The following is a 278,244-nucleotide window of genomic DNA, read 5'->3' on the forward strand; positions in this document are numbered from 1 at the left end:
CTAAATTCACTCATCTATTAGAAAAGGACAATACCACTTGTCTCATACATAGAATTGGCTTGAGTATGGAATGAGACAATAAACAAAAGCACACACTAGTCCATAGTAAATTCCCAGTAAGTGCAGTTCTTACTGTTAAATTATCATTTTTAGCCAGGCATGGTGGCACACACCTGTATTCCCAGTGACTTGGGTAGCTTTGACCAGGAGGATTACAAATTTAAGGCCATCTTGTGTGTGTGTGTGTGTGTGTGTGTGTGTGTGTGATTTTTAGTGTACAGACTTCTCAGTCCCAAATCCAAAACCACAAACAGGGAAGGAGCAAAAGCATAATCTGGGCACAGTGGCGCATGCCTATAATCCCAGCAGCTTGGGAGGCTGAAGCAGGAGAATCACAAGTTCAAAGCCAGCCACAGCAGTTTAGCAAGGCCCCAAACAACTCAGTGAGACCCTGTCTGTAAATAAAATATTAAACAAGGCTGGGGATGTGGCTCAGTGCTTAATCACCCCTGGGTCCAATCCCTGGTACCAAAGGAAAAAAAAATCATAAAGGATAATTCCTGGCAGGCATTAGTGCATACTAGTGGCTGCAGAGTGGAATTCAAGTTAATTTATTCAGGAGAGTTAACTCTGAATCCCAAAATCACATGCATATTAGGACCTCAGAAACTGGGAATCTTAGATTCAGATCCTGGTCTCTTCCCCTCCCTGAGCATCTTGCTCCTCTGCCAACCAGCCTGCTTCTCTGCTCTTGTGTACACAATGGGAAATGAGGCCCTCAAGTCAAGAGCTGTGCATCTGACACATTTGACTGCCAGAGTACAGACTTCTCAGTCCCAAATCCATATATTCTCTATCCCTGCCAGGGACAAATGGCATCCTTAGAACAATCAACCTTGTGCCAGACGCGGTGGTGCACAATGTACTCCCAATGGCTCAGGAGGCCAAGGCAGGAGGAACACAAGTTCAAAGCTAGCTACTCAGCAACTTAGCTGAGAGGCCCTAAGCAATTTAGTGAGACCCTGTCTCTAAATAAAATATTTTAAAAGGCTGGGGATGTGGCTCAGTGGTTAAGTGCTCCTGGATTCAATCCCTGATACAAAAAGAATTAAAGAACATTCTGCATTGGTCAGGGGCACTGTGTCAGGAGGCTGAATCCTGAAGAAGGGAGGAGTTGGAGACAATGCTGGAAGAGCGGGTGCTAGACCCTTTGGGAAAGTCATTCATACAGAACCAGAGATCATCAAGATTATTTCCTTTCTTGAATTCTTATTAGTTTTTTTTTCTGGAGTTTCTAAACATTTTTAGTAAAAACAACCAGTTTTCACAACAACACACAACATGAAAGAATCTTAGAGATATAATATTTTCTAAAGAATGTCACTCCTGGAAAATTACACTATAATAAGTGGAATACTTTTTCTATAGAGCTCATATACAAGTACAACTAAACAAAACATAGTTTAAGCATACATACATTTACAATTGCATGATATTTTTTTAAAAAGCAATGGGCAGATTGGTGTACAACTGTGATCCCAGAAACTCAGGAAGCTGAGTTGATCTCCAGCTCAAGGCCAGCCTCAGCAATTTAGTGATACCCTATCTTAAAAAACAAAAATAAAAACAGCTGGGGATGTAACTCAGTGGGAGAGCACCCCCGGGCTCCATCCTTCATAGAAAACAAATAATAACATAGCAATGGAGTAGTAAATATGAAATATCATATGATGGTGACTTCTCATGGGAAGCAAAAAGTAGAACAAGGAATGTTACTCTAGCAAATGCATATTACTGATAATAGTCCAGTTCCTGGGTTCGGTGATAGGTACACAAGGATTCATTATAATTTTTAGGTAATATTGATGTCATGTAAGGAAATATTAGGTAATATTTTAGGAAATATTTTAGGTAATATTGATTTCATTTCTGGAAGGAGCATTGAAAGTTCTTTATCCCTTTTCTAAAAGTTCGCTAAGTAGCCTTGGCAACTTAGCGAGACACTGACTCAAAATAAAAAATAAAATGGACTGGTGGTGTAGTTCAGTGGTAGAGCACCACTGGATTCAATCCCTAGTACCACCACCCAAAAAATAATAATAATTAAAAATAGTTCAAGATAGGAAATATAATCTTAGCGATTAGTAACTTGGCAATGGAAGTTATTTATATTGTCACAATATGTAATGTAAACACTCTTCACTTAGTTTAGACTCTTCAAGTCAACAGATGGACAAAGCACGGAAAACTTAATTATAGCTTCAAAAGTAAACACAGCAGCTTTGACATTGCCTAACTGAAAGCCTAGAAGAGGTAAACTGGAAGGTGGAAGGAGGAGAGTTGAGAAGTAGGGGCACAGCCCTCAACAGATGGTAGTGAGAGAGTTGGTGAATAAATTCCCAAACTTCCTTGCCCCTAGATGCCCCTAGACTAGGATAACTGATGCACATCCTATAGCAGGAACAGGCAAACATTTTCTGCAAAGGTCCAGATAATACATATTAGGCTTTGTAAGTCATATAGTCTCTATTATAAATACTTATCTTGGCTAATATATTGTGAAAGCTGTCACAGACCATATGTGCCTAGGTAGGAATGGTTGTTCCAATATATAACACTTTGCTTTATGGCCCTAGCCATAATTTACCCAATCCTTCTGTCTCCCAGAGTTCCCAGTGGGATTAAGCTCCAATTGCCCTGGTAATAATTGATTTGATATCCTCTATTGCCTTTCTTCCTTTCCTTGTTCCACTTCCTTATCCTTTTTCTAAATGTGTTATGGGGTTAATTCCCAGTAACTTCTTGCAATCAAATCTTTATCTTGGGGTTGGCTTCTGGGGGAACCCAAATGAAGACAAGTAAGAACTAACATGACCACTGTTTTTTTGGAAGAGAAAACAAAGAAGTTGAGCAATTTGCTCAAGGTCACAGAGCTAGTAAGTTTGGGGGCCAGCACTGGAATCTGGACAGTCTCACTCAAGAGCCGTGCATATATTCCAAGCATCCTAGAATATTAGCAGAGTGGGAAAGGGACTAAACATTTTTAGAAAAAACAAAAATGTTTTTACTAAAAGGAATTCAGAGAAATGAGGATACTCACCCAAGAATGAAAGGAATTCCCAGAGTAGTGGGGAGGACCAAGAGACACAAGGACTTGCTCCTGGCAGCATTGTTATGGAGGCTGTAAGTACCCAGGAAAGAATGATTATGGTGTATCTGGGAAGATTTGGGAACTTGGGAAGTTTCCCAGAATACCCCCATGGTCTGAATATAACAAGGAAGCAGCACAGGGCCACCAGACCCAAAGTTAACCATAGACAGAATCAATAGTAGCATAATCTGAGAGAACAGTTGATCAGGACCCTGGGAGACATACTGAGAGGTGCCCAAGCTCTAATAAGTGGGGGTGGGGAGGAGTATGTTTTGTCTTCCACTGTTATCATGGTGGAATGAGGGTTCTAACTCAAAACTCAAGTTTGGTATAAGATATGAGAATTGTGTCATGTTTTGCACATCTAAATTTGTGGTTTGAAATTAAATCTTCTGCAAATTACACAGAAATTTCTCATAGAGAGCATGAAGGGAGATGTAGCCAACCCCAAACAAGGAATTCCTTTCCATTTTTCTTTCTTTCTTCCATTTTTTCCTGATCTTGCTATGTTGCCAGACCTGGGCTCAAGTGATCTTCCTGCTTCAGAGTCCTGAATAGCTGAAATGACAGGTTCATGCCACTAGGCTTAGCTTCCTTTCTTACATACAACGTCTTTGTGTCTGTTTAATTTTTCCGTTACTCCTAAATTTTCACATTTGTTCTGTTCCAAGAGCCCAAACTACAACCAAGTATTTCTTAGTTCCAATCCCAAATTCTCAGGGAAGGACACTGATTGGCTCTGCTTGGAGCAGTTATACATTCCTTGACCAATCAGCCATGGGCAGGGGTTGTTAACCTGCAGTACCAATATTCACCAGTAAAAGGAGCTAGGCTATACCCCCTCCCTGCTCCAGAGATATTTGGAATAAATTGGATAGGAAAATAGGTTTTATTCAAAGCCAGATTTGAAGGAAGACAGAAGAAACTTATTGTTTCAAAAGTGCCACCTTCAAAATCACTGAAAGGGAGCAAAGTTCTAAAGGACAAGAGGCAGCAGACACAAAAGACAGGAAATATACATAATATGGATATAATTATCCACCTTCTGAATTAAGCCTTCCATATTGCCAAACATTGAATTTGCTTGTTCCTACAATTGTACCCACAATTCCCAAGCACACTCTGACCTCTATTGATCCACATGGTTGTGCTCTATTTTATGCCCTATATCATAGATATTTATGTGTTTTATGACTAACTCTCCTTCCTCCTTTTACAAGCAATTCTGCCCTTTGTAGTGGAACTCTGATTTTCAATTTGGCTGCTCCTTAACCATCTGAACATCCTGTGCTGCTGAGAGATTTCCCACTTGAAGGATCCTAGTCAGGCGATAGGACTTCCAACAGTTCACTCTCCCAATCTAGGCAGTGCTGCGTAACAAAAAACACCCTCCAGATCTCAGTAGCTTAGAACAGCAAATCTTTCTTTGTTTCTCAAGCTCCATATCACTGTTTGTTGTCTTGGGGCTCTTCTGCATGTTGTCCTCATTCAAGAACATAGGATACTGGAAAAGGTACCATCAGGAATATTACCAGTTGCTATGTCAAAGGGAAAAAGAGCGTGTGGCAAATCAAGCTTTGATCCTTAAACCTCCAACCTGGAATGGAAACACATCCCTTCTAATCACATATAACTGGTTAACTGTTTAACAGGTCACATGCCTGTACCTGTCACCAAGAGAGAATCTGCCATATTTCCAGAATAAAAATTAGGACCATTCCATTAGTGGCACCAATAAATTACAAAGTGGGCTTGGAAAGAGCAATAAGTTGTGAGCCAGCCTCATCTGGGTTCTGTTTTGGCCATCTGCTCGCCTGCAGAGGGTCTGTGTTCCTACCTGTCCTCTGCCGCATAGTAAAAATTCCTGCGTGACAAGGCAAGTCAGAGATGAGTTATTAAAAGCTCACTTGGGGGCTGGGGTTGTGGCTCAGCAGTAGAGCGCTTACCTAGCATGTGTGAGGTGCTGGGTTGGATTCTCAGCATATAAATAAATAAATAAAATAAAAGTCTGTTGACACTTAAAAAAAAAAAAAAAAAAAAAAACCTCATTTGAGCCAGGTGTAGTGGTGCATGTGAGATCAGGAAAGGAAGCAACCAAGAGGAGGCAGATTTAAAAAGACCAATGAAGGAGGCTTTATTTGAGACTCACTCCTAGGTGGAACTCTATCAGACCAACAGAGTGGACAGGAGAAGGGTCTCATGAGAAACCGCAAGGAGGCTCGACTGGACTGGAATTTTATGGGGCTTATAGCAGGAAGGGAAGGGTTTGGGACAGGAAAAGGTGTTTTTATAGAGTGCCTTGTCCCGCTGGAGTTGGTTGGGGGAGCTAGCCGAACTCCAGGATTGGCCAGTGGGTCCTGCTGATTGACAGGCGTTTCCGTTGGCGCCTGATTAACGTTTCTTTCCCGCAAGGGCTGCTTTGTCCTAAGTCACCGCCACTGACCTGACAGTGCACACGTGTAATCCCAGCAACTGGGGAAGCTGAGGCAGGAGGATGGCGAGTTCAAAGCCAGCCTCAGCAACTTAGTGAGGCTGTAAGCAACTCGGTGAAACCCTGTCTCTAAATAAAATACAAAAAAAGGTCTGGGGCTGTGGTTTAGTGGTTAAACACCGATGGGTTCAATCCCTGGTACAAAACAAAACAAATCTAAAAACCTCATTTGACCAGAAAAACTAAGCCATGTTTGATGAATATCCTCATCTATAAACAGGATTCATTTATCTCTATATGCTTATCTCCTATGTTTTGACCCCTGAAAACTCATCATTGTGGTTCCAGTGGGGACTGTAAAAGGGTGAGCATGTGACCCAAGCTCAAAATGACTGATCCAAGCCCTGGTCCGTTTTTTACAAAATCCAAGTACACAGTAAGGCTATGAGCCTGTGGCTATGAGGCTGAGAGGATGAAATCAATGTACAACCAATGTATTTGTACCCTGGTACTCTAAATATCCAATTTTAAATTAAAAAGGCAAACCATGATCGTGACCAAAGTCCTCATCCTTTTTTTTTTTTTTTTTTTGGCAAAGCTACATATTCAAACAAGCAAGCAGACTTTGAGGTAGATTTGCCCACTTCATATTTGCTTCCTACAATTTGGAAATTCATTGAATGATCTAGAGAATCCAAACTAGGAGGTACATAGGAGAGGAAGAGGGGACTATCAGATAAATGGTGTCTATGGAATATCTAAGGGGAATAAAAGTTTATTGTGGATTAGCCAAATCAATGAGAACTCTGTGTAGACGTATCATCATTGAAGAAAAGGGGGATAGTAAAACACCATGTCCACGAATGCCCCTTTGTGTTCCCAAAAACCTAGCCAAGTTAACAGAACTATGAGAACCTGGGCCAGAACATCCAGATACATACTATCTTGAAGGATACTGGCTTTCTCTTATTACCCTAGGAATGAGGGCAAGTTAGTGTTATCTGTAGAAAGCTACTTTCTTGTATGTATACCAGGACATTTGCTCCTTGGGATATAAGCTGATCATATAAGCAAGCTAATGCTGATGATTTTACTGTTTCTACAGTCTAACATATGAAACCCCTCTCTCAGGGTGACTAATATGGAACTGAGAACACTACAAAAAGGATACATGTGACTTGTCCAGCCTGCCTCCATTGGACAAAACACCATGAGGGAGAGGGGACACAGCCTGGCAAAGCACAGTGAGGGATAGAGGTGCTATCTGTTCAGCTTATTGCCACTGAAACTTTCCCATAAGCATTTCCAAAAAAAAAAAAACTATGTATCATACATCACCTCCAGGCATTTTCTTTGATCTCCTGGAAACTTATCCCACTGCCCCGCTACAACTGGATTGTGGATAAGACCATAACTAATACCCGACAAGGTTATTCAAACTGGATTATTTAAGCAACCCATTGGAAAATGTTTAAATTTCTTGATGATTGAACACAAAACTCATGTCATTAGAATGAGAATGTCTATGGAAAGATTGGTTCATGAGCACTGTCAGTTCTGAGAGCATTTAAAATTAGTAGCTGCACATAAAACTTGAAATGCCCTGACATTGTAAGAGAGCATGTGTAAAACCTGATAGATTCTTTCCAAAATCTGATAACATTCCTAAAAATGTATATGCCATGATTCATAAAGAGTAGGGAAGCCAGGCAGGTAGCATACTCCTATAATCCTGCCAACTTGGGAAGCTAAGGCAGAAGGATAGCAATTTGGAAGCGAGCCTCAGCTATTTGATAATTCCCTGTATCGAAATAAAAAATAGAAAAAGGGCTGGGGAGTAGCTATGTAATAGAGCACCCCTAATATTAAAAAAGAAGGAAAGAAAAGAAGTAGTGAAATTGAAATAAACCTATCTAAAGATCTACAGTAAATACACTTCAATCAAGCATGCCAGAGGAAATACTAAATTATCGTCTCTGTATAAAATTATAAAATCACTGTCATATAAAGTGGCAATGACAATATGCAGCCAAGCAGGGATCACAGGAGAAAAATATTGGAGATATGTTAAGAAAATTCATTAAGTTAATTTATTTTTCTAGGTTTTTTATGTTGTTCTTTGTATTGGTCGGTTATTTTAAAAGAATACGGTTTAATATTTCTTTTATCACTCTCAATAAAACATTTGTGACCAAACAAAACCCATATTTTATACCCTTTTTCTGGAAATAGGCCCCACAAAATCTGGACTAGGCCCTCGTTCCTTCCCTAAGAGAGCAACTTCAGATTTCTAATGGGGGACGAAGTGGAATAGGGCTTCGGAAGGGAAGAGTGGGGAGGGTGATTCCAGAGAGCTGGGGGATGTGGAGGGGTGCAGGTTTCAGGAAAGAAAAAAAGTGGGGCAAGGAGAGTGAGCTGGAACTCCAGAATGGGCATGATGTGGAGCAGGTGGAACTTAAAACACCAAAGCATGGCTCAATGTCCAATGACGAAGTTACAGAAACCGATGTAAAATGCCCTACATCTGACGCGCGAGAACTGAGCACAAAGGTGACCAGGTCAGCTTGGAAGCTGATCCTAGCGGCATCAACCAGCTAAAATGTCGGTCCCTGGACCTCAAAATGGCCTGGGCGACCGCTGACATTCCGCCGGTGGTGAGTAGCTCTGTGATGGGTTTTGGGCGCGCTGCAGTCTGGAGAGGAAGTGCCAATCCCTCAACTCCTTATAAAGATTCTTATAAAGATTCTTATAAAGAGGGAATCACCGCCGCTCTCGACCCTGCGTCGTTAAGGAAACGAGCACTGAGAACCAGGCGACAGAGTCCGGCCGAAAGATGTGCTAGGAGCCTGGGGCCGTGGTGCCTTCAAGACCCGCGCTCTTAGCGCAGTGGGTCAGGCAACCCTCTGAGAGTTGGAAGGCTGCCCATGGGGAGGCGGGGTCTGGTGCGAGGGGCGGAGTTAGATAAGCCTGGCCACGCCCCGGAGAGTAGACTGTTCCTGGTGCTGAAAGGCATTTAGCTCAACTTAGTCTGCCCCGAGGCTCTCTTGGGACCAGGTGGCTACAAAGACCGGTTTGGAGAGGGCCATAGTGGGGAGTTAGCTCTGTCATGCCTGCAGGCACCCGTCAGATTCATGGTGAAGCTGTCGGGAAAGAAGTATTCCTGCTCTGGAATGGATGCTCCTGCCTAGTATCCTGGCCAACCTGCAGAACTGGAACTGTTATACCAGATTTGTGGGACCCCAGTAGACCTCCAGGAGCCGAATCAGATGCAATCACACAAGAGTCTTTATTGCAAGCTCAAGCCTGGACTCACAACCGTTCGCCACTCAGCGGTCCCAGGGAGTGAGTCCTGGTCCTTTGTCCAGTTAGATTTTATAGATTTTGGGGGGATACTCTATGCGTCACAACATCACACAGCAAATCATTCCATACCGCGGGAAAGTCAAACAACTCTTAACATTGATTAGCACATTCAATGGCAGGAACAAGTTGGGTAGGGGTGATTGGTTAGTACAAGGGGGGGGGGTTCCTTTGAACTGATTGGTTTAGGCCATGAGGAGTGTACGTGCTAAACTACATGGTTTCCCAACATGTTATCAACCACCATAAACTACCAGGAGATCATGTGGCATCCCAGGTATTTTTCCTGTCTCATGCTGATTGGTGGTTGCTAGGGGGGTTGCTATGGGTCCTCACCTAGCCTGAGTCAGAGACACCTGGCACTGCAGATCTCTCCTGTTATTTGTAGACAAACAACTCAGCAGGGTGGGTATGTGCCTGGGAGTGCTCTGTGGGTTTTTCCAAGGACCAGGGTCTACACCCCCTTCCTTAGGACAGGCCTTGAGGTAGAAGCTGCTGTTATTTATTTTTAAAAATGGAGTCACATCAGTTTCTCAGAACCGCAATTACCTCTTCATGAGCCTTGGGAGGAAGAAGGGAGGAGATGGGAAGAAGATTTCAGGGATGGCCTGAGAACCAGCCACCATGAAGGGTTCTGGAAAGGAGAGGATTATTATCACCCAGGAGGCTGTACATGACCAAGATCAAGAAGCCAATGCCCCCAGAGGCTAGGGTGGCTGAGGCAGTGATGAACTCAGACTAATTCCATTTTAAGATTGGGGGCCATCTCTTCACAGAGTTATGAGAAGGTCATTTGTTTTACCGTAAAATACTAAGATTTCTGTTTGGCCTAGCCATATTTTGATGTTTAAACTTGTTTGCAATTCCTGTCCGTGCTTTGAACTCACCCACACCTGGCTCTCCCTGACCAGATAACAGCCCTCCCTGAAACCCCAGTGGCACCTCATAAATTCTAACGTTAGAATCTGAATTTACTCCTTATCTTGAAATATTTTCATTAATCTGCTGTCTGCCCTTGTAGTATGTTTGCCAGAACCCTATTAGCTGGAAGTTCTGAAGATACTCAGCTTTGCAAATTTTTGTTATAAAAAGTCCCCTGGGGCTGGGGCTGAAGCTCAGTGGTAGAGCACCTGCCTTGCATGTGTGAGGCACTGGGTTCGATCCTCAGCACCACATAAAAATAAAATAAAGATATGTGTCCAACTACAACTAAAAAAAAAAAAAAAGTCCCCTGCCCTTAGACCAGCGCTGTCCCCTTGCCCTACATTTGGGTGAGGCAGTCACTGATCAGCTGTCTTTTTTTTAAATTATTTTTTTATTTGTTTTACAGCTGTCTTGTGTACACAATATAAGCTGGCTTTAATTTGGTTTAAAATGGGAGTCGTTGGTCTTTGCTTTGCGGGTTCAACAGCAGGAAGATCGCAAATTCAAAGCCAACCTCAGCAAAAGCAAGGTGCTAAGCAACTAGGTGAGACCCTGTCTCTAAAGAAAATACAATTTAGGGCTGGGGATGTGTCTCAATGGTCAAGTGCCCCTGAGTTCAATCCCTGGTACACCCCACCACACACGGAGGAGGAGGAGGAGGAGGAGGGGGAGGAGGGGGGGGAGGAGCCGCCAATGCCTGGGCCAGGCATGGTGGCATATGCCTGTAATCCCAGCAGCTCAGTAGGCTGAGGCAGGAGGTTCTCAGCTTCAAAGCCAGCCTCAGCAACTTTTTTTTTTTTTTTTTTTAGTTATCAGCGGACACAACATCTTTGTATGTGGTGCTGAGGATCGAACCCGGGCCGCACGCATGCCAGGCGAGCGCGCTACCGCTTGAGCCACATCCCCAGCCCGCCCCCTTTTTTTTTTTTTAAATAAACAAAAACAGAACAACTTTATTTGACAAAAGACAAAAAAAAAAGTTATTTACAGTAGTTTTTTGCTCAAATAATTCAATGGGACAACTGTGCTTTATCCTCCAGGTTTACTTACAACCAAACCCAAGCAGAGGCTGCCTTATCCCCAGAGGCCCCATTTTATACAAGAAGGGAATGCCAGACAGAATTCAGCAGCATGGCCCCCTCTCCCCTCACAGTTCAATGCACTGCAGGAAAGGAAAACCCCACTCCAACCCAATACACTGAGTCACCTACTGTAGGAGTCCTCCAACAGTTACATTAGATCTGGGCTCACAGACACCACTGGGGTAGGAGAGATGGAAGCACAGTAGCTTCAGAGCTTCAGCTAACTTGGAAGCTGCCATGTTGACCTTCTCCAACTGGGTCTGATGAGGGTGAAGATACCCAGTTCCCTGCAGCACAGAGGCTGGAGGGAGGCAGAACAGAGAGCCTAGGAAACCTGCCCATCTACAGAGGGCAAAACTCCCTTTCTGTAAGTAACCTATTCCCATGCCCACTGTAAGGGATGGGCCAAGTCATTCAGGAGAGGTAGGGGAACCTCCCTGAGGGTATCAGGGATCTTCCGAAAAAGGACAAAGTATATGCCCTTGCTTTGGCCAAGTCAGTCAACACCCAGGAACCCCTTCTGGCCCAGTAACAATGTTATTCAGAACAAAAATATTTTGGCTAATAAAAGTCTAGGATTAGTGTTTCTTAAGATATATAAAGATGGGGTATACTGCTGTTGAACACTATCAGCAATGAAACAGCAAAACAAAGGGCGGTGGGATGAAGACCAATTGTGATGTTTCACTGGGAAACTCAGGCAGGGCCTTTGCAAAGACACAAAAACTACGTTTCTGGCCCATTTCCAGCCCCACTGCAGGAAATTCCCTGCTTCTTCCAGGAATAGCTTCTACCTCCTTTGTGGGAAAAGCTGCCTGTTCTAGTAGCTAGAAGGACTTCCTGACCAGCAGATGGCTCACTGCTCCCCAAGTGGAGATGCTGGGAGCTTCTAACATTCCAGTCCCAAGTTTCCAAAGAAATTTTAAAACTCAGGCTGCAGGGCAAAGCCTTCAAGAGGAAAAAAAAAAAGGGGGGGGGAGTATTAACAAGGGGAAGAAGGGGGAAAAAAAAAGCCCATTGCTTCAGTCTAGCTTACTCCCCCCCAAAAAAACAGAGTAAAAACAAATCTCTGGTTTTATCACCTTTCTCTGCTCTATGTCTAGGTTGAGTCAGGTTCTGCTGTACTCTCTCTTGGCTGTGGCTACGCCCTTCTGTGCCTGATGCAAAAGAGCCAATGCCAAATTTCTTTTTCTGCCCCAAACACCTTTTTGGTAAACCAAAGGAACAATACAACAACCATTTGGAATTTCTCATTTTGCAGAGATTTAGCTGGTCCCCCAAATAAAAATACTCCTCCCTTGTACAACAACCCCCAGTAGCAGTGGTGGATCATTCACAGTGGAGGATTGGACTCCATCTGCCATCTTGCACTCTCATTCCCCACTCCTGGGCTAACTACTGCAACTAATGCAAACCACAGCAAAAGAGGAAAAATAAACAGTTTAGCAAAAATATAAACATTCAACTGGAGTCGGCGCTGTTAAATGTGCTGGATCCCTCTTCTTTTGCCCACACTTATGAACATGGAATGTCCACACCTGGTTTGACAGAGGCACAGCTCAGGAGCAGCATGGACCCAGCATAGGTCTGAACTTGGCAGGTTTCCTGAGCCCAGCCAAGGAAAGCAGGCTGGAACAAAGGGTCCCAGGAATTCTCTGGAGGAGCAGCAGCAGCACCATGCCTATCTCCAATCTCTTGGTCTCATCACTGAGGACGACTGGAGACAAGGCAGTCAGCAGAGAGGTCCCTGTCACAACGCAGTGACACCAGCTGGCATCTTCCTGCTGAAGACTTCTGGACAGAGGAGATGATACCAATGCTTGGCAGTGATCCATAGAAAACCCTCTGTATGGAAGGGAAGCGAACCAGGAACCCAGAACACCTGGCTTGAGCCTTGAGCACCCCTGTAGCAGATGCCTACTTGGGGTTCTCAGAAACTAAAGGGATTGGAGTATGCAGCAATGGGGGTGCTGGGTCCTGCTGCTTCTGAAGCTCCATCTCGGCAGCCCTCTGCAGCCACCTCCACCAGCAGCTGGAAGCTGCTGAAGTCCTCCTTGTCCTGCTCTGGGGGTGTGGGCAGTGGTGTGTTGAAAAGTCCACCTGTGGGGCTCCCAGCCTCAGCCCTGGTCAGCAGGGGCAAGTGTACTACCAGGGGTCACTAGGGACTTGGGGGACTCCAGCTCCCCCGGTGGGAAGGAGGCTGCTGCCCCCCGCCCCGCCCCCCGTGTGGAGCGGCATGGAGCACACAGACAAAGAGAGCACATTGGCGGGGGGCAGGTACCGACACTGCCAGCACCGAGGGGCTGTTACCACGGGGCAGGGCCACTTCTGCGGCCTTACGGTGAACTGATTAGGGTCTTTGCCATCCTTCCAAAGCATGTCTGGGAGAAGCCGCTGCAGGGCGTTGATGAACCAGTTACATATCTGCAGCACTGAGAGGTTGGTCTGTCCAGAAAGGCTCAGCTTCTCCTGCTCTGAGGGCTAGGCGTTGTAGCGGTGCAAATACAGCCAGTCCCGGAGGATCTTCACGGACTCCTTGGGTAGGTTCCCCCTGCGCTTCCTCTTGCCCGCCAGGGAGAGGAGGCCTTCATCTTCACCTAGATCACTGTCCGACATGGTGCCTAGGAGCTAGGCTGGATCTTAGGTGAGCGTTTCCCTGCGACTTTCCGGCCCACGCGGCCTAGGGCAGGGTTTGGGGCGTCCCGGCCGGGGCGTGGGGGCTCCCGGGGCGCGCGCCGCGTACCTGCGGGGCTAGCCTCAGCAACTTAATGAGATTGTAAACAACCTGGTGAGACCCTATCTCAAAATTTAAAAATAAAACAAAAAAGATTGGGTATGTGGCTCAGTGTATGAGTATCCTTAGGTTCAATCCATGAAGCCAATGCCTGGCAGAGAATGGGAGAACAATGTGAAGAGGGAGAGAGAGAATCAAGGATGAGCCAAGTAACCAGCTGCCAGGACCTGTAACACCTGTATTTCCCCACCCCCCCATCATTCTTCCTCTTCTGTCTCCTTTACCTCATTTTGCTAAGGTTCTCATTCTTGCACATCTGCTCCTTTCCCATATAGCTGTGCTTCATGCCCTTCAGGCTCCTGGAACAGATCTGCAGAATCCAGACCCCTGCCGGACTGCACATTCAGGTCATCCCAAAATGAAAAGGGTGCTCTAAGATACCAGAAACCAACTCCAGGAAGACAGGAAACACGTCAATTTCCTTTCTCCCCTGTCTACTCAGTCTCTTTTGGAACAAATGGTTATATTTTATGTGCCTTTCTGTCTCCAAGATAAGTCTTAGCTGGTGCCCGTCTCCCCCTTATCTCACCATTAGAACTTCAGAATTGGAGCATGGATACTTCCTTAGTGTAGGACTTTAGTAAGAGATGAAAAGCTGGGAGGGAAAATATGTAGGGCATATGTGTAGCTTTGTGTCTGCTCCTGGATGTCTGTCTGTCTGTCTCTGAGTATCTGTTTGTCTCTAATGCCAAAGAGCAAGAGGGATGGGGAGAGACTCCCCCCAACAGGGAACTTGAAGGAGCACATGCATCAGTTCCATTCCCCACTCCCTCTCCCTTCTGCTCCTGGCCTATAATCCCCTTGTTGCTACTTTCCCCAGATCTTCCTTCTTGTCAACTGGGTCTTAGCTCAAATATCATCAATCCAGGGTCTTCCAAAAGCCACCCCATCCTGCTATATTGTTTATTAATTTGTTGACTTTGTAATTGCTCCCCCGCCCCAGTGTAGGACCTTGGAGAAAAGAATTTTGTCTTTATCATCTCTATCTCTTCAGATCCTGAAACAGTGCATGGAACATAGAAGGGACACAACAAAGAGGTGCAGAACTGAATCAAACACAGAAATGCTTGGCTTCTCAGTAAGAGGCCTTTATTGCCGACTTGCTTCTCCTTTTGGCCTTCTCACTGCATCTTCATTCTCTTCCAGAGCCCCAGTCATGCCTGGTGTTGCCCAGACTTCTACCCCAGCTTGCAGCAGCCCCTCAAATCAATGCAGTTGCTCCCACCACCACTGCCACCTTAGATGTCTCAGGAGCTGTGAGTGAGCCAACACTCTCAGGCTTTGCACCTGGTCTCTGAGCCCCAATTCCCAGAGGAACAGATGCCTGCTCTTAACACCTTTCCAACTAGGTCCGCTACCCCTTACAAAACCATATTTGTAGGCCATTGCTCCTTTGAGCACACAGTGCCCTAGTGAAGCTTCCATGCAACTCCACCAACATTTATTGAAGGTTTCTCATACAACAGGCACCATGCTAGGTGAATCTCCAAAGTAATGGACTTGCTAAGTGCCAGGGCTCTTCTCCCTCCAAGTTTCGAGTGTCCCTGTACCTCTTGCTGTTGACATGGCATTTTCTGTCCCGGGCAAGTTGCCATGCTTGAGCTGAAGGGACAGTGCAATAGTCTAGTGCAGAGAAGACTGTGTCCCGGGCCTGGGCCTCCACTAACCAGTCACTGCCTGTTTTGCTGTCTCCAGCCTTCATCTCCTTTGGCATCATGGAGGCAATTTCTTGGCTGGAAGCAGGTGCTCTGCTTGAGGTTAGGCAGCACCACTAGATCTCCAGGCTCTCTGCACTGTTCATTCCTGTTTCTGTGAGAGGATCAGGATCTAAGTGAGAAGATCAGACTTGCAGCAGGCCTATGAGCCTCAACTCCCATTTCTTCACCCAAACCTGGGACCCAGAGCACACTCAGTCTGAGGCTGAGGATGGCTGACATGATAGTTCAAGTTGGGAGAAAATGCAGGCAGGAAATATGGAAGCCAGTATTGGGGGCAAGGAGAAGGACTTCAAAGGACCTTGAGTCCAAGCTACTGACCATCTTCTGTCCCTTGGGCTCCCTAGCTCTGGCCTCTGATTGCCAAGCTACACCCAGCTCCTCTGGAGCTCAGACCTAATGTCTTCTTGGAGAGAATAAAAGGGAAAATGCAAGGTAAGGAAAGAAATGGAGCATTTAGTCATGGAAGGGTGGCTACCATACACACATACCATGTTCAGCAGAATCACCTTTCCTGTACATAAACACACAGATGTACACACGCACATACACACACACATTCTCTGAAATGCATATTCTGGATTCTTTTAGAAGAGAGGAACTGGATTGAGAGGGCACAGGAGGTACCCCAGGAATAGAATCTAGTATTTCACAGACTCAAAGGGCAGCACCAGTGGTTGCTGTAGAACCAAGCAGGGTGACTACTGGGTGCTTCAGCTCAGATCCCTGTCTTCTTTGGCTGGAAGAGTCCCTGCTTATCCCCATTGGCTATGGCATTTGATGTCCAATGCAGTCCTTTTTTAACTGCGTTGACCAGCATGGTCTTCCTTGGCTGTGAGCATAGCAAAGATACTTGTTGGCAAAGGGCTCGGCCAGCTCAGTACCCATTGAGCACTCTGTACTAAGCTTGTGTCTCCATTGGCAACACATTCAAGCCATCCTTATTCTTTCTTATTGCTCTGGGCTCAGACAGCTTTGTTTCATTGGCTGCCCAGTCCTGATGCTCAGTTCCCATTGGTTGCCACTAGAGGTAGTGTTTCCACTGACTGTGAGTCCAATGGATGGTTGGACTAGCTTTGTCCTCTCCATGTACACTGCCAGAGCCCCAGCTTGTGCTCCATTCCCAGTTTATATCAGGGTGCAGAGGTGCTAGGGGTGCCTGAAGAGGGTCCGACAGCCTCAAGAAGCCTCTGGTGCTGACGAAGATGCTTCCTTCTTTCGTGTTCTCCTGTGACTTCACACACCAGCTGGGCAGGGAAGGCCCCAGGAAGCCCCTTCAGCCAGCCTGAGGAAAGAGACAGGGCTCAATTGGGGTGGGTTCAGAGGGCAGGTGAAGAGGGAAAGGAGGCCCTATAGGATCTCAGGCCTTTGGGGGTCAAAGTGGGGATGGGAATTAGTAGAGAAGCCTGGAGCATCGGTAGAAAGACATGAGCATCAGATGCTGCTCTGGGAGTGACAGCAGTATCAGAGAGGATCTGGGTCACTCCTCTGTTGAGTCCTGCAGGGGCCCCCTCATGCCACTTAGAGTAAGCCACGGAGATCTTACAGGGAACTTCAAGGTCCTATAAGATATGGTCTCTGTTACCTCTCTAATTTCATTTGTTCCTTTCCCATTTTCTGGCTCCCTCTTGTCCTCCTTACCCTCCCTCCATCACAACAGCAGGCCATAGGGCCTTGTCACTGCCTGTTTCCTCCAACTGGGACACTTTTCCTCCTGACACCATAAGCCTAAATTACTCATGTGCACCAAGCTCACATGTTGCCTCCTCACTGAGATCCACCTCAGCCTCCCTATTTGAAACTGTAATTCTGTTAACTCTGGAATTCCTGGCTTCCTTATTTTTTTCTACTTTGGTTTAACCATTGCACTAACTGCCTTCCAAGAGACCACATATTATTTACTTATTTGTCAGGTTTGTTTGCTTATTTGTGTGTGTGTGTGTGTGTGTGTGTGTGTGTGTGTGATGCTGGGGATTGAACTCAGGGCCATGTGCATGTGAGGTAAGCACTCTACTAACTGAGCTATATCCCCAGCCTCATGGTTTTTTGGTTTTTGTTTCTTGGTTTTTTAATTGTCTCATGTTTATTTTATTTTATACATGCTCCCAGGCTGGGAATGTAGCTCAGTGGTAGAGTACTTGCCTAACATATGGAAGGCCTTGGGCTCAATCCCCAGCACAGCAGAAAGAAGAAAGAAACAAAGAAACAAAGAAAGAAAGAAAGAAAGAAAGGAAGAAAGGAAGGAAGGAAGGAAGGAAGATGAATGCATGCTTCAGCAGGGCAGGAGTGAGCCTTTATATGTGTTTAATGCATGTTGATTGAATCAGTAAATGAAAGATTCTCTCACCTTCAGGACTCTTGTGCAGTTGTTTGGATGGAGCTCTGGATTCCAGAATCCGTGCCTCAGTCTTGGCAGGTGTAGATGGCTCTGAACACAGTTCCTGGGAACACTCTGGTAGAGGGCATTCAGTGGGATCCAGATTCTTTTTAGCTTCTCCCCAATATTCCCCTTAAGACTCATTTTTTTTCCTTCCCTTCTCCCCTGTATGGGACACTCACCACAGTCCTCATAGATGGTGTCTGGGGAACAGGGAAGAGGGCCTGGGGTAGGGAAGGCTCCCAGCCAGCGCTGCATGTCTGATCTGGTGGGGATAGAGGGAGGGGTCACAGTTGGCCCAGGAGAGCCTCCTGGTGCTGAGATAGAAGCCATAGAGGTTAAAGAATGGTGAATGAGTTGGTGGGGTCTGAGGTCAGAGGAGGGGATCCCACGGATGTTTTTTGTTTGTTTGTTTTTGATGCTGAAGGTTAAACCCAGGACCCTGTGCATGCTGGGCAAGTGCTCTACCACGAAGCTCCACCCCTCAGCCCCCAAGGATGTTTTCTGGAGACAACTCACAGGGAGGAAGCTTGGAGTAGCCGATGGGTGGGGCGTCCCTGGTGGTTGCTGAGAAGGGAAAGGCGGAAGGTAGGGGGTCCAGATGGGTCTGGAACCTGCTGGGCCTGCACCAGGGAGCGATGGGCATAGTCCAGAACCTGTAGCCGCTGCCCACTGCCCAGGAAAGAGGGCGTTCAGAAGGAGAGCAGGAATCCTACTGGAGGCCTCCTCTACACTCCAGTCTGGGCCCCCTCTCCTTCGGACCCACCTCTTGGGCTGAGTGATGAGCAGCAGGTCACTGAAGAGCAGCAGGCAGAGGGGGGTGAATCGAGGCCTGGAGGTGAAGAGCATACCCCCTCTCCTGCACCCTAACTCCGTCAGCTCCCCCTGCAACTCCAGGCGCCGTGACCAGGAGACCAGGGGCAGAGCCTGAGAGGAAGCAAAGGAGGGTTTAGCTTCGAAGTAGCACCGTGGGGAAGGGCAAGTCCGGGTAGGCACTAACCTTGACTTTGTGGAAGCGCAGCCTTTGGGTGAGTCGGATCAGCTCTTCAGTCTGCTTCATGCGCCCCACCTCAGCGCTGCAACGCTCGATGATCTGAGTGAGCAGAGCCCAGTCACCCACCCCAGCAGCCGGGCCCCTGCTCCCTCCCACCTTTCCCTTCTACTTGGTCACCTCTCCCACTCTTTCTCCTGCCCACCTTGCTGACAGCACCCAAGGCCTTCTGAGCATTCTCCTGGCGACTGGATCCCTCCTCTGTCTGGCGCAGGATATTCTGGAGATAAGGAAGAAGATAACTGGGCCCACTGCTCAGCCCTGGGATTCAGAGGGGCCACAACTTCTCCCCAATATTCCCCTTAAGACTCGTTTTTTCCTTCCCTTCTCCCCTGTGTGGGACACTCACCACAGTCCTCATAAATGGTGTCTGGGGAGCAGGGAAGAGGACCTGGGGTAGGGAAGGCTGCCTGACTTGGAGAAATGCTAAGTTTGGGGTTCATAAGGCAGTGGGAACAAGCCTCAGTCGGGTCCACTCACCAGCCACAAAACTCTGAGTGAACAAGACATGTTACCTTTCTGAGCCTCAGTTTCCCCCAATTGTAAAATGCAGTTTATATCTACATGACATATCAATGCCATTGTTGTGAGGATTTAAGGAGGTAATATTAGACAATCTTGGCATACAATAAAAGCTGAAAAAGAGCCAGGCGTGGTGGCGCACACTTGTAATCCCAGTGGCTCGGGAGGCTGAGGCAGGAAGATCACAAGTTCAAAGCCAGCCTCAGCAATTTAGCAAGGCCCTAAGCAATTCAGAGAGACCCTGTCTCCAAATAAAATATAAAAAAATGGGGATGTGGCTCAGTGGTTAAACACCTCTGGGTTCAATTACCAGTATGAAAAATATACATATATGTGTAAATAAAAAGCTGAAAAAGAGGGTGGCTATATTTAAATAATTATTAACCATACTATGAGTGCAACAATATAGCAGGGTAGTTAAGAGTACCTGGGTTTCACTTTAGGCTCCGTTGCTTATTTTTGCATGAGCTAGGAAAGTTATTTTACCCATGCCTAAGTTTCCTCTTCTATATAGGATAAATAATAGTTACTACTCTCACAAGTTGTCAGTGATGTTAAACAGGTATATAGCACTAAAAACTATACCTAGAACCGCACACTCAATAGCTGTTAAGATATTATGATTGGTATCATTTTTATTATTGTGTTATCTATACTAAGGATGGATAAAGCTGAATAAGACAAAGAATGTAGGCTGAAGGAATAGTTCAGTGGTATAACACTTTCCTAGCATGCACAAGGCCCTGGGTTTGATCCCTCAGCACTGCAAAAAATAAAGTCACAAAAAAATCTGATTATCTAGTTGGAGACTATTCACATGAATATCTCTACATTGAGTGACCTGGTTAGAAAAGAATCTCAACTTTGCAATAGAAGAATGTTTGTTTGTGTGTTTGTTTTAATCTTTTGTTGTTGTTTATTTTTTTTAATGTGGTGACAGGGGTTGAACCCAGGGCCTCATGGATGCTAGGCAAATGCTTTGCCACTGAGCTCCCTAGTCCTAGAAGAGTATTTCTAAACCTTCTTCCCCCCACCCACCCGCCTCAGTATTACCTTGCTAAGGAAGGATTTTAAGACATTTTTCCTCTAAGTATCCTACCCATCACAACTTCTACTTTTTATTTATTTATTTTCAGTGTTAGGGATTGAACCCAGGGCCTTGAGCATGCTAGACAATCACTCTCACTGAGCTACCTCCCCAGTCTCCCCTCCCCAAATGAAAATGTAATTCTACATTCTGTAAATCTGCTTATATTCCCCTTTTGAAATACCACAACCATTGGAGTATTTAAGATTTTAATTTTCATCCCCCAGAGAACCATTTTTGCCCCTTTGGAGGTGATATCAACTAGTTAGTGGCTGAGCAGAGAAAGTTAAGTCTAGAACTCATGTCTCCCGCCAGAGGCCCTTTTCTTGTACCTAGTCTGTTCTCTGGTGCATTCCGGTATCTCCAGGTAGGGTGTCCAGGGTCCTGAACTGAGAGGCCCAGATTAGGAGTAATTTGTGGGTAGGAAATAGTGCTGACCAGAACAGAAACCCTTGGGAAAAGACCTTCAGTGGGACTGGAAGGATAGAAAAGGTACCTGTAGCAACATGCGGAGCCGGGTGATGCGCTGGAAAGGCAGCAGCAAGAAGGATGGTAGCGGAAGCCGCTCACACTTGGGAAGGCTCTGCAGCCTACGCAACTCCGAAGAGAAGCGCATGTTTGTGTCCCTGCAAAAAAACAGGCCCAGCTGGCTAGTGGCTGCTACCTGGAGCAAGGCACTGATCCCTCAGTTGCTCTGACCTCAGAGACGCTCACTCCAGCTTCCTCCCACACCTCTGGGATACAATAATCCTCCCTTATTCGTGGTTTTTTGCTTTCTACAATTTCAATTAGCCAAAGTCAACTTCAGTCATAAAATGTTAAATAGGAAATTGCAGAAGCAAACAATTCATAAGTTTTAAATTATGTGCTTTTCTAAGTAATGTGATAAAACTCAAGCCATTCCCTTCCATTCCACCTGGAACTTGACTCATCCCTTTGTCCAGCATATCCACATCCTATATCCTACCCTCCCATTAGTCACTTAGTAACTGTACCAGTTATCAGATTGACTGTGGAGATATTGCACTGCTTCCAAATAACACTTATTTTAATAATGGCAACTGCCATTATTAAGTGTACTAAAGTGCAAGAGAAGTGATGTTAGCAATTTTACTACAGTATATTGTTATAACTTTTCCATTTTATTTTATTTTTTTTTTAGAGAGGGGAGAGAGAGAGAGAGAGAGAGAGAGAGAGAGAGAGAGAATTTTTAATATTTATTTTTTAGTTCTCGGTGGACACAACGTCTTTGTTGGTATGTGGTGCTGAGGATCGAACCCGGGCCGCACGCATGCCAGGCGAGCGCGCTACCGCTTGAGCCACATCCCCAGCCCCACTTTTCCATTTTATTAATTAATGTTATTAATCTCTTACTCTGCCTAATTTATAAATTAAACTTTACTATTGGTATGTAGGTATAGGAAAAACATAGAATATATAGGGCTTAGTACTAGTCACAGTTTCAGGCATCTACTGGGGGGGTCTGAGAACATATTCCCCCATAGAGTCTGAGGGAATACCCTACTCACATTAGGCGACTGTAGGTCTCCTCCTGATACTGTTGATTCCGCACATAATCCACATACACCGAGAAGGGACCCACTGCATGAGCGTGCACCACATCACACAGGTCACTGATGTGTGGCGAAGAACGCACACGGGACAGTAATGTTCCTAGAAACCTGAAGGAGTTGGGGGAGCAAGCAATGGAGGGGTGCAGACAGCTGGGTCTTCAAGTGCTTCCTGGGTCCATGGAAGGAAGAACCTGGTAGGGAGAAAGCTAACGGGGTGCTCAGCAGCCCCAGGTCAGGATTCCTGGGAAGGCAGGATTCCACTGACCGCTCACTGACGCTCTGAACTCGCTGCACATTGGAGAAGAGTGTGTGGTGATCCCGAGGGGTGAGTGTGTCCCGAAGTGCCTGGCTCAGCACAAAGGTGTCAGTCAGCAGCTGCAGGGAGCGCAGGTAGGAGGCCTCAGATGTCACCACCTCGAATAGGCTCTGGGAAGGGCAGGGCCATAGTGCAAAGTGCCACTCATAACCAGCCTAGGACCCAGGACACCCTCCTCCCCTATGTCAGCCTCCCCAGCCCCACCTCAAGTGTGCCCACCTCCTGCATGCGCCTCTCTTGGGGACTGAGGGTCTCCAGGAGGCCACTGGCTCGCACAGCTGGAAGCTCCTGCCACAGGGTGTTTCGAGGTCCAGGGGGCCGTGTGAAAGTGGAAGGTTCCCCAGGATTTGCTGGAGAGGGACCCCCATCCTCACCAACCCCCCACAGCTCCTCTGATAGCACGGCTGCTCGGTAGGTCTGGTACAGAGGTTCTGGAACGCAGACACAGCACATCAGGAAAGTCGAGAGACCTGGACCCTTTCTCTACAGAATTGACCCCCAGATCCAGAGACGCTCACCATCCTGCAGGGGCAGCTCCCAGTTCTGTTCCTTTAGTCCCTCCAGCCCCTCTTCATCCCTGTGGAAAGAGAAAGCTAAGGGAGTCCCCAAGGCCACAGCTCCATGGGTGCTGTTCACATGACACTGGAAGTGATGCATAAACCACATGCATGTTGTATGAAGGGACCCATGTGGCTCCCCAGATGTTTTATGTGCCTGCTGTAAGGGAAGCCTTGAACTAAAGGGGGCCCCATCCATTCCTGTTATTTCAACTACTGTGTACCAGAGACTTCCAAATCTGTTTCCAGCTCTTTTATGTAGCAATTATTGCCTGACCAGTATTTATTTTTTAATTTTATTTTTGCAGTGTGAGAGAGAAAACCCAAGGTCTTGAGCATGTCAGGCAGGCACTCTACCACTGGACCACATCCCTAGCCCTGCAACCATTATCTGGAAGGTCCTATTTGTGCCTTAATGAAACTCCACATGGCCAAACTCTTACACCTGCCTACCACTCCCACAGTTCAGTCTCCCCTGTTCTGGTCACTGGTACCAGGACCATTCACTCGCACTAAAAGCCATACTAGTAAATGATTGATGAATAAATAAATGGACCTGAATTGCCTCTGATCACAACGATAAATCTAAGATGATTAACAAGCCCAGATGACATGGAAGACATGGTCATGGTTGCCAAATGGATTTGTGGATAATAATCGCAATAAAGGTTCAAAGTGAGAAAACAGAATTAAAATGGAGAACTTGCTATGGATCAGCTCTTTAGCAATATACCCCAATGATCCCATGGACTAGCTGGGGTATTCTTATGCCCATTTCCTAAGTAAGAATGCTGAGACCCCAGAAAGGCTGAGAATTTGTATAAAGTCACATAACTAAGAGGGGACAGAGCTGGGATAAGAAATTGCGACTGCCTGTCTCTATAGCCCTAGCCCTTCTTCCTTTCACCTTTGTGGAGGTGGGATTCACCTGGACCTGAAGGATAGCCTGCCCTCAGGTAGAAGACAGTAGGGAGAAGAGTAGAGAATCCTGTACCTTCCCTCCATGGCTGTAGGATGAGCATTCCCAGGAGCTTCATCAGGACTCTCCACTGGAGAGAGAACCCAGAGTGAAAAGATCAAACCTCCAAGACTCCTAGCCCAGGACTCCTAACCCCAGCCCTAGCAGAGACTGATGCAATTAAAAACTACAACTCCCATCAGCCCAGAGCAGCAGCTGGTTGAAGAAGAAAACTCCCAGGGCTTGTAGCTTGTAGCTGGTTGGGTTTTAGGCCAATCCACCTATGCCCCGCCCCTTCAAAGCACAAAAATTCTACAGACACACATATGCATAGGCACACACACACACACACACACACATACACACACAGCCCCTGTACCTGTTTGGATCCTATCTTCAGAAGGTAGATCAAGATCTGGCTGTGGAGCTTCCCCAGAGATGGTGGTATCCTGTCTGACCCGAGTTGGTTTAGGGGGTTTGAGAGGTGGCAGGAGCTTGCGTTCAGCAGTGGACCGATAAGAAGTGAGGACCACTGCGGGGTGACTGATGCTTGGAGGGTGAGGGCAGGAGCGGGAGGTCCTTAACGGGGAGGCACGACAGAGAGCCCTGGGGCCATCTTCAGGGCTCCCCACTGGCACCCATCGAAGCTCCAGGCCAGGCCGGGCTACGTGGCAGACACAGGGGCAGCATGGAGGGCAGGCAAGAGCAGCATCTGTGGCAGATGGGAGACCCTAAGGAGAAAGACCTTGGGGCCTGGGTGGCCCACCCCCAGGGATTCCTCTCAATATCAAGGTCCAGCCCTGGCATCTGTACATCTCCTCCACCCTGTGTTCAAACCTCCAGAAATGTAGAAACCCGATTTTCCAAACACAAAATCCATTTTTGGAGAAAAAAAAAAACTAGTCCATGAAATTTCCCAGTCTTCATTATTGAGAACAAAGATGAGCTCTAATGAGGCCACCCCAGCCCCCTCCAGATGCTTACCCAGAGCGCCATTCTCCTGGGACCCATTCCCGGCCAGTATGACGTGAGGAGCCTCTCTCTCCCCATTCACATCGGTTCCCCCTTGAGAACCCCGCTCCAGGGAGCCCGAAGTGTGTTTCTTGCTTTCAGCTCCCCATTCAAACCTGCCTGCCAGTCTCCGCACTGTGCCAGGGGCAGAGCCAGGGCCGTCCTGGTTGGGGACCTCAGTCCCTGGGAGCAGGGGCAGAGCTGGGCGGGGTGACCCAGAGGGCTTAGGTGGGGGAACCGGGGACCAGGGAGTGGGTTCGGGAGAGATGGATCGCCGGGACGCTGGACTGGGGGACCTGGAAGAGGAATCTGGGGGAGTCTGGGAGTCGAGACTGACTCTAGAAGCTGAGGGAGGCAGAAGGGCAGGGGGCTTGAGGGAGGCAGCTGGGGGCTCCCAGAAAATAGGGGAGCACATTGGGGTTGGTGCCTCACTGGAAGCTCGGGGAAGTGCTGGTGGAGAGGAGCCATTGAGGGGAGGCCCCGGGGAGTGGGGAGCCCGGGGACGAGAAGGGGGCCGGGGGCGGATGATCCTCGGGGGCTTCTGAGTAGGGGGTGTTGCTGCAGGAAGGGACTGGGCCGACATCTTTCTCTGAGCTCTTCAAAAGAGTGGGGTGATCTGCTGGAGTCATCCCCTGAGGAGGATGGAGGAAGAGAGAGACCCTTTAGTGGGTAGACTGAGGCCATGTGAAGCCATGACTTGGGGTCAGGAGAAAAGGCTGGTGTATTTCCTCTCCTTCGTTCCCAATTGCACTGCCTTCCCTCGCCTCCATCTCCCATCCCTCCTTCTCATTCTGCCCCTGGACTCTCCTGCACAGCCTTTCTTGGTCCAGTTTCTCTTTATTTAAATTTTTTTGGGGGCTACTGGGGATTGAACTCAGGGGCACTGACCACTGAGCCACAACCCCAGCCCTATTTTGTATTTTATTTAGAGACAGGGTCTCACTGAGTTCCTTAGTGCCTCACCATTACTGAGGCTAGATTTGAACTCACAATCCTCCTGCCTCCTGCTTAGGAAGCCTCTGAAATTACAGGTGTGTGTCATCAGGCCTGGCTTAAATTTTTGAATTTTTAAAAACATTTATGGTAGTGGTGATTGAATCCTGGAGCACTTAACCACTGAGCCACATCCTCAGCCCTTTTATATATATATATATATATATATATATATATATATATATATATATATATATATATATATATATATTATTTTAAGATAGGGTATTGCTAAGTTGCCAAGGGACTCACTAAATTGCTGAGGCTGGCCTCAAACTTGTGAGTCTCCTGCCTCAGCCTCCAGATTTACTGGGATTACAGGTATGTATCACCATACCTGGCTTTTATTTTTATTTATTTATCTATTTATAGTCTCACAAAATTGCCAAGGCTGGCCTCCAACTTGGCAATCCTTCTGCCTCGGCCTCCTGAGTAGCTGGGATTACAGGCCTGCACCACTGTACTAGGCTTCAAATTTTTGACTTCTGCTGCCACAGTCAGGCCAAGGGAAACAGTGGGACTAGGGGGCAGTGATTAGATAGAGACCCAAGATAAAGGATGCATGATGCAGGGAACCAGAGAACTAGTAAGATGCAGGATAGGGAATTTGGCTTGCCATGACAGCTACCGGGTGTCTGCCTAATAAACTGTGTGCCAATGTGAGTCATGGAGGTTTGTGTGTATTTTAAGGGTGTTCCCTATCTGCTACCGTACAGGTGGGGGCTGCATGGTGTGTGGTGAGTGTAGGTTGTATGTTCAGTAGGTAGGTAGGTGTGCAGTGGGAGGTAGACCGTGTGGTCTGTTAAGGAGTGTGTGATGTAAGTGTATAAAATTTGGGTGTGAAGGTGTACGTGTGTTCCATGCTGTCTGGATGGAGTGTGGATTTGTGTGTGCGCAGGCGCATGTGTGCACGCCCCTGCCTGGGCTAGGAGAGATGCATCACTGTTTCCCTGCTCCAGCAGGCCCTCCACCCCCCATTTCCCAGTTCCTCTCTCCGGACTCTCCCTTTCCGGATTATTTTTAGTCTCCTTTTCCTGCCATGAAGATTCCTGGAGTCTCTGACCCCAGGAGACCAGGAGGCTCCTGCATGGTCTCGTCTGTCCCCTATCTTCTCATCCCTGCCCACCCACTCCCTGGGGCTGGTCACAGAGAGAGGCTCCACTGAAGGGCCGGGTCCTGCCAGGATGCCTGGGGAGGTGGCCGGAGACCAGAGAAAATGATAGGACCAGCAGAGCCAAGACTTTGGGGCCTGAACTTCTCTTTCTCTCTCAGGGAAAGAGGCTGCAGTCCCAAGAAGATTGCAGAATCAGAAAGGGGGTACAGGGGAGCCCAGACTCCCTTCAGGAGTCAGAAGTCACATCCCTCCTGGCCCCACATCAGGTTCTTTAGAACTGGTGATGTAGGATGGGGGCTGGGGGTTGTAGCCTGTGAGCTTTGTGCTCAGGGACCTCTGCATTCTGGCAGGAAGCCACTTAGCAAGGTGACCCTCACAGTAGCCTCAAGAGCTGGCTAGCTCCTCCCATCCCATCCCTCAGGGATCCCACTCCCCACTCCCTTTAGGCACCAGCATTTACTTTCTTCCCCACACCCCACTCAGGCCTCTTGAAGGGACCAGGTACTCGGGGCCCCAAGCACTCACCCTTGAGTCCCCTCCACTCTCAGTCACCTCCCAGGGCTGAGTGAGTAGGGGCAGGAAACAGGAATTGGATCCTCCTCCCAACCGGACACCCCCCTCCCAATCACATTACACTCCACATGCGCACACTAGGGCTCTGGGAGACAGGAGGATCCCAGTATCCAGGGTGTCACAGGTTAACAGGTCTGGAGAAGGGCTGAGACCCAGGCTAGAGATCAGAGTGCTCCACATGTACACATCCCGTCAGCTTTGCTGGGTGCACAGGGGCTCCCGGGACTGGGGTGGACAGGGTAGGGTGAGGATGGGGTGGCGATGGACCAGGGGCTGGGCTGACAGTACAGCATGGTTGTTATGTGTCTCTGTCTCAGCTAAGGGATGGCGTGTGTGTGTGTCCTTACACAGCATGTCTAACCATCTCTCCCACGACTTGCTCAACCGCCTGTCTCTTTAGCTTCCAACTTGTCCCCTGCATGTAAACCAGCCCACTATTTCACAGCGAGGGACCCCTAACTCTCCAGGGGTTCCCCATGATTTACCTTTATCTTTAGGAGTGTTTTCTGTTTTTCAGCCTGTCCTACCTGCCCATTGGAACAAGGCATGCAGGCTGAGTTCTCCAAGGGCTGAGGTCTCCAAGTGTCTGATCCTGTTTCTGGGGCAGGAGCTAAGGGCCCAGATTGCAATCTCCACAAAGGAAGCCAGTTCCTCCGCCCCACCCAGCTATTGTGTCAGGAGTGTGTGTGTGTGTGTGTGTGTGTGTGTGTGTGTGTGTGTGTGTGTGTGACAGAGAGAGAGAGAGAGAGAGATATGTAGGAGGGAGAGGGGGGCCAAGAGCCAGGAGGTGAGGAGGATCGAACATTTATATCTCCTCCAAGTAGGTGTGACATTTGTTGGGACCCCTGCTGCTCACCATTCTCCAGTCCCTGACTCCCTGTCCCTCTGGGAAACTTTAATGATGATGACCAGGAGTCCTGCTCTAATGAGGAAGATGGGATGGGAGGGGGTCCCTCTCACCTTTTATTTTCTCTGTGGTTGAGAAACAGTTCCCAGGGCTGGGGTGTGTCATTAAAAAAAAAAAAAAAAAACAAGGGAGTGAAATGAACCACGCCTCAGCCTGAAAAGTAAGGTGGTGAGAAGAAGATGCAACGGCTAGTTATGAGATCTGGAGGCCGGTGGCTACACCCCAATGTCCGCCCTTGTCAGACCTGCACATACACACTCCAAATAAGACACTTAAGAAGAAAATCCAGAAAGCTGGCAGGAAAATATGCTTTCTTCCCTTTTCTCCAAGTAAAAGCCCAAAGTCTTTCTAGTGCCCAAGAAGAGCAAAACCTACCCTCTTCAACATTTTCTCTCAGATGCACTCCTACCCCAGGACCTTTTCACCAGCTGTGCCCTCTGCCTGGAAATCTTCTTTCGAATACATCCCCATGGACAATTCCTTCATCTTCAATTGGTTGAAGGACACACTTCGAATGAGGCCAGTCCCATCCATTTTTTTTGTTGTTGTTGTTGTTGTTCTTTTTAGTTATACATGATACTAGACACTCTTAAAAACTACAATGGGAATGGGTATGAAATAGAATACTGCAAGAGGACCTCAGTTTCATCCCCAATGATCTCTCCCTCCCTCCCACCCACCACACACGAAATACAAGCTGCAATCTCATACCACATTTTTTTTTTGTGTGTGTGTGTGTGTGTGGTGCTGGGGATCTAACCCAGGGACACTTTACAACTGAGCTACATCTCAAACCTTTTTTATTTTTTATTTTGAGACAAGGTCTCACTAAGTGGCCAAGCACTCGCTTTGAACTTGGATCCTCCTGCCCCAACTTCCTGACCTTCCTACCCCCTCCATAGTAATTATACTTTATAACATCCCACATAGTATACTTATATGTTATGTTTATAGTGAACAGTGAATTATTACTGTGGTTATTATTATTATTTTATTTTATTTTTGCTGTACTGGGATTGAACCCAATGTTTGTGCATGCTAGGCAAGCACTCTACCTCTGAACTACATCGCCAACCCTTTTTATTTTATTTTGAGACAGGGTCTCTGTCTCAAATGGCCAAGGCTGACCTCAAAGTTGTGATCCTTCTGCCTCAGCCTCCCAAGTAGTTAAATCATCTTCTCACATTAGAAAGTAAACTTTCTGAGCTGGATATGGTGGTGCAAGCCTGTAATTCCAGCAACTTGGAAGGAGGATCTCAGTGTCAAGGCAGCCTGAACAACTGAGCAAGGCCCTAAGCAACATAGGGAGAACCTGTCTCATGAACTGCCTCAGGTCTGAATGGGAATGTTTGGTCTTAAGAGGGGGAGTGAAGGAACCCAGTGTGGTGGCACACGCCTGTAATCCCAATTTCTTGGGAGGCTGAGGTAGGAAGATTACAAGTCAAAGCCAGCCTCAGCAACTTAGCAAGACCCTGTCTCAAAATAAAATACAAGGGCTGGGGATGTGACTCAGTGGTTAAGTGCCCTGGGTTCAATCCCTGGTACCAAAAAGAAAAAGAATGGAGACTGGCAGAGTGGCACATACCTGCAATCTTAGCTACTCAGGAGGCTAAGGCAGATGCAAGTTTTGAAAACTTAGTCTTTTTTCTAAAATAAAAAATGAAAGGGCTGATGATGTGGCTCTGATAGAGAGCCCTTGGGTTCAACCCCCAGTGCTGCATTTAAAAAAGAAAGAAAGGAAAAAAGGGGGCTGAGGATATAGCTCAGTTGGTAGAGTGATTTCCTTGCATGCACAAGGCCATGGTTTGATCCCCAGCACCACAAAAAAGAAAGAAAGGGAAAAAAAAAGTGGAACAGAAAAGAGAAATTGGATGGTGCAGGACCTGTTCTCCCTGTCTAGTCTGAGCTTATCTCCTTGTTCCCCTCCCTTTAATCCTACTCCAGACAGACATACTCCCACCCAGGATTTTCACCCACATTCAGGAGAAACTCCCAAAGTTCACACTGTGAATATTCGAACATTCCTGACAAAGTGGGTCCACTGCTCAAAGCAACTAACTGCAAAGATAAAAACATTGACTTCAAATCTATAAAAGTCACCAGGTTTATGCCCCACTCCATTCCAACAAGGTATATATAATCTGAAAAAAAATCACTGAATGCAATATGTACCAGTTTTTTTCACAAATATTTTCTTTCTTTCTTTTTTTTTTTTTTTTTTGAATGGTGGTGAGGATCAACCCCAGGGCCTCATGCATGCTAGTCAAGTGCTCCACCACCAAGCTACATCCCCAGCCCAGTATTTTATTTCTTGTATGTTTTTGCAAAGATACTGAAAGTTACTTATGTGATGATCCGTTCTTCCTGCCACCCCCACAAAGCAAATTCTTTCTGTTTTTGCATATTCTGAAAGTACCATCATAGTTTCAAGTCTGTATATTCTGCCTTCTCTGTATTGTTTGTTTTTTGTTTTGTTTTGTTTTTATTTTTTTTCCAGTTATAATTGGACACAGTACCTTTATTTATTTATCTATTTTTATGTGGTGCTGAGGCTTGAACCCAGAGCCTCGCATGTGCTAGGCAAGCACTCTACCGCTGAGCCACAATCCCAGCTCTCTGCATTGTTTATAATCATTTCCATGTTGCCATATGGTCTTTGAAATTACCCCTTTTGCTAGAATTTAATATTACAATGACTAGATTTTGCCATCCTGGCAAGAAGGAATCCAGGTCTTCCAAGAAACTCTCCATCCCCCACCAATTCCATGGGGTTCCAGTGGGACCACCAATCATAACCGACTCTTGTCGGGAGCTGCCACACGAGTGTCTTTTTGTTAGCTCTGCCTATGATCCCCACCCAGCACATGAGATGGGCATGGCCTTCCTAGATGTCAGTCAACATGCTGATAGCCAGACATCATGAAGCTAGACTCAACCCCCTGAAACCTGACCCCTTGCCTCGTTTGAATGGCTTCTCCCCAATAAAAGGGTTCAACATGTTATCCGGCTCTCTTTCTTGCCTGCCTTGCCCTCAGTAAGGAGTGGTCACTGATACTTTCTGTGTCTGTGTCTTTATTTAGTCCCCAAATTCACTTGGAGTGACCCTGACCGGTTTAGTCATGTGACGCGACAGACTCTCTCTGGCCATCTGACAAGATTGGTCAACCCCAGTACCCTATTCCTCAGGAAGGAGCAAGTCAGGACAGCTGCCTGGGGAAGAGAAGTTTCTGGTCCTTTGAGGAAGAGAAACTCTCTTGTAGGCTCACAAGGCAAGAACAATGTTAAGTCAGAGCCTTCTGTGCCCTTGCCTCTCTTCCCCCACAAATGGAGAACAGTCAATGGTGACAGAAAATGAGCCAGGAATGGACAGAGGCCCAACAACATCATTTGTTGAATTTCCCTGATCCTGAGCCACAACATTGCCTTTTGTGCTTGAACTTGAGCTGGGTTTCCATTATCTACTACTGAAAGAATCTTCACCATTATGATTCATTCCCTAATAACAGACATCAGGATGTTACAGTTTTCCCCATTATTAATAATATTGCAAGGCTGAGGATATGGCTCAGAGGTACAGCCCTTGTCTATCATGCACAAGGCCCTGAGTTTGATCCTCAGCGCTGTAAATAAATAATAATACTGCTGTGGCCACTCATAATGGTGCACACTTATAATTCCAGTGACTTGGGAAACTGAGGCAGGAGGATTACATGTTCAAGGCCAGTCTGAGCAATTTAATGAGATTCTGTCTCAAAATGAAAAAAAAATACAAAGGATTTGGGATGTAGCTCAGTGGTAAAGCACCCTGGGTTTAATCCAATAATAATAATAATAATAATAATAGGGCTGGGGTTGTGACACAGTGGTAGAGCGCTTGCCTAGCATGTGTGAAGCAATGGATTCGATTCTTAACACCAGAGGTAAATAAATTAAAAAAAAAATCAACAACTAATAAAAATCTTTAAATAATATTACTGCTAATATCTTTGTGCAAAACAAAACAAAAAGTCTTCAATTTCAATTTTAAATACTAACAAAATAACCCCAGGAACTTCAATGTGGTTGATTTTGACTCCTCCCTGAAGGGATGGAAGAGTCTTCATGGGTCATCTCTGCATTCACATCAGGCAGCTTCAACCCTCCTTCTGTCTCATCTGGTGATTGGGAAAGGTTTCAGGGAGGAAGGGACTTAGTTCTTTGAAGATCAGGTAGGGGCCAGGCCAAGAGGAAACCAGGGAAGCATAGGTACAGTGATGGAGAGGGTAAACATGTCTAGAGAGCTGTGAAAGGGAAGCTTAATTGAAATGAATAAGTAGAGGCCACTTGTTCTATGGAGGAACAAGTAGAGACCATATCATGGTCAACCAGACAGGGTTGTTAGGGACTGAAGTTTTCTCCACAGGGGTTAGGAAGAGGACAGAAATAGTTTATCAAGTTCCATACCCATTCTCTCTTCTGATACTAGTGCCCCAGTTTAGGCAATTACCCCTCCATTATTCTAAGTCCATGTGGCCCATTTTTTTTGGGGGGATAAATGACCCCACAGCAGTCAATTGACATATTCTCTCCTGTAGCTGCAGAGAATGGTTCAGGGCTGAGCATCATTCTGCATAGGATTTCTGCTGAAGTTATTGAAAAAGAAACTAATAGGTAAGTTTCTAATATGACCAAGGACATTTCTCCTATCTCAAATGCAGTAATGCATCCCCCCCCCCCATTTCTGGTTTTACCCATGCTTGGCAAACGCTCTACCAATGAACTGTAGCTTCTGCCCCCAAATGAAGCAACTGAAACAAAAAATTATCTTTCCACTGGGGTGCTTGCTAAGCTGGTGCAAGCTAGACTTGGAGCTGCTAGTAGCCATCATTGAAGTGGCCTGAGAATAAAATCAATGCAGGGAGTGTAGGGCATGATGTAACGTGGGGCATGTTGCATCAGAAAAGAGGAAACTTAACTTGCTGGTTGCTACCCGCTTCCCAGTCCTGGGGCCACATGTGGCTAAGAGAGCACCTAGCGATTAGCCAGAAGGCATTGCCATGGATTGTGATGAAGAATCGGACCACCTCTAGAATAGGCTCAGAACCCTTCTGCCCTCCCTCTCCATGGTACTATCACCTCTCTTGGAGACCTGGGACCCTTTATGTTCCCCCTCCAACTCCTCTCAAATCTGTTAGAACACTCACACCCAGGAAAAAATGGCAGCAGACTACAATAATCAAGAGAGATTACTGGATATGTGGTGCATGCCTGTAACCGCAGCTCTGGAGGCTGAGGCAGGAAGATTGCAAATTCAAGATAAGCCTGGGTAATTTAGTGAGACCCTGTCTCAAAATAAAAAGTAAAAAGGGCTGAGGTAGTAGCTCAGTGGTAGTGCACCCCTAGGTTCAATCCCCTGTAGGCAGCGGGAGTAAGCGACTTCATTCATTTCTGGTGGGAGTTCAAACAAACATACAGAAACAATTATTGTTAACGCTGGGGATCAAATCCAGAGCCTTGAGCATGTTAAACATGTGCTTCACCACTGAGCTAAATAACCCTGCTCCTAGACATTAGTTTTCAAATTGGTTGGGCAAACACTGTTTTGCAAAATAAAATTGCTGGATTGTATTATAAGGCCATATTTTTTTTTAATTCCAGAAATTTCTGTTAAGGTACCCTGATGGTTGTGGGCTACCAACCTAAATCTTGTGGTCTTAGCAAAAACCTATGTCATCAGGGCTTGCCTTAGTCTCCAGACAGGGAATCCTTTAGGGCATCCCTGCTTCATCCTCCCTACTGGGAAATCCCCAACATCAGCCACAAAAATAAATTAAAAATCTAATGCCTAGGGCTAGGGCTGTAGCTCAGTGATAGAGAGCTTGCCTAGCATGAGTGAGGCACTGGGTTTGATCCTCAATACCACATAAAAATAAAGGTATTGTGTCCAACTACTTCTAAAAAATAAATATAAAAAATAAAAAAAGGAATTCTGTCCATCTATAACTACAAAAAAGAAAATTTTTTTAAATCTAATGCCTAGACTAAAATCTATATACATATCTATATACAAATGTTCATAGCAGCTTTATTCACAATCACCTAAAACTAGAAGTAATCAAGCTATCTTTCAATATACAGATAAACAAACTATGGCACTTTCGTATGATGGAATATTATTTAATGATAAAAAAGAAATGAGCTTTATGGCTCAGGTTGTGGCTCAGTGGTAGAGAGCTTGCCTAGTATGTGTGTGGCACTGGGTTCCATTCTCAGCACCACATATAAAAAAAAATAATAAAGGTCCATTGGCAAAAAAAAATATTTTAAAAAATGAGTTTTCAAACCACAAAAAGACATAGGAGAATATTAAATCCATATTTCTAAGTCCTAGAAGTCAATCTGGAAAAAGATCAGTGGTTCAACTGAAACCTCCCACCCCCCAGGGAGAGTTCAGTTGGTGAAAAAGAGGGGATGTTTTAGAGTAGTTACACTATTTTGTATAATATTGTAATTATATAGTATCCTATATAATATTGCAATGCATAATATATACATATACATTATACATTTTTCAAAACCCATAGAACTTAACAAAGAGTAAATTTTAATGTAATTTTTTTTTATTTTTTGGTACCAGTGATTGACCTCAGGGGCACTGAACCACTGAGCCACATCCCTAGCCCTATTTTGTATTTTATTTAGAGACAGGGTCTCACTGAGTTGCTTAGTGCCTCAACTTTGCTGAGGCTGGCTTTGAACCTGCAATCCTCCTGTCTCAGCCTCCCAAGCCACTGGGATTACAAGTATGTGCCACCACACCTGGCCGTGAGTGGTATCTTTAAGACTAAAGACAAAGGAACTACACATAAACACTGTACAGTAGTTGATAAGGTTGTTTTCCACAAGGTTATAAATTAACAATTCTGACACTCCTATACATGTATATTAGAATTAAACAATTAAGTACATAGATTGGGGATGATGAAAGCCAAGTTCTCACTGTTGAAATGGGAATTTTCAGAAAGGGGTGGGGGGCAGAATGATCCACGTGGCAAGGGATTAGAGTTGGAGACAGTATGAATTCATATTTAGCTTAGTATAAATGTTTGCATATAGAAATATTTTTGTGTACATATATGAGTTAGCATGCATACATCTATTTTCTCACTCTCCCAGAAGTGTCTAAAAGCAATGACACCCTAATAGTAATAAATAAGCCTACTGCCCAGACTTCCCAGATCTTGGCTTCTAAAACCACTCCTCAATAAATGAAACAGGACTGGGGTGTAGTTTAATGGTAGAGCACTTGCCTAAGTGTGCACAGGGCCTGAGATCAATATGGAGTACTGTTAAAAAAAAAAATAGGAAATAAAGTTCCTTGGAGAAATGGCTGAATATAGGACTGGGGTAGGAAATATACAAATGAGCTTGTAACATTGTGTAGTGTCAAAATAAATGGTTTTTTAAAAAAATATTTTAGTTGTCAATAGACCTTTATTTATGATATGTGGTGCTGAGAATTGAACCCAGTGTCTCACACATGCTAGGCAAGTGCTCTGCCACTGAGCCACAACCCCAGCCCAAAATAAATTTTTAATTTAAAAAATAGGGCTGGGGTTGTGGCTCAATGGTAAAACACTAGCCTAGCACATGTGAGACACTGGGCTCAATCTTCAGCACCATATAAAAATAAATAAATAAATGATGAATGTATGTAAAAGAGACACAGGAATGAATTGAAAGACCTCCCAAAGGTCAAATTTATAACAATATTTTTTTAAATTTTCTCTCTCTCTTCATTTTTTTTCTAAAGAGAGAGAGGTATATATATAGAGAATTTTTTTTAATATTTATTTATTTTTAGTTATCGGCGGACACAACATCTTTGTTGGTATGTGGTGCGGAGGATCGAACCCGGGCCGCACACATGCCAGGCGAGCGCGCTACTGCTTGAGCCACATCCCCAGCCCAAATTTATAACAATTTGAACAAAAGAATAAAGAATATTGAATTCTAACCCAAAAAATGAACATCCATAAGTCCATACTGGTAAAAGTAAATGCTTGAATAAATAAATGAGGAAGTTGGAGTGGGATTATAATATAAAGAATAATTCCAAGGGCTGGGATGGTGGCTCAGCGGTACAGCGCTCACCTAGCATGGGCGGGACCTGGGTTCGATTCTCAACACCACATAAAAATAAAGGCATTGTGTTGTGTCCATATACACCTAAAAAATAAATATTTTAAAAAAGAGTTAAGAAAAAGAATAATTCCAAATAATTTCTCTAGATCCTTCCAGGAGGGGAAGCATAAATCCGTAGTCTCTTAGTTTGGGCTGTACATAGTGACTTCCTTTCAAGGAAAATAGTATGGAAATGGGGGGAAAGGGAATATTAATACACTGGGGAAAACACCACCTCTGCCAGGTGATCAAGGTCAATATCAACAGTGATATGTCCTGCTGATAGTATATATCAAGTACCATCCTTAATACATGATGAAAATGGCAGTTTACCTCCATAGTCTTTCTGCCCCAAACCCATAACTCAGACCATGATGAGAAAAATAGAAAGACAGTCGCCAGGCGTGGTGGCTCAAGGCCAGTAATTCCAGCAGCTCAGGAGGCTGAGGCAGGAGGATCGTGAGTTCAAAGTCAACCGCAGCAAAAGTGAGGTGCTAAGTAACTCAGTGAGACCCTATCTTTAAATAAAATACAAAACAGGGCTGGGGATGTGGCTCAGTGGTTGAATGCTCCTGATTTCAATCCCCAATACCCGTACCCCACAAAAAAAATTAGAAGGACAGATTATTAAATACCTGATGAGTACTCCTCAAAACTGTCAAGGTCATCAAAAACAAGGAAAGTCTGAGAAATTATCAAACCAAAAGGTCCCTAAGGAAATATGATAATCAAATGTAATCTGAAAATGGGCTTAGTAACACACTCCTATAAATCCCTGATATTCAGAAGGCTGAGGCAAGATCACAAGTTCAAGGCCAATTTGGCTAATTTATCGAGATCTTGTCTCAAAATTTAAAAAGGCTGGAGATGTAGCTCCATGGTAGAGTATTTGCCTAGCACGCACAGATACCTGGGTTCACTCCCTGTACCACAAAAGTAAATAATAAATAAATATACTGGAAGGGATCTTGGAACAGGAAAAAAAGACCTTTCTCAAAAAACAGGAGAAACCTGAATAAATTATGAACTTTAGTTAACAAAAATGTGTCATGATTGTATTGGCTTATTACTGTATCAGTATTGGTTCATTAATCATAATGATGAGACATGTTAATGTAAGATATTAATAACAGTGCAAACAATGTGGAGACTATGAGAACATTCATCGTATCCATTAGTTTTTCTGTTCAGAAAACTGCTCTAAAGATTAAGCTTAAAACTACACCTTAAAAGCTGACTATTTTTAGGGCATCTGGTGTTAAAAGAGAAAAAACTTGGGCTGGGGATGTGGCTCAAACGGTAGCGCGCTCGCCTGGTATGTGTGAGGTCCGGGTTGGATCCTCAGCACCACAACAAAGATGTTGTGTCTGCCGAAAACTAAAAAATAAATATTAAAAAATTATCTCTCTTAAAAAAAACTTAAATCAGTGGTTTTAAAACTCCTGAGTACATCAGAGAACTGAAACACAAACTCCAACTCAATAGGTTTGGGAAAGGGCTAGAAAATTCCCAGTTTTCTTAAGTTCCCTGGTACTGCTATGATTGCTGCTGCTCCAAGGACCACAACTTCAAGAAACACAGGGGTTAAACTCAAGATTTAAAACAATGATGGCATCTCATCCCCCAGAAAATTGGGGCATTGGTGTAGCATGCCTTGGAGATTTTCTGGAGAACCTTTCAAGGTGGTTCTTGCAGAGGTGAAGAGTCCATCATATATATTCTACTGTACCCTTCACCCACAGAACATACCCCTCCACTTCATCCTATGGCTTCATGACTTACTAGTACACAGGTGATATAGAGATGACTCAGACCTATCCCCTAGGTCTCCCAGAAATGTGTGTCTAGAAGCACTGACACCCTATATCAACAAGCACACCAGGAAGAAGTAGGAAAACAATTGCTAACCAAAGTGCGAAAAGTGAGTAAATGTTTAAGGAACAAAATAGAATGGGAGCGACTAAATTAGAAATGCGGCATGAGCCAAGAAATGAGCTTTCTAAGGTGAGTAATGATTTGGAGACCATCACAAAGGGGGCAGGTGAAAGGACACATTCTAGAAGTGGGGACAAGATGTACAAGGCATGGAAATCTACCAGCTCCAGACTTTCCTACAAAGTTGAGCTCCTAGTACAACTTTCAACTTCCTCTGGGGTATATATAATCTTGTGTTTGATTGAACCCAGGGAATTGCGCATTCGAGGCAACGTACTCTACCAACTGGTATATCCCAAACCCTGTCATTCTCCTTTTGCCAAAGGGTTCTGAGATGTTTAATAACTTGTCCAAAGAAATCTAGATGGTAAGCAGGAAGATCCAAATTGAAATTCAGAAGGTGCTCCAAGTCCAGCAGCTCACAATTGAGACCTCAGGCTCCTCTACCCGCCTCAGGTGACATCTGGTCTTCCAGCCTTCTTTCTCTAAGCCTTCTCTTTCACCTCTTTCCCAATTAGCTTCTCCAGTCTCTTCTTTCATGATTAACCAGACTCACAAGCCATGGACAGAAGCCCAGTAAATCAAGATCTCCAACTTGCTGCAACTTAAGCCTAGCTGTAAAGGACATAAAATTTCCTGACGTGACTTGTCCTGCTTTCTCTGGGTCGCTGTGAGGATCAAAAGAACTTAAGGATTTGACCAAGCTCCCTCGCTATCCTCAGGCCTCCTCAGGCGCCCCACAGCCAGCCACATCCTAGCACTACAACCTATACTTTATTCAGCCTCAGGAGACAGGCCCAGGTCCGGCAGGTGTGTCCCATCTCCCTCGCGGGCTGGTTGGCAGTTTCCTCTCTCCGCTGGCACCCGAACTGAGCTGGGCGTGGACACAGTTAGACAGCCCCACCCGGACATGACCCCGGATAGAGGACGAAAGATGGGAGCCCTTTGCCTACAAGAGGAGCTGCCCCAAACATCTCGGCGCTCAGCCTCTGCATCCTCCCAGGTCAAACCTCTCCTCCCCACCAGTGATAAAGTCTCGGTTCCCAGGACACCCTTCCCAAAGCCTGAGTCCGCCTCTCCGGCCCTGGCGCCGGATCTGGGAGAGTTAATTCCAACCGCCTCCGCCGATTCCGGGGGCCAGGTCGCTGACAGCGCCTCCCATTGGCCGAGGAGCCGGCTCGATGCTGATTGGCTGAGGCTTTCTGCAGCGGCTCCCCGAGGCTCCGGATTGGCGCAGCGCTCCGGTCACTGGTGTGTGGCGGCGGGCCTCCGCAGGCTACCCGGGGTGAAGGTGCTCCGAGCTCCGGTAGCTACCTTGGGACGTTCATCCCGGTCCCGAGTCCCGACTTCCTTACTGATCTAGCTCTCGTTGCTGTCCCGGGAAGACCACCGGATTCTTTTCCTCCTGCTGGTTTTCTTTTTCCTTCCTCCCATCTCCCAATTCCTTCCATTTTCCTCCTCTACACGCTGGCCCCCGCCCCGCGTAGCGTAGCCTGCCTTTCTGAACATCCCACCTGCCTGCCACCTCCTGACTTCTGCCCCTCCCTGACCTCGAATCCCTTAGCCAGAGGGCTCTGTCATAACCTAGCCAGACTCTCTTACACGCCTCTTTTTTTTTCCCCTCTTTGTCAGTTCCTGACTCCCAAATCCAGCTAACCTTTGACTTTCTGACATTTGACCCTGACACTTGACTCTGGACCTCCAAGCGGAGGTCTTCCCTTCTGAGGCTACTGTACCCCACACCATGGACTTCTTGATGAGTGGTCTGGCAGCCTGCGGGGCCTGTGTGTTCACCAATCCCCTGGAGGTTGTGAAGACCAGGATGCAGTTGCAGGGAGAACTGCAGGCCCCTGGCACCTACCAGCGTCACTACCGAAACGTCTTCCACGCCTTCTTCACCATCGGCAAGGTGGATGGCCTGGCTGCCCTGCAGAAGGGTCTGGCCCCTGCCCTTTTGTACCAGTTCCTGATGAATGGTATTCGACTGGGCACCTACGGGCTGGCTGAGTCTAGGGGCTACCTGCATACCACCGAGGGCACCCTCAGTCCTGCCCGCAGCGCAGCAGCTGGGGCCCTGGCTGGGGTCATGGGAGCCTATTTGGGGAGCCCCATCTACATGGTAAGGAGGGGGAGGGTCCTTCTTGAGGCCCTCAGGGAAGATCCTTGGTGTAGGGTGGGAGTCTGGTTCTTCACAAGAGCATAGGTGACAGGGTGCTGTCCCCTTGCCAACAGGAAAGGGCATCAGGAAAGTGCTGGCATGTTTTAGGGCATTCTGATCTGCCCTATACACACCCATTCAATAGACTCAATTGAATGTGTTGATGAATATGATGGGCTTTGGAATCAGCCATTCTGGAACTCAAATCCTAACTGAAAATTACTAAATGTTGAGCTTCAGTTGCCATATCTGCAAAATGGGGATAATGATGATGATGATGATGATGATAGTGATGATTTTGGTACCAGGGATTGAACTCAGGGGCACTCAATCACTGAGCCACATCCCCAGGGCTATTTTGTATTTTATTTAGAGACAGGTCTCACTGAGTTGCTTAGCGTCTTACAGTTGCTGAGGCTGACTTTGAACTCACAATCCTCCTGCTTCAGCCTCCCTAGCCACTGGGATTACAGGAGTGCACCACCTTGCCCGGCAAAAAATGGGGATTATTGTAATGAATTTTTTGTGTGATTATTGAAAGGACTGAGGAAGACATATATCTGAGACAACACACATAAAACACTAGTACAAATCCTGGCACATAGTAAGCATTTGATAATACTGCTTTTATTATTTTATGATCATTACCTGATATTGAGGTTGGATTTGTGTAGGGGAATAGGAGGAACCTGAGAACTCATCAGTGAGTGTAGGAATCAGGAAGGTCCTGAGCATCACAGAATTAAAATCTCACAATCTGTTCCTTTGCTTTGTTAGATGTAGGTGAAGGGTTAGGAACCTGAAGCCCAGAGAGGGGAAGTGACTGTTTCAAGGTCACACAGCTGGGGCTAGGTCCTGCTTAGTGTAGCTAAGAAAGTGGGAGGCTGTATGTCTTCCAGAAAGAGAGGCAACCTGGGCTCACTCCCAGGGTGAGATTCAAGGACAATAGCCTCTTTGAAATCAGTTGAACACATACCCCTATGAGTCCTGGGAGCCTGAGAGCACATTTTAGCCAGAGTCTGATAGGGAGCCTGGTCAATGTGGTAGCTGGAGAACTGAACTGGGAATGGGAGCTTGTGTGACAGTCTGGACACCCAGATCTTGCCTAATTTGAAGTCTTAGGAAATACTGCCAGCCTTTAAACTCTCCACCCCTAATCCCAAACCCCAAGGGGAGGAGGACGTTGAGGGGGTGGGTATCTTGCAGTGCTTGAAGATCCCTCCCCAGGGCCTAGAGCCAAGAGACACATAGTCTGTTGACCAATTTGTTAAGTGGGAATAACAATAATTATCAGATTAAAAGGGTATTCATTGCTTAACACCCTAGAGGGGGGGTCAGGCATTTGAGTTTCTAATGCAGGAGCATGGCCACTAGGGCATAAGCTGTGATACTCTCTTGTCTCCAGGTGAAGACACACCTACAGGCACAGGCAGCCTCGGAAATTGCTGTAGGGCACCAGTATAAACATCAGGTGAGGGTTCCCCAAACCCGCTGGAGTGCCCAACTGTCCTCTCAGCTTTCTGCCTGCCCCAGGCAGCTCTAACCCTGACCACTGCTGTGCCCCCTCTACCCCTGAAGCCCACCCAGATCCTCTGTATTCCTGCTCCTCAAATCTTTTAAGCCTGATTCTCCTGCCCCATTCTCCCCATTTGCTAATATTCTCACTTATACACAACCAGCCCCTGCTGTGGGATGGCAATGGGTAGCAGAAAACTGAAGGCCCATATTCTGGCTCTAAGCCCACAAATGAACTGGTCATTTAGACAACAGGTACATGTTAAGGACCAGTCCTTGACAGTATTAGGAGGTGGGAGCCCCTGATGCTGGGGTGACTGAACCCCATCCCCATGGTCTTCCCCCCACCAGGGCATGTTTCAGGCGCTAACCGAGATTGGCCAGAAACATGGTCTGGTGGGGTTGTGGCGTGGGGCTTTGGGCGGCCTGCCCCGAGTTATCATCGGTTCCTCTACCCAGCTGTGCACCTTCTCATCCACCAAGGACTTCTTGAGCCAGTGGGAGGTACTGCCCGGGAAGGGAGTGGGGCCATCAGGGAATGGGGTAGAGGGTGGGCAAAGGGAGGTGGGCCCCAGAATGGATGGTGACAACCTTCAGATGTGAGGGAGAAGCAGGAGGGTTTGAGGGTTACCAACTCTTTGACTCTTCTCCAAGTTCTCCTGTCACTTTATCTCAGAGGGGATACCCAAGCCCTCAGGGTATACTGTGCTACAACTGGTAGAGTAGAAGCTCCCTGAGTTACCAGATCTCTGTGTCCCCCAGGCAGGGCCTGTCCTGTCCAGTGGTTGAATAATTGGCTGATTGACAAAGCTCTTCGTCTCTTCCCCCTATAGATCTTTCCTCCCCAGAGCTGGAAGGTGGCTCTGGCAGCTGCCATGGTGAGTGGCATCGCAGTTGTCCTGGCCATGACACCCTTTGATGTGGCCAGCACAAGGCTCTATAACCAGCCCACAGACAGTCAGGGCAAGGTAAGGGAGTGCTCCGGGATGCAGGCAGGCAGGGAAAGCTGGGGGAGGCAGGGGAAGCAGATTGTGGGTACAGGTGGAAGAGCCTCAAATTCAACCTGCAGAGGTGAAGCCCCTGGTGGGCTCTGACAAGCTCCTTCCCTGTGCTCTCCCTCCCTTTTCAACATGCTCCAGGGCCTCATGTACCGAGGAATCTTGGATGCTCTTCTGCAGACAGCCCGGACAGAGGGCATTTTTGGCATGTACAAGGGTATAGGTGCCTCCTACTTCCGCCTTGGCCCCCACACCATCCTCTCCCTCTTCTTCTGGGACCAGCTGCGCTTCCTCTATCACAAGTACACTAAATAACAGCTACTTTCCCACACTCCACCAAATTGATATTTCTTGGACACTTCTGCCTCCACTACTATGTCCTGTTGATTACTGACCATGTGACTTTTTATCCATCCAAGAGGGATAGCCAACGCCACTCCCTGTTCTGTTCTCTCAGGGTTGAACCACAAGTAGTAAGTCTCCTTCCCCTCCTTGGGTGTTGCTCTAAACCAACCTATCTATCCCCCTGTACTCTACACACCCCCTTCTCAGGGCTAAACTAATCACTCCAAAATATATTGCCTCCCTCTTTCCACTGCCAGCCTTGGGTCCCTCCTGTTCCCATGCACAGCTTTAAACTTTCCCATCCAAGACCAAAGGGAATTTGGGAGACCCAGGTGTCCTGTAAAATTCAAAGACACAGAAATTATATTGGTTATAAAGCAAGTTTATTTCTGCAGAGAAGGTGTGTCTTGTGTTTATGCACAGGAAAGAAAGAAGAGAAAACCAGGTGGTATTCAAACTCTTTTTCTCCCCTCCCAGACCCAGGTCTCTAAGTCTTCAGTAGTATCATACAGTGCTTTAGCATTTTTACTGGGGACCAAAGATGTTGGGATCATGAAGTGTCAGATTGGTCACCAGCTGTTCAAAATCACCCAGGTTCCACGGTGGAGGTGCCACATTTCCAGGTCCAAGAGATGGCCTGTTGTCAGGGCTTGGGGGTGGGGAACAAAGGGAGAAAGAACATGGTTCAGGACTAACTGAGGTTGACAGTTCCCACTTCCTGTTCCCAGAGGACTCAGGTATCTGTGTCCCCAAATCTCTGGCCCAATCTGCTTCTTTTAAGGACCCCACCAGCCAATATCCCGCTGTACCCCACCCAGCTTAATTCTCCTGGAGACACGGGCCCTTTCTTTCCTCCTTACGGGGGCTGACTGAAGGTGAGCAAGAGATCAGTCTGGTACTGGGGCAGCCTCAGCAAGGCCAGGTTCAGTGTCACTTCCTTTGCTACCTAGAAGGATCAGAGTCAAGATGTTTACCTGGATCCCTAAGGCCACTCCATCCCCCTTCCAGCACGCTCCTCGGCCCTCACCTGCTGGTTTTCCTTAGCTACCTGCTGCTTGCCAGAGAGGACCCAGGCTTCTTGACAGTAGCCCCTCAGGGCCAGGTTCTCTACATTGAGAGGCTGCACAGACTCCACTTGCACAGCCCTAGCCCCCTGTACCCCACCAACGTCCTCAAAATGGTACCTGAGGTGGGAGAGCAAGATGGGGGGCATTTCTCAATGCCCCTCATCCTCACCCCCACCCCCCCACCCCCGAACATCTTTAAGCCCTAGGCTTTGATCACTTCCGGCAGTATCGCTTTGCCCCAGGGAGTTCGCGTCCGGAATAACCGTCCAGTCGTAGGCCCCGCCCATTTCCTCAGTTTCGGCCCTCCCATTGGCCAGCCGCGGGCCCCTTCCTCACCGCGCCGCCGCTTCACCCAGCACGTGAGCCTGGAACTCCAGAAGTTCCACGATCAGGCTCTGGTCAGTCACTGGATGGCAGAAAACTTCTTGGTTGTCTGGGACTGGTCGGAGGTCACTGGAGAGGGGCGAGGCAGACCCTGGTTGACCCTGATTTCCCGCAACCCACCCGGTCGGCCTCCACAGGGCGCCGAATCTTTCTCACCTTACATCAATGGCCCCAGGGGGGAGGATGGAGGAGAAGGCGCCCCCGAACAGTGGATAGTTTCTTGAGGGCTCCATGGGCCTAGGACGAGGGTATGGGCCCTAGAGAGATTTAAAAGAAATCCATATGGGGACACGTGGCATCACCTCCCCGGCTTTCGCAGCCGCCACAGCCTCTTCTCTACTAGCTTAGTTTCTGGACCCTTTAAGGTTTGGCCCCGCCCTGCGCCCGCGCTAGCCAATCGGTGCCGGCGCTCTGGGGGCGGAGCCCAGTGGTGCCCCTCTCAGAAGCTCTTCCGAGGACTCGGGGTGGGACCGCTGGGGTCTTGGTCTTGGTTTAGAATTTGTGTTACCGTCGGGGGCCTGGATCCGCCAGCCTCTTCCTTTTAAAGGGGTCGCTTAAGATCCTCCCTAAGGGCAGTTGCACACCTAAGCGGGGTCTAGCGTCTAGGCGGGGTCTCCTGAGTCTAAGTAGAATGATTTCATGGTGTCCCCAGGACCTCTTGACAGCGAGTGGGCTGCCAACCTGACCACTAATTCCCGGATCCCATGCAGGGAATTAGAGAAACAATAGATCCAGGTGTGGGTCTCGTTTAAGATACAGGCACGCCTTCCTGAACGCTACACTCAACCTGAGGATTATACATATAATCCCCCTCAAATCATCGCCTTGAGAAAACACGGAGGCCCGGTGGGGGCAAGCCCTCCCTCCTCAGCACACCTGAACGGAAGCAAGGATTAAATCCTTTGTTTTTCTTTTACAGATTTCCAGTGTTCTTTAAGTATTTGTTCAACTTTATCCTCTTTGTTAATTTCTCCATTCATCTTTGATCCCCGCACCTGGCATAATATATTGTTGAGTGACTGAATAAAAACCCTTTAGTATCAATAGCTGGAGACCACCCATGCCCCCAGGGGTTCCAGATGCACGTCCCAGTCCAGAACTAGGCTTGGGAATTCTTATCCCGAGGATATCTAGACTCTAAAGGAGTGGAGCTAGGGGGTATGTATTTATTGGCCTCTTACCTTGCCTTCTGTGAAGGGGCTGGTGATCCAAAGGCAATTAGGACACACCCTCTGCCTCACTTAGGCTGTACAAGGAACAGTGGAGCACACTTTGAGTCTTTTGTTTGTTTCCGCAGTACTGGGAATCAAACACAGGGCCTCTGGCGTGGGAAGCAAGAACTCTGCCAGAGCTACCCAACACCCTTATAAATATTTTTTTTATTTTGAGACAGGACCTCACTAAGTAACTAAGGCTGGCCTCCAATTTGAGATCCTCCTGCCTCAGTGTCCCAAGCAGCTAGGATTACAGGTGTGCGTCACTGTGCCCTGCATAGTTTTGAGTCTTAAATGTTGACTCAGAGGAGTCACCAGGGAATTCTAGTAGTGTTCTCGCCAGGGAAACATAGGAGCAAAGACCTGGAGGTAAGAAGGCATATTCTGGAGAACACAAGTGTATCTAGGGGAGGGGAGTTAACAAGCTGTGAACATGGACAGATATTCAGGGTTTTTGTAGAGCCTAGTAAGGAGCTTGATTTTCTCATTTCTAGTTGTAGGTATTGCCTTCTTTCTGAGCCTCTTTTCCTTATCTCTAAAATGCTCTTAGGTATAAATGAGATATGGATGTAGTTGAGTCTGAATCTGTTTCCAAGCACAGATTGTGGACTAGTTTTGTTCCATGAGAAGCTGTAGAGGGGAGGGGAGTACTGCAGGCTGCAGAGGGAGAGAAGTATCCTGGCCATAGGGAACTGAGAGAACCAGGTCGGAAGAGTCTCCCTCATGCTCTTTGTCCCTCCCTCCCATTTCTACCATCCTGCCATCTATCCCTTCTCCCTGCCAGGGGCAACACCAACACTGGGTGCTTCATGACAGTCAAGCAGATCAGAAGTCCTTGGAAAGGGACCTCCAAGGACATAATAGTTAAGAGTGTCCTGGCACTGGACACAAGGGGGAAGGCCTATCTGTAGGCCAGGAGGAGGAGGTCAGACTAGGAAGATGGAGAGAAAGACACACACATACATATACACACACATACAACTTTCTCATTTTGAGTTTCTGGCAGGTCTCAGGTTCTGCTGTGGGCGGGGTATCCATCCATAGTTCTATGAGCTCTTGAGCCAGGGTTAGATGGGATCTTCCAGCTAGTAGAAAGCAGAAATGGCAGGAGCACAGGGCCAGATCTCCTCTAGGAGAATTGGAGTGGAAGGCCACCCTAACTTGGCAAATGTCTTTTCTTGGCTTCCATTTCCCCCCTCCCTTGATATCTGTCACCTCTGCTGGCCATCTCAACAACTTCTCCCCAGGGTGTTCAAATTCAAACTCCCCAAGAGACAGGATATAGTTGGGTCAATTAACTGCCCAGTTAGATCAATCTGAAAGTATTTATTTGGCAAGCTCTTCCCACATCACCTGCCAGACATCAGTGAAATCCTTGATATAGCTGGCTGTGGCTAGGATGATGGGTATCATGGGACAAATCTCAGTAGACCAAGATGGCCACTGCCATGTTTCTCAGGAGATCTGTGTATTCAGCTTTCAGCCCACTGGTTGTAGTAGACCTGAAATTGGTTGATACTGTACCCCTTGGATATTCCCTTATTTAATGTTTTGCATGCAATTGATGCTGTTTGATTTGGGACCAAATATCCCAGAGTCCCTCCCTTTGAAGGCACCGAGAGATGGATTTGAGTGGGGCACAGTAGTGCATGCTTGTCATTGAAGTGATGTGGGAAGCTTAGGCAGGAGGATTGCAAGCCTGAGCAACTTAGTGAGACCCTGTTTCAAAATATAAAGTATGCAGCACAGTGGCATGCATGAGGCTCTGGATTCAATCCCCAGCACTGCAAAACAAGCAAGCAAACAAACAAAAACGTGAAACACAGTGATTCTTTCATCCTAAAGTTATCCCAGCCTGAGTGAGAGAACTAGGGTAGACTACAGTTCACATCCTGTAATGAGGTAAACATTACCGTCCCTGCTTAGTCCCAGCTGAAGAATCTTTCTTGGAGAAATGTCCAGGGTCATGTGACAATCAGTGGTAGCCCCAATAGGTTTCTAACCAAAGGCCTGATATCATAAGGCATTATTTGAGGGAGACCAGTGTGTCATTGTCCTTGGAGTAATTGTATAGCTATGCACAGCCATCTCAAGAATTTTCTACCCCCATATCTCATAATTCTCCTTTCCTACTAGATGCTATAGGCACTTAAAAAAAAAAAAACATAAGATACAGTCTCCTATGTTGTCCAGGCTTCCTGATGAGTTGCACCAGGCCTGGCCCCTAAGCATGTTGCCTATGAGGCAGGAGGGTTATTTTCCATGGCTTGCAGCAGAATATGAGACAGAACTCCTGTATTCAAGATCCCAGATAGTTTTTTTTTTTACTTTGAGACAGCCTTGCTAAGTTGCTGAGGACCTGCCTCAAACTTGTGATCCTCCTGCCTCAGCCTCCTGAGGTAGCTGGGATTCCAGGCTTGTACCATCATGCAGGGCTTGTGATAGCCACTTTGAATCTTCCTCAGTGCCTTTTTCTTACCACTGGGCGTTTTCGTATGCTGTGCCCTGGCTAGCATGTCCTCAAATGTCAAAAAAGTTGTTATTATTATTTTTTTTTATGTTTTGGCAATGCTGTGGAATAGAACCTAGGGCTTCACACATGCTGGGCAAATACTGTACCACTGAACTACAGCCCCACCCTTCCAGAAAACACTTCTGGGTTAATTGTTCCCCACTGTGGGCTCCTATGGCTCCTGTTCTGTTACAGGTACTTCCCTGTATTATTATATTAAGCACCAGGAGGGCAGGAACCACATCTGTCTTTCACCTTTATCTTCTCATGAGTTGCACAGGGCTCGCCTGTATTTATCAAATGAATGTTGCCTAAGAGACAGGAGGTTATTTACCAAGACCAGTTAAGAGAAGGTGTCTCATAAAAAAAAATTGACTGGTTTTGTCCCCCAATCCTGGGATTTTCCCAAGGTACAGGAGTTCTTTGTATTCATGGTGGGCCTTGATAGTTTTTACTATGAGATGGTTCACAGTGGGCCCCTACATAGCTTATGCTAAAGAAATGAATCAGGATGGGCGTGCCAATAAGACCATAGTATAAGACCAATATGACCACTGGTGTAAAACTAATGGTGTCTTACACCAATAAGACCAACCATGTGACCAGAGAGTGGAAGCTTTGACCTACTTGATAACAGCCCAATAAAACTCCAATAGAAATTTTGGCCACTGAAGTTCAGTGGAACTTCCCAGATGATGAACACATTGATGTACCAGAGGATGATGCACCCTGATTCCCTGGGAAGAGAACATGGAAGTTCAGATCCTGGGACCTGCCTCAACCTTGCCTATGAATATCCTTTATAATAGAACTGAAATCATAAATATAGCATTTCCAAGAGCTCTGTGAGTCATTCTAGTGAACTATGGAACCTTTAGAGTTTGAAAAGAGGCCTGAACCCATAGTCGTTCAAAGAGTGGGGGCCTCTGAGATTTGTGGCTGGTATGTCAAATGAGGGAGTCAAATGGGAGACAAAGACCTTAACTTGTGGGATCTGACAAGTTAAGATCCACAACTTGTGGGATCTTGCCTTCTGGGCCACTGAAAAACCCAGTGGCCCAGAAGGCAAGAGGATCACGAGTTCAAAGCCAGCCTCGGCAATGGCAAGGTGTTAAGCAACTCAGTGAGACCCTGTCTCTAAATAAAATACAAAATAGGTCTGGGGATGTGGCTCAATGGTTGAGTACCCTTGAGTGTAATCCCCAGGACTAATAATAATAATAATAATAATAATAATAATACTGCACAAGGTGTGGAGAAAAGATGAAGAGCAGTTTCAAAGATGGTAGCCTGACCAAAAGAAATGGAGATGGAGCTAGGGTTAGAGCTCAGTGGAAGAGCACTTACCTGGCATGTGTGAGGTACTAGGTTCAATTCTCAGCATCGCATGGAAATAAAGTTCCATCAACAACTAAAAGAAATTAAAAAGAAAAAGAAAAGAAATAGAGATGCCATTGATGGAAATAGGGAACAGGAGTTTGGTGGTGAGAAGAGCAAAGAGTAAAGGTGGCCTCTATTCTTGCTACTAAGTCACAAGATTGAGCACTTGACCCTATGACCCCCACTTCCCAACAATAGAGTCCAGTGCCTCCAACACTTCCATCCATCTCTTGTCAGAGTAGATCATTTTCCGTTACCATAACAGAATAACTGAGTATGGATGATATGTAAAGAAGTTTATTCCATTCATAGATCTGAAGGCCAGGAAGTACAAGATTGGGTAGCTATTATCTGCTTGGCTTCTGGAGGGGGCCTTGTACCGATTCAACTCATGGCAGAAAACAGAAGAGCAAGTGGGCTCATATGGAAGAGATAGAACACTAGGGATAAACTTGTTCTATAATAATCCATTCTCTCTCCCTCCCCCCACCTCTCTGGGGGGCACTAAAGATTGAACCAGGGGTGCTTAACCACTGAGCAACATCCCCAGCCCTTTTTATTTTCTTATTTTGAGACAGGGTCTCACTAAGTTGCTTAGGGCTTTGCTAATTTGCTGAGGCTGGCTTTCAATTTGTAATCCTCATGTTTCAGCCTCCCGAGCTATTGGGAAAACAGGTTTGAACCACCATACCTACCTAGTTATATGACAACCTATTCCTTGTTTTTTTGTTTGTTTATTTTTGACTGGGAATTGAAAACAGAGGTGCTTAACCACTGAACCACAACCCCAGCCCTTTTTTATATTTTTTTTAGAGACAGGGTCTCACTGAGTTGCTTAGGGCCTCACTCAGTTGCTGGCTTTGAACTCGTGATCCTCCTATTTCAGCCTCTCAAGCTGCTGGATTACAGGCAAGTGCCACTGTGCCCAGTGACAGCCCATCTAATTCAGTCCCACCAGAGTGAGAATGGATGGACAAAAGGCATTCATCCATTCAAAAGGGCTCTTCCCATGATCCAACCACCAGACACAAGGCCCTGCCTCCCAACATGTAATACTGAAGACCAAATTTTATCATGAGTTTTGGTGAGGACAATCTATATTCAGGGCTGGGGATGTAACTCAGTGGTAGAGCCCTTGCCTAGCACATGTGAGGCACTATCCTCAGCACCAAACAAAAATAAATAAATAAAATAAAACTATACTCAAACTAGCACCAGTATATGGGAGCCTGTAACTTTCATCATAAGGACCCTGAGCCTGCAACTAGCTAACAGCATATATCCCCACCACCCCCTGAATGAATTACATATTCTCCTAACTTAGTTCTGGCAACTCTTAGTTGTGATTTCTCAACAAACACATACCCTCCTGTATTTCACACCCATCTCTCAGTACATATTTAAGAAGTGGAAGGAGGCAATGTGGACATTCAAATAGAAGAAGTGGTGTGTTGGTGGCAAATATAACCCTGGTGACCTGGCCTCAGTCTGAGGAGGGCCAGGGTGGAAAGTCCCATCACAGCTCTTCCGAATCCTGTGAACACCCTCAGGGAGGGGGAGCCCCATCATAGGCTGTCAGGAGCTGCCACATAGGAACCGAGCGCCTCTTAGCCCTGAGTCAGGAGAATGTGGAGATGAAGCAAGCCCGCCATGGGCTGTGTGTGTATACTATGGAGCACTGAGCATACAAAGAGGACTGAACTGACGACCTTGCCCCTCTGTTTGGGCGGGCCTCGCTCTGGTCTTTTTGCTGCTCTGCCATGATCCCCACTCAGCACATGAAATGGGCATGACCTCCCCAGATGTCAGATAGTCTGCTGACAGCAAACATCACGAAGCTAGACTCAACCCCCTAAAACCTGACCCCTTGCCTCATTTGAATGGCTTCTTCCCAATAAAAAGCTTCATCATGTGCGCCTCTCTCTCTTTCCATGGACCCCCAAAGTCAGAGGAGCCCAGTTCACCTGGAGTGATCCTGAGTGTTCAGTCGTGGAACACGACAATAGGCAGGGTGAAGAGGAGTTTCCTCCATAAATGGCCCACAGTAGGATCTCTGTTCTTGAGCACAGTAGAGCTACTCCTTGTTCTTTCCCTTGGGATCTCTGGGAAGGTGCCACCTCTCTTGGAAACCCACGCATCCCAGCCTCCAAAGCACCACACACTTGACCTCTTTTCATCTGCTTTTTTTTTTTTTTTTTTTTTTTTGGCCAAGGCCATTTCCTTGTAAGTTCCCATAGGTGAGATGTTTGTAAGTTTGTACTATGTTGAAAAAGGATCTAGAGGAGAGAGGAGTTTGCCTCTGTGGAACAGCTGAGATAATTCTCCAGTGGAGAAGGAGAACATGCTATGTCCTTAGTCCTTTCTATTTTCCTGGATATCTTCCCAGGGACATCTCACAGTTCTCCAGAACCTCAGGCAGTGGAAAGTCACACAACTGGTTAGACTAAATTAATGGCGATATTTCCTGATCAGGCTTCTCTTTTTTTCCTTTATACCTTTATTCAATTCATTTATTTATTTATTTTATGTGGTGCTGAGAATCAAACCCAGTGCCTCATACTTGCTAAGGATGTGCTGTGAGATTGAACCCAGGGGCACTGAGCTACAGTCTCAGCCCTTAGGCTTCTCTTTTTCTGTCACTCCCTTCAATGTTGGGCTGCCAGGCCCTGAACATTCCCCCTAGATAACCTTCACCATTCATATTCCTGTGCCTCTCAAATCTTCAGCATCATCTTCATCTCAGATCCCTTCTGCCCATGTCCTGGATACCTCCATATACATGTCCCATGAATACCTTAAACTCAACAGGTCCTGAGCAAAGCATATCATCTTCTTCCCAGAGTTGTCCCTGTCAGAGTCAATGAAATGATCATGTGTCCAGTGTTCCAAGGAGGAAGCCTGGTCATCATCGTGGGTTCCTTTCTCTCTCTTTCTCTCCTCCCCACATCTGCTTCCTGGTGATTCTACTTCCTACAGTCTCTCCAATCCTTCCATTTCTCTCCATTTCCAGTGCTACCACCCTGGATAGGCCACCATTATTTCTGACTGGACACCAAATAGCTTTCTCATTGGACTTCCCACACCCTCTGTCCTCTTCTCTGTCTTCAACTCATGGTAAAAAACAGCCACAGTGATTTCTCAAAACCTCACATTTGGCCATGTCTATTCCCTATATAAACCCCCTAGAATGATGTACCTTAGAACAACAGCTGGTTCCTTAACATGACCTGTTAGGCCTCTCCTTTGCTTGTCCTCTTTCTCATTTGTACTTACTGTTCTGGACAGCCTCACCTTGGTTCAGTTCCTTGACTCACCATGTCTCTCGCCTCTGAGGCTTTGTAAACTTGTGGTTTCCCTGGAATGCTACCCCTGCCTCTTTATGAAACAAACTGCTACTCATCCTTCAGGTCTCGACCCACCCAGAGGGTCCTTTGCTAATTCCAAAAGTCTGGGCCACATCCCTTACTACAAACACCCAAGGTACCAGGGCTCCCCTAAAAGGGACTTGTTTGAGATCACTAATTCTAAGTCTTCCTCCCTCACGTGTGCCTCCAGGGCCAATCCCTTGACAATTATTACCTGGGTGGCTCTTGGTTTCACAGCACTTTGTCCTGTTCTGTAGGCTCCCCAGACCGACAAGACAAATGGAACTACATGAGTCTATGACTGCTTGGGCTAAGAGGACCCCATGCCACCTGCTCTGGGCATTCTGAGGGAGCTGCTTCCTTGGAGAGATTTCCTAAAGCCTCAGACTAAACACCAAGTCCTTCCTTCCCACCTGCCCTGCCCCTGCTGCAGTCCTTGGGCCGCCACCATCTGGCTGTTTACTGCCCCCATGTGGCCAATGACATAATGAAGCTTTCTTAGGTTTCTGCCAAACAGGGTCTTGAATACAGTGGGTGCCAGGGAGATACTATTAAACTGACCCTGGGTCTCTGGTGGCCCAGCTTCTGGTGGAGACATCCTCTGCTCCACTGTTTATTGCTTTTTTCCTGGTACTGGAAATTGAGCCCACAGGCAGTCTACCACTGAGCTACACACACCTATTTTGAGACAGGAACTCGCTAAATTGTCCAGGCTGGCCTTGAACTTGTAATCCTTCTACTTCAGTCTCCCAAATTGCTGGTATTACAGACCTGTGCCACCATGCTCAACAAAACATTCCCTTTTGACAGGTTTACAACTGTCTGACACCTACCTCCTTCCTTTCTAATCTCTGCCACTTGTCCATGCCCTGGTTTGGGTATGATTTCCCAGACACAACATGAAGGGAAGTACAGTGAGGGACTGGCATAATCGAGATCAAAAGGTTCCCTGACTGGTGACCTCCCTAGAGAAGGCAGCCCCCACCAGGTGGGCCCATCTGGACCTCTTGTTCACATGCTTCCAGCAGCTGCCTGCTGCCGGGCATAGTAGCGCACAACTGTATTCCCAGCAGCTTGGAAATCTGAGGAAAAAGGATCCCAAATTCAAGGCCAGCTCAGCAACTTAAAAAAAGACTGGGTGTGTGGCTCCGTGGTTAGGCACTCGGAGTTCAATCTCCAGCACTTGCCCGCTGCCTCCCTGCCACCCCTGCCAGTGGTACTCCTTCCAGCAATGAGGCACACAAGGAAAACAAAATAATAATGTGTATTCAGTACTGTGTTGCTTTTTTTTTCTGAAAATTGAAGGGCCCTGTTGGCTGCCAGGCAGGTGTTAAATTAAGAGGCAGGCAGAGCAGCATATGCCTATAATCCCAGCTCCTCCCAGTTCCTTAGGAGGCTGAGGCAGGATTGTAAATTCAAGGCCAACCCTAGCAATTTAGTGAGACTCTCAGCAACTCAGCGTGAACCTATCTCAAAAAAACAAAAAGGACCAAGGATATAGCTCAGTGGAAAAGTGCTCCTGGGTTCAATCTCCAGTACCAAAAGAAAAAAAAAAAAAAAGGAGAGAAGGAAAGAAGATTCTCCTTGTTTCTTCACCACCACCCAATATCTTTCATTTGACCTGATAACAAGAAATTGAAACTTTGAATGGCTGGACAAAGGAAGAGGAAAGGGAAAAGCTTGAGGGAAAGTACAAACCAACACATAAACTCAATCTCTAAATTCACTCTTTTGTGGGGGGTAGGGGGAGGAAAAGGGGTTTAAATGCAAGAGCACTTTACCACTGAGGTACATTCTGTCTTTTTTACTTTTTTTAGACAGGGTCTAAGTTGCTGTAGCTGGCTCAAACTTGGGATCTTTCTTCCTTAGTCTCCTGAGTTGCTGGGATTATAGCTGTGTACCACTGCACAGTTCACTCTTTTATTAATGAAAATAATTTTGTTGACTTTCAGACATTTCAACACTCATATTTACTTATTTGTTCAGTGGTCTCCTAGTCGGTGCCAGGCACTGTGTTAGGACACAGTGGAGAGTAAAAACAGAATTAACCCTGTATTGTGGAGACAGATCAATGTAAGATTGAAATGGTGAAGACATAGTGCTAATTGGGCTGAGAAGAGAGGCACATTGTGTTACTGTGACAATCCCATCTAACCAGCGATTATTACTAGAGCTGTTGGCTCAGCTGATACCTTAAGGAAGGAAAGGCCTTGCTTATGCAATTTGGATGTTTTTGTCAAGTTTTTGGTTTTAGATGTCAAGTGTGGAAAGCGGAGGTCACCAGATCCCTCCACTCACAGCACACAACTGTTAAAGTTCACTTGGTATCTTTTATCTCTATTTCTCATTCTGTTTTCACCAAAGGCAGATAATAATGTACTTATCAGAAAATCTGCTATTTTCTGGCTTTCAGACAGCTGATAGGTTATCTTGCCAAATGGGTATGATGACAAGATACTGGATCAAGTTAAAGGGCATTGAAAGCTGGATGAAAGTTGGACAAGGGAAAAAAGGATGAGCTGGAGATCTAGTTCAGTTGGTACAGTGCTTTTCTTGTATGCACAAGGCTGTGTTCAATCCCCAGCACCACCAAAAAAAAAAAAAAAAAAAAAGGAAGGAGAGATGGATTGGGGGGAGTAGTTATTGGATTTGAGATCCTGATGACTTCTAAGCAGCAAAGAGGAAGGAACAGGGATTATGGTGGAAAAGATCTTGGTGATTACAAAATCCAAGATGAGGTTGGTAAAGCAGAATAGTGGTCACTATAGAGATGATCAGGGCGTTGGTCATTGCCATAATCTAGAATACTTGAAGTCCATTAAGTCCTCAAATCTCTATAAGGGTAGAGAATAGGAGTCAAGGGCTAATACACATGAAGAATAAGGGAGTTAGATTGGGGATGTAGCTCTGTAGTAGACCACTGTCTAGCACATTTAAGGCTATGGGTTCCATCTTTAGCAGCCCCCACCCAAAAAAAGGTGGTGGTGGTGGTGGTGGTAGGAATATCTAAGGACTATTTTGCTGTAAGAGATAGAAAACATCTTATTGGGTCATAGTGGTGCATGCCTGTAATCTCAGCAGCTTGAGAGGCTGAGGCAGGATGATCATGATTTCAAAGACATTCTCAGCAAAAGCGAGGTGCTAAACAATTCAGTGAGATCCTGTCTCTAAATAAAATAGGGCTGGGGATGTGGCCCAGTGGTCAAGTGCCCCAGAGTTCAATCCCTGACACCCTGCCCACCCCCCCCAAAAAAGAGGAGCTAGAAAACATCAAAATTAATAGGACTTAAGGCAAAAGTTTATCTCCTACACTTACTACAAACAGTAATAGTCTGCCCAAGGCCTGAATGGCCCTCCTCAGTGTCAAGAGATAAGTCTCCTTCTCCCTATTACTCTGCTTTGCATAGCAACAATTCTCCAAGCTACCTCATGGTCCAATATGGCTGCTGGACTTCTATTCCAGAGAGCAGGAAGCAAGAGAACGTACCTCATTTTAAAGAACACTTGGAAACTGTATATATGTCATTTCTTCCATCAATTTTGTCACAGCAGCCACAATCTCAGCTAAAATTCTGTAGGTTCTATTTCTAGAAGGGGGAAACCAGATATTGGGGACCAACTGGCAGCCTCTTCCACAGGGAATGATGGGGCAGTAGAACAAAGAACAGGGTGATGGTGATATAGCAGAATGGCAGGAGCCTCAAGTGGAAGGGGGGCGAAGTCTAGAAGTGGGATACAAAGGAACCTAACCTTCAGCTCCCAGTAAAAGCACCCCTGGGAGGGGCTGCAAAAGTGGTTTCCCATGAAGGCAGAAGCACAAAACAGCTACCCATAGTGGTTTGCTAGAGGACCTTTGGGTTGGGGAAGGGACACAGGAACTGGGTCAGGACCAGCAAGGGTAAGTTTGTAAGACTAATACTGGATGAAAACAGGAATGAGAGGCTGGGGTTGTAGCTCAATTGTAGAGCACTTGCCTTGGATATGTGAGGTACTGGGTTCAATCTTCAGCACATTAAAAAAAAAGATATTAAAAAACAAACAGGATTGAGAAGCTAAATGGTCTTGGTATCTGAGACAGGTAGGTCTTGCTTGGCCAAGGTGATCCAAACTAGAAATGGTTCCACCTCTAAATCCACAATTTTAGGGACTGGATTGTGGCTCAGCAGTAGAGTGCTCGCCTAGTGTGTATGAGGCCCTGGGTTCAATCCTCAGCACCACATAAAAATAAATAAAAGTATTATGTCCAACTACAACTAAAAATAAATATTTTAAAAATATATAAATAAATAAAACCACAATTTTAACCATTAGAGCTAATCAGCAGGCTACCTCACAGGTTGTCCAACTCTTATATCACCTGACCTCTAAGCCTCAGCACCAGCCCCAAACTGCACATTCGATGTTACAAGGTTAACAAAATATTTATTCCTTCCCAGAAGCAGGAGGAAATGTTCAAATGCCAAAAATGATCCATAGGAGGGCAATACAGCTTAGGGCAGGTCACTATGCAAAACAATGAGGAAAAGATGTTACTTCTCCACACACACACATTTTTTTTTTTCAGTGTGAGGAAGTGAGTGCGGGGGAACTCGTGTCAGGCCAGTGCTCTTCCATTGAGTTACATCCCCACACTCACAATTTACACCATCAATCTCTTCTTTAGGTACTATCCCCTATCAGAAGCACGTGCCCAGCCTTCTTCTCCCCGCCCACCCTGGTACCCTCAGAAATCTAAGACTCCAGTCTTCACTTTCAGGGGAACTCCTTTAATTAAGATGCCCAACATTTTAGGGGGGCAAATGACCTATAGCAGAAATGTCAGTGAGCTCTATACATGTGTCAGCAAAGGGAACAAGGAACAATGGAAAACAGCTGCCAGCAAAAGACTGCAGGATGGTAGGAAGCAGATGGAGCAGAGTGAGCATGCCCCTGGCCACCCTCCCCCCAAGTTATGTGCCAACTCCTTGCAATTTAGTTATACTTTGCCAATTTTTTTTTTGAGAATTAATGCAGATACACAGAAAATACCCAGCACCTGTTCAGCTTGGTGATGCTATATCCAGGTATTATCATTTTTGGCAATACTGGGGAATGTAGGGGTGCTCTGTCACCGCAACAACATCCCTAACCCTTTATTATTTTTTTAAAAATATTAATTTTTTCAGTTTTAGGTGGACACTGTATCTGTATTTTCATGTGGTGCTACCCAGTGCCTCATGCATGGTAGGCAAGCACTCTACCGCTGAGCCAAAACCCCAGCCCCAGACCATTATTATTTTTTAATGTTCTGAGACAGGGTCTTCCTAAGGTGTCCAGGCTGGCCTCAAATTTGTGATTTTCCTGCATCAGCATCCTGAGTCACTGAAATTACCAGTGTGCACCACTACACTTAGCTTATTTCAAGTTGTTAGATCATAAAATGCTGCTTGGCACAAAAGATAATCAACAAACATTAATGAAATGAACAAAGAGGTAGTATTAGAATAAACTAAGGGCTCTGATCTAAGGATGATAGTCACAACTGCTATCAGAGAGCTAAATTAGGAGAAACATCAAGAGTACTGGGTTTAAGGGAAGGCAGGTGGAACACACTTGTAATCGCAGGGGCTCAGGAGGCTGAGGCAGAAGTATTGTGAGTTCAAAGCCAGCCTTAGCAAAAAGCAAGGCACTAAGCAATTCAGTGTGACCCTGTCTCTAAATAAAATACAAAACAGGGCTGGGGATGTGGCTCAGCGGTTGAGTACCCTGGAGTTCAATCCTTGGTACCAAAAGAGAAAAAAAAAAAAAAAACAAGTACTGAGTTTAGAGGGTGGCACCAGGCCAGCCCTGAGACACAGCCAGAAATCCTGTCAAAGAAAATTCTGTACGCAACAATTCTCACAGTTAGCACAGCTCACTTGAAAAGGAATCCAGGAAGCTTCTGCTACTAGCAATGAGAATAGACAGGGCCCATTGCATGCTGTTCCCAGATCCTACACCAAAATGAAAAAAGGGGGACATAAACTTCCCTCAGAGCCCAGGAGGGAAATGAGGCAGAATGCGGTGATTGCTGAGGAAGTGAACAGGTGGGAAGGCAAGAGAACCCCAGCGCTTGCACCCTAACTTTCGCTTATCAGCTCTTTGCCCCAAGCCACAGGCTGCTTCCTAAACACAAGGAAGGGCAAAAGATGTTAGAAGATAGAACTAAGGACAGCTCTACAGACAAGTTTCCAGCAGGCAGATGAGTAAATCAGCTGAGCTTTTCTTTGCATTTTGTTCCTTGTCTGAGATACTTTTGGAAGTCATGAAGGGTAATCCTGAAGGTGACAGAGCAGCAAACACAGAGGGATAAGTTGTAAGGGCAGGTGAGCCTGTCCAGTTGGCTCAGCAGCCTGCTTCCTGGGTCCAGTTTCGGGCATTGATGAAGAGCTGAAGCCACGGGGAGGTGGTAAGAGTGTCAAATGGAGGGGGTCGCCATGCCCACTGCCATGGCCTCACAGCCCTCTCAGGATGAGGCATAAGAGCCAGGTGGCGGCCATCATGGGAGCAGACACCAGCCACACCCCTTGGAGAACCATTGGGATTCAGTGGGTATTGCTCTGTGGGGTTCCCCTCATCATCTGCCCAGTGCAGGGGAGCCAGGCCTTTGGCCTCAATCTGGGCTTGGAGTTCTGGAGAAGAAAATGCCATGTAACCTGGGAGGGAAGAAAGAAAATGAAAGTCAAGTTCCTTCAGGCCCTTTATCCATTCCCAGCCCTCAGTCCTCCCCCTGCCTTCCCAGGCCTGACCTTCTCCATGGGCACTCCATACTGGCAGCACAGCACCTTCCATCCCTTGAAGCATCAGGGCTGGCCCAGGCCCCACACGCACAGTGGCCCAGCGAGACTCAAAACGCCCAGACAGGTTGTGACGCAGCATGAGGCCGGGCTGGGTTGGCCAAGAGTCATGATCCATACCCCCAACTTCTTCATCAGGGTTGCCACCCACCCAGCCCAGTAGAGCCAGCAATTGACAGCCATTACACACGCCCAGGCTAAAGGTGTCTGGCCGCTTCCGGAAACGCCTCAGCTCAGCTCCGGCCTGTGAATGAAAAGTCACAGCAGCTGCCCATCCTAGAAGGGAACATGGAAGTCAGGTGAGATGTGGGAGGACTCAGAAAAAGAGAAGCCAAGAATGAAGGGAAACGGCTGCTCTTTGACTCCAGCAGGTACCCCTCTCTGCAGAGCCTGGGGCACGAGAGGGAAGAAATGGGCTTGTCTGCGTAAATCTGATGTTACCAACTCCTGGGACACAGATGGCCAGTGATTTTCTTTTTGCTTGGCCAACAGAACATTAAAAGTTTTTACTTGGGTTGGGGTTGTGGCTCAGTGGTAGAGTGCCTGCCTAGCATTTGTGAAGCCCTAGGTTCAATCCTCACTAGGTTCAATCCTCAGCACCATGGATAAAAAGACAAATAAAATAAAGGTACTGTGTCCATCCAGAATTAAAAAAAAAAAAAATACATCATATATGTTTTTATTGAGTTGCTCAACACTTAAAAATAAGATCTCATACAAAAAACTGAATTTTCAGCTTTTCTTTAAACAATAAGGGTCTGGTTATGTTGAGCCACCTTTTCAATAGCTGCTTCAGCCAAGCAGCAGCTGCCCCTTTAGATAGGACATAAACTGTCCAGATTAGCAAGACCCCACCCAGATAACCTGCCCCATTTATTAACCTCAGGCCTTCTGCTGACACCTGACAACTGAACTCATTCGCTCACTTTCCCCTTGGCTTTGTGGAGGTGAGAGATTTCAGGAATGTGGCAGAGGAACACCTACCTTTGGCAGAGCCGAGGACGTCTGCATAGCTGAAACCACCCACAAAGGCCACACCGCGGAATGTGTCTAGCCCAATGGCCCCAGAACAGAGGTCCTGCATGGTCACGTCCCACACCTAGCAGGTCAGAGAAGGCAAATGTCAGGGTACGCAGTCCGAGGCTAGATCAAGGCTAGATCAAGGCCTCTAGCTCTGTTGGCCAACCTACTCACCTCAAACCCAGCCAAGTGGAAAGCATCTGCCATCTCCCGGTCTCCATTACTACCCTCTTCTCGCAAGATGGCGACTCGCGGGGCAGGACCACCTGGAAGGAGGAGTGTCTCTGTTCTAGATAGTTACTTCCCCACCTGAACTCCCCAGACACCTTTTCCAGAGCAGGCCCAGGCACCCAGGTCTTGGGCTCCACACCCAGGCTGACAGCCTAGGAAACCAAATGTTGTTGTGCACACTCCCTCACCAAGCTCATGGGGCACAGAGGCCTTGGGGAAAGAGGGGGGCAGGCAATAGCTGGGCCCCATCCGCTCCCTTAGACCCTTTTCCTCTTCTGCCACATAGTGTGGCTCTGCCTGCAGCCGGTCCAGCTGGAAACTTGTTTCCTCCCAGAGGGCTCGCAGCTGCCCAACTGGCTCCTCCACAACCACAGTCCCGTTCACTGATACTCGAACCTGAAAAGGGCAAGTAAATCAACAGCTAAGAGAAAGAACAGCCCCTCCATGGCTGGCAGAGAGGCCTACAGCTTCTTCGCTCAGACTGCCCACTAAGCCCCCTCTCCCTGGCTTCCTTACCATGGCATGGGGACCAGCTTCGCCTGTGTGGCCCAGCTCCAGGCAGTGGAGGCCAGCACTCCTGTAACGCTGCAACACTCCAGCCAGGTCTGGCTTCTGCACCTCCAGCACCAGGCCTGGCTCCTCAGCAAACAGCACTGGCAATGCTGGGAGAGCAATGGAGGCAAGTCAGGGTGTTTAGGGTGCTGCCAGAGATTTAGAGGCAGCAACGGAAGGTGGGGTGAGGACTTGGATGGTGGGAAGAGGAAGTTGCATCAGGGACTGTGGGGGGTGTTCAAGGGGTGCAATAAGGAACATAGTGGGTGCCATTTAGTTCAGCTGTCAGGAGATAGCTCAGAAGAGACAGTCGAAGAAGACCCAGGGAAAATGGGTTGAGGACATTCTATTCTTTATCAGGAGATGAGGTCTGCAAGGTACAGAAGGCAGCCAGACCTGACTCTAAACCTAGTTTCTTACCATCAACGCCAGGCGCAGCTACATCCACCTCTATCCCACAATTCCCAGCAAAGGCCATCTCGAGCAGACAGGTGACAAGGCCTCCATCACTGACATCATGGCCTGAGCAGAGGAGGTGGTCTGAAGGAAAGTAAAAAAAGTTCAGTGATCTTGGGGCCCAGCCTGATGGCTCCACTTAACTACTTCTGGAGAGTCCATGACAGTGTGTGAGAAGGTAACACACATGGGGAACAGAGAAGGATCCAAGTCCCTAATCCCCAAGTACTTAGCTGGTGAGCACCTGCTGCCATGTGCACCACCTCTCCCAGAGCCTCACCTTTTAGAAGCCCCTGGGTGATCCTGAAGGCGTGAACCAGGTTCTCAGGAAGATCCAGGTTGGGAGGCTGTTCCCCAAGCTGTGAAAAACACTGGGCCAGAGCTGAGCCCCCCAGCCGGTGCTGCCCGGGACTCAGAGGCACATACAGCAGATGGCCTGAAGAGACAGAGAAGATGGGGGGAGATGGATAGTTCAGGAGTACCCTTCCCTGAAGTGCTCATAGCATTGCCATTCCCAACATGCAAGAAGATGCCCCAGACCATTAGTTCCAGAAAGTACCACAGCCCAGTGCTGAGATGAGGGAGCCCCCAAACCAAGACCAAGGTCAAAGTACATTGCACATACCTCTCCCTCTAGGATGTTTGAGGTCTGGGGTCACAGTGGCTGTGATATCTGGACAAACAGCATAAGCTGAGATGACCAGTGACCCTACAGAGCAAGGAAGACCAAAAAAGAGTGAGATTCCAGCCCAGCCCAATGGTCCCTTCTCCATCCCCCTCTCCTGAGGGCCCCAGCCTCACCAGGAGCCCGCACAGTCTCAGTGCCGACCCGGGCAGCCATGCTGAGGGAATCCTTGCCACCATCCACTGCCACACCCAGTGCTGCCATCACTGCCACCATAGCCTCACAGGCATCAGCTAGAGCTGCACCTTCCCCTGGGAGCTTAGCTGCCCACATCCAGTTCCCACTGCACTTCACATCCTAGGAGAGTAGAGATGAACATTAGAGTGCAAGAGACATGCAGAGAGTAGGGTACAGAAGGACTGGATGGTTGTGAGCATGAAACGAAAGACAAGCGATGAATGTGGAAGTGTCCCAAAGGCCTGGAACTCTAGGGTAGAAGCTGTCAGGGAACTCACCCGGAGATCAGTGACCAGAGCAAACACCAGGTTGGTGAGGGCTTCAGCCACAGCCAGCCGGGCAGCCACCTTGGGGTCCAGCAGGCTCTTGACTGGCTGCTCCCCCAGGGCTGTGGCAGCCCCTATGAGTTCCTGGTGACTCAGTGCTACAACAGCTACATCAGCCAGAGGAGTGTGCAAAGGCCCAACACACTGCTGTTGGGCTACCAGGCCACCCACAGAGCGGTCCACCTGTGGTATGAAATACAATTGGCAAGAGGGCAAAGAACAGAGAGCTAGGGGCTCGGGTTGTATGTAGCTCAGTAGTTGAGGGCTTCCCTCGCATGCATGAGTCACTGGGTTTAATCCTCAGCACCGCACACAAAAGTAAGTAAATAAAATAAAGATATTTTTTAAAAAAGAACAGAGAGCTCAGGTTGTCCATTTTTTCTTGAGGGAGACAGAACAGTGGGAAACCTGGCTTCCCTCCAACATACAGATAAGAGCTCCACACAGAGGGTAGGCAGCAAGAAAGACCAGGGCATGGGGTGGAGGTGAAGGTGTCCCTGTTCTTCCCCCCAAGACTCTAGGGCTGTGGTGGTCCTAAGGGGAGGAAAGAAAGCAGAGGGCTCAAGGGGTGAAGCAGGGGTGCAGGGAAGACCTTGGTGGTGAGATAGCGCTTGCTGGCCACAGAGGGCAATCTCAGAACCCGCTCCAGAGCCTGGCGCACACTCAGCCCCTGAGGCAAGGCCAGGGGCTGCAAAATAGGAGAATCCCTCTGGAGGAAGAACTCCTACAACAGAAATGGCAATAGGGGAATGTGAGTACCCATGGAAGGCTGGGTGCAAGCAGATGATGGGGGTCCCGAGAGGAGGGCCACAAGAGAAACAATCCCATCCCACATACCTTCTGAGGCATCTTGCCCAATACCCATTCGAGCTCCAGGTCCACAGGGGTTGGGGGAGGTTTAGAGGGGGCATCCCCCTGGCCGTTTCTCCCCATGGGACACTCACGATCATCCACCAGCACGATCTATAGACCACAGGGACACCACCCAGAGGGAATGAGACTATGAGCACCAGCAGGAAATGCTTCCAGAGATTAGGGCAGAGATGGTCCTTCCACCCCTTGTTTATCTTCCTCTGTAATTTCTATCTTCCCCCTGCTTCCTACAATCTGTTCCCCATACGTTCTTTGTCATCATCCCCCATCCTTCTCCCTTGACAGTTCTTGCTCTAGACCAAGAAACCAGGCAGCTTGAACCTACCAGTAGTGTCTGCTTTTGACTCTTGGAGCCAACTCACCCTCTTGTCTCCAGTAATGGTACCCACAAAGCAAGCCAGACAACGTTCCCGGGCACTGACACGACTCAGGAAGTCCCGGTGGGGGGGCCTCAACAGAAGTGCATTTGACTCCTGGTACTCGGCCCCCCAGATTTCCAAGGCATTCAGGGTTGGGTCACCCAGCTACACAGACATAGCAGAAAGCAAAGAGAAGAATCACTAGGCCTTCCCCCACCTCACACTGTGGCTAGGAATTGGGGATCATAAAGGAAGGATGGCTGGGGCTGGTAGAGGGGGGATGCCAGACTTCAGGGGATGAGACCAACCTGGAAGCGGCTGGTGTAAATGATGGCCCCTGCTGGGTCACTCAGTTCCTTTAGGACATTGCCTGGTGAAAGGATTTCAGGGAAAGGTGGCAATCTGGTCATGGTCAGCTCCAGGCAAAAAAAGGGCAGTCCCAAACCTCCAAAGGAGCACCTAATTGTGTCCCTGCAGGAATTGCTGCTATAGTCTCACTACCAATTGTCACAGGGCAGCAGGCTCCACCCACTCCAACCCGGAACTGGTGAAGGATTAAGAGCTGGGTGGTTGGTTGCAGATGCTCAATGTCTCTCCCTAAACCAAATTTGGCAGGAGTTAGTAGGCCCAGCACTTTGTCCCAACTGCTTCCCTTACCATTGCCACCAGCACCCTGATCATGGAGGCTGCAGATGGGGTTTTCCATGGGGGCTTCCACACAAGCCCGGATAACACGGTTCATTTTCTGTTCCATTTCTGGGTCTCCCCGCTGCACAGCCCCAAAATCCAGTTCACTGGCATTATCTCCCTGCACCTGAAGGAACATAAAGCATAGCTCAGCTCAGGAAGGCTGGGCTCCCTTACCTCCCACACACATAGGACCCAGCAACATCAAGGAGTCTGAATCTTTAGCTATTCCCACTCACCTGCACAGATGAAGCTGCTCCACCTCCAACTCCTATCCTATAGACAGGACCCCCAACCTTTACAACATCCATGCCTGCAAGGAAGAAGGGTAGAAACAGAACACAGGGAAAGCCATCACAAGCCTCTAAAGCAAGGTAGTATAAGGACAAAGAAAGTTTATGCTAGGGGTACATGATCTTAATACTCCATTGGGCTGATGGAAAACTGAATTAGAACAACATCTACAGAGGACAATGTGGCCCTAACAATCAAAATTACAAATACATGTAGCTCAGTGGTAGAGCACTTGTCTAGCATGGACAAGATCCTAGGTTTGACCCCCAGTACAGCAAAAATACATACATACATACATTCTGTTCTTTGGGAAAATACACTTCAAGGAATATTTTTTTTTTTTGGTACCGGGGATCAAACCCTGGAGACACTTAACCATGAGCCACTCCTCAGCTCTTTCTATATTTCATTTAGAGAGAGGATCTCGCTAAGATGCTTAGTGCCCCACTAAGTTGCTGAGACTGGCTTTGAACTTGCAATACTCCTGCCTCAGCCTCCCCAGACACTAGTGTTTCAGGCAAAGTCACTATGCCGGCATACTTCAAGGAATTTATTCTATGAATTTACTCATAAGGATATAAAATTTGCCTACCTATAAGAGTAAACATTGTAAACTGGGCACAGTGGTGCATGCCTGTTATCCTAACAGCCTGGAGGCAAAGGCAGAAGATCACAAGTTCAAAGCGAACCTCAGCAATTTAGCAAGGATCTAAACAACTTATAAAAACTCTGAGACCTTATCTCTAAAAAGAAAAAGAAAACTGGAGATGTGGCTCAGTGGTTAAGTGCCCCTGGGTTCAATCCCTGATACCAAAAAGTAAATAAACAAAAATTTAAAATAAGGGTTGAGGGATGTAACTCAGTAGCAGAATATCCCTGGGTACAATCCTCAATAAGTTCTAGATGAAGTAAAGAAAATAAGAACAAATATTCATATGGATCTACTTGCATATGCAGCAAACACTTCTGGTAGGACACAAAAGTAACTGAATAAAATTGATTGTCTCTAGAGAGGGAAACTGGGGTCTGGAGGTCAGGGGAAGGAGTTTTCAATGCATAACATTCCTTGCCTTTTGAGTTTTGAGCCATGTGACCGGATCACTTAGTCAGAAAATGGGACCTGGACTTTTATCTTGATTCACCATAGCTCTTAGCACAGTGCTCAGCACACAATGAGTACTTAATAAATGTTTGCTTAATTGAACTGAACCAGCAAATAAAAGTCCCTGGCATATAGCGAATAGCGAACAAACATTAACTGCCTCAATTTAGCAGGGTGTGATCCAGAAGCATAAGGGTAGGGGTGAGAAGGGCCTCTCCCCTACATAAATAAAGTAGGGAGGAGACGGAGACAACAAAGGCTGAGACTGCTTGCTAACATAAACCACTCTCCTGCCTTGAAAACCTGTACTGGAGGAGAGACATGAACCAAGGAATTAAAAACTAATCAATAAATGTCCCCTCAATTCCCTCCCTGAAACTTTCCTGTGCTGACCCAATACAGGGAAAAGTAGCAGGTTTTTACCTGGCTCTGGAGGTTCCTTGCCCACATGCTCAGCTTCCATGGACCCAATGCCCCCACTAAACATAATGGGTTTGATCCACTCACGTCGCTGACCATTAGGGAGCTGGAGGCCCAAAGAGCGGGCAAAGCCTGGAGTGGGGACATCAGAAAGAAGGGGTTAGGAACCAATCACCCAGACCCCTAGCCTTTGCCCAATACCACAGTCCATGGGTCACACACCCACCCACAAGCCCTTAGGGGACTACATGTTCATTATCCCTCTACACGCCCAGCCTTACCAGCCAACACTGGTTCCCCAAACTTGTTGCCATAGTCAGATGCCCCATTACTGGCTTCGATGGCAACCTCCAGGGGCCTGGCAAAGTTCCCAGGGTACTGGAAGCTTGGATCCTCCCAGGGAAGATTATAACCTGAGAGGAAAGAAGAAAGTTGAATGGACTATAAAGATATAAGATAAGAGTTGGGCATGATGGTGCACACCCATAATCCCAGCAACTTAGGAAGCCTCATGAGAAGAGAAGTTTGCAAGTTCAGGGTCATCCTTGGCAACTGAGACCCATTCTCAAAAAAATAAAAAAGATGAATTGGGGATATAGCTCAGTTGGTAGAGTGCTTGCCTCGTATGTGCAAGGACCTGGGTTCAATCCTCAACACCACAAAAATAAATAAATAAAAAGGGCTGATAATGTAGCTCAGAGATAGAGCATGCCCTTGGCTTTGATCCCCAGTACCTAAAAACAACAAAAAAGAAGCAGGATGGAAGAACCAGCATCATTGGGCAAGTCTAAATCAGTAAGGACCACCCGCATGGTTGGAATGTCCACTTTAGCACAGTGTAGAACCTGTAGTTAAGTGCTAGTCTTTTTCTCCACCTCCCACATCAGCCTTCCCTCTTCTCAGTATCAGACTTCTTTTTCTGTTATAGTACTGGGGATTGAACCCACCTCTCCCCACAAGCTAAGCAAGAACTCTACCATTGTGCTACATCCCCAGCTCAAATATCCAACTTCTTAAGCTTTTCTGGATTTTGGAGACAAATAGTGATTAAAACACAACCCAGGGCTGGGATTGTAGCTCAGTGGTAGAACACCACTTGCCTAGCATGTGTGAGGCACTGGGTTTAATCCTCAGCACCATATAAAAATAAATAAAGGTCTACTGACAACTAAAAACAAACAAACAAACTCAAAAAACAAGACAATCTAGATGTGCTCAGTAATTAATGTGGTTAAGTGCCCCTAGGTTCTATACCTGGTACTAAAAAAAAAAAAAAAAAACAAAGACAAACCAGCATCATGTTTTCTGGCTGAGACAGTAATAGCTTCTCATGGTTAGCGACACATGCCTGTAATCTCAACAGATATAATCCCAACAGCCTCAAGAGGCTGAGGCAGGAGGAATGTGAATTCAAAGCCATCCTCAGCAAGAGCAAGTTAGAGTGGCCCTAAGAAACTTAGCAAGATCCTGTCTCAAAATAAAAAATAAAAAGGGCTGGAGATGTGGCTCAGTTGTTAAGCACCCTGGGTGATTCAATCCCCAGTACCAAAAAAAAAAAAAAAAAAAAAATTGGGGCTGAGGCTATGGCTCAGTGGTAAAGCGCTCGTCTCGCATGCGTGAGGCACTGAGTTCGATCCTCAGCACCACATTAAAAAAAATAATAATAAATATACTGTATTCATCTAATGAAAAAATATACATAAAAATATTTTTTTAAAAATTATGATTCTGCAAATCTAGGCTGGCACCCAATATCTCCAATAGTCTACACACCTCATGATCAGGGTCAATGAAAAGCCAGCTATTCGGGAGTCCTCCCTCCCCACAAAAAAGACACCCAGATGACCCTTTGGCCTACAAAATAAAAGCATTTGGTGCTGCCAGGACAAAAAGTCTGGAGGCAAGGTGGGTAGAGAGGAAGAAGACTGGACCTGGGATATGCAGGTTTCCAAAACAATAGCCAGCAGTGCCAGCCACCACATGGGCCCCGCGGCCCGTGCACTGGATGTCCCGGATTCGGCCCCCTGTGCCCGTGGTTGCACCACTGAAGGGGGCTACTCCTGCAAAGAGAGAGTGGGGGAGGCATGAGTGTCACAGAGACAAACCTCATCCCTGACCACCCCCATGGAAACAAAGACAACAAGCTTTCCCTTTTTTTCCCAGCCTCAGCCTAGATATCTGGGACCTTTGCCCTACCCTACTCTCTGATCTCCATCCCTCTCAGGAACACAGCTCACCTGTGGGGAAGTTGTGTGTCTCGGCTGTGAAGACAACATGTCTTAGCCCCTGCCGTTGCTGGAAGCAGCTTGGCTGTGAAGGGTCCTCAGGTCGTAGGAATCGGACTTCCTTCCCCTGGATTGCACTGTGGACATGTCCATGCTGGACCCACTTCTTTCTCGAGATCTGTACTAACCCAACCAGGTTCCAGGGCCTCCCCCTCCCCAGACCCAAGGCACAAGCAACCTGCTGTTGTCACAGAACTTGAGGACATTGTTAGGATTCGAGGACATCTGGGTGCTCATGATAGACTCAAACAGCGAGTGTGCCAACTTCTTTCCATCCACATGGAGCTGGCCCTTGAAGAACCAGTGTCGGCTGTGCTCACTGAGGGAATTACATGGAGAAAGGAAGGCAGAACAAAAACAGGAGTCATTCCTCAGTGCCATGTCCTCTCAATAGCATTCAGCAGCAGTTATGGCCTATTCACACTTAAATAGGTCAAAATACATTCCATAAAGTCAATCATCAAGCATCCTGTCACTGTGGATTATCCAGAGCCAAAGTAGAGATGAAACTAAGATCTGAAGACAGATTCCTGGATGGTTGGGGGAGCCCAGGCCCTCAAAGACTCAGAAAGGCCATTACACCAAGGAAGAACTATGAAGCAAAGTCCCCATGGTTTACCCTTCTAACCTCTAGGAGCTCATATATCAAAATGACCAAATTTGTCCTCACCTATTGGACTGAGCCAAGTCAAAGACCTCCACAGTGCTGGGATTCCGCTGTAGTTCCTGGAAGCGCTTGGTATAGAAATCCAGGTCCCAGGAGTCTAGAGCCAGACCTATAATACAAACCCCAAAAAAGTTTACTGTATGGCTCAGGTCACCTTATTCCAGGTCTCAACGTATCTACTGGCATTCTAGTATCCTTTCCCTTCCATTCCCACAGACTCCTACTCACCTAGCTCCTGCGTATCTACTGGCATTCTAGTATCCTGGGTCTTTCCCTTCCATTCCCACAGACTCCTACTCACCTAGCTCCTGGTTGGCCTTCTCCAGGGCAAGCCGACCCTCAGCTAATATGTTGATGGGGCCATTCAGAGGGGCTGGGATGCTTTCAGGGGAGAAGCTCTGGATGGGATGTGGAAAGTGCTGCTCTGTCATCCGGTCATGCAGGGCAGCCAGAGCCACGGTCTCCACCTCAGCTGAAGGGTGGTGGGCAAACTAAGAATGAGACACACACAGAAGGCAAGGGATGAAGAGTGAACTGAAGAATGGAGGGAATACTCCACCCTTGGCTCTCCAAATATACAATGTTAGTCCAATGCTACCCTACAGCACCCCCCCCCCTTTTTTTTTTGCAGTGCTGGGGATTAAACCCAGGGCTAGGCATCCCCAGGCCTATATAGCACCTGTGTCTAGACAACAAAAAGAAGACTCCCCTTCCAGGAATGAGTCCATGCTGTGATGCATAAATTAGCAGAGACTAACACAGACTGGATTTCTATCCTATTCATCCCTTGATAAGGAATCTTTGGATAGTGACCAATTCATACAATAATGAAGAACAGGTCCAAAGCCAGGAACTCTTCCCTTGCTTCTCCCATTATTTCCCTAGATCTTAGGATCTAATCTCTTCTAGTACACCTCCTCCTAATCACCCATTGCCTCACCGAGAGCCGGTAGCGTCGGGTAATCTCCACACGATTCACAGCTCCCAGCCCTGAGGCCTGGCACACAGAAACGATGTTGGTGGATGTTGGAGTACAGAAGTTCAGCCTGAGAAGTGGGCCAGATGGTTAGGATCTTGCTAGAAGGGCAGATCCTATCCATCCTGTCCAGCCAATCTCCCATCACTATCCCCTCACCAATGGTCTCCAACCTCAGACTGGGCTCCAAGAAACCTGCTTTCAAGTCACTCAGATCAAACTATAACTATCCTCTAGGCAACTCAGTGAGACCCTGTCTCTAAATAAAATACAAAAAATAGGGCTGGAGATATGGCTCAGTAGTCAAGTGCCTCTGAGTTAAATCCCTGGTACCCCCCAAAACAAACAAACAAACTATATAACTATCCTTCTAGCAATAAAACTGCTGCAATTTAGGGGCTAGAGCTGTAGCTCACTAATAGAATGCTTCCTTAACATGCACAAGGCCCTAGACACAAACCTCAGCACAAAAAAGTCAAAAACTGCTACAATTTTAACTTCTCAGAATACAAGTTATTTTACTTTCAGAATATATCTGAGAGCTGGCTCAATCTATAAAGGCATGTACCACATGGAGATAATATGTGCAGTTTCCAAGGAAGGGAGTAAGATGTAATGAAAGCAAAACAAATCTCCTGAGGATCACAAGAGGAACTTACAATGGAAGTGGAAGGGATATGCAGTGAATTCAAAAGAAAGGCTATGTCCTAGTTAGTGAAACAAACTGCCCCAGGTTAAAACACATACCTGGGCCCAACTTCCAGCAGCAGGTCACTGGAACCTGGAAGGAGCCAGGACTTTTGAGCAACATCATCCAGTAACAACGGGCAGCCAAACAGCCATTTCAGCTTCTTTATTTCCTCAGCATTTGGGAAGGCCTCAGCTACAGGGAGACAGAGCAAGGTACATTAAGATACTACATGTGGCACTACAGCACTTCATTCAAGCATCCATTACATAGGCCCAACCTGTCCAGTCCACATTGTAACAGAGTTCTGTCTCAACACCCTGCAGCTCTGGTAGTTGCCTTTGTACTTTTTGTAGAGTCTGTCCAGTCGCTGCCCCTTCATGGCCAGAGGGTCGGACATAGAAGTGAAGGACTGGGGCCATCTTTGCAGGTGTCCTTTCAGGGAAGAATTAGTTTCCTTTAAAAAAAATTAAACAAACAAACAAACAAAAATTAAAGCTTTCCTGTTGAACTAATTTCAAGTTTCAAGGACAGTCGAGACATTAGTAATAGGTTAGGGGAAAATCACAGGGGCACTCAGAGAAAAGGTAACCAGGAAAAGATAGGCTTCTATCTACTTCACTCGTTCAACCATGATCACACTCAGAGCTCACAGATATATACTGCCTCTTCCCAAGAAGTGTGAGAACACAATGTGGACAACTCAAACTTATTAAAAACTGAATTCAGGACTGGGGATATAGCTCAGTTGGTAGAGTGCTTGCCTCACATGCACAAGGCCCTGGGTTTAATTCCCAGCACCACAAAAAATAAAATAAAAAAGAATTCACCCTTAGCATGCTAAGGCCCTGGACTTGATCCTTGGCACCACAAAAAGAGAAAAACAAAAAACTGAATTATTTGACTACTATGTCCAGGACCAAGGATTGTGATATTGCCAATCTAGAGGTCACTTTAACAGTTCTTATCTTACTAGACGTCTCAGCAACATTTGACTTACTCATTCCCTACTTTTTGAAACAACACCTTCTCTGGCTTCAGTGACACCACACTTTCCTGGTATCTTTCCCACCTTCTGGTTGCTCCTTTGGGGTCACTTTTGCTGGTCATTTGGGTGCCCGGGGCTCTATTCTTACTTCTCTTCTATTTCTTAAGTGACCTCATCTGGTCCTGATTTTAAATATTATCTGGTAGAATGAACAAATGAAATTGCCAGCATTCAACAATTTTTGGCCAAAAACAGTAATTTCTTATGGTTCAAGTTAATATTTGCCAATGAATTCTATAACTTTACCCAACACTGACGATTCCTGAAATTCCAGATAAGTACATTCAAAAGCTTGTGGTATCTCCACACACTGATGTCTCATATACATAGCAAATATCTGTTATGGCCAAAACAGGAATTCTTTTTTTTTTTTTTTCGTTGTTGATAGACCTTTTATTTAATTAATGCAGTGCTGAGACTCGAACCCAGTGCCTCACACATGCCAGGCAAGTGCACTACTGCTGAGCCACACCCCCATCCCTCAAACAGGAATTTTTATTTATTCTCCAGAGTTGCTATTCCCCATGTCAGTAAACACTACCATCATCTAATTAATTGCTCAAACCAAAAACACCAGAGTTGACCTAGGGATGTAATTCAGTGACAAAAAAACTTGCCTAGCAGGTTTTTCCTTCAGTCTCTCTAATCTATTTCCAAATAGCCCTCAAATCTTATCTGGACTACTTCATTCTAGTCCAAGCCTCCCCTCTCCACTCACCTGGATCAACGTACTGGCTTTGGGAACAGAGTCTGATTCCACCTCTGCAAAACCACAATCCATTTGCCACATGTCAGCATAAAGATGATGGCTTCCCATCACACATGGTATAAAATTTCAACTCAGTGCTCTGGATTACCTGGTCTGGCCACCTCTTCAACCCTATCTCACCCACTCTGCAAGGATCCCACTAGGTTCTACTGTATTCCTCTAACTTACCAAGCTCGGTACTAAAAGGCATTTTTTTTTCACCCTTATATATGCATAGCTAGTTATTTTTTCTCTTTTGGTACCAGGGATTTAACTCAGGGGCACTGGACCACTGAGCCACATGCCTAGCCCTATATTTTTGTATTTTATTTAGAGACACAGTCTCACTGAGTTAGTGAGTAGCTTTTTGCTAAGGCTGAACTCAGGATCCTCCCTGCCTCTCCTCTGGGAGTTGCTGGAATTAGAGGCATGTACCACCCAGCCTGCATGGCTAGTTCTTTATAGTTATTTAGATTTCAGGGAAAATTCACCTGCTTGGAAAGGCCTTATTGGACTAGCCAATCTTAAATAGCCACTCTCAGATGGCTCTGGTTAACTTCTTATATAGTATTCACCCCAATCTTTTTATTTTTATTTACTTTTCACTCTATATTCCCCCCCTAAAACAAAATCTGTCTGCATGTGCTGTAGCTGCTTCATCTTCGTTTAATCACCAAAGCTTGAGCAATTCCTGGGGCTTACTTTTTAAACATAAAGCTTAAAAAGTAAACAAATGAAAACGGGTTGCCTGAGTGATTGAATTCTTGGTTCCCACCACTCCTCTGTCCCTCTCTTCTTTCAGGGCAGTTTTCCTGAAACCATTTTATTTAAATTTTCATCTGCAGGGCACGGTGGCAGATGCCTGTAATCTCAGGGACTCGGGAGGCTGAGGCAGGAGGATCCCGAGTTCAAAGCCAGCCTCAACAAAAGCGAGGCACTAAGCAACTCAGTGAGACCCTATCTCTAAATAAAATACAAAATAGGGTGGGACATGTGGCTCAGTGGTTGCGTGCCTCTGAGTTCAATTCCCGGTGCAACCCCGAACCTCGCCGCCAAAAAAAAAAAAAAAAAAAAAAAAACCAAAAAAATCCCAGTGCAATATTCCTAATGATTAGCATGGTGCCCTATATAAAACAGGTGGTTGACAGATTTTTATTTATTTATTTATTTATTTTTGCTGAACTAAAGACTCGGGAACCAAGTCTGAGTGGTCAGGCACCCAAGTCCAGCGTCTGCGGAACGCGCACACGAGGGGATGAAAGGATACCCCTACTACAGCAGGCACGCGGGCCTCAGCTGCACTCAGCTCGGCCTGGTGGGGATACTGAAGCGGCCTGGACTGGACTTGGGATGGGTGACAAAGAGTTGCACCACTAAGTGGCCTTAAAGCCAGCATGCGGTACATATACTCACGGGAAAGCTGTCCACGCTGCCCCTACGCCACACGAATCTTGGCGCGATCGCGTCATCTATGTGCGACGCCTGCGGGCGGAAGTGAACAGGAAATGCCCCGCACACTTCCTCCTGTAGTAGGTGAGCGGCTTCGCAGCCCTGCAGCTGTACTTGACCCAAGCTCTTTGGGGTCGGGTTGTCTTCCTGGCGGTTTCTTTTTCTTTTTCTTCTTTCTTTCACTCTTCTTTTCTTTCTCCCTCCCTCTCTCCCTCTTTTTTTCCTTCTTTTGCGGTACTGGGGATTGAACCCAGAAGAGTTCTACCACTGAGGTACATCCCCAGCTCCTTTTAAGAATCATTATCTTTGTTTGTTTGTTTGTTTGTTTGTTTGTTTTTATTTTTTGAGACAGGGCCTTATTCAGTTGAGAAGCAGGCCTCAAACTTGTGATGCTCCTGCCTCAGCCTCAGCTGGGATTAAAATCGTGCATCGGCCATGGAGCCCGGCTCCCATTTGGTCTCTTCACAAATCCTCCTTGAATTGACATTTGTAAAAACACATTCAGTTCCGTGTCCTCGACTATGTTAGTCTTTTTTTTTTTTTTTTTTTTGTACTCTGATGGTCTTGTGCAAATGACCAAATGACAAATATTTTGAACGCAGGAGACAGAATGAGAAGCTTTTTCTGCGTCCAGGATTCATTTTCCCTCCCCCTTACTCTTTGACTTTTTTGGGATGAAAGTATGTATATATGTATTTTGAATAAGAGAGGCTGAGGCAAGAAGATCGTGACTTCATAGCCAGCCTCAGCAATTTAGTGAGGCCCTAGGCAACTCAGCAAGACCCTATCTCTCAATAAAATAATAAAATATAAAAAATGGCTGGGGATGTGGCTCAGTTATTAAGCGCCCCTGAGTTCAATCCCCAGAACTGAAAAAAAAAAAAAAATGATATATGGATGTGGAAGCTGAGGCTTGTTCCAATGGCTTGTTGCATAGTTTTGTAATACAAATGCTTTTCTACCTTTGAACAGTTTTTTTTTTTTTGTATGTTTTTAAAACCTTATAAAGCATGAATATACGTTTCTATTAAAACCTATCATCTGGGCACGGTGGGCACTGGCCTGTAATCCCAGCAGCTCCCAAGCCTCAGCAAAAGCGAGGCACTAAGAACTAAGTGATACCCTATCTCTAAATGAAATACAAAATAGGGCTGGGAATGAGACTTAGTGATCCAGTGCCCCTGATACCCCCCCCAAAAAAAAAAGGACCTATCAGAAGCTGGGTGCAATGGCACACACCTATAATCCCAGCAGCTAGGGAGACTGAGGCAGGAGGATCTAGAGTTCAAAGCCAGCCTCTGCAATTTAGGGACACCCTACCTCTAAAAATTAAAAAAAGGGGGTCTGGGGCTGGGGATGTGGCTCAATGGTTGAGTGCAGGGGGTTTCAATTCAATTCCCAATACCAAAAAAAAAAAAAAAACCACCAAACTATCAGAAAACAGGAACCAGCAATGTATGGTGGCTGCTACAGAGTAGAAAGTTGTTACCTCTTCTAGGCTTGAGAAGATAAAGGGAGGAAATAATGTTAACAGGAGCTGGAGGCACCCACCATCATAAGTACAGTGTTAAAAGAAAATAATTACTGGATTCTCTCTTCCTTCTCTCTCATCTCCATGTAAATTTTGTTTTGTTTTGTTTTGTTTGTTTCCTTTTTTCTTTCTTCCTATTCCTGTGCAAATTGTCTTTGTCTTTTGTTAGCCAAACCTACCCTATAAATAGCCTAATTTCAGCTGGGTGTGGTGGCCTAGAACTGTAATCCCAGGGGCTAGGTAGGCTGAGAGAAAAAGATCACAAGTTCAAAGCCAACCTCAGCCATTTATGTATGTATGTATGTGGATTGAGGGATACCAGGGCTTGAACTCAGGGACACTCAACCACTGAGCCCCAGCCCTATTTTGTATTTTATTTAGAGACAAGGTCTGAACTGAGTTGTTTAGTGCCTCACACTTGCTGAGGCTGTTTACCGGTGACAGTCCTTGCTTCCAACACCAGAGAAGCACGCTAAGGCAAGTGTAGAGTGGAAAGTGGAAGGCTTTATCCTGGAGGAAGAAGGAGACCTGAAAGGCTAAATCTGTGGAAGGGGGAGGTCTTCCCTTTTTTATCCTAAATTCTTCTTTTAGTCTTCCCACATTCAAATCTTTTGTTTCTTTATCCTGCAGTGTTAGAATGCAAGTGAGAAGGCCAAAAGGCAGGAGATAGGTGGGCTGAAGGAGTAATGTGGGCAGGAAGGGCCTGGGGTAGTTTCATTAACACTTCCCTGTTTGCTGGGAGCTGTCTCTTTAACAGTTCCTTAGGAAGGGTTCTAGCCTTGGGGACATTAACATTTCAATTTCCCCAAGTGCTGCTCTGGTTTCCTGGACTCCATTCTCCATAATGGCCTCCATTTTATTTATCTTACTCTATATTAGAATCGATTTACCTAACTACACTAACTATCTATCTTTAAATCTGGCTTCAATATTATGTGTCTATCAATATCTCTCTTTAATCTTCTTTTATTTAGTTAGTTATTTTGGAACCAAGGATTGAACCCACAGGTGTTTCACCACTGAGCTATGTCCCCAGCCCTTTTTATTTTTTATTTTGAGACAGGGTCTCACTAATTTGCTTAGGGCTTTGCTAATTTGCTGAGACTGGCTTTGAATTTGTGATTCTCCTGTTTCAGCCTCTTGAGCTGCTGGGATAACAGGTGTGCACCATACCTGGCTATATGACAAGCTATTTCTTCTTTTGTTGTTTGTTTGTTTGGTCGGTTTTGACTGGGGATTGAAACCAAGGGTGCTTAACTACTGAGGCACATCCCCAGCCCTTTTTTATATTTTATTCAGAGAGAGGGTCTCACTGAGTTGCTTAGGACTTCACTAAATTGCTGAAGGTGGCTTTGAACTTGATAAACCTGACTCAGCCTCCTGAGCTGCTGGGATTATAGGCCTGAGCCAGCATGCCCCACCCCACTTTAAGCTTCTTTTAATCAGTATAAAAATATATTCTGTAAACTAGCAAAGTACATAGGCACTAATTAACTGGATTTACAGTACTCTAAGATTAACTGGACTTTTTAAGAATTCAGATCTGGAAGGAAATAGATGTGGGTGTGAAGGTGAGGTCAGTCATGAAGTTTTTAGATTTAAAGCTCTAGTTCCTCTTGCCTTCCCTATTTATCTTTTTACCTATCCTTATTTCTTCCATCCTACCTCACTCCCATGGCCTTGAAAACTGATGCACTTTTTAAATCCTAATGTTCTGGTATGACTATTAACCTTATAAAATTCATAACTATCCTGGTGCAATGGGGTGTATCTGTAATCCTAGTGGCTCAGGAGGCTTCGGCACAAGGATCATGAGTTCAAAGTCAGCCTCAGCAATTTAGTGAGGCACTAGGCAACTCAGTGAGAGGGTCTCTAAATAAAATATTAAAAAGGGCTGGACATGTGGCTCAGTGGTTAAGTGCCCCTGGGTTCAATCCCTCATACCAAAAAAGAGAGAGAGAGAGAGACTGAGAACTAGCTTGACTGTCTTATTTGTCCCTTAATTCTAAGAGGCCTTGTTTTTCATGGGAGTCCTTGACTACCATTAGAGCACCCTGGGTTCTTCCCCTAGCACTGCAAAAAATAAATCTTAACTATGGGGTGGTGGTGGATTCAATACAGCTTTCTGCAACCACTATAGCCCAAATTTAGCTCTTCCTTCTATAAACCATCAAAAATAAATCCCAGGGGCTGGGTTTGTAGCTCAGTGGTAAAGTGGTAAAGTGCTCACCTAGCAAACATGATCCTCACCACCACATAAAAATTAAATAAAGATATTGTGTCCACCTACTACTAAAAAATAAAAATAAAAAAAAAAGTAAATCCTAGGCCAGATGTGGTAGTGCACACCTGTGATCCCAGATACTTGGGATCTAAGCTGAGGCAATAGTCTTAAATTCAAGGCCATCCTGGACAACTTAGTGAAACCTTGACTCAAAGTAAAAATTAGAAAGGACTAGGGACGGGGCAGGGGTTGTAGCTCAGTGGGAGAGCACTTGCCTAGTATATGGGCTTGATTCTCAGCACACATATAAATAAAATAAAGGTCCATCAACAACAACAAAACATTTTAAAAACATTATATAAAGAAAAAAACTAGGGATGTAGTTGAATGGTACAGTACCTACTGTATGAGGCCCAGGGCCACTAGAGGAAAAAATAAAAGGTAAATCCCAAGATATGAGGCACATCCTTGTATTTATAAATAAATAGAGGAGAGTCTGTCAGAGTTGAGAAAATACTGAAAGCAAAAAGATTAGGTTAGGGGCCTTGGCTAGGTCCAATAAATGCTTTAATAAAAATGTCAGTGGATAGTGGCATGGGAGAATTTCAGTTTCAGCTTCTAGTAGATTTACTTACTTATTTATTTATTTATTCATTCATTCATTCATTCATTCTGCTTCTTCCTCCTTCTTCTGGTTGAAAGCTAAGTAGCATATGTCTAATGTAATATGGAAAATAATAAATAATTACAAAACAAATATTCATTTGATGTCCAGTAAGGTTTTGTTTTTATTTTATATTTATTTATTTATTTGTCTATTATTTATTTATTTTTTGAGATGAGGTCTCACTGTGTGGCCTATGCTGGCCCTGAACTCCTCTCCTCTAGCAATCCTTCCAGCCTTGGCCTCCCAGTAGCTGGGCCTACAGGCACATGCCACTGCACTTAACTCCCAAAATTTCTTATATAAAGAACTTGTCAGGGCTGGGGATGTGGCTCAAGTGGTAGCGCGCTCGCCTGGCATGCGTGCGGCCCGGGTTCGATCCTCAGCACCACATACAGACAAAGATGCTGTGTCCGCCAAATACTGAAAAAATATGCATTAAAGTTCTCTCTCTCTCTCCCTCTTTCTCACTCTCTCTCACTCTTTCTAAAAAAAAAAAAAAAAAGAACTTGTCATCACAGTGCATATCTAGTGCATCAAATATAGAATAGAGAGAAGATCTCCACCAAAAGTGAAGTTAAGGAGCTGGGGCTGTAGCTCAGTACCGAAGCACTTGCCTCATATACATGTAGGCCCTGGCTTAGAGTCCCAGCATTGCAAAACAAACAAAAATAAAGTTGAACTGGTTGTGGTGGTGCATGACCATAGTAAAAATTAAAAAAAATTTTTTTTAAATAAGTTGAGCCAGTCTTAGTGGTGAATGCCTGTAATGCCAGTGACTGGGAAGGTTAAGTATCACAAGTTTGAAGCCAGCCTCAGCAACTTAGCAAGACCTGTCTCACAATAAAAATAAATAAATAAACATAAAGGACCTGGGATATAGCTTAGTAGTTACGTGCCCCTGGATTCAGTCCTTAGTACCCCCTCAAAAAAAAAAAAAAAAAAAAAAAAAGCAAACAAGTTGAATGAGGAGGTAGACTTAGTTGGTTTTGTAGATGTAGAATTAGTTGTTGTTTTTTTGTTTTTGGCACCAGGGATTCAACCCAGGAACACTTAACCAGAGTCCTAGTCCTTTCTTACATTTTATTTAGAGATAGTCTATGCTAAATTGCTGAGGCTGGCTTTGAACTTGTAATCTTCCTGCCTCAGTCTCCAGAGCTCACCACTGCACCTGTCAAGTTGAAGGCTTTTTATTCTCCCATTAAAAAACTAGAGCATTCTTGTTATCTAAAATGTTTATACTATTTTATAATTGAGGCTTGTTCTCATTCTGAAAATGATTTGAAGCAGGCTTATACTTACTGCAGCCTTAAATGCCTCTGTCTGGTAGCTGTTTAATTTCTACTCCTCCCCTCTAGCCTCATTGACTTCCTTCATTTCTTCCCACCACAGGGTCTTTGTCCTTGTTCCCTCAGTTTGTTCTCCCTGATTCCCAACATTCATATCCTTCACCTCCTTCAAATCTTCAAGTTTTTTTCAGTACTGGGAATTGATTCCAGGGGTGCTCTACCATTGAGTTACATCCCCAACCCCACTTTTTTTTAGTACTGAGGATTGAATGTACACATGCTTAATCACTGTGACACAGCCTCAGCCCTTTTTATTTATTTATTTTGAGACAGAGTCTTACAAAGTTGCTTGGGGCCTCCTTAAATTGCTGAGGCTGGCTTTGAACTTATGATCCTCCTGCCTCAGCCTCCCAAGCCTCTGGGATTACAAGTGTGCACCCCCATGCTAGTCCTCCAAACTCTCTTATTTATAAATAATAAGTAAAATAAATAATGTTGGGCACAGAGCCAGAACAGGGCCGAGCCACCGCCCAACAATGGTGACCATGCCTAGGGCTTAGGCTCTAGGCTCCCAAGTTGCTGAGGGTCTCTATCAAATATGGATACTGACCTTCAACTTTCCATCCTCATGCCTCAGCCTCCCCAGTCGCTGGGATTTCAGGCATCACCAGGCTCAGCTCTTTTTATTTGAGACAATAATTCCAGGGTTTTGCTGAGTGGCTTTGAACTTGCAATCCTCCCACTTGAGCTTCTCAAGTAGCTAGTATTACAGGTGTGGACCACTGCAAGGGCTTCACTCAACGCTTTACTTTTTTTTTTTTTTTTTTTTTAGTCTTTTCAGTAAGACTTTCATTATGCAAATGAAACACATCACCCCCCTGCATTTTCTACTTTTCTTTTCATAAACTTATTATTAACATTCTACATATTTTGCCTCTGTGCTCTCCACAGTCTACAAAGCTGTGCACTGACTGGCGGGTCTACTGAATTGGAAGATCAGGAAGTTTTCATTAATCCACAATTTTTCGTCAATTGTTTTTTTTTTAAGCAACAAGTACTATTCCTGGCACCAGAATACAAAGATAGAACAAAGTTCTTGACTTCTGGGAGCTCACAATCGAGTGGGGGAAGAGTTAAATTCTATGTGAGTTAAGGCCATGACACAAGTATGGACCACGTGATCTAACTGCATTAAGGAGGAAGCTCTTCTCCGGCAAGATCAGGAAGACTGAAAGATGCTTAGGAATTATCAATCATGTGGGCGGTGTCTGAGCTTCTGAGCTCTCCCACAACATCCCACGTGGAAGTCTAAAAAACGCCAGACAGGAAATCACGGTAGAACTGAGATGGCGAACTTGGGGAGCCCAGCCAGAAAAACTGAGAAGGATCCTGAGGACGTGAAGTGGGAGGAGCCAGGGCGCGCTCAGATGACGCCATCAAGAGGCCTCCGGTGGTCTCCTGCGCCCCGCGTTCGCGCGTTTTTCAGGGGCGGAGCTTTGGCGCATCATGGCGGCTGGCCAGGCTCAGGCTCTTAGCTCCGTGAGTGCTGCTTTCTGGTCCCCCTGCCCCTTTTTCCTTGATTTAGATTTTATTTCCGCTCATGTTGCTTCCATTATGTCTCTCTGCCCTCTCGACACTCCTGGTCGTGGTCGCGGGGTGAGGGGACTGTCAGTCAGTTTGCTCCTACTTCTCTCACTGGTTCTGCGAATATTTTTAGGTTATTGGTGCGGCGCCCGCTATGAACCTTAAGCGCGTCCCCATCCACTCTAGTGGCAAACCAGGAGCAGGTTAATGGGGGAGCTTGGGGATGTGGATTTCTGAAGGAGACCCCTGACGCAGCTGTACAGGAAAAGGAAAAGCTTCAGTCTAGCAGTGTGTGTAGGAGTAGTTAGCAAAGCAAGACCACACTGCAGACGTTACAAGGTGGACGCAAGTAAATACTTGTTGAACAGCAAGAGAGAGAGTAGGTGTCTTTAGAAAAAATAAGTTCAGCTGGGAATGGGCTTTGGAAGGATCCATGTCTTGCTGAACAGCACTTTTTACTGGGAGTTGTTTGGCGGATTTGGAGCAGAAGAGTAGGTGAGATTTGGGTTTTACTTTGCTTAAGTTGCAGTGTGGAGAGTTGGAAAGCTATGGTTGAAATGCACTGAAAGAGGATGGTGGCCCCAAGGATGGCAGCAGTGTTGAAGGTTCCAGAGGTGAAGACAGGATAAAAAAGATAATAAAGAGAATCTGAAGGACTGATCTTGTTTAGGAAAGGAAAGACTTAAGGAGTGCATTCTAGTTTCGGATAAAACAATATTTTTTGTTTGTTCTGTATGCTAAGTTAGTGAACAGAGCATTAAAGAGTGCTAGAAGAGCTAGGCTAAGTGATGCATGTCTGTAATCCCAAGGACTGGGAAGACTGAGGCAGGAGGATCCTAAGTTTGAGGCCAGTATATTTTTGTGTGTATTTAGCTTTTAGTAACTCAAATCCACACAACAGAAAAAAGAAATGATTACAAATTATATTCTGCTTATGTCTTTTTTTGTGTATTGTCCACTATCAGGAGGCATATTTTTATGTATTATAGGATAGTATGTCCTTTCCTTTTGTTTTTGTTTTTTTCTTCAGTGCTAGGGATAGAATGTCTAGGGCCTTGCACAGACTAGACAAGTGCTCTACCAGGGAACTACATTCCTGCCCTGAACTAAGACTTAAGGCTTCAAGTTCTAAATAACTATACTTTTGATCTTCATTTCTTATGCCCTCTGGATTTTTTTCCCCCTATTCCTTTATTCCCAAAAGATTCCTTGGGGCCAGAATAGTCATTAAAATGTTATAATCAGATTTACTTTTCCTCAGGAGCAAGCCTGGCTTGAAGCTGCCCAGACCTTCATCCAAGAGAGCCTTTGTCCAACTGGCAAGGGACCTAATGTCCAGTTCACTCAGTCAGTGATTGACTGTGTGAAGACTGTTTGGTTGTCCCAGGGGAAGAACCAAGGTTTTACACTGCCCCTCAGCTACAGGTATGAAAGTGGAGGTTGGCAGGAAGAATGAATTTGGGATTAAGAAGGAATTACCTATAGTTATAAAGAGGGGACGTGAAAAGAGTGAGTGGAGAACACAGTGGTCTAAATACAACCTCTTCTGTAGAACTTTCCTATTCTCCATCTAACATTCCTTTTCCTAAAATTCTCCTAAATTGGCTTAAGTCAAGTTTACGGAAAAGGAGAGGAAGAAAGAAGTGGGAAAAATAGAAAATTTGGAAAAAGAGCTCTCAAAGTGGGGAGAGAAGCTGGTGTTCTTTTCATTTTTGTGTATTTGGAAACTTAGATACAAAGAGATGTTGACTTTATGAAATATGGATTATTGTTTTTAAGACCTGAAGTTAGGTTTCTGAGCTTTTTTAAAAATTAATTTGGGTTTTCTTCTACACTACCATTTCATAAACTGTACGAGGCAATGTTAATAAAATACCACAAGAAAAGAATTTCATGGCTAAATAAATTGAGAGGTTCTGAATATAATAACATTCTCTGGGCGAGTCACAGGGCTTATTAATATATCCAGAGCTCTGAAAAGTTCTGCAGAAAGAAACTTTTTTACCTCCTCATAGAAATGACCATTATCTTGGAGACAGGTTCTGTTATCCACATCTATAATCCTAGCTATTTGTGAGGCTGAGTCAGGAGGATCACATGTTTGAGGTCAGCCTTGACAACTTAGCAAGGATATCTTGACAACAAGCAATTATATCTCAAAACAAATACAACAACAAAAACAAACCCCTTGGGGCTAGGGTTGTGGCTCAGCGATAGATGGCTTGGCTAGCACATTGGAGGCCCTAGGTCTGATCCTCAGCACCACACAAAAATAAATAAATAAAATAAAGGTATTATGTCCAACCACAACTGAAAAATAAATATTAAAAAAAAAACCTGTCTTAAACATGAGGTATATTATTCCCATGAATATGTTTACATTTTTACTACACATCTATCCCTAAGTAGTCTATTTTTTATTTTTTTTAAATTTTAACATTTAGTTTTTGGCGGACACAACATCTTTGTTTGTATGTGGTGCTGAGGATTGAACCCGGGTCGCACGCATACCAGGCAAGCGCGCTACCCGAGCCACATCCCCAGACCTGTTTTGTATTTTATTTAGAGACAGGGTCTCACTGAGATGCTTAGTGCCTCACCATTGCTGAGGTGATCTTCCTGTATCAGCCTTCCAAGCTGCTGGGATTACAGGTGTGCACCACTGCATCTGGCCATCTCCAGCCCTTTATATTTTTTATTTTTTGAGATTTTTGAGACAGGATCTCACTAAGCTGCTTAGGTCCTTGCTAAGTTGCTAAGACTGACCTTGAACTTGTGATCATGTACCTCAACCTTCCAAGTTGCTGGGATTACAGGTATGTGTGTACCATTGCACCCAGCTTTTTTTTTTTTTTTTTTTTGGTGCTAGGGATTGGCCCCCAGGCTTTATACGTGCTAAGTACGTGCTGTACCACTGAGCTATACCCCCATTGATAATTTAACTATTATTTGTATCATATCCAGTACCCACCATCTCAGCCTCAGCTTCCCAGCTGGTCTCTAGTACTGTGATATTCCATACTATGCAGGAAACTTGGCTGGGGCCATTGGAGTTCTCTATGGAGCTAAGAGCTGAGATGCTTTCAGGGGAGCTATTTGTGATATCTGTAAAGTATTCTCCACACACACTCATTTCTTCAGGGCCCCCTCCCCCACTTTCCTACTTCATGTTCTCCCTGGCACCATATTTTTCAAAATATTCGATGCAGACTTTCTTCTTGCATTCCCTGGATCTTTTCCAGTCACTGGGCCCAGACCTCATCTTTATTTTTTCTTAGACCTTCCCCCTCCCAATGTTTCCTTTTCACTCAAGCAAATAAACTCATGTCTAGTCATATTCCCTTTCAGTCCTTCCTTTCTCTTGGGGATAAGTCAGGGTTGAGGGTATCCTAGACTTAAACTCGTTTTGCAAAACCTCTGCTTTCTTCACTCTCCAGCTTTGTCTCAGTACAGAACCTCAGGACCTATCAGCATCTCCCATGCTGCAGCCATCTGTCCTGGAGCAGCATTGCATACCAGACATGGGCCCCAGAGGCTAGGCCAAATGGGGTCCCTCTTCCCCGGGAGCGACTGTTACTTGTAGGAACATTAACAGACCTTTCAGAGGAACAAGGATGCAGGAATGGAAGCCTCTACGTGAGAGATAACACTGGTAGCCTGGGCTGTGAGGTAAGCAGAAAGGGAAGGTCAGATACTTCAGATCCAAATTGGAATGGTGCCTAGGCAGCAAGGTAGCTAATATATAGAAGAGGTGGATTGGATACTAGGGTCCGGGTTAACCTGTGCTCTTGGCTTTTTCCTAGCTCATAGACCTGGACCTTTCTTGGTTGGGCCATCTCTTCCTGTTCCCCAGTTGGAGTTACCTCCCTCCTGCCAGGTGGAATTCCTCAAAGGAAGGGCACTTGGAGCTCTGGGAAGCTCCTGTACCAGTATTTCCTTTGACTATCAGTCCTGGCCCTCTCACACCCATCCCTGTCTTATACCCACAGATTGCATCCTGCCTGCTCAGGCATAGGTAAGTCTTCCCCTGTAGAGAAAGAAAAAATATTGTAAAGCTTGGAGGATGATGGTGATTCATTGAAGAGAGGGAAATAATAGTTTTGATAATCATATAAATGGAATGTTCCTAATCAAGGGAACAATGGAGGCTTAAAATATTAAGACTGTTAGTAGGAGGATTCTTCGAAGGCAAGCAGAATTTGAAGGATTTTAGAATAATACTTTGGGCTTTGGACGTTTTACCTTTTACCAGATTGTTCCTTACAATGAGGGAAGACATTTGTATAAAGGGAAAAAGAAAAGTTGGGGAGGGCGGACCTTCATTCTTTCCTTTCTCTTCCTTCTTAGAAGCAAGCTCAGAGGTGAGAAGCAAAATCTGGCCGGGAAGCTGATTCGATTGAGTGCTCTGGTGAAAAGTAAAAAGAAAGCATACTTTATCCTCTCTCTTGGTGAATTATCCCCAGCTGTTAGCCAAGCCATCAACCATGTGTCCATTATCGTCCAGGTGAGGATTAGGATCCATTCAGGGGCCTTTCAGTATGGAAGGTGTTCTAATAGAAATAACATTGTAGCAGGAACCAGAAAGGAAAGGAGGACAGCGGGGGAGACTTGTTTTCTGGAACAGTACCATAGAAGGAAGATTCTAGATAGTGTTGTTGTCTGTAAGCAGGTAGGGAATAGATTTTGCTGCTGTGCAGTTCATTTGAGTGGGTGGCCTTTTCATTGTATTTGACATTTTTAAAAATTGCCAGGGGCTGTTATTATATTTCCACAGTAGAGTATAGGTAACTATACTCTAACATACCTAGCATGTGTAAGGCCCTGGGTCCATTCCCATACTGAGAAAAAAAAATTCCCATGAAAAACCCAAAAAATTACCAAAATCACTTATTTTTCTCCTGCTTTAGGATGACCAAACAAAATTCAGTGCTGGGAATCAAACCCAGGGGTTGGTGCATATGAGGCAAACACTTTATCACTGAGCTATACCCCTTAGCTCCTGAAGCAATAAGTTTTAGGGGAGGGTCGGAGGGGTATTGGAGATTGAACTCAAGGATTTTACCACTGAGCTACATCCCCAGCCCTTTATATTTTGAGACAGGGTCTCACTAAGTTGCTTAGGACCTTGCTGAGTTGCTGAGGCTGGCCTTGAACTTGTGACCCTCCTATCTCAGCCTCCTGAGGTGCTGGGATGACAGATGTGTGACATCATGCCCAGCAAGCAATAAGTTTTAAGTAAGTCTAGCAGTATTTCAAGATGAGATGTGATGTCCACGGTCTGATTGGTGAGATTCAGCTGGGTTTTAGTTTTTTTGTTTTGTTTTGTTTTGTTTTTGGTACAAGGGATTGAACTCAGGGGTACTCTACTACTGAGCCACATCCCCAGCCCTATTTTGAATTTTATTTAGAGACAGGGTATGTACCACTGAGGTACATCCCCAGTCCTTTATTTTGATTTGTTTTGAGACAGGGTCTCACTAAGTTGCCAGGCTGGCCTTGAACTTGCTTAGTGTCTTGCCATTGCTGAGGCTGGCTTTGAACTCATGATCCTCCTGCCTCAGCCTCCCAAACCGCTAGGATTACTTACAGGTCGGTGTCACCCTGCCACCCTGCCCAGCTTTTTTTTCTTTTTTTAATATATGTATTTTTTTAGTTGTAGATGGACACAATACTTTTTTTTATTTATTTGTCTTTATGTGGTGCTGAAGAACAAACCCAGTGCCTCACACATGTGAGATAAGCGCTCTAGCACTAAGCCCCAACCCCAACCCCTCAGCTGGGTTTTGAGTAGAATGGAGTTTTGTGAAGTTGAGCAAGATGATTGTGAAGTTCAAGTGTCATGAGTGTGTTTTGAAGCCTCTGAGAATGGCAGCAGTGCTTTTCTGTCTGTGGGAGGAGCATGCCCTAGAAGATAGTTATATTCATGAGCAGTTTTATCCATAAAACTCCCTGAGGAAAAAGTTTTTTCAATTTCTTTAGCAGTTGCCTTTCTCTAGTTCATATTATGCCCTGCATGGCATTTCTGGACTTTTTTCATCGTGGTGCTCCTGTTTTTTTCCTCTTATAACCCCAAGAACATTCCCTTTTCTCACTTCACCTGTGTTTTCACTGCCCCCAAATTGTGCCTTGTACATTCAGAATTGTGAGCATTTTTTGTTGTTGCCTCCTCGTTCAAGTGCTAGTCTCTTCCTTTTACACTTATAAAAACCATGGGTAGACCATTCCATGTCTGAAATCCAAACTACTCCAACATCAGATTATAAGTGGAATATTCCATACCTGACCTTATGTGATGGGTTGAAGTTAGAACACAGGTGCACTAAAAATATCAGATAAAACTACCTTCAGTCTATATGTATGAGGTATATGTACAACATAAGTGAATTTAAAGTTTAGACTTGGGTTCCATCCCCAAGACATTTTGTATATGAATATGCAGATATTCCAGAATCTTAAAAAAAAAAATCCAAAATTTGAAACACTTATGGTCACAGGTATTTCAGATAAGGGTTACTCAGCTATATTATTCTTCAGGGCCCAGTTTAATTCGTCTTCGTTCAATAGGCTTCCCTGGTCATTCAGTCCATCCTGATAATCTGTCCCCCACCTCTCACCCGGCCTTTTTTTCCCCTTATAGTGTTAGGGGTTGAACCCAGAGTTACTTTATCATGGAGTTACATCCCCAGTCCTTTATTTTGATTTGTTTTGACTCAGGGTCTCACTAAGTTGCCAGGTTGGCCTTGAACTTGCTTTCCTCCTGTCTCGGACTCCTGAGTAGCTGGGATTAAAGGCAGTGCCACCATGCCTGGCTTTTCCAAATGCATATTGAAACCCTATCAAGGGCTGGGGATGTGGCTCAAGCGGTGGTGTGCTCGCCTGGCATGCGTGTGGCCCAGGTTCGATCCTCAGCACCACATACAAAGATGTTGTGTCCTCCGAAAAATAAAAAATAAATATTAAAAAAAAAGAAACCCTATCAAATGTGTTATTTTCAATACTTGATAATATACAGCTTTATTATTACTTTATTATTACTCTGTCTGTGTTTACCAGAGGTTTGAAATATGGTTGATAAAAGGGAATTGTTTATTGTACTTTCCTAGACCTCTATCCCAATACTAGATACATATATACCTAACACATATTGTTAACATAAATGAAATATTATGAGGTGGAAGAGGGGAAATGCTAAGAAGGGTGTATGTTTATCAACAGAGTATTTATGTAACCCACTTTCATATATAATGCAGACATTAATGTATTGCTAAAAATTAACATATTGATCTAATGGTTAAAAAAGGAATAGTTATTTCTAATTAAATTATGTGTATTCATTCTGAAGCAAATGTGAGGTGGAAACTATATTGAAAACAAAATGTGTTTCCACATAGAGAAACACTGTGGAGGGCTGGGGTTATGGCTCAGTGGTAGAGCACTTGCCTAGCATGTTTAAGGTACTGGGTTTGATTCTCAGCACTGCATATAAATAAGTGAATAAAATAAAAGTTGATCAACATCTAAAAAAAAATTTAAAAAAAAAGAAAAACACTGTGGATATGATTAAAATAAATACTAGTATATTATATTTATGCCTAAAATATTATGATAGGCATTGACATAAATGATGTGCTTTTCTTGAAAATGTTTTCTTTTATTCTTAATAAAGTACTGATAAGGGCTGGGGATGTGGCTCAAGCGGTAGCGCGCTCGCCTGGCATGCATGTGGCCTGGGTTTGATCTTAGCACCACATACAAACAAAGATGTTGTGTCCACTGAAAAATGAAAAATAAATATTGAAATTCTCAAAAAAAATAAGTAAATAAAGTACTGATAAAAACAAAGTATAATATATTATCAACTATGTGGTATTTACATTTCTGGAAAACTCAGTGTGTAATAAAAATTAAAAACTATAAATAAACAAATAAATAAAGGGGGCTAGGGATGCAGCTCAGTGTTAGGGTACCCCTGGGTTCAATTATTAGTACCTAAAACAAACAAAAAGCATTATATGTTAATGTTAGCACACATATTTAGGAAACCTGTTTTTGAAAAAAAATTTTTTTTAATAGAGTATTTATGTATTCTAAAGGAAGTTTTAGGGATGATTTGTATCTTGTGGAAGGAATTAGGAAATATTTGGCCTCTCCTGTGAGACAGGAGAGATCCTGAAAGTTCTGTGGCTTAAGATTTAATTGGTAAACAGGGAAAATTAAGATAGAAGTCTCAAGAGAAACAGGTCTTTGAGGTTAAATTATAATAGGAAGGAACTGACAAAAGGATGGTGCTGTAGGGAGCATCTCATGTGCCATGTTACCTACCTCTCTGTAAGCCAGATCCCTGCCCAGCTGGTGTGGCACCATGCTCTTTGGCCTGGTAAGGCCTATGTACTGACACAACTGCGAGTATCCAGGATCCCTGGTTACCATTACTGTGTTTGGATGACCAGTTCCTCCTCCCATCTGATGCTGCTGGAACCAGGACGTGTACAAGAGCTGGAGCTGGAAGGACCCTTCTTGGAGGCTGATTCCAAATCACATCCCACATCCAGCAACTTCCAGGACAAGAAGGGTCCAAAAGGTCTTATGCGGGATTCTAGACTCTTAAACTATATGGTAAGCCTGAGGAAGAGATAGATCCTACAGCTTGTAGGACAGGAAATGTGGTTATACAAGAGTAAGCAGATGGTGACCAACTGGACTTCTGGACTCTTTGCAGGGAACAGTCACTGGTGTGTTGAATGAGCCTGCTGGCCTCTATGAACTGGATGGGCAGCTAGGGCTCTGCCTTGCATATCAGCAGTTCCGTGCCCTCAGGCGGGTGATGCGACCAGGGGTCCGCCTGGAGGTATGTGAGAGATCAGGGCTGATTGCAAAGAGACCCTCCCAGTAACTTTTCTTACCTTCATAGGCTAGTCGTTTTTTGCAGCTGGATGAGAAACTCTGTTGCAAGAACATACAAATAACAAGTATTCAAGGAAATGCTTTTCTTAAAAAATGATTTGGACAAGAGCTTAGAAAGAAAAGGAGTAATCTTAAATTCTGGGAGGAGGGGTTGGGGTCAAAGCAGCTTCTTCACAGAAGGCCTTCTGATTAGGGGAAGAGATGGCTAAAGCACAGGTCTAGGACCAGGAGCCTAGGAAGAAGACAGAGCCACACCTATTCAGCCAGGGGTTACCTGGTCCTCAGAAAGAGCAAAGGCTTTCTAAAGCACATGGGAGATGATACTGACTTCGGGAAATGGGTTGTGATGGTAGGAGAGGTGTGAAGTCTGAAAGGAAATAGTAGCCAACATAGGGGAAGTCGTGTTCCTTTCTCCTGAAACCCAGGTAGCAGAGACTAGTTACCCTGCCTGGGGTCACTGACTTCAGTCTTCACTTTTTGCTTTTTCACTTTTTCATTTTTTTGCAGCTCCAGGATGTTCACCTCCTCCAGTCGGTGGGTGGAGGGACAACAAGACCAGTGCTAGCATCCTGCCTCCGTGGAGCTATCCTGCTTCGGGGTTTTTCCTGTCAGAAGCCTGGAAGACAGTCGTCCCACCAAGCTCATGGGGCTTCCCTGTATGAGCAGTTGGTGTGGGAATGGCAGTTAGGTCTTCCCCTCTACCTGTGGGCTGTCAAGGCCCTGGAGGAGCTGGCCTGCAAGTGAGAAGGATGAGGGTATGGGTTCGGGAGTAGGATACTTTCTCTGGAAGGGAAACAGGAACCTGGAACAGGGTCTTTGAGGGAAGTGACTGTGCTTCTTTCCCTGGTCAAGGCTATGTCCCCACTTGTTGAGACACAAGCAGTTCCTGCAGCATTCCTCTCCTGGAAACCCCAGTCTGGGATTACAACTCCTGGCTCCCACCCTGGATGCTCTAGCTCCGTCCAGCAGATCCATTCGGAATGCACATACAGAGATTCTTGAAGAGCCACATCACTGTCCCCTCCAGAAAGTATGAGGATGCAGGGAAAGGTGGGCGGCAGAACCAATGCACTGAAGGACCCCAGGGCACAGAGGACACAATTTGATTTCTCTTCTCCTTGACAGTATGCTCGGCTGCAGATTCCCTACTCTTTCCCAGCTCTGGACACTCTGGAAAAGGAAGGACGGTGTAGGGCTTGGGCCTCCTTTGACCCAAAGGTACTTCTGCCTCTCCCAGAGGCTGCCCACCTGTCCACATGCCAACTCAATAACCGCCTGGCCTGGTCCTGGCTCTGTCTGCTGCCTTCTGACTTCCACCCAGCCAAGGTAAGAGGCTCTACAGGCTTAAGGAACTACCTCTTTTTGCCATCCTTATTGCCCTGTCCTAGTCCAGGTCACTGTCACTTTTTGTCATTTAGACTATAGTCTTCTAGCTGCCCCATCTGTTCTTGGCCCCCACCAACTTATCTTCCCTGTGACAATTCAAAAGAGTGAGGTAAGCCAGGCACAGTGACACATACCTGTAATCCAAGCAGCTCAGGAGGCTAAGGCAGGAGGATCAAGACTTCAAAGCCAGCCCCAGCAACTTAGCAAGGCCTTAAGCAACTCAGTGATATCCTGTCTCAAAATAAAATATAAAAAAAGTGCTGGGGGTCTGGGGTTGTACTTAGTGGTATAGCGCTTGCCCTGCATGTATGAGGCACTGGGTTCGATTCTCGGCACCATGTATAAACAAATAAATAAAGGTCCATCAATAACTAATAAAATATCTTTTAAAAAAATGCTGGGGATGTGGCTTCGTAGTTAAGTGCCCCTGGGTTTAATCCCTATGACCAAAAAAATATAAATAAATAGATAATAAATAGGGCTAGGGATATGGCTTAGTGGTTGAGTGCCCCTACTTTCAACCCCTGGTACAAAAAAAAGGGAAGAGTGAGGTAAAAATGTAACTTAGAGCTGGGTATGATGACACATGGCTGAACAGTTGGGAGGTTCAGCAAGTATCACAGGTTTGAGGCCAGCCTGGTCAACATAATGAGATCCTGTCTCAAAATAAAAAGGAGCTATGGCTAAAGCTCAGTGATGGGGCACTTGCCTAGCATGCATGAGGCTCTGGGTTCACTCCCTAGTACTAAAAAAGAAGAAGAAATTTAACATGGACTATGGGATTATCTTGCTTAAATCCTTTTCTGGTTCTCCTAGTATTCATAAAGTAAAACCAAACTTGTCGGGCTGGGGATGTTGCTCAAGCGGTAGCGCACTCGCCTGGCATGCGTGCGGCCCGGGTTCGATCCTCAGTACCACATACAAAGATGTTGTGTCCGCCGAAAACTAAAAAATAAATATTAAAATTAAAAAAAAAAAAAAAAAAAACTTGTCCCAAGAGGTCCTGCATGGTCTCTCTCTGTTTTTTTTTTTTTTTTTTAACATAGGGTCGCTGTACTCTTTTTTTTTTTTTTTTTTTTTTTAATATTTATTTTTCAGTTTTCGGCGGACACAACATCTTTGTTTGTATGTGGTGCTGAGGATTGAACCCGGGCCACACGCATGCCAGGCGAGCTCGCTACCGCTTGAGCCACATTCCCAGCCCCTGCATGGTCTCTTAACTCTAACCCCTATTTATTCCTACTAAATGTGTGACTGCGGTATATTGTGGTATTTTTTCATGTCTGTCTTCTTTGAGTATAGATGCTTCGTGGTCAGAGACCATGTGCTTTTTGTTCATTTTATAGTGCTACCATTTAACACAGTGCCTGGCATATAGTGAATGTTCAATATTGGTTTAATTAAGTTTTTAATATGTTGGCCTTCCTCTTCCTGCAGGCTTTAGTCGGGGTTCTGGTGGCTTCATCTCATAAAGGTTGTCTGCAACTTCGGGACCGAAGTGGTTCCCTCTCCTGCCTGCTCCTGGCCAAGCACTCACAACCCCTCACTGACCCACAGCTTGTAGGTATGAAGCTCAGAGTTAAAAAGATGGTGGTATAGGGTAGAGGTTCTCATAATCAAGGGTGCCAGGAGGAAGCTTTTGCAGGAGTTTGCTAGAGATCTGAAGTAACATGATAATTAACAACTTTGGTTAGAGGCCAGGCACAGTGGTACATGACTATAATCCCAGCCACTTGGGAGTCTGAGGTAAGAGGATTACAAGTTTGAAGACAGTCTGAGCAACTTGGTGAGAGCCTGTTTTGAAATAAAAAGGACTGTGAGTGTAGCTCAGTGGTAGAATGCCCCTGGGTTCCATCCCTACCACCACAAAAACAAAACAAAAAAATAATAGTTTTGGGGTGAAGTTTGGGAGACTGATATGGCAAGTAGGAAAAAAAGGAGCCAGGGAACCCCTAGCCAGAACTACAATTCCCAACATTTATTTCTGCCTCCATGGCTCCTAGCACACACCAGAATTACAATTCTTGTTTATAATATTCTTAATTTGGAAAAATAATGGTTTTATTTGGCTTACTGGAGATACATACAGGGCAACCCTGGAGAAGAAATTTTGTTTGGCATTTTCAAGATTTGTGTAAAAGTACAATCAAAGCCTTTTCAACTGGAAGGCCAGGGACAGGATTGTACATGCAGATGGGATGGTTTCTCCCTGGAGGTATCACCCCTCTAGGGAGTTGAGGGCTGGTGGTCACTTGTGGACCTTCACAAGTTAGGGGAGCAGTTCTCTTTTCTTGCAAAAATAGAGACTTTCTTCTAGGCTGCCTGATACGGACAGAGAAGTTCCAGTTGGTGGTAGAGAGGGACATCAGAAGCAACTTCCCTTCCTGGAAGGAGCTAGGCATGACTGGTTTCATCCAGAAACAACAGTCCAGGTGGGCTTCTTGGGTTAGTGACTGTCCTCTTAAGTCTGAGAGGAAGGAAGGGTCTGGTGCAGGTTGGGGGATATTGAGGCCGAAAACACCCAATGGCTGGGCATAATGGCACAGACCTGTAATTCCAAGACTTGGGAGGCAGAGGCAGGAAGATTGCAAGTTTCAGAACAGCCTCAGCAACTTAGTGAGGTCCTAAGCAACTTAGCAAAACTCTGACTCAAATTTTAAAAAAGGGTTGGGGGACAGTGGGAATATAGCTCAGTGGTAAAGCACTCCTGGGGTCAATTCTCAGTACCATTTTAAAAAAAGAGAAAAACATCCAATGCCTACATCACTGTTTCTCTCTGTCCCAACAGAGTCTACGTCCAGTTCTTTCTGGAGGATGCCCTGATCCTTCCTGTGCCCAGATCCTTTCATCACTCCTCAGCACCTCCTCAGACAGAGTCTACCGGTGTAGAGGGACCCCACATAGGACAGAGCCGACTATTCTTGCTGTCCCACAAAGAGGCCCTCATGAAGCGGAATTTTTGTGCCTCCTCAGGAGCCACCTCAGGGTTGCCCAAGCCCACCCTCAGTTTCCATGTATCAGGTTGTTGGCTTGGGGGCACCCAGAGGAAGGAGGGGACTGGTTGGGGCCCGCCTGAGCCCCTGACAGATGAGAGCAAGGATCAGAAGGTAAACTGGCCTCTAGGACTTAACTTTCCCTACACTGAGCTCTAGGCTGGGACTCAGCACCCTGCTGTCCTTCCTCACAGGTTCTTCTCATCTTCCTTGGCTCTTCGGTCCGCTGGTTTGAGTTTTTGCACCCAGGGCAGGTTTACCGATTTGTGGCTCCTGGCCCTGCTGTGAGTGCCCTATTTCATCTTACCCTTCCCTAGAAAGTTGTGTTTGGGGTGGAGTTAAAAGGGTATACTAGCCCTTCCAGCTCTCCTAGAAGAAGGCTGGGTTTAGATGACCTAGAAGGCATCTCTACGTTGAGATCCTTTCCTTCACCAGGCTCTAGAAAGAAAGCAACATTGGAAGCTTTTGTGAACCATCTCTTGCCCAGCACATACTCAGAGGCAGTCTTCCCATTTCCTGGCAGACACCAAAGTTGTTCGAGGTGGAAGAGTCATCCTGCACATCTCAGCGTCCTCTGGAGTTGGCTGGCTGTGTGTCCTGCCTCACCGTCCAGGATGAGTGGACCCTGGAGCTTGAGAGCTCTCCAGATGTTCTGGGAATACCCAAAGCATTGCCTGAATCCTCGCTAACCAACTTGCTTAGTGCCAAGTAAATGTCCACCAGCCCCTTCAGTTAATTTGACCATGCTCCATGTTTATTGGGTTTGGTAAATAGTCTGTTCTCTTTTTCAACCTAGAATTCCTGAGCTTAAGTGGTCCTCCTGCCTGATCCTCCTAAGTATCTGGGATTGCAGGTGTACCATCACACCCAACTAACATGTTTTGTTTCTTTTCTTTTTTGGTATCAGAAATTGAACTCAGCAGCACTTAACTACTTTTTATTTATTTATTTTGAGATAGGATCTTGCTAAGTTTCTTAGGGCCTTGCTAAATTGCTAAGGCTGGCTTTGAACTTGTGATCCTTTTGCCTCCCTAGCTGCTGGATTACAGGCATGTATCACCATGTGGGGCAACATGTTTCTTTAATGTGATTTATGTGGTAGAGGGGTAATGTCAGTGCAAGAGGGAAATTGTGTTTCATACTGAGTTTTTCCCCAAGTGCATCAGATTTGGAAATGATCACAAGCCAGGTATTCTTACACTTAAGGAAAAGCTTTAGCAATATGAAAAACCTCCAAAAGTATAAGGAAAAGTGCTGAAAATACAGAGAAGGACCTTCATTTAGTGCAAGAAGTAGCCAGCTGATGGCTGCAGGAAAAACAGTAATCCTGGTATAAGCTTTGTGGGGTAATTGCAAGTACAAATGAAAAAGCTGTGGAGAAATTTCTCCCTGTATTAAAAAAATCCCATTGGGTTGTCTGTAATTTTTGTGAAATTAATCTATTAGAAGTGAATGTTTAAAGACAGTAGAATGAACCAGATGTAACTTTCCTATGTTCGTATACCACCTGTGAAACTCCACATCATGGAGATCCATAATTAGAATGGGATCCTGATTTGAATAAATTATACTCCATATATGTATAATGTCATATATGTGTAAAAACAACAACCACAAAACACCCCCAAAAACAAAAATAAGAAGTGAATGTTTTGAGCTGGGCATAGTGGCACATACCTGTAACCTTCAATGGCTCAGGAAACTAAGGCAGGAGGCCCTAAGCAACTTGGCGAGACCCTGTCTCAAAATAAAAAGGGCTGGGGATGTGGCTCAATGGTTAAGTGCCCTTGTGTTCAGTCTTGTTCTATATGTTCTGTACCTCCCGCCCCCCAAAAAAGAAGTGAATTTTGGCGGACACAACATCTTTGTTTGTATGTGGTGCTGAGGATTGAACCCGGGCCACACACATGCCAGGCGAGCACGCTACCGCTTGAGCCACATCCCCAGCCCCAGAAGTGAATTTTTTGAGATGAGGATGAAGCTCAGTAGTAGAACATTTGCCTAACAAGCTGTGGGATCAATCCCTGGTACCACACCAAAAAAAGAATGTTTCCAAGGACCTATATTTTTAGGGAGGGGGCCTGAACCCCAAGGCTCAAATGACAGACTGAGATTCTAGATGGAAATACAAGTGGTGATAGAAGGAAAAGTCTTTGGTAAAGCCTGTGCTTCCAAAGTTATGTCAGTTTCTTTCTTTTAATTAAAAAAAAATTTTTTTCCCATTACTGGGATTTGAACCCACGGGTCCTCTACTATTTTTTTTAAAGAAGAGAGAGACAGAATTTTTAATATTTATTTTTTAGTTTTCGGCGGACACAACATCTTTGTTTGTATGTGGTGCTGAGGATCGAACCCGGGCTGTACCCATGCCAGGCAAGCGCGCTACCGCTTGAGCCACATCCCCAGCCCCAGGGTCCTCTACTATTGAACTGTGTCCCCAGTCTTTTTAAATTTTCATACAGGGTCTTGCTGAATTTCCTAGGCTGGCTTGGAACTTGTGATCCTCTTGCCTCAACTTCCTAAGTAACTGGGATTATAGGGGTGCGTCATCACAGAGTTGTACAGGATTTGAATGCACTGCCACAACCCTGTTTTTCCCACACATCTTGTTTTAGTGAAGAGTTTGGCAGAGCTCAAGGTATTCTAGGGATCTTATTTGTAATATTTCAGCTGATACTGTCGCTCCTTTTTCTGTTCTTTGGACTGACCCTTTATGTCCTATATGGTCTTGTACCTCTGTTCCTAGCGTATTTCTTTTACCTTCCAGCCTCACTGATTCCTTGGTGTCTTTCTCAGCTGCGATTTTGTCACGGATAATGTGTGAGTCACTTCAGCCCCTTTGCACGCAAAGCCTGGTAATGACTGCTCCTTCAGGAGCAAAGTATGATAAAATGATGGGACCTTGTGCCCTGACAGATCCCACTAGCCACCCTCCCCTTCTTCTGTAGGGAACACTGAGGATGTAAGAAGGTGTGTGAAGATAACTGTATCTATAGAGACTGTTGACTCTGAATTCCCCCCTCGCCTGGACATATATATTGAAGACCCACACTTGCCTCCCCCACTAGGACTTCTCCCAGGAGCTCGAGTATACTTTTATCAACTGGAGAAAAGGGTTTCCAGGTGAAAATCTGTGTTGTGTGGTCACATCTCCTCTCCTACTTAGGTGCTTCTCTTGAACACTTAACCTCCACAAACTGTGCATAAGGACAGCTTCTCTTTGCCATTTCTTTCAGTGTTAGTCTGTTGTAAATGCCTTCCACCTTCTTGAGATATTGCAGACCAGTCCTTCTCTTATTCCTCTTGCTGTGGTAGAGCTGGATCCAGAGTACATCCCTGGGAGTCGGGGAGTAGCCAACTTATAAGTTGTGGTCCATGAATCCCAGCTCCCACCCTATTCTGATTACTTTCTCCTCACCCTCTCTATTCTTGCAGATCCCACAATGTTTATTGTTGCTTCCGGTCATCCACTTACGTGCAGGTCCTGAGTTTTCCCCCGGAGACCATAGTCAGGTCAGTATCTAGGTCCTGACTCTTTTTTTTTTTTTTTTTTAAATATTTATTTATTAGTTCTCGGCAGACACAACATCTCTGCTGGCATGTGGTGCTGAGGATCGAACCCGGGCCGCACGCATGCCAGGCGAGCGCGCTACCACTTGAGCCACATCCCCAGCCCAAGGTCCTGACTCTTAAACTTCATGACCTCACACCCACATCCCACTCATGTCTCTGGCTCTGGAACTTCTGCCATTATCACAGTATGACTGTTGAGTCAGAAGGATTCCTTATATCCCAAATAAAGAATGCCCAATACCTGTAATTTTACCTAGAAAGATTTAACATTCTAGACTTTGGAAGGATTTTCAGTCTAAAATGTAAATATCTCTTTCTTGGCTAACATCTTATGTTCAAGACTGATAAATAATTGGTGACTGTTGGAGATGAGGAATCAAAATTGGGATGGGGGGGCCATAAGGTTTCCAGGAGAACATGGAACCCACAACTATCTCCATCCCCATGGCTGCTAATTTCTGCCTGTTTTTTTTTTTTTTTCTTTTTATCTCTCTCTCTTTTTTCCCCCCTTGGATTGAACTCAGGGTGCTATACAACTGAGCTATATCTCCATACCTTTTTATGTTTTATTATTTGACAGGGTCTTGCTTTAAGTTGCTCAAGTTTATCTTGAACTTTTGATCTTTCTGCCTCATCTTGCTGGGATTAAAGGCACATTCTACCATGTCTAGTTCCTTCTGCCTGTTTCTTTCTCTTTTTGTTTTTAGAGAGAAAGAGAGAGAGAGAGAGAATTTTTTTAATATTTATTTTTTAGTTTTCGGCGGACACAACATCTTTGTATGTGGTGCTGAGGATCTAACCTGGGCCGCACGAATGCCAGGCGAGCGCACTACAGCTTGAGCCACATCCCCAGCCCTCTGCCTGTTTCTTGATCCATCTCTTTCTCTGTTTCCATAGTGCTCCATTGCCTCACATCTACCTGGCTGAACTTCGGCAGAGTAGCTGGGGCCCATTCCAGGCCACTGCTTCTTGCCATGTTGTTTCTGTTGTCAGCCTCCAGCTCCAGTGGGTGTGTGCTCATTGTACCAGTGTCTGCCCCCAGGTATGGAGGGGAACAGGATGAGCTGGGTGTGCAATGTCAGAGGGACGTGATGGGACAAAGAGGACTTTTCTAACCACTTTTTTCATCCCAGGGAAAGTGCCTTCGTCAGGGTCCCACTTGCTTCACTCAGGCATCTATAAGCCAAGCCAGCATCAGGTGAGCACCTATCACACTGTTTTACTCCCTTGTTAAACAGCTTCTCTGAGTTAGCATAATTTCTAGCTCATGGGAATTGTTTAATAAATATTTTTAGAATGAATGAGGGTACACTGAGCTGAAGATTGGGAATGATGGGGAGGGAGGTGTGTTGGATCCAGGAGATTGACCACTTGGGAGTTTTTTATTTCTCCCCCAGGCTTCTGGTAGAGGATGGGACTGCTGAAGCTATGGTGACCTGTACAGATTATCATGTGGCAGCAGCACTAGGGTTGTGTGCTAATGAGTGGTCCTCCCTCCTAGAATTTGTCCGAAAGCCAGGGAGAGTAGTCTTGCAATTTATGGAACCTGGAGCCCAACTAGAGGTGAGATGTGACTGGAAGGTAGGGGCTCAGATACCCAGCTTCCTGGGACTTTGGTAAAAGGTTGGGAGCTTGAGTTCTGACTAACCCGGAGTTTCCTTTTCTAGTCTTCAGCTAAGACTGAGGATCCTTTGACACTCTACCTCCACACACTTTGTACCAGCCCCTCTGTCCTCCGCCCCATTGTGCTTTCTTTTGAGCTTGAGAGGAAACCCTCTAATATTACTCCATTAGGTAAGGGTGGTGCAGATAAATGGGTCCCAGGGAGGAGGCATAAAGAGTCAATAGGGAATTTTTGGAGTTGGGGAGAAGAGTGGTGAGTGGATACTAAAAACCACATGTGTGGTGTTTGTTTTTCTTCTCTTCCAATCTCAGAACCTCCTCGGCTACAGCGGTTCCAATGTGGAGAGCCTCTCCTGACTCGGGTGAATCCCAGGCTCCGACTGGCCTGTCTTTCTATCCAGGAGTAAGAGTACCCCATCTCTTTGGGGGCTTTTGCTTCCTCTTGTTAACCTGAACCACAAGGATCATCAGAAAATTCTTCCTTAGGGAAGGATTCAGGCCTTTTTCCCCCTGGAGTGGTTGTGGCCACTCCCCACATCCTTGGATTCACCAGCTGCTACCCCACTGTAATTTCTTTTATTCTGGTGCCAGCCTGTCTCAGGAACATTGTGGGAACAGCAAATCCTGCACTATTGATATTTCCTTTGCTTGAGAGTCAAGGCATCTGCACTCACAGGTGGACCTAAGCATTTTGATCTTCCTTTGTGGCAGGAACTAGAGGAACAGAAAAGGCTTGCTCCTTGTGAGGATGTTGTGACAGGTTCTTTGACCTGCAATAAAGCACTCTGGGGACATTTCTCATTTAGGTTCATCTCTACAGTCTCAATCTCTCTGACTCCCTGGTGGCTATAGCACCTTTGTTCATCATTTCAACCCCTTGTTTACACTATTGTGGAAAGCGATTTGTAGAAGAGCTTCTGGTCCAGCAGACTGATACCAAAGTCAGATCCCACAGGGAGTAAATTGAGGAGTGGAGGGCAGTTGGGAGAATATGGCTATGGTGCTCTCAGCAAGGCTGGGCCTGGGGAAAAGTGAAGTATGAGAGCCTAGAGACACTGGGAAGTACAGCATGGGTGTGGGGAGGGAAGCATCAAGCACTAGGAGGAGCATGTGAAGACTCTGGATTCCTCCACTGTCAAGACTCCACATAAAGGGTCAGCACGGTGGGTTTCCCCAGGGCCTCGGTATATCGTTTGACCCAAGAGGAGATCAGGAACATCCAAACCAACGGATAGAATTATGATCTGCACGTGTTTTGTTGTTCTCTCATTTCAGCTGAGAGCTGCTTGCTTCTAGGTGGAGAGGTAGGGCAAAGCCCCTTTACAGCACTTAAAGAGCATTTCTTCTTGGCTGTTAGATAGGCTTCAGTCGGCATTGGGGTATCTTAATTTGACTCGCCAAGGTTGTGATTTCCATGTTTTGGCTGGATTTGCTCCTTCCCTAACAGAATACCAGAAGTGGAGAAGCGGGGAGCAAATAGGGCATGTCTGGCCGGTTAGCTCAGTTGGTTAGAGCGTGGTGCTAATAACGCCAAGGTCGCGGGTTCGATCCCCGTACGGGCCAGAGTTTTCTGATTTTCCTCAATCTTCGGCCCTGAAATACTCCTGCCCCACCTCGGAGCTTTTTGATCACCGAGCGTTACACCTACTGTTTCTCAAAACAACTTCCTACAGCGCTCCAGGAACTGGAAAGAGACCCACACAGGCATCTTCGCGTCCTCTTCCGGGAGGCTCAGTTATCGGAGGCTGTTGGGAGAATGGAGAAGATCTCCAAAAAGGCGGGGCCGGAAGGCAAAGGCTGACTCCAATTCTATTTGATTCTGTCGTTTTCGCGGTCCTGTCTCAGTCCTAATAGGCTTGGAATAAAAACAGTAACAAAGAGCATAGTGCTTGTGACGTGGGGGAACTAAGAAAGGCACAGAAAGAACTTTACATAGGCGTGTAGTCGTGGCCGAGTGGTTAAGGCGATGGACTAGAAATCCATTGGGGTCTCCCCGCGCAGGTTCGAATCCTGCCGACTACGTGTAGTTTTTGCTCTTGCTCGAGGAGACCCTCTAATCCAATCGGCACTCTCCAAATACCATTATCTCAGAATTCTAGAATATGAGAAGCGCCCCAACTGCTCACTTCTTGCTATGTTTCAAAGTATTTCCCTGCCCTTTCCGGAATCAGGTGGAAGTAATCTGTTTCCAAAGTCCAGTTGATTTCCATTGAGTTTGCATAAGATGTATAGACGCGAATGCTATATTCCTGTAGTGCTTGTTAGGGAAAGGCAATACTATCCCAGGCGCCGTGGCTTAGTTGGTTAAAGCGCCTGTCTAGTAAACAGGAGATCCTGGGTTCGAATCCCAGCGGTGCCTTTATTCAGTTGGGTGGGAGGGTTTCAGGATTCGTCTGTTTTGTGACTTAATGAGGAGACCCTAAAGGACTATTTTTCTATCAGAGAACTCAAGGGTTTCAGAGCATCCCGGTGCCCTGGTGGGCCGCCGCTCCCAAGCTGGCCCTCTCACCTGTTGGCAATCCGGCGCAGCCCGCCAGACTTTCTTTTGCCTGGCGGGTGCTACAGCCCAGTGGCGGAGTGGGCTAGCCCGGCAGCTCCCCTACCATCCAAATTGCTTCTACTATAGGAGGTCTCCTAGAATTTGAGCCACTTGGTTTTGTTTGGTACTAAATTATATTTCTTTTGTCTTGAGGCCTCATTATTTTATATGTATTTTATGTATTGTAAAATATACATATTTTAAAAATATATGTTTAAAATGTGGTGCGACTTGTAGGTAACTGGGCCTTTCACGTGTAGTTACCTCTATCGCTAGCTCTCCACAAGCAGAAAGTCTGGGTCCACTAGCAAGATTTCCTTTGGCCCGGAGCTATCTGGTTTCCTAAAAGAAGTCCTCCAAGAACTGGAACTATGAGGAGTGACAGTGGCCCACTTTACCTTTTGACTTGCTTTTTTCTTTTCCTCTTTTCCTCTCCCACTCCCTAACTTGGAATCCATCTCAAGGGAATAGATTACCTTGAGTTATCAGTTCTCCACAGGAAGGAGATGTCACCAGAAGAATTAGGAAGTGACTATCTCCCAAATTAACTAGTGTATCCTAACACAAACACACCATCAGGGTGACCCCAGGACCCCCAACAGTTCTGGAATGTAGCCTTTGAAGAGCTTTTTAAAAAGCTGTCTGTTTTCTTTCCCTGATGGGCAGAATCATTGCCTCAGGGACTGGATGGAGTCCCCTGTGTTTCTCTGTTGCTAGCAAAGCAATAAAATTTCTTTTTCTTTTTTCTCAAAACTGTGTGTTCATTATTAAATTGGCATGAATTGGCCTTGTAACAAGGAAAGGAAGTAGAAAAGAGTGCCTTGCCAGTGCAGTTTCCAGGGAACCTGGTATGGACAGCAGGACACACTCCTGGAGCCCTGAGGCAGGGCTGGTGAAGGTAGGAGTGAACGGTGGCAGGACCCAGAGAAGGCAGACCTGTGGTGTGTCCGAAGGCCCAGCATTTCCTTGGCCCAGGATCTGTTGTGAGATACTGAGTAAAAATGTTGACCTGGAAGAATTGCTGTCTCCACCTCAAGCAAGATATCCAGACCACATTTGTATGCAACACTGGCAAACACTGTGTAAACACATGCATAAAGCAGACCCTTTTCTCAGAGCTCTTGAGAAGACAGCAATCACAACATAAAGTGCTAAGGGCCGGACAGTGAAGCCAGATTTGAGGATAGATAGTTAGTGTAGTTAGGTAAATCGGGTCTAATATTGAGTAAGATAAAGAAAATGGAGCACATTATTGAGAATGGAGTCCAGGAAACCAGAGCAGCACTTGCTGGAAATTGAAATGTTAATGTCCCCAAGGCCAGGAATCCATCCTAAGGAACTGTTAATAAAGCAGCTCACAGCAAACGAAAAAGTGATAATCAAAAACCACCCCAGGCCCTTCCTGCCCAGATTACTCCTTCAGCCCACCTATTTCCCACCTTTTGACCTTCCCACGTGCATTCTATCACTGCAAGATAAAGGGAAACAAAAGACATGAATGTGGGAAAGCCAAAAGAAGACCTTAGCTATAAAAAAGGGAAGACCTCCCGCTTCCATGGATTCCACCTCTCTGTCCTCTTCTTCTTCCGGGAGAAGTCTTTTCTGCTGTCCTTTAATAAAGCTTCTACTTTCCACTCTTCACTTGCCTCGGCGTACTTCTCTGGTGTTATACTTCAGCCTTCGGGGAAACAAGGACTCCTCACCCGTAAACAGCAGAAATAACAGGGTGTTCTCAGAATAGGGGAAAAAAGTGGCATCTCCTCCAGTCTGAAGGTAGAGGATAGTCAGGGAAGGCTTTCTGGAGGAGGTGAGCCAAGTCTTATGACCAAGTAGAAACTTTCCATTACATAGTTACAGCAAAACAGGCAGTGTTGTGAGACCTGGGAATACAGCAGGAAGCAAAGAGAGGAGACCTGCCCTGCTGGAGTTTATGGGACTGGGATGACACACACACACAAAAAAACATATTTCACTAAATTATATAATATGGTACATAAATGTTACAATCAGAGCATGTGGGGTCGGGGCAGGTGTTGCTTACAGAAATGTCCAAAGCTTGCAAGGGCAGTTGTAGAGATGACTTCAAGACATTTAGGATTTTGAATAATAGGCTTTAGTAACTGACAGGATGTGGAATCTGAAAAGGAAAAACTTCAGGAGGATACCCGCATCCTCCTGGGAAGCACTGAGCTCCTCAAATATCTTCTCTTTCAAAAAAACTGTGACTGCCTGAAGTTAAATCTTAGAATTGGATCTTTCAGTGTAAATTTCTGACTTCTGTTAAAATGTGAAATATAAAAAGAAAAAAAGAAAAAAGTAAACTGCTTCCAATTGAAACAATGACCAGTTGTTTACACCTTACTCTTTGGATTCTGAAAGTGGAGTCCTTCCCACTATTGAAACTGAAGTTTTGAGATGAGATTAGATTCATGGCTTTGCCAATTTCCTCTGGGTTCTTGTCTCACAAATTTTTAAGAACAAAATTCACAGACAGGGCTGGGATTATAGCTCAGTGGTAGAGACCATGCCTAGCACCTGTGAGGCACTAGGTTTGATCCTCGGCACCACATAAAAATAAATAAATAAAATAAAGGAATTGTGTCTATATACAACTAAAAAACAAACAAACAAAAAATTCACGGACAATCACTGAGGGCCTAGTAAACACAGTTGGATATATTTGAAGAGAGAAGAGATAGAACCCCTGCCATATGGTAGGGGTCTTGAGAGCAGTAAAGCCCATTTTGGTGTGCCAGCTTAGGAGTTTAAATATGATTCAGGGTAGAGCATGGAGCAAAATGTATGTAAAATAGGCATTGAAAAAATATCAAGGCTATATCATCTTTCTTTCTATCCAGATTCACCCCCATCTTCCTTCCTATAACTTCCACCTGAGTTCACTCCCAACTCCGGTTTTTCCAGCTCTGAGACAAAAGAGTTGGCTGGAGGTGTACCCACAGTGGAGCCTCAAAGTCTTTCACATTTGAAATAGGCATTGATGGTGCTCATTAAGGTGTTTACTCATTAGCCTGGGAGTGTGGTTCCTGTGTATGAATAAAACTGACCATCGACATTCTTATTCACTATAGTATGCACTTTTCTAGGAGGAGGGAATCACAACTTTTACTATTGGTCTTGAAGGATTTTGGTCCCTTCCTTGCGGAGATTCAGTGCCTGAGGTCAGGTGAGGGAAGAAAGACTGGAGAATTTAGCTAGGAAGCCTGGGAGCCCAGCGAAGAAAGACCAGAATGGGAAAGTGATTGGGGAAAGGAGGCACCAAGATCACTGGGAGAACCTCGAGAACCATCTTAAAGATTTGCAACTCTAATGGGAAAGATTAAGCTGCCTGGGGACATCTGAGAAAAAAAAAAAAAAAAAAAAGACCTGAACCCTTCTTTGAAGTCCTCCCCACCAAAGTGTCTGTGGGTTGAGTTATTAAGAAGGGCGTGGCCCCACAAATCACAGGACTGGCTATGGAACAAGCAATGGATGCTATCAGGTTGGTGCAGGGCCGCTGAAGGTCAAAGTCAGGCCTAGGGGATTCCCTGGGACAGGCACTGAGCTGAAGGAAGGCCCAAGAAGCTGGACTGTAACTGACCCCGGTTGATCTGGTTGAAACTCGGAAGGAGCAGTGGTGAGTGCACCAAGAAATTAGAGGCTCACTGGGTAGCCCAAGGGACACTTCCAGGCCTCAAAGCTGGGCTACCTGGCCTTGGGCTACACTTGTGTGGTACTTGTCTTAGAGCTCTTTACCTTCTAGAAGTCTTAGGTGACAGACAGAGCCATTGCTAGATCAGAGGTTAAGGGGTAACCTGATCCTACAGGCTGAAAGCCCTAGGATTAGTATTGGTAAGGGTGTCCAGGGAAGTTTTGGTTTGGTTACAAGACCTGGTATCTCAACCCACTCTGGAGGTTGGAAAGCCAGACCCGCCAACCACACCAGCTCTTATGAAACCTCTTCCGTCAGTCTTCTTGGCCCCAGGAATCATTGTCTTTGTCACCTGGGCCCTGTCACCCGTGTAGGGACACTGTGGGCTATTGACGAGTCTAGGCCGGGGCATGTCCTGCGGACCACCCCAGTAAGTTACACCAAACGCAAGAAAGACGAGAGGGGCTGGCTGGTGTTCACTTAGGTATTTTAGTACTCAATAACTGCCCCAAACCCATCCCGAAACCAGGCTTGTCCCCAAAGTTCTACAATGGGGAGGTGGGCCCGAGGACTGCGGCTGCGGGAGGAGGCGGAAAGGATGAGGGATGGTCCTCAAATATCTTCTCTTTCAAAAAAACTGTTGGTGACCACCAGGAGCTGGAACCGATGTTCCAGGCAGAACTTGAAAGCAACTTCAGGTCGATGCCGAGCCCACTCCCACCCACTTCCTCGACGCTATTTCCTGGGAGGAGTCGGAGCTCTTGGGCCAGCAGCCAAGAGATTTCTTAAACCCTTGTCCTAGAGTACTGCTTTGGGGAGAATGATTCCTAGCAGCACGCCTGCGTGTCTCAGCCATGGATGATGTCCTCAGGACCGCAGCAAGTGTGATACGACCTCTAAGGGCGGTCGCGGGCAGCGTAGTACGTCGGCTCGTTGGTCTAGGGGTATGATTCTCGCTTCGGGTGCGAGAGGTCCCGGGTTCAAATCCCGGACGAGCCCTGTCTTTGGCTTTTTGTTTGACCTTTAGTGGCTCGGTAAACTGAACTGGAAAATGATCCGTGTCGACTGCTCCGTGTGCAGTGAGCTCTTTTGTTCTGAGTGGACATCCGGTGGCAGGAAGAAACTTACTGCGTAGTCCTAACTGGGTTGTCAGGGACAGCAGAGGTAGTCCAGACTTAGACAAAACGCAAGCATTCTGCTGGTTTCCCGTTTCTCATCTTGTTGCCTTACCTCGTCCACTAGAGCCATCTTTCAATTTGAATGATGCTTATTAACCTCCAGTTGTGAATGACAGATTGAAGGAAATGGGAGCAATTCAGGGTGTGCGTGGACAGTCAGGTTCTCTTTTTCGGTAACTCCTGCTTGTTTCCGCCTTTGTAAAGACTCGTGTTCAGTTGAGGTCTAAACTGAAAAGGCAAACCTCCAAAACCCTTCCATGAGCGTGCTAAGCGCCTTCGAGATCCCAGATCAAGGATACGGAAAGGGTCCTGCGTAGCTCACTCCTCGTTAGTATAGTGGTGAGTATCCCCGCCTGTCACGCGGGAGACCGGGGTTCGATTCCCCGACGGGGAGAAGCTGTCTGTTTTTGTGTTCTCCGTGTTCTATTTTTCTATCCATGAAATCCCACTCATTTGGTAAAAATCCGTCTGTGCCCTGAGAATAAGTCCCAAAGAAAAAGAGGAAGCTCATTCTGACTCCGGAGCGAACGTTTTAAGTGCCAGCTTGCATTTTACTTAAGTAACTTGCAATTTAAACGTATAGCTACATTTGCCATTATTCTCCCTACTCAATATGTGCATTAGGTGAATTCTTTGATGAGAACTTAGCAAACACAGATGGGCAAACAGCATGAAACAGCTCACGTAATACTCGGTCAGACAGGAACCCCTGAATTTGCTTCCTACTTATCCAAATGGGCATCTCCAGTCATAGCTTGTAGCTGAGCTGAGCAGCTTAGTTTCCCAGCCTCGGCGAGCCGCGCCGCAGGGTCCCAGATGCCGAGGATAGGTTTGGTTCCCTTTGGCCTCCTTGCGTCTGTATCTGTGGGTTCGTAGCGCGATCTGCAGTCTCCAGTCCCTAGCCGCACGGTAAGTAGGGTCTTCTCGTTGGGAGGGAACAAGCAGGACATCGCGGCCAGAGTCCCAGGCCGAGGAGAGTGTGCCTCAAGGCCAACCCTAAACACCAGGGTGATACCCTGGGGAGCAAGGGGGTGAAATACTAATAAATAAATTAAAAAACAAAAAGTTGCGTTGGCCGGGAATCGAACCCGGGTCAACTGCTTGGAAGGCAGCTATGCTCACCACTATACCACCAACGCAGACGGTAACATTTTGTTTTAGGGGTTCTTTAAGGTCTATTCGAGCCACCTAAAAGACTCATTCAGAGCTAGAAACGGTAGAGTTTGCGCAGCATTAGTGTGCTGGGCGCACACCTAAGGGACACTCGGTTCTGGTCACTGCTGATGCGCGCCTTCACCCGCGTGACAATGTGGAATTATGCCCAATCTGAATTACAGATAAGGAAACCAAAGCCCAGAGAAGCTAATTAAAGCGGCTCTGTGAGTCAGCGGCAAAGCCAGGATTAAGTGTAAGATTTCTTCCGGAGGCGAGGACTACCCTGACACTGTGATGACATGATTTCCAGGAAAAAAAAATTCCCAAACACATTGATATCGCTTCTCTATTGAGTGAATTCAATGTGTCCCAAGGTTAAAGAATTGGACCTTAAGCCAAACTCACTTGAACACAATTTGTCTCTTCATCAGAATGAGTTTGATTGCCTTGCGCGTGCGCGCTCATCTCGACCCCTCCCCTCTCCCGGAGGCTGAAAGAACAGCACAGATTAAAATCTCAAAGGCGGAGTTTAAGGATAGAGCTCCGCCTTTCGTTGCTGACGATAAATCTGTTCACGATACCGGTCCGGCGCCGGGTTCTGGGAGGCCTCGTGGCGCAACGGTAGCGCGTCTGACTCCAGATCAGAAGGTTGCGTGTTCAAATCACGTCGGGGTCAATCAGTACTTTTCCAAATTAGGAAACATTAGCCCTAATCTTTATATTAAATGAAAAAATAAAAACATAGTATTTTTCTGTTACACTTTTTCCTAAAGTGCATGAATGTCTCCTAAAAACAAATTTGGGCACTATTTCATTTTTACTGTTCTCATCAAATCGACCAACAAAAATAGTCCTAATTTCATAGACATTTTAGGTATCCTAACAGAAATTGTTCACTAACAGTTTCCACTTCTTGTTCAGAAAATGTATTTGTGGCAATAAATGCTCTTTGTTGGAAAGAGTGTAGAAATAACCAAATCGTTTTTAAAGTAATGATAGTGATTTGTGGTCACTATACTACCCCATTATTTTCATTTGTGGCAAGTTAACTTTTATTTGCCAGTGATGTCCCTAATCCTGTACTCCATTGTTGTCGCTCATCATCGTAGTAGAAATATGACTCTACCGACTTTATCATTTTAATGAGTATCTAAAATTTGATGACAATTCTGTAAATTATTAAGCAATTCTTCTAAATTTGGATACTTGAGTTATTATTTATTTGCAGTTTTTGTTTCTTCATTTTTTAAATATGTTGCCAGGAAGATCATTGTGCTTTGTTTTTCTTTTGTCTCTACTGACTTAGTTCTGTGACACCAATTCCTGGAAACTCCAGCTGAAGGTTCTCTTTGGCTACACTTCTAACTGTCCTGCCGGCTGACTTTCATGTACGACCGACCTTTCTTTTTCTCTTTTTCACTAACTTAAAATGTTTTCCATCGTCTCTGGTTTACTTGAGGGTAGAACACAAAAATGTTAAACACAAATATTGCCTTTTCTCCAGACTTAGCAGTCACTAGAAACCGGGAAACACGTGCAATTTTGCTGCTTTTGGTGTATTGAAAATAATACAGAGAAATCCAAGCCTGCCACCTCCCCTCCTCACCTTCCCGCGGAGACTTTTTATTTCCCACTGGGAAATAACTTGACATATTTTTCCTCGAATAAATATTCCTTTCTTAATGTGACAGATTTGAGTTGCTGGTGATTTATCTGGGCCATCTCTCCACTATCCACAAGGCTGTCGCCACCTAGGCTAGAACCTGTGCTGTGCTCTTCTCTCTCTGGTCCCTGCTTTCTGTCACTGTGTCACTCCGGAGAACAGGGAAACTGTTGACCACCCCTGGTTGCAGAACTGAAGACCTGCTTGATGACTTAGCGGGGCCACGCCCTGCAGAGGAACTCTGGTGACTTAAGGTGAAGAGAGTTTGAAGCTAGCCACAGCACAGTTGTGCTCCCCTCTCTGGACGCCCAAACCTAGGTGCTCACCTGTAATCCCAGAAACTCAAGAGGCTGAGGCAGGAGGATCACGAGTTCAAAGCCAGCCTCAGCAAAGGAGAGGCATTAAGCAACTCAGTGAGACCCTGACTCTAAATAAAATACAAAAAAAAAAAAAAAAAAAAAAAGGGATGGGGATGTACCTCAATGGTTAAGTGCTCCTGCGTTCAATCCCTGGTATCAATAAATGAATAAATACGCAAGATTTATTAGTCCTTGTTGCTGTAACTGGTCACCTGGAGGTAATTAATATTTGTAACCACTGTTCTTTTCCCACTATCTTTTCCCTTTGCCTCCAGCAAACACTAAAGTTAGTTGTAGGGTTTTGTTTGTTTGGAGGGACAGGGTCTCCCAGTATTGCCCAGGCTGGCCTCAAATAAGATCGTCCTGCCTTAGTTGCTGGGATTACAAACTTGGGCCAATGTGTCAGGCTGGTGGGACACAATTCCCACCCCATAGCAAGTGTAGTGGAAAATGCAGGAGAAATATACATAGGCCTAATTCTTGACATTTTAAACTGACGGCCACCTGTAGTTCTTTTATCTCATTTAAAAACAAACAAACAAAAACAAATCAGCCCTTGTGGTGCGGTGGCACACTCCTGCAATCCCATCTGCTTGGGAGACCAAGGCAGGAGTATTGGAGTTCAAAGCCAGCCTCAGAAACTTAGCGAGGATCTAAGCAACTCTTGTCTACACAGACAGACCCTGTCTCTTAAAAAAAAAAAAAAAAAAATACAAAATACAAAATAGGGCTGGGGATCTGGCTCAGTGGTTGAGTTCTCTGAGTTCAATCCCTGGTATCACCACCCCCTTACAAAATCAAAGACTACTTTCAGGGATTATATCTATAGTTAATTACTAGCAAAGTTTATCTGAAGTATAGAGCAACAAAAACCACGCGGAGAGATGCAGGTTCCTTACTGACAATGAAGTGGGCTCTTGAAAAGACCACATTTTGCCATGGATGAGGATTCTTTTTTCCCCTAGAGGAGAATGAGAAGAGAATGCAGTCTAGGGAGTGGGGCAGAATACAGCAAAACCTTAAGATTTGACTAATCCAGCAGTAGTTACATAGGTGCTTTTAGAGTTTTATTTTACCAGGTGGGGCAGGGCATACCTGTAACCCCAGTGGCTTTGGGGGCTGAGACAGGGGAATCGCAAGTTCAAAGACAGCCTCAGTAATTTAGTAAGGCCCTAAGCAACTCAGCCAGACCCTATCTCTACATAAAATAGAAACAAGGGCTGGGGATGTGGTTCAGTGCTTATGCACTCCTGGGTTCAATACCTGGTACCCCCAAAAGAGAGTTTTTAGTTTTGTTTTGCTTTTGAACTCAAGGGCGTTTAACCACTCAGTGACAACCCCAGCCCTTTTTATGCCTTAGTTTGAGCCAGGGTCTCACTAACTTGCTTAAGGCCTCACTAAATTGGTGAGACTGGCTTTGAACTCACAGTCCTCCTGCCTCAGACTCCCAAGTTGCTGGAATTACAGGCATGCACCACCATCCCTGGTTTAAAGAGTATTCTTGATAGTTTAAGTCTCCTGGAATTTAATACCTAAATGACCTAGGCATGTAATACATTTTGTGTGTTCTTTTTTCCTATTTTTTTAAGATAGGTCATAATTTAATACCAAAATATATTTAACATAAAATTTATCATTTTAATCAAGACTAAAACAATAATGTTGAATGAAAGAAGACACAGAATATATGTCTGATTCATTTGCATAAAGTTCAAAGCAAACAAAACTGGCATATGAATTTAGAAGTCAGGTTATGATTATTTTTTTTTTCAGTACTTGATATTGATTCAGGGGTTTTCTACCACAGAGCTACATCCCCAGCCCTTTTTATTTTATTTTGAGACAGGGTCTCCCTAATTTGTTGACGCTGGCCAATGAGGATCGTCTGTCCTGCCTTAGCCTCCAGAATTGCTAGGATTCCAGGTGTGCACCACTACACCCAGATAGAATATGGTTGTTTTGGGGAAAAGTGGGTGGTGGGAAGGAAAGGAGAATGAGTGGGCCTTCTGGGGCTTTCATTTGTTTATTTGGGTGTTGATTACATAGGCTTGTTCAGTTTGTGAAAATAAATCCAGCTCTCCATTTCCTGTATGAAGGATACAGTAAAAAGTTGAAAAGTTTCTGGTGTAGTACAGAGGCTTGCTGTTCAGTCACCTGGGAAGGGATACCTTCTGGCTGATTGGTTCATCCTGGGATGATGCATAAATGTCCTATGGTCTGGATCTGGACATGGTCTCAGTTCTCAGTCGTGGTGGCTAGAACTTGTTTGTTCAGGCCTGTGGTTTTCACCAAAGACAAACACCTGGGCTATGATAGCCAAGAGCAAACTAAGATAGTGATGCCCTTTGATGTAGGGATGCTCAAATGAATCTGGATAGGACAAGGATACCCAATTAATTCCACAGCTTTGCCTCAGCTTTATCTTGAAAAGGAAAACTTAGTGGAAAGACCTAAGGGCATCGACAGACTTCCTCAGCAAGAACCTTTCAAAACCTTCTGAGCCTATCTTTAATCTCTGGCAGGGGTTTGTTGGTTGATGATGAAAATTCATATCTTCACATTTTTTATTGGAATATTATCAGAAATAAAAGAAACTTGCCAGGCACAGTGGTGCATGCCTGTAATATCAGAGGTTTGGGAGGCTGAGGAAGGAGGATTGCAAGTTCAAAGCCAGTCTCAGCAATTTAGGGAAGCCAGCAATTTAGTGAGACACTGTCTCAAAATAAAAAGAGCTATGATGTGGGGATGTGGTTCAGTGGTTAAACGCCCCTGGGTTCAATCCCTGGAAAAGAAAGAAAGGAAGGGAGGGAGGGAGGGAGGGAGGGAGGAAGGAAGGAAGGAAGGAAGGAAGGAAGGAAGGAAGGAAGGAAGGAAGGAAGGGAGGAAGGGAGGGAGGAAGGGGAACTGAACTGCCAGATCACATGAGCCTGGCCAACATAGAGAGATCCTGTTTCTTAATAAATAAATGAAAGAAACTGACATCCTGGCTTTCCAAACATTGTAGTAATCTAGACATCCTGCCCTGTCCTTTGAACATAAAACAGTGCTGACCCTTCCTAGTCATGTGAAAGATCAGCCCCTGACAGAAGAACAACCTTTCATTGCTTCTTGGACAGTAGAATCCACCCCACATCTAACATGATCCAAGAGATGAAAAATCAAGAGAAAAAACAAAAGTTACACCAAGAGGAAATTGCCACTTTATATCATCAGAAACTGGTGAAGTTTTTGGTTTGTTTTCTTTTGGTTTTGTTTTTGTTTTTAAGAACAAAATGGTAACATATTTGCAGGAGAATGGATTTCAAGTGTTCCTGACCAAGGAGAACAGAACACAATTTTAAACAGAATTGTATTTATTGCTGTGGTGATAGATAGGTATATATTCCAAGTGTGGTCCACAGACTGGTGCTACTTTTTTCTTTTTTTCCTCATCCAGGACAAGTGTAGAATTTAAAGTAAGCATTTAGAAACTCTTATAGCATCTGTCAGAGCACTTTTTTATATGTCCTTTTTTTATATGGGCTTGTGAATTTTTTTTGGGGGGGGTGCAAGGATTGAACCCAGGGCCTTATGCATGTAAAACAAGCAGTCTACCAACTGAGCCATATCCCCAGAGTGGGCTTGTAATTTTTATGTTGTTTCAGATTTAACTTTCCAATGCATATATATGTATTATATTTTATGAAAGTATTGACTTGTGAGAAATTGAAAATAATCAAGACTGGTCCTTCTCCACAAATCATGTGAGAAGCACTGAGGTAGATAACAGGTTTTATTCATTAATTTGGGCAGACAGGTGGGAAATTGATTTATGAAAGACGCAAATCTCAATCCTATGCTGGCCCACAAACATTCCTGAAAGGCCCCAAATTGTTCTAATATAATGTGCAGGTAGAAATTTAAAGATTCCAGGGGATAGAGATACTGTATTGGATCTATCAGGCATAATCCACTTCTGTAATCTGTCCCCTGACAGGTTTAAGAAATGTCTTCCTAGAGTAGGTCATGAGGAATACAGTATACTCCAAGTAATAGAACTTTTGTAAAAAATGCTTCCTTAGCTGGTCTCTTTATGCCTAATGAGTTGGTAAAAGAGTTGCAATAAAAATAGAGTCCCTGATCTTGGGAAGTGAGGTTGAGCTGACCCTACGTAAAAAGAGTGTGTACCTTCAGTATCGAAATGGTGTTTCACAAATGGAGTATGATGGCCTTGCCTTGATTATCAACTCTTTGGAAATGTCTCATCATACACAGATCTCTGACTTTTCAAATTAATCTTGGGCTCCCTAGAACAAACCTGTAGGCCATTGAGGCATACACTTATTTCTACCAGCTTCCTCTTGCTTTTGTAACCGAAAGCTTGATCCTTGTCCTCAGTGCCAATTCATGCCAATTTAATAATGAGGACAGAGAAAAGGGAACAGAAGTTTTATTGCTTTGCAAGCAAAAGAGAAGCACAGGGGATTCTTGTCCCTGAGGCTGTGATTGTGCCCATCAGGGAAACAGAGGGCTTTTAAAGAAGCTCTTCAAAGGCTGCATTCCAAGTGTGCCCTGACAGGGGGTCCCAGGTGCACTCTGAAGGTGTGTTGAAATTCACTTCTTAGATCCTCTGGCAGATATCTTCTTCCTGTGGTGGATGAGTTCAAGGACAATTAATTAGGGGAAGAAAAGCAAACACTTTCTCCCTAATCTTGTTAGGGATAGGGAGAAGAACACGTCTTTTTAAAAAGAAACCTCAGAGCAAGGAGAGCTATATTCAAATGGTAAAGTGGACCACTGTTACACTTTCACCCTAGCAGCTGGGAGAGATGCTGACTTTACCAGCCTCCTTCGCAGCAGTCTTGTGACACAATTCTCACCAACAAGGAACCTATTGAGTGCTTCTCAAAATCTGCTTTTCATAATAAAAGGAACAAGCAGGTATGGTGGCACAGGCCAAGCAATTCTAGAAGCTAGGCAGGAGGTTGGCAAGTTCAAGGCCAACCTCAGCAATTCAGCTACACCCTAAGCAATTTCTTGAAACATTGTCCCAAAATAACAAATAGAATGGCTGGGGTTGTGGCTCAGTGGTAGAGAGCTTGCCTAGCATGTGCGAGGCACTGGGTTCAAGTCTCAGCACTATAAATGTCTATCAATAATTAATAAAAAAATATCTCTAAGAAATAGAGCTGGAGATGTAGATCTGTGATAAAGTGCCCCTGGGTTCAATTTCCAGTACCTAAATAAATAAATAAAAATAAGGAAAAGACCCTATCTTGCAAATAAGGGAAGTGTTAAGAGAATTCTTGAGTACAAAAAAGGCCAATCCAGGTCTCTAACCTTGTTCAGATTACAGACACACAGTACAACTACACTACACAGAATGGGGAGGCAGGTGGTTCCTTCCGGAGAGGAAAAAAAAGGGAAGGCTTCTAGATAGGGCATACACTATAATACTAGGTATTATTTCATAGAAGGCCCTGTTTTGTTTTTTTCTTTTTGTAGCCAAGATTGAACCCAAGGGCCTGTACCACTGAACCATATCCTCAGCCCTTTTTATTTTGAGACAGGGTCTCAATAAATTGCTTAGGGCCTCACTAAATGCTGAGACTGGCCTTGAGCTTGCAATCCTCCTACCTCACCCTCCAAAGTCACTGGGATTACAGTTATGCACCACCCAGCCAGAGCTAATATGTTTTAATTTAACCCATGAATGAAATTTGAGGGTGAGAAAAGGGTATGGAGCTGAGGGGAAGAAAAAAAAAAAAAAAGCGAGGCAAGAAGCAATGAAAATGAAAATAAATCCAAGCAACATGCCAGGTATCTGAGGACCAACAGAGAAAGATCCACTGGTGGAAAATTCCTCCTAGGAACATAAAGGACTTATTAGATCAAAATAGTAAATCCATAAGAATAAATAAACACACAAAGGGACAGTGTAACAGAGAGCCCAGAAATAGTCAAGAACAATTGATACTCAAATAACCATAGGTTCTGCATCCAAAACTCAACCAATTGTGGATCCAAAAGAAAAAAAAAATCTATACTGAATATGTACAGACTTTTTGCATCATTATTCCCTAACCAATATAGTATTACAACTACTGACACAGCATTTATATCATATTAGTTATCTTAAGTAATCTAGAGATGATTTAACCTAGACTTCAGAATGTGTAGGTTCTATGCAAATATGACGCCATTTTATACAAGGATGTCTAGGCAGCGTGTGTGTGTGTGTGTGTGTGTGTGTGTGTGTGTGTGTGTAGGGTGTCCAGGAACCAATCACCCACAAATAACTAGAGACGACTGAATACACGATGATTTTTATTATTAAGGGCAGCATTTCAAACTGTTGGGAACAGGGTAGTTTGTTTTAACCAATGGCGTTGGCATAATTGGCTCTCTCCATCTGATAGAAAACAAAGACTCTAGTTCCTACAGAAAGGTAAATCCCGGGCGTATTTAAAATTTTTTAAATGAAAGAAAATGTCTGGGGAAACTTTGCTAAGCTCGAACCCAGCGCGCGGTAGCTCGCTCATTGGCTGCTCACGCCTACGTCACAGGACGGATGTAGCCAATGGGGCCGGGGCGGGAGATTTGAAAGTGCCTCTGCAAAGCTGCAACCAGGCAGATTCAGTAGTTTTTTGCGGACGACGGGGACAGTAGCTGTGCCACGGGCTCCGGGTGAGCTGCTTTCCTTTCGCGGGCCCTGAGCTGGGAGAGGGCAGGTGGTGAGGCAGATCAGGCTGTCCGTTGGTGGGCCCGCGCGCACTCCGCCAGGCTGCTGAGCGTTCAAGGATAGAGAGAGGGTCCGGAAAGTGGGTGGGACAGAGAGCAGGGCGGGGGCGCTGAGAGCCGAGCCCAGAAGCCTAAAGGCAGCCCTCCCTTCCTCCAGCCCAGGCGAGCATTTCCGGTTAGATGGTCCGACCTCTCTCTTTTCCTCTCTCACTCTTTTCTCTGCTTTTCACAGCTCTGTTTTCCCTTCTCCACCCAGCTCTCCTCCTACTTTCTAAGGATGGCCCAGAAGGAGAATGCCTACCCCTGGCCTTACGGCCGGCAGACGGTAAGGCCCTTTCCACCTTTCCGGCCACTTCCCCACCCCCCAATCACACTCCGTGCTAGGAGAGTTCCTACTTGGAGAGTTCAAGTCCTGCAGAGGGCGATCCTCTAAGCCCTTTTCTTCCCTGTTGAGCTCCTACCTATGAGCCCCAAGAGTTTGCTGCATGCAGGAACTGATCTGGTCATTTGCAGCCAAATGTTGTCAACTTCAATAGTGACTCTCTCATCCCTTGAGGATTTTTGTAGAGCTGAGCCTACTTGTCACAGGAAAATTATATCTGGGCCTGAACAGGCAAGGTTTGGTCTGCGGGCTATGATTCCCCGTCCTCATCCAGAAAAAATAAACTGGGCAGAGAATTGACTCTGGAAGAACACAGATATAATTATTGATTAAAATGTCCAGTCTAAAAATAATACTTTGAAATTTATCTTCAATAGTTGGGATTGAACCCAGTGTATGCTAGGAAAGCACTCTATCACTGAACTACTTCCCCAGCCCTTGAATTTGCTTTAATGACAGGTATGAAGTAAGGATCCAAATAGATTTATTTTCCAGTTATCCAAATATCTTTCATTGAAGACTCTACCCTCTGATTTTATTTTTTGTTTGTTTGTTTGTTTGTTTTTTGATACCAAAAATGAAACATAAGAGGACTTTATACCACTGAGCTACTTCCCCAGCCCTTTTTATTTTTTGTTATATATGACAGCAGGATGCATTTCAATTTATAGTACACAATTTTTCATGTCTTTGGTTGTACGCAAAGTAGAGTCACATCATTTGTGACTTCATACATGTACTTAGGGTAATTCCCCCTGTCCCTTTAATTTTGAGATAAACGGAGTCTCACTAACTTGCTGGGGTTGGCCTTGAACTTGTGATCCTACAGGTATAGCCTTCTAAGTCACTGGGATTAGAGGTGTGCGTACAACCAAATCCTGCTTACCCTTTGATTTGAAATGTCATATATTATTTCCATGTAGATGTGAAAATAGTCAATTTCTGGACTATATTGTGTATAGTATAGATTGACAAATAACCAACTATCAGCTTTGTTATTTGTCAATCTATACTAATATCACCGGGAACAGACTTTTAGGGGTACTGGGGGCTTTCTTCTCTTGGCTGAAGAAGGAAAGAGTCCTGCACAGGCTTTGCTCCCTGGTGTTGGAACTTGGCATCCTAGAGAGTCCATGTGTTCCCTTGCCACCTGCTTATTCCCTCATGGAATACAAAGTCAGGCTCACAATAGTGGAGTCTGAAAGAGAAACCATTGTCCTTTTGCCTTGGTCATTCCCCAAATAAAGTGTGTCTCTGACAAGTTAAAAGTGAAGAAGTGGTCCAAGGCCATTGGAATAGACCATGATGTCTCTAAAGCCTATTGTAGAAAATTACATACTGATGTTTGCTGCAACATTCAAGTCTTCAAGGATCTTATTCAATTCTTAATGGTCTGAGCTTTTTAAAGGACTTTGAGAAAGCCTCTGTGTTAAATTCATTGAATTGTGGATGTTCATTGACCCAGCCCTCTGCTGGATTGGAGGCTGGGTGAATGAGGGTGTTGATACAGACAGGACTATACAGGTTGGACAGTTTTGTGCTTCAGAAAGTAATGTGGACCAAAACCAAAAAGGTGAAATGTTTGATGTTAATCTTAGATTGTTTATTAGTAATTATTTATTTTTATTTAGTTAGTTAGTTTTCAATCAATATTTATATGTGGTGCTGAGAATCAAACCCAGTGCCTTACACATGCTAGGCAAGTGCTCTACCACTGTGCTATGAGTCCAGTGCCTTAGTAACCCATTTTAATGTGCAGCAATAAATAGAATCTTGAAACTACGGGGCCAGATTGTAGTTATAAGTCTTTTTCTTTGAACTAGGGGTGGAAGGGTGGGTGGCTCTTTAGCAAGTAGATGAAATGCTGCTTGCAGCACATTCCAGCCTGGTCTCCAGGACAAAGGCACCCTCAGAGCTACCCCTGCTCCTTCTCAGTCTCAATCGGGCCTGAACACCCTACCCCAGAGGGTCCTCCGGAAGGAGCCTGCCACCCCATCTGCACTTGTCCTCATGAGTCGCCCCAACGGCCTGCCCACAGGTAACTGGGAAAAGGGGAAGAAGATTGACCACAGGGGCTAGATCTGGGAGGGTTTAGGGATGAGAATATGAAAAGAGGGCCTCAACTTACCTGCTCTCTCCTTAGCTGCCCATGGCCAGAAGGTGGGAGAAAATAGCATTGGCGTTCGAAACTCCAGGTAAGTTCTCAAGCCTGGGGGTGGAGGGTGGGATGAGATAGTGAAGAGGCAGGAAATGGGGGAAGTAAAACCTAAAGGCTGGAGGTGTAGTGATGAAGAGAATGGGGTTGAGGGAGGGAGGGAAAGCATACACCTTAGAGGGTAGACAAGTGAGCACTGAGCTGCCTGCCCCCCCACTTTCTAATAGACAGCCCCTCACAATCAACGACTTTGAGATTGGGCGTCCTCTGGGCAAAGGCAAATTTGGAAATGTGTACTTGGCTCGAGAGAAGAAAAGTCATTTCATTGTGGCACTCAAGGTCCTCTTCAAGTCCCAGATCGAGAAGGAAGGTGTGGAACACCAGCTGCGCAGGGAGATCGAGATCCAGGCCCATCTGCAGTATGTTCCCATCTTGGAACCTAACCCCATTTGTGCCCTTACCCCAGATTGCTGTCTCTTAGCTGTGACCAGTGAGCCCCCTTTAGTTCTCAGTGTGGGCCAGCTATCCCAGCTCCCCCTATCTACTCCTATCCCTGGTCCATGTGTGACCCTAGTTCAACCCATTGGGTCCTGTCTTCTTACCGGTTCTCTTCTTGCAGGCATCCCAACATCTTGCGGCTCTACAACTATTTTTATGATCGGAGGAGGATCTACTTGATTCTGGAGTATGCCCCCCGAGGAGAGCTCTACAAGGAGCTACAGAAGTGCCGCACTTTTGATGAGCAACGAACAGCCACGGTCGGGGCGGGTGGGCACCTGGGACTTCAGCCAGGGGTTTGGAGGCTGGGGATATGTGGCTTATAGCTGGAGGCCTAACTGCCTGTTGTTGACCCTCTCAGATCATGGAGGAGTTGGCGGATGCTCTGATATACTGCCATGGGAAAAAGGTGATTCACAGAGATATAAAGCCAGAAAATCTGCTTTTAGGGCTCCAAGGTGAGCTGAAGATTGCGGATTTTGGCTGGTCGGTGCACGCTCCCTCTCTGAGGTATGATGGCTGGGGCAAGGGTTGGGGGAGCCCTGACATAAGGCTGCAGCATTCTACATAAAACCCCTTCAAATCTTATTACCCAGATGTTGGGATTTGACCTCACATAACAGACTCAAACAGTTTGGTTGTCCCCGTGACAAAGGTTTTCTACTTGATATATTGGGACCCTTTTGCCATATCACTGAGAAAACTCTCAAACATTTTTAGGGCCTTACAAATACTATGAGCTACATTTCCAGTGCTTTTTATTTTTTATTTTGAGGTAGAATCTCACTCAATTGCTCAGGACCTTGCTAAATTGTCAAGTCTGGCCTTGAATTTCCCATCCTCCTACCTTAGCCTCCTGAATCAGTGGGATTGCAGTCCTGTGCCACCATGCCTGACTATCCATTGTCATTGTTCCTGGTTTCATGGTATTGCATAGTAGAGATGTAACCTCAGTTATTTAAGCAGAACATTCTTGGTGGGCATTAGAGAGGTCTCCAATTTTTCTTTAATTGCAAGATGAGTATTGCTTTTATGTCAAATTATTTTATTAGGATACATCTCTCAGTGTGGCAATGAGGGGCAGTGGGTAGGCCAACCTCTGGTGCTTTGGTTTATTTCATCACCCAGCTCTACCCAGTGTTGCTATCTGGTTTGACTGGAACACTCTCCTGGTGCATCTGGGTGACAGTTGGTACCCAGCCATCAGGGAGAGGAAAGTCTGTCTGACCTGAGACTCATGCCCGCTTTCTTCATCCCCCCAGGAGGAAGACAATGTGTGGTACCCTGGACTACCTGCCCCCAGAGATGATTGAGGGGCGCACACACAATGAGAAGGTAGATCTCTGGTGCATCGGGATACTCTGCTATGAGCTGCTGGTGGGAAACCCACCCTTCGAGAGTGCCTCACACAATGAGACCTATCGGAGGATCGTCAAGGTAAGAGGGCTGCCTGAGGCTCTGTCAGCTTCAGAGGCTGGGACTGACAGTAGACAGAATGGATGTGCTCGGCCCTGCGCAAGTCTCTGAATAGAGTAGGTAATCAAGGAAAGTAACCATGGTGACAAATGCCATCTTTCTTCTTTCTCCACACTTGCAGGTGGACCTGAAGTTCCCTCCTTCTATGCCCGCAGGGGCCCAGGACCTCATCTGCAAGCTGCTCAAACATAACCCCTCTGAAAGGCTGCCCCTGGCCCAGGTCTCAGCTCACCCTTGGGTCCGGGACCATTCGCGGAGGGTGCTGCCTCCCTCTGCCCCTTGTTCTGTCCCCTGATCATCTCTGTCATTTACTTGGTTGTATCTGTTTGTATGTCTGTGTATGTTCAGGGGGAGGAAGGAGTCCTAGCCTGTACCCTTATCTGTCTTCTACCTCCTTTTTATTTAATAAAGGCTGGAGCTTTTTTGTACTGATGAATGTAGAGGTTCTGGATAGAGGCTTTGCTGTAGAGGAAGCTGTCCCTTAGGGCAAGGAGGGAGCACCTATACTGGGTGGTAGGGAGTGATACTGCATCATTATCTCTGGTAATTTCCCACCCTCCCAGCTCCCAGCCACCCCCACACACCCACTTCTTGGCCCTACTTTGATTCAAAGAACATGGGGGCAATTAGGGGACCTTAGCTCCCCACTGCTACACTTGATCTCTACCTGCCTTTTCCTGACTTGTGTTTTCCTCTCCTGGCTCATTCATTGCCAACTTAGGAGTGAACTGAGTATGTCTGTAACCTATTATTTGTCAGTTTTTGTTTGTTTTACTGTGCTGGCTATGTCTCATATAGGAATGAATGGAAGCAATATATGTTTTTTGTTTGTTGACAGTGCTGGGGATGAAAACCAGGGACTTGAGCCTCGTAGGCAAGTCCTCTACCACTGAGCTAGTCCTTGCCATAGGGTTTTGTTTGTTTTGTTTTTGTTTTTTTGAGACAAGGTCTGGCTCTGCTGTCCAAGCTGGCCTTAAACTCCTGGGCTCAGGCAATCCTCTGCTCCAGCCTCCTAAGTAGCTGGGACTTATAGGGCTTAACTGCCCAGGTTTTTTTTAGGTTTTTAATAGACAATCCTTCATCAGGAAGGAAGGTCTAGTCTACTTTAGTTCACTAGTGATCTTTTCTTTAAAGCAGATTTTCTATTTCATGAGTCAGAGTTGACTTTTTCCCTCTTTTTATTGATGCATTATAATTATATACAACAGAGGGATTTGTTATAATATATAAATACGTACACAATAAAACAGTATAATTTTAATCAATTTTATCCCCCAATATCTCCTCTTTCCCACCTCTCCCTCCCCCTGATCCCCTTATTCTTTTCTCCTAATCTCCCTTCCATTTTTTTTTTAATTTGTTCTAATTAGTTCTATATAACAGTAGAATGCATTTTGACACATTGTACACAAATGGAGCACGGCTTCTCATTCCTCGGGCTATACAGGGTGCAGAGTCACACCAGTAGTGTAATACCTGTATATAGGGTATAATGTCTGTCTTATTCTGCCGTCCTTTCCATCCCCACAGCCCTACCCCTCCCCACACTTACCTCTGCACAATCCAAAATTCTTTCTTTCTTCCTTATCCCGCCCCCAGAGTTGAGTTTCATCAAATGCTTTCTCTGCATATATTGATTATTTGCTTTTTTTAACCCATGTGATGAATGCCTCAATAAATTTTCTTATTTTTATTTTATCCTAATTATGCATGCTATCTTGGATGATTCCTAGGGCTGCTATTATAAATGACTTAAACTTGATGGTTTAAAGCAATAAAAATTTATTCTCTCACAGTTCTGGAAGCCCTTGGCCTGAAATCAAGATGTCAAGGGTATCCTGCTCTCTCTGAAGGCTCTAGAGAGAATCTTTCTTTGCCACTTTCAGCATCAGATGATTCCAGCATTTCTTTATAATTCTGGTCTCTGTCTCCATCTTCATATGGCCTTCCCTCTCCTCTTCTCTCTCTCTCCTCTGTGCCTTTTTAAAAAATTATATTTAGGGCTAGGGATGTGGCTCAAGCGGTAGCGAGCTCGCCTGGCATGCGTGCGGCCCGGGTTCGATCCTCAGCACCACATACAAAACAAAGATGTTGTGTCCACCAATAACTAAAAAAATAAATATTAAAATTCTCCAAATAAATAAATAAAAATTATATTTAGTTGTAGATGGACACAATGCTTTTATTTATTCTTTATGTAATGCTGAGGATTGAACCCAGTGCCTCTCATGTGCTAGGCAAGAGCTCTGCCACTGAACCACAATGCCAGCCCCTCTTCTGTGCCTTTTAAGAAGACAAGTCATTTGACTTGGGGCTTTCCCAGATAATCCAAGGTGATTTCACCTTAAGACCTTTAATTACATCTCCTGAGACCTGTTTTCCCCTCAAAATGTCACATTTATAAATTCTTGGGATTAGGATGTAGACATATGTTTATGGGAACACTATGTAATCCATTATACATGCTAATAGATTAGAACAAATGAATGATATGCCAAAGATTCTCTTTTATTTTTAAGAAATTTTCCCGGGCTGGGGTTGTGGCTCAGTCGTAGAGCGCTCGCCTAGCACGAGTAAGGCCCTGGGTTCAATCTTCAGCACCACATATAAATTAAAAAAAAAAAAGATCAATTTACAACTAAAAATATTAATAAATAAATAAACAAAATAAAGGTATTGTCTCAACTACAACTAAAAAAAATATATGAAAAGAAATCTTCCTATTTCCATCTCAGAGACTAGTAATTTCAAGTCTTTTCACTATTTTGCTTTGCTTTTGGCATTTACTATAAGCAGATGCTTCTCAATTTACTGGGGTTAGTTACATCCTGATAGACTCATCAGAAGTCAAAAAAAATTGTAAGCTGAAAAATGCCTTTAATTGCTAACCTATATGAAACATCAATAGTGTGCCCAGCCACTTTAACTGAGAAAACTTACTTTAGCCTACAGTTCAGCAAAATCCTCTGACACAGACCTATTTTATAACAAAGTGTTAAATAATCCATAATTTGCTGAATACTGAAAGTGAAAAATATTTATATTGTAACACTTTGCCACCATCAAAAAATTGGAAGTCAGGCCATTGTGAGACATCTGAATTTCTAAATCACATGCTTCTGTTGTTTCTTAAGTTTTCACTTTTAGACATTACCTATTATTTTCTCATTATAAAATTTAGGGGTTGGAGGAAGAGCTCAGTGGTAAGCTAAGGCCTTGGGCTGAATCCCCAGCGTTGGGAAATAAAAAAAGATTTTATTCTTTCATCCCACTACCACCATCCATGTGTACATTTTCTGTCACAATAGCCTTCTGATGTAGTTACATCGTAATTTTGGTTAGATTTATTCATTTGACAATAGTTACTGAGTACATTCTATGTTCTAGGCACTATTCTAGAGGCTGAGAGTGAAGCAATGGATAAAAGAAGAAATTGGGGACAGAGCTCAGTGGTAGAGTGCTGGTCTAGCATGCTCCAGACCCTGGGTTCAATCCTCAGCAATGCAAAAACCAATAATAATCCTTTGCTCACAAAGCTTACATATTTAAAGGGCAAATGCTGGGCTGGGGATGTGGCTCATGGGCTGGGGATGTGGCTCAAGCGGTAGCGCGCTCACCTGGCATGCGTGCGGCCCAGGTTCAATCCTCAGCACCACATACAAACAAAGATGTTGTGTCTGCCGAAAACTAAAAAATAAATATTAAAAAATTCTCTCTGTCTCTCTCTTTAAAAAATAAATAAATAAATAAAATAAAGGGCAAATGCCCAGTGTTTATATCATCACTAAGAAGTTAACAGGCTGACACAAGCAGCATTATATTGTTGACCATCCCTGAAAGTCAGTTATCTGGTTATCATTTGGTCAGTAAATATATTACTAATCTATCTACAAAAATCTCCCCCAGTCTAAGCACCTAAAGCTATACATATTCATCAAAATATTCCCTAGTGGTGGGCACCTGTAATCCCAGGAGTTTGGGAGCCTGGGGCAGGAGGATCGCCAGTTCAAAGCCAGCCTCAGCAATTTAACAAGGCCCTCAGCAACTCAGTGAGAACCTCCCTGTCTCTAAATTAAATACAAAATAGGGCTGGGGGTCTGGCTCAGTGGTCAAGTGCTCCTGGGTTCAACTCCTGGTACCCCAAAAAAGCAAAATATTTCACTGTACCACACAGGCCTAAAATATAGTGTATTTTGTTATTATTCAGTTCTCAATATTCTTTGCTGACTATTGCCAGTTCCACTGATTCTGGAATGTTTGAAAGGTGTTTTAAATATTCTGGACACAGGAGACTAACCCAACCCCCACCCCCACCCCACCCCACCCTGCTTTGTGCTCTATTCCCATTTTCCTTTACCCTCTCTACCAAGTCCCTTTAGCAGATGCCCTGTTCTTGCCACTCCTCATCTCCATGTACCCTGGGACTTCCTTCTCCAAAGCTTGGATTTCAGCCCAGGATTGTCTCATTATTTTTTTTTAATTTACATAAATTAAACAAGTGGATTCTCTTATGGGTGCTATGAATAAGATAAAATTCTACTTTTCCAAATATCCTAATATCAGAAACATGATATCAATCCGTTTGGTAACATCTTTCTAGCCCTCTTTCTTTGTATTTATATTCTTATCTATATACTTCCAGAAGACAGCATATTTTTAAAGATTTTATTTATTTTATCATATCACCCAAAAACTTTCATACAGAGATGACTGCAAATTAAGAGCATATTTTTAGCACATGGGGACTTCTTTTATGTAAATTGCATTGCACTGTATGTAATTTTTGTCACTTGCTTTTTGCCAATTTTATCTTAGAAGGTTTTGACAGTTTGGGTACATGTACTTTTTTTTTTTTAACATTTACTTTTCAGTTTTCAGGGGACACAACATCTTTGTTTGTATATGGTGCTGAGGATCGAAACCTGCGCCGCACGCATGCCAGGCAAGCGTGCTACCGCTTGAGCCACCTCCCCAGCCCTGTACTTTGTTTTTAAAAATTGCTACACTACAGTACTTAATGTGGATATTCCTAGGTTTTTAAGTTGTAAACTTGGACTCCCTCCCCAAACTCCCAAGGTCTGGGGAACCTAGGGTCACTCTATCAATGAAGTAACTACATCCCTAATCCTTTTTTAAATTTTGAGACAGACTATCTCTAAATTGTCCTGGCTGGCTTTGGTGATCCTCCCACCTCAGGCTCCCAAATAGCTAGGATTACAAGTAAGCACCACCTCACCCAAGCTATTCTAGGTTTTCTTTTTTTAAAGAAGCTACTCTATTGATGACATGTAGATTTCTTTCTTGCTTTTTCTTTTTTTGGTGTGGGGGGGTTTACTGAACTCAGGGGCACTTGACCACTGAGCCACATCCCAAGCCCTATTTTGTATTTTATTGAGAGACAGGGTCTCACTGAGTTGCTTAGTGCACTTTTGCTGAGGCTGGCTTTGAACTCATGATCTTCCTGCCTCAGCCTCCTGAGCTGCTGGAATTACAGGTCTGCGCTATCATGCCTAGCTATATAGATTATTTTCAAAGCTTTGCCCTCTGGCCAATGTCTGTTGCTTGTACCTATGTAAGGACTTCTTTAGGGCACAACTAGAGAAAGGCATGGCAATTCTAGGTTGTAGGCTACCCGCAGAGCTAAGTACTCAGTAGATATTGCCAAATTGCCATCTAAAGTGGGACAGCTTGCACTCCCGTCAGCAGTAATGGAGGGTACCCATTTTCCTACACCGGTAGCACTAATACTCCTACAAACTTCCCCATTTTGGGAGAGTGGCTTTTCACTCCTCAAGATCCCAGAGCTCCTCGCAGGCCCAGTTCTTATGAGTACCCTTTACACTTCAGAAACAGCAGGAACAGACAGGGTTTTTTCCTATTCTAATCACCAGCTCTCAAGAGTGTTATTGCCTCCTAATTCTCACCTTTGTCAGGAAACCCCTACAGGTGTGCTCTGAACCCAGACCTCACTATTTGATAGTTTCATTCCAAGCAATTGTCCCCTTTCTCTTTTCAACCATTAATCTATCTTTCTTTCTTTCTTTCTTTCTTTCTTTCTTTCTTTCTTTCTTTCTTTCTTTCTTTCTTTCTTTCTTTCTTTCTTTCTCTGGATGATTCTTATCACCATATAAACATCTGGTATCAAAAGAATAGGGACAGGGGATGTAGCTCAGTGGTAGGAGCACTTACCTAGTTAGCATGTGTGAAACCCAGGGTTCAACCCCCAACAGAGCAGGAAAAAGTTTATTTGACCTTCACATCCTCCAATATCTTTGAATTTCTGGGCTCTGCTCACAGCATAATGGTCTACACTGACTTCTTTACCACTCATTCACCATGGCCTATGTCCATCCCCTCATTCCCAAACCTCTACCCATCGGTAACCAAAATTGCTCCAGCCAAATCTGATGGGCCGTTTCAGACTCCACCTCCCAGCCATATTCAACATGAATGACGTTCTCTTCTTGAAATACCCCGTTCCTCACCTTCTGCTTCCAGGGTATTGCTCTAAATCCCTTGAGCTGGGTCCTCTTCTGAGCCCTGATGGTCCACTGGGTTGTTTTTTGTTCCCCAGCTATACTTATTAATCTCATTTCATGGCATGGCTTTCAGTACAACTTCCACATTTTTATATCTCACCTTGACCTCCCTACCCTGCTGGATATTGACATTTTGGCATCTCCACTTAATGTGTCTGATGGGCTTCACAAAGATGGCATGTATGTGGGGCTGGGGTTGTAGCTCAGTGGTAGAGTGCTTGCCTAGCACGTGTGAGGCACTGGGTTCAATCCTCAGCACCAGATACAAATAAATAGATAAAATAAAGGCATTGTGTCCATCTACAACTAAAAAGAAAAAAAGAAAAAAAAAGTTGGCGTGTTTAAAATAGTACTCTTAACAGTTTCTGTGGTACACAAAAATCCCAGCAACTCAGGAGGCTGAGACAGGATGATCACAAGTTGGAGACCAGCCTCAGCAACTTAGTGAGACATTGTCTCAAAAAAAAGTGGGGCTGGGCATGGTGGCTCATGCTTGTCATCCCAGTGGCTCAGGAGGCTGGGGAGGCTGAAGCAAGAGGGAAGACATTAAACAACTCAGTGAGACCCTGTCTCTAAATGAAATACAAAATAGGGCTGGGGTTGTGGCTTATTGGTCGAGTGAGTGTCCCTGAGTTGAATTTCCTTTCCGGTACCCTCCCCAAAAGGGGGGAGGGTAGGGGCTTAGGATGTGGCTCAGTGATAAAAACACCTCTGGGTTAAATCCCTAGTACCAAAATAAATAAAATAGTAGTTTTGATTCATCATTCCCTTCCTCCAAAATATCACATCTTTCCCCTAGTAGTCAATAGCACCATTACTCATCCAGTTGCTCAGATCAAAAACCTCTGATTCATCCCTAATTTCTCTTTTTCTTTTCGTGGTTCTGGGGATCAAATCCACAGCCTCATATATGAAAGTCAAATGCTGTTCTACTGAGCCGTGTTCCCCAGCGCCATCTTGTTTCTCTTTTGTGTTTCCCTACTCCACCTTCCAGATCTTTCCACTGCTAGTCAAATAAATCCACCAAGTCTTGGCTCCACTTTCTTTGGATCAAACCCAGATATACTCTACCACTGAACTATATCCCCAGCTCTTTTTATTCTGTTTTTTGTTTGTTTGTTTGTTTTGTTTTGTTTTGTTTTGGTACTGGGGTTTGGGAATTGAACCCAGAGGCACTTAATCACTGAGCCACATCCCCAGTCCTTTTTATTTTTATTTTGAGACAGGGTCTCACTAAGTTGCTGGGGGCCTTGCTAAGGTGCTGAGGCTAGTCTCAAACTTTCCCTCCTCCTGCCTCAGCCTTCCAAGTTGCTGGGATTACAGGCATGGACCACCATGCCCACCTTTTTATTCTTTGAGATGGTCTTACATTATTACCCAGGCTGGTCTTGAACTAGCAATTCCCTGGCTTCAGCTTCCCAAGTATCCGGGAAAACAGGTATGTGCCACATCACCTGCTCCAGCCCCACTTTAATTATGCACAAACCCCATCGTTCTCATGCTGGTTCAAGTCACTGTCCTTTCTCTCTTGAGGATGGCAACAGTCTCCTAACTGTTCTCCCTCCTTCTGTTCCTGTCACTTCAAGTTTGTTAATTGCAAAGTCCAAGTCAGAGCATGCCATTCCCCTAATTAGAATCCTCCTTGGGGACTGGGGATGTAGCTGAGTGGTAGTGCACCTGCTTAGCATGCACAAGGCCCAGCATCCCTCCAGCATCCTTCCCCCTCCTCTCCAAAAATAAATAATCTCTCCCTTGGTTTTTCAGTGTACTTAGAATAAAACTCACACTCCACATAGTTGGCAAGGTCTCCTATGAGGGGTTTTCAACCCTGGCTGCACATTAGAACTCCCAGACCTCACCCAAAGAAATTCAGATTTAATTGTCTGGGTTGAGGCTGGGGCACCCATATATTTTAAACCTTCTCACGTGATTTCAAGTAAGCCCTTCTTCTATAAGACACCTACCTGGCCCTTCTCTACCATTCCAAGCTGGCTTTGAACTACCCTTCTTTTTCTAACTGCTGAAACCCTGTCTTCCTTCCTGCTTTTTGAACATACCCAACTCATTTCCACTCAGGGTTTTTCTATACATTCTTCCCCCTATCTAGAATACTGCTTTCTGTCTTAGAATAATGGGAAGAATGGATGATCTGAGCCAAGACCTTTATCAGAGACCTGTGCTTATTCCCTTGGAGACTTTCCTAAGAGCCTTCACCTCCTCACCCACAAGAATTCCAAGTATCTAGAGCAGGAGCCACCCACTAATGTGATGCAGAAACATGAAATAATTCCACAGCCCACACACTCCCTTGCATTCCACCCCACATCCCACTCAACTACATTCCAACTCAAACAACACAACAGAGTTTGTTGGGGTGTGGGGGAAAAACTGTCCTCATTGACATTTTTTCTGAGAAAGGATATCAAAATGCTGAGTCCAGCTGACTGGGGCATTCATTTATTCACCTTGGTTTGTTTTGCCCTGGTGGGGATTGAACCCAGGGCCTCACACATGCTAGGCAAGTACTCTACCACTGAATGTTACCATCAGCTCCTTTTTAAATTTCTCATTTTGAGGCAGGGTCTGGCTAAATTGCCCAGGCTAGTCTGCAACTTTCGAACTTCCTGCCTTAGCCTCCAGATCCTCGGAGATTACAGGTGTGCACAACCACACTTGGCTTTGTTACAGTCTGTTAAGAAAGAGATCTGACAATGTAAAACATAATACTCTCTGACCTAGCAATCCTACTTGTAGAATTTACCCTGAAAAAATAAAAGCACAGATTCATAAATATAAACGACTTTGTTGTAATTTTGTTGGTAGTAATGAAGACTGGAAATCATCTGATTGTCTATGAAGTGAGGATAGTTGAACAAACTGGGAAATAACACCCTATGAAATATAAATTTGAGGGCAGCCTGAGCAATTTAGCAAGACAGTCTCTCAAATTTTAAAAATTAAGTTTTTAATTAAATTTAATTGTTCTTAATCCAAATCTCTATCTACTGACTTGAAGATATATCCATGATGTATTTGGCAAGAAATGCTAGTTGTAGAGTAGAGAGCACTATTTTTATTTATTTATTTATTGATACTAGGGATTTAACCCAGAGCTGCTTTACCACTGAGCTATATCCTCAGTCCTTTTATTTTATTTTATTTATTTTGAGACAGGTTCTCACTAAGTTGCTAAAGATCTCACTAATTTGCTGAGGCTGGCCTTGAACTTGGTCCACAATGTGGACCTGAGCTATGTGAACTTGCAATCCTCCTGTCTCAGCCTCAGGTACTGGGATTATAGGTGTGAGCCACCGTGCCCAGCTACAATACCATTTTTAGAACAAACAAGGGAATTTTATATTTGTGTGTAAATGGGAGGGGGTGTCCATGGAAGAATATACACCAGACTGTTAACTCACTCAGGCACAGACAGGCAGTAGTTCATCCATCCACAGTTATTCTCTGTTTCTTTTGGTCTGGTGTCCACCTCTCCTCCCATCCTGGAAGCTGAGCTCAGTGACTTATTTTTGTATTTTATTTAGAGACAGGGTCTTAGTGAGTTTGTTTAGTGCCTTCCTTTTTGCGGAAGCTGGCTTTGAACTCGCAATTCTCCTGTGTCAGCCTCCTGAGCCGCTGGGATTACAGGCTGTCAAAGTGTGGCAGTTCTTGGCCTTCACCTGTTGCCTGGTGATGATGAACAGTGCCAGGAGTAGACCATCTTCCCAGCCCCTGTTGTCACCTCTGTTAACAAACCTAACACCGTTAAGGAAGCTTGGGTTTTTGGACCCAGAGTTGTAGAAATGAACACCAGAACCTGAAAGAATTTAAGCATAGGCAAGGATTTATTAGGGACTTTTGGTTGAGTCAGAAGGGAGGCAGCACACGAGGGACAGGAATCCCAGGCAGACTCAAGCAAAGTGCATCTGTGGGGTAGACAGGGACTCTGGCTTTTGATGTATTCCATATAGATGGGTCCTTGGTTGAGCCTATACTCTTCATCCTTCTTTATGGGTCCCATGTCACATTACCATTTTAAGTCTCCACTTTAGGAGTATACTAATAAAGGTAACTGTGGGTTACTTTAGTAGCTATTCTCTGCATGAATTTGTTTCTCACCTCATTGTCTTTATCATCTGAGAAATTCTGATATTATTTTCTACTTTGTCTGGATTTAGCTGACATTTCTGATGTTCAAATAAGCTCAGAAGGCTGAGCTGACTCTCTCAAACTCTCATGCCCTGTCGTGTTATCCTTCAAGATGAGTTTACTGGGTCGAACCTAAGGTTGCTTAACCACTGAGTCACATCCCCAGCCTTTCTTTCTTTCTTTTTTTTTTTAATCAAACAACAACTCTTTTTAAAAATATTTTATTTCTATGTGGTGCTGAGGATCGAACCCAGTATCTCATGCATGCTAGGTGAGCACTCTATCACTGAGCCACAACCCCAGCCCAAATATATATATATATATATATATTTTTTTTTTTTTTTTTTTTTTGGTACTGGAGATTGAACCCAGGGCCTTGTACATGCAAGGCAAGCACTCTACCAACTGAGCTATGTCCCCAGCCCCCTTCCTTTTTTTTTTTTTTTTAAAACAGGGTCTCATTGAGTCTGTGTCAGCCTCCCAAGATGCTGGGATTACAGGCGAGTGCCACCACACCTGGCTTATTTTTTACTTTGAGACAGTGTCTAAGTTGCTTAGGGCTTCACTAGTTGGCTGGCCTCAAACTAGTGATCTTCCGGATTCAACCTCCTGAGCCTCTGGGATTACAGGAACGTGCCACTACATCCAGCTTGATTCTTTTTTTAGTAGTTTTTTTATAATTATTTTTTTTGTATATCTCAACTGATTATGTAAAAGAACAAATCTAATAGAAGAGCTGTGCTGATTTTACAGATTGTTTTTTAATGGTATGGCATGAAACAAAATTGGGTGGTCTTAAATTAACTGATGCACCTACTGACCTCTAATACCCCTGCTAAATTGTTCAGGCTGGCCTCAAATTTATGATCCCCCTGCCTCAGCTTCCCAAGTAATTGGGATTATAAGGATGAGCCACCTCACCTGGTGTGACTACAGTTTTAAATAGGTGGCCAGAGGAGGCCTCATTGAAAAGTTACATCTGAAAAAGGGCCTGAAGGAGCCGGGCACAGGGCACAGGCCTGTTATCCCAGCAGCTGGGTAGGCTGAAGCAGGAGGATCGTGAGTTCTAAGCCACATTCAGCAATGGCCAGGCACTAAGCAACTCAGTGAGACTTTGTCTCTAAATAAAATACAAAATAGGGCTGGGGATGTGGCTCAGTGGCCAAGTGCCCCTGAGTTCAATCCCCAGTTTGGAAAAAAAAAAAAGGGCCTGAAGGATGTAAGGGAAGGAAGACTACTCAGGTTGAAAATTTTTCTTGGCATTAAAATAAATAAATAAGGCAAAGCCCCATAACAAATTAGATAATTACACACAAAAGGACAAGTGTACAAAAGAGAAAGGGGCAGCCATGTCAATTGATGTACAAGTCTAAGAACTCTGAAAACAAAACAAAACAAAAGGTTAAAGCTGGTGAAATCCTTGCAGTGGAAAGACAGAGGCAGAACACCAAATGTTTGTATGTCTCCAGAGCAGAACAGAAAGGAATAGATGAGACCACAGACCTCACAGGCCATGGTGAGGACTTGGGTTTTATTTAAGGAAACAGAGGCATTTTAAGGTTGTGAGCAAAGGAGTGATATTATTATTATTATTATTAATTTTATTGTGATGTTGGGAATCAAGCCCAGGGCCTTATGAATGCCAGGCAAGTACTTTACCCCTGAACCATATTCCCAGTCTACATTATTTATAGTTTAAAAGATCTCTCTGGCACTCTATTGAGAATAGACTGTAGAGAGGTGAGGGTAAAGGAGACCACTGGCGAAGCTACTTCAATAATCTAGGCAAGAAAATAGGTGAAGCAGGAGGAGTAGGAGCAGCAAATGAGAAGGAAACAGTGTCTATGTATTTTAGAGTAGAACCAAGCATTGGACATGAATTGTGATGAAAAGAGAAGAACCAAGAGCAACCCCAAGGCTTTTGAAAGATGGAGTTGCCATTTGCTGCAAAAAGAAATCATTGTGTGGCCAGGTGTGGTGGCACAGGCCTGTAATTCCAGAGACTCAGGCTGAGATAGGAGGATCATGAGTTCAAAGCCAGCCTCAGCAAAGGCGAGGCAATAAACAGTGAGACCCTGTCTCTAATATAAAATAAAAAATAGGGCTGGGGATGTGGCTCAGTAGTTAAGTGCCCTGATTTCAATCCTCAGTACCAAAAAAAAAAAAAAAAAGAAAGAAAGAAAGAAAGAAAATAAAAAAGAAAGAAAGAAAGAAATACTTAGGAAGGAATGAGGATTTGGTGGGATGGAAGTGGTGAAGGAACCAGATCATAGGAAGGATAAAGGTGGGGCTGGTCTCAGGCAGGCACAGGAATTCAAGAGCTTCCAAGATACATGCCTCTCCCATCTTTTTTCTCTGGTTCTGGTTGTCACTTATCAGCCTCATTCTTTCCTGCAGTCTTCTCTTTCAGAGCTTCTACCTGGCGTGGAAGAGGTCCTGGGTTCTATCCCTTAGTGTAGAGGTGCAGGGGAGCACTGGGGAGGACTTTTACTGGTCATGCCTATGTTCTGTTCCCTTCTCTGAGACAATTTGCAGGTAGAAGTATTAAGTACTCTGATAAGCTTTGGGTCATGTGCCTATCCCTGGGCACAATAAAGGAGGCTGTCACCTCATTAATCCTCATAGAGTGAGGAATAAAAAACTACACTTACACATTGGTTAACTGAGCACTTACCCACTAAAACCTTCAAGATGCATCTAAAACATGTTCACTTGCACAATTGTACTGTATCACACTAGGCTGAGCCATCATTTTCTTATATTTGTAACCTTCTTTTTACTACCCTACCTGTCCCCATTAGTCCCCTTGTAAACATTTCATGCAACAGCCAATAATTCCCAAAAATGAATCCATCACATCATTCCCTTTCTGTGCTCAGCATCTCATTGTCAAGGGAGGTACTACTATCTTCTAAGGAATATACACCTAGCCCAAATATATATATAGCCTTTTTAAGACTAGAGGGAGGGTTTTTATCAAGCAGCAGGTAAATAAAAGACAAAGACAACTGGTGATTGTGAGTTCTTCAGGCCTAGTCAAACAGTGAGCTACTCTCATCAGAGTTGGCTGCCTAAGATGCTGTCGAGACCTGAAGGTGAGTACTGGGAAGTTCTGGCACTTGCACTTCTGAATGCAGGTGTGACACTGCCTCAGTCTATCTCTGTGTCCATGATCAGATGACATCTTTGTACTTGGATCCAGAACTCATTTTTATGAGGGCAAGCTTTGGCATGGTTTACAATTCCTTGGATTGTGTAAAGAGAAATGAACCACAACACAGGCTTGTAAGATACAGCCTCTTATAGGAAGACCTCAAGAAAACAACGAAAGGTGGGCTATAGGGGTAGGAAGAATAGTAGAATGAACTGGACATTATGACCCTATGTGCATTTATGACTAAATGACCAGTGTGATTCTACATCATGTACAACCAGAAGAATGAGAAGTTATACTCCATTTATGTATGACTTGTCAAAGTGCATTCTACTGTCATGTTATCTAATTAGAACAAATAAAAAAAACAATGAAAGGAATACAAGAACAGAATGAAGAAATTCAGGGGACTGCAAACTGCAAAGGGCAATGTTGATGCTGTCAAAAAAGCAGGAGTAAAGATTCTATAGTGACATTATCTGAGGAGATTGTGTGAAATTTTCACAAAAGGATTAGTAAACCATAAAAAATATTTTTTTTGAAAAAAGGAACATTCATATCCATTATCAGCTAAGGAGTGAGATGTTTTTAATAAACACCAATGTCTCAGGGTCTTGGTTATATTTTCCAATGTCTGCTGTACCATTGCACTTGAAAGAAATCTCTGTTTCCTAACAGGAACTTCGGGGCCCCTCCCTGCATGAGGTAGCCTCTGCCTGTTTCTTTAGTTTGTGGTTCTAAATCCTCCCCCTCCCCCTTGATCTCCCTTGATCTTTTTTTTTTTTTTTTTTTTTGCCCAACTGTCTCCTGCCCACCCCATCCCCAGTTCCTTGAATATGTCAATCTTTTTTTTTTTTTCTCCCTGAGATTTAGCACAACTCTTCCTTTTGCCGGGAAGGTGACTAGCTCTTTGTGTTTCTTTTCAAATGTCTTCTCATCAAAGAGGTCTTGCTTAACTCCTTATCTAAACTAGTGCCTGTCCAGTCATCACAACCCTACCCTTTATATCCTAAAAAAGTACCTAGGGAGGGGTTTGGACATGTATGTGTAGCTCAGTGACAGAACATGCTTATCATGCACAAGGCTCTGGATTTGATCTCCGCACCAACAAAGCAAAATAAGTGCTTATCAGAATTTGTGATATTCTCGTTTGAATTTTACCTTGGGACAAAATCACACATCATCGTCCAGTGGGAGAGACAGAAAACACAGGAATGCCAAACGTACGGGAAAGCCCATGGGCCCCTGAATCGCTGTCCACAATGAGTTGCTCTGGGCAGTTCATCAGCTAGGTCTGTCAACCCAGGACAATAGAACCAATTATTCATACTCTGCTGAGAATTCTGGTTGTATTTTTCTTGGTCAGGTGGGTACGATTCAATCCCTAGGATCCAAGCAGGATATATTATTTCCATTCCAAGGGTCTCGGGGAACCCCGAATCTGGTCCTTAGTTGGTGAGTTTGCTAAGCAATAATTATAAACGGGACAATTATGGGCGGAAAGAGAGCTGCACTCCTTCAGGGCTCCGGTATTTCGGAACCTTAATCTTGAAGACCTGCCCCTTCAACTTTCTGAAAGGGCGGGGCAACGAGAGCAGCTGTCACCTCCTTCCCTCCACCCGGCTGGCTCTCGTGTGTGTTCAGATGTTCAATAACAGCTCTTCTTCCGGGACTTCCTGGTCACCACAACCAATCAAAGTGTTCTTCCTGTCCAACCATTGTCAGTTTGGGGCCAATCGGCGCGGCTCTACCAACGCCCCTTAAAGGCGCCGCGGCTGCCTCCTGAGCCCGGGCGGACCAATTCCTCCGTTCCGGCCCCCGCCCGCAGTATGGAGTCGTCTCGGGGGCGGCCCGGGTCGGAGGCTGACCTTCTAGCTCTAGCGGAACAGCAGGCCGCGATTTTCTGCGGTGGGCAGGGTGGAACGCCCTCTAAGCCACCCTCAGGCCTGAGGGTGTCTGGGGAGGAAGAGGCCAAGAACGTTGGGGGCGCGAGCCGCCAACCCAGGTCGTCCCCGAAGACTTCGAGCAGCAGCATAGTCCGCCGGCTGGAACCGGAGGCTTGGAAAAACGAGCCCGGCCCCCGAGCGACGCGGTCTGGGAGCCGGAGCCGCCGCGGGGAGCCAGGTTCCGAGTACGACCCGAACCTGTCCTCCCGACACAAGGATCCTAAGCCGTCGGAGGACAAGCCTGCATCCGAGAGGATCGACCGTCGAGGGAGCCCGGGAGGCGTCGAAATGAATGTGGAACAGCCGCAGCAGGAAGAGGAAGACATTGACGAGGAGGCGGCAGCGGCCGGCAGGGCTAGCCGCTCGTTCTCCAGCCGCCTTCAGGACAGCCGCAGTCTGGACGGGCTCAGTGGGGCGTGCGGAGGCGCGGGGTCCGCAGGGGGTGCGGAGTCCGGCGCGGGCGGCGGACGCCGTGCCACTATTTCCAGTCCCCTGGAGCTCGAGGGCACTGTGAGCCGCCACGGAGACCTCACTCACTTTGTCGCCAACAACCTGCAACTCAAGATCCGTCTGAGCGGCGTCGCTCCGCCCCTTCCCCCTGCTCCAGTGCGTCCCTGCCTAGCACCGGCACCCACTCCTACCATCCCGCCCATCGACCCTGACGTGCTGCGGGATCTGGAACGGCTGAGTCGCGATCTGGGCAGCCGGGTGGACCGCCTGCTTCGCGGGCTGGGTGGTGCGGTGCAGGAGCTGACAGCGCTGAGCGTGGGCTGCATTCAGACCTACCGCGATGCGGTGGACTCCTTAGGCGAAGCCGTGGACATGAGTATTAAGGGCATGTACACCCTGCTGGCGCGATGCGAGGAGCTGGAGAGGGCTCTGCAGCCGGTTCAGGGGCTGGCGCGCCAAGTCCGAGACATCCGACGCACTCTGGAGGTGTTGGAGGCCCTGTGCAAGTGACCTGGAGAGATGAAGAGGCGGGGCCTAGTCCTGGCAGGGCCCAGCTGGATCCTAAGGACTCTTCAAGGAGCCTTGGTGGGAACTGCCCGCTGTGGGAAGACCTGGGTGTTGGAGGTTCTTCCAAATGCGTTTAGCTGGCCCGTGCCCTCTCGAAGGGTCTTAGGGAGGTGTATATGGGGGAAGTTCTCCTGGTGGGATGGGATGTTGCCTTGCTTCTATTCAGTTGGCCATCTGTAGCTACCCTGTTCTTTCCAACTCTCCTCCCTAGCTAGAACACCAAGCCTGGGAACCCAGAGTCTTAGTCTCGGTTTCAGAGTGGGAACATGATTCCCATACAAGATCACAAAAAGGGAACAGAGGAGACCCAGCCCCATTGTGGCCATCCTGACTCTGGTGGCCACATCTCAGGTTTCAGGGGCTTTGGGAGCTTGAGTGGCCCCTGGCCACACACCATGCAGGCAAGAATGGATACCTGCAGATGTTTAACCAGCTGCTTCTGCCCTTTGGTTCCCTACAAAACCACTTCCCCAGCCAGAACTGGGGTGGTGTGAAGAGGAATACATTGCATGGTGGAGGGTGAAGTGGGAGGTGTCTCACTGCTCTCAGGGTTCAGGTCCAATTGTTGCTGGTATTGAAGTCCACCTGTTGTGGAATGTTCTGATCCATTTTGGCTTTCTGAGTTTTTGTGGAATTAAAGTGCTGCTGCTGCTAAGGCTGAGGCTGCATCTCTGTGGGGTGGCAGGATTCCATTATCCAAAGGAATGGGAATATGAGGGTCATGGAGCTACCCTTGGAGTGGGGGCTGAGAGTGGGGTGTGGGTCCCAGATTGGATGGGAAAGGATATGGGGGTTCCTGCTGTAGGCAGCAGATCTGCAGGGAAATGTGAAACAGATAATCACACACAGGGGGCCAGAGAATGCAAGCAAGATTCTCTTGAAGAGGGGAAGCAAATTATCTTCTTAGGTCTTAATGGACAGGCAGGTGCTGGCTGCTGGACATCTTGCCTGTGGAGTAACATGGGGAATACTTGACAGCTCTATTCCTGACCATTTGCCATACTCTGCTGATGGTGTCCAAATGTAATTATTTGAGACAATTTTGTCCCAATTCTTGGCAGTCTTCTGTTTACAGAACACAAACTAAGGTCGCCGTACACATTATAGGGATGAAATTTAGGTATCACAGAAAGAACTCACTTTCTCTGTATGTTCAAATTATCCATAATGAACTAAACTAGAGTAGGTTTTGGGTATGAAATAGTCCCAGGTCCACGATATCGCTTTCCTTGTTTACCATTTCCCCCTTAGAAAATATTAAGCACAGTGATTCCTTCCTGGCAAAACTTTACCGTCCTGGCCCGTACGGGGATCGAACCCGCGACCTTGGCGTTATTAGCACCACGCTCTAACCAACTGAGCTAACCGGCCACCTGACCACCACGTTAGAAAGTGAAGTTACATGAGAGTTATAACTGATCATTTGTTCTAGGAAACTCAGGATGCAAAAAAGTTGACCAGCTGAGCACTTAGATAAGTTAACAGCCAAACTGCAATACTGACAAACACAGGTGATACGACTACTGAAGCACCAGCTTCAGGATCAGGCATAAATGTGATGGGCACGAGGAGGATCCCCAAAATAGGATTTGCCTGGTAGCGTCTAGAAGTTTCCGCGAAGGGGCTCAAAGAACGTAGAGGAAATGAATACAGAGAGCTGGTCCATAAGGGACCATAACTCTTGCAAGGTCTGATATTTGTTTCAAAATACAAGAAACTATGGAGGCACCGCTGGGATTCGAACCCAGGATCTCCTGTTTACTAGACAGGCGCTTTAACCAACTAAGCCACGGCGCCCGCCAAAGGTATGCATAACCTTACTTTCCTGGCCAGGTCAGTTCTGTACCAGGTAAATATACGGGTTTAATAATTTTTATAGTGCAGGAAATAGTAGTACAGAAGTTCTGGGAAGAGAAAGAATGCAGGGGTGGTGCTGAAACATTGAATCTAGGCCAATGAAAAGAGGTAAGAGAAATTCTTACCTACAGATTACAAAATGAAACGCAGACTTTGATAATCGCGAACCGACGAGGATGGGATTCGAACCCACGCGTGCAGAGCACAATGGATTAGCAGTCCATCGCCTTAACCACTCGGCCACCTCGTCTGTATAGGAAGTCACTGTCTTCTTCTCACTGGGAACTAACTCCCCTGTTCTTACTTCTGCAGCTGGATTATGGTTGTGTTATAAAGAGAACACATTTACAGGAATCCTGCCCATCCCTACCAACAGATTTCACAAAGACCCAGCCATACTCTCAGGTACGCGAGTGCTCACCTCTCTTCCTTCTAGGCTGAGTAGTCGAGAGCTGAATCTGTCTCTGGGAGCTCCCCTGTCACAGAATTTTCTGAATCGACTGCAAAAAAAATCCCAGCGAAATCACAAGGGTCCTTGGACGGGTTGGCCACGGAATTTCTCATCAGAAGCCTTCCCCTTCCTGCTCCTTTAAGAGATGTTTCTTCTCCGAGTACTGTAATTGGATCAAAATTGAGAGTAGGATTAAACCAAAGCAACTTTAGAAAAGCAACTGACCTCGACGTGATTTGAACACGCAACCTTCTGATCTGGAGTCAGACGCGCTACCGTTGCGCCACGAGGCCGGTTGGCCACAACGCTGGACAGGTCCCTTCATGACCATTGTACAGCTGGGTAGCCGGCAAATGGAGATTGATACACGGGAGTCGAAAAATTTTACTGTGTTTCTGAAAACCCTTAGACTGGAACAAAAAGCTTCTTGAGCAGAACCGCGCCGGCAGCACCCAACAGAGCAATAGACTCGGCCTCAAGACCGAGTCCGAGGTGAAGATCTCCGAGCTCATCAAATGGGATATCAGAGCTCACAGTCCAACGGGGACCCAACTAAGTAGAACAAATTAAAGGAACGAGATAGAGCCGTGCCAGAAAAGGTGGGCGATCAGCTCCTTCAGCAAGACTCAGATTCCCCATTAACAGTGTTTGGAGGCTTCCAAAATACCAAGCCCAGTCCACGGGTTCAGAGATTTTAACTTAACTCATCCAGAAAAGAACCATGGTATTTAATACTTTTGCAAAAATTGGTGCTCAAAATGTTTGAGGCATAGTTTATAATGAGAAGATGTTAAGTGTATATTTTGATAAATTCACCCATGCAACTCGCAATCCTTTTAAAATTGAGGGCATTTCCATCAGTGCAGAAGGTTATCCCATAAACGTTTCTTCTCAGTGGATCCTCAACCCTCCTTCCCAGGGAACCACTGTTCCGGTTTCCATCATCATAAACATTTGTATTTTTTAAAGCTCCCCAAGTGAGACAGGGCTGAGAACTTCTAAAGAGGGATATCCCAAACTGGAAGAGACCCCATTTGCTTCCTGAAGGAAGAGTTCAACAGGCCAAATGGGGAAGGAGGTCATACTGTATCTCACCTCTGCCCTTCTGACCCTCATTCCTGCCAGCAGCTCTCTAAAAAATTATCAAGGACACAGAGGTGTCAACGCCCATAGATGCTTCCCCAGCCTGGCCTTACCCTGATTTCCAACAACTTCTCTAAGAGCACACTTCTTTGATTGTCTTGGCACTGGGCTGTTGGTCTTGACCTCCCCAACCAGTCTCTCTTTTTCTGTTCTTAAGTCCTTGTTTTTGTCAGGGTTTAGTCTTCTGTCCTCATGCTACAAATGTTCCCTGGCTTTTGCTGTCACCTCTAGGTTCAGGGCTCTTGAATCCCACCCCCACCTCTGGATCCAAATGTCTAGTGCCTACTGGATACCCTCAGTTGATTGTGTCATCTCGCCTTCTCAGTCCTTCTGCACTTCCTCTGAGTGGCCAATATGAGGCAGAAAAACTCATCTTTGACTCTTCCTTCTCCCACATATCCCATTTCTAGTCACCAAGTCCTGCCATTTCCTTAGTAATTCTCTTGTCAGTCCCCATTTCCCATTCCCATTGTCCCCTTGGCCAGTCTTGCTGGCTTATGGTTACACACTCCTCTCTGACCACTTTGCCTCCAGAATAGTCAAAGATTATCATCTTTTTAAAAAGCAAACATGGGGGTTGGGGTTGTGGCTCAGTGGTAAAGTGCTTGCCTAGACCGTGTGTGGCACTGGATTCCAGCCTTAGCACCTCATAAAAAATAAATAAAATAAAGGCATTTTGTCCCATCTACAACTTATAATTTTTTTTTTTAATGCAAACATGGTTCCATCTCTCATTGGCTTAAAATCAGTCTCAGCTGGGGAGGTGGCACATGCTTGTAATCTCAACAATTTGGGAGGCTACAGCAGGGATGATTGCAAGTTCAAAAACAGCCTGAGCAATTTAGGAACGCCCTAAGCAATTTAGTGAGACCCTATCTAAAAATAAAAAAGGGCTGTAATTGTGGCTCAGTGGTTAAGTCTTCCTGGGTTCAATCCCAGGTACAAAAAAAAAAAAAAATTAAAATTAAAAAATAAATCAGAGTATCATCACCTTTGGGATTAAGTCTTACTTTCTTGTGTGGACCCACAGGGTCAAGCAACAGAGTGCTAGTGTTTGGGCTCTGGAACCTGGATGTCAGGGCTTATACACAGGCTTTACTACTTGTAGCTGTGTAGTTTGTGCTGCTTCTTTAGCCTCCCTGTGTCTATCTAGAAAGTGGTAAGATTCAAATATATTGCTACTAGTCTATTTGCTACTCAGTATTCAGATCCTGGCTCAATTATTATTGTTAGGAGTAGTAGTAATATCTAATCTTTGCTTGATTTTTCAGCCACACATCCCTCACCTTCCATATTACAACTATACTGAATCTTTATATATATATATATATATATTTTTTTTTTAGTTGTCAATGGGCTTTTTTTTTCTTTTTACGTGTGGAACCCCAGTGCATCACACATGCGAGGCAGGCGCTCTACCACTGAGGTACAGCCCCAGCCCAAGCAATTAACTTTTGTAGGTTGATCTTACATCCCCTGACTTTTGTATTCATTTATTTATTCCAGGAGCTTTTTGATAGGTTCTTTTGAATTTTTCACATGGACAATAAAAGTAAACCATAAAAGTTAAAAGTGGAGCTGGAGTTGTAGCTCAGTGGTAGAGCACGTGCCCAGCACATGTGAGACATTGGGCTCCATCCTAGCAACACATAAAAACAAATAAATTGGGCTGGAGTTGTGGCTCAGTGGTAATGCAGTCCTCTGGCATGTGTGAGGCCCTGGGTTTGATCCTCAGCACCACATAAAAATAAATAAATAAAATAAAGGTATTGTGGCCAACTATAACTAAAAAATAAAATTAAAAAAAAAAAGTAACACAGAACCACTGAATCCAATGATATAAAAAGGTTTGTGGGTTTACTATCAGAACAATTATTTAAAGCAGTTGTTTTGATTGTTAATCCCTGTTAAAATAGACTTTAAGGATAAGACAAATCAAAAAATAACAACAGCTCTGTGACATACTCCTGTAATCCCAGTAACTGGGGAGGCTGAGGTGGAGGATCAAAGTTCAAAGCCAGCCTCAGCAACAGTGAGGCTCTAAGCAATTCAGTGAGACACTGTCTCTAAATAAAATACAAAATAGGGCTGGGATGTGTTCCTGAGTTCAATCCCTAGTCAAAAAAAAAAAAAAAAAAAGAAAAAGAAAAGAAAAGAAAGAATTGTAAGTATGAACTCAAGATGTGTTTATCTCTCTAAAAAAGGATAAAAAAAAAAGTATTTCTTAATGTTGTTTTAAAAAAAGGACCTAGAGACAACAAAGAGCACCCCTACTGAAAATGCTATTTCCTGTCCCTGAAATGAATCATTCCAGATGTGGGAAAGGTAAAGGGCTATAGATAGAATGTCTTGTCATACCATATAGCAAGGAAACTATTGAACATGGTACTGTCAAGACAATAATTCAGGGACCTGCAACAGAGGACATTTTCAAGAAACTAAGAAACAAAGCAAAACAAAAAAGGCAAACAATTCAGTTTAAAAATGGTCAGAGAGGTGGGGGTGAATTGGGTTTGGAGTTGTGGCTAAGTAGTAGAGCACTCTAGGGCTCGCCCAGGCACATAAAAATAAAGGTATTGTGTACAACTACAACTAAAAAATAAATAATTTTTTAAAAATGGTCAGAGGACTTGAATACACATTCCTCCAAAACCAACAACAACAAAAACCCCACAAATGACCAATAAGCACATGCAAAGATGCTCAACATCATCCATCACTAGTGAAATGAAAATTAAAACCACACTGTACAATATAACCAGGACCTGGTGGTTTAGGCCTTTAATCCCAGCTACTTGGGAGGCTGAGGCAGGCGATAGAAAGTTCAAGGTCAGCCTCAGCAATTTATCCAGACCCTTTCTCAAAATAAAAAACTAAGAACCTCTGGAGGTAGACTCAGTGATACAGCATCCCTGGGCTCAATTCCCAGTACAGTAAAAAAAACAAACAAAAAAACCCACAATATGCTGGTTTACAGATGGTGCACTTCTGTAATCCCAGCTCCTGGGGAAACTGAGGCAGGAGGATTGTGAGTTTGAAGGTTCAACTTACTGAGACCCTGTCTTTAAAGAAAATAAAAAGAACTGGGAATGAAGCTCAGCACTAGAGCATTAGCATGCAAGAGAATTTTCAATTCCCAGTACTGCAAAAAAAAAAAAAAAAATAGGGGCTGGGGCTGGGGCTCAGTGGTAGAGCACTTGCCTGGCACCTGTAAGGCACTGAGTTCTATCTTCAGCAACACATAAAAAGTAAATAAATAGATAGATAAGTAAATAAATAAACTCACAATGTTAGCACTTCACACCCACTAGCATGGCTAGAATTTAAGAAGGAAAGGAAGAAGAAAAAAGAAAGAAGGTAAGTCTTAATAAATATGTTGAGAAACTTAAACTTTCACATATTGCTGGTGGAAATGTAAAATGGTACAATCACTGTGGAAAACAATTTGCAAGTTACTCAAAAAGTTAAACAGAGTTGCCAGGTGACCTAGAAATTCTACTCTGATGTTTATTCCTCAAAGAACTAAAAACAGGTACTCAAATACCTGTACATGATCACAGTAGCACTATTCACAGTAGCCTAAAGGCAGAAACAAATCCAACATCCAACTGATGAATGGCTTAAATAAATAAAGTGTGATCACATGCATGTATAGAATGTTATTCAGCCATCAAGAGGAATGAAATACTGACACACTATGTGTACGAATCTTAAAAACAACACGCTGGGTGGTGTGCAGGGGCTCATGCCTGCAAGCCCAGCTACTCCTATAGTCCCAGAGACTCCAGAGGCTAAGGCAGGAGGATCACAAGTTTGAGGACAGCCTGGGCAATTTAGTGAGACCCTGTCTCAAGATAAAAAAATAAAAAGGGGTGGGGGGGGGAATTAAGGAATTTTGGATTGTGCAGAGGGGAGTGAGAGGAGGGAAGCAGGCTATGGAAATGGGCTATGGAGATGGGAAGGAGAGAGCAATGACGGACATGATTACCCTATATACAATATGACTACACTGATTCCCCCTACTTCACTGTAATTTCTTAGCTCCAATCTGGTCTAAGCCTCAACCTGTCCTTTCTAGACAATTCTGGGTGTTTCTCATTCATCTTCTGCTTCAAATCTTAAAATCTATTCTCCACTGGGTATGGTGGTGCATGTCTGTAATCCCAGCAACTCAGGAGGCTGAGACAGGAGGATCCTGAGTCCAAAGCCAGTCTCAGCAAAAGCAAGGCCCTAAGCAACTCAGTGAGACCCACGCTCTAAATAAAATTCAAAAATAGAGCTGGGGATGTGGCTCAGTGGTCTAGTGTCTCTGAGTTCAGATACCCAAAATAAAATAAAATTAAAAAGAAATAAATAATTAAATAAAAATTAAAATTAAAAGGAGCTGGGATGTAGCTCAGTGTTTCAGAACCCCTGGGTTTTGTTCCTCTTTCATCACTAGGCTTCAGAAACTATGGTTTCCTTTCTGTTCAACAAACACACTTGGCTCATTCCCACCACCCTTGCACTTGTTCTTCTCTCTGACTAAAATACTCTTTTCCCCAGATATTCACATGGCTGGCTCTCTTTATTTTATTCAGGGACCTTGGAAAATCTTGCAAAAGCAAGTCCAAGTTTTTCTTCACTCTTGCCCTATGACATAGCTTCCTTCCTTTGATAAGCTGTGACCAGGGGAGTTCAGCCTGGGTTTTTGATTCCTAGGAGAAAATGCATATACGTTTCTGACAAAGGGAAGAAAAACATAAACTCTTCAGTTTTTTAATCTTTTTTATATCCTAAGAAACTTTGCATATTTGCTATACTGTTAATTTCTGTGTTGGAAGATAAGAGACATGCATGGCTCATTGTAAATTAGATGTATCAGTGTCACTCATTTTAGGAGTCAAATGTAAAAGAGAAAAGCAGTTTTGTCCACTGTACATGATGGTTTTGTTTGTCTTTCCTGAGATGGGGGTGATTTGAAATTATTTTCAGAACTTTGAATGAGTTCCACAGTCAAGAAGAGAAATTTCTTCACACACTAAAGTTGAAGAACCTGTGTGGGTAATATTCGATTTTCACAGTTTTTATTTTATAGGATTAAAGATAATTTTGGTGATCACACTGCCTCCATTATAAGGGAAAGATTGTGCTGCCTTCTAAAGAGGTGGCTTTATATGAAAATCTCTTTAAATAATTTAAATATACAGGAATTTGGGGTAAGTTCAATGGAAGAGCACTTGCTTTGCATGCTTGACGCCCTGGATTTTACCCTCAGTATTGCAAGGAAAAAAAGTTTCAATATTCAAGAGTTGAAAATATAGGGGCCCTCAATGCTAGAAATTATTCCTTTTGTTTTATAATGTTATTTTGTGTCTCAATAATGATACTACATAAGACTCAGAAGGGAGGCTGAGATGTACCTCAATGTTAGGTTACATCATGTGCAAGGCTCTAGATTTAATCCTCAACATCAAAGGGGGCAAAAAGAATAAAACATTTTTAAATTTTATTTTAAATTCATGTATTTATGTATTTATTTATAGTACTGGGGATTGAACCCAGGATTGCTCTGCCACTGAGCTACATTTATTATTTTTTGAGACAAAGTCTCACTAAGTTGTCCAGGCTAGCCCCACACTTGGGATGCCCTGCCACAGCCTTCTGAGTTGCTGAGATTACATTTGTGAGCCACTGCACCCAACCTCAATTTTTTAGAAAAGTAATTCAATTTACAGAAAAACTGCAAAGATAATACAAAGATTTTCTTCACTCTTGCCCTATGACACAGCCTCCTTCCTTTGATAAACTGTGACCAGGGGAGCTCACTCAGACCATGTTTTTTTCATCATTGTCTTTCCATCTCATTGTATTTTTTTCTGAGCCATTTGAGAGTAATTTTTTCTGAGCCCATTTGCTCCTTAAGTACTTTAGTGTTTATGTTCTAAAGCCAGTGCAATAATAAAAAAATCAGAAAACTGGAACTGAGGGAGCTCAGTGATACCGTACTTGCCTAGCAAGGATACAAGAGGTACTGGGTTTGATCCTTAGCACCACAAAACAGATAAGTTGAGGAAAGTAACACTAATGCAATACTATCTTGTAAGCTACAAACCTTATTGAAAAATTGTCAATTGTTCCAATAGTGTCCTTTATAATAAAAGAAAAAAGTTTTTTTTTCCCCTAATTTAGGATTTCATGTTAAAGTTGTGATGTCAAATTTGACATTTCTTTTTAGATTCCCTTGACTTGGAAGAGCTCCTCAGTCTTTTCATTCATGACCTTGACCAAAAGGCTTTGATCTTTTTTCTTAGGGTACTGGGGGTTGAACTCAGGGGCACTCAATCACTGAGCCACATCCCAGCCCTCTTTTTGTATTTTATTTAGAGACAGGGTCTCTATGAGTTGCTTAGCGCCTCACTGCTGCTGAGACTTGGCTTTGAACTTGTGACCCTCCTGCCTCAGTCTCCTGAATTGCTGGGATTACAGCCTATGTGTCCAGCAAAAGCTTTGATTTTTTTTTAGACATTCTAATTTTTTTCACCCTTATTATTTATTTGGGGTCTTGAGAGTCAGAAACACATTTCTTCTCATTTTTGGCCTGATTCCCTAAAACACAGTTTAAGGACAAATCTCCATTTTCAAAGAACCTTGCTTGGATCATATTATTCTAATATTTTTCTTTAACATTTTATTTATAGCACCTTTTACCTTGTGGGTTTGCTATTTGCATACATGTTTGTGGTTTACCTCCCTGCCTAGAATATAAACTAAACGAAAGTAGGAACTTTTGTCTTGTTTGCCAATGAACTTCAAGAGCCTGGCACAGTGCCTGGCACTTATTAGATAGTCAATAAATATTTGTTGAATAAATGAATCAGAATGTCTCTTGGGTTTGTCATTTAGTCTGGCTTAAAGGCACTGAAAGGGAGTGGGGAGGTGAGCGATTGTTCTCCCGAAATAGGCTCAGAGGTCCCTTAAGGATGAGACTCTAATGTGAACAAAGAACGTGGTGTGTCCCAATCCACGACTAAAACACCCAGGTCACCCCAGGTGAACTAGCTTCACGAAATAATCACACAGAGATAGAAAAGTACCTTTTTCTTTGGGTCCTTTGATGATGGCTCCTCTGACCTTAGGGGTCCATGGAAAGAGCAAGAGGAGCGGGTGCTGAACGCTTAATGGGGAAGAAGCCATTCAAATGAGGCAGGGGGTAGGATTACAAGGGAACTGGTGAGTGTAGCTCAACCCCTCTGGGTGCCGCCTACTCCTTGGGCCACGCTTTGTTATCTCTGCGAGGGAAAAGACCCCAGTCATGGCACTACCGCGCCAGAATACAGTGATCTTTCAGATGCCCCTGGTGCATCAGGATTTAAAGATGCCTGAGTTTGGAGTGGCTCCCCACAGTGGTGAGAACTTTCCAATCCGCAGGGATTCCCCTTGAGGCCCAAAGGTTACTCTGGTCGTCCTTAATAAGAGGTTCTTGGACTGTAGCTGGGCAACGCCGGGCATCCAGCACCTCCAAGCGATAATGAAATCCGAGTTGGGTCTGAAATAGACTTCTATTCCCTTCCTCCACTCCCCCCACTCCCTTTTTGGTCCTGGTGATCCTCTCCGCTCCCGAAATTCGAACCTCATTCACACTCTAAATCCAGGATATTGGCTGTCTCCTGCATCTCGGCAAAAATCCCTCCTCAAACTAAGCCAAGTTATCTGGATGAAAGCAGAGCCTTCTTTAAGGAAGGCTCTGGTCTGGGGTCATTGACAACGAAGAGCTCCACGATAACAGATGACTACCGGACAATCTAGGGACACCAGACTCCCCACGTTGAGTTTCCTTGCTTTCTCGGGCCCAGGGCATTGGAAAGCCAAAGGGATGCAGATGAGGGAAGGGGAGAGTATCCATATTTTGGCATGGTGGTAACCCAAGCCGGCGTGGAGGTGCAGCGGTCTCGGGCAACTCTTAGGCGAAGGGTAGTCCTGGGCTAGGTAAGGAGACCGCACGGGTATCAGGATAGGCCGGCCGGGTGTTCCCGGGAGAGGTAAGGGCGGGTCTCCATTTGCCGGCCCTAAGAGGACAAATTTGGTGGTGCGGCGCTTGCTACAGCGTCCACTCTTAGCCGCAGACTGCAAAACCGACGCCGGAGGGCAGCTGTAGCTGCGAACCACTGACATCCAGGTTCCCCTCCGCGGCGCGTGAGTTTACTCCTCTCGCGAGATTTTCGGAGAAAGGGGCGTGGCGCCGGCCTACGCAGTTACCAAGACAACTGGGTGGCGCTAGAGCGCGCGGGATGTAGGCGTAAGCGGAGATTTTGCCCGCTAGCAGAGACTCTAGGAGTGATCTTCTTTATACTCCCATCCTCTGAGGCCGTGCCCCTGTCCCCAAAGGCCATGGGTCGGATCTCGGGGCTCGTGCCCTCTCGCTTCCTGACACTTCTGGCGCATCTAGTGGTCGTCATCACCTTATTCTGGTCCCGGGTAAGACACACAGCTGCCCTCCCTCCTTTCGCCCCCTTTCCCCTCTCCGAGTTGCCTCACCCCAATCCTGCCTCACCCCTTTGGGGCCTTGCCCCTTTGTATCCTTCCATTCCCCGCAGTCCACCCATCATTCATTTCTCTTCCTTTCTTCCCTGCTTCCCAGGACAGCAACATCCAAGCTTGCCTGCCTCTCAGTTTCACTCCTGAGGAATATGAGAAGCAAGACATTCAGTGAGCTCTTGGGGCCGGGTGGTTTGACCCGAGTTGGTGGGAATGAAAGGGTCTTGAGGAAGTCCAGAAGTTCTGAGCCAATCTCTTTTCTCTTTGCAGGCTGGTGATAGCACTGTCTGTCACCCTGGCCCTCTTTGCAGTGGAGCTGGCCGGTTTCTTCTCAGGAGTTTCCATGTTCAACAGCACTCAGGGTCTCATCTGTATCCTTTTTGCCTTTGCGATTTCCTTCATCTAACAAGTCCTTTCTAGCACAATGGTCCAAGCCAGCAAAAAGAATCCAGTTGAAATCTTCTAAGGCAGTGCAGGGGATTTAATACAATTTTCAAACATTTGTTGGGGCTGGGGTTGTGGGTCAGAGGTAGAGCACTCCCCTAGCGTGCGTGAGGCATTGGGTTCGATCTTCAGCACCACATAAAAATAAAATAAAGATATTGTGTCCACTATAACTAAAAAATAAATTATCAAAAAAATTTGTTAAGCCCTGTTATGCACTGGGCACTGAAGATTCCCACATGGAAGGAGGCAGACACACAGACATGCATCTGTAAGAGTGATAAACAATTCCAAAGGAGGGTGTAAAGATATAAAGCCAAGGAATTGAGGCACATGGATTAGGGAAGCTCTTACTTTTGAAATGTGGACCAGGAGGATGATGGCTCTGGAGGGTGATGCCAGCAGAGTGTGGACTGGGGTAGGTAGAGAACCTACCTACCTTACCTCACCTAAAGGGTCCAGGCTGATCCCTAGGTGTGCAATGGTGGTCACATCTGGCCAAGCTCAGCTCTGGCCTCTAGTCATATTACTGTCCTAAAACTCAGAGACAGGGCTGCTGACTGTGGTCCTTGCAATACGATGAGGAAAGAGAGAGATTAACTCCGGTTCAGGTGCCAGCCTCACTGACAGCCATTTCGGGTCCATCACTGCCTGTGGATCCAAAGATTTTCCTTGACTCTGGTGCATTTCCAAGCTATTGGGGCTCACTGTAGTGCATCTGTGGCTCTATCCTTCTTCATATTCGAGCGCTGGGAGTGTACCACATACTGGTACATTTTTGTCTTCTGCAGGTGTGATAGCATTCAATCTTTGGGGAATAGGGGAAGAAGAAGGATTACCCCTAATCTGAAGGTGTCCCCTATATAGGGCATTCCTCATGTATGATATACCATATCCACTCAACATCTTGTAGTCTTTTGAAATTGCATCCCTCATTCTCATCCCACTTCCTTAGACCTAGGGGGTGGAGTTTCTGGTTTGAAGGGACCCTGAACTCATTTCTTACCTTCCACAGTGCCCTCCCAGCTATCACTGAAGTGGCTTTATTCGTTGCTGTCCTTGGTCTAAAAAAGAAACCTTTTTGATCACCTTCATGACGGGAAAGAAAGTAAGGACGAAGGATGGAGGAGTGAGAAGCTGCTAACCGTTCCTGGAAGAAGGAAAGCATAGGCTTCAGTTTCTTCTCCCTCTCCTCTCAAACTATTTCTGGTAAAGGATGGCAGTGGGATAATTATCTCCCGAATACGAGATTAGCGTTTTCCTTAGTGCCTTGTAATAAAATATATTTTATGGTAAGAGCAAGACTTATGCAATTTGCAGGAGACAATTGGGGTAGTTAAACTGCTGGAGAAAAGAAAGGCTGTGTTTCAGTCTTACAGACGGTAAGATAACCAGTATCGCTTCTACTTTGATTTTTACGGTAGATGTCAGGCGGAAGGAAGTGGGCGGGGATATGTAAATAATGATGCGCTCAGAGCACGGTACACGTACGTGAGCAGAGCATTATGGGAGCAATTAATTTCTCCCTTTTTGGCGCGGAAGGAAAAAATTTACTTTAAAAGATTTTCGAATAAATTCAGCGTTAGCATTAAAAGACCCTTAAGTAGCTGAGTTGATCAGGTTAGCTTGTTATATACTCACCGTAGTTTATAGCGGAATGTATTCTACTGAGTACGGACGAGGCAACAGTACCGCGTATCGTCAGGTGGGATAATCCTTACCTGTTCCTCCTTTTGGAGGGCAGATAGAACATGATGATTGGAGTTCGCATGATACGTGATTAACGTCTCTGCGTAATCAGGACTTGCAACACCCTGATTACTCCTATCTGATTCTTCCTGACGATCTGATACCTTTTAATTTGCAGTGACTGATAGAGTAAATGTGGGTGTGAGTCTCATTTTTGAGTGAGATGTTGTGTGGGTTGGGCTGGTTTCTTATACTTTATGGTCACGAACTAGGGCATTTGCTGTATTTTTTTTAAGGTGCTGTTAAACACTTTTTCTATAAATTTTCAGTCATACTTATTGTTATATTATAAGTGGTATGTTGTCAACCTTCAACATTAGAGGACTACTTGCTCAGGATGAAAGCCCATTAGAAGTTGGAGTAACCATTCACAAACCTAGTGAAATCCTTATTAAGTCTGTAGTCTGATGAGAACACTCAAACTCCTTCATGCCTTTGCTGATAATAACATAGAAACACACAAATAAGTCAAATGTTCTGTCATGTCACAAAATGAATATTCTTAAGTTTACTGTAGGTTGGGAAGGTTCTCTGTACACCTTTCAGTCCTGAATGGCAGAGACCGCACCATTAAAAAAAATAAGCAAAACTCATACAAGGAGATACTCTCTAATGATGCCTTACATACACATAACTTTTCTGTCTATCCTTATAGCAGGCCTTCATTCTTAGCATTCATTCAATACTTACTTATTGAGCTCTTACTATATGCAAAGTGATGCAACTAGGACTAAGGGAATAGATGTGAAAAAGACCCATACTCAGCTTTGACCATTACAAATCTTATGGTTAATACAGAAAAGAAACAATTTCTAGTTCACCCAGAGTGATTAATTCTACAAATTGTGAAAAGTCCTACAAAAGATAATTAAAGGTGCTATGGAGTAGAGATTAATTTGCCCAAGGTGTGGCAAAAAAAGATTGCTTCTTAAACTCCTGGAGCTTAGCAGGAGCAAAGAGGGGAAGCCAGGAAGATGTGCCTTGCTGGCCATGGTTAATACCTTGGTAGGAAAGGTCTATTTCATCCCCCTACAGTCAGGCTGCCTCTGTTGTCCCCCAGTGGAGTGTTCCTACTGACTTAGGAAAGCTGATTATCAGCTTACCATTATTAAAGGTCATGTAAACTTACAATTAAATAACCTATAGTTAGGCTGAAGCATAACTCAGTGGAAGAGTGCATACTCAGAGACCTTGAGGCCCTGGGTTCAACCCCTGGCATCAAAAAAATTTTTTTAAATAAGTAAAAAAAGTAATATAAAAAGAGACAATAAGTACCAAGTGCTTTCTGCCTTGGTGATTTTATTGTTATACATTCCTGTGATTATTTCTTGTTTATTGTATCTGTATGGTAGAAATAATATATAGTGATGTTCTAGCATGCATCTGTTCCCAACTAATTTATTGACTTTTAGCTGGTTTGAAATAGACATTAGCAGGAATTTTTACACTATGGAAACTGGCAAATGCTACAAATCAGGCTTTTTTATTTGTCTACATTTAAAAAGTGATACAGAAAATGTTAATGGGGATTAAATTTAAAAGTGTTAAGTCTGCAATTGTTACATTGTGAATAGCACAATCCAGATATTCTTAGGATGTAAGGTGGGTGCTATGGCCACACCTGTAACCCTAGCAATTTGGGAGATTGAGGCAGGAGGATTGCAAATTCAAGCCAGCCTTGGGCAACTTAGTGAGACCCTGTCTCAAAAAAAAAAAAAAAAATGGTGTGGGTGAGTGGCTGGGAAGGTAGCTTAGTGGTAGAGCACTCCTGTCTAATCCCTAGTACTGTAAATATTCATAGGATTTGAAAACTATTATCTGATTTAACAAAGAAGTCACTCCAGTCATTGACAAACCAGTGGGGTTTCAACATGTATCTTTATTTTATGTTGGAACTATACATGTAGTTAGGCTACAATTCCATTTATAAAATCACAAATACAGGAATGGAATTTATAGTAAATAATATCATATATTTTACTATTATGTATAAATTTTGTGCTATAATACAGTAAAATTTATTTTAAAAACTTGTCCATATACATAAAATGCATATTTTAAAAAACAAACAAAAATGCATACTCTTTGGGGGTAGAGTTGGTTGTTGAGCATTTACCAGACCATACCTGTTCTGCCATCCCAACAGACTGCTTAACATCAATGACTTCCTTGTTTGGGAAATGACCCAGGATCACTTCTTGGGCTTCAGTTTGACCTCTTTTCAAAATGTAGTATGTTGACTGCTCCCTTCTTCTTTTTTGATACCAGGGATTGAACCCAGGGGTGCTTAACCACTGAACCACATCTCCAGCCCCCCCCTTTAATACCTTCATTTGTTTATTTATTTATTTTTATGCGGTGCTGAGGATTAAACCCAGTGCCTCATACATGCAAGGTTACCACTGAGCTATAAACCCAAACCCCAGCCTTTTATTGATTATTTTGAGATAAGATCTCACTAAAATGCTTAGGAACTACCCAAGTTGTTAAGACTGGCTTTGAACTTGCAATCCTCCTGCCTCAGCCTCCCAAACTATTGGGATTATAGGCATGCACCACCATACCAGGCCCCCCAGCACCTAACTTCTTACCAGGCAGTAGGGGTGTAGTGTGTAGTAGTGTGTACTACTGACATCTACCAAAGGGACCAAAGTGTCTCAGCTCAGTTCACCGAAGTATTTCATGGGATTGTTAAGAGATTAATTGAGATAATCCAGGGGTTAGGCTGGAGTGTTAGTAGGGTGTTGGACCTCTGATAACTGGTAGGTGCCTGTTCCCTAAGTTGACTTAGATTCTGAGACTTTGCCATCATGGTGGATATCTGTTATTTTTGCCTGTTCAGTATCCATCCTTTTTACTGGTAATAGCACCTTTCTTTTCCTTTGGGAGGCCTTCCCCCATTCTGAGTCCTCAGGGTTAGTAAGAGGCTGACAGCCACTCCCTCCCATCCCTCTCTCTGCTTCAGGGGTGGCCTTGAGGTCCAAGCCTGGCCAATAAAAGCATTCCATTTTTCTAGCCACAGCTTTTGGTTCAGACATAAAACCTGATAAACCAGGACTTTTAATTTAATTTAATTTTTTCTATCTGTCAGTACTGGGTGTTAAACCTAGGGGCACTCTATCACTGAGCCCCATCCTCAACCATTTTTACTTTTTATTTTTGAGACAGGGTCTCACTAAATTGCCCAGGCTGGCCTCAAACTTGCAATCTTCCTTGCCTAAACTCCTGAGTTTCTGGGATTACAGATGTGTGCCACCATACCCAGCAAACCAGGAAAAGAGAATCCTGGTCTCTGAGAAATGAAAGCCTGCTGTGAAATACAATGACTAATCCAGTGTAGTACTGTTGCATAATTAGATAGGCCAATGGAACATACCAGAGAGTCCAGAAATAGGCCTAAATACATAGAATTCAGTGGATGATAAAGACATCATTTTAAAACAAGCAGGGAACTTTTATATATACTCAGAAGAATTGAAAGCAGGGACTTGAACAGATTATTTGCACAAATATGTTTATAGCAACGTTATTATAAGACTTCAAAGCAGAAGCAATCCAAGTGTTCATCAATGGAGGAATAGATCAACAAAACGTGGTATGTACCTACAGTGGGATATTATTCAGCTTTAAAAGGAAGGAAATTCTATGGGATACAGGGGGTGGAGAGAAGGTAGACAATGAGTACAGGGATAGATAGACAGCAGCAATAACTTATTTATTTATTTATTTTTGGTACCAGGGATTGAACTCAGAGACACTCAACCACTAAGCCACATCCCCAGACCCCTTTTGTATTTTATTTAGAGAAAGGGTCTCACTGAATTGCTTAGGGCCTCACTAAATTGCTTAGGCTGGGTTTGAACTTGTGATCCTCCTGCTTCAGCTGCTGGAATTATATGCATGTGCTGCCACGCCCAGCCATGAGCAATAATTTCTAATGTTCCATAGCACAGTAGGATAATTGTGGTGAACAACAATGCATTGACTTTCTTTCTTTCTTCTTTTATAATATTTTTAGTTGCAGGTGGACATAATAACTGTATTTTATTTATGTGGTGCCAAGAATCAAACCCAGTGCCTCACACTTCCTAGGCAAGTGCTCTACCACTGAGCCACAACCCACCCTGCACTGACTTTCAAAACAGCTACTAAAGAGAATTTGGAATGTTCCCAACACAGACAGTAGAGCTGGGCACAGTGACACACGCCTGTAATCCCAGAGGCTCTGGAGGCTGAGGCAGGAGGATTAAAAGTTCAAAGCCAACCTCAGCAATTTAGCGAAACTGCTATACAACTCAGCGAGACCTGTCTCTAAATAAAATACAGAAAAGGACTAGGGGTGTTGCTCAGTGGTTAAATGCCCCTAGGTTCAATATCCAGTACCAAAAAACAAAATATCTAAAGCAATAGATATGCCAGTTACACTGATCTGCTTATTACACATTGTAAGCATGTATTGTAATGTCATCCTGGATCCCATAAATATGTATAATTACTTTGTGTCAATTAAAAATAAAAATATATTTTTTAAAAAGGACCAGATGTAGTGGTGCATGCCTGTAATCCCAAGGATTTAGAAGGCAGGAGAACTGCAAGATTGAGACCATTCTCAGCAATTTAGCAAGGTCCTAAACAACTTACAGAGACCCTGTCTCAAAAAAACAAAAACAAACAAACAAACGAAAAAAAAAAAAAAAAACTCAGTGCCTCTGAGTTTAATCCCCAGTAACTGCCCACCTCTGAAAAAAAAAAAAAAAAAAAAGAAGGGAATTCTGATATATGCTACAGCGTAGGTGAACCTTGAGGACATTATGCTAAGTGAAATAAGCCAGTCACAAAAAGACAAATACTGTATGATCCCACTAGCATGAGGTACCTAGAGTAGTCAAATTCATAGAAACAGAATGGTGAATAGGGGAGATAAATAGTGTATAGAGTTTCAATTTTGCAAGATGAAAAGAGTTTTGGAGATTACACAAGAATATTAACATATGTATTACTGAGCTGTGCACTTAAAAATGGTTAAGATGGTGAATGTTTTGTATTTTTACCACAATTTAAAAAAGAGATCATTTAAAAATAAGTCAGTGGGGAAAAAAGGATCAGTCATTGAAAGTTATTAGAACAACTGAATAGCCATCAGTTAGGGAATAATAAGGATCAATACCTTGCACCAGTATTATTTATAGATCAAAGATTGCGGTATGGGGTTAGGTTTGCAGCTCAGCAGTGAAGGATTTGCCTTGCATGTATGAGGCACTGATTCGATCCTTAGCACTATGTAAAAGATAAATAAAACAATAAAAGGTATTGTGTGTGTGCATGTGTGTGTATAAAGATTGCAGTGTGAAAAATAAAAAGCAATCCAGATGCTTAAAAATCCCAGTGACTCAGTGACTGGAGGCTGAGGCAGGAAGGTTACAATTCAGGGAGGCCCTAAGCAGTTTAGCAAGACCCTGTCTCAAAAAAAGACCTGGGTGGTGGTGGTGGGGTTCTGGCTCAGAAGTAGAGCATTCTCCTAGCAAGTGTGGGACCCTGGGTTCAATCCTCAGCACCACAGAAAAATAAATAAATAAAATAAAGGTATTTTGTTCAACTACAACTAAAAGTAAATATTAAAAAAAAAAAAAAAGCTGGGGCTATAGCTCAGTGGACAAGCACCTCTGGGTTCAATCCCCTGCCCCATCCCCGAATAAAAAAGTAAATGGTACTCAGAGAAACCTTAGAATTTTTAATCTTATTTTGGATAATTTTAGACCTATAAAAAAGTTGCAAAAATAGTGCAACATGTAACTTCTTCACTCAGTTCCCCAAATGTTAACATCTTTCATAACTGTGATTTATTGGTGGAAACCAAGAAATTTGCCTTGATACCACACTATTAAATAATCTACAATTTTTATTTGGATTTTTCTGTTTTTTTTTTTTTCCATTAATGCTCTTTTTCTGGTTTCAGATCTAATCCTGAATCTCATTGCATTAGTTGTCATTTCAGATTATATTTTCCCAGTCTGAGACTGTTCCTCAGTCTGTGTGTGTATGTATGATTTCTTGAACATATTTGAAGAAAAATGGTAAGTTATTTCTCCTTCTCCTTCAGAAACCGTCCCTCCATTTGGATTTGTTCAATGCTTTCTCATGAGTATACTGAGATTATGCATTTGGATTTGTTGTGTGCTTTCTCATGAGTAGAAATGGGGTTATGCATTTTTTGGCAAAAATACATAGAAGTAATGTGCCCTCCAAGAGCATTTTTAAAAATAAATTTGGGATGGGGAAGATATTTTTATATATGATAACAAAACACAAAGTCTGGGCTGGGGATTTAGCTTAGTTGGTAGAGAGCCTGCCTCACATGTGCAAGGCCCTGGGTTCAATCCCCAGCACTGCAAATAAATAAACCACAGAATCCATAAAAGGAAAATACTGGTATATTTAAAAGTATATTTTTAAAAAAATATTTATTTATTTAGTTAGTTCTCGGCGGACACAACATCTTTTGTTGGTATGTGGTGCTGAGGATCGAACCCAGGCCACACGCATGCCAGGCGAGCGCGCTACCGCTTGAGCCACAGCCCCAGCCCCTAAAAGTATATTAAAAGTGTGGAAAGTTGGGGTTGTGGCTCAGTAGTAGAGTGCTTGCCTAGCATGTATGAGGTACTTGGTTTAACTTTCAGCATCACATATAAATAAATGAATAAAATAAAGGTCCATCAACATTTAAAAATATATATTTTTTTAAAGAAATGTGGGATCTGGGTACAGTGGGGCATGCCTTTAATCTCAGTGACTGGGGAGCCTCTGAGGCAGGGGGATCCTAAGTTTGAGGTTTGTCTTAACAAATTAGTGAGTCCTTAAGCAACTTGTTAAAACCCTGTCTCAAAAAAAGTTAAAATAAATATAGAAGACTGGAGATATGGCTCAGTCGTTCAGCCCCCCTGGGTTCAATCCCCAGTACCAAAATTAATTAATTAATTAATTAATTGGGGACTGTGAGTGTAGCTCAGTGATAAAAGTATGAACTTAGCATGCATAAAGCCCTGTGATCAATTCTCAGGAAGGAAATATATATATATATGAAAAGCCTGAACAATCCAATAAAAATGTACAAAAATTTTCACAGACATTTCACAGATAAGAAAATACAAAGAGGGGCTGAAGTTGTGACTCAATGGTAGAGCACTTGCCTAGCTCGCATGAGGTGCTGGGTTTGATCCTCAGCACCATATATAAATAAATAAATAAATAAATAGAAATCGTGTCCATCCACATTAATATTAAAAAAAAAAAAAGAAAAGAAAATACAAAGAGCAAGGTGTGGTGGCGCACACCCGTAATCCCAGCAGCTTGGGAGGCTCAGGCAGGAGCATCACAAGTTGAAAGCCAGCCTCAACAATTTAAGCAACTCACTGAGACTGTCTCTAAATAATACACAAAAGTGGGTAGGGGATGTGGCTTAGTGAATGCCCCTGAGTTCAGTCCCCGGTACCCCCTCCTCTCGAAAAAAAGAAAATACAAAGAACTGTCACACATGAAAAGATGCCTTACATTCACAGTATGAGAAATACAAGTCATGTCTAATTTTGTGTGTGTGTGTGTGTGTGTGTGTGTGTGTGTATGACCTAAAAGTTTCATGGGTAAACAGGCGTCACCTGTTTGTTGGTGGAACTAAAAACTGGTAACACATTCATAGAGAGCGATTTGGCAAAGTCCATCAAAATCAAATCAGTCAAAATTACTAACACCCATATCTTTTGACTTAGGATTTTCATGTCTAGGAATTAACCCAACATTTTCACAGGGGTGAAATGGAAATGTGTAGATTAATCTTTGCCTTCACTTGTGTTGGCAAAAGGTTAGAAACATCCTAAATGAGTGTCTACAGATTTGTTGAATTATGATACATCCGTGCCATGGAATACTATGCATCCAGAAATTAATTTGTGCACTGTGATGTAAAACTCTCCAAGATATATTAAGTGATAAAAGCAAGGTGCAGGGCTGGGGTTGTGGTTCAGTGGCAGTGCACTTGCTTAGCATGCGTGAGGCACTGGGTTCGATCCTCAGCACCACATAAAAATAAACAATTAAAATAAACGCATTTTGTCCTTCTACAACTACACACACACACACACACACACACACACACACAAAACAAAAAACAAAAAACAAGGTGCAGCTGAGAGTGAAGGCTACCTGGGCAGATTAGCCAGATCCTGTCTCAAAACCAAATGATCAAATGTTAGCTGGGAATGGTGGCTCATACCTGTAATCCCAGTGGCTCAGGAAGCTGAAGCAGAAGGGTCACAATTTCCAGGCCAGCCTCAGCAATTTAGTGAGGCCCTGAGTTAGTGAGAGCCTGTCTCAAAATGAAGCAGAAGGATTGAAAGTTCAAAGCTAGCCTCAGCAATTTAAAAAGGCCCTAAGCAAATTAGTGAGACCCTGTCTCAAAATAAAAAATAAAATGGGCTGGTAAAGTGCCCCTGGGTTCCATCCCCAATACAAAAACAAAAACAAAAATCAAATGTTAAAAGGGATTGGGGATGTAGCATATAGCTCAGTGGTAAAGCATTTGCCTAGCATGTCTGAAGTCCTGGTTTCAATCTTCAGTACAGAAAAACAAAGTATTGTAGGGACAGATGAGGCAAGACACTGAAGATACTGAAGATAGCAGGAAATAGTTTTATTTGGCTGCAGCCAGGCTCAGAGGGCCACAGCTTTTACTGTAATCAATCAATCCCCTGAACTCCAAGTTCAGGTAGTTTCAGAATTTTATACCTAGAATGTAAGGGGAGGGGCTCAGAAGTTCACAGTCTGCAGAAGTACACATAAAAGAAGCTTTCTTTCACTGTTCTGGGCAAGTTAACCCTTCAAGGACAGCACCTGAGAAGAGGAGAGCTTTTTCTCCCCTTTCTTTCCTCCCCCTGCCAGCTGTTACCATGGAGCCCAACTGGTAACTTCTCTTATCTTAGAAACATAGACATTTCTGTGAACATCTCATGCTCAAGGCCAGAGGCCTTGTTTATATATCTCTACAATCTACTATACTGGATAAATGTTTGTGAAAAACTTCTAAGGGTTGTCCAGCACCTGGAGTGGCGGTTTCTTCAGGCTAGTGGCCAAATAAAATAGGGCAACATGAAAATAGGAAGTTTATCTACATTGAACTCTTTTGTAGAGACTCTTTCACTGACAGTCCTAAAATCAGCCATGGTGAACATTTCTGAAGAAGCCCAGTTAAGATTTTTGTGGAGGAGGGGGTACCACTACAAAAAAGCAAGGTACAAGGAGTCAGCTGACATTAGTATTAAAAGGTGGAAGCTAGGGCTTGGGGCTATGGCTCAGTGGTAGAGCGCTTGCCTAGCACACGTGAAGCACTGGGTTTGGTCTTTAGTACCACATAAAAACAAACAAACAAATAAATAAATAAATAAATAAAAGTATTGTGTCCATCTATAACTAATAATACTTTTCACTTTTTGAAGTGGAAATTATAAATATGATTGTATATACCAAGAACATTTTTGGTTGGGCACAGTGGTGCACACCTGTAATCCTAGTAACTTGGGAAACATCACAAACTCAAGGCCAGTTTCAGCAACTAGAGACCCTGTCTTAAACAAAACCAGGGGCTGGGGTGTAGCTCAGTTGGTAGAGTGCTTGTCTTAGAAGCATAAGACTCTGGGTTCAATCCCTAGCACCAAAAAACACAAAACAACAGTGAAATTCCTGGAAGGAGGCACAAGCAATGAGAGAACTGGTTGTTGTGAGGAAAAAGATGTTGCTGGGATACAGGAGAAGACTTCTTCTGTTTTGAACTATAAGCCTTTTTTTTTTTTTTTTTTTTTGGTGGTGGTGGATTGGAACCCAGGGCCTCCAGCATGTTAGGCAAGTGCTCTACCAGTGAGCTGCATCCCCCAACCCCCTATATGCTCTTTTGAACTTTTGAACATAACTTGTTTTTCTTTTTTAAAAAAAATATACAAACAAGCTGCAACATTTTTATCAAATGTGAGACTGCAGCTGCTTATGTTGCCTATCTAGAAATGAAGCTAAGTCACAGGAAAGCAGAGCTCAGGAACAGAGGAAACATCTTTGATGACATCATTCCAGTACCCAGATCCTACTGTTTCTAGTTATGTGAGCAGCCACCACCAGATTCTACTCTTTCCTTCCTTCCTTCCTCCCTCCCACCCACCCATCCACCCTCTCTTCCTTCCTTCCTTTTTCTTTTCCCATTTTGGGGCTGAGGATGGAACTCAGGGTCTTGTGCATGCTAGGCAAGCAGTCTACTATTGAACTACACCCCTAGCCCCAGATTTCACTTTTTATTATTTTGAAGTGCAAAAAGAAAAAAAAAATTGGTACCAGAGATTGAACGCAGGGGTGCTTAATCACTGAGCCACATTCCCAGTCCTTTTTATTTTTTTAGCAGGTACTGGGGATTGAACTCAGGGGCACTCAACCACAGAGCCACATCCCCAGCCCTACTTTTTTTTTTTTTTTGTACTAGGGATTGAACCCAGGGGCGCTTAACCACTGAGCCACATTCCCAGCCCTTTTTTGTATTTTACTTTAGAGTCAGGCTGAAGCTAGCTTTGAACTCAGGATCCTCCTGCCTTAGCCTCCCAAGCTGCTGGGATTATAGGTGTGCACCACCATGCCCAGCTCAGATTCTACTTTTAGTTTTAACAATGTTTGAGTCATGATCATTAAGTCCATCACAACAAGGGCCACACAGTTGTTACTGGCACTTATCTGATACTTGTGTAGGGAGAACCACACAGATTAATATAATTCCATTTTATGTGTGTATGTTATGGTTTAATACAAAGATTAAACCTATAATTGGAAAATTAAACAAAACAAACAAACCAAAACCCTAAGGTACAAACCAATGTGCATAGTCTGTTAGCATTTTTATTTATTATTGTTATTATTTTGGTATTGGGGATTAAATTCAGGGGCATTCAACCACTGGATCACATCCAGTTCCAGAGTCTCACTGAGTTGCTTAGCACCTCGATAAGTTGCTGAGGCTGGCTTTGAACTCATGATCCTCCTACCTCAGCCTCTCAAACTGCTGGAATTTACAGGCACCACTGTGCCCAGTTTACCATTTGTATTTATAAAAAGAGGAACCCCTGCCTGTAATCCCAGCAACTCAGGAGGCTGAGACAGGAAGATGGAAAGTTCAAAGTTAGCCTCCAGCCTCAGCAATTTAGAGAGGCCCTTAAAATATCAAATAGAAAGCCTGGGGATGTAGCTTGGTGGTAAAAGGTCCCTGTGTTTAATTCTCAGTCCAAAGTAAATAAATAAATGAAGATTAATAGATACTTCTTTCCCCCCTCTTCATTTATTTTATTTATCTATTAATCTTCATTTATAAAGAGGGGGGAAAGAAGTATCTAGGTATATACTGTGTCTGCAACAACTATCCCCTGAGGATTTACACACCTTTAGACAGCAGCTGTTTAGGGTGGGCCTGGGATGGCTCAGATCTTCTGATGGTTCACTACCTTCTTTGTATCTTTTGGATTGTTCAATATGGTTGAGTTACCTATTTTAAAAAACTGATATTGAAATTTTTAAATATAATTATCAGAGAGAAGATATTGCAATCTGGATTGAGCAAAATAGATAAATGAACAAAAAGCTTTTATTTAGTTTTTCAAAAACAAGGACATCCAAAATCTTCTAGAAAGTAAAACAAAAGGATGTGGTGGCCAAGGGAACTTCACTGTTATGCTTAATGTCACATTATCTGTGTGATGAAAAACGAATCCACTCTGGGTTCCATCCCCAGTACCCAGGGCTTAAGGTACTCGGGTAGAATTGAGCGCTCCTGGCAATTCACCTAAAGCATCTGACACAGGAGCCTTTGGAGCTTCCCTCCCCTCCTGGAGCTGGGAGCTTGACAAGGTGTCCCATGGAAACCATCAGGGCCAGAGGGCACCTTAGAGGTTACAGGATTTCTGCTGATCTCAGACGGCTCGCCTCCCAGCCTGGGTCCCAACCACAATTCATCTGTTCTTAATTAAAAGACCTTTGCTGTACAAGCTGCGTGGAGGGACACAAGAGGTCCCTGAAATTAATTACTAGTTTGGTCAGGTTTGACTCATGAGGATAGAGAAGTTTATGAGTAAGTGTGGCAATGGCACAGCCCCCTTCCACCTCAACTTCGAAACCAGCAGTTATTTCAAGAGGGAAAAACGGTGCGATCTCTGTGTCGCCCACGTCGGAATCCCAGGAAAGTTCTCCTTAGAAATGAACAAGAACGTCAGGCCCCCAGCCCACATCCTTAGAAGGATCCTTAGGGGTGGGGCCTAGAAATCCAGCCTTCAATCCCCCAGTAGGGAAATGTGGAAACCACCATCTCAGTTTTGCAAATACTTTATTTATTTTTATAATCGACTCCCTCTTTCGTGGGTCTCCATTCTAACTGCTTGCAGAAAACATTCTCTTATTCATTTCCAGGTGAATTTGGTCATTCTACCTCATTCCTCCTGCCGCCCACCACCGATCTAATTTTGGAGTTTCTTGGCACCACAGCCTAGGTCGGGTGTGTTGGGGAGGGGTTGTGCAGTGAGTCCTCACTCTGAGGTCAGTCCTCCTGGGTTCCCCATCTCCATGGCTCATATGAGCTCTCATTTCTACTCTGCTGCTGCTGCTTCCCCCCCCCCCCATCCACATTGCAAAGGCAATGTATTAGCTTTCTAAGCCACAAACAATGGGCTCGCCCCAAATTTATGTGGGCTTCTGTCTTCCACATCCCCTGTACTTGGCCAGGGAAAATGGGGATCACCCCATTTCCCTGAACTAGTATTCAACATTATGCCAGGTCCTGAACTAGGCTGTCCCCAGCTAGTGCAGGGTGTTGGGGAGGGTAGAGGGCTCTCTGCCTGTTTGTACCTACCTCCTCCTAACTCTCTCTGTCTTATACCCACACTTTGAAGCTTTTGAACTTGAAAGTCTAGAATTTGGCATCTTCATTCTCTGACTAGAAAGGAAAGTGGTCTCAGGGACAAGAAAAAAAAAAAAGCCATTTTTTACAGCAAGATCTGAGACCCCATGGAAGATGCTCCTTTTTTTTCTTTCACATAAGCTGAGACAGCCCAAAATTATGTCAGTGCAAAAGGACCACGGACATGGCTGCTCCTGGGAGGCGGAAGGAGCAGACAGCATTTTAGATTTGGCTGAGCCCCGGCACCCAGCACATACACTAGCTGCTCACTCACCTCCCCCAGACAGCTGGGAAATGACACCTCTGGTGACAGAGCTAGTCCCTGGGCTTCTGCTGGGAGGGGGTGGGGCACTGCAGTGGAAGAAGATCACAGATTCTGAAGCCCTGGAAAGCCTGGGTGGGGGAGGGAAGAAGCCAGCTCCTGTTTGGCTCAGAGATCAAGGCCACCAATCTTCCTCCCCAAGCCTCCAGGGATGTAGTGAGTACCCCCCAACGCAGGGACACTAGGCCTCCTCCAAAATGCCTCCTTCACCCTGGCTTTGACCCACCAGTAACTCACTGGTTCAATCTTCTTTGAGAAGCTGGATGGGAGTGTGTACAGCTGCTGGGTCAGTTTAGAGAACCCAGATGGATGTCAGGGATGGACCAGGCCTGAAATAATCTCTTCCCATTACCCAGGTCAAATCACTGAACAAAGTTGATGTCTACACACGTAGTTGCTCCAGAGAGAGGATGTCCAAGGTCACATCTGTGATTGGAATCCCCATGTAAAGTAGGATGTATAATCAGAGTACTGCAGGTGTTGCCCTTGCCCTTTCCTGCCTGGACAGTCTGGGAAAGAACTAGGTGTTGGCTAGCCTGCAACCACTATGTGAAGCAGCCCTACGGGGCAGTCTCTGCCCTCCTCTCTGGATTCTTTAGCTTGCTGTACCTCAGTCACGTTTGCTCCAGCTTTGCTTACAGAATACCCTGGGTCTGAACTTTAACTTTGAGGATCCGCAGCTTTCACGGGCCTGCAGGCTCTCCTAGGACTTGGTTGGGGATAGGGTTTTAGTTCATACCCCTTAGTGGCCGAGTATCCCATATCTCCCTTGAGACATCTACTTGTCCTATGATGGGGTAGGATCAACTCCCACCACTCCACTCTACCCCAGCAACAGGGTCCCAGCTACACACATTTCCAGGCCCCCTGCACTGGCCATTATTTCCCATCCTCAGCCCATTTGGTTACCATGTGTTGGGAGACTTTGTGCTGTGAAGGGTGCAAGCAGACTGGTTTACTGGATTCGCAGATGAGGGACGAAGTAGTTTAGGTGGAGGAGTGGGACCCATGGTATGTGAGGAGTGTGGTATGCCATACATAAGACACAGGTGGCAGAGGGCTTGGGAGCGGTTGAGCCAGTGGTTAGACAAGGTGTGGCGGTGGGTTTAGGGGAGCCGCAACAGTCACCTGGGGGCTCTCGCGGGTGCTGAGGCAGGTGCGGGAGCCCCAGCAACACAAGACCCCCGCCCGCCGCGCCCTGCTCCGCCCCGCCCCCGCTCCCGACGTGTCTCCTGCCTAGCCCCGCCCCCTCCCGCAGTGCCCGGATGCGGGTGACGCGCGGCCGCCATCTTCCCGTCCCGGGCAGCCAGCGCCAGTCCGAGCCAGCGCGAGCCGCTGCCGCTGCTGCTACCGCTACCATCACTGCCGCTGCCAAGTCCTCCGCCCGCTGCCCCCGCCATGTGAGTCGGCCGCCCGCCGCCCGCACCGCGCTGCCCGTGCCGGCCGCTGCCTTTGGAAACCGGCCGTGGGGAGTGCCGGGGTCCCACCCGCACCCTCCGCGCCCGGGGGCCGGCTGGCTCCATGACTGCGCGCGGGCGGCCGGGGAGACAAGCGTCCCCGGCAGGCCCGCGCGGGCGATGGCCGCGGGAGGCAGCGGATCCCGGGTCCTCCCGCCTTGCCCCACCCCTGTCACCACGGCCTTCAGTCATTTCTGGTGGACCCCGGACTGTGACCGTGAGGTCGCCCTCATGTGACGGGCGGGGAAACTGAGGCCCGGAAGGGGGAGGGGGGGCTCGTTCAAGGTCACGCAGCTCTTCCGCGGCAGGGCGGGATAGAGACCGGTGATCCCATCGGGTGGCCTTCCTTCCTTCCGAAAAGGAGGACTGGAGGGACGATCCGTGGACAGGTGGATGGGCGGAGCCCTGACCGTCGTGCTAGCGGCCTCAGGCCCTGGGTCTTAATCCGTTCCTGCTCCTCAGGTCGGCTACTGCTGCCACCGCCCCCCCTGCGGCTCCAGCTGGGGAGGGTGGACCCCCTGCGCCCCCTCCAAACCTCACCAGTAACAGGAGACTGCAGCAGACCCAGGCCCAGGTGGATGAGGTGAGTGTGGGGGACGGGTGTCAAAGACAGTGGGTGAGACTGGGATTGGCAAACAGTTGTGGAGGGCCAATCTTGGTTTGAAAGCGATGACAGTCTATGGCCTGTGGTTTTTGAGTCAAAGACATGCCATGCCCCATCCCTATCTCCCTGTCAGCACACACTTGGAAGGATGCTAGCCTGGGGTGTGCCTGCCTGGGCAGGTGTGCTCTGATGATGGATAGCCTGCTTGAGGCTCCATAGATATAGGGTGTTGCTTTGACAGCTGAGATGTCTGGCTACCAGCACACCCCTGATGTATGCTCCTTGCATGTCCCCAGGTGTGCTAGGCATGTTCTGTGTGTGTCCTTGGCATGTTAGCCTGGCAGCATCGGGGTGCATGTACCATGTGTGGCACAGTGGGCATATGGTCGAGGAATGCCCTCGTTCAGTCGGGACTTGGCACACTCCCTGCCTCGTGGACCCCTCCCCCAGGTGGTGGACATTATGAGGGTGAATGTGGACAAGGTCCTGGAGCGGGACCAGAAGCTATCAGAACTGGATGACCGTGCAGATGCACTCCAGGCAGGGGCCTCCCAGTTTGAAACAAGTGCAGCCAAGCTCAAGCGCAAATACTGGTGGAAAAACCTCAAGGTAAATGAGGGGCAGGTAGGAGGACTGGGTATATGGGGGTATCATGGTTTATCTTACTGACATCCCTTCTTTCCCCCAGATGATGATAATCTTGGGAGTGATTTGCGCCATCATCCTCATCATCATCATCGGTGAGTGGGGCAGGAGTGGCCAGGGCCCTTTCTCTGGAGAGATTTCCCCTGTGGATTCTGGGTTTTGAAGGTCATTAACCTAGTTTTGACTTTTCAACAAAAGACATATGTAGCTGCTAATTGCAGTTCTGGTTCATCTAGAGCTGAAAACCTTTGTGTTGTTTAGCCTTCACTTTGCCTGGATATGGGCAATTTCTATTATGATTTTGAAAATAGGAAATCCGGTGGGTCCCCAGTATTCTATTGAGGACCCTTTGGGCCTAAGAGCCCAGTCTGGGAACTCTAGAACTGGGGAGAAGGAGATGGGAAAGGCCCAGAGACTTAAGATATGACCAGGAAGCCAGCTACCCCACTCTTTGAGAGCTTGTAATTTCAGAGGCCCACAGAATTAGGGGTCTTTGATTCTAAGACCATGCTATAGAGTTAAAGGAACTTTGGAACCCACCATCCAGAGCTTTTGCTTTATAGATGGAGATACTGAGGCCAAGAGAGGGGAAGGGACACCAAGCAGCTGGGGAGTGGAGTGGGGAGGATTGGAACAGGGCCAGGCCTGACACACTGCTTTCTTTCTCTTTCTCCCCTCTCCCTCTTCCTCCTTCTCTTACCCTCTCTCCACAGTTTACTTCAGCACTTAAATCCCTGAGGAGTCTGCCCTGCCTAGAGAAGGGCCTCTCCCCCACCCCCAGCCGTTCCTTCACCTCTCAGCCATATCTTTCAGCACCCTTCCCCTGGATCCGTGTGTGTGTGTCCGTGTGTGTGCCCCCTTGTAAATAGCCAGCTGTTATTTATACATATATAATATTATATATATTTGGTCTGTTTGTAGTTTTATTACTAGAAGATTTTTCCGGTTGTCCTTAACACCCCTTCCTGAGGTTCCCATCTCCTCTCTCTTCCTCTTCCCTTTCCCTCTTTCCCTCTCTTCCTGAACAGTCCCAAGTCCCTACATTTGCATCTGCTATGCAATATTCCCTCTCTCCTTCTCCTTCCCTTGGATTTAACTGACCCTCTCCCCTCACCAGTCCCCCATGCAACACCCCAAAAGATAAAAAAGTACCTGTCCAATCCTCCCTAGGTGCATCTTTGCACCCTTTGGGAGGTTCTGAGACTGGCCCTACTTGGTCCTAAGAATCCCAAGGTCTTCTGGGAGCTTCCAGCATGTTACTTAGCATATCATTTGCATACTGACATCTCTTTAGGTTTCCTTCTTCCATTTTTCTCTTCTCTCAACCTGTGTTTCTTTTTTACTGAGGAGTTAGTCCCCATTGGTCCTTGTATCACACTTTCATTTGCACGACATTACATGCAGGTGGTGGGGAGTCTGGGCTTTTGGGGAACCAGGCGGCCCTGGTCCCCACTATTGCCCCCTCCTAGCCCCTCTAGTCCAGTTTGCCTTCCCTATCCTAATTTTCCAATCCTCTTGTACCCTCCTCTCCCTCCCCCCAGCTGGTGTGTAAGTGTCTTGGAGTTCAGTGTGTTATGATGGACCAATAACTCTGCCACTTGGGGTCTCTCCCTACATTCCTGCTCCCCAATTTTCACGTGGGGCACGCAACTGACATTCCCAGGGGTCTCCCTCCTTCCCATCTGCCTGATCTGCCTCCTCCTCCCACCAGGAGAGTTGGGGGTTGGCAACAATCTGATCTCTTTTGGGAGGAGTGGCTACCAGTGTGTGTGTGGGGGTCATCACTGCCTTGGGGAGGAGTGGGACAGGGCAGAGAATCCCCCCAATTCCTGCCTGAAATCTCTGGCCTCACCCCTGCTGGAGGTTGGACTGAAACCTTCCTCCCCTGTTTGGGGGGTGTTACCCCCATCACTGCCCAGCTCCTCTGACTGCCCCCCTGTATTCAGGGTGGGGGTATTAGTCACTGCCAATGTGTGTATGGGACTTGCTGGATGATGGGGAATCCTTGCCCTTTTCTGGTGCTGTTGAGCCCCAGAGAGAGCTATCCCCTCATTGGGTGAAGTGATAGAGGATGGGTCTAATGTCTTTTTAAATGGCACAATTTTAGGGGTCTGAGGGTGCAGTCCCTTAGCCTGCCACTGGAGGGGGCCCCCAAACTCCCCATGCCCCCACCACCACTCCAGGTTTTCTGTGTGGAGGGGGAGCAGGGAGATCTAAATTGTGGTGTGAAAGGGTAGGAGAGATGCTGGGGGTGGGGGTGCTGTGTTCTAGACCCCCCATATTATCCCAGTGTCCCCTGCCTTCCCTCTTCCCCCATCCCGTGCCCCCAATTCTGTGGCGCATCCAGATTGTGAAAATGTACAATAAATGTGTAATGAGTAACCAGGTAGTGTCTGTATTTTTATGTGTGTGTGTGTGTGTATTGTTGTTTTTTTTTTCTCTCTCTGCTAAGGATTGAACCTAGGGCCTAGCACATGCTAGGCAAGTGCTCCAGTACTGAGCTGCATCTCCAGCCCTTTTTATTTTATTTCCAGACAGTCTGGGTAAATCGCCCAGGCTGGCTTTGAACTCAAGGTCCCCTGTTGCAGATTCCGCAGATTCCCACAGACTCCGGAGTTACTGGGATTAATCCTTTGTTAATAAGTGAGAAGGATGTTGGATCTACAGGTGTAACTGGAGGTTCGGAAGCAGCTGGGCTTTGCAGGAGGCCCTGATCTTTAGCAATGCAAATTGTGATTCCTCAGGTGGCCAACTGAGGGGCATCAGGAATTGGTAATGGCTGCTGAACTTTTAAGTTCTGGGGTTCCCAGCTTACCCCTTCCCTTGCCTGGGGCATGCTTTTGATGTTGGACTCCTCTGCCCCCTCCTAGATGTACTCTGTAGTTGCTCCCAGTGGTTATTCACTCCTAGGTCTGGAGTAGATGGTCATGTCATGAATCATCTCTTTCCCCTTTGTGCTCAGCAGTATACCAGTGTCAAAGAGATTAATAAATACTTGATTTTGTTTGGTACTAGATATTGAACCCAGGGGTGCTTTACCACAGAGCTGCACTTCAGCCTTTTTTATATTTTGCAGGGACGAGGGATTAAACCCAGGGGTACTTAACCACCGAGTAACTCCAGCCCTTTTTCTTATTTTAACACAGGTTCTTGCTAAGTTGCTTAGGGCCTAAATTGCAAGGCTGGCCTTGAACTTTCAGTCCTGCTGTAACCTGAGTTGCTGGGATTACAGACATGCCAGTGCTCCCTGCTTTAGTTTTTTGAAACAGGGTCTAAATTGCTTAGGACCTCACTAAATTGGTGAGGCTAGTCTCGAACTTTGGATCTACTGCCTGAGCCTCCTAATGCTAAATACTTGTTGAATCAGCTCAGGAAGACCCAGATTTATGACACATAGCAAACTGTAGTATTGACACAGTACATATACATAGTATTGACATACTACATACAATAGATGATGTATAGTTCTTGAGCAATATCCCCAGCTCTTTTTTATTTTGAGATATGTTGTTGATAAATTTCTTTTTTTAATATATATTTTTTAGTTATACATGGACACAATATCTTTATTTTTTTTAAAGAGAGTGGGAGAGAGAGAGGGAGAATTTTTAATATTTATTTTTTAGTTCTCAGCGGACACAACATCTTTGTTGGTATGTGGTGCTGAGGATCGAACCCGGGCCGCACGCATGCCAGGCGAGCGCGCTACTGCTTGAGCCATATCCCCAGCCCCACAATATCTTTATTTTATTTATTTTTATGTGGTGCTGAGGCTCGAACCCAGTACCTCACATGTGAGGGTCAAGCACCCTGAGGCTGGTTTTGAACGATTCTCCTACCTCCTTAGCTGCTGGGATTATAGGCATGGGCCACCATATCTGGCTCATGGATGCTTTTAAAGCCTCATGATCTACTGGCTGAGCTAGCTGGCCATCTTTAGAGCTGCTTTCAAAAACAGATTTTTAGAAGACACAAATTGGTGTGAATATACTTTATATACAACCAGAGATATGAAAAATTGTGCTGTATATGTGTAATAAGAATTGTAATGCATTCTGTCATTTATTTTAAAAAACCAATAAAAATAGATTTTTAGGCTCCTTCTCTAGAGATTTTCATTATGTGTTTTCTTTTAATAATTTGTTTTTTAATTTTTTATTTGTTGATGGACCTTTACTTTTGTTTATTTGTATGCGGTGTTGAGAATCGAACCCAGTGCCTCAGGCATGCTAGGCAAGTGCGCTACCGCTGAGCCACAACCCCAGCCCCTAGGTGGTTTTTAAAAAAATATGTATATATTTATTTTTTCCTGTACTGGGAAATGAACCCAGGGATGCTTAACCAGTGAGCCATGTCTCCAGCCCTATTATATTTTTTAATTTAGAGATAAGAGTCTCACTGAGGTGCTAAGTGCCTCGCTAATCTGCTGAGGCTGGCTTTGAACTGGTGATCCTCCTGCTTCAACTTCCCAAATTGTTGGGATTACAAGTGTGTACCACTGTGCTTGTTTGATAAGGTGGTTCTAAGAGGCTCAGGTAATTCTTGTAACTAGGTATACAGTCTACCTAAACTTCCACCTTACAATATGTTAAGATTTTGTGTTGGGCTGGGGATGTGGCTCAAGCGGTAGCGCGCTCGCCTGGCGTGTGTGCGGCCCGGGTTCGATCCTCAGCACCACATACAAATGAAGATGTTGTGTCCGCCGAGAACTAAGAAAAAATAAATAAATGTTAAAATTCTCTCTCTGTCCCCCTCTCTCTCACTCTCTCTTTAAAAAAAAAAAAAAAAAATTTTGTGTATGTTAAAAGCATCTCCTTTGACCCAGTCATCCCATTCCTTAATATATGCCCAAAGAAGTTTAAATCAGCATACTACAGTGAAGCAGCCACATCCATGTTTATAGCAGCTCAACGCACAATAGCTATGCTTTGGAACCAACCTAGGTGCCCTTCAAAAGATGAATGGATAAGAAAATGTATATATACACAATAGAATATTACTCAGCCATAAAGAAGAATGAAATTATGTATTTGCCAATAAATGGTTGGAACCAGAGACTATCATGTTAAGTGAAATAAGCCAATCCCTCCCCCCAAAAAAGCTGAATGTTCTCTCTTGATATGTGGTTTCTAACATACAATGGTGCGATAAGGTGGAGAATACAAGTTCATTGGATTAGACAAAGAGAATGAAGGGAAGAGAGGGAAAATGGGAATAGGAAAAAAATAGAAGTAATCAGACATAACTTTCTTAGGTTCATATATGAATACACAACCAGTGAGACTTCATATAATGTGCAACTACAAGAATGGGATTCTAATTACAATAAGTTATACTCCACGTATGTATGTCAAAACACCCTCTACTGTCATATATATATATATATATATATATATATATATATATATATATATCAACAAAAGTCCTCCTGAATCCCTTGTAGATTTGTTTCCCTGGGCCCTAGAATATTCTTTCTTCGTGATTTCAAGGGCGTGACTTCAAATTTTAGCTCCACTGTTGGCTATCCTATTACTTCGTACAGATTATGTAACCTCTGAATCAGTCTTATTTGTGAGGAAGTGGGTAGCAAGTGTGTTGGCCTCCTTGGTGTTTTTGAGAAGCGCTTGTCCTGGCTCACAGAAAATAATCAAGAGGCATCTGTAATGTTATTCGTTATCACCATGATGCGGCGGTGAGATCTAAAGACCGCTTCATCCTAGGGCTCGCGTCTTCCAATTTTGGGTAGTACCAGGGACATGGAGCCGCAGCTAAGCCCCAGTCACGCCACGGCCTCTGTACAAACTGTCCCCACCTACGCCATCACCGCTTACATCTGCGCCTGCGTGCAGGTCACGCTCGATGCGCCTGCGCACACAGTCTTGGGTAAATGTCGTCAAGGAAAATCCCCAGCTTCTGGGTAAACAAGTTGCCGCGTGAGATCTCCAGCACGTGTCACCTACATCTCCACGACCTCAGCCTATGAGAAAGTTTGGAGGGCCGGACTGGCGTTTGCATCAACCGATATGGGTAGGTCGCGGGTTGTTGTTACAGCCAATAGAAATTCCGGAAACCGATGGAGGTGTGGCTTCCGGTCAGTCTCCCAATCAACGCACAGAGGCTGTGCCTCCCGCACGTGGATCTATCACTACCGGTTGTCACGCTGACCAATGGGAAGACGACGGCGGCTGAAAATTCCAATGGAGGCTTTGCGAGGGCGGGGCGGCTGCACGCGGCGCGGGGCATGGGTCGGTGTCTCTGAGCCAATAAGATGGGGAGGGCGTGGCATCCCTGGCGGTGGGCTGGCCTGGTGAAGCCAGTGTAATCGCTACCTTACGTCCCACTGGTGAAGAAATTTGGATTCTGCGTGCGCTTCGAGCGGTGAGTACCCCGGGGGTGGAGAGAAATGAGGAACGGGCTATATGTGTTTTTCCGGAATGGTGTGTTCGGTCAGAAGGGGTATAGTGGAGTGGAGGGATCTTGCAAATGCATGACTGTCGCTCTGGGAGGTCTGATGGTTGTGGACAATAGAGACCGAGAACTCGGCTTAGGACATGGGTGGGAGTTACTAACATCAGTTCCCTCCACCACCCTAGGGTACCTAGACTCGACTGTCAGGGAAGGGTGCCCAGAAGCTCTCAGCGACTCGATGGAAAGGAAGCCCCTGTTCCGGGGGAGGTATGGGGATGGTACCCCTGAGAATTGATGGGGAATGTTCCAGTGCATGACTGCGGTTTGGATAGGTGCCTTCAGCACTTGAAAGAGGCAGAGAAAAGGTTTTGAGGCTGGAGGGAGGTCCTGATAGGGCGGATGGGAGGGTACCCAAGGGCTGGCCTGGGATTTGAGAAAGGGTGCTGTGCTGATTAGTGTGACCTAGAGCCAGTCTCATCATGCTGTGGTTGTCTTTCTCATGTGTCGAGTTTGAGAATTTGGGTCTAGGAGCCATCCCTGGGAACAGAGGTGGGGCAGCAATTGTTGGGTTATGAGAGGACAAATTAGGGGTTTGTGCAGATTGGCTGTGTGTGCACAGATCCTCCTGAGCCGCCTGAAGTGGGGAGGCACCAAGAGCTTGCTCTAGTTAGTGTCTGTACAAATAACAAGGCCTATGGTAATGTGGCCTGGAGTAAGGTGGAAAAATGAGGAAGTGAGGTTCCTAGGAAACCTTTGAGGGGGGACTACTGGCTTGATCTCAGCATGGGAAAATGGGATATAAAAAGTGTGTGGGGAGTGTAAACAATGTTTGGGGATTGAACCTAAGGGGAAGAAGGGGTTAGATGGAATCTGTGTTCCAGGCACCAAACTTAGCTGGATATTTGAGAGGCCCAGGTTTGTCATTTTTTGCTGGAATGCAGCTTAGAGGTTGAATAACACCTCACAGGTTCAGAGGGTAAGAAGTCAGAAAGACCAGCCATCATTTAGAGCTCAGACTTGAACCCTGAGCTCCATTTATTAAGAGGCCGAGACCATGTTATAAGGCAGCAAATTAGACAAGTTTAATAAATTCTTAGTGGTCCCCCCATAAAATGGAGGTAATAATGCCTATTTTTTTTACAAGACTTTAATTTAAAAAACTCAACAAAAATATATAACCAAACATTTTATATAATGCATAATAATACCTATTTCACAGGGTTTTTTGGGGGGGATTAAATGAGATTAATGCATGTATAGTGCTCAGTACAAGGCCTGGGTCATTTTTTTTTTTAATGTAGCTTAAAAATGGCTGTAGGGTGACAAAACAACTGTGACAGGGTGAGATTTATGTGAATGTTGTGACTGGGAATTATTCTCACATTCTCATGTTTTTCTGCAAGTTTTGATGACTCCCCATTTCCCTTCTTCCTGGTTCTTCTGGTCTTCAGGCACCAGCCCAAATTTCTTCATTCCTCCCTGTCCTTCTTCCAAGATCCAGGCCCCAGACTGGGCTACTTGCTCTGTCCCAGTTAGATTTCCTCATCCTAGACCCATTCACCTCCTTGCCCCTCCTCCCTCTCCTCCCCGCCCCTACCCTGCTGCCATAGTAACAAGAGATTCGGGCAGGGGGCCTCTGGGAGGGAGCAAAGGTGCGTCTTCTCTCGCAGAACTTGGGCCTCCACTTCTCCGCCCTGGCTCTTTGGTACTGGGCCAGCAGCAGTGTGTAGTTTGGGAGAGGGGGAAAGCCAGTGCCAGGAGCTGTTAGGAGCGAGCTGAGGGGCCGGCAGATGCCAGTTCCAAAAGGAGAGCCAGGCGTGGGGGCGGGGAAGGGGGACCCCCTCCTCCTAAAGCTCTCTCCAGGAATCCCTGGCTTTGGGACAGGACCGCTGTCGTTGGGTTGGGGGAGGCGTCCAGGCTGAGTGTATGTCCTGGGCCAACAGCCAAGAGAACACGATGTTCCCAAGTGCGCTAGCCGCCGCCCTCTTGGGCTGGCCGCCTCCCAAACCGCTGCCTTTCCAGCCTCCCTGCCCCACATTCCCCGGCTGCTTCGCCCCGCCCCCTTCCTCCGCTTTGACGTCACCGCTGTCTCCCGCCCCCTCTTCTCCATTGACGGCAGCAGAGCCTGGTTGCTGTGGGGACCGCGAGGCAGGACAACCGGGGCCTTGGGAGCAGGTGGGGGCTGCTGGAGCGCTGGATTCTTTCGTCTATGCAAAATACAGATGTGGAGGTGGAGGTGGGCGAGCAAGAACTGCCTGGGTCAGGGGAGATCATACCTACATCCCTGAAGAGAGCTGGAGAGGGAGAAAATCGTTTTCATAGAAGAGGATCTGAAAATGAGACAAGGGCAGGGACACAGTAGGGGCGGGTATGTTGGGGGGAGGCAGGACCATTTTCAAGAAGAGGAGGCTGAGAATCCAGGATCCTGTATCCTTTGTTTTCTGTGTTTTCCTGTCTTGGTTTTTCTGGGTTATTTTATAACAGCCCTGTGTCCCAGCTTTCCCTCTAGAGGCCTTGCCCTCACCCCTCAATGGGAAACACCATTGTTAAGAAAAGCTTAGGCCACGTGACAGGGAGGGGTGTGCATCTACAGCTGATTATGTCAGCAGTTGCGTGGGGGCCTCTTCACTTGCTACCCACGTTTCCAGGGAGTCCTAAGAGGGACTACTCATCACAGTGCTGGATAGAGGGGCTGTGTAAGAACAGCTTTCCTGGACCCAGACTGGCACTTTATTTCCCCAATCAAGTCCCTGTTCTCTCTTTTAGCACTCAGTACTCTGCTCTTTCCTTCTTAAAAAAAAAAAAAAAAGTAGCTCCACTTCTCAGGTTCCTTCACCACCTCCCACATTTATATCCTTAGAAACAAAAATTATATTTATTGATCACCTACCATGTGTCAAATCCTTTCCTGGGTGATGGAGGATACAGCAATTGAGATGGATGAGATCCCTGTTAGGCTCCTGTATCTTGGCTTTCTCTTTTTCAAGTAGTGGGGATATGAATTGATTGCCACCCCACCTTTCTCTGTCGAGGGCTCTAGCTATTCTCTTTTAACCTCTACTCCCCCTTCATCTCTCTGTTGCCCTGGCTTCCTGGCCCCCCACTTTGGGGGCAGCCCTAAACGTGGGTGGCTGTATCCTCTGAAGAAGCACTAGTCACCATGTAGGCTGCCTGGAGACCTTTTCTCTGATTGGTTATGAAAACACCTGCCATTGTTTCCATTCACAACTCCTATTGGCTCTGGCTGCCCCTAGCGTTGTTGGCATCCTCCCTCCACCCACTCATCCCCCAGTCACACTTGGACCCTCAATTGACCTCCTCCCAGGATTTGGATTGTCAGAGGAAGGGGTTGGTTCATTATGTATGGTGACAAGATTGAGGAGGAGAACCCAGGAAAGGCCAAGCGAGGTTTCTCTCTCCCCTTCCTCTCAGGGTCCAGCCAGCTCATCTAGCTTCATCCAGGTCCCAGGGTCTACATTCTCACCTCGGGGCAGGCCAAGATGTTTTGCTGGTTAATCCAGCAAAAGTAGACATCTCTTGAGTACCTACTGTGGCTTGGAGGCATTTTCCCCGAAGAGGGACAGCTTACTTCCTCTTATTTCCTTCTTTATTCACTGTGCAAAGCGTCCTGCATCCATTGGCTGGGCCGTGTCTGGGGCCCTTCAGCCCAGCTCCAGCACCCAGGTCCACGTGCGCCGGTGTGTGTGACACAGCCCTGACCTCAGTGGGGGCCAGTAGCCAATCAGGGGCCGGGAAGAGATCCCCAGCCAATCGGGGGTGGGGCCGACAGCTCTGCGGGCAGGGGGCCAATGAGGGGCAGTGCCTGGCATTATGCAACCCGCCTCCTAGCCTCGCGGAGGTTCTACTCCGCAGAGGGCTGAAACAGCAGCGGGCAGGCAGCTGGAAGGCGCTCGCACCGCCAGGTAGGAATCTCCGTCGTCGCCACCCTGGCCAGTCTCTGTTCTCGAGTCAGGCCGCCGCCACTTCCAATCTGATAGGATACTCAACCCGGGCACTCAGCACAACAGCAGTCCGCTCTCCTTGTGGCTGTTCGCTGGGACCTAGGTGCTCCTCTCAACCCTGCACCCGGTGTCCACACTCCTGACCCTTTCATATTATCTCCACCTTTGCTCCCCGGTCCCAGCCACCCCAACCCCACAACAGAACCTCAGTGGGCATGTCCCATGTCTCCTTTCTTATCATACAGGGCTCCCCAGGTTTGCCTTGGCCCCAGGACCTCTTTAGGCTTTTGGAGCTCCTTGCCCTCCCCCTTCCAATCCCTGGCCTCGAGCCGGCCGTGATGTCAGCCCGCTTCAGGCTGGAACATCCCGTTCCCAGTGCTAGTTCCTGCTGTTAGCCAAAGCCTTCCCTTTTCTTCTGGCGCTCAGAAAATGCTCGGGATGGGGGTGTGGTTGGACGTGGAGCCGAGGAAGAACTATCTGTTGGCTGTTTAGCGTCCCCTGCTCCAGGCTTGGAATGCGGGGAGGGGGAGGGGCTGTTGGGAAAGTAGGGAACTGAGGGGAGAGGATTCCTGGGTCCTTGATAATGGCAGGTGCCGGCTTCAGTCCGGCGGTCCGGAGGGGGGTCAGGAGCCAGAGAAAGAAAGGATGTACGTAGTGACCATAGTGACTGGGATTCAGGCGCTAGCCAGGTTGGTGGGCTTTTTCGCAAAGGGGCGGAGGCGGTTGTGTTTGATTCTAGGGAGGCCTGGACCAGCCCCTGGAATCTCTCTAGGCCATTCCTGTTCATCGGGCTATCCGGGGACTTGGGTTATTTTAGGGTGGGCGACCCCCGGCTGTGACCACCAGTGGGGGAGTGGGTCGTTCCCTCACTTCTGCGGGGGGAGGGGGGATATGGGGGAGGGTCGCCCCTCCCTCGCTCCCTTGGTCCCTCCAGCAACCGCTGAGCTCAGCGGCTGACGTCGGTTTCCCTGGCGACCAAGGCGGCGGAAGCGCGTGGTGGGGCCGCGCACTTCCTTGCGCATGTGCAGCGGGAGTAGTGCCGCCCCCGGATAAAATTAGCCCGGAAGCCTAAATTTAGGAGGCGTTCGGCTAGTTTTCTAGCTCTGCGGTCTTGGAGTCCCAGACCGACTTGGAACTTGATGGGAACTTGGGAATGGGCAAGGTCCAGGTATTGGTCCATAGCCATAGGTCTAGTCGACTGCTCAGGCTCTGTTTACCCACGCCATAATGGCTAGGGAAGTGGAGCGTAGTCTTGACTCTTTCCACCTGTAGCACCGGTATGGGGATAGGAAACAGAAATATCTTGGCCCCCGCCCATTGGGAGCCCCAGGCAGGGGAGGGTCGCATAATGTCAGAATTCTATGATGTTAATAGTCTAGCTTTCTCCAAACCTTTCTTCCTATTCTCCCCCTTCAGATACTGGCTGTGAACCAACTTCTCAAACTTCAGAAACACTTCTTCCACCTCACTCACAAGCCAGGCCTCAAGGCCACCTTGTTCAACCGTTGTGGCCTCTGCACCTTCCCTGTTCTCCTGTCCTTCCCATGGCCCAGACATGAGTGATCCCCTAGAAGAGGCTGATGGGGGAAGGGACCCCAGGCCCGGCGAATCCTTTCGTCCTGGGGGAGTCCCATCCCCTGGACCCCCACAGCACCGGCCTTGCCCAGGCCCCAATCTGGCTGATGACACTGATGCCAACAGCAATGGCTCAAGTGGCAATGAGTCCAATGGGCATGAATCCAGGGGTGCATCTCAACGGAGTTCACATAGCTCCTCCTCTGGCAATGGCAAAGACTCGGCCCTTCTGGAGACCACTGAGAGCAGCAAGAGGTATGTATGTATTTTTGTGTGCTGCAAAATCTGGGAGTATTTTGTGAATGAACTGAGGTAGGTAATAGGCTTCATGCTGCTAGTCACCTGCCCCTCATTTTGGGCTGTTGCTTCTCCTCCAGCACAAACTCTCAGAGCCCATCCCCACCCAGCAGTTCCATTGCCTACAGCCTCCTGAGTGCCAGCTCAGAGCAGGACAACCCATCTACCAGTGGCTGCAGGTTTGTGGGGGTGAAGGCTGGGGGAGAGATCTGGAGGCCTGGGCCACACTCTTGGACTAATGTCTTTCCCACTCCTTTCCCATGGGCCCTGCAGCAGTGAACAGTCAGCTCGGGCAAGGACTCAGAAGGAACTCATGACTGCACTTCGGGAGCTCAAGCTTCGACTGCCACCAGAGCGTCGGGGCAAAGGCCGTTCTGGGACCCTGGCCACACTACAGTATGCACTGGCTTGTGTCAAGCAGGTGCAGGGTGAGTGATGTTTCTTAGGAGGAAATGCCAGGGCTTAGGTCATTGTGGGGGATCAGTCTTCTTACTGAACCACACATGTGCTCTCACCTTGCAGCCAACCAGGAATACTACCAGCAGTGGAGCCTGGAGGAGGGTGAGCCATGTGCCATGGACATGTCCACTTACACCCTGGAGGAGCTGGAGCACATCACATCTGAGTATACACTTCGAAACCAGGTCTGTAGTAGCCTGACTCCTCTATCCAATGCACTCCCATCCCGCTCCCACAGCTCCTAATCCGTTCTTATTCTCACCCTCCTGCTAGGATACCTTCTCGGTGGCTGTCTCCTTCCTGACAGGCCGAATTGTATACATTTCGGAGCAGGCAGGAGTTCTGCTGCGTTGCAAGCGGGATGTATTTCGGGGTGCCCGCTTCTCAGAGCTCCTGGCTCCCCAGGATGTGGGTGTCTTCTATGGCTCCACGGCCCCATCTCGTCTACCCACTTGGGGCACTGGGGCCTCTGCAGGTGAGGTGCCCATGTGCTTGTGGGGAGGGATGAGCAGCCCCAGGATGCTTTTGCTGGGAGGGTCAGGGGACCCAAGCTTTCCCATGATGGGTTCTTCTTAGCCCAGGTAAGAGATAGGAAATGTGCTCAGTGTTTTTCTCATCTGTCCCAGGTTCAGGCGTCAAGGATTTTACCCAGGAGAAGTCTGTTTTCTGCCGTATCAGGTAGGTGGGGCAAGTAGTAGTAGGCCTCTCTTTCTTAATCCTCCCAATATCTTTGCTGTGTGGGCCATGACTTTGAGGGGCCAGTGACTTTCCATTGCAAGTCCCTAATACTTTTCTCTACTTTGCTAGAGGAGGTCCTGACAGAGATCCAGGGCCTCGGTATCAACCATTCCGCCTAACTCCATATGTGACCAAGATTCGGGTCTCAGATGGGGCCCCTGCGCAGCCGTGCTGCTTGCTCATTGCAGAACGCATCCACTCGGGTTATGAAGGTAGGTGGGCCAGGTCCCTAGCCTGGTGGGGAGTAGGAGGAAGGGTTTTTCTCTAGGCTGTGGGTAGGACACAGGATGTAGGACTGGGAGGCACCAGCCAGGTCTTTAGAAATTTGGAACAGAAGGTGGTGTTATTAGGAGAGGGGTTGACTCTTTTTTGGGTGTTGGGTTGGATAAGGGCTTTGAGCTGGGGCAGAGTGAAGAAGCTTTGGTGGTTTTCAGTGTTATTACTCGTACAAGGCACAAGAATGGCCCAGAGCCTTTTAATGGGCCATAGCCTCTGGAGCTAACTGCCGGGAGGCCATCCTGGCCCCAGGTAGAGAGGAGGGCTGAGGAGCTGGACCATTCTGGATGAAGCCCAACTGCAACACATTCTGTGCCACAGCTCCCCGTATCCCCCCTGACAAGAGGATTTTCACCACGCGTCACACACCAAGCTGCCTTTTCCAGGATGTGGATGAAAGGTAGGGTCAGCACCTAGATGGAAGGGTGTGGCTAGGTCTGAGGTCATAGCTATTCTGACACCTCTTCCCATTGCAGGGCTGCTCCGCTGCTGGGCTACCTACCCCAGGACCTGCTGGGGGCCCCAGTGCTTTTGTTCCTGCATCCCGAGGACAGACCACTCATGCTGGCCATCCATAAGAAGAGTAAGTTTCTCTCAGCTTGTTCTCCTCTCCTGGCTATCTCTTGGGCTTTTTCACTGCTCTCATGGTGGTATCTCATGGGTACCTTGGTCTCTTGGATCTCCAGTGGGGTGGCCCATTACCTTGCTCATCTCTCCCTCCCACTAACCACCCCACTTCATTTGTCACTCCCATTAGTCCTACAGCTGGCAGGCCAACCCTTTGACCACTCCCCTATTCGCTTCTGTGCCCGTAATGGGGAGTACGTCACCATGGATACCAGCTGGGCTGGCTTCGTGCACCCCTGGAGCCGTAAGGTGGCCTTTGTGTTGGGCCGCCACAAAGTACGCACGTGAGTGGGTCATTGAGATAACTTTGGGGGTGGGGAAGTGTGGGAGGAGGCAGGGCTGAAGACTGGACTGGGGACACATGACTGGACTCAACTTTCCGAATTCCGCAGGGGACCCCTGAATGAGGATGTGTTCACTCCTCCGGCTCCCAGTCCAACTCTGTCCCTGGACTCTGATATCCAGGAGCTCTCAGAGCAGATCCATCGGCTACTGTTGCAGGTAAGAGCTGAAGAGAGGGGCTTGAGAGGCATGAAGAGGGTGGGAAGCAGACCATAGATATCTAACCTGTCCTTCTCTCTGCCATAGCCTGTGCACAGCTCCAGCCCCACAGGACTCTGTGGAGTTGGCCCCTTGATGTCCCCAGGCCCTCTCCACAGCCCTGGCTCTTCCAGTGATAGCAACGGTGGTGATGCTGAGGGGCCTGGACCACCTGTTCCAGTGAGTGACCCTCTCCAGTTCACCTAATTGCCTGATCTCCTGTCTTTGGAGTCAGCATTGCCATACCCAGAGCTTTCCCTTATGCCCCACTCCCTCTTGCTTCCTTCCTTTCTTTGTCTGTTCCTGTCCAGGCCTCATGCTTTTTCACTGACACCTTTTATTTTATTTCATCCTTGGTTTTTGGCACTAGGTAGATACCCTAGTATGCCCACTGCTCTGCTGTGCCCACAGGTGACTTTCCAGCAGATCTGTAAGGATGTGCATCTGGTGAAGCACCAGGGGCAGCAGCTTTTCATTGAGTCCAGGGCCCGGCCTCCACCCCAGCCTCGCCTCCCTGGTGAGTTGGTGATACTGTGGGTAGGGGTGAGGAGTGAGACCTGAGGATCCCCTCTCCCTCACCGCAGACCCGTTTACCTTTTTCTCTCCTTGTGCCAGCTACAGGCACATTCAAGACCAAGGCCCTTCCTTGCCAGTCCCCAGACCCAGAGCTGGAGGCAGCCCCTGCTCTGACCCAGGCTCCACCACCCTTGGTCCCTGAGGAGGCTGAGAGGAAAGAAGCCTCCAGCTGTTCCTACCAGCAGATCAACTGCCTGGACAGCATCCTCAGGTAAGGCCTGTCTGGCACCTTCCCCCTCAGCCCTTGGTCTGCCCCACCCCAGGCCTTGCCCTGATGTCCCTGCTGCATCCATCCTCAGGTACCTGGAAAGCTGCAACATCCCCAGCACAACCAAGCGTAAATGCGCTTCCTCCTCCTCCTATACTGCCTCCTCAGCCTCTGATGATGACAAGCAGAGGACAGTCCCCATAGGGGCCAAGAAAGGTAATGACCCAGTACATGCCCAGCTCCCATTGCCCTGTCCTGGCCCAGTGGTCCTGGGTCTCTACACTTCTGCCTTGGGGGCCCCCACCTCGCTCTGCCCTGCCCTGCCCTCTTCCTTTGCCTCCTGATCTTCAAACTCCTCCTTATTGTCCCTCTGTCTCCCTCCTCCCTGGGAACCCCTCTTCTGACCTCCCAGTGGGGTGGGGGTGGTAACCAGTGCCATCTCTCTGCACAGATCCATCATCAGCAGTGCTGTCTGGGGAGGGGGCCGCTCCACGGAAGGAGCCAGTGGTGGGAAGCACCTTGAGCCCGCTCGCCCTGGCCAATAAGGCGGAGAGCGTGGTGTCCGTGACCAGTCAGTGTAGCTTCAGCTCCACCATCGTCCATGTAGGAGACAAGAAGCCCCCGGAGTCGGGTATGGGCGTGGAGTGAGGGGGGCATTGCCTGGGCTCCACTTGATCCCCCAGCCAGAGTTCCTTCTTACCTTCCTTTTCCCTGCCCTTCTCCCTCCATCCCCAGTGGAGAGAAGAAGGCCTCCCTCTTAGCTTGGGGCTACTGCTGCTTATTTTCCACCAGCCCCTGCTACTTGCCCCTCCCTTATTCTGCTTTCTTTTTTTACTGTCAGTTGAAATAAAAATATGGAATGTGGAAGGGGGTTTAGCCCCAGGGTACTAACCACAGAGGTCTGAGGCAAGGAATGTTGAAGTTCCCTAAAGGGCCTTTAAGTATTGACTTTAAAAAAGTATGAAGAAAGGGCAAGGGGTGGGTTTCATTTCCAACAAGCTGTGATGGTGTCATCCCTAGGGGTTCCTGGCACAGTAGTGGCCACTGGAAGGGATTGAGTATCTCTCTGTCCTGAACAACTTTGCATGGAGAAGTTGGCCTTTGGCCAGCCCTCAGCCGAGAGGTGGCCAGGAGATGCACATGGCCCAGGCTTGGCTAGGGTAGAAGGCCAGGGTGGGTGGGGTCATTGCACAGGGAGGGTGTGATGTGGATGTGTTGCCCCCTGAGATGGTTCTGATGTCCCTTCTCCATCTCACTTTCCTTAGACATCATCATGATGGAGGAACTGCCTGGCCTAGCTCCAGGCCCAACCCCCAGCCCGGCCCCCAGCCCCACAGTAGCCCCTGACCCAGCCCCAGATGCCTACCGCCCAGTGGGCCTGACCAAGGCCGTGCTGTCCCTGCACACACAGAAGGAAGAGCAAGCCTTCCTCAACCGCTTCCGAGACCTTGGCAGGCTGCGTGGACTTGACAACTCTTCCACGGCCCCCTCGGCCCCTGGCGAGCGAGGTAGTCACCTGGGGCTTCCCTGAGCTACCCTCTGCCCAGACTAGGGCCAGACGGTTGCATGGTGGGCATTGAGGGAGATGTGCCTGCTCCAGGGACCCAGGCTGGTGCTGCCTTCACCACCAGGGCCCTGTCTAGGGACAGGCCCCCTCGCTAGCCTCTCCCCCTTAGGCTGGGGTTCCGGGCTGCAGCCAGAGGAGGGCAACCTGGGGGGCTGGCACTGAGACAGGAGGGCAGAGGTGCTCTGTTCCAGGTAAGCTACTTTAGGCCTAACCTGGGGGCAGGGGCAGGAAGTATGCTCACCTAGGTCTCAGATGTTGCTGATCAAGAGATCAGCGTAGACTCTGGGCCAACTCCCAGTGGGGTTGGAGCTTCAAGGGCAGATGAAGGGCAGCCCCTCCAGGGGCCTGAGGGAGGTCCTGTGCAGATGGATACAGGACTGAGGGCTCAGTCCTGGGGTTTCCCACCCATCTCTTCACTCCACTGCAAGCCAGACAGCACAGCCTCGACTGGCAGGAGGAGGACCTAGGCTGGCAATGCCTGCAGGATTTTGGCAAATGGACTGGAGCTGCCTTCCTTTTCGTCTATGGACCTACTCTGCCTCCTCCCATCTGCCAGTGTGCCTCTGTCCTTTGCACATCCCATCTTGACCCCTCATGTAACCTTGCCTTTCCCTGGCTCCTTTCTCAATAAACCCCCCTCTCCCTGGCTCCTGTGATTCTTCCCTGAAGGTGCCCCTACCTCCTGAGTCCCTTCTGTTCTGTCATGCCTGAGAAGCTCTTTCTGGGGCCTTTCCCTGCCCTCTCCCTGGTCAATGTGTCAGGGCAATGGGAGTGGCAGGGGTACTAACTGCCAGGCTGAGGCCCTCACTAACCCTAGTCTTTCCCCACAGGCTGCCACCATGGCCCAGCACCCCCCAGCCGCCGACACCACTGCCGATCCAAAGCCAAGCGCTCACGCCACCACCAGACCCCACGGGCCGAGGCCCCCTGCTATGTCTCCCACCCCTCACCTGTGCCCCCCTCTGGCCCCTGGCCCCCTCCTCCAGCCACCACTCCCTTCCCAGCAGTGGTCCAGCCTTACCCACTCCCAGTGTTCTCCCCACGGGAAAGTCCCCAGCCTATTCCTCCTGCTCCCACTTCTGTGCCCTCTGCCACTTTCCCTACCCCCTTAGTAACTCCAATGGTGGCCTTGGTGCTCCCTAACTATCTGTTCCCGACTACATCTAGCTATCCTTTTGGGGTACCTCAGGCACCAGCTGAGGGGCCTCCCACCCCTGCCTCCCACTCACCCTCCCCATCCCTGCCCCCACTTCCTCCCAGTCCCCCACGCCGCCCAGACTCCCCACTGTTCAACTCAAGATGCAGTTCCCCACTCCAACTCAATCTGCTGCAACTTGAGGAGCCCCCCCGTCCTGAGGGGGGCACTGTTGCAGGGGGTCCTGGGAGCAGTGCTGGGCTCCCACCTCCTAGTGAGGAGGCCGCTGAGCCTGAAGCCAGATTGGTGAGCTTTCACCCCATATGCCCTGCTACCAGTCCCCGACCCTTAGCCCTTGCCCCTCTTCCCCCTGGTGCTACTTCCTGCCCTAGTGGGCTGGTGTCTCGGCTTCTTGGAGATGGGAGACGGGGCAGGAAATCCTAGCTGAATTTCTGAATGAGGCAGAAATGGGCTGCCACCCCCATGAAGGGACAGTCTTGTCTCTGACAGGTGGTGAGGACATCTCAATAAGTGCTGAAAGGGCATTTGCCACTTGGAAAGGGTCTGGTGTCACATCCCTACTCTTTGTTAGCTTTCCTGTCTCAGTTTGGCCCTGTGTCATGGAATGGGGAGCAGAACTCTTAGTTGGATGTTCCTCCTCTGGCCCCTCCAGTAGAAGCAGTTGAAGGGAAGCCCAGGTGCTAACCTCTTAACCCCTCCTTCAGGTGGAGGTAACTGAATCCTCCAATCAGGATGCACTCTCTGGCTCCAGTGATCTGTTGGAACTGCTACTGCAAGAGGACTCGCGTTCTGGTACAGGCTCTGCAGCCTCAGGCTCCCTTGGCTCTGGCTTGGGCTCTGGATCAGGTTCAGGCTCCCATGAGGGTGGCAGCACCTCAGCCAGCATCACCCGTGAGTGCCCACCTTCCAACACCTCTGGGATTAGGACAGTAACTGGGGAGTTGGTAAACCAGGTCTCATCTAGGCTGAGCTTGCCAAGGACAGTGGGCTGAGTGTGTGACCTTTGAGAGTGGTATGATGAGGCCCTGGGTTGGACATGCTGACTAGACTGGCTCCACTGGCCTGCCCCCTACCCCATAGGCAGCAGTCAGAGCAGCCACACGAGCAAGTACTTCGGCAGCATTGACTCTTCGGAAGCTGAAGCTGGAGCTGCTCAGGCCAGGGCTGAGCCTGGGGACCAGGTCATTAAGTATGTGCTCCAGGATCCCATCTGGCTACTTATGGCCAATGCTGACCAACGTGTTATGATGACCTACCAGGTGCCCTCCAGGTGAGTTTCAGAGGCCACTTCAGCCTCCCTCTCAGAGGTAGTAGGGAGACTGGCTTTCCTTAATTGCCCAGAAAACTTGGGGTTCCCTTTCCTGGAATGGCTCCAACCTGGATGTTCCCATACTACCCTCAGTCCCTTGGAGCCTTACCGTAGTTCTTTCAACCTGAGAGCAGGTTGACTGAACTTGGAAGGTACCTGTGGTTCAGGAGAGGAGCAGAAGACCGTGGGTGGGGGCTTTGGTAGAGGAAAAACATCAACTGGTCCTGGCCTGGATCCCAGCGTCTGCCTTCTGAAACCTTTCCTTGTGCAGGGACATGGCATCTGTGCTAAAGCAGGACCGAGAGCGGCTCCGAGCCATGCAGAAGCAGCAACCTCGGTTCTCAGAGGACCAGCGGCGGGAACTGGGTGCTGTGCACTCCTGGGTCCGCAAGGGACAGTTGCCTCGGGCCCTTGATGTGATGGTGAGAGAAAAAAAATGAGCTCATGTTCAAGGGATAGAGGCTAAGGGCTATCCTTAGTGTCCTTGGATCGTTGATTCTGAAGGATGTTAATCCCACTAAATTTTCTGCCAAGTTACATGGTATTAGACCACATGAGCTTTTGCAGAACCTAACGTACATTGTAACTGTCCCATGGGGAGTCTGGGTGGAGCCCAAAAGGCATTTTCCAAGCTTGTTGGATCCCAGGTGTATCCCAGGACTGGTTTCTTGGGAGCACATTTTGGGAAGTACCACAGGGTTGAGTGGGAAATTGGGCTGTTGATTAGCAGTGAGGACTCTGCCTAACTCACTTATCCCTTTCTCCTTCCAAGGCCTGTGTGGACTGTGGTAGCAGCTCCCAAGACCCTGGCCACTCTGATGACCCACTTTTCTCGGAGCTGGATGGACTGGGGCTGGAGCCCATGGAGGAGGGTGGAGGCGAGGGTGGCAGCAGTGGTGGTGGTGGTGATGGTGATGGTGGCATTGGTGAGGGTGGCGAGGAGGCCCAGGCCCAAGTTGAGGCCAAGGTCTCAAGCTCTCAGGACTCTGCCATGGAGGAGGAGGAACAAGGTGGGAGCTCGTCCAGTCCAGCCTTATGTGCAGCAGAAAATGGCACCAGCTAAACTCCATTTTGGGGCCACTTCCTGGAGTCCATGCAAGGCATCCTTCTTCAATGTTACAATTCTCAGAACTCAGATGTGGCTGGACCAACCAATAGAAAACTGCCCCAGCTTCTCCCACCTTAGGGAGTGGGACCCCCATCACCAGCCTGGGATCCAAAGGCTGCCTCTGGCTTCTTAGTGAACAGAGGGTGGAACTTTTCAGGCCAGCCAAGAGGAGGGTCACCTCCCACCCCTGGTGGAGGCCCTTCTTCTGGATAAGGTTGCTGACCCGCTGCTGAAATGGGCTGGCCAAATCCCAGCTGAGCCTGAGTCCCAGTCCCGAGGTTTGGGGCTGCACTTATTTATTGGGGGAGACAGCTCTCTCTCCCACCTCCTCCCTAAGTGGGGGGAGGGGAGCCTGGGGCCCAAGGAGGACCCAGGGGTTTGAACCCCTAGCTGCTCCAGGGTGGGGGAGGTTGGTGGACCATGGAGTCCCTGGTGCTGCCCCTCAGGTGGGACCCAGGCGTTCTCAGCTCTACCCTCTACCAATGGCATTTGTGTTTTTGATATTGTGTCTGTTATTATTTTTTTAATACAAAAAGAAAGAAAACAAAAACCCAGGACTTTGTGAAATGAAGTTTGGGGTTTGGGTGAGGGGAGGAATGGCTCTGCTTCCAGGAGGGTTGTAGTGAGGGTGGCCACTTACATCTCACGCCACTGTATGAACCTGTTCCTCTCTCCTGCACATACCTTCATTTGAAAGGCCCTACTGAGACAGCTAAATCTGCACCTAACTCAGAACTCTCAACTCACCTCTACCATTACTTCCGCTGGGTTTGTCCTGGGAGGGGGGGAGAGAGAGAGGTAAAAGGACCTGGGCAAGCTTCAACCATGGGTCACGGTGTTAGGGGCAGGAGGAATCCCTATTAACCCCGCGGTGTCCTGAGGCAGTAGAGAGTTTAACTTTTAGTATCTTGGTCATCACATAGGAGATTAGATAACTAAGGCATATGGAGTAAGGTACCCATTCAAGGAGGGTGGAGCAGGGCTCAACCTGAAAAAGAAATCACTGGAATTCCATTGAAGTTGGGAGTGGTTCACCATGTGCTGGAGCCCACTAACACCTGATCTATCGCGAGGCACTACCTATGTTTCGGCGGCGCCGTGGCTTAGCTGGTTAAAGCGCCTGTCTAGTAAACAGGAGATCCTGGGTTCGAATCCCAGCGGTGCCTGACCCGGTGAATGTATGGTATATTATTGCTGCGATGAGAATGAATAACCCCGGTCTTGCAAACACCTTTCTGTCGCACCCTGTCAAGAGATTCTTCTTCTTACCAAGTCAATACCTCTTTGGTATTCTGTTCCCGCGCACTTTTAGTGTGTATTTGGAGGCTAAAACACACTTCGCCTTCGAAATCCATAATCCCGTGGCCCTCTCGTCCCATTATCTTCCCCCAAGGACGTGGGGCACAACTCTGACTTGGGCTTGTTTTGTTGAGGACATAACTGTGGCTGCAGGAGGGGAGGCAGGTCAAGGGAAGCTACCGCTGCAACCCCTATGCTAACTTGGTCAAGGCGGGAATCTGCTCCTCAGCCTGGGCGCACGCGCGCAGTCATCTCCAGCCAGAGGGACAGGGCGGGCAGGAGGCGGGCACGTTGATAGGCAGCTATAGTTGCGCAGGCCCAGGGCCGCACGCGGCTGTGATGGCCGAGTGGTTAAGGCGTTGGACTCGAAATCCAATGGGGTCTCCCCGCGCAGGTTCGAATCCTGCTCACAGCGATGGTAGTTTTGGCAGTGGGTATAGCCTCCTCTAAAGGAGGTAACGAGTTTGTTTTCTAGGCCTTTCCTTCCCTTGAAGAAGCTTCCCAAAGTCTTGAGAAGATGACAGGTAATCAACCCCGGACCAGCCTGCCAGCGCCCTCTTCCGAAGCTCAGCCTCCTACCGACCTGCAAAAGCCTTTTTATGGACTATTTCGATTCATAATTCAATTTTCGATTTATTGCTACTACTAAGCAATTAGATGACATTTCCCTAATCCGTTCAGCCTCCTTCTGATCTATACGACTATTTCATTTCTTCTCTCACTACAGCCACGATTCTCTTCATCTCTCTTCGGCTTTACCTCCCGTGTCACTGAGAAAATAAAGCATTCTGAACAATTTCCCACGGACATCCTCAACCCCGCTACTTACCTACCCACCTGCCTAAGCCTGACCACAGACTTCCTTTCCCTCTCGGACCTGTAGAAGAATCCTTCCACTGAACTATGGAACCTCTAGACCTATTAGATTTCCCATCCTCTTGGGCCCACTCAAGAACATTGTTTTTTTTTTTTTCCTATGCCATCAAATTTCCCTCTCTCCTGGATTTTCCTACCAGACCTTGTAATTTCTCTCATTTAGAACAAGCAAGACAACAAAAACCATCTACTGAGACTTAAACGTGTCCCCCAGAAGTGCACGTGTTGGAACCTCAGTCCCCAATTTCACATGTTGATTGGAGGTGGGGTCTTTGGGAGGTAATTAGGATTAGAGAAGGTCATGAGATTGGGGTCCCAAAAGTGACATTAGTAGCTTTATTAAAAAAGGAAGAGAACCATCGCGGCCTAGGAGCACACTTGCTCACTTGCTGTCTCACCATATGATGGCCCTCATCAGATTGCCCAGCAGCTGCCAATGCCACACTCTTGCACTTCCCAGCCTCCAAAACCATGAGCTAAATAAAACTTTATAAATTATCCAGTCCGTGTTATTGAGGGATAGTAACAGAAAACAGATTCTATCTTGTCGCCACACGCTCCTCCAACTACCACTTAATTTCTCTGCTCCTCTCTACAACAAGCATAATAAGATATACTGTCTCCAGCCTCCCATTCTACTGTGAGCCCTCTCCAACCAGGTATTCTTTCCTACACCAAGGCTTCCCTGGTTAGTGTTACTTACCAAATGACCATCACATTGCTAAATCCATCCATCTCTAAACTAGTTAGCAACACTTGATACAGATGCCTCTCTCTTTTCTTGGGGTGCTAGGAACTGAAGCCAGCCCTTGCACACACTAGGGGAGTGCTCTACCACTGAGCTATAGCAACAGCCCCAGTCCTCTCTTTTAGTAATACCCTCTTCTCTGGCCTTGTAGGCCGCCACACCCCTCTGACATTCCTTCTTCACTAGCAGCTTGATCACAGCCTCCTTTGCTGGTTTCTCGTCATCTGCATCTGTCAATGTTTGGTTCCAAGGTTCAATCTTTCAACTGCATCTTTTCTCTACCTGTACTCACTACCTTGATGATCTCCAGGCCTGTGGCTAAATCATCCCACATTTGCATCTCTAGCTCCAGAAGGCTCCCCTGACTTACAGATGCTTCTGTCCCATTGCCCATTTGTCACCTATACTTAGATATCTGGTAGGAACCACAAATTTAAAATGTGTAAATTCTACTCCTGGCCTTCTCCCCAAAAGCTGCTTCATCCGTAGTAGTCTTTCCATTTGAAATTCCAATCCCTCAACTGGTTAGACTAAAATCTCCATAATCATCCCGATTTCTTCTTTTTCTCACACTCCACATTTAATCAGTCTTCAGTTTATTTTCAAAATGTGTCAAAAATCTGACTACTTGTCACTACATTCACCACTTTGCCCTGGTCCAAATCATTCTCCATTCTCACTTAGATTATTGCAAGATCAGCTAAATTATTTCCTGATTTCCATTCTTATCCCTAGTTACATGATGGTGTGTTTGTAACACATTAGGCAGAGAGATTGATCCTTATAAAAAATAAATAAGATTCTGTCATTCCTCTCCTAATTTCCCAATGGTGATGTCAATGTGAATTAATGGTTTTAATGTGCTCATAGATATAGAAATAAATACACACACACACACACACACACACACACACACACATATTCACACGTTCCCTAGCTCTGAACACTGAATGAGTCTAGAAGCAATCATACACCAGTAGCAATGAGCACACCAAGAGCCTCCATCTTAGCTACCAAATACTGTTCTCTACTAAAATGAATTTGGAGAAAAGGTTGATTCCAGCCCTGGGTCTGGAGAATTATAAGATTATTTTGAAACATTTTGTTGCAACAGAAAGCAAAGAAGTGCTCAAAGAATAAATATCAAAAAGATACAGTATCAAGGGGCTACAGCAGGCTGGGTCCCACCTGAAATCCCAGGAATTTCAGCAATTCCAGTGACTGGGAAGTTTGAGGCAGGAGAATAACAAGTTCATAGGCCAGCCTGAGCAATTTAGCAAGACTCTTAGCAACTTAAACCCTTTCTCAAAATAAAAAATAAAGTGGTCTGTGGATATAGTTCAGGGGTATAGTGTCCCTGGTTTCAATCTCCAGCACTAAAAAAAGAAAAGAAAAAATGTTAGGGTTCTTTTGTAGAAGGGGACTCTTCACAGCTTCTGTCCCTTGTCTGCCTGGGTCTCCTCTCTTAGTTTTTTTATTTGTTTTGGTACTGGGGGTTGAAAGCAGGGGGCTGCACCAATGAGCTATATCCCCCAGCCCTCTCTCTTTCTTTCCCTCCCTTCCTTCCTTCCTTCCTTCCTTTCCTTTCCTTCCCTCCCTCCCTCCCTCCCTCCCTCCCTCCCTCCCTCCCTCCCTCCCTTCTTTCTTTCTTTCTTTCTTTCTTTCTTTCTTTCTTTCTTTCTTTCTTTCTTTCTTTTTTTCTTTCTTTTTCTTGTACCAAAGATCAAACCCAGTGCCTCACAAATGTAGGCAAGCTCTCTACCACTGAGCTACAACTACTGTCGGATCCCTGGTCCTTTTACTTTTCATTTTGAGACAGGGTCTCTCTGAGTTGCCCAGAGTAGCCCAGAATTTACAATTCTCCTTTCTCAGCCTCCAGAGTAACTGGGATCACATGTAAACCCACCACACCCAGCTCTCCTCTTAGTTTTGACTCCTAAGGTAAGTAGAGAGAGACAGGACACCAAAAGTTTGCCTGGTGGGCTTAGAAATCTCTCTGGATTCAGCCCTTGGCTCAGGACACTAGTCCTTCTACTTCCCAGTCCCTACCCTCCAGACTCTCCTACCCAGGACCCAGGGGGTCCCAGAAACTAGCCTTCCCTTTGAAGAACTGAAGAGGGAGGAGCAGAGCCTTGAAACCCAGGCTTGAGGAGAAGCACAGTAGGAGAGGGGAAGCTAGATCACTTCACCAGCTGTCTCTGTTCCTTCCCACCCTCTGCTGCCCATGTGGGACTCCAGCTCTCCTCCCCAAGCCCCAGTGTAGCCCACTGTTGGAGGGCACCCAGGGAAAGACCACTGTGTTTACAGACTTAGGCCCTTGCTAACAGAGCCATTTAAACCCACTTGGAAACACACCCTCCCCAACAGACACTCTCACACACATACACGCTGGGGACAGGAATGGGGGGCATCCTCAGAGGCCATGTCTGGACCTGAGATTACCCAGTCCATTCAACTCATTTCACCCTGCAGCAGCTCTAGGTTTTTAAAGATTTTTTTTTTTTTTTTTTTTTTAGTTTTAGATGAACACAATGCCTTTAATTATTTATTTTTTATTTTATTTTTTAAAGAGAATGAGAGAGAGAATTTTTAACTTTTATTTTTTAGTTTCCCTGCAGACACAACATCCATTGTTTGTATGTGGTGCTGAGGATCGATCGAACCCCAGCCGCACGCTTGCCAGGCGAGCGCACCACCGTTTGAGCCACATCCCCAGCCCTTAATTATTTATTTTTATGTGGTGCTGAAAATGGAACCCATGCCTCACATGTCTTGGCAAGTGCTCTACCACTGAGCTACAACCCCAGTTCCAGCTCTAGATTTTGAGGGCCTGAAATTTGCATAATAATAATAATAATGTATAAAAAGTAGCATTTAGAATAAAAAAGAGCACAACAAGCTACCAATTTAAAAGGCTAATAAATAGCTGGGAAATGGTGTGCTCCTGTAATCCCAGCTACTTGGAAGACTAAGGTGGTAGAATCGCTTGGACCCGAGAGTTAAAGATCAGCCTGGGCAACATACCAAGGCCCAGTATCAAAAATAATAATGAGCTGGGTGCAGTGACACATGCTTGAAATTTCAGCAGCTCAGGAGGCTGAGGCAGGAAGATCGAGAATTCAAAGCCATAGGGCCAAGGGGTGGGAGAGGAAGGGAGAGAATGGGGATTAGAAATGATGGTGGGATGTGATGAACATCATTATCCAAAGTACATGTACGAAGACACAAATTGGTGTGAATATACTTTATATACAACCAGAGGTATGAAAAATTGTGCTCTATATGTATAATATGAATTATAATGCATTCTGCTGTCATATGTTAAAAAATAATAAATAAAAAGAATTCAAAGCCAGCCTTAGCAATTTAGCAAGGCCCTAAGACCCTCCCTGTCTCAAAATAAATTATAAAAAAGGGCTGGGGATGTGGCTTAGTGGTTAAGCACCCTGGGTTCAATCCCTGGTTATAACAACAACAACAACAACAACAACAATAACAACAACAGCAACAACAGCAACAACAGCAAGGTGTGGTGATGCGTGCCTATAATCTCAGCAACTTGGGAGGCTGAGGTAGGAAGATGGCAAGTTTGAAGACAGCTTGGGCAACTTTGCAAGACCCTGTCTCAAAATAAAAGATAAAAAGGGCTGGGGATATAGCTTAGGGCTAAATTGTCCCTGGGTATGATGCCCAGTACCACATTGAAAAAAAAAAAAAGATAATAAATTAAAAATAAAAGCTGACAAATTCTACAAAGATATTTCAAATCTTGCTACTCCTCTAACTATCCAGGAACTTAGAGTGCTAAGAATTCTTTCACATCACATGTACCCACTGGCCCTGCACCCCCACAAGCACAGATGACAGGAATATTCTGGAAGCCATTTCTACACCAGAGGTCTAGGCTAAAATAACAATGTGAGAATAACTACATATAACAGAAATATAACCCAGGAAACTGCAAATCTGATGTTTTCCCACCTTATCTTCTCCATAACCAGAACTCCAAAATATACACAACCACTTCAACACAATGGAGAGGATGCAATGGAGGGGCAGCTGGAGTAGAAAAAAGATTGGTCTTTACCACTTGCACTTAAAATATATAATGTTTGCAAAAATTTACAGAAGCCTATGACCTGGTGGACAGCTTGCTGGAGTGCTCCCAGAGTCTGTGTAAGTGAGCGATCCTGGATTTCATTAGTTTCATGGTGAATGGCCTGTGCACTTGAAATTCTTGGTTGTATATTGCAAAGCAACTGTCACCCTGCTTAGAAAACCTAATCTCCTAAAGGGCTTGGAAGCTTATTTTTCTGCTTTTCAAAATGAGCATTTCATACCTTTTTTTTTTTTTTCTTCAAACAATCTGTAGCACTTTGGATGCTGATGGGAATAATGCAGACCCCAGGGTTGTGAGTAGACCCAGTGGGGGTGGAGAAATCAGCCTGGGTAGCAGGGAAGACCCCCTCCCATAGTGAGGTGGGGGAGACAGAGTGTGGCAAATAGAAGAACAATGGATCCAGTTAGGTTGCCTTTTTTTTTTTTTTTTTTTTTCCCCATTAGGGGTTTTCATGTTGCCCAAGCTGCCCAGGAACTAGAGTACCTGGAACTATAGGCCTGCACAACTACAATCAGCTCAATTTTTTTTTTTTTAGTTGGACACAATATCTTTATTTTATTTACTTATTTTTATGTGATGCTGAGGATTGAACCCAGTGCCTCTCAAGAGCTAGGCAAGCACTCTACTATTAAGCCCCAACCCCAGCCCTCAAAAGTGATCTTTTAAACATAAGTCGGAGAATATGCCTGTCCTGATGAAGATTCTCCACTGGCTCCCCATTGCACTTAGACTAAAACCCAAACTCTCTGGGACCCTCCCATATTATTTCTGCCACTCCCAAATTCTCTTTCCTAGGTTCTTTGACCCTCTTTCTCTAGCTGCCTCGATCACAACACTTTCCTATCACAGGGACTTCGTATTTGCTGTTCCTTTTGCCTGGATTCATGGCCGGGTCAAATTATCACCTCTTCATAGAGGCTGTCTCTGACCACCTGTACAAAACTTAGCACCGCACTCTCATTACCAAAAATCGTCCTCCACTCTCCACAACTTTATAACCATCCGAATTATATTTTCTTCCTTCTTGATCATTTTCTCTCTCCTTGTCCCCCACTATAATGCAAGCCTCAGGGGAGCCCAGATCCAGTGGGCTCCCAATGCCCAACATAAGAGGCACTGTATAAATATAGGCTGAGTGAATAAATTATGCAGCTGCGCTTATAGACATACAAATGCTCAGATTGTTTTACAGTTCCCTCCTGGGGCCACTGTCACAGCTCAGAGCTGAGAAGACAGTATTGCCAGTTACTGACACCATCTAGACGGAGACTCAGACCTCTGCTTAGATGAAATATGCTGAAAGAGACAGGAGACAGAAAGCAGAGAAAAGAAACGGACCGAGAGAGAGAGAGAGAGAGACTGAGATAGACAAAGACCTGACCCAGACTCAAAGAACAGGAAACCTGGGCCCACAGAAGCCCCAGCAGCCATGGGAGACACTGTCAGGAGGAGGGACGCGGAGGGAGGCGGCGGAAGGCGCTGGAAGGCGGGACGCGCTGGAATCGAGCGGAAAGCTAGCGCGGCTAGTCTCGGAGACCCGGGCCGCCCCTGGCCCGGCTCCCAAGTGGCCGCGGCAGGTGGCCGTGCGCCCGCCAGCCCGCCCGCTGGCGCGACGCGTGCGGGATCAAAGCAGCCGGGAAGGGGCGGGGCGGGGAGGTGTCAGGAACCTGGAGGTGCGAGCGAGCGAGCGAGCTTCCCGGGCCACCGCGGGAGCGTGGGAGCGCAGAGTCCCGGGAGGCTACAGAGATCTGGAGAGACGACGAGACATCCCGAAGAGACCCAGAGACAGGACGAGAGAATCCCAGAAACCCGAGAGAGACAGACACAGATGCAGAGACCGGAGAGACCACGGAAGAACCCAAGAAATCGCTAAGAAACCTGAAAGAAAGTGAGAGATCCAGAAATAGAGTCACCAAGAGGCACCCAGAGATCCGAAAGACAGCAAGAAAATTAAAAAAAAAAAAAAAAGGCTCGACTTCCCAGGGACACGGGAAAAGGAAGCATGCTGTAAAGAACAGGAAATAAAGCCAAAGGAAGAGAAGTGGGAAGAGGGAGGAGGGCGGGGAGACCTCGCTCCTCCCCCGCCGAGGGCCGCTTGGACCCCCGGGGTGGGGATCCGAGGGCCGGGTGCTTTCTCAGGGTCACGCCTGTGGAAGTGCAGGCCAGGGGAGGAGAAAGGGGTGTGGAGGCAGCAGGATCCCCAGTTGAGAGAAGGGAAGTATGAGGACGTGCGGAATTTGGGTCTAGAGAGTCAGAGGCTGCATTTAAATGTTCGGTAGATATGTTTAAAGAAAGATGTTTTTTAGAAATATCATCAAATACATTCTTCCCCTTCGGAAACAGAGGAAAAGGAAAAAAGGAAATACTATGTATTGTGCTTTTTAGAAATATCATCAAATATCAGCCTTCAGAGACAGAAGAAAAAGTACTGTGCATTGGCCGGGAATCGAACCCGGGCCTCCCGCGTGGCAGGCGAGAATTCTACCACTGAACCACCAATGCAGACAGGAAGGCAGCTTGTGATCATCTTATTTGAGCTTGGAAAGATTGATGCAACTGTAAGCCCTGGGCTCATGGAAGGAGAGGCCCCTAATGGTTAACGTGGGTGGAACGCCAGGTCATTCTTCCTCCCGCCTGGATCCGGCCACCCGGCCATAAAACCAGTCCATATGGCCAGGGGCGGCCCCACACCCGGGTGCGAACAGCCCAGGGCCCCGAGCCTCGCGTGCAGGTGAGAAAAACTCAACCCGAGCCCAGGTTCCCAAGGAGGGGGGCTGCGGTGGCGGATGGGGCCATACATCTGCTTTCCCATTTGGCCCAGGTAGGGGGTTGTGGGGTGTACTGGGAGGTGGGGAGCCCTGATTCCAAATGGAAGCCCCCTTCTCAAGGTCTTGGCCCGTTCAGACTAGGACTTTGGTAAGACAGGCTCCGCGAAAATACCAAGATGTGGAGGGGCGCTGGAAGGGTTTGGAGGCAGCTCCACTTGTCTCTGATTCCACAGCTATCTTCCATCTCTATCAGTAACCCTGTCTTTCTGTGTCCTTGTCACTGTCACTCTTGTGATGGCTCATCAAATTTTTGATTTTTCTTCTCAGGTATTTCGTCCTGAAGTCTCCAAGTGTTCACCGACGGATCTTTCTGCAGAGGGTCATGTTCTTGGTTTGAGGTAGGTGTTGATTCCCTTTTTGTAACCTTTTCTTTCTTTTTTAGGAAAACTTTCTGCTCCCCTATAGTCAGGAGGGTCCTCCAGAAGCAGGCAACTCAGGCACACTTGTGTAAGGTGTCCGGGCAGTGAATTTAGTTTTAAACCAAATACTTGTAAGTGGAAAGATCTTAACTCCTCTCCATACTTTAAAGACTAAATTCTTTAAAGAATAGATTTAACACTTTAAAAACTAGATTCTTCTTCTTTGAAGTTCCCCCTGTCCATCCTCAGTCAAGGTACTTTTCTCAGAGTACCTACTTCACTTTGTTTCTATAACGACTGCTTTTCCACTAGATCTGCGGGATAAACTAGGCCTCTTGTTCATATGAACTGTCCAAACCTAGATTAGTGGCCCTTGTGCACAATGAGGGCGCAAGATATTGGATAAGTGAATGTAATTGATTTAGATCAGAGAGCTTTTTCCACTCCCAGGCAGAGGCCCAGCAGAGTTGGGTTGCTCTCTGTATGAAGCAGGAAAGGGGGGGGGGAAGGTGTATAATATTCAGTTTGGAGGCTGAGAAGTGCTTTTATTTCAGTGCTAGTGGGGGTACAATGAGCCTACAAAAAGGCTGCAATTCTAGGAGAACTCCGAATTTCATCCTTAAGTGAGGTCTGTCCTAAATTACTTAAAACTCCCTCTATCCCTAATAGCCTCCTCCTTTCAGCTGGGTCCCGCCTCTTTATATAGCCTTATGGCCCTTATACCAGCCTGTGCCTCATTCCCCCATCACTTCCCACACTCCCAGGCCAGTTCCCCTCCCCCTTTCACTCCTAGTCTTTCCGGGAGCCTCGTGCCGGGGTCTTTCCCGGGTGGGATCTAGGTGCTGAAGGGGGCGGGGCCGTATTCTATCCCTCCTACCCGGGCGCTGCGGGATATAAGGATCCAGACAAGCAAAGACCCGGTCCGCGCCAGGGTCCGGAGGAGCAATGGTCACCCGGGATCGAGCAGAGAATAGGGACGGGCCCAAGGTGAGAGGCGGGAGGGGTGGGAGCAGAGGTCCTTGGTCTGTCCGGGGGGAACCTGGGCACTGAAACAGTGGGTCGGTGGTGAGGCCGGGACACAGGGCTGAAATAGGAGAGGTGTCCAGGGGACCCAGGGAACCAGGAACTGGAAAGGAAGCTGCAAAGTGTGAAGGAGGTAGTGTCTGAGTAGGACCCGCGTGGGCGGCGGAAGGAGAGTTTTTGGGGTCTGGGTAACCTGGTCATTCAGCACCTTACGGCCTAAGGGAGTGGGAGGGGGCCAGATTTTCAATAAAACCAAGAGGATATAGTCAAGGGCTAAGGGTAGGAACAAAAAGAGAAGAGGATGGGCATTCTCCACTTAGGCCGCAAGCCAGGACTGGCCCAAGGTGGTCTTGGAGAGAAAGCCCTGGGTTTTTGTTCCAGAGATTCGAGATCCGTTTGAAGATTTTAGGGTGAGCAAGTGGAGAAGGGTGACGGCCTAGACGGGTTTGAGGGAGAGGAGGAGGCGCGGTCGCGCTAGGTGTCTCCCTTTCTACACTCAGGGCCGCCAGCTCTGAGCCCCGCACCGTGCGGCCCACTTGCCTGGGCGCAAAGAGGGTCTCCAAAGTTCTCCACTGAGACAGAGACCGCACGAGATCGAGACGTAGCGAGAAAAGAGGAGAGACACAGAGAGGGGAGGAGGGAGGACGAGACTGAGAGAGGAGAATGCAGAAGATCCGGGAGAGAGAGGAGGCGAGCTACAGAAGCGGATCCTAGGGGCGTCGGGGTGGGGGCGGGGGGAGCGGAGGTGGAACGAATGGGCTCCGCCCTAGTCAATCTGGGATCCTGGGCAAGGGGTGGGAGGGGGCTCTCCCAGCGGCGGGATCCCGACGCCGGTGCGGCTGCGCTGAGTCTTGGTCCGGTGGGCCCGCTCTCCCTTTCCCGCTGGTCGCAGATGCTCAAGCCGCTTGTGGAGAAGCGGCGCCGGGACCGCATCAACCGCAGCCTGGAAGAGCTGAGGCTGCTACTGCTGGAGCGGACCCGGGACCAGGTCAGTCCCTCCACCAGTCCCGGACCCTCAAGCAACCCGTTCCCGCGTCCCAGGGATTTCCACTGGGATGGGGGGGGGGCATAGGCTGGAGTGGTGACCCTGGCCCCAAGACATCCTGACCCGAGCCCGGTCTTTGGAATCCTATCCCAGACCCCCCCCCCTCTCATTCTCAGAGGGCAATCTTCTTCGCCACCCCTCGGGTCTGTAAGTTTCCTTTCAAGTTCTGTGAATTTCGCTCCCAGGGTGGGTCAGTTTCACCTTCGGGTTTCTAAATGTCCCCTTTCCATACATTCCCCAAATCAGCCAGCGTCAGTTCTACCGGTGGTTTTCACTCGCTGGGTTGCTCTTTCAAATCTCCTCACATATTGGGTATTGATTGGTTCCATCCCCTGGGGCTGGACAGTTTCGTCTCAGGGTGGGACAGGATCATTCTTGGACATCTCACTCCACATTCGGTCACGCGTTCTATGGGCAGCGCGCAATTGCGTTCCGGGGGCACCCCCAGCTCCCGTATCCGCCCCTCCCTTCTTCCCCCTGCCACTTTCCCCCTCTCTTCCCACCCCTTTCTGTCTCTGCGCCCTCCCCTCCCGTCTGTAGAACCTCCGGAACCCGAAGCTGGAGAAAGCGGAAATACTGGAGTTCGCCGTGGGCTACTTGAGGGAGCGAAGCCGGGTGGAGTCCCCGGGTACAGCGCCGGGGTCGGGTAGCTGAGGGAGGGAGGGAGGACCTTTGGAGGCTCGGGACGGGGAAGCTGGGGCGGGCCCTGCGGTGGACGGTGGGCTTGGGGAGTGGCAGACTCTACTCCTAGGCGAGGTTAATAACACCCGCGCGTGTCTGTCTCTGTGTCTCTGTCATTTTCTCCCTCTGTACATCCATCTGGCTTCCTGTCTCTATGCGCCCGTCTGATCTCGGTATCTCTGCGCCCGCCCCTTCCCTCACCCCTGCTGGGCCCCTGCCCTGCCCGCCTGTCCTCCCGCCGGCCGCACCCGCCGCCGCGGCTCCAGGGATTCCCCGATCCCCAGCCCAGGACGCCGAGGCGCTCGCCAGCTGCTACTTGTCCGGTTTCCGCGAGTGCCTGCTCCGCTTGGCGGCCTTCGCGCACGATGCCAGCCCGGCCGCCCGAGCCCAGCTCTTCTCCGCGCTGCACGGCTACCTGCGTCCCAAACCGCCCCGGCCCGAGACGGTAGATCCCAGGCCTCCAGCGCCGCGCCCACCGCAGGACCCCGCCGCACCAGCCCTTGGCCCCGCGCTACACCAGCGCCCCCCAGTGCACCAGGGCCCCCCTAGCCCGCGCTGCGCCTGGTCCCCATCCCTCTGCTCCCCCCGCGCCTGGGATTCCGGCGCGCCGGCGCCCCTCACCGGACTTCTGCCGCCGCCACCACCGCCTTACAAACAAGACGGGGCGCCCAAAGCCCCGCCACTCCCGCCGCCCGCATTCTGGAGACCTTGGCCCTGAGCTTTTGGGGGTGGGGTGGGGGCGGGGGCTGGGGGAGGGGTAGAGACTCCAGCCGGAGGGCAGCAGAGGGACCCGGGCATCCGGGAGAGGTGTTGGGGAGGGCGGCGGGGCGCGCGGGCTCAGCGCGCGGGTGAAATGTGGTCTATATTAGAGTATCTATATAAATATATATTTCCCTGGTTCCTGTCCCTTTCCCTGCCCCCAACCCCGCGTCTAGGATTGTACCTTTCTAACCCCAGCCCAGCCTCAGCCCCTTCCCGAGTCCCTAGTGCATGGAATAAAATGGTTATTAAATCCCGGTGTGTCCCGGAGCCGGGGGCCTGCCTTTATCTCGGCGTCCACGCCCACTTTCCCTTCCCTTCTGTTTCCCACCCCCAGTCCTACTCTCCAAGGCCCAAGCTCCGGGGTAGACAGGTAAGTAAAGAAGAGAGCAGAGCGGATACTGAGGTTGGAGCTGAGACCAAGACGAAAATGCAGATAGGGCAGGGGGAAAAGGTCGGACAGAGAAAAGAACAAACCTGAAATAAAACCGACTCTGGTGGGATTCGAACCCACAACCTTTGAATCGCTCTTTCGTCACTAGAAGTCCAATGCGCTATCCATTGCGCCACAGAGCCACTTGGCGGGCGGTGGCGTCTCGTAGCTTACGGGTAGTAGCATGGGGGAAGGGGCAGAATGACAGTGTTGTTGATAGGAAATTGGGCGGGGCGTGTTAGGAGCCTATGGTTAGGATCTCCGAGGCCAGCCAGGGAAAAGTATGTTGCTCAAGAACGTGCGCCAGTGGGAGTGAGGGCGCACAAGTGTTCCAGAAACAGGGAGGGAAAGCAAACAAACAGGAGCGAGCAAACAAGTGCAGAGCTTCGGCTGCCGGCTTGGAAAGTGCTTCCAGCTCAGGTGCAGTCCAGTCCCACGTAGCCCCACTAAATAAACGTGTTTTGCTATAAATTTCTGAGTCCCTGTCTTTTGGTTTGTTTTGCCATTGTCACGATGCAGTTCAGAGGCTCGACGGTTCCCGGTTCTTGAATTTTAAATGTGAAAAGGGAAACTAGTCAATTTAACGTTATCGTCTCTAGCCCCATTTTCCTTCTGCTCTCTTAGGAGGACAACGAAGACGATGGGTTTCCATGCAGGTAGCGTGGCCGAGCGGTCTAAGGCGCTGGATTTAGGCTCCAGTCTCTTCGGAGGCGTGGGTTCGAATCCCACCGCTGCCAGGCCAGAGTTTTTCCCTTGAGCTTTATTCTCGTGAATGAGTGCCAAGAGCACACCAGGGGTGTATAATTTTACAAGGATACCATCGAGGTGTTTTAACTGCTGACTGTTCTCTTTGGTTTCAAGGCAGATAGTGGATATACATCCATACCCCAAGCCAAGATCTGACAGAAACTGTTAGTGTAAACCTGTATTTTATAGTTGGTCTTCATTTTGACATCGTCCCCAAGTATAACTATCTCAAAATTAACACGACTTCCAAAATACCTCAATATCCAGTAAGTTATCCTTGGATGTCTGTTAAAGGTCTTAAGTAGCTTCTCTCGGGTCGCACTGGAATGTCACTCACAAAATCAACAAATAATACATCGGATGTAGTGGTATCAAACCTAAGAAAAGTTAAGGTTCCACCGAGATTTGAACTCGGATCGCTGGATTCAGAGTCCAGAGTGCTAACCATTACACCATGGAACCCCTCATTTGGGGCCCTCTTCGAAGATTATATACATTACTTAACACCCTATTTTGTCATTTACGGAAACCCTAACAACCGCTCCTGGTTACTGAGCATCTGAAATATTAATAAATATATACTGTCAATGTCTAACGCTTAAGGCTGTACGAAAAAAGAAAAAACATTATTAGAAATGCATATTAAAATAAGAATCGGGAGATGGGGTTAAGTAAAATATATTATTAAGATACTTCACCCTATTCTTTTTACTCTTTTTGATGTGGTTAGTAAAAAATTTAAATATATGTTTGCGTAGCTTTTGCTACCTTCCCTCGGTCATTCGTTCGACTTCCTTGAAAATAAATCCCTGACCCACCTAACACCATTTCCTCTTAAAAGAAGGTACCGTATTTTTCTTTTTATCATGCTTTTGTTCAAAGGAGAACTGTTAATATATTAGCTGTATTCGAAAACAAACCTCACAGATAGGGGGAGGGGGAAAAAAAAAGCAGCCGCCCGAACAGGGACTTGAACCCTGGACCCTCAGATTAAAAGTCTGATGCTCTACCGACTGAGCTATCCGGGCTCTTGTGCGAAGTGGTTTCTCTTATCTACAAGAGGTTTCTCATACGAAAGCGCAGGCTTGTAGAACGGTTTAAGAACTGTGTGCTTTTAGGCAAAGGACCCTGACACCCACTTGGAGAAAATGGTTGTGGCGCACCAGCTGCTAATTGAACTTTTTTCACTTTCCTTCTTTAGAACGCTGTGAAGGCTGAAATTCGGGCTGGAGCTTCGCGGAGTCAGAAAGCTTAGATGCCCGGACTGGCCGCGCGGGGCCGCTGCGGGCTACAGCCTTTCCTTCCCAAAAGGTTCCTCTCTGGCCCCAGTGACCTGCATCCTGGAAATCTCGGGCTCTCGGGCTCCCAGGCTCCCACCCACCCGCGGCAATCTGAGGGCGAACCAGGAGTGAAAAGAATGCCACTTGAGGTCTTTAGATGCTGTGCACTAGGACTCTATTTTATTCTCTCCATCAGCCCTTTTCCAAGGGAGAAACTGAGATCGGGTGTGCCAAAGGCTGGAGATAGGGCTGAGTGTGCGGAGTGGTAGGAGAGCTTTTACTGACCTCCCCGTGGTGTACTGTGCTGGGATGAGTCTGCGACTCACCTGCAAGTGGCTATAGTCACGTGTGACTTATGACCGTAAGCGGCTCACCTGTGAATAGTGAGTGATTCACATAGATGATTCACGTGTAGGAATTCGGCTCCTCTGTGCTCAGTTTTGTCTGGGAGATAGGAGAAAAGGGTCTTGGAGAAAATTGAGGAGCGATATATAAAGGCCTCAGGGATCAGTCGAGTCTCCTGAGTCCCAGGAGAAGAGCAATGTTCCAATGATACAGGCATCATCTCCTCCCTAACTTTGTTCCTCCCTCCCCAGTGGACCCAGGCTTCTGATATTCATCTGGGTGAGCCTGCCAGAGGGACCGGCTGTGCAAGCAAACAAATATTAGGGTGCAAGTCTGTGGGCGGGGAGAGGAAGTCCACTCCATCAGCCAGAATCTTCGGTGAGAGAGGAAAGCAGGTGCATCCCAGAGAGAGCTGGGACCTTCCTCGGGCCTGTCCTTCCCTAGCCCCTAGCCCTCAGCATCCCACCCTGCCGCGACTGTTGGTCACGTCCTCCAAGCCATTTGCTGCTGTGGCCAGCATTGCCTGGGGCATTCTTCCTTTCCTCCCACCATGGCAGTGTACCGCCTGTGTGTGACCACTGGTCCCTATCTGAAGGCGGGCACACTGGATAACATCTCTGCCACACTGGTGGGCACGTGTGGTGAGAGTCCGAAGCAGCGGCTGGATCGAGTGGGCAGGGACTTCGCCTCTGGATCGGTAAGTACAAAGGAGAAAGAGAAAAACCTCTGAGGGGAAGGGCCCGCAGGCACCCTGAAGAAGGGGAGGGGATGGTTATCCCTGCTGGACTCTCCTGTTTTTGCTGAACTCGGGATGCTCGCCCTGCCCTCTTTTCTGGGATGATAAACCTTACCCAGGCACTACGGTACAGAGGAAGGAGTACAGGCAGAGGCTTCCTGGCTCCTCCCCTAATGGACAGTGGGCTTTGTGCAAGTCTCTTTCCCTCTCTGAGCCAGTTTTCCCTTCTCTAGAGCAGATCGCCTGCCTTCATCAGTCTCAAGGTTATTTGCTAGTGGCCTACGTTAGTGTGTCCCACCAACCAAGGTGGCTAGGGAAATCCAGTGCCAACTCTGCTCACACATCCCCTGCTTCTACCTGGATGAGGGGCTGCATTTTTCTCATTCACAAAGGAACTGCGTGGGTCAGCAGCAGCTCAGGTTTATAAATTGGCATAAGCCGAGATGTGGATGCACCTTGCAGAGTGCAAGGTTGGCCTTACCAGTTACCTGCCTTTCACCAGCTTGCTCCCTTGGTCACTCCAGGTACAGAAGTACAAGGTGCGCTGCCCAGCAGAGTTGGGTGAGATCTTGCTGCTGCGCCTTCACAAGGAGCGCTACGCTTTCTTCCGCAAGGACTCCTGGTACTGCAGCCGCATCTGTGTCACTGCCCCAGATGGTACCATTGTCCACTTCCCCTGTTATCAGTGGATTGAGGGCTACTGCACCATGGAGCTGCGGCCAGGAACAGGTGAGCCAGAGGGTAGGGCTGCTCTGTACTCCAGAAAGCATCTTTTGGGATTAAGGGTGGTGGCTCCCTGTGTGAAGGATGTATGACATAGGGATGGGATTAGGAACTGTGCTTCCATGAAGATGTTTTCTGAAAAATGTGCTATTAATACTCTGAAATGCAAAGTCTTTCTGGGCAATATTTACTCCTCTGCAGGCACACACAGACATACACTCTTACACACACACACACACACACACACACACACCTACCTAAGCAATTTGTGTTTCACAGCCTCCATCTGCACTCTTAGATAATTTATCTGAAACCCAGAAGGAACTAGCAAGCTAATTAGATTTCAATAGGTGGAGAAGCCCTGAATGTATAGACTGTAGCTGGAGAGTCCCAGTCCCCCATTTTTAGCTTTTCTAGAGTGAATGAATGAAATCCCTGAGAGGTGAGTTTGAATCCCTTGTTGAATTTGTGGGGTCTTTTCAAGGATATTGGGCTTGAGTCCCTCCTGACTCCAGAGCTGGCATCTCCACAGAGGAAACAGCAGGCTGCTGTTTGTTGAGATGAGTGTCAGGGATGAGTGATGATATTCCAGGTCAAGGGTAGTTGAATGAACATGGCCTCATATACTTCACTATGAAATGCCATCCTTCCGTACAGTGCATCCATTAATCCACAAACATATTTGTTTATTAGTTGTTTCCCAAGTGCCTGTTATATGCATGGTGACTGGGGCCATGCCAGATGCTGTGAATACAAAAAAATTAATAGAGTGTGACCTGCCTTCAAAGAGACAACAGTCTAGAGATGATTTTTTTTAAAGGAAAAAGTTAGAAAAGTGTTATAATTTGGGGATGTAGTTGACTCAAATCCCTGATGAGTGCATGAAGAACATGGGAGCATTCCCCACATAATGCACATGAAGATGGCTGTGAGATTGGTCTCAAGTGTTAGGAGGTGCAGGCTATGTTTGTAGGAGGAGGTGTTATTTGAAAAGAGACTTATAAGAAGAATAATTTTCATTCCCTGCAGCAAAAACTATTTGTCAAGACTCCCTTCCCCTTCTTCTGGATCACAGGAAACAGGAGCTCCAAGCCCGACAAGAATGCTACCGGTGAGGGTGGGCTAATTTGACTTCTTTGCCCATCTGTATTCTGACTTCAGCTTTAATCAGATCATTCCTAACTCTGACATGGGTTTTAACCTCAGGGGCCCAATTCTTATCAGGACCTCATTTAAATCTAACCCCAAGCCAGGCATGGTGGTACTAAGGCTTATAATCCCAGCAATTACAGAAGCGGAGACAGGAGGATTGCAAATTTGAGGCCAGCCTGAGCAATTTAGGGAAACAATGTCTCAAAATAAAAAAAAAATAAAAAGGACTTGGAATGTAGCCTAGTGGTAGAGCATGTGTTGAGCATGCTTGAGGCCCTGGGTTCAATCCCTAGCATTGGAAAAAAAAAAAAAAAAAAAACCTATCGGGATCTGAAGCCCAGTGCCTTCATTGAGAAATTTCCAATTCTCTGTTGCTTGCCCCCAAAGTGATTGGTTTCTGGAGTTTTAATCTGAAGTCATATTTTTAAAAACTAAAGCTTCTGTTTATCCCAAGTTTGATCTGCCACTTCTGGTCTTTCTCTGGGCAGCTGGAAGATCTATGCCCCTGGCTTCCCCCGAATGGTGGATGTCAGCAGCTTTGAGGAGATAGAGTCAGACAAGAAGTTTGCCTTAACCAAAACGACACCTTATGTAGAGCAGGAAGACAGGTGAGGGCCAGGGCTTGGGAAGGAGGTGGAGGGGTGTAAAGTTGGGAGTATGGGGGCCGAGTGGCCTAGAAGGAGGAGTCTATAACAAATACAGTTTAAGTCAAGTATCAGGAGCAGAGGGGGACCAGGGATGGGCCTGAGGGGTCTAGCAGAGAGGGCAAGGGAGGAGCCAGGAGTGAGGGGAGATGTGAGGTTAGGACTGAGTGAGGTAATTAAGGGGAATGGGTTACAAGTTCTACTGATTGGTTTCCGTCCTTCCTCCTCCCACCATCTCTTCACAGCCCTGGGAACCGTTACCTGCCTGGCTTCCCCATGAAAATTGACATCCCATCCCTGCTGCACATGGAGCCCAATATTCGATACTCAGCCACCAAGACCACCTCGCTGATCTTCAATATCATCCCTGCGTGAGGCCACTGCCCTCTCTGCACTCCTGCTTGCTGTCCCTTCTGCCCCACCCCTTTGATGCACAACTCACATCTTTGCCCCAATACCTCTCCCTGCCCTCCATTTTCATCTCCCGCTGATCCCAGGCTTCCCCTACCTGTTCCCCACCTCCCTTTTCCTTATCTCTCAGTCTCTCCACTCTCTGCCACCTCTGCCGCTCTCAGAGCACCTACTCTGAGTGTACACTGAGGAATACTGGTGAGACCATTGAGCAGGACCCAGTCCTTAAGCTCTAAGTAGGTGGAGCCAGACCACCTCCAGCTCAGATCCCATAACCAACACTTTCTAGTTATGTGTCCTTGATTTCCACTTTAGTCTCTAAAGAATCTCCTCACTTGTAAAATGACAATAATGCTGGGTGTGGTGACACACACCTGTAATCCCAGCTACTTGGGATGCTGAAGCTGGAGGATCATTTTTTCAAGGCCGCCTGGGATTGTGTCCTTACTGAGACACTTACTGAGATTATGTCTCAAAATAAAATGAGAAAGGGCTGAGGACAGAGCTCAGGCAGTAGAACACTTGCCTAGAATGTGCAAGGCCCTGGCTTCCATACCTAGGACCACAGGGGAGGAAATATTATCCCTACCTCATAGATTTTGAGGATCATTAAGTAAGACATCCAGCATATAATAATCTCTCAATAGATTTTCCTTAGTAGTGGTATTCAGAGACAGCCTTTGGAGGGAGGAATTCACAGGGTCACTAAGGAGGCATTCATGCAGTTAATTAGCCATCAAAGGAGTCAGCAGTTTAAGTCAATAGCTGGAATATGATATATATATATATATATATATATATATATATATATATATATATATATATATATATATATATATATATAGTGATATGGCTGGAATCCAGTTAACCCTCTGGGTTCCTGGAGAGGAGAGGGGTCAGCTGAGTCCAGGCAGTTCCTTTTGGGAAAAGAGGTGGGATTGAAGCAGGCTGGGGAGAGAGATGAGGGGAGAATAGGTGGGTCCTGCCAAACCTAGTTTGGGGACAGTAAGCCAACAGCTTTGGCAGGAACTGGAGACTTAGCTGGTCACCTGTGCAGGGGCTGTATGTGGCCTTCCAGATAAGGCCAGGACAAGGAGCTGGGCCTCCATCTCTTGAACCTCTGTGTCCAGGATGATTCTTTACAAAAGCAATAGATGGAAGGGAGTGCAGAGGCAGGGGAATGGACACTTTGGAGTATATGCAATGCTTGAAGTGTGTAGGCAGTGTGTCCTGGCTTGGCCTTCAGGACAAGAACACCTTGAGAGTCCCAGTTAGGACTAGGGACCAGAGGAGCATCTGAGAAGGCAGAAAGAGTCCTTTTGTTGGTTCTCAGATATGCAGGTTTAGGCAGAAAAGGGTACAGGAATCCACTGGAAACACCATTCTGGGGCTCAGAGAAGGGTCAGAGGGACAAGGGAGCTGATGTTTTGCTCCATCCAGGAGTTTACAGGGAATTGAGCATGGGGTGACTTCAGAGTGTTGTGAAAGAAATTTGTGGCAGGCCCTAAGAAAGGAAAGATATCTCTCTCTCTCTCTCTCTCTCTCTCTCTCTCTCTCTCTCTCTCTCTCTCTCTCCCCCTCCTTCTCTCTCTCGCTCTCTTTCTCTCCCTCCCTCCCTCTCTCCCTCCCTCCCTCCCTCCTTCCCTCTCTCCCTCCCCTTTATTTGCCTCCTTAGCCTCTACTTTCATGATTACCTTCCTGCCAGTTTTTTTCATCTTCTGGGTTTTGATTGGCAGGCTTTGAGCAAGTATTTGTGGGATGAATGAGCAAGTGCTTAATGAGTCCAGGTGGTTATGAATCCCTCCTTCTCCTCTGCCTTCCCTGGTTGCTTATACTCTTTAGGGCACATTAATGTCCTTATGTGGGCTAACTTATTGACTGATTGCCACATGCTGACCAGTTCCATGCTCCATTCCCTTTCTTTTGGTTCAGTCCACTTGATGAGTGCTTATTAGAAGCTGGGTATCTTGGGGCATACAGACTGAGTCTTGCCCTAAGAAGCTCACAGTCTAATGGGGGTGAGATATATATCCCACCCCCTGACACACACTATGTTGATAATGAATGCAGGAGATAGTGGGTGTTTCGTGCAAGATCCAAGGCATATTTTGGGGAAGCTGAGTCAGGCAAGACTTCATAAGGACTTCACATCAGAGATGCACCTAGCAGAACAGATAGATCTCATAGTAGGTAGAGATGTAGGATATGGCTTTTTAGGAGAGGCCCAGCTTGAATGAAGCTAAGAGGCAGGGGAATTTAATCTCAAGCATTTTCTCCCCTGATTGTAAAATAATGTTTACTGTAAAAAAAAAATTTAAACAGTATACACATTTACACAAAGTCCTCTCAGCTTGCCAATTCCACTTTTACTAGTCCATTGTAGAATGTTCATCTTTGAGCCAGGTGTGGTAGTCCATGCCTATAGTCCCAGATACTCAGGAGGCTGAGGCCAGAGGATCACTTAAGCTCAGGAGCTCAAGGCCTTGGTTGGCCTTGTCTAGTGCACAGAAAAAGCTGGAAAGGTTGATTGAAACTGACTGATGGGGAACTTCATGGACTACTCAGGCTTGACACTTGGAGCTTTGTTCTGTTGGCAGAGGGAGGCCAGTGAGGGTCTTGGACAAGATGGAAGGTTAAATAAAGCAGGCCAAAGTACCAGTGAGCATGACTTCTCTGTATCTGGGGCGAGGGCAACACTTTTGCTTCCCTGCCAGGGATGTTTGCTTTTGAACCAGGTACCCCCCCCCCCCCCCAAGGCTACAGAGCCTCACTGACACCTAGACTTCTTCCTCCCAAGCAGATTGTTAAGCACTTTCTACTCTGGGAAATGACTCTGTCAGTTCTCTTCAGGCAGGAACCCGGTGGCCCCCAACAGACCCCAGGCCTCACTCTCACCTTCCCCATCCTTAAGGTCCTTGGGCATGAAGATTCGAGGGCTACTGGACCGCAAGGGCTCCTGGAAAAAGCTGGATGACATCCGCAAAATCTTCTTGTGCCACAAGACCTTCACCTCAGGTGTGCAGAGCTAGGCAGGGGATGCCCATCCTTCAATTTACCTCCCATTCAGACCTCTTCCTCCCCTTCCTGGGACATAGTCCTCTCCCAGTTCTCCCAGGGAGACTGCTGGATTCAAGTGGGAGAAACTCCTGGTTCCACTGATGGCATCCTCCAGATTCTCCTCTGAGGAGGAAATAAGAATAGGGAAGTGAGAATAGAGGGACACTGTCTTCCCCAAATAGGTTCATGGTCATTTAGGAGTTCTGATCTTGATCAGGGGCACACAGTTCACTTCCTTACTCCTGCTACCAGGTGTTCTGAGCTTTGGGTTCAGAAAGTCTTAGGTTCAAATCCCTGCTCTACCATTCAAGTGGACAAGTCACTCCATCCTTCTGACCCTCTGTATCTAGCATTCAATTGAAGATGTAATTGTACCTACCTCATAGAGTCGCTGGAAGAAAAACCTAAGAATGAGCAAGAGCTGGGCAGGACCAGGACCTAGGGAAGTTGTTTTGAGACCTACTGGTCCCTTCTCTTGCTCCCCTAGAGTATGTCACAGAGCACTGGTGTGAGGACAACTTCTTCGGGTACCAGTACCTGAATGGCGTCAATCCTGTCATGCTCCATTGCCTTTCCAGCTTGCCCAGCAAGCTGCCAGTCACCAATGACATGGTGGCCCCCTTGCTGGGACCAGGCACCTGCCTGCAAACAGAGTTAGAGGTTGGTGAGGAACTTAGCAGTGGGCCTAATAAGTGGGACATGGGTGGGTTGCCATGATGATGGACCAAGGGGGTGTGTGTGGAGGGTAACGTTGGAATGGCCTAGGCCTGTGAGCCTCAGCTTCTGCACAGCCCTGGGCCCTGCACATTGTTCAAATAGAGCAGATATGGACAAGAGCCAGATGGGCTTGGGATGGTTTGAGGACTGTTGGGGAACTCCAAGATCCCTGGTGTGAGAGAAAGCTGCTTTAGGACAGGTCAATGGCAGGGCCAACAGAGGTAGCTGAAATAATTATGAAGGACTAGGAGCTTCGAGAATGTAGGAGTAACAATGATTCAGTCTTTCTAGGGCAGCCAAGCCCTCAGGAATTGTACAGAAGGTTAGAGACGTCGTTGGTTATTTATTTATTTATTTATTTGAGTGTTGATTTGCTGTTATTGGATACACAGAGGTCAGACCTCAGAAGGGAATTACATCTGAGTTGAGAGAGTAGAAGGACCAGGTATGGTGGGGAGGAGGAGAGGATGTTGGCTTGACCAAGTCGAGAGGCCAGGTGAGAGATTGCTCAAAGACAGACTCACCTCGACCTCATTCCGAACATTCTGGGAAGGGTGCGGTACTCAGTTTATGGCTACCCACTTGGCCGTAAGTGCAGGCACCAAGAATTACTGAGGCTGGAAATGGGGACATCAGCTCCTCCTTGAGATGGGCAGAGAACGGAGAGGGAAGGTGAGCACTGGTGGGGAGGGTATGCTAAACCTTTGTGCGCCTTCTCCAGAGGGGGAACATCTTCCTAGCGGACTACTGGATCCTGGAGGAGGCCCCAGTCCATTGTCTAAATGGCCGCCAGCAGTATGTGGCAGCCCCGCTCTGCCTATTGTGGCTCAACCCCCAGGGGGCGCTGCTGCCCTTGGCCATCCAGGTGAGCCTGAGGGTGGGGCTTCGGAGGTTGGGGCCTCAGGGAGTGGACAGTCTGAAGTCTCGCCTCCTCTTTACTCTTGAGTGCAGCTCAGCCAGACTCCGGGGCCCAATAGCCCCATCTTTCTGCCCACTGACTCCGACTGGGACTGGCTGCTGGCCAAGACGTGGGTACGCAACTCTGAGTTCTTGGTGCACGAAAACAACACGCACTTTTTGTGCACGCATTTGTTGTGTGAGGCCTTCGCCATGGCTACGCTACGTCAGCTGCCACTCTGCCATCCGGTCTATAAGGTCGGTAGCAAAGCTGGATAGGGACGAAGGGGGCGTGACCCGGGCGGCAGTTCCCCCTGATCTTTGGCTCACGTGACCTCTTTCCACTCGCAGCTCCTGCTTCCCCACACTCGCTACACCCTGCAAGTCAACACCATCGCAAGGGCCACACTGCTCAACCCCGAAGGCCTGGTGGACAAGGTGCAGCCTCCCTGCCGCAGCTCTGAGGCCCCACCCTTGAGTATGCTTTGTCCCGCCCACAAGCTTTGTTCAGCCCCGAACCATTCCGCAACCCGGCTGCGGCTTTCCACAAGCCCCGCCTCTCTGCTCCAGTCTCCAACTTGCCGGGTTCATCAACCGTCTGCGTTTGCCAATTCTCTCACGAAATCTCCAAGTGGAATAAATAGCAGTGGGGATCTGGGGGGGTCCCCACTAAGACTCCACCCCCTCCCCAAACCACCGTTCTCTAGGTAGTACACCTCCAGCTCCAGCACTACCCTCATCTGATTGCGCTCAGTCAGGCTCTTACCTCTCTGGCTATTAGGTCATATTTTTAGTTATCAAATATCTCAGGATCTTCCCCCTGTAAGTAGCGGGGCTGCAACCTGGGCAGCTTGTGTCAGGGAGGCCCATCTGGATGCCTGATCTGTGGTCGTGGAGGGTTTGGCTAACCTCAGAAGCCCTTCCCTGGGTCAAGTCGCTAGCCCCATCTCATATCCAGGTCCTGGGGTGGGGTTTGGGCAAGCCTGAGAGCCAAACTGTTCTGTGTCTGCAGGTCACGTCCATCGGGAGGCGCGGTCTCCTCTACCTCATGAGCACAGGTCTGGCCCACTTTACCTACACCAATTTCTGCCTTCCCGATAGTCTGCGGGCCCGTGGCGTCCTGACCATCCCCAATTACTATTATCGAGACGATGGCCTGAAGATCTGGGCGGCCATTGAGAGGTGCGGTCCCAACCCATCAGCCCCTCCAGACCTAGCTCCTGGTGTCTGGGCAGTGTGGGGCCCCTGTGTGTTCCTTCCAGTTGAGACCCTTGGGGCTGGGGATTCCAGATATTTTCAGACTCCAGACTAGGGAGGAATTGGAATTGGGGTGCCTTATGAAATGGCAGCTAGAAAGGTATTGAGTGTAGTGAATGCAGTGGATGAAGGGAAAGGGGGGGGGTGTCCAGAGGAGGAGTCAGAGATCAAGACTTTATCCAGCAGCTCAGGATGGCTGTGACCTCCACACAGGCAGGCTCCCTCCCGAATGGTGAATGAGGAGGAGGATGCAACCTGAGGCTGTTGGTGCATTCTCCCCCAGGACCCTGAGCAGAAAGGAGGCCCAAAGCCTCTGTGACTTAGGACAGGAAGGATATTTCAGGGAATACTGGGCACTCAGGACCCCACCGAGCTCCCCCAACCTGGGGGGGGGGACTCTCATTGGACTCTGACAGCCTGCCTCTCCCTAGCCTAAACAGCAGTGGACCTTGGTGTTCTGGCTAGGCTTGGGCCCAAGGTCACTTCAGAAGCATCATCATCTCTTTCCTGCAGCTTTGTCTCAGAAATCGTGAGCTATTATTATCCCAGTGATGCGTCGGTGCAGCAGGACTCCGAGCTGCAGGCCTGGGTCGGTGAGATTTTTGCTCAGGCGTTCCTGAACCGGGAGAGCTCAGGTATTCCTTGTCGGTTCCCATCCCCACCCCAAACCCCTACAGGTTCTGGATGATCCAGTTCTCCCTCTGGCTTCCCCGCTTCCATTAACAAATTCTTATTTATTACTAGCCCACTTAGCGAATGAGAAAATAGTTTCAGAGAAGCCTACAGAGGCAGAGTTCTGATCCTTCCACCTTTATACAAACTCATCCATTCACTTTCACTTACTGAACTCTGAACTTTGTCAATGTGCAGCATGCAGTGGTAGGAGCCATCTCTGACTTAAAAGGATTCTCGAACCTTCTCTCCTATCTTCTCGTGCCTGTCCTGACAGGTGTTCCTTCCAACCACCAATGTCTCTTCATTTCCTGTGGCCACAAACTTCTTCATGGTGTGGGTTGGTCTTGTTGTTGCCTGACTCCTGACTGACATTTGTCACCTAACCTTAGCTGTACCCTGTTTTCTGGCACTGCCTGAAAGGACTCTCAACCACCAACACCAGTGGTGCCTCTCAACCTCCTTTCCTTAAACTCAATGCCAAGAAGATGCCCCCACACCACCCTAATTTCTTTAATCTTCCATTAGCTCCAGGGAGGTTATGGCCTCCTGACACTCCTACTTCTTCCTGAAATCTAGCAATCTCCCCATCCCAGAATTTGGCTTGCCCTGGCTCTCTGACTTCTCTTTCTACCCCTCTGCGATGGAATGAGCTCTTCTCCTATTTCTCCTTTGTGACTGATTTTCAGAAATCCCATATTCCCTCTCTCTGAAGGACTTTTCTTTTTGGCATCCCACTGTTGCCCTTTATAGAGAAACTTCTGACCTTGCTTGGGTTAAAATGGTTCCAATGTCCATCCTTCAATTTTCTCAGCCCAGCCTGAGACTTCTCTCAGCAAGGTTGTACCTTTCAGCTGGCTTACTGCTTCTGGTGGCCCCACAGTGGAGTTCCTGTCTTTGGAGACCCAGGGAGGAGAGGTGGTCTCAGATCACCTTCATATGGAGAGAATAGCTGTTGCAGTTCTATCTGGGATGGGATGGGGCTTGGAGCTTCTTTTTTTTCTTCGTGGTACTGGAGATTGAACTCAGGGTCTCACAAGGTAGGCAAGTGCTCTAACACTGAGCTACATCCCCAGCCCCTGCTTTCTTTCTTTCTTTTTTTTTTTTTAAAAAAACAATAACAACAATTTTTTTTCAAACATATAGCAATGTATAGGATAATCAGCATCCATTTATCCATTTGCCAGATTCAACAACACTATTTCTTATTAATCTGTTGCTTTTTGTTTATTGATGACTTCCAACGTCACCCCACATCTAGTCCACATTCAAGTTTCCCTACCTGTCCAGTTTTCCCCCCAGTTGATTCCATTGATTCAGGAATCAATCAAGGATCACATGGTACACATTTTGTTAGTTTTGCCTTTAAAGTTGTTTTTAACTCAGAAGGGCACCGCTTCCCCCTCTGCTTTTTTTTTTTAAGAGAGAGAATTTTTTTAATATTTATTTTTCAGTGGACACAAATCTTTATTTTTATTTTATGTGATGCTGAGGATCGAACCCAGTGCCCTGCACATGCCAAGCAAGTGTGTTACCACTTGAGCCACATCCCCAGCCCACCCCTCTGCTTTTTAAAATCATATGACATGGCCTCAGGGAAGAGCCCAAACTAGTTGTTCTGCACAATGTCTCACCTTCCAAATTTCTCTCATGGTTTTCTCTTGATGTCATTTATCTTGTTCCTTTGTCTCCTGTGTTTTTTTGTAAACTGGAAGAAATACATAAAGGTTGTACATTTTTTGGCAGGAATATTTCTCAGGTGATGCTGTGTCCTCTGCATTGCATCATCCTGGGAGGTGCTTGATGTCAGATTGTCTCAGTGGTAGTGATGCCAACAGTGATTTCTAGGTTAAGGTGGTGACAGCCACATGTTACTTGGATTTTTTAAAAGGTGACCTTTCCTGGTGTTCTGCCAACCTAATGTTGATAGGAGTCATCCTGATCTGCTTCTCCACCCTACCTGGTGTTGTTTTTTGTTTGGTTTTTGTTTTTCCTGTTTAAAAACTAGACCAAGTGGGCACGGTGGTGCACACCTATAATTCCAGTGGCTCAGGAGGCTGAGGCAGGAGGATTGCAATTTGGGGGCCAGCCTGAGCAACTTAGCAAGGCCCCTAAGCAACTTAATGAGACCTTGTTTCAAAATAAAAAGGACTGGGGATGTGGCTCAGTGGTTAAGCACCCCTGGATTCAATCCCTGGTAGCAAAAAAAAAAAAAAAAAAAAAAAAAGTTTTCAGGCAGAGGTATAGAGGTATAGTAATGCAGATACCCTGAGGCTGGAGCCTTTTGGTGTTTTTGAGAGCTATCAGGAAGGCCTGAGTGGCTGGAATAGAGTGAGAAGAAGAAAATTTGAGAAAGAAAAGAGAAGGAATGGGAGCCAGATCAACTAGGGCCATGATAAGGTGAGTGAGAGGGGAACCCCTTAAAAGGTTCTAGCAAAAGGCAACATCATCTGATTGATGATTTCTTTTTCTTTTTTGGGGTAGTGAGGATGGAACCCAGGGCCCTGTGCATGCTATGCCATGCAAGTGCTCTACAACCAAGTTGTCATGTAAAAAACTGGCTGGACAAGGTGAAACGAGTGGGATTCATCCAGGAGAGAGATGATGGTGATTGGGTATGGTGGAGATCGAGGAGAGATGAGATTCTGAAAATCTTTGCCAATATGATTAGTATGAGATAAAAAGAGGAGCAAATGCACATGTTTTGACCTGGGCAACTAGATAAAGAGTGCAGTTAGCGGGAGATTGGTTCCAGAATCTCCACGGAGACAAGATCCTCAGATGCTCCAGTCCCTCATATGAAATGGTATAGTATTTGCATAGAACCTACACACATCCTCATGCATACTTTAAATCATCTCTAGATTACTTTTAATACCTAATGCAGTGTAAATGCTATGTAAACGGTTGTCATACTATGTCTTAGGGAATAGTGAAAAGAAAAAAAAAGTTTGCTGTCCCCCCCACCCCAGGTATTTTTGGTCTAAGTTTGGTCTAAGTTTGGTTGAACCCACAGTTGTGGAACCCCCTGTGCCGAAAGGGAACCCCACTGAGGGAGGGCTAGGATGAAGAGTTGGGGGAGTCAATCATTTGGTTTTGCATAGTTAGGTTGGAGGTGCCGTGGGGATGGGGGGATATCAGGGAAGCAGCTGCAGGTTTATGCCCACTGCTAAGTCAAGTTCAGGAGCCAGGAATGTGAATCTGGGAGTTGTCAGTGAGTGGGAGCTGGGCAAAGCCGCAGACTGGGGTGAGGTTAGTGTGGTACAGAGAGGAGGACAGAAGGCTGAGCTCTTCTCCCTCCAACTCTGACAGGGCTTCCATCTTTGCTAACCCTCCCCTCCCCCCCGCCCCAAACACACACTTTTTTTGGTACTAAGAATTGAACCCAGAGGTACTTTACCATTGAGCTACATTCCCAGCCCTTTTTATTTTATATTTTGAGAAAGGGTCTCACGAAGTTGCTCAGGGCCTTGCTAAGTTGCTAAGGCTGGCCTTGAACTTGCAATCCTCCTGCCTCAGACTCCTGAGTCACTGTAATTACAGGCATGCACCACTGCACCTACTCATCTTTGCCAATTCTTTTCAAATTGTATTTATTTACTCATTTTTGAGATGGTGTCTTGCTATGCTGCCCAGGCTGACCTTGTATTCCTGGGCTCAAGCAATCCTACCTCAGCCTCTTGAGTAGCTGGGACTACAGGCATGCACTATTGTGCCCAGCTTCTGTCATCCTTCCAATTTGGGAGACCCCCTTCTCTTCCTCCAGGAAGGTCTTTCCTAACCACTGTTGCCCTAGCGCCTATTTCCATCCTAGCTGTCTTCTCCTTCAAGAGTCAAAATCCTGGCCTTAGATATTTCTTTCTTCTTTCATCACTCTGTGCTTTTAAATAACACTTGGTGGTCATCTGTTTCTGCTACCAAGCAGAAGATGATCCATTATGGGGTGCTTGAACAGATCTTGGTAAATTGAGTAAATTAAGTCATTAAGTGCTAATATGGGCTGCAGAGTTTTAGAGGTCAGAAAGAGGCAGCTTGGTGCTGGGCTTGAACCTGGCTTCATCATGAACCCTGCCAATCAAACATCTCCTTTTCCCGTCTCAGCACCCAGCTCCTACCTAGACCCCCTTCAGAAACCACAGACCTTGGTGATGGCCATCCCTAACTCATCCCATCCAAATCTTAATCCAAAGACAGGTGTGGTCCATGTCCAAGTCCTTACTCTCCATTTGCAATGGGCTCCTGCTCTCAACTGCCCCTAGGAATTCAGTCCCTCCCATTCCCACCCTCTTCCTTTCCTCTCCACACCCAGGCTTCCCAAGCCGCCTGTGCACACCAGGAGAGTTGGTGAAGTACCTCACTGCAATCATCTTCAACTGTTCCGCCCAGCACGCTGCTGTCAATAGTGGGCAGGTAAGGTTGCAGAGAGCAAGCTTCATAAAAGGTGTGTTAGGCTTGGCAATGGATTTGGTGCCAATGTTCAGGTTGAAAGCATGGGCAGATCAGGTTTGGGTGATTTTATGATCAGGGTTGGGGCTGGAATGGCAACTGGGCCAGTGATGGGTGATGGCTGGGTGGAGCTAGGTCCAGGGTTACAGAGGAGACTCAAGTTAGAGTTATGTTGGGAGTAGAGTTTGTGGGCTCCTATCTTGGTCAGGACTGGACCAGGTGGAGTATCAGGTTGGCTCTGTGGCATGACAGCCCAAGGCCCTTTTCTAGGATTACCTACTCTCTAGGTCCTCCTCCCTCCCTGGTGACTCACCCCACCCAGTCCTGGAACATTGGGTAGGGAATGACAAGTGGTGAGCTGGGCTCCTGTCCCACTCCTGTCCCACAATCCCCTAATTTCCCAACAGCAAGACCTGGGATGGTGGAGGTGGGATTGGCAATGATGAAGAGGAAGCTAGTCCTCATCTTCTGGCCAGCTGATCCAACTGGGGTGGGTGTCTCCACAGCATGACTTTGGGGCCTGGATGCCCAATGCTCCCTCATCCATGAGGCAGCCCCCACCTCAGACCAAAGGGACCACCACCCTGGAAAGTTACCTGGACACCCTCCCAGAAGTGAACATCACCTGTAACAACCTTCTCCTCTTCTGGTTGGTCAGCCAAGAGCCCAAGGACCAGGTGTGTGTATAGTAGTGTGGATGGGGAGTGGGTCTTGCAGGGCCTGGGCTGTAGAGAAGGTGAGGGGTGGATGATTCCCTCAAAGACACACATTAAATCAAATACCAGTTTAGTGGCTGCGTTATAACTTCCATCTAATTCAGAAGTTTACCAATCCATCCATCCGTCCATCCATCCATCCATCCATCCATCCATCCATCCATCCAATCTTTCCCTCCCCATCAGTTACTCATATATTCTCCCAAACATGAAACAAAAATGTTTGGGTACCTCCCATGTGTCAGCACAGCATTGAGTGCCAGGCATTTAAAATTGAGTGAGGATTTTCCTGCCTTTTAGAAACCTGTGGTCTAGTTGAGGAGACATGGGTAAATGAAGAAGGGCTGTAGGAAGTACACACATGTTAACTCCTCCATTTAACATGTACTTCCTGAGCAGTGTGCCAGATACTGGTGGACAGCCACAGGCACCTTGTCCATGAGCTTTAGGGTTTAGGGACAAAGTAAAGATAGGGCCCTGTGGAAGCTAACAGGGTCTAGGAGAACCTGAGAAAGTTTCTTGGAGGAAGTGACATTGAAGCTGAAACCTGTGGGACAGATAGATAAAGGAGGGGCAGGGTTGGTTTCTAGTCAGAGGGAAGGACACAAGCAAGGAGTGAAGGGGAGACTCCACTGGTGTGTTTGTAGGATCATTATGTTTTAGTGCAGCAAGATGGCAGGTGGAGAGGAAGGTGGGTCTTTGCAGAATATTCGTTCAGAGGAAAATGGACAATAAGGGGGTCACTCAAAGGCTTTAAACCAGATATGACATGACTCAATTTGCTTTAGCAAGGGTGCTTCTGTGGCCATGTGAATGGGTGACAGGGACAATTGTCGACTCAGGAGACAGAGAGGAGGCAGTTAAGTATCAGAGGTCAGATGAGTAGCCCTTTAATCACCAACTGCTGTCATTGCTATTCACACATTATTTTATCAGTCATGACTCTGCCTTCCAAGTCTTGCTCACAAGTTCTTCTCTGACACATGAGCATCTTCTTTTTCTCATGCTTAACTCCATTTGTTGGTAGAAAGATTGCAAATATTTTATCTCCCTAGAAAGTTTTGGTTTTTGTTTTTGGAGACAGAATCTTGCTTTGTTCAAGGCTGACCTTGAACCTCTAGACTTAAGCAACCCTCCTGCCTCAGCTTCCCGAGTAGTAGGGCAGGCAGGTGCCACAACCCCTAACTAAGAACAATTGTTTTTTCAGTGCCAGGGATGGAACCCAGGGCCTCAAGCATACTAGGCAAGCACTCTACCACGGAATTACACCCCAGCCCTTCCTAGCAAGTTTTAACCAACCATCTTCTATCCTAGGAATGGCAGGATCTTGTCCCTGAATCTTGCCTTTTTCTGTTCCCAGAAGAATGAGTAGGCAGGAGGATGAGGGTGGAGGGTTCCTTCCTCATAAGCCAGTGAGAAGTTTACCTTGGAAACTTATAAGGACAGTAATAGCAGCTGTCACTTACTGAGGATCCATCACTTAGTCATTATATCAGATACTTTGCACACACTGTCTTAAAATACAAAATGAATTGTAGCTATATTTAAAGTGTTTAGTGTAGTGCTGGCATATAAATGTTCAATAGATGGTAGTTCATTTATGGGGGAAAAACTGAGGTTCAGAGAGATTAAGTAATTTGCTCCAAATCACTTAACTAGGAAGCAGACTTTGAATACAGCCTGTTGTATTTTTTTGTTCAGCTCATCTGGTGACTATGATACACTTTTAGAAGTTACATATCAGTCTGGTAAATGAGACATAAAACTGGTTCTTTGAAAAGACCAATAATATAAAGAAGCTATAGAACTTAAATACACAATATTAGGAATGGGGAAGGGAATACAGAGTTTTGTTGTTATTGTTTTTTTAGGGTACCAAGGATTGAACTCAGGGGCATTCGACCACTGAGCCACATCCCCAGCCCTATTTTGTATTTTATTTATAGACAGGGTCTCACTGAGTTGCTTGGCACCTCACTTTTGCTGAGGCTGGCTTTGAACTTGAGATCCTCTTATCTCACCATCCTGAGCTGTTGGGATTACAGACATGTGCCACCACAGCTGGCCAGAGGTTTTTAAACTATAAGAAAGTACTGATTACAAATTACATTGCTACATTTCATAGAGGTGAACCAACCTTTCCTTCTTAGAATAAACTAGACTCCATCACGGCACATTATTGTTTTACTATACACAATTGACCTTCATTGGCTGGTATACTTGCTAACAGTTTTACACAAGCAAACTTGGAAATTTAGATGAAAGAAATGATTTTTCTAGGAGAATGTAAACAATTGAAACTTTGGAAGAGATGAAAACCAGATTTAAGTGTAAGTTTGTAAAAGAGGGGCTGGGATTATGGCTCAGTGGTAGAGCTCTCGTCTAGCATGTATGAGGCCCTGGGTTCAATCCTCAGCACCACATAAAAATAAATAAACAAAATAAAGGAAGTGTGTCCAACTACTTCTAAAAAAATAAATATTAAAAAAAAGTTTATAAAAGATCTGATATCTTGGAACAAGTTCTTCCTAAGTCATTCAAACTGCTTGAAAACATAGAAAAAGGTGGAAGCCTCCTGAATAATTTCACTGAATTATGGAACCCTGACTCCAAGATGGGCAAAGGCAATAATATTTTTTAAATATATATATTTTTTAGCTCTGCATTGAAACAACACCTTTATTTTATTTATTTATTTTTTAATGTGGTGCTGAGGATCGAACCCAGTGCCTCATACATGCTACCACTGAGCTACAATGCCATCCCCCAAAGACAGCAATCTTTTTAAAAAATGTCTTTATTTGTATTTGTTTTATTTTTATGTGGTGCTGAGGATCAAACCCAGGGCCTCATGCATGTGAGGCAAATGCTCTACCACTGAGCCACAACCCCAGCCCAAGACAGCAATCTTTAAGAAGAGAGGAGGGTCTCATTAGAGGGCTCCAGTCTCAGATTGACTTACCACCTATGTGAACTCAAATATATAATTTGTCCTCCCTAAGCCTCAATTTCCTTATCTGTCAAGTGGGCATGGTAAGAGTACCTGTCTTAAGATTGATGTACCCTTGTAATGGTGCATGTAAAGTGCTTTACATGTTAGCTGTTATTAAGAAAATGAAATTATAAATTCCTTCTACTCAGCTACCACAATCTGAAAAACATATCAGCCAATGAAGACCATAATGTCTAGTAGAACAATAATGTGCCATGACAAAATCTCCTTTATTCTAGGAATGAAAGGTTGGTTCAACCTTACGAAATGTAGCAATGTAATTTGTTACATTAACAAAGAAGCATACCATATAATCATTTCAATATATGATGAAAAAAGCATTTGATCAATGTGAAAAACATTTTAATAAAAACTCAGTGTCAAATGAAACCCACTTAAGGGTTTTTTTTTTGTTGTTGTTGTTTTTAATTGGTTTTATTTTTTTAAATATGTGACAGCAGAATGCATTACAATTCTTATTACACATATAAAGCACAATTTTTCATATCTTTGTATATAAAGTATGTTCACGCCAATTCATGTCTTTATGCATGTACTTTTTTTAAAAGTTTTTTTTTAAAAATTGTTTTTAGTTTAGTTGGACACAATACCTTTATTTTATTTGTTAATTTTTTATGTGATGCTGTGGATTGAACCCAGTGCCTCATGCATGTTAGGCAAATGCTCTACCACTGAGCCACAACCCCAGCCCCCCCCGCAAGGGATTTTGATGAAAATATGTTTAAGAAAATGGTGGGGGCTGGGGTTGTGGCTCAGAGATAGAGCACTTGCCTGGCATGCATGAGGCACTGGGTTTGATCCTCAGCACCATATAAAAATAAAATAAAGATATTTAAAAACAAAAGAAAAAGAAAATGGTGGGACTGGGCATGTAGCTCAGTGATACAGCACTTGCCTAGCATGTGTGAGGCCCTGGATTTGATTCTCAGTGAGGGGAGGGAGGAGGGAGAGACAGGGAGGGAAAACTTATGATGAAATAATAGAGGTCTCCTCATTAGAATCTGGGACAAGAAAATAATGCCCACTATTACTGCTATTATTTAACACTGATCTGAAGAGCTTCATCAGAGCAATAAAAACAAGAAACATGAGTAGTACTGACAGCCAGTTTGTATGAAGGTTATATCAGGCCGGATGAGTGTGCTTGTTAGGAGGCTGGGCCTGGGCATTGTGCTGGTGCACTGGTTGTATGAAGTGATGTGGAGAGAGGGACAGTTCTGCACACAGGTGGCATTGACACTAAAGGTCATTGTTCATTGTAATATTTTTTTTCTTTGCTCTTTTTGGGGGTTAGGGATCAAATCCAGAACCTCATGCACATGGGGAAAGCATTTACCCCTGAGCTAACACCCCAGCCCTCCTGGTGACATTTCTTGATAGTGGTTAGCCATGTCGTTAAGTGTGACAGTGTTATGGTGATTGTGTTGGCAAAATTTCCATTATGTCAGTTCATTGTGAGGATGCCTCACAATCAGGATTCTGGTTGCTCTCAGGGGCTGTATTCTTGGATCTATTTAAGTACGTCTATGCTTATCTCAGTTGCGTGATGAACATGATGGTGCTCTTCTACTTCAAAGAACAGCTCAGGGCACTGGAAAGAAACTTTAAAGAATATCTAGTTCAATTCAACCACTTTGAGATGCAGGAATTAAGTCTCAAAGAGTCAAAGTCACACACAAAAGGTCTGCAAAGGGAACACTGAATTTAAGTTGGCTGGCTTCCAAATCTGTCTGTTATACCCTGTGGGCTCTGGGTATTGGGAGGCTGTATGGAGTGATGATTTGGGGTGGTGGTTTGAAAGGTTTGTTCGCAATGGCCATCATGGGGTCGTGCCTGTGACTGTGAGGGTTGCCACATGTGATCCTTCTTTATCGTCCATGCTATCTGAACATCATCCTGACCTGTCATCTGTATTTTTTTTTCCCAGAGACCTCTGGGCACCTACCCGGATGAGCACTTCACTGAGGAGGTCCCACGCCAGAGCATTGCCACCTTCCAGAACCGCCTGGCTCAGATCTCAAAAGATATCAGGGAGCGGAACCAGAGCCTGCCCCTGCCCTATGCTTACCTGGACCCTCCCCTCATTGAGAACAGTGTCTCCATCTAACCCCCTCCTCACACCACCCCAGAAGAAAGGAAGATCCAAGCTTGAGGAAGTCAAGTTTCTCAGGGTCTTCCAGACCCTTCCATCCTCCCTGTTCTCAGCCTGAACCTTCTTTTCTGCCAATGGGGACCTTTTCAGCCAAGATGGCTCTAGAATCATATGAATGGGCCATGAATTGTGAGGGATTGGGATAACAGTGTGTGTGTGTGTGGTGGGGGGAAGCCGCTGACTAAAACCAAATGCACAATAGACTTCCAGAAAAGGAAGGAACCCTTGTGCCCCTTGCCCTCCTTTGGGCACTTCCTGTTCCAGTCTCTTGTGGGAATCTACCTCCTCCCGTTGGGATGCCCAGCTTGGGTTCCCAATCTCTCCTTCCCAGTCCTCCCTATGCCCATCCTCTTTCTCATACTGTGGCTGTTCGATTCCCCTTGTCTCCATCCCTAGGAAGAGTCTGGAAACTAGACACCGATGGGATGTGTGCCTGGATCTGTCCTGTGGTCCCCTCCTAGTACCTTTAAGGAGAGGGGAAGAATCGGAGCCCAACTCACCTGGAGTAACTGCAGTTCTAGGGGACAGGCCCCTGGTGTGTATGTGGTTCCCCTCTCTTTCATCCTACTTCAATCTAATCCAGTTTTTTTTTTTTTGTCTTTGAGCCTATTAAGTTCAATAAAAGCTAACATATTTGGCTCTTGTTTCATTTTTGGTGTGTGTGTGTGTGTGTGTGTGTGTGTGTTGTGTGTGTGTTAGGTGATGGTAGAGCAGTTATAAATCCATGGGTTATCCTGGAGACAAGAACTGCCCCCACCCGCCAGCTCAGTTAACCAGCCAGCTGAACCCTGTATTTCTGCCTTCACTTCCTAGAACAATATCTGGGCTTAAGATACTGGTAGGAAAAAAAAAATGGGCATTTTGCAAAGACTCAAAATCGAGCTTCTGGGTGTGGTACTTGTTAGTGTTACCACTGAAATCCAGTTCTACTCCTGGACACATGGAAGACTCACCCCTGGTCCTCTTGTGGATGGGTGGAATCCTGAGATGAGTTTTGGCTGAGTTATGTGCAGAAGTGTGGTTATCTTCAGGTTGGAGTAGAGGCCCTCCGGAGCTCTCTCTGCCTCTCCATTCTGGAAGCACATGTTGATATGGCACTTGCAGCAGTTCATGTGTCCAAAGAACTAGAGCAGAGGCTCTGCTGAGTGAGCTGGACATGGAACTGAATGAGAAATAAGTGTTTGTTAGGTGAAGCCATTGAAATTTTGGAATTGTTTGTTATTGCAGCATAACATAGCCTCTCCTGACCAAAATGACCAAGGTCGAGAAAGTCTGATTTTCCTCCCTTCTAGTCACTCATCCCTTAAAAACAGAGATTTGTACAACCTTCAATCAGCCATCCACATCTCTCCACAAGTGCCCAACACCTTTCTTGCCTCCTGCTTCCCTAGACCTCATACCCAGTCCACCTGAGTCAGACTCTGTGCCTGACCAATCTCAAGTCACGGCCTCTCTCTGGCCAGAGTCACAGTGTCTTTGAACAATGACAGGGTGATGGTTCTTCCATCCCTATGGTGCTGGCAGTAGAGGAATCAGCTTTAGGATAAAAAATAATAGGTGTACAGGTGATTCCCAATCCTCAGCCTCACATGGACAAAGCTTTTGCCTGGGATGCCATCATTTAAGGAACCAAAAATTGTTCTCTAAATGACCACAGCTCCACAAAAAGCTCTGGATCTTTGCTTTTTAACTCATTTGTTACTCCAGAACCCCTGCTATGCTGAAATTTTGGAGCAGCTGTTGTCCCAGAGATTCAGGAAAACACACTTTCCATCATTTCCCCATCCCCTTCTAACCCCACACTCTTCTCCCTATACAACCAAACCCCCTCAGTCTTTGTGACAGTGTGTGTGTGTGTGTGTGTGTGTGTGTGTGTGTGTGTGTAGGGTCAGGGGACGTTTTTGCCTATACTAAAGTTTGAATTTTCATTTCTGGCATCTGTGATGCTTGGAGAAGAGAATCCCCGTGCCTCTGTGCATGAAGAAGTGATTTGGGGGATATCTCACCGGCAGATCTCAGTCCAAGAATTTAACCACCATCACCAGGACTAAGAAATACCCAGTGGTGCCCCCTTGTGGCCATCTGGGCTGTGGTCAAAGCTGGAAATGTGGACCCCCTAAACTGTCTTGACTAGAGCACTGCCCCACGAGGGTGACTCCCCAGATGATGAACTCTTCTCATCCTGCACAAAGGTTCCATTGGAAGTCATGCTCATCCTAAAAAATGCTCCCAAGCCGGAGAGGGAGGGACCAGGGTGGATCACTGGAATCTAGTTTCCCAGAAAGTCAGCTTGGAGGGAGGTTTATTGGGAAGACACACCCAGCTGCACACAAGACTTCTGCCTTGACTTTGGTCATGTCTGGACATGGGATGTGGGGAAGGGGCTACCATGGCAGGCTGCTGGAACGCTGTCAGATAGGGGGTTTCTCCCAGCATGCACTTTGGATCCCTCCATGCTTTTTGATCAATCTGGATGGATGATTGGCACAGTGGGAAACTCGCCAGCCCCTTTCCCCGCTGGCCTTGAAAAAGTTCCTCCACATCGATGGCCCAAATATGTCAGATGAATGGGCGGGACAAAAAGACCTGGAAAGTCCCGTCCTGCATTGAAGTTCTAGGATCTGCTTGCATCCTGGCTCCTGCCTCCTTAACTCTGTTCTTGACCTTGGGGAAGCAACTGTAAAAGCCCCAGACAGGATCCCTGCTTGCACCAGCTTCCAGGTGGAGGGACACAGAACACACCAAGAGGCACATTGAGAGAAATCCTTCCATGGGGTGGCTAGAGCGGTTGGGAGATACAACCAGTGGTGTGTGCTATTGTGACTGGGGGGGGGGCATTAAGTGTGGTAATTAAGGTAATTAATTCCTTTCTCTGAGGAAGCTGCACTGGAGCTGAGACCTGGATGCCAAACACAAAATATTCCTGAAGAAGCTTCAGGGAATGGTGTTATATACCAAGTCAGGGTGAGAGCAAGGGCACATCTTTGAGGAAGGGAGGGTGTCTAAAAAAATGTGTTGGTCATGCATGGTCACGTAGTCCATGGCAAAGTCTTTGGATTTAATTTCTTTTCTTTTCTTTTCTTTTTTTTTTAAGAGAGAGAGAGAGAGAATTTTTAAATATTTATTTTTAGTTTTTCGGTGGACACATCTTTATTTTATTTGTATGTGGTACTGAGGATCGAACCCAGCACCCCATGCATGCCAGGGGAGCATGTTACTGCTTGAGCCACATCCTCAGCCCCTTTGGATTTAATTTTAACAATAACACTCTTTTAAGCTCTGGTGAATTTTAAGCAGGGGAGTGACCTAATTTAGGTTTTTTTTTCCCCCTCTGTGTTCTAGGGAAGTGGGGCCCCAGGGGTTGCTCTCTGCCTTCCAGGGCATGGGGTTGGGCAAGGTAGAGGGTGTCCCAGCAGTGACGACTTGGCTTCCAGTGTGGGTGGGTGACATGAACTACCCCTGTGAGTGTGCGTCTGTACCAGGGGCCTCTCATACTCTCTGGGTCCCACCCCTGCTCCAGGAGAACCAGTTCTTCAGCGAGTGCTTACCCAGAGTTATGTGTCCACGTTTGGGTCACAACTGGGGAGTGCCCCAATCACATACGTATACCTAATCCTTAATCCTATCCACAGCCCTAGCCCTGGCCCCACCCCACCAGGCCCAGGGAGAGGGATTGACTAAGACCTATTGCTAGTGGGTCATGATTTAGGAAGATGGTTTTCCCCATCCTCTTCTGCACCTAGGTCCTTTTCTCTGTGTCCTTAGAGCCCTCTCCTACCCAGTCCTCTGGGCTGCCTAGGTGACCCTACTTCCTCCCTACCCCCATGCTGAGACATCTTACCAATGGGTAGAAAGGTTAAGGGTGGGTCTATCCTTCCAAATGCCCCTGGACCCTGCATCCCAGAGGGGCCCCGCAGTACTGTTTCCCAAGTCCCTGAGCTCTAATATTTCCTCTTCAACACTCTGCTCTTCACTATACTTTAGCAGCCCCCTGGAGGCACAGTCTCCAGGATAAGGGAGAATTTGCATGTGATTTGTCTCTTGATGTGAAAATTTGCATAATCAGTTTCCGAGCCTCCCCCAAGAGTCATCAGGGTGACTGAGTAAAGCCCAGGAGGGCAGGCCTGACCAGCCTGGCAGCTCCTGACCTCAACCCTGGACGGCATTGTGCCAGGGGAATGGGAAAGCCTGCCAGCCAGCCAGAACTTAAGCATAACCCTCATCTTCATGTTTCTCCCTTCCCTCCCTCCATCCCCTTGGCTCACATCACTTCCGGTACAATCACCCTTAGCCAATCCAGCTCTCTGAATCTTTACCCTAATTCTGAACCCATCCATGATTCAGTCCCTAACCCTGATCTTGTTCATATCACTACTCCCCTGCCCCCACCGCCCCCAACCATTAAGAATTATGTTTCAAGAGCTGAATGTGGTGGCACATGCTTGTAATCTCAGCAATTTGGGAGGCTGAGTCAAAAGCATCATAAGTTCAAGGCCAGCCTCAGCCACTTAGGGAGACTGTATCTCAACATTAGAAAGAAAGGAAGGAAGAAAGGAAGGACTGGGGATGTAGTTCAGTGGTAAAGTGCCCCTGGGTTCAATTCCCAGCACCAAAAAAGAAAAAAATTATGTTTCAAGAATCTCCAAAGGGGCTGTGGTTGTAGCTCAGTGGTAGAGCGCTTGCCTGGTGTATGTGAGGCACTGGGTTAGATCTTCAGCACCCCATTAAAAAATAAATAAATAAAATAAAGTTATTGTATCCATCTACAATGAAAAAAAGAGTCTCCAAGGTACAGGTACTATTCCAGGAGATGGGAAAAAAAAAGATCAGATTTGGACAGTCTCATCTAGTAGATAAAACAGACATCAATCAAAGATATTGGGTATAGAGCTATGAGAGCCACTAATAGTTAAATTTGGCCTTCCTTGGAAAAGTAATGATTAAGCTAAGATCAGAAAGAAGAGGCTTTAATTGAGTCCAAGAAGTAGTAGGGAAAGCCCCAAATGTAGGAAGAAGCTAATCTCACTTCCTTTGTCTTTATTTAAAAATTTCATTCCCAAAGAGCTCTTCCTGGCCACTCTATATCTAAAATTGCTCCCCTACACACACACACACACACACACACACACTTCTTTTTTATATTTTTGTGGCACTAGGGATCAAACCCAGTGTTTGCATGCTAGGCAAACACTCTACCACTGAGTTACACCCTTGTACTTACATAATTGTTCTCTGCTTTGTTTTTCTCTTTGGCCCTTGTCACCATTTAACATACTATTTAATTTATTTGACTATTATGTACTATTAAGTACTATTGTCTACTTCCCTCACTAGGATACAAACTCTAGGAGTTCAGGGGCTTGTTTTAGTTATGTTGTATTCTCTGGGTCTGGCACGTGCTGTGTACACTGTAGGGGCTCAGTTAGCATCTGCTGATGAATGAATGAAAGGCACATCGTATTATCCCAAAGGCAAGAAGAGTCACAGCTAGGTTTGATCTGGCTTGGGGCAGGGTAGGGATGACATGTGCATTTTGGAGTCTTGAGAAGATTGTTTCAATACTTAACTCCAACCACATTCCTATTCCTAAATGAAACCCGAATTGCAGTCTCATCCCTTTTCTTCTTTCAACCCCCAAACCTACAGGAAACTTCTCTCCATCTTGGAATCCCAACCCTATTCAGCCCTAACTCAGCCTGGGAACTGTATGACCTTCCCTTAATGGTGTCAGGTGGGTGCCACCAGGGAGGAAACCAGGGCTGGTGCTTCCTGGTTGGCAGGAGCTGCCCCTGGGAGGCGGAAGGAAAGAGGGCAGGTCCGGAAAAAGGGGACAGGAACGTGACTCTCTCCTCACTCTCCCTGGATCCCAAATACTATCTGCGGAGAGTAGAACTTGGACCCTCTCAGCTGCTCCCATCTTAGTCCTGATGACTCTTCCCTATCTCAGGGGCTGACCCCATCCCATCCCTTATGACTGTGGCTGCTGGGGTTCTATCAGAAACCAGTCCCATGCGAGTCCCAACCCTGGGGTTTATTTTCTTCAGAACACTTAATATTCAGAATTAGAGCGAAGCTCCATGCATCTTTCATTTCTTCTTCATTTTTGCAATACTGAGGACTGAACCCAGGGCCTTGTTCATGGTAGTCACATGCTTTGTCCCTGAGCTACCTCCCCACCCTTGCATTTTTAAACTTTATTTTGAGACAGGGTCTCACTACATGGCTCAGGCTGTCCTCGAACTTTCTGTCCTCTGCCTGAGCCTCCTGAGAAGCTGGGATGCCAAGCATGCACCTCGATGCCTGGTTACTTTCTTCTTTGTATCTGCAGTACCTACAACATGGTGTTAATCCTGCTCAATGTACATCTGTGGAAGGAAGGAAGGAGGGGTCTGGTTCTTGACAAACACAATTCCCTTGGAGACTATCCCTCATTCGGGCTTCCCATTCCTAGCTTCGCTCTTTGATTTTTTTTTTTTTCTGGTAAGGGTGTATCCTTTATAAAATCAAAAGATAACACAGATATAGTAAAAATGCATCGAGTGCCCTATATATCACCCAGGTGGAGAGAGAGAGAACACGTCCAGCTGCCTACGTGTTCCCCCATTCCAGAGATACTCATTAATCTGACTTGTGTAAGATGTGTTTAGTTTTACCTCTTCTGGAACTTGGTGTTGAGAGAATACCTGGCTGCTTTCTTTCCAGATGATCTTTGTGGGATCCATCCACAATGTAGCCTAATTCTATTTTTGCTTTGTTTGGAGATGGGATTTCATTGTATTGTCCAGGCTGGCCTTGAACTTTCAATCCTCCTGCCTCAGTCTCCTAGGGCACTGAGGTTGCAAGAACTTTAGTTTAATTCTTTTTCTTTTCTTTTCTTTCTTTCTTTCTTTCTTTCTTTCTTTCTTTCTTTCTTTCTTTCTTTTCTTTTCCTCTTTCTTTCTCTTTCTTTCTTTTTTCTTTTCTTTTCCTCTTTCTTTCTTTCTCTTTCTTTCTTTTTTCTTTTCTTTTCCTCTTTCTTTCTCTCTTTCTCTCTCTTTCTTTCTCTCTCTCTCTCTCTCTCTCTCTCTCTCTCTCTCTTTCTTTCTTTCTTTCTTTCTTTCTTAGTCTGGGGATCGAATTTGGGGCTCATGCTGGCCAGGCAAAGGCTATATTATTGAGCTCCATCCCAGCCCTTTAGATTTATTCCTGTGCCCCAAATTTCAATTGGATTGTCTTCTAATTGTATATTCAACCCCAGTCCCTCCTCAGCTCATCCTGACCTCAAAGGAAGCAACACATACCCCCTCTCTGACCTGCCATCATTTCTTCTTGTAGCATATCAAGAGCTGTTCTGCACCTATGTGGTCCCTGGGCCTGGGCTTTAACACCAACTTGTCATGAACTATGGGCCCTAGGGTTGAAGGATGGACTCATTTTCCATAGCAGATCATCTGAATGTCAAGTTTGTTCCACTCCCCCTCCCCTCCAATACAGGTCACCTCTACCCAAGGTGCTGCTCAGCAGGGGTACCTGGCAGCCAATGGGGGCAAGCAGGAGGAAGGAGCTCATTAGTCTGATAAAGATCTGGGGGCCCCACCCCACCCCCTCCCCCAACTTCCCTGGGGCCCTGGCTCAGGCTGGACTGGCTCCCACACCCTGAAGGCTCCCTGAGCCTCCTTCCATCCGCCCTCTCAGAGGCAGGCCCAGCGCCCTACCTGCAGTTCCTCCCCGCCAGCACCCACTGGGCTAGAGCCCAGACGCCTGCTCACTGTCACCAGCTCGCTCCACCCGGAGCAGCTCACATCCCAGCCCGCCAAGGGCAGCTCCCGTGAGCCAGTGGTTCCTGCTGTCTAGCCACTCTGCTAACAGAGGCTGGCCTTGTCCACTCCTCTCTGTGCCTGGGACCTCCACACAGTGTCCAGGATTGAGTCCCCTCTTGACTCCTGAAGAATATCCATGGCCACCTACAAGGTGAAGGTGGCCACAGGCACTGACTTCTTGTCGGGAACCCTGGACTCCATCTCGCTGACCATCGTGGGGACCCAAGGAGAGAGCCATAAGCAGCGGCTGAACCACTTTGGGAGAGACTTTGCCACTGGAGCGGTGAGTGCTGGTGGCCCAGGAGGGATGGAAGAGAGCCAGGGACCCAGCTTGACCAGGAGAGGCTGCAGCATCGAGGCTCAGCTCTGAAGGCTGTGGGTTCCTAGGTGGCTCTGGATGCCTCACCCACACGTCTCCTGACCCTTCCCACCTTGCTGCTCTCTGGGCTCTATCTCCTCTGCTCCCTCATCTCCTATCTCTCTCATCCAGTTTCCAATCCTCTCACCTCATCTCTCTTCCTCTCTCTCTCTTCTGTCACTCTCTCCCACCCCATCCCTTCCCATGGCCTCTCTTCCCCTCCCCATCCCTCTCCCCTTCGAACTCACTCTTCCTAAACCAAGTTACATCATCACTAGCTTAAATTTGCATTGGATTCTCTGTGACTTAAAATGGCATCAGACCAGCTTGTCCAGTGGGGACCTGCTTGCCCCATGATGGAAGTCACTCTTTGCGGGCTCTCACACCTGATTTTGAGTCAGGCCCAGCCAAAGGCTACTGTGTGATCTGATTGGTCCCTCTATCTTTGGGGTGATTTCTGAATTCCCACATCTTCATGGAGAAGGATAAGAAGGGCTGGCTGGACCATCTCTCTCTAATCTAGGATTGTAAGAGGTTTAGGAAGTCCCAGTCCCTCTTGGACTGCTCCTGGGGCTCTGTGTGGTCCCTGAAGCTTCAGATGACTAGGAAAGGGGATGGGAGAGGAGGATAGGACTTTGGGAACTGGGGAGGGAGGGATGAAAAGGCCTAGCCCAGGGTAAATGGACCCAGCAGAGAATACTCAAGTTGGAGGAGTCAGAGCCCAATGATTGGGTCCATGTCCCATCTCTCTGCCACCGCAGTCCAGAAAGTGAACAGCATAAGCAGAGCTTGGTTTAGGGGCCCATTCCATGGGAGGTTGGAGGAACCAGAGTCCAGTCCAGTATGCTCAGTGAGGCCTGTGTCCTGCCCAGGTGGATGAGTACACTGTCCAGTGCCAACAAGACCTGGGGGAGCTCATCATCATCCGTCTGCACAAAGAACGCTACTCCTTCTTCCCCAAGGACCCCTGGTACTGCAACTATGTGCAGATCTGTGCGCCCAATGGCCGTGTCTACCACTTCCCTGCCTACCAATGGATGGATGGCTATGAGACCCTGGCACTTAGGGAGGCCACAGGTGAGCCCACATCACCTCACCCCTTGCCGGGAGGGCCCTCACTTCAGCCTGACCACCCCAACATGGTCACCCTGGGCTCCCATCAAGCCAATCAGGCATCAGGGACTCCTGAGATCTCCTACTACTGTCATAAATTACCACTGCTGCTCTGGGCTCAGTTTGGGACTGCACTGTTGCAGAACTAAGAATAGTGGGGTCCAGGGGTCACCCTCAGCATCCCAGAGTCAGGCAGCAGAGAGCATTTCCAAATCATGCTTCCTCTCACTGCTCCCAGCCTCACTTTGAATCCTGCAGGGAGCCCAGCCATCCTGAAATGACCCCTTTCTACTCTGTGCCCAGGCTGCTCAGCACTCTTGTAGGATGTCCTGTCTATTATGCCAGAGAGTAAGTCCTGCAACCCCCAAAATCCTGATTCTCCAGTAGGATTCTGTTACGACAACAAGATGCCCTGTTACTCTGATAAGTAACCCCAATATTCCAGCTGTAGCCTTCTTGCTCCATTCAGAAGCCCTGTTACTTCAACAGCTCCCCAGGGCACCAGGGCCTTGTATATGATCTTGATTATATATATATATGATTCCCCCCAACTGCTGGGGATGAAACCCAGGGCTTTACAAATACTAGGCGAATGCTCTACCACTGAGCTACATCCCCAGCCCTATGAACATTTTTTAGATTGAGGGCTATTCTGTTGCCCTAGAGGATACTTTATTTCTCTAACAGGACTCATTGTTATTCCAAAAACCGCCACTAAGGGCCCATCCACCCCTCTAGGAGGTTCCACGAGGGTAGTGTGGAATTTTCCACTTGTATCATGTTGGCACTTAAAAAGTTTCAAATTTTGGAGGATTTCAGATTTTGGTGCAAACTGTCAGCTTCTCGTGGCAGTAGGTCAATACTGCCTTGCTGTTTGCTGTTTGTTTGTGATTGCTCCCATGGGACAGGGACAGGATCTGAGTGCCCGAGCTCCATGCATCAACCCTTGCCAGAATCCTCCATCTGACTGGGTCAGCTGCCTATATGTGGCTGCAACATGAAGACTGGAGGTTTATCCTCTGTAACCCCCTTGGCTCTACCCCAAGCCTCTGCTAGCTTTCCTTGAGAAATGTGGAAGGGAGGACAGCTTTGAGGACCAGGGGAGTCCCATCCTTCTCTTCTTTTTCATATTTCTGTGCTGGAGTCTTTTCCCGAGGCGGGGGCAGGGAGGGAACAGGGACTAAGCTGGGGAAAGGAGAGGCAGGGGCTAAGGGAGGCCTGGGGAAGGGTGGGGCTGCCAAAGAAAGAGTCTCAGCAGAGATGCAGAAGTGCCTTCCCACGGTGATAGGTCTGTGTGGCATGGAAGCAGGGGACGGGCAGGGTGACACTTGGTGGCTGTGCAAGAATGGGGTTGGGTAGGGTGGCTGCCATGCAACACCAGGGCAGGGAGACTTGAGTCACCTGTTCGGCCCTCGAAGGAGTGAGGCTCCCGCCCTGGGACAAGCCAAGTTGGGGTTCTGTGTTATACCATCCCAGGGGGCGACATCCACCCAGAATGTAGCATGAGCTGAGGCAGATGGAGGATGGACAGAGTGGCAAAGTGAGGACCTTGAGGGGAAATGATAGGGATGTGCACAAACTAGCATGGGGACAAGTAGTCAGAATGCTGGAGAAAGATAGGCTTGGATTTGGATGTCCATCTCAGTGCCACCATTTATTCTCAGGACATTTGGGCACATTTTCACATTCTTCTAAGCTTTGGGACCCTCATCTTTAAAATGGAGCTAACCATAGGGTTGATGAGAGAATCCAATGAAATAAAGGAATATCAGGAACAACTATTGTGGGTGCTCCTTGGGGGAGAGGGGGAGGTCAGAACAGTCTACTTTGCACCAAATCCCAGCTTGACTGCTTTTTTCTTGCACGATAATCACTCTTTTATCCTTGTAAAATGGGAACAACAATATAGTCCTTTTGTTGAAACTGTTGGGGCCAGGGGCGTTTTGAAATTTGGGTTTACTTTTGAGGCTGCACACGTGAATATGTTCATATGTGTGTATATAATAGATACATACAAAATGTGTATAAATATACCCATATGCATATTTATCTCCTCCATTCATCTACATGCAGGTTGAGTATCCCTTATCTGAAATGCTTGGGACCTAAAGTGTTTCAGATTTCAGACTTTTTAAAAAATTTGGAACATTTGAGATATTTTAAGGAAAGGACCAAAGTTTAAACGTCTAATTAATTGTGTGTGTATGTGTGTGTGTGTGTGTGTATAATATACACACACATACACACACACACACTTTATACACAAGGACTGAAGGTAATTTTATACAATATTTTAAGTGCTTCAGCATTTTAACTGTGACCCACCACACGGGGGCAGTGTGGAACTTTCCACTTGTCTCATGTTGGCACTTAAAAAGTTTCAGATTTTTGGAGCATTTCAGATTTTGGATTTTTGGATTAGGGATACTCAGCCTGTCATGTATACAGATGTACCACATATCCACCTCTGGGTATTCCCCATTCAACACACTAATATCTCTCATCGAAAACTGAAAAATGAAACCAAGCGAGTTAAATACTGTATCTAGCCTCAGGTAAATTTAGAGCACGCTTGGCTTACCAATGAATTTGTTATGAAACAAACTTGGATTTCCACAGCCTTTTGTATTTCGGAATTGCAGGAGAGGGCTGGGGACCTATAATAATTAGTGACTCGCCTCATAAAGTTGTTCTTGTCTGGCTTGAATCATTAACACAAGGGCAGTTTTTAGGAAGTGCCTGATACCTAGTGAGTCTTCCACAACTGTCAGTTATTAATATAGTTCACTAGTGTCTAGAAGAGGCACTTTCCCCAGCAGCAGAGCCCAACTTGAGGATAGAGTAGGGATGGGGTCCACTATTATTGGCAGGGGACACACCCTCTGTCTTCCAGAGTGGGCCTTCCTCATCCTTAGCCACGTACCCCTTAGCTCACCCTGGGGGCTACAAGCCAAACTCCTGCTCTCTAAAGTGGGCAGGAGCAGGCAGAAAAGGGGGTCAGTGCTTGAGCATCCTCCTTGGTTTCCCTACAGGAAAGACAATGGCGGATGACTCACTCCCCATCCTTCTGGAACACAGACAAGAAGAGATCAGAGCCAAGCAGGACTTCTACCAGTGAGGGGGAGGGTGGCAGGGTATGGGGGACCTGCAGGGCTCATGTGTGTGGTCTCTGGCCCCTTGTGCCCTAGGATGGTACCTAGACATCAGGGCTCACCATCTTGGCTTGTTCTTGCAGTTGGAGAGTCTTTGTACCTGGGCTGCCCAACTACGTGCACATTCCCAGTTACCACCCTCCTGTCCGGAGGTTCCGCAACCCCAACCGGCCTGAGTAAGGACCCGAGGCTCTGCTGGACCCCTCCCATGGCTGCCCTCTGAGCCTCTGCCCCCTGAGCCCCAGGTGCCAAGCCCCAACCCATGCTTCTCCCTGCAGGTGGAATGGTTATATTCCAGGATTCCCGATTCTCATCAACATCAAGGCCACCAAGTTCCTGAACTCAAACCTCCGTTACTCTTTCGTCAAGACTGCCTCCTTCTTCTTCCGCCTGGGGCCCATGTGAGTGGCTGTCGTGAGGGGAGAGTGAAGGCTCTGGGGACTGTCCCTCCCCGCTGTTCCATGTCCACCTCCAGGACAGTCTCAGAGTTGGAATGGCCAGGGAGGCAATGGGAGGCAGATAGAGTGTAGAAGACCTGAGACTTGACACTCAGAGACCTAGATGCACAAAGACTTTGGGACTTTGAGACTCAAGAGACCCTGAGACCCAAAGACCTCCGTGGGTAGGCAGCTCTGCCACCTGTCCCAGCCTACCTGGCAGCCTCTCTGACCACCTTCCTCTGGCATCCCACCTCCTAGGTCACTGTCATTCAAACTCCGGGGCCTGGTAGACTCAAAACGTTCATGGAAGAGACTAAAGGACATTAAGAAAATTTTCCCTGCCAACAAGACTGTCATCTCTGGTATGGGGTGGAGCATCCCAAATCAAACCAGGGGCACCCAGGTGGTCTCTGGTGTAAGAGGCAGGCCCCTCATGTGGGGTCAGTGGGCTCAGTGACCAAGAGAGCAATCCAGAGTCAGGTGTGTACTCCCTCCTGGGGTTTCTCAAAGCATTATCCTGGGCCCCTCCAGCTACTCAAGACAAAGATGAGGGCTTAGTTTTCCTCTCTGAGTCCTCTTAGTGTCCATGGTCTTTTTCTGTCCCATGTCTCTATGTCCCTGGGTGGGGCTGGATCAAGTTGTGATGCACCTGCACCATCCCCCTAGAGTATGTGGCTGAGCACTGGGCAGAGGACACCTTCTTTGGGTACCAGTACCTCAACGGCATCAACCCAGGACTCATATGCCGATGTACAAGGATCCCAGACAAGTTCCCTGTCACAGACGACATGGTGGCCCCATTCCTGGATGAGGGAACATGCCTGCAAGCAGAGCTAGAAGTGAGTCCCTCTCTGGCAGAGGTCCTGGCCGGCCTCCCGGCCTCCTTCTTAAACATCCTTGTGTCTCCTGAGACCCACCTGAGTCCCACCCATGCCCACGTGCCCCACTTCCCCAGCCCTGTCCAACCACCGAACTCTGAGTCCAGTGCACTCCGCACACAAGGCGTGGGTCACGTGCCCCGTGTGGGTGCCAGCCTGCCTTCCCACTGTGGCTCCCCTGCAGAAGGGGAACATTTACCTGGCAGACTACCGCATCCTGGAGGGCATCCCCACCGTGGAGCTCAATGGCCAGAAGCAGCACCACTGCGCCCCACTCTGCCTGCTGTACTTCAATCCCCAGGGCAACATGATGCCCATCGCCATTCAGGTGTGTGGGGTGCAGTGGGGGCTGCTGTGTGGGCGTGATGCCAGGGCAGAGCCCCTCTGAGCCCATGAATGTTCCTCTGTGTGTGTGCATGCACCTATGTGAGCATGTGAGCCCGTGTGTACACTCTATGTCCTGTGCATGTGTGTCTGTGCAAAAGTTGTGTGTCCACAGGAGTGTGTGCCCCTCTGTGTGCATCTGAGTCCACCTATGCTAATGCATGTCCTAATCTGTGTGTGTGGCCGTGGTGAGACTAGGGGGTGACCCTTGGGTGTGGCCCTATGTGTAAGTCTGGTGTGAGAATATGCATGTCCCTATGATAACGGGCACATCCGCGTTATCATTGTTTCTATACACCCATGCATGAACTTGGGTCCCTGTGGTAAGCTCATGGTCACATGTACATGGTGACCGGAGAGGGCGCTTGGTGGCTTGAGCTTGTCTCCTTGACTTCATTCATGCATTTACTTGAAAAAAAAAATGACCTCTACTGTAGGCCAGGCCTCTGCTGGGAGTACTGAGCTACTCAGACTTAGCTGCTGTCTGGCAGGAGAGGAAATTGAAGTATTCCCTTATCAGAGGTCCCCACAAGCATTGTGATGCCCCTCTGGGGCTATCAACCATGTCCTAATGCTTCTGGTTTATCACTGGAGCAGTGTAGGCTGGATTTTAGTGATAGCCCCCCATCACCCGTGGGCTAGGCACCCTTGCCCTTGTACAGTGCACAGCCTGCAAAACTGAATGTGGCAGCCTTGGGGATGAGGGAAGAAAGGCTTTTTAAAAGCTGCATCTCAAAGAATGAGTGGAAGCTGCCAGGTGGAGACAGAGACTGGGCAAAAGTACAGGCAGAGAGCGCAGCAAAAGCAAAGATGGGGAGGAATGTCATGGTGTGCTCAGGGGACCAAAGGGAACTGCAGTCCAGGGGGTGTGGTTTTTACCTCCTCGAATTTCCTTCTGCCTCTTTCCTGGAGGGGCAGCTTTTGTGTGTGAGGGTCTCTACGCTCCACCTAACCCTCCTTCTTTCCCTGCCCCCAGCTGAGCCAGACCCCTGGACCCGATTGCCCCATCTTCCTGCCCAGTGATTCTGAGTGGGACTGGCTGCTGGCCAAGACGTGGGTGCGCTACGCTGAGTTCTACAGTCACGAGGCCATCTCCCACCTGCTGGAGACCCACCTCATCGCTGAGGCCTTCTGCCTGGCCCTGTTGAGGCAACTGCCCATGTGCCACCCCCTATACAAGGTGTGGGCTTGGGGGGAAGGGGCCCCATCTCACTGCCTTGTAAGCCCTGGGAGGATCTGGGGACTCACCCCAGAGAGGACTTAGGGAGGGGACTTTCCAAAGTCAGGGGTCTGATGTTGCAGAAATGGGGATGCTGAGGTCCTCTGGGGGCATCCTCAGTCCTGCCTTGTCCTCCTTGCTTTCCCGCCCAGCTCCTCATTCCCCACACCCGCTTCACGGTCCAGATCAACAGCATCGGGCGGGCCCTCCTCCTCAACGAGGGGGGCCTCTCTGCCAGGGTAAGACTTCTGCCCCCAGCCCCAACAAGAAACTTGCTTTCTTTAGGTCTTTGCAGTTAGACTAAAAGCAGGACTTCCCACTTGCTTTTGGATCTTGGGGCGGGGGGCAGAGAGGGGACTGGTTAGAGTGGGCGCTGGGACTAGAATGGTGCAGAGGCAGAGGGCCTGCCGTGGTGTGGTCCTCAGGGAGCAGGGCCTGCAGGGATGCCATCCAGCTCTGGGCTCTCCCCCCTCCCCCACAGGCCATGTCCCTGGGCCTCGAGGGCTTTGCTGAGGTGATGGTGAGGGCTCTGTCTGAGCTCACCTACGACAGCCTCTATGTCCCCAATGACTTTGTGGAGCGTGGTGTCCAGGACCTGCCTGGGTATTATTTCCGCGATGACAGCTTGGCAGTATGGGACGCCATGGAGAGGTGAGGTGGGGACAGCAGTGAGGGCACTTAGGGTGGAGATCCTGGGCTGCGGAAGGGGGTGTGGGAGCTTTTAAGAACCCGAACTTGGACGTCCTACGGGAGCTTGGCCTTGCGGATGGGGTCTGGGCTCTGTGTCCATCACACACCTGCTCCTTAGGCCCACAGGGCCTCTTCCTTGTTTTGGACTCCAGCCCTCCTTTGCGGGTCAGCCCCCTTCTGGGCTCTGAGCTGCCTGGGGGCCTCGTTGATCTATATTGGGGATCACGTGAGTGTCTTCTGACCTTGCCAAGCCACCTTCTCTACCTCCTTCCTGAAGGACTTGCCTCCCTGTAGGTCTGAGCTAGCTAAGGCCAGAATGACCTGCCGGAGGTGGGAAGCATGATTATGGAAGGAGAAGGGAGGGAGAGATGAGGTTCTAAACTGAGGCCCTGTCCCCTTGATCAGGTATGTGACAGAGATCATCACCTATTATTACCCGAATGACGCAGCGGTGGAGGGTGACCCGGAATTGCAGTCCTGGGTGCAGGAGATATTCAAGGAGTGCCTCCTAGGGCGTGAGAGCTCAGGTACGGGCCTGAGAGCCCAGTGGGGACTGGCCAAGGTGTGGTTCCCAGGAAGCTCCACTAGGGCGCTCCTGCTTCTGGGCCAGACAAATCTTGTGGGCCAAAGGATACCAAAGGGCTATCTAGGATTTTCACAGGGACCTGCCCTGGACCCTGGAGCAGTGGCATCTCCAGGATGACCTTTGGCCTTTGACACCTGTCTGAACTCAGGTGCTAAGTCATCTCTGCAGAGACCGAAAGGGGCCTTTGTGGACTGAGAAATGAGGGCATGAGTTCTAACAGGAAAAAGTATGCTGGAGGCTGAGGAGGTAAAGGGAGAATCGGCAAGCTCCAGGAAAGGGGTGGGAGGTGTCCTGAGGTCCTGCTACTTGGGCCACACTCAGCAAATATTTAGGGAGCATCTATAGTGTAATGCTGGGCTGCTTATTGAGGGGACGAAAGGGAAAAAGACAGAGGCAGGTGCCCACCCTCAAGGTATTTGATGCCTGGGGCTGGAGGTGTTTCACTCAATGAATGAGCAGTGTGTTATAGCAGAATTGGGACAGTTTGGGGAAAGCTGAAGAGGGGCTAGAGAAGCCCAGGGGAGGTTTTTAACCCAGCTAGGGTTGGGCTGGCAGAGACAGGGAGTGGGGAACAGTAAGCTAAGATCTAGCTGAGATCAGACTTCTTGGTTAACACCTAAGATCTGCCAGATGAGGTTAGCTAGGAGATGACTGACAGGGGCTTGTGGCGGGTGGTGGAGATGGAGTTGCTGATTGGGAGCTGCATGTGGAAAGGTCCAAAAGCTAGAAGCAGCCTAGTGGATTCTGGGAGTTGCTTCCTGGGATCCAGTTCCCTGCAACTAGAGCTGAGGGTAGAGGTGCTCAGGCTCCTGAAGTAGGGCCAGGCTGCCAGGCAGATAAGGAGTTTGGAATTACCCTTGGAACCAAAGGGGCCCATCAAGGGGTTTTACAAGGAGATCAGATGTTATGTTAAAATATCAGGCTGCAGTGCTGGTCAGGAGAGTTTAGGAAGCTGGTATGGTGTCCAGGAGGGAGGTGATGGGGACTTGATTAAAATGAGGGTTGTGGGGACACAGAGAATTCCAAAGCTAGCTGAGAGCTAGAAATGATTGGTGATTGGTTTGGGTTTGGGGGTTAGGTAGGGTGAGAGGTGGAGGGGTGACTCTCAGGTTTAGGGCTTTTGCAGTTGGTTGGATGGTGTGTGTCATCCTTTGAGCTGAGGGCCTTGAAGGGGGCCTTTGGGAAGAAAATACTGAGTCTGTTTTGAATGCGTGGGTCTTTTGTTATGGGGTAGCTATAGCAACCAGGGCTGACTGCTCACCTGGTATGATCAGAAAGAAGCCGGCAGCTTAGTTGGGAACAGGTGTGAGGGAGAGGGCCAGGCTACTGAGAAATTTATCTGGAGTGAGAAAAAGTCTCAAGGGAGGTGGGGAGAGTGTGTGTTGGGGATTTGTGCTGAGTCACAACAGGACTCTTCCCAAGGAGAGAAGCCTCTCCACTTCCTAGGGGAGCTGGAAGAGAGATCCAAGGGCCTCAATTTAGCTGTGAACACAAGTAGCCAAGGCCAGTCAAGCCCCTCCCCCAGCCTTGTCACACGGACTTGGGGAGAAGGAGTTGTGGAGCTTGGAGTGTTGGCAAGAGTGTGACCTGGGCTTGCAGGCGCCCTCTGCTGGACGCCCAGGACTGGGGCAGGACTGACACTGCTTGGTCCATCCACCCCTCAGGCTTCCCCACTTGCTTGCGAACGGTGCCTGAGCTGATCCGATATGTCACCATCGTCATGTACACCTGCTCTGCCCGGCACGCAGCTGTCAACACGGGCCAGGTACCTGTGCTCACCAGCCCCAACCCTAGTCCCAGACTTCCTAAATTTAGCCCTAGCCCCAACCTCAAACCCTTACCTCAGCCTTTATCTCTGGTCCAGCCTCAATTTGTCTGAACCCCTGATTCAACTCCAGTCTCAGCTGAAATCCTTTCAGCTTAACTCAAATCCACCCCAACTACACCCCCAACCCAGCCCCAATCTCCATCGGCTCCAGCACCACCAGTCTAAACCAACCCAGCCCATTCTCAGTCCCCTGGGGCAGGAGTCATGGGAGAGAGGGATCAGAGCCTGGTGAGTGGGAATTGTTGGGGTACTCTCTGAACCCCTGTACCTCATCTCCAGTTGGAGTACACCTCCTGGATGCCCAACTTCCCATCTTCCATGCGGAACCCGCCGATGCAGGCCAAGGGGCTGACCACGTTGGAGACCTACATGGACACGTTGCCGGATGTGAAGACCACTTGCATCGTGCTCTTGGTACTCTGGACCCTCAGTCGCGAACCTGATGACAAGGTGCGGCGTGGGGCTCGGGGACTCTGAGCATGGGCAGACTGGGGGTTGGGGAGGGCAAGGATAATTGGAGCTGTCAAGGGGCTGGGAGTTTGCAGTGGGCAGCGGCTGAAAGGAAGGTGCTAGGCTGTGGGTTGGTTGTTGGTGGTGGGGGGGTCTGGCTTCATCCCTGCGCCGGGTTCTGTGTCCTCAGCGGCCCCTGGGCCACTTCCCAGACATTCACTTCGTGGAGGAGGTCCCGCGGCGGAGCATGGAGGCCTTCCGCCAGCGCCTGTCCCAGATCTCGCACAACATCCGACAGCGCAACAAGTGCCTCGCTGTCCCCTACTACTACTTGGACCCCGTGCTGATTGAGAACAGCATTTCTATCTAGGATGGCCCTCCCTGCTCCATATTCTTTGTTTTCCTATTTTCGAATAAAATTACTTCAAATGTTCCCTGGGTCTCTGAGTGCCGGGAGCTGTTTTCGGGGTGCTGGGGGCGCTGGGCTGGCGCTGCGGGGTGCGAGCTGAGATGCTCACGCTGTGAAGCTGTTCGTCACCACCGCCAGCTCCAGGTAGGCCTAAGACAGCGCTCCCAGAGGCCTCTCCATATCAGGACCCGAAGGCTCTGCTGCGGGCCTCCTTGGTGAAGTACTCCTCAGGGCTCAGAAGCCTCTGGGGACACCGCAGGGTGGGTGGTGGGGCAGGGGCAAGGCTAGGACCTAGACCCTTACCCATGATTCTGGTCCATCTGAATTCCCCCTACCTGGGGACTTAGTCCCACCTAGGGGAGCCAGATCACCCAAGAGCCAACTCCAAATGTAAAATATCAGGCTCCAGTGCTGGTCAGGAGAGTTGGGGGAAAGCCATCACCCTGTAAGAAACCTAGACCACACCAAGATAAAGCCTGCTTTGCAACCCAGACCACTCTCTGAGCTCCACCTAGTAGGAATCCTTACCACCCTATTCCACACCCCCCAACCAAGGAGTCACTCCAAGCCCTGTCCACCTAAAAGATGCAGCCTGCTAAGTGCACCCTCCAAGAAACCCTTTCTCCCCAAGATCCTTCCTCACCTCACCCACTCTCCTGAGACTTGAGCCCCTTCTTCCTGTATCTCTGACCTTGGTTTTATTGCGAATGCTCCAGAAGATCACCAGGGTGTGGCATGTGGCATTGACCTCAGGGATTGACGCTATCAAGTCTGTTTGGCCTTTGATGGTGGGTGGGGGAGCCACATAGGGCAGGAATATTGGGCATCTAGGAACTGACTTCAAACCAACGTCCCCCTTCCAAATTCAGTTAGCTCAGAGCTGCCAGTTCTTCTGTTAGGCCCCCTCCTCCTGACCCTGTCTGTCCCTGGGGTCTGGCACTGGCTCCCCTGGCCACTGTTGATGGTAGCATATGGGGCTGAACAGGTGAAGATGATTGTGGTGAGATACTACCGGGGGTCAGCACAGCTGTCCAGGGTGGAGGGACCCCTAGATGGGAGTGAGGTGGGGAGAGTAGAGCTGAGACCTAAGGGGCTGATGCCCTGGGGAAGTGGGGCGTGGAGGGCAGGGAACAGGGATGGACACCTTATCTGAGGTCATGTGGCTAAAAAACCCTCGTGGAAGATGTCCCTGACTCGAGCCTGGAGCTCCAATCCCTGCTCTTTGTCCTATCATCATTCCAGTAGTAGATGTTAACAGTATTGGTCATAAAGCTGGGGATCCAGGAATACTGGTCACTACCAGTTGGGGGTCAGTGCTGCCCAGGGCTGTGGGTAGGAAGAGGCCACTGAAATCTTCCCCCAAAAGGAAGGTTTTGAAACCAAGGAAAGAAAATAGTTAACCATACAGAGTGAACTTCAGGGCTGAGTTTCAAACCTAGAGGCTGTGATCTTCATCAGGGTGAAGGCCTGAGGGCCTCATGTGGTCTATAAATGTGTTTTGTTTTTTTGTCTTAAAAAGGCATGCTAACAGGGGCTGGGGTTGTGGCTCAGTGGTAGAGCACTTGCCTCACATGTGTAAGGCACTGGGTTCAATTCTCAGCACCACATATAAATAAATAAATAAATAAAATAAAGGTCCATCAACAACTAAAAATGTATTAAAAAAGAAAAAAAGGCATGCTACCAGAATCTGGTAAGCAAGTGAGCTTAGGCAGTTTACTTTTCAATTTTTTTTTTAGTTGTAGATGGACACAATACCTTTATTTTGTTTATTTTTATTTTTATGTGGTGCTGAGGATCAAACCCACATGCTAGGCAAGTGCTCTACCGCTGAGCCACACAACCCCAGCCCTACAGATGTGTTTTGATTGGCTGGCAAGTTCTGTTGTTTATTTTTGAAGTTAAATCATCAACACTTAAATATTAGAAGATGTCTGGTTTCTCTTGGAAAAAAATCTGAAGATCTGGCAACAGTCATGCTGTTTTAGTCAGCTAATTTGCTGCTGTGACTAAAAGATCTGAACAGAACAATTGTAGAGGAGGAAAAGCTTAGTTAAGGGCTCACAATTTTAGAGTCCTAGTCCATCGAAGGCCGGCTCTGTTCCTCAAGGCTCAAGGTGAACTTAAACATCATGGCAGAAGAGGGTGGTGGGAGGGAAGCAGCTCATATGGTGATCAAGAAGCAGAGAGAGGAAAAACACCACCCTCCGGATACAAATATATACCCCAAAGCCATGCCCCCTAAGACCCACCTCCTCCAGCCACACCCTACCACTTCAGTTACCACTAAATTAATCCCTATCAGGAGATTAATTCGCTGATTGGGTTAAAACTCTTACAACCCAATCATTTCTCCTCTGAACCTTCTTACACTGTCTCACACGTGAGCTTTTGGGGGACACCTCACATCCAAACCATAGCACATGTCTATGTGTCCTTTGTCCCCATCAGACGCACATGAGTTCTTTCCACTGGCCCCAGTCTCAGTTATCTCTGGCCCATGTACTGCACGGGCGGTGGAAATGGGCTGGCTGAGAAAGAAAAGCTCAGAAAAATAGATCAATGAAAAAAAACCACGGGACTCACAAAGTAGTTTCAAAAGCAGGGGCAGGAAGGGCAAACTGATCAGAGGGATGCAGCTTCTAGACTATGGCAAAATGGAGACCAACCAGCACCTGCTTTATTTATATCAGGAAACATCAAAGGCCTTCCATAGAATGTTCTTCACCAAAAAAAGTTAAAGTTGGGCTGTCCATTTCCCAATGAGTTACACCCATTTCCAGAGCTCCTATGAAGGATCTTCCTTAGCAGAGTGGAGATAAAGATCACATGCATTGAGTAATCTATTGCTGAGCGAGAGCCACAGCTAGTTCGCAATGCCAAACCTAAATCTCTCTGGCTTCCATACCGTGAGAAGATCCTCATGTAATTCACGGATGGCTTCCCACAGTTATCCCCTCCTCCCTAGCATTTTCTACTTGCCTGTCCTTCAGACACTGGAGTTCCTGCCTTTTGAGCTAGACCAAGCCACAGCAAAGGGATCAGACACTAGGCTGGTGCATTGGTACAGTCTTAATTGGGTCCAGTTCCTCCACTGATTCCTGAAGGATCATCCATCCTTAGCCAGAGAAGGGTTCAGGAAGAGCATGCAGAGCCACGGCTAAGAAGGGTGTTGGCATAGGCAGCTCCTGCTGGGGGCATTCATACAGGTGCAGTCCTGGAGGACTTCAGGGGCGAGGTGGGGTATGAGCTGAGCTCAGAGAACGGGTGATGTTTGCACAGGGAGAGAAGGAGAAATTGGGGGTGCCTTGTCTCTCTCGACTTGGTGTGTGCTGCAGAGGAAGAATGGAAAAAGGAGAGATGAGGCAAGAAACTGGGAGCCCTGTGAGGGTCATGAGCAGCAGCTGCATTGATCGAGACCCCAGTGCTCGAGGGAGGTCATTATCAACCAAGAGGTGGGGACCTACTGGAGGCCAAATGTCAGGAGGATCTGACCTGTAGAGTGAAGGCCAGAGCTATACCCCAAGGAAACTTCCTATGAGGAAGGTTTAGAAGGAAAAATTGGAGACAAACTGATTATTTATAGGACAAACAATGGTACTAACAGCTAATGCTCTTGCTATTTGCTGAGGTTTGTTCTTAGGGTTTAACATTTAATCCTAATAAAGACCTATGAGGTAGGGGCTCTTATTACCCATATTGTTGGATGAAGAGATAGGCACAGAGATGTTAAGAGACTGGCCCAAGATCTCACAACTAGAAAAAAGAAGTGAGGCAGGAAGGCTCGGGGAGTCAGCAGGGGTTCTGGCAGGAGGTGTTGGGAAGGTGATGAACAAATCAACAGAGGAGTAGTGGAGGGCCAGAGGTGCAGGCCCCAGAGAGCTTCATCTGACTGTGGCTGCCATATTTGGAGTGCATCTTCCAGGTAGTAGAAATGGGGGAGGCCCTAAACCTCATGATCAGCCAGCTGGTGAGGCAGGCCGAGGAGGAGCCGTAGGTGACAGTTCTAGGCCATCCATTCCAGCCTCATTGGCTGTAATGAACAGAGCCCTCTGCTGTCAGGGGTAGAGGCTCACAATGAACCCAGCCCCCTCCGGCTCCTTCTGCCAGACACTGGGATCCCAGGGCTCCCAGGCCTTGAGCTGGCATTGAGCTTTCCCTGTGCAAAGAGCTCAGTGCAGGTTTGGATGTTGATGTGAAAAGTGTAGCGGAAATGAGGAATGAGCAGCTGGAAAGAGCCAGAGCCGGAGAGCAGGTGAGGAAGCCCCTGGTCTCCCACAGCTCCAGGCCCTGAGATGGGGGCTCCTCCCTACCTTGAAAACGGAGCAGCACACAGGCAGCTACCACAGCATGCCCAGAGCAAGGGTCTCTGCCACAAAGTAGATTAGAAGCAGATCTGTGAGCATCTTGTGTATGAGGAACTCTGAGTGTTGCACCGAGATTTTGGTCAGGAGGCCGACCTTAGCTGGGTAACTGGGCAAGAGGATGGGACTGTCTGGGCCAGGTGTCTGAATGAGCTGAAGTGACTGTACAAGGGGAGGGCAGGTGTCAGGCAGAATCTGGGAAAGCATAGCCCAGGACTATGGCCGCGGGGCCAAATCACATAGTCCACTCTCTGTCTAGCTGTGTGCCCTCAGGAAAGTTAATCAATCTTTCTGTGACTCAGGTTCCTCACTGGCAAAACAGACTTAATGATAATCTCTCCGAGATGTGAAGTGAATCAAGGTTACCCACTTCCGACCAGAACAAAGTCATGCAGATCTCTAGTCATCTGCAGCCGAGACTGGAAGGATAGGAAGGGATGACACAGAGATACCTTCCAGAAGGGTCATGGTTTGGACTGTGGGTGACATCATCAAACTGTCAAGGGTGTGTTTTTCAGTAGAGTTGATTTTGACACCCATGTTAAGGTGCAATTTTTTCTCTGACACTATCAGAGCCTTTGCATCAAGATGGAAATCAAAGAGAACAAAATAGAAAAAGCAGGGGAAAAAAACAAACTAGGGGGGCTGGTAAGATTAGAGATTCGATGTCTTCCCACTGGGAATGGCAGCAGTGGGAGGAGACCACCTTGCAGTTGTCCTAAGGGTGTGATGTGCTCCCTACCCAGCCTACCAATCCAACAGTTCCAGGGACCCTGGCCTGTTGGCCTGGATAGCAGGGGGCAGCAAGGGCTACTGCTGGGGCACTGGGTACAGCAAGATCAGGGCTTGGTCATAAATGGGGCCTCCCATTAATGATGCTGGGTGGAGGCCCAAGAGGATGGATGACCTGCTCCACCAGGTACACAGAGCTCCTCTAGGGGAGGAAGGAGGAGGAGGAGGATGGTTGAGGGAGGGAACAGCCCTGTGCAATTCTGGGAAGATATGGGAATTGTTGAGGGAGGGAGAATTATTTAGAAGCTGAAAGTATTTCACTTAAAAGCATCTCATTCTCTGGAGCCAGTAGTCTGGCCTCTGGGTTTCATCCCAGAGCCACCTTCTGGTTCCAGAGAAAGAGACTTCTTGCCCAAGTAGGGGAGGTGCCTCTGCTACAACCAGACCCAGCCACAATGACAGGCAATGAGGGAAGGGAGCCCAGCTGGAGGTCAGCGCTGCAGGATTCAAAGGTTCTTTGCTGGGCTTAGGGCCCATCTCATTCCAGTAGCTCAGACTGGGGTGTGCTCTGGTGACCGGTTGCAGGGTATTCTCAGTAACCATGACAACCAACTCATCACCAAGATTTCTGAGCCTTGGGGCCACTGCCAATGTGTGGAGTTGGACAAAGTGCCAGGAGAGGGCATTCTCACCCAGTCCTCACCATCTGAGGATTATGTGTCTTCCTCAGGTGCTGAGCAAGAACCACTCATGGTCCAGAGAAAAATGGTTAGCAGGCTGCAAATATGGAGGCTTGACAGGAGTGAGAAGGGATGAAGAGAAGCCAGGGCTTGGTGAAAGAGAAAGGACCAGGACCCGGGGTGTGTGGGTTCCTGTTTTAGCCAGTTTTTTTTTCCTTGCTGTGATCAAAAGATCCGACAAGAACAACGTGGAGAAGAAAAAGCTTATTTGGGGATCACAGCTTCAAAGGTCGCAGTCCATTCCATTGCTTTGAGCCCAGGGTGAGGCAGAATATCATGGTGGAGGAAAGTAGCTTAGGACATAGCAGCCAGGAAGCTGACAGCGCCACTCATCAGGGACAAAATGTAATTCCCAAAGGCATGCCTCCAGCGACCTGCTGCTTCCAGCCACATCCCACCTGCCTCCAGTTACCACTCAGTTAATCCATCTGTGGATTAAACCACAGACTACGTGATACCTCTTGTAACTTGATCATTTCTCTTCTGAATATTCTTGCATTGTCTCATGCATGAGTTTTTTTGAGACACCTCAAACCATAACAGCTCCTCAAGGCACCAGGAGATCAGAGAAAGGAGACTGGGTCCCTGGTCCCCTCACCTCTAGTTCAGCCTGCAGTGCTGCTAGGCTACCACTCCATCAGTGACATGAAAGTTCTTTTGGGATGCAGTGATAGTGATGGGTTAAGACAGGGTTGAGGCTATTCAGGACTGTCGGTGCTCAAACACATACTCGACAGGAGTGGACAGAGGGATGAGCACCCTGGTCCCCTGCCTCCAGCCCTGCCATTCTGGGACCCATCTCCAGCTTCCCAGTGTGATCACTTCCTGATGCTAATGAGTTCTCTTCCTCCCTCCTCAATTGGTTGAATGACCACCAGTGAATGGTTTCTCAGAAAACATAGAATTCGAGGTTTGGGTTCTACTTGAGAAGTCACCTCATCTCCCTTGGCCCCATCCATTTTGGGGAAGCCTAAATGTGGTATGCATTGAGACTATCTCCAGGATGAGAGCAGAGTTTGAGAGCCCATCCCATTCTTCCCAGTTTCTACTCCACAGGGGGTCCTTCCAATTCACTGTTAAAAATCACCAGACCTGGGGCCCATTCTCCTGAAACTTTGCCAAGAGACACTCTGGGGAATATGTTAAACCAGAGTGATCATTCAAAAAGAGTTTTTGTCACTTTGGGGCAAGGCACTGGTGCTAGGGATGTTAAACTGACAGTTCAACATGCCTACTGTGAACACATAATGCACCCAGTAGGGAGAAGGATATTGGAAATGGACACACCTGAATCCTCTTCCATAGTTTCAAATCTGCATCCCAAGACTCCCAACTAAATGAGTGCAATTTTGAAAGAGCTTTTATTTCCCTAAATTGCTCAGGATATTCCCGAGATAGTGTTTTTTTTTTTTTTTTAATTCCCTAGTTGTTCAGTGTTGGGGACAGCTTGAAGAAATACATATGAAGTTGGAGAGGAAATGTTTTAGGAAGTTTTCATCACTTTGACCAAAATACCTGACAAGAACAACATAGAGGAGAAAAAGTTTGTTTTGGCTCCCAGTTTCAGAGGTTCAGTCCATGGTTGGTGACGCCCTGGCTCTGGGCCAGGGGTGAGTCAGAACATCATGGCGGAATGGGTAGAAGAGGAAAGAAGCTCAGGATGTGGGGGCCAGGAAGCAGAGAGAGAGAGTGTGCTTGCACTCACCAGGGACAAAATATAACCCCCAAAGGCACACCCCAGTGACCTACTTCTTTTAGTCACACCTACCTGCCTACAGTTACCACCCAGTTAATCCATATCAGTGAACTAATCCTCTGATTAGGTTAAGGCTCTCATGACCCAATCATTTCACCTCTCATAACCTAACTGTGTCACCTCTGGATATTCTTCTATTGTCTTAAACATGAGCTTTTGGGGGACAACTCATATCTAATCCATAACAGGGTGTGATCAGCAAACAGGCTCCAAGGCCCTGACTTAGTTTCCCCAGCTTTAGAAGCTTGGTTGCTGCATGGGACAGAGGTTGCTGGTGTCCAGACAAGGTGAAAAGGAGAGTTTGCACCAGGAGGTGCATGTAACTCCTGGTTCTGAACCAGGAAGAACTTACTTTGTGGCCATCCTTTCTGAAGCCTTGAAGTGAGAATGGCTAGACAAACCATGTGGAAGGACATTTGAAGTGATGCATCCTCTAGGGTCCCTAAGTCCCTGCCACCTGTTTTCCCCACATTAGGGGACAGCAGCCTGCCCTGGATGACAGAAATGGGGTTCTGTGCAGGACAGGGAAGGGAATTGGTGGCTGTGAAAGACATGGTCTGTAATTTCCAGAAAGTTTCCATTCTGGGTCTCTAGTTCTCAGTCACAAAGGTGACTGCTGAGGACTCTTTGGTCCTGCCACATCCCTGAGCACATGGCAGACCTGACACTGGGATGAGGAAGAGCTAGATGCACTGAATCTTATTCTGGTTTCTCCAGGGCTGTCGACTGTTCTGCTGTCTCTAACTTCAGCACAAAGTTCCTGCAGAAAATCAGAAGACACCAGCTGGGGAGGAACCAGATACAGAGACGAAGGTGTCTTGCGGTGTCAGGGCAGGCTCATGGGAAGGTGAGGTAGAGTTTCCAGTCTACGTGTTCTAGTGCAGGTTGGGATCAAGCTCCTTGAGGTTCTCAGTGTCCAGGCAGTGGAGTATCCCTAGGAAAAACCTCGCTTCACCTGGGCAGGGGCAGAGGTGGAGATGGTAGTGATTGGCTAGTGGCTGGACTGTCCCCACTTTGAGGATTGGAAAGGGATACAAGAGCTGGTTCCTTGGGCCTGGTTTATAGGGAACATTCTAGGACAGGGATTCTTGAAGGAAATATGCCAGGGTTCCACATACGCTGTTCTTGGTCAGATCTGAGGCTCAACTGACTTCAGAGGGCAAGAGCATTAGGAGTCTCTGTTTCCCCAAATTAAGCAGGCATGTGCAAGAGTTGGGGACTCCAGGGATTATTAGTCCAGAATTCTCCTGCTTCCAGATATTTCTCCTGCCTCTCCTTGATCTCAGTCTGGTGCTGGACAGAGCGTGGCTGGTTGTCTTGCCTGCTGGATGATTTTGTCTGGGAGAGAGAGGGAGTGAGAAAGGCACTTGCCCCTAATCCCTCCAACACATCAACCTCTTCCCCTTCTTGGGCCTGGGGCAGAGGCATCTCTGAATTGGAACATGGGACCCAATCACCAACCTCCTTCCACCTCTTCCTCCAGGGAAACAAGCCATTCTCATCACCTGCTCACTCCCCCTTCCATCCAAGGCAGACCCTGCCTCCAAAACAGGAGTTTGCCCAATATCATTCATTGACCACCCCCAACTCAACAGTAGACAGCAGATGTCATGGTGTTGAGAACCACAGCCGAAGGGGCCCCAGCAAACTTCTAGCTGCCAGCAAACTTCCAGCTGCCAGCTGATGATTGGCTCACAGCAGCCCCAGAAAACTTCTAGCTGCCAACTGATTGGCTCCTCATTGGGCTGTTTCCCCACCCTTTAAAAGACCACGGAGCTGCTCATCGGGGGACTTTTTTTTGGCTCCGCCCACACAACCCAGCCAATCGGCCTCAAGAGCAGGAGGAGTGGGGGAGGTTGAGAGGCTTGTGGGAATCCGGTGGTGGCAGTTGGGCTCTGAGGGAATTCCTGAAGAGCTGTGTGGTGCGTGTGTGTTCTAAAAATAAAGTTCGTTTCTTTTGACAAGTGGCTCCTGAATTGTGCCCAGCCAGATTGCGGCATTTGGAGGCCCATACTGGGAATGACTGAGGGTAAGTGATAAGGTAAACTGCTTGCCCCTGAGGGCAGGGCGAGAGGATGGGTAGCCATTTTAAGATTCTTCTTTTGTTTTGTTTCACTTTTGTTTTAAGTTGCCTGTCCCTGGAGATGAGTGAGATGGAAGAAAAACTGCTTACATCTGAGGAACAGATAGGGAGAAAGGACGGATGGACATTTCAGGAGGCTATTATAATGATTTTTTGTTGTTCCAATTTTGTTTCACTCTGTTTCAGTTTTGTTAGGCGTTATCTTGTTGGGTTGTATTATAGTTATAGTAGAAATGTTCAAGTAAAAGAGAAGTTCTCTTGAGTTAGTCAGACAGAGAAAAAAATTCAAGTAAAAAAGAAGGTCTCTCAAACTAGTCAGACAGAGGAAAAAATTCAAGTAAAAGAGAAGGTCTCTCAAGCTAGTCAGACAGAGGAAGAAAGTTTAGAGCAGAAAAAGCCATCAGGGGAAAAGTTACAACAGGAGACTGCTACTAACACCTTTTTATCACCAGAGGGCATAAGTGTCCAACCAACAGCGCCACCTCTACAGGAGACTGCTACTAACACCTTTCTATCACCAGAGGGCGTAAGTGTCCAACCAACAATGCCACCTCCATATGCTGGGAGGCTCCCAACCCCCACAGTTGATAGATGGGATCCTGAGACAGGATCTCAAATATTAATATGCCCTGTATTTGAGCAGGCAGGAGGGCAGCGAATTCACCTTGCTTTAAATTTCAAAACAGTGAAGCAGCTAAAAGAGGCTGTAATGGTCCTCAAGTACCCTTCACTGTAAGCATGGTCGAATCCATTACCAACTTGAACATGACACCAGCAGATTGGGCTAATATGTGTAAAGCTGTGCTAAATGGAGGACAATACCTGTTATGGAAGGTTGCCAATGAGGAATTTTGCAAGGAGATGGCTAGGCAAAATGCAGCAGCTGGTTATCCTCAGAGAAATCTAGATATGTTGTTAGGAAAGGGACCTTATGAGGATCAGCAGCAACAAATTGCATATGATTCTGGCATATACTTACAAATTGCTGTTGATGCGGTTAGAGCATGGAAGACTTTACAAGGACATGGAGGTTTACAAGGTCAGTTATCTAAGGTAATACAAGGAGCTAATGAATCTTATGCTGAATTTGTAGATAGACTTATTCAAACAGCTACCAGAGTTTTTTGGAATACAGAACAAGCAATGCCATTAATAAAACAACTGGCTTATGAGCAAGTGAATTGTTGGTGCAGAGAAGTCATTAGACCATGGAAACAGGAAGATTTAAATACATATATTAAATTATGTAGAGACATTAATGAACAAGGGCAAGTCGTGGCAGCTGCAGTACAACAGGTTTTAGATGCCAGGCCAAAAACATGCTACAATTGTGAACAAACAGGACATTTTAAAAGGAATTGCCCCATAGGAGGAGGGTTTAACAAAACTAGGTATCAAAACTGAGTATTTGCCCACGATGCCGTAGAGGGAGACATTGGGCTAATGAATGCCGTTCTCAAACCACCATAGAGGGTACTCCATTATCAAAAAACAAACAAGGACCAGGTGTTTATCCATGATATCATGGAGAAAGGCATCGGGCTCCATTGACAAAAAATGGACAGGGGGGCCCAATGCTCCGGGGCCCAAGACCACAAATATATGGAGCACTGGAGGAATCCAGCAACCCCATCAGGGTAGTGCCCAGGACACATTGTCCATTAAATCCCTCACTAGACAAACCAGAGGAAGAGCAGGATTGGACATCTGTGCCTCCACCAGAACAGTACTAACTCCAGGGATGGGAGTTCAAATCATTCCCACAGGGGTAAAAGGACCTCTTCCCAAAGGAACAGTAGGCTTATTATTGGGACGCAGCTCTTCTACTCTAAAAGGACTTATGATAAGTCCTGGGGTAATTGATCCCGATTATGAAGGTGAAATAAAAATTATAGCCAGTTCTATATCAATAATTTCACCAGGAGATAGAATAGCACAGTTACTAATAATACCCAGCCTACATGATAAATTTTCTAGTCATACTGTAGAAAGAGGTTCCAGGGGATTAGGCTCCACAGGTGTAGATTGGGCTATGCTTTCTTTAAATTTATATTCTCGCCCCATGCTAAAACTTAATATTCAAGGACATGAATTTAATGGGCTACTGGATACAGGTGCAGACCTTAGCATCATCTCTCATCAAGAATGGCCAAAACATTGGCCATTACAACAAGCCACTCAAATGCTTCGAGGCCTAGGAGTGGTGACTAATCCCCATAGAAGTGCAATGGTATTAGATTGGAAGGATCCTGAAGGATGTGAAGGAACTATACAGCCATATGTATTGGATCATCTTCCCATAAATTTATGGGGATGAGATGTCCTAGATCAATTAGGACTAACATTAACAAATAACATCAATCCAAATGTGCCCACTATTATGGCTAGACAAGGTTTTAGGAAAGGAAAAAGATTAGAAGAACAAGAACAAGGTACAGCAGCACCAATACAAATAGATCAAGGAACGAACATACATGGGTTGGATTTTCAGAAGGGGTCACTGAGAAAATAAAAATTACATGGAAATCAGAAAGACCAGTATGGGTTCCTCAATGGCCCCTAACTAAAGAAAAGATACAAGCAGCCCATGACCCGGTCAAACAACAATTAGCAGAAGGACATATACAACCTTCTGTATCTCCCCATAATACTCCCATTTTTGTCATCAAAAAGAAATCTGATAAATGGAGATTATTGCAAGATTTAAGAGCCATTAATAATGAGATGGTTATTATGGGACCTGCTCAATCAGGGATTCCTCAATTGTCTGCTTTGCCAAAAACCTGGTATGTTTTAGTTATAGATATTAAAGATTGTTTTTTTTTTCAACTCCAGTTCATCCTGAGGATAGTCCACGTTTTGCATTTACTATCCCTGCACTGAATCATGAAGGTCTTGATCAGAGATATGAATGGAAAGTACTCCCTCAAGGGATGGCTAACAGCCCAACTATGTGTCAAATTTATGTTAACAAAGTAATCCAGCCACTTAGAAATCAAAATCCTGAACTACAAATATTTCACTATATGGATGATGTATTATTAGCACACAAAGATAAAAACACATTGCTAGAATGTTATGCCACACTTACAAACTTATTAAAAAATTATAATCTAGAGATAGCAATAGATAAAGTACAATTAAAATTTCCAATTAATTATTTAGGAGTTTTATTATCCTCAACCATGGTCTGTCCACCAAAAATTCAAATACGAGTAGATCAACTCAAATCACTTAACGACTTTCAAAAGTTATTAGGAGACATAAATTGGATAAGGCCTTATCTAGGTATACCAACAGGAGAGTTGGGACCTTTATTTGATATCCTAAAAGGCCCATCAGATCCAAATTCACCCTGAATGTTAATGCCTGAAGCAAGAAAGGCATTAAAAATCATTGAAACATATATGGAAAATATGCATTTGGATAGAATTGATATGTTTGCCTTTATTATTTATTGTTCTACCAACAAAAAATATTCCTACAGGAGTATTTTGGCAAGAAGGTCCATTATTATGGATACATTTATCTTGTTCTCCTAACACTATTCTTCCTAGGTATCCTGAGGCTGTAGGACAATTAATACTCAAAGGAATAAAAGCAGAAAAGGGAGTGTTTGGAATTTCTCCCAATAAAATTATTACTCCATATACCATGGATCAAATTGATGAGTTAGCTAATGAGTTAAATACTTGGGCAATAATCATATGAAAATCTAATGTTTCATTTGATAACCACTTACCATCTAATCCTTTATTGTCTTTTTGGTCATTGCATCCTGTAATTTTTCCAAAAATGACAAGAAAAACACCTATCATGAATGCTCCAAATATATTCACTGATGGGTCAAATAATGGTACAGCAGCAATAGTTACACCTGATCAAACTTTTACATTTTTAGTACCCAAACAATCAGCTCAAAAGGTAGAGCTTAATGCAGTATTAAAAGCTTTTGTGATGTTTAAAGATTCTGTATTTAGTCAGTATATAGTTAATGCTATAGTATCCCTTGAAGATGCTGGTAGGATTTCCCCTTCCTCTACTGTTTTCTCTTTGCTTTCCACTATACAAAGTCTAATCTGGGACAGAAAAGATCCATTCTTTATAGGACGTATCAGGGCATATACAGGATTGCCTGGAGCCCTTAGTTTGGGCAATGATTTAGCAGATAAAACTACACATGACATACATATTTTCTCTACACTAGAAGAAGCTACAAATTTTCATAAAAAGTTCCATGTCAATGCTAATACTTTTTTTTTTTAATTATTTATTTATTTTTTAGTTCTCGGCGGACACAACATCTTTGTTGGTATGTGGTGCTGAGGATCGAACCCGGGCCGCACGCATGCCAGGCGAGCGCGCTACCACTTGAGCCACATCCCCAGCCCTCAATGCTAATACTTTACAAAAGCATTTTAAAATAACTAAGGAACAAGCTAGACAAATAATAAAACAATGTCAAAATTGTGTGAACTTTTTACCACAAGTTAATCTTGGAGTCAATCCTAGAGGACTGATACCTAACCATATTTGGCAGATGGACGTCACACACTTGCCAGAATTTGGAAAATTAAAATATTTGCATGTTACAGTTGATACTTCTCCTGGATTTTTGATGGGCTCCCTTCATGCCAGAGAAAAAACTAAAGATATTATAGCTCATTGGTTACAAAATTTTGCCACTGTGGGCGTTCCAAAACAGTTAAAAACAGATAATGCCCCTGGTTATATTTCTACCTCTTTTAAACAATTTTGCTCATCATTTGGCATTACTCATATAACAGGAATCCCATACAATCCACAGGGACAAGGCATAGTTGAAAGAGCTCATCAAACCATTAAAATGTACTTATTAAAGCAAAAAGAGGGAATTGGGAAGGGGTATATATTCCCCAAAGATAAACTTAAAATAACCCTTTTTACTCTAAACTTTTAAAATTTGGATTCATCAGGACTTAGTGCTGCGGAAAAGCATGTGTGTCCAAAAAATGTACATAAGCCCAAGGTACTTTGGAAGGATATTCTAACAGGACAATGGAAAGGTCCTGACCCAGTAATTGTCTGGAGTCAGGGGTCTGTTTGTGTGTTTCCACAGGGAGAACAGCAGCCGATTTGGATTCCAGAGAGAATCCAAATTGGCTGCGATTTCTACAGACCAAAAAGAAGATGATTTGGTTCAAATCCATAACAGCTGATATCCAAAACTCCAGTTTGGCTATCTAAAGTTTGGCTATCTAAAGCGATTTTTACAGACCAAAAAGAAGATGATTTGGCTCAAATCCATAACAGCTGATATCCAAAACTTCAGTTTGGCTATCCTTACATCTGCGACAGAACCAGGATGCTTTTTTCAATATCTGTTTTATTATTACCCTTTCCCACATCATGAAGTTCTATTTTGGTTTTTTGAGCTCATACAGACCTAGGTTAATGTTTTGCTGATCAGTTCTATTTTTTGACTATAGAGTTTTTAAACATTGCAATGGAGATTTCACCTGTAAAAAGTTATAAGGCCTTTACTATTATGTTATGTGTTGTATGTATTATATTATGTGTGCACACTTGTGTTTTATGTTGTATGTTTGTATGTACGTATGTCCATATATCATATATGATGAGCGCTCATGAAAAAATGGATCCAAATATTTTTTTATTCACATGATTTAAATGGTTTAATTTAAATTGGGTAAATAGCTGTTGATGATTGTTTTAATATGTGAACAAAAAAGGAGGTTAACAGATCTGTTTGTTTACTTTCACCTTTCCTTTTCATTATACTTAATAATTCTGTTCAAGATAATGTAAATTGTTCAGAAAATTGTTTTCTTTTAGTGCCTTCTGGAAAGTTACATAATTTTTTCTTTAGCCATTATTGTCAGAATTCCTATCTTCATCCCAGTGCCGGTGAAGACAAAGATAAAACCAATCTACAGCTTCTGCAATAGCTATCACTGAACTGCTTGCAGAACTTGCCTGGACTATGTATCACTTGTATGCATTGTGAACTCACTTGTATGCATTGTGAACTATCTGTTGGTGCAGCGACTTGTGGTAGTGTTGGGGTATTTTTGCTGATGGTGTCATCGGTGGTACAATTTTTCCAAAAGGAGCCGTCAATTGGCTTGGTGTATCTTTCTCCCTTCTGCTTGTGATGGTTGTTCAGCTAAATTTGGGGGCCAATCCACAGGTGTGGCTATATGCTAGACCGGTGGTCAATGATGGGTAAGATCCAATTGCAATGGTACCAACCTAAGACAGGAGGCTGACGCCTTGAGGTCAGCTCATCCGATGCCGGGTAAGGACCATATGTAGTATTGGACAACTTAAGGCAGGCATGGTCCCTAAGCCACATGCTTGTTGCTTAAACAGAGAGGGGGAGATGTTGAGAGCCACAGAGGAAGGGGTCCCAGCAAACTTCCAGCTGCCAGCTGATGATTGGCTCACAGGGGCCCCAGCAAACTTCTAGCTGTCAACTGATTGGCTCCTCTGCAGTGATGCTCATTGAGCTGTTTGCCCGCCCTTTCAGACCATGGAGCTGCTCATTGGGGGACTTTTTTTTGCTCCGCCCACATGACCCAGCCAATAGGCCTCAAGAGCAGGAGGGGTGAGGGAGGTTGAGAGGCTTGTGGGAAGCTGGTGGTGGCAGTTGGGCTCTGAAGGAATTCCTGAAGAGCTCCTGTGGTCTGGTGTGTATTCTAAAAATAAAGTTTGTTTCTTTTGACAAGTGGCTCCTGAATTGTGCCCAGCCAGACTGGGGCATCATGGGGCCCAAAGAACAGAGATGTTAGGAAGAGAAAAGAAGGATCTTAGCCACTCTCCATATTGGGCTGCATCCTCACTCTGCCTCTACCAACTTCACCTGAGCCATCCTTAGAAATGGTCTTCTCCCACAGCCCCATCCCCAAGTATGATTCCTTTCAGCCATCCCATCTCTTGCCCTGTCCCTCTTGTCACTGTTAGGCCAGACCCGCTCCTGTAGCTCTGGCCCAACATCTGCTGCTCATATGCTCCGCCCTTCATAGATCCAGTTCCCGCCCCCTCCAGCTCCAGATTGCAGGGGCTTCCAAGGGGGGCCTCCAGCCACTGCCTCCCTGAGGAATGCGCAGAACCCTGAGTCAAGGACTCAGAACAGTGTGGGGGGAGCTTTGCGCGCCTGCAGCAGCAGCAGCATCCAGCCTATGTCTTAGGGAAGCGTCACCTTGAAGTTATCCTCCAGGGGCCAGTGAGCAGAAGGAGAAGGCCAGCGTGGGTGGAGGGCTGTTCAAACGAGCAAGCGAGCGAATATCCCTGGTGGCGCGGGTACTCAACGAGCCCGGGTTGAAGTTCTCCAAGTTGTCCAACCGCATGGCTCGGCTTTCTCCTGCAGATTCAATCTGGAGCATTGACACGTTGTCCCAGTCCCTGAACCCAGAAAGGAGCCAGTGGTCACACACAGCTGCTACCCGCTGGCAGCAGGCAGTCAAGGGGATCAGGGGTACAATAGGAGTTGAGGCAGGGATCAAGAGTATGTGGGGAGGCAGAGCAGGTGTCTAGGAAACCTGTGCGCTTTGCTCAGGCTCCGGTGACCTGCACTCTCCAAATGTGCCCACATCCAGAGGCATCGCTTGAGCGCACAGCGAAGCTTGGGTGGGACCCAGAAAGCTCCCTTCCTGGCTCAGCTCGAGGAGCTGAAATCAGAGTCTCAACCTCAGCTGCTTTCATGCTTGCTCCCACCTCTATGAACCTTAGAGATCTGGGTCTCTTTTTAGTTCAGAGGAGACTCCCTATCCCCTCTTCCAGATAGCTCCAGTTGGCTCCCCACTAAGAGAACTGCTGCTTCCTCCTCGGTTGTCTCCACCTTGTCCATGCCCACCCATGGAGGAGTGTCTCTGTAAATCACTGGAGTTGCGGACACTGAGGTAGTCGGTCTGACCTCCCACCCCTAGTCCTTGCTCTTAACTGGGTCCCAGGCCTGAGCACTTTCCAAGTCAGTGAGGGAGGGAAGGGGTGGGTATGGGCATGACCAATTTCCCACCCTTCCCTGGGAGTGACCAGAGACATTTGGGACATCCAAGATGGTAAGGAAAGGGAGGAGGCTGGAAGAGGGCCCAGCAATGACCAAAGAAGGGACTAGGTTTCTAGTTCCTCATCTGGGGTGACACATGAACACTCCCTCCAATCTGTCAAAGTATGTTTTTTAAAGATTAAAAGCACAATTTATACAAATTAAACACAAGTCAAAGATTTTATTCAACTCGCTTGTTCTAAGAATAATTGAGGGCTGGCCATGTGTAGGTGATGTAATAAAGGAATGTTAAGATATAACTGCTGGCTTAAATACAAAATTCTTGGTGTCCTACAAGGCAATAAACTGTAATCTTTGGGGTTATCTTTGTAAGCAAAAATAACTAACATGGTTTCAGCACCATAATGAAAATACAAATAACCAGGAGTTAGCAGACCTCAAACGGATCAGCAAGCTTTTCTTTATTCCTCAGCAGTCAATCAATCAGGCACGGGAAAGCTCAGTTTCTGAGTATGGAAATGGCCACCAAATTACAGTTTTTTATAGTTTCTGATGAGGGTGAATTAATATTAGAGACTGCAGAGGTGCTATCCCGACAGTCAGGGACCTAGCTGTACAGGTTACAGTTTTAACTCAGGAAGGCAGTTGTAAAAAGTTTGAAACTCATTGTCACTGGGTAAAGCTCGAACTAGGTGTTCACTGCTTATCTTCCTTCCTTTGGGACCCATTGTTACCTACTGCTTCACTAATTGCTTTTCTCCTTCCAGGACAAAATGGCAATGGACAAGGGTAAAAGTCCAGGGCTCAGTGTTTTAGTATCCCCCTCCTCCCTTCAAGACCCATTGTGGTTGGGAAGGGGTGAATATTTGCTTTTGCTGGAGATGCAGGGATAAACCCAGGAAGGGAAGAGAGTTCCCTGTGTCCCTCAGGGCTGTCTTGTAGGAATAGTATTTTCCATAATCCCTTCAATCTTTTTTTTTTTTTTAAATGTTTATTTATTTATTAGTTATTGGCGGACACAACATCTTTGTTTGTATGTGGTGCTGGAGGATCGAACCTGGGCCGCACGCATGCCAGGCGAGCGCACTACCGCTTGAGCCACATCCCCAGCCCCCCCTTCAATCTTTTTAAAAATTTATTTTAATTATTTATACAGGACAATAGAATGCACTTTGATACACCATATATAATGGAGTATAATTTCTCATTCTTCTCGTTATACATGATGTATTCCTTCAATCTTTTTGCCTGAACAGAAATCATTTGCATTTTGGCTGGAACCAAATTACATGAACTTTACAAAACCTGAGACCTTCCTTAATAATAGCAAACAATGGTACAGTCTCCTAGAATGTTAAATATTCTTAACAGAATGGGTGGTTGTCCTCTTGATTTTATGTATCAGTTATATATATATATATATATATATATATATATATATATATATATATATATATATATTTATATGCCCTTATTTTTATTTGGTGCTGAGAATCGAACCCGGGTCCCACCGGTGCTAGGTGAGCGCTCTACCACTGAGCCACGATCCCAGCCCTATGTATCAGTTTTTGATAATTATTCTTTTTGGATAATTTTTTTCTCAACAAGGCTATTTCCTGGAAGTATGACGGGAAATCAAATAGATGTCCTTTCCTGAATTCCTGTTCTCTTTCTCTCAAATTAAGTTCCCCTCTCTATGCTTCTCACAGGCCCTGCTATTCTGTCCACCTTTTTTTTTTTATCAACAAGTAGGAATGCATTGTCCCTTTAAGATGTTTTCCTTTCAATTTGACTTGGTTTACATACTTAGCTTTTTTTTTTAACCATAAAAGGAGACTTATGCTTATCATTGTGTGACTTGTTTTCCACTTATGTAACCATTTTCCCATGTCAGTATTTATAGACTGACCTTATTAACAGCTACATTCGTTTTCATAGGACTGTTTCTTAATGTATTTAATATTTCCTTCCAGATGGGTATTTAGATTTTATTATTTTTTAACTTTATTTTATTTATTTTTTATGTGGTGCTGAAGATGGAACCCTGTGCCTCACATATACAGGACAAGCGCTCTACCACTGAGCCACAACCCCTGCCCAGATTTTTTTTTCCATATTTTTTTGTGCATTATAGTTATACACAATGATTTGTTTATATGCACACAATATATTGATATAATTTGGCCATCATCACTCCCCAGCACTCCCCCTCCCTCCCTGCCTCCCACTCCTTGGGCCCTTTCCTTTATTGATCTCTCTTTGGTGTTTAGGAGATCCATTCCCACCTTTCTTTTCCTTTTTCCTCTTTAGCTTCTACATATGAGAGAACACTATGACCCTTGACCTTCTGAGTTTGACTTATTTTGCTTAACATGATGGTCTCTAGTTCCATCCTTTTCCTGCAAATGCCATAATGTCATTGTGTATATATACCACATTTGCTTTATCCATTCATTTGTCGATGGACATTTAGGCTGTTTCCACAGTTTGGCTATCGTGAATTGTGCTGCTATAAACATGGGTATAGATGTGCATTATAGTTATACACAGTGATTTGTTTACATGCACACAATATCATGATATAATTTGGCCAACACCAGTAGTACAACTGTAGTAATAGGTCTTTAATTCTTCAGGATAAAGTGTATTTAGATTTTAAAAAGCTTTTCTCCCTCATCTTATAAATAATACTGCATAGAACATCACTGTAAGCATTTCTTTGTACAAATAGGGGAGTGTTCCGTAGGATATCTTCAAACTGCTTTTGCTGGATTCATTTTTTTTTTCCATTACTAAGGGATTGAACCCTGTCCTCCTGAGCTTCTAGTCCAGTGATGGGACTAAGGATGGGGCTCATGTCATCTGAAACATGTCTGCAAGGTGGCCTCAGCAGAGCAGTCAAAGGCTGAAGAAGGCACACCAGCTCACAACTGCAACTCAGAAGCGACAGACATCACTTCCTCTCACGGTCCATTGACCAGAATTAATCACATGGCCCCAACCTAAGCAAAAGGTTGGCTGGGAAATGTTGGGAAGTATATGATAAACTTCACCAAGTATATCATATACTTGGTGAACAGAACCTCTCTATGGCTCCAGGAGTTCCTAACATTTCAAGCAGAACCTTCCTCAAGGCGTTTGAATCCTGAGGCAAATGAGTCAAGGACAAAAAAAAAAGGTTATTCATTATTTCTACTGCACTGCCTGGGAAAGTGTCCATTGGTTTTTGTGGTCCAGTTGCCCAGAGCTTCCTGATCTTCTGGTCTTTTCTGAGACAGTAAGTTTTAACTCTTTAATTCCTCAAAACACTCAGTTTCATTCCCATGAATTCCTTTATTGACTTAAGTGAGCAGGAATTATTTATTGATCGAAACCAAAGAAGTTTAATAAATGCATAGCTCTTTTGGTACACTGGTTCTGAATGGGGAAGAATAATTCACGTTACCTGCCAGCCCACACTGTTCTTTCTGAAGCATTTGCCCATTGAGTTCCATAGTTAAATTTATGCAGATATAGTATATGTTTTGTATTTTGTTCGTTATTTTGTAAAGATTAGTAAAATTATGGTGCATAAAAATTAGTAAAACTAGTATTTTTTTTTCTTTTTTAAAGAGAGAGTGAGAGAGGAGAGAGAGAAAGAGAGAATTTTTAATATTTATTTTTTTGTTCTCGGCGGACACAACATCTTTGTTTGTATGTGGTGCTGAGGATCAAACCCGGGCCGCACGCATGCCAGACGAGCGCGCTACCGCTTGAGCCACATCCCCAGCCCCTAAAACTAGTATTTTTGCTTACAAAGATAATCCCTGTAATTCCAGTGACTTGGGAGGTTAAGGCAGGAGGATCACAAAATTCAAGGCCAGCCTCAGATACTTAGAGACAAAAATCTCAAAATGAAAAATAAGAAGGACTGGGGGTGTAGCTCAGTGGTAAAGCACCCATGGGTTCAATCCCCAGTACAAAAGAAAAAAAATAAGATTAAAAAATATTAGTGAAGAAGCTCAAAATCTAAAGCACTGATTCCTATAATATAAGTCAGAGATGAAAATCATCAGGTGAATTCGAAAGAACTTAATTGTTTTAATGAATGTTCGCTAAATCTGGGCCACCAAATAAATAAATAAATAAAATTGAAGAATTTGGAATTCCATCATTGAAGATGGAATCAAGAAGGCAAAGTATGATTAGTGATACATTAATAGTTTCTAATTCCCTGTAAATAGAAGCTGCTTTAAAATACACTTCGTGGCAAGTTCTGAGAAACAAAGGAGGGCACTGCCTGCAATTGGCCCTTGGGCCATGTGTCCTTTTCCTTCTATCTTCTAATGATCCTTTCTCAAACATTCATTCATTTTTAAACTGGGACAGTAGGTCATGATCAACCTGTTGGGCAGTCTTCAGGCTGAGCCACTTCTTGTGTGGTCCAGCAGCCTACATGATGGCTGCCCTTGAGTCAGGTGACCATGATGCCTGATTGGCTGTGGTCAGTAGGCCAGGATCATTTCCTGGTTACAGTCCAAGGTAATGGAAGGTGCGATATGTCACCATGGTGATATTGGAGGCTTCTCTGAGCTGATCCAAAGGAATATGGAGCAGCTGAGCTACTCTGTGCTGTGTCCTTACTGGAGTCAAACTAGTAAAACCCTCAAGGGAGTTGTGCAGGCACTTTAAGGCTTAGAGTCTCCAAAGGTTTGTCATCTTGTGCCACAGGATTCTGTTTTCTGTGGATGTTTTCTCTGTCTTTTGGGGGTCTGGGGATTGAACCCAGGGCCTCACACATGCTAGGCTAGCACTCTACCACTGGGCCACACCCCAGCCCTTTGTTTCTCTGTTTTGAGGAGGAGGAGGGTGAGTTACACGGTTGTCTCAAGAGAGGCACTCTGGGGCCTGTTTCTCTTGGGGATCCTTTTCTGTGGGTCTCAGCCTAGAGTGATGTGGTCAGAAGGACACATGTCACATGGGACTATGTTCTCCAGGGATTTAGATGGAGACGCTGTTCTCAATGAGGGGAGGGTCCAGGTAGGGGTAAGGCAATGCTAACTTCTGGTTCCTCTCCTTAATGTCCCTTGAGATCTGGGTTAGGTGGTTCTGGAAGGCGGCAATACTCCTCTGTGGGGCCTCTTCTGTGAAGTGTTCATCTGGATAGGTGCCCAGGGGCCTCTGGAGACCAACCACAAGGTTGGGTGAGGAAGCCGCCAAGGTCCCCATCTCCTGAGAACCTGTGACCCACCTTAGCTTGTTCTGGCCCCAGTCCCCACTGAATCTCCTCCACACCCTTCCCCTTAATCCTTCTTCTTAAGTGATGATATCTATAGGAAGCTCTTGGGAATTTTTAAAGTTTTAAAGGAACATCACTTCATATTGCCTTTGAAGCTAAGGGTGACTCTATACATCATCTCATTTGGCCACTTATCCTACATTGTGAGGTGCTCAGAGCTTGTGTGTCCCACTGGGGGAGGTTCTGTGGGGTGAAGGGACTCAGCTCCTGATGGCACTATTGGGTCTGTGCCAGGGAAGATAAACACAACACCGTCCTCTATGCCCGTACTCACTTGGTCTCCAGGCTCCCGACTCAGCAACCAGAGGGCAATGATGATATCACATGTGGCATTGACTGGTGGAAGGGTGGCTATGAAACCCTCAGGCTGTGCCTGGCCTTTGGAAGTGGGTGGTGGCAGCTGCATAGTGGGCGGCAGGTTGGGCATCCAAACACTGGAGTCAAACTGAAGAGGGAGAGGGAGAATAAGGTGGAGGAGCCCCCACCCTCCATCCTGTCACCCCTTGTACTGATCTTCCCTTACCTGGCCTGCACTGACGGCTGAGTGCTGGGCTGAACAAGTGAATATCACCATGGTGACATATCGCACCAGAGCTTCCTGGGTGTCCAGTGAGGAGGGCACACCTGTGGGGACAGCTGAGCTGGAGCTGGGGCTGCTAGGGTCCTGAGGACCTCCCTGCAGAGGCCAGAGGGTAGGGCCTAGGGGTTGGGGGCCCCATACCTGAGCTCTCTCGGTCTAGGAAGCCCCTGGAGAAGATCTCCCTCACCCAGGCCTGGAGTTCTTGGTCATCTCGGACAGACGCATCATTTGGGTAGTAAATGCCCACAATTTCAGAGACGAAGCTGCAAGAGGCACCAGGTTCAGTCCCTCTCTGAGAAGTTCCTCTTACCCTAAGAAGCATCCTGCCCAGTGTCATTCATGACTTGGCTTCTCTGGACCCTCCCTCTCTTTTCTAGTCTTCCTGCTTTTCCTGTCCCCTGGTTCCCTGGGAACAGCCCCTCACCGCTCCACTGCCCCCCAGATCTGCATCCCATCATCCCGGTAGTAGTAGTTTGGGATGTCTTCAACTCCTCGGGCCCGGATATCTTCAGGCAGACACAGCACAGAGTAGCTCAGCTGCTTCATATTCCTTTGGATCAGCTCAGAGAAGCCTCCAATGCCAAGGCCTGTGGACTGAGAGACAGGGCTCCTGAGCACTAGGACTTTTTGGCTCCAGAAGCAGGAGGCAGCCCTGATACTGGAAAATCAGGGCCACTCCCACCTCAGAACCCTTGATTCTTCCAATTGAAAAAACATCCGAAGGCAGTTCTTACCCTGTCTACCACCTGGCCAGGGGCGATGAGCAGCTCACGGGCAAGTGTGTTGATATGCAAGGTATACCGTGTGTGTGGAATCAGCAACTGGTAAGGGGAAGGAGAGGGCAGAGCTGCAGATGGTCCCAGATCTGCCCCACAGAGATACCCACTAAATAAGTCACTGAGAAAGAGACTACAGGGATCAGAGGGGGCAGCTTGGGACAGGGGTCAGTGCTCCAGACCCAGACACCAAAGCAGAATTCCCTTAGCATCTTTTTCTAGGCCTCCAAGCAGCATCCTTCCTCTCTCTGAGCACCAGATCATTTTATCAAATGAGCATTCTGATTTGGACGAGCCCCGTGAGCTTCCAGTTCTGGCAGCCTGTGGTTTCCTATGCCCGGGGCAGGAGAAGCACCATAGGCCTGAGAATATAGAACTGTCCCCCAGAGCCTATTTCTGAGTGCCAATGCTAGAAAATTGCATATAGTAAAAAAAAAAAAAAAAAAAAAAAAAAACCAAGCAGCCTGGATTGAATAGAACAGAGCAGGGTCTGCGTCTGGGGCCCAGAATATCATCTCAGTGGGAATAGAGTCTGTGCCGCTTTGGGAGGAGGAAATCTCAGAGGAGATGCTTCAGGTCCATGGAGGAAACCGATTTATGTCATCTGAAGGCTCAGCAAGGCTCAGGGGACCTACACAACAACCTGAGAGAGTCCCTAGCCTTGGAACAACCTGCAGAAAACCTGCTGGTCCCTCAAAGCGATGTTCTCACTTTGGCTTCTGCCAGCCCCTTTCCTAGGTCTGGGGCTTCTCTGGTGATCTCATCTGATCTGCTTTGAGAGGAGAGCCTCTCTGAGGCATGCCATCCACTTTGCCCTGGCTCAGGGTTTTCCTAAAAGGAGGTTCCCAGAAGAGCTATGCAGGGAGACACTGCTAAAGTGGGATGGGACCTCTGCATCCCAGCCTGGGAAGATAGGAATGCTTGAGCAAAGGCCACTCAGAAGAAGCACTGCAAGGGGCAGGACACGGTGCAGGGACCTATAGGCTTGGGGCACAGTCTGGGTCACCCTGATGAGTTACTAACCTTGAAGAGAGGGTGGCAGGAGGGCAGTTGGCGCAGTGTGGCCAGGGTGAAGACCTCAGGCAGTAGGTGTGCATGCAGTAGATGTGTGAGGGCCTCATGGACAGAGAACTCAGCATTGCGCACCCAGGTCTTGGCCAGCAGCCAGTCCCACTTGTCATCAGTAGGTAAGAAGATGGGGTTGTTGGGTCCTGGGGTCTGGCTGAGCTGGGGGTGGGAAAAGCAGCGAGGAAAGAGGCAGCAATAAGTGTCTGTCTGCGATGGTGGGACCTGCCCATCTCTATCCCCAGGTACAGACCTGGATGGCAAGGGGAAGCAGAGGCCCATTCCCTGGGCTCTGGTATAGCAGGGTCATTGGGGCTGCAGAGAACTGAGGCTTTCCATTGATGACATTGGTACGGACGCCGGAGAGGATGCCGTGATCCACCAAGAACAGGGAGCCCTTCTGTGGAGAGAGAAGGGGAGCTGGGGCTAACACTTGGTTTTTCTAAAGAATGAGGGGTAGGAAGCAGGGAGAAGATTTAGGGCTAGGAGAGGAGTGTGTTTTGGGAGAGGATGTTCTAGGCATGCAAGAACAAATGTGAGTGTACCCCTCCCTCTCCAGCAGGGGACAGGCCTGAAGGCACTGAGTTGGGGCTGGCAGAGCTTAGGCTCTGGGCCCCACCTCCAGCTCAGCCTGCAGACTGGTCCCGGGGCCCAGTATTGGGGCCACCATGTCATCCGTGACTGGGAAGTTCTTTGGGAGGCTGCGACAGCGTTGGATCAGGACAGGGTTGAGGCCATTCAGGAACTGGGAGGCGAAGAAGGTGTCATCCTGCCAGTGCTCAAACACATATTCTACATGGGGATGGGGGACACAGGGACCAGTCACCCCAGTGCCAAGAGGTTTCCTCCTGACCTTACCTTTGTAATTCATCATGAGCAACCTAAAGTTTTCTCAGGGTGACCTCTCCTGGCCCCTTGGCACCAGTTCCTGCCCATTCACCAAACAGAAAATCTTAGTGCCCATCCCACTGTTCCCCATCTGCCTGACATTCTCTGGGATGAGTTGCCAGCTTCAATTACAAGAACACAAGTTCTTCTCCAACTCTGGACCCCCCCCCCCTGCCCCTGCCTAGCATCCTGGGGAATGGCAACTCCATCTACCTGGTTGTCTGTGGCAGAGTCCAGGTTCTCTCTTGGCAGTCCCCTCCGCTTCCTCCCATCAAGTCCCTTTGATTTTTCCATCCTCAGGGCCTTTTGACCCACCTGTCCACTCAGTTCTTACTGCCACTGCCTTGCTGAGGCCATTATCCTCTGCTGACCTTAGCCAGAGACTTGGCTGATCCTCCTGCTTCCACTCTGACCCCCAACCACCCCCACATAGCACATCTGGCCATATTAGTCCCTACCTGGCCACAACTCGATAGTTTCACACTGAACTGTGGAAAGGCACAAGTCTTGTCATGGCCCACACAGTCCTGCACCATCTGGGCCCTGGCTGCCTCTCCAGCCTCCTCTCTGACCTTTCTTCCCTCATTCAATCTGCTTTGGCCACAGCAGTGATTTTGTTCCCTCTGATCCTTCCATCTTCAAGGCCTTCCCTTGGCCGTAGAGAGCTCTCCGCCCCACACCCCATTTTTGGCATTGTGAATGCCTACTCAACCCTCTTGAGAGAGCAAAGCCCCCCTCTAAGCCAGGGTGGGTCCCCCTTTTACATACTCCTGGAGATAAGGGTCATGTCTCACACATGACCCTAATGATTTGCTTTTGAGTCTAATTAATATCCACCAGTTCTATGTCCACAGCCCCATGCCAGTGTCTGATGGGTAGCAGCTCTAGAAATGCCTGTTGTATTAGCACATCAGGGATCCCCCGAAGTCCACATTCTCTTTTTGTCTCTATGGGGAAACATAAGGTCTAGGAAGGGACAGAGTCCCACAGAGAACTGGAATTTGGTTTTCTCAGAATCCTAACAGTCTTGGGAGCTGATGTCCTGGGAAGAGGTCAGGAGCCCTGTGCCAAGTTCCTCACCAGCTGCTGGACTCTTCCGGAAGTTGAACATCCTTCTCATCTCCCTCAGACTCCTCCAGAGCCCTGTGCGGTCCAGAAGTCCCTTGATTTTTAGCTCTGCAAAACTACCAGGGGATGCGAGGGATGGGAGGGAGCAAGAGACCCTGGAAGACCCTCCCCATTCACCTGGCCTTATCCTTTCTAGAATCCTAAACCAGCTTTCAGGTTTAGGATGAGACTCAGAGGTGATCAATGCCCCTAAGGTAGTCACTGCCTATGGGAAGTGGTAGTGGGCAGGAAGCTGTGTGACCCATATCACCAATGGCAGGGGAGCTGAGTAGGGGAGGGCAGAAGGCAGGGGCGGTAGGGCATCTAAGCCAGTGTAGGAAAGGGTGGGCATCCTCACGCAGAGCTGCCTTTCATGTAGAATTTGGTGTTCTTGACTACAGAGTACTTGACGTTGAGGTCCAGGTCTTTCGCAGTCGCCTGGTCAAGGCAGTGAGGCCAACCTGGGCTGTAAGTCTTCCAGCTAGAGGGTGGAACAGGCAGGAGATCATTAGGAGACCTCAGGAAGCCCCTGGACTAGGGCAGAGAAAGTCCCCTTGTGGGTCCTGGTCCAGCCAGCCACCTTTTGCAAGCAAGGACCTTCCTGAGGTCTGCCCTTCTCCTTGGACCACAAGGCTCAAGGGAGCTGCATATTCCCAGTGAGATTTCTCCCTGCTCACAGTTGAATGGTCTAGAGTTGAGCATCTGAGCAGAGCTAGGCCAATCAGAGTCCTTCCTAGGGAATTTGAGATTGGGGCAGAGCCAGAAAGGCCATCTAGATTACATTACAGCGTGTATATAGGGATTGTCAGCTATGGTCATATCCCACTGTGTGGACAGGGAAACAGAGAGCTGAAAGAGAGATGAGAAAGAGAAGAGAGAGAATGGGGGGGGGAGGGAGGCAGAGAGAGGGAGGGAGGGAGGGAGAGGGAGGGAGGGAGGGAGAAAGGGAGGGAGGGAGAGAGTGGGAGGAAGAGAGAGAGAAGGAGGGAGGGGAGCATCTGGGAGGGAGTTGCTTTGATTTTTGACCCAAGATCTGGCAACCCTCTTGCCCCTACTTCTGAAACCACCCCTGTGTCCTGTTGACAAATTCTCTCTTTATCCGTCTGCTAGTTGGAGTCGGTTTCTCTTCATGCAAGCACACAACTCTTGACTAACACAGATGCATCTTGCCAAGGGAAGGTAGTCATGAAGCTGGGGCTGTTCCTAGGGTTTCAGTTACCCTTGGCAGGCATCCCATAGAGAAGCACTTCAGCCTTCACAGCTTGTGGGAGTTGCAGTAACTTACTCTGCTTTGGTCTGAGGCGTCTCTAAAGCTCATTATCAAGCAAATCACACAGCCAAAAACCTTTGAGTGATCTGGTAAAATCATGTTCCAGAAAACTGAGGACCCCTCCAGCCAGTCCTTCTGTCACTCATTCATTCTTTGGTTTATTCAAAAATTGAGCTTTCAACTTCAAAGAACAATTTGCAATTAAAGCATACTGCCACCAGGTGGTGGCCAAACCCTACTTCTCAGATTTTAAAGTGAGTGTGATTCACCCCAGGATATTGGTAAACTGCAGGTGCTAACTTAGTAGGTCTGAGCTAGGCTTAAGAGCCTGCATTTAAAAAAAAAAAATTATTAGTTGTTGATGAACCTTTATTTATTTATATGTGATGCTGAGAATTGAGCCCAGTGCCTCACACATGCTAGGCAGGCTTCTACCACTGAGCCACAATCCCAGCCAAGAGCCTGTAAGCTCATGGATGGCATGGATCTGAGGTCTCCCTTTTAAGTATTAAAGGCCTAGACAGTGAGGGCAGAGTAAACTAGAAACATCAACACTAGTAATAGTGTAGGGCTTGGCAGTTGATTAGCTGCATTCGTAACCATTTTCTCATTTGTTCTACTTAATGACTCTCAGGAGACTGGTATTCTTGGTCCCTTTTGCAGAAAAAAAAAAGATCAAAGAGATTTTACTTGACTAAAATCTCATAGCTCCTTTTGGAAGGGTCTAGATTGGCTCTGGGTCTCTATGATGCAACAGACTTCAATATCTGCTCCCTGGGCTGGGGTTGAGGCTCAGTGGCAGACCACTTGCCTAACATGTGTGAGGCTCTGGGTTCAATCCTCAGCACCACATAAAAATAAACAAATAAAATAAAGGCATGCTGTCCATCTACAACTACAAAATATATATATATATATATATATATATATATATATATATATATATATATATATATATTTTTTTTTTTTTTCTTTAATCTGCTCCCTTTTCCAGGGCTGTCGCTGTAAGATTTAGGGCAATGATTTTTCTTGGGGGTGTAATTCATGACACATGAAAAATCACCAGAAACCAAATAAGCTTGTGGCTGTCTTGTCCCCAGAGACCTGGGGTGAAAGCATGCTGTCCAGACTTTGGACAGCAAAGACCAAGATCAAAATCTTTTGAAAATCTGCACCTCAGTGTGGTTCCTGACTTTCTGCTTCAGGAATCCTTAACAGCAGCCCTGGCTTCTTTACAATTTTCACCATATGCCCACTGAGCACTTTCCCAGGCAAGACTCTCCTCTTGGTCCTTAATGCTGAGCCCAAAGCAAAGAGTCCCATCTCACCCTTTGCCTGCCCTGGAGCCAGAGTCTCCTGGGGCTTGTGTGGTGTGTTTCTGGTTCTACCCACATTTCTTGAGGGATACAAGCTGATGTGTAAAAGCCCCAGGGTAGGGGACAAGCATGCAAGGGTATGGCTGTTACAGGAGTGATTTTCAAACTTCAGTGGGCACCAGTCATCTGAAAAACTTGTGAGACAAAAATTGTTGCCCACCCCCCACCCCACGAAAAGTCCAAGTCAGAGGTAGGAGGTGCCTGAGAATTTGCTTTTCTAACAGGTGCCTGGGTGATACAGATGCTGCTGGTTCCAGAAGCAGCTTTCATAGGAGAGGACAAGACAAGGGCATTAGTCTGTGTCATCAACAGCGATTCCAGGCTGTCCCTCATCCCTTAAGTGTCCCCTCCCTGCAACAGTAGCTCTCTCCTCACCAGTACATCCGCTGCCTGGACTGGAGCTCCTCCTGGCGTTGTCGCCGGAGGATAGGATGGTGGTCCGCCCAGGAGACCTTGGCTGTAGAAGACGGGAAGGAGAAACCCTCCTATCTTTGATCTCAGCCACCCTCTCCTCCACTGTTGCCACCCTCCACCAGGTTCCTTTCCCCCATTTTTCTCCCAAGCCGGGCTGCCACTTCCCCTTGCCCATGGCCCCTTGCTCACCGCCCCCACCACGTTCTGCTGCAACGATCCCCTTGCCCTTCCCCCAACACCCCCCCGCCCCCGCCCCGCTCTTCACCTGCCCCTTCTCTTAGCAACAGGTCCCCTGCTCCCTCCAGCCACTGATAGCAGGGGAAGCGGAGTGGGACGCCTCCTGGTGGCTCCAGCTGGAACCAGCGGCAGAACCAGGCGTCGTTGGGGGCCAAGGGTCCAAGTGGGCGAGGCAGCGCAAGGGGTGCCTTGTGCACCCGCAGCAGCAGCACTGGGCCCACGTCGTGGGGGAGCGTCACCTCGAAGTCCTCCTCCTGGTTTAGTAGGTTTAGTCTGAGGAAGGGTAGTGCCTCCTGCTCTCCCCGCTCCATCTCCACCTCTGCCCACCCACCACGCACTCACAGCGCCCGCAGTGAACTCCTTGCCTAGGTGGTCCAGGGGCAGCAGGGGGCTCTCTCCCCGCATCCCCACGATGCTGACAGATACTTTAT

The 278,244-nt window shown here is 46.6% G+C and overlaps 14 protein-coding genes, 19 non-coding genes and 2 pseudogenes across 47 annotated transcripts in view; 21 read left to right on the top strand and 14 right to left on the bottom strand.

Moving 5' to 3' along the window:
• Positions 1-12,865: 12,865 nt before the first annotated feature.
• On the bottom strand, positions 12,866-13,564 carry LOC113184045 (homeobox protein TGIF2 pseudogene; annotated as a pseudogene).
• A 1,265-nt stretch (positions 13,565-14,829) lies between these two features.
• Positions 14,830-28,164, bottom strand: Arhgef15 (Rho guanine nucleotide exchange factor 15). Of its 4 annotated transcripts, none has more exons than XM_026390543.2 (16): positions 28,076-28,164; positions 24,884-25,542; positions 24,279-24,611; positions 23,936-23,990; positions 22,903-22,961; positions 22,604-22,815; positions 22,334-22,494; positions 22,024-22,176; positions 20,991-21,120; positions 19,031-19,105; positions 18,835-18,927; positions 18,601-18,761; positions 18,354-18,401; positions 18,017-18,099; positions 17,805-17,909; positions 14,830-16,742 (listed from the first exon to the last, which is right to left on the bottom strand). In XM_026390543.2, exons 2-16 carry the CDS (start codon positions 25,491-25,493, stop codon positions 16,591-16,593), a joined length of 2,430 nt encoding a protein of 809 aa, XP_026246328.1. In that variant the 5' UTR covers positions 25,494-25,542; positions 28,076-28,164; the 3' UTR covers positions 14,830-16,590. The 4 variants fall into 4 exon arrangements, with proteins under 4 accessions (XP_026246328.1, XP_026246326.1, XP_026246327.1 ...); XM_026390541.2 differs by having other exon boundaries at positions 18,354-18,506; XM_026390542.2 differs by lacking the exon at positions 28,076-28,164 and adding an exon at positions 27,543-27,586 and having other exon boundaries at positions 18,354-18,506.
• An 11,696-nt stretch (positions 28,165-39,860) lies between these two features.
• Slc25a35 (solute carrier family 25 member 35) lies at positions 39,861-43,916 on the top strand. 2 transcript variants are annotated; one of them, XM_026390490.2, is made up of 6 exons: positions 39,863-39,901; positions 40,228-40,714; positions 42,159-42,224; positions 42,620-42,772; positions 43,102-43,236; positions 43,408-43,916. In XM_026390490.2, exons 2-6 carry the CDS (start codon positions 40,340-40,342, stop codon positions 43,579-43,581), a joined length of 903 nt encoding a protein of 300 aa, XP_026246275.1. In that variant the 5' UTR covers positions 39,863-39,901; positions 40,228-40,339; the 3' UTR covers positions 43,582-43,916. The 2 variants fall into 2 exon arrangements, with proteins under 2 accessions (XP_026246276.1, XP_026246275.1); XM_026390491.2 differs by lacking the exon at positions 42,620-42,772 and having other exon boundaries at positions 39,861-40,714.
• Positions 43,917-43,989: 73 nt separating this feature from the next.
• Positions 43,990-45,411, bottom strand: Rangrf (RAN guanine nucleotide release factor). 2 transcript variants are annotated; one of them, XM_026390645.2, is made up of 5 exons: positions 45,219-45,411; positions 45,015-45,131; positions 44,660-44,795; positions 44,472-44,557; positions 43,990-44,260 (listed from the first exon to the last, which is right to left on the bottom strand). In XM_026390645.2, exons 1-5 carry the CDS (start codon positions 45,293-45,295, stop codon positions 44,137-44,139), a joined length of 540 nt encoding a protein of 179 aa, XP_026246430.1. In that variant the 5' UTR covers positions 45,296-45,411; the 3' UTR covers positions 43,990-44,136. The 2 variants fall into 2 exon arrangements, with proteins under 2 accessions (XP_026246430.1, XP_026246429.1); XM_026390644.2 differs by having other exon boundaries at positions 44,639-44,795.
• A 12,867-nt stretch (positions 45,412-58,278) lies between these two features.
• Positions 58,279-75,407, bottom strand: Pfas (phosphoribosylformylglycinamidine synthase). The gene is made up of 28 exons (XM_077800572.1): positions 75,356-75,407; positions 72,427-72,603; positions 72,206-72,341; positions 71,423-71,528; positions 70,784-70,973; positions 70,486-70,591; positions 69,994-70,134; positions 69,768-69,892; positions 69,462-69,590; positions 67,812-67,943; positions 67,534-67,662; positions 65,954-66,027; positions 65,685-65,841; positions 65,336-65,397; positions 65,031-65,192; positions 64,633-64,758; positions 64,388-64,519; positions 63,748-63,978; positions 63,409-63,589; positions 63,233-63,316; positions 62,888-63,043; positions 62,572-62,691; positions 62,116-62,261; positions 61,788-61,995; positions 61,543-61,634; positions 61,333-61,447; positions 60,301-60,624; positions 58,279-60,207 (listed from the first exon to the last, which is right to left on the bottom strand). Exons 2-28 carry the CDS (start codon positions 72,566-72,568, stop codon positions 59,897-59,899), a joined length of 4,017 nt encoding a protein of 1,338 aa, XP_077656698.1. The 5' UTR covers positions 72,569-72,603; positions 75,356-75,407; the 3' UTR covers positions 58,279-59,896.
• A 7,146-nt stretch (positions 75,408-82,553) lies between these two features.
• On the top strand, positions 82,554-103,282 carry Ctc1 (CST telomere replication complex component 1). 2 transcript variants are annotated; one of them, XM_026390661.2, is made up of 23 exons: positions 82,554-82,638; positions 83,945-84,108; positions 86,121-86,352; positions 86,673-86,698; positions 87,031-87,187; positions 91,021-91,299; positions 91,403-91,531; positions 92,095-92,327; positions 92,440-92,617; positions 92,713-92,913; positions 94,411-94,537; positions 95,291-95,405; positions 95,762-96,080; positions 96,161-96,250; positions 96,490-96,674; positions 98,734-98,786; positions 98,915-99,089; positions 99,402-99,479; positions 100,437-100,581; positions 100,673-100,737; positions 100,937-101,102; positions 101,207-101,333; positions 101,475-103,282. In XM_026390661.2, the coding sequence occupies exons 1-23, from the start codon at positions 82,606-82,608 to the stop codon at positions 101,567-101,569; spliced, it is 3,372 nt and encodes a 1,123-aa protein (XP_026246446.2). In that variant the 5' UTR covers positions 82,554-82,605; the 3' UTR covers positions 101,570-103,282. The 2 variants fall into 2 exon arrangements, with proteins under 2 accessions (XP_026246446.2, XP_026246447.2); XM_026390662.2 differs by lacking the exons at positions 100,937-101,102; positions 101,207-101,333 and having other exon boundaries at positions 86,487-86,698.
• On the top strand, positions 102,652-102,725 carry Trnai-aau (transfer RNA isoleucine (anticodon AAU)). The gene has a single exon. It is a non-coding gene; the product is annotated as a tRNA-Ile (tRNA).
• On the top strand, positions 103,103-103,184 carry Trnas-aga (transfer RNA serine (anticodon AGA)). Its single transcript has one exon. It is a non-coding gene; the product is annotated as a tRNA-Ser (tRNA).
• A 165-nt stretch (positions 103,283-103,447) lies between the features above and the next one.
• Trnat-agu (transfer RNA threonine (anticodon AGU)) lies at positions 103,448-103,521 on the top strand. The gene has a single exon. It is a non-coding gene; the product is annotated as a tRNA-Thr (tRNA).
• A 4,661-nt stretch (positions 103,522-108,182) lies between these two features.
• On the top strand, positions 108,183-123,231 carry Aurkb (aurora kinase B). The gene is made up of 9 exons (XM_026390629.2): positions 108,183-108,270; positions 118,658-118,750; positions 120,743-120,845; positions 120,951-121,002; positions 121,190-121,381; positions 121,582-121,720; positions 121,822-121,970; positions 122,723-122,897; positions 123,058-123,231. Exons 1-9 carry the CDS (start codon positions 108,205-108,207, stop codon positions 123,229-123,231), a joined length of 1,143 nt encoding a protein of 380 aa, XP_026246414.2. The 5' UTR covers positions 108,183-108,204.
• Trnap-cgg (transfer RNA proline (anticodon CGG)) lies at positions 108,278-108,349 on the top strand. Its single transcript has one exon. It is a non-coding gene; the product is annotated as a tRNA-Pro (tRNA).
• Positions 108,851-108,922, top strand: Trnad-guc (transfer RNA aspartic acid (anticodon GUC)). The gene has a single exon. It is a non-coding gene; the product is annotated as a tRNA-Asp (tRNA).
• Trnag-ucc (transfer RNA glycine (anticodon UCC)) lies at positions 109,596-109,667 on the bottom strand. The gene has a single exon. It is a non-coding gene; the product is annotated as a tRNA-Gly (tRNA).
• Trnaw-cca (transfer RNA tryptophan (anticodon CCA)) lies at positions 110,288-110,359 on the top strand. The gene has a single exon. It is a non-coding gene; the product is annotated as a tRNA-Trp (tRNA).
• Positions 112,506-112,706, top strand: LOC113184068 (small nucleolar RNA U3; annotated as a pseudogene).
• Positions 123,232-137,643: 14,412 nt separating the features above from the next.
• Positions 137,644-140,393, top strand: Borcs6 (BLOC-1 related complex subunit 6). The gene has a single exon (XM_026390514.2). The coding sequence runs from the start codon at positions 138,605-138,607 to the stop codon at positions 139,679-139,681; it is 1,077 nt and encodes a 358-aa protein (XP_026246299.1). The 5' UTR covers positions 137,644-138,604; the 3' UTR covers positions 139,682-140,393.
• A 642-nt stretch (positions 140,394-141,035) lies between these two features.
• Trnai-aau (transfer RNA isoleucine (anticodon AAU)) lies at positions 141,036-141,109 on the bottom strand. The gene has a single exon. It is a non-coding gene; the product is annotated as a tRNA-Ile (tRNA).
• Positions 141,110-141,461: 352 nt separating this feature from the next.
• Positions 141,462-141,535, bottom strand: Trnat-agu (transfer RNA threonine (anticodon AGU)). The gene has a single exon. It is a non-coding gene; the product is annotated as a tRNA-Thr (tRNA).
• A 228-nt stretch (positions 141,536-141,763) lies between these two features.
• Trnas-gcu (transfer RNA serine (anticodon GCU)) lies at positions 141,764-141,845 on the bottom strand. The gene has a single exon. It is a non-coding gene; the product is annotated as a tRNA-Ser (tRNA).
• A 422-nt stretch (positions 141,846-142,267) lies between these two features.
• Trnaw-cca (transfer RNA tryptophan (anticodon CCA)) lies at positions 142,268-142,339 on the bottom strand. The gene has a single exon. It is a non-coding gene; the product is annotated as a tRNA-Trp (tRNA).
• Positions 142,340-151,461: 9,122 nt separating this feature from the next.
• Positions 151,462-153,417, top strand: Tmem107 (transmembrane protein 107). The gene is made up of 5 exons (XM_026390640.1): positions 151,462-151,646; positions 151,810-151,877; positions 151,977-152,077; positions 152,845-152,941; positions 153,166-153,417. Exons 1-5 carry the CDS (start codon positions 151,560-151,562, stop codon positions 153,233-153,235), a joined length of 423 nt encoding a protein of 140 aa, XP_026246425.1. The 5' UTR covers positions 151,462-151,559; the 3' UTR covers positions 153,236-153,417.
• A 431-nt stretch (positions 153,418-153,848) lies between these two features.
• On the top strand, positions 153,849-153,983 carry LOC113184076 (U8 small nucleolar RNA). The gene has a single exon (XR_003300944.1). It is a non-coding gene; the product is annotated as a U8 small nucleolar RNA (small nucleolar RNA).
• A 14,477-nt stretch (positions 153,984-168,460) lies between these two features.
• Positions 168,461-172,267, top strand: Vamp2 (vesicle associated membrane protein 2). Its single transcript, XM_026390623.1, has 5 exons — positions 168,461-168,585; positions 169,105-169,225; positions 169,697-169,855; positions 169,935-169,986; positions 170,605-172,267. Coding segments are annotated over exons 1-5 (351 nt in total). The 5' UTR covers positions 168,461-168,583; the 3' UTR covers positions 170,622-172,267.
• A 3,913-nt stretch (positions 172,268-176,180) lies between these two features.
• Positions 176,181-191,226, top strand: Per1 (period circadian regulator 1). Of its 6 annotated transcripts, none has more exons than XM_026390465.2 (23): positions 176,181-176,269; positions 181,678-182,091; positions 182,214-182,312; positions 182,407-182,561; positions 182,656-182,777; positions 182,866-183,067; positions 183,219-183,270; positions 183,400-183,542; positions 183,928-184,006; positions 184,083-184,189; positions 184,364-184,517; positions 184,626-184,734; positions 184,822-184,953; positions 185,185-185,290; positions 185,389-185,560; positions 185,649-185,773; positions 186,009-186,188; positions 186,823-187,065; positions 187,955-188,565; positions 188,985-189,171; positions 189,361-189,550; positions 189,861-190,011; positions 190,362-191,226. In XM_026390465.2, the coding sequence occupies exons 2-23, from the start codon at positions 181,817-181,819 to the stop codon at positions 190,650-190,652; spliced, it is 3,885 nt and encodes a 1,294-aa protein (XP_026246250.1). In that variant the 5' UTR covers positions 176,181-176,269; positions 181,678-181,816; the 3' UTR covers positions 190,653-191,226. The 6 variants fall into 6 exon arrangements, with proteins under 6 accessions (XP_026246250.1, XP_026246252.1, XP_026246254.1 ...); XM_026390467.2 differs by lacking the exon at positions 176,181-176,269 and adding an exon at positions 176,485-176,566; XM_026390469.2 differs by lacking the exon at positions 176,181-176,269 and adding an exon at positions 178,453-178,474.
• Positions 191,227-191,789: 563 nt separating this feature from the next.
• On the top strand, positions 191,790-191,863 carry Trnat-agu (transfer RNA threonine (anticodon AGU)). Its single transcript has one exon. It is a non-coding gene; the product is annotated as a tRNA-Thr (tRNA).
• Positions 191,864-192,329: 466 nt separating this feature from the next.
• Positions 192,330-192,411, top strand: Trnas-cga (transfer RNA serine (anticodon CGA)). The gene has a single exon. It is a non-coding gene; the product is annotated as a tRNA-Ser (tRNA).
• Positions 192,412-200,171: 7,760 nt separating this feature from the next.
• Positions 200,172-200,242, bottom strand: Trnag-gcc (transfer RNA glycine (anticodon GCC)). Its single transcript has one exon. It is a non-coding gene; the product is annotated as a tRNA-Gly (tRNA).
• Positions 200,243-201,872: 1,630 nt separating this feature from the next.
• On the top strand, positions 201,873-204,394 carry Hes7 (hes family bHLH transcription factor 7). 2 transcript variants are annotated; one of them, XM_026390647.2, is made up of 4 exons: positions 201,873-201,914; positions 202,843-202,938; positions 203,536-203,623; positions 203,943-204,394. In XM_026390647.2, exons 1-4 carry the CDS (start codon positions 201,873-201,875, stop codon positions 204,392-204,394), a joined length of 678 nt encoding a protein of 225 aa, XP_026246432.1. The 2 variants fall into 2 exon arrangements, with proteins under 2 accessions (XP_026246432.1, XP_026246433.1); XM_026390648.2 differs by having other exon boundaries at positions 203,536-203,616; positions 203,921-204,394.
• Positions 204,395-204,924: 530 nt separating this feature from the next.
• On the bottom strand, positions 204,925-205,011 carry Trnar-ucu (transfer RNA arginine (anticodon UCU)). The gene is given in 2 exon segments: positions 204,925-204,960; positions 204,975-205,011. It is a non-coding gene; the product is annotated as a tRNA-Arg (tRNA).
• A 512-nt stretch (positions 205,012-205,523) lies between these two features.
• Trnal-uag (transfer RNA leucine (anticodon UAG)) lies at positions 205,524-205,605 on the top strand. Its single transcript has one exon. It is a non-coding gene; the product is annotated as a tRNA-Leu (tRNA).
• A 400-nt stretch (positions 205,606-206,005) lies between these two features.
• Positions 206,006-206,077, bottom strand: Trnaq-cug (transfer RNA glutamine (anticodon CUG)). The gene has a single exon. It is a non-coding gene; the product is annotated as a tRNA-Gln (tRNA).
• A 493-nt stretch (positions 206,078-206,570) lies between these two features.
• Trnak-uuu (transfer RNA lysine (anticodon UUU)) lies at positions 206,571-206,643 on the bottom strand. The gene has a single exon. It is a non-coding gene; the product is annotated as a tRNA-Lys (tRNA).
• Positions 206,644-207,775: 1,132 nt separating this feature from the next.
• Aloxe3 (arachidonate epidermal lipoxygenase 3) lies at positions 207,776-227,788 on the top strand. The gene is made up of 15 exons (XM_026390538.2): positions 207,776-207,937; positions 208,501-208,705; positions 209,729-209,810; positions 210,340-210,459; positions 210,741-210,866; positions 213,818-213,921; positions 214,451-214,623; positions 215,402-215,545; positions 215,632-215,835; positions 215,929-216,015; positions 216,590-216,759; positions 217,348-217,469; positions 221,816-221,916; positions 222,459-222,629; positions 227,609-227,788. The coding sequence occupies exons 1-15, from the start codon at positions 207,791-207,793 to the stop codon at positions 227,786-227,788; spliced, it is 2,136 nt and encodes a 711-aa protein (XP_026246323.2). The 5' UTR covers positions 207,776-207,790.
• Positions 227,789-235,768: 7,980 nt separating this feature from the next.
• On the top strand, positions 235,769-247,100 carry Alox12b (arachidonate 12-lipoxygenase, 12R type). The gene is made up of 15 exons (XM_026390624.2): positions 235,769-235,915; positions 236,863-237,067; positions 240,136-240,217; positions 240,339-240,431; positions 240,534-240,656; positions 240,954-241,057; positions 241,362-241,534; positions 241,758-241,901; positions 242,934-243,137; positions 243,329-243,415; positions 243,658-243,827; positions 244,272-244,393; positions 246,117-246,217; positions 246,560-246,730; positions 246,921-247,100. Exons 1-15 carry the CDS (start codon positions 235,769-235,771, stop codon positions 247,098-247,100), a joined length of 2,106 nt encoding a protein of 701 aa, XP_026246409.2.
• Positions 247,101-269,802: 22,702 nt separating this feature from the next.
• The window catches only part of Alox15b (arachidonate 15-lipoxygenase type B), an 8,500-nt gene continuing 58 nt past the window's right edge, over positions 269,803-278,244 (bottom strand). Inside the window, exons 1-14 of one of the 3 annotated variants that reach the window (XM_026390596.2) lie at positions 278,156-278,244; positions 277,842-278,067; positions 277,538-277,619; positions 274,875-274,997; positions 274,490-274,593; positions 273,141-273,313; positions 272,775-272,921; positions 272,480-272,683; positions 271,415-271,501; positions 271,105-271,274; positions 270,822-270,943; positions 270,624-270,724; positions 270,375-270,545; positions 269,803-269,982 (exon numbers count right to left, since the gene is read on the bottom strand). The exon at positions 278,156-278,244 is cut by the window's right edge and continues 58 nt beyond it. In XM_026390596.2, the coding sequence (XP_026246381.2) occupies positions 269,803-269,982; positions 270,375-270,545; positions 270,624-270,724; positions 270,822-270,943; positions 271,105-271,274; positions 271,415-271,501; positions 272,480-272,683; positions 272,775-272,921; positions 273,141-273,313; positions 274,490-274,593; positions 274,875-274,997; positions 277,538-277,619; positions 277,842-278,067; positions 278,156-278,244 (1,979 nt within the window). Of the gene's footprint in view, positions 269,983-270,374; positions 270,546-270,623; positions 270,726-270,821; positions 270,944-271,104; positions 271,275-271,414; positions 271,502-272,479; positions 272,684-272,774; positions 272,922-273,140; positions 273,314-274,489; positions 274,594-274,874; positions 274,998-277,537; positions 277,620-277,841; positions 278,068-278,155 lie in introns of all 3 variants that reach the window. The other 2 variants (XM_026390597.2, XM_026390598.2) reach the window with 2 other exon arrangements.

The sequence above is a fragment of the Urocitellus parryii genome, chromosome 7 (assembly GCF_045843805.1).
Source record: "Urocitellus parryii isolate mUroPar1 chromosome 7, mUroPar1.hap1, whole genome shotgun sequence".
Taxonomy (NCBI): domain Eukaryota; kingdom Metazoa; phylum Chordata; class Mammalia; order Rodentia; family Sciuridae; genus Urocitellus; species Urocitellus parryii.

Bases quoted from the DNA above. Each gene is read 5' to 3' on its own strand.
- Arhgef15 (XM_026390541.2), bottom strand. From the start codon at position 25,493: ATGTCGGCCCAGTCCCTTCCTGCAGCAACACCCCCTACTCAGAAGCCC. The intron at 22,495-22,603 runs GTGGGCACACTT...TGCCCTTCCCAG, and splicing joins AAGAGAGGCGCATGCAGGAG to AGCCTATTCGAGGTGGTGAC. The intron at 17,910-18,016 runs GTGAGTGTCCCA...GCCCTCTACCAG, and splicing joins CACCATCTATGAGGACTGTG to AGTGTTCCCAGGAACTGTGT.
- Slc25a35 (XM_026390490.2), top strand. From the start codon at position 40,340: ATGGACTTCTTGATGAGTGGTCTGGCAGCCTGCGGGGCCTGTGTGTTC. The intron at 40,715-42,158 runs GTAAGGAGGGGG...TCTTGTCTCCAG, and splicing joins TGGGGAGCCCCATCTACATG to GTGAAGACACACCTACAGGC. The intron at 43,237-43,407 runs GTAAGGGAGTGC...AACATGCTCCAG, and splicing joins CCACAGACAGTCAGGGCAAG to GGCCTCATGTACCGAGGAAT.
- Rangrf (XM_026390644.2), bottom strand. From the start codon at position 45,295: ATGGAGCCCTCAAGAAACTATCCACTGTTCGGGGGCGCCTTCTCCTCC. The intron at 45,132-45,218 runs GTGAGAAAGATT...GCCCCTCTCCAG, and splicing joins CCTGGGGCCATTGATGTAAG to TGACCTCCGACCAGTCCCAG. The intron at 44,558-44,638 runs GTGAGGGCCGAG...TGATCCTTCTAG, and splicing joins TAGCTAAGGAAAACCAGCAG to GTAGCAAAGGAAGTGACACT.
- Pfas (XM_077800572.1), bottom strand. From the start codon at position 72,568: ATGGCCCCAGTCCTTCACTTCTATGTCCGACCCTCTGGCCATGAAGGG. The intron at 67,663-67,811 runs GTAAGGCTGGGC...TCCCCACTCCAG, and splicing joins TGGGGAACCAGTGTTGGCTG to GCTTTGCCCGCTCTTTGGGC. The intron at 64,759-65,030 runs GTGAGTTGGCTC...TGTGGTCTATAG, and splicing joins CCATTACTGGAGACAAGAGG to ATCGTGCTGGTGGATGATCG.
- Ctc1 (XM_026390661.2), top strand. From the start codon at position 82,606: ATGGCGGCTGGCCAGGCTCAGGCTCTTAGCTCC. The intron at 96,081-96,160 runs GTAAACTGGCCT...CCTTCCTCACAG, and splicing joins ATGAGAGCAAGGATCAGAAG to GTTCTTCTCATCTTCCTTGG. The intron at 96,675-98,733 runs GTAAATGTCCAC...TTTACCTTCCAG, and splicing joins ACCAACTTGCTTAGTGCCAA to CCTCACTGATTCCTTGGTGT.
- Aurkb (XM_026390629.2), top strand. From the start codon at position 108,205: ATGGATGATGTCCTCAGGACCGCAGCAAGTGTGATACGACCTCTAAGG. The intron at 120,846-120,950 runs GTAACTGGGAAA...CTCTCTCCTTAG, and splicing joins CCCCAACGGCCTGCCCACAG to CTGCCCATGGCCAGAAGGTG. The intron at 121,003-121,189 runs GTAAGTTCTCAA...ACTTTCTAATAG, and splicing joins ATTGGCGTTCGAAACTCCAG to ACAGCCCCTCACAATCAACG.
- Borcs6 (XM_026390514.2), top strand. From the start codon at position 138,605: ATGGAGTCGTCTCGGGGGCGGCCCGGGTCGGAGGCTGACCTTCTAGCT.
- Tmem107 (XM_026390640.1), top strand. From the start codon at position 151,560: ATGGGTCGGATCTCGGGGCTCGTGCCCTCTCGCTTCCTGACACTTCTG. The intron at 151,647-151,809 runs GTAAGACACACA...CCTGCTTCCCAG, and splicing joins TCACCTTATTCTGGTCCCGG to GACAGCAACATCCAAGCTTG. The intron at 152,078-152,844 runs GTATCCTTTTTG...TGCATTTCCAAG, and splicing joins CAGCACTCAGGGTCTCATCT to CTATTGGGGCTCACTGTAGT.
- Vamp2 (XM_026390623.1), top strand. The intron at 169,226-169,696 runs GTGAGTGTGGGG...CCCCTCCCCCAG, and splicing joins CCCAGGCCCAGGTGGATGAG to GTGGTGGACATTATGAGGGT. The intron at 169,856-169,934 runs GTAAATGAGGGG...TCTTTCCCCCAG, and splicing joins ACTGGTGGAAAAACCTCAAG to ATGATGATAATCTTGGGAGT.
- Per1 (XM_026390465.2), top strand. From the start codon at position 181,817: ATGAGTGATCCCCTAGAAGAGGCTGATGGGGGAAGGGACCCCAGGCCC. The intron at 184,735-184,821 runs GTAAGAGCTGAA...TCTCTGCCATAG, and splicing joins TCCATCGGCTACTGTTGCAG to CCTGTGCACAGCTCCAGCCC. The intron at 185,774-186,008 runs GTAATGACCCAG...CTCTCTGCACAG, and splicing joins CCCCATAGGGGCCAAGAAAG to ATCCATCATCAGCAGTGCTG.
- Hes7 (XM_026390648.2), top strand. From the start codon at position 201,873: ATGGTCACCCGGGATCGAGCAGAGAATAGGGACGGGCCCAAG. The intron at 202,939-203,535 runs GTCAGTCCCTCC...TCCCGTCTGTAG, and splicing joins TGGAGCGGACCCGGGACCAG to AACCTCCGGAACCCGAAGCT. The intron at 203,617-203,920 runs TCCCCGGGTACA...CTCCCGCCGGCC, and splicing joins GGGAGCGAAGCCGGGTGGAG to GCACCCGCCGCCGCGGCTCC.
- Aloxe3 (XM_026390538.2), top strand. From the start codon at position 207,791: ATGGCAGTGTACCGCCTGTGTGTGACCACTGGTCCCTATCTGAAGGCG. The intron at 216,016-216,589 runs GTGCAGCCTCCC...CTGTGTCTGCAG, and splicing joins CCGAAGGCCTGGTGGACAAG to GTCACGTCCATCGGGAGGCG. The intron at 221,917-222,458 runs GTAAGGTTGCAG...GTGTCTCCACAG, and splicing joins CTGCTGTCAATAGTGGGCAG to CATGACTTTGGGGCCTGGAT.
- Alox12b (XM_026390624.2), top strand. From the start codon at position 235,769: ATGGCCACCTACAAGGTGAAGGTGGCCACAGGCACTGACTTCTTGTCG. The intron at 243,416-243,657 runs GTAAGACTTCTG...CCTCCCCCACAG, and splicing joins AGGGGGGCCTCTCTGCCAGG to GCCATGTCCCTGGGCCTCGA. The intron at 246,731-246,920 runs GTGCGGCGTGGG...CTGTGTCCTCAG, and splicing joins GTCGCGAACCTGATGACAAG to CGGCCCCTGGGCCACTTCCC.